Consider the following 288,358-nt stretch of genomic DNA (forward strand, 5'->3'; position numbering starts at 1 on the left):
GGGCCAAAACTCTAGAACTCCCTCCCCAGGGACATTCACTTTTCTCCCTCTATCATTGTCCTCTGCCAGCAGGTAAACATTGTTGTTTTGTTTAGCATTCTCTTACTAAAAAAATTGGCTTAATTGTTTGCTGCCTTGGGGACCCTAAATTGGGTAGAAATGCAGCAGACAGATGTTTTAAATAAATTTATTTAAACAAACAAATAAACAAACAAATAAAAGGAATCCGGCACCTACCAGTTGAGTTACTGCACTCTGTATCAACGTGCTGCTTTATATTGAGTCAGACCATTGGTCTATCTGGGTCAGTACAGTCAAGGTCAGACTAGCAATAACTTTTTGGCAGTTTCAGGCAGAAGTCTTTCATATCATGTGCTACCTGATTCTTTTATCTGTATATGCTGGGAATTGAAACTCCGGCCTTCTGCGTGCAATGCATGTGCTGTACCATTGAGTCACAGCCTCTCCCCAAATGGCTGCCTGTTTCATTCTGTCTGTTTTGTTTTTTCCCAGTCTCAAACACTGCACATGGTTCTCATGCTGCTCAAAGCATATGTGCTCCACCCCAAGCAGTCACTTCATCTTGCACAGTTAGCTCTCTGCTCCTATGCAGGGTCCATGGGAAACATGTACAGGCTTTTAAATAGATATCTCTCACCTGGAGATAGCAGCTGGCACTTTGAAAGGCAGTGTGATGATATGACACCACTTCCCTGTGTGGAGGGAAGGCAGGATAGTATAGCCTGATCTTGTCGGATCTCAGTCATTTCTTCTCTTCACTCACTGGTGAATTTTCTGTTTTTTGTGGTTTGGTAGATAGGAGGGCAGCCATTCCTAAAGAGAGTCAGATATGCTTGAGACATACAGAGATATGCTAGAGGATTTGGGGGAGACTCTGAAGGAGACATACACTGGCAGAAGGTCTGAAGAGAGGCGATTTGCCAAGTGGAGAAAGTAAAATTAACAAAGCCTGAACAGCAAACCTAGAACCATTAATATATATTTTCCTCTTTCTTTAACATCACAGATACAAGATTTAGACCTAGGCGATTGTCACATGTGTATACCTATTTCATTTTTTCTGCATTCAGCTGCTGTTCAGCTGTATGCTTTTATTCACTATATCCATTGATGGCTTATATATTTAAATATAACATTTTCTTTTTCTCAAATTGGATTTATTTGGCCTTTGCAACCACAGAAAAGCCTGCTGCTTTGGCTCATGTTTATCAAAGAGGGAGAGTTGGGGATGTGACTAAACAAGAGAGATTTCAAAAATTTCCCTTTACTTTTAGCTTACTTAAGGAGGAAATTCTGATTTATTTTTTTAACAGAGTGTCATTAGATTGCAATCCTACCTGGTTGGTGACAGCAGAGAATAAATCCTGTTTTTGAAAGGAAATGAAAAGGATAAAAGTGGAGAGGTGAACTCCTCATGGTGGTCTAGCAGCTTGAAACCTGCTGGGATAGCTAAGTAAATGCCTTATTCTCCATAGTAAAAACAAGGGCTGGGGGCAGGGGATGTTTTACCATAGGCAGCTCTCGGTTCCCTCTTCACAGACACTCATCCCCACCTGCAGCTACACAGAAAACCCATCACTTCAAACATGGAAGATGAAAGAGGTTGGAAGAAAGGTGCTTTCTTTAGCCTCCCATGCTTTAATGCTTTGGTATAGATTCCAAGTGATAATGAAATGTTTCTTCTGCATTGTTTGATAACTTTTCTTTTGAAAATATATGTTTGGTTCTGGAGGTAAGAAAGAGATGAAAAGAGGAAGAGAGGGGAATCAAGGAGTATGTCTGGATTAGAGGAAAGGAACAGAAGTTTAGCCCCTGAGCCTGAAAGCTCTAATCTTAGAACAGAGATAAACTTTCCCTGGATCTCAATATAAGGGGAGACACAAGGCTACAGTTATTAAGTGATGGAGGTGATTATGTACATTCTCAGAAATACTTTTCTTCCCATTTTTCTACTGTTAGCAAAGTCCTGTGCTATTAACTAGAGATGATAGGTTTGCCAACTTCGAGGTGGGGCCTGAGAGTTCTCTCAAAATTACAGCTGGTAGTCACGCTATAAGATCAGTTCCCTTGGAGAAAAGGACAATTTTGGAAGGTGGTCCTAGAGTGACCCCGCATCCCGGCTAAGCTTCCTTCCGTTCCCAAATTTGTCCTAACCCGTGCACTGTCCCCAAATCTCTAAGAATTTTCTAAGCCAGAGTTGGCAACTCTAGGTGAGCTTTTGGCACGTTTCCAATACAATAACACTTCCTTGTGGAACCTCTGATGTAGCTGGGGGTGCTATCACAGCACAATGGCAGCAGGGTTTCCATGTGGTGGGTTCCCCCACATTTTCTCCATAACAGCCATTTTCCCTTTCATACCAAGCGGGGGGGGGGGGAGGCTTCAAGTTTTAATTTTAAAATATCAGTAATTGACATATTGAGATATTGTTATATTGGTATGAAATTAAATAACTAAATATGCTGATATATCAATATTATAGTATTGGTATGCCACTGCCAATCCCAATTTTTAAAAAGGCTCCCCAGTGTAATTCAGCAGAGAACTGAGGAAGGGGAAATGACACCAGAGTGGGCAGGAATGGAAAAGTCCTGCTGATGCTGTGATCTTTCCCAAAGCATCACAGAAACAGATAATGAAAACTGGATGGTACACAAAAGCTATTTGGAGGTGGTGGGGAGGAAACACTTCCCAATGGCATCCAACCCCAGGGAAATGACATGTTTAAGAGACCTTCTTTTAATAAAGTGCAGAAGAAGAAGAAGATGATGCGGGGAACGGCATATATGAGTTCCCTCATTGTAGTGCAGTGAGGGAGTGAATACTTTATAAAGAGAGAAATGTTGAGGTTTTAATCCGTGTATGGGGGATGCCACCATGATGTGGATAGCCCAGGCAAGTCTGATTTCATCAGATCTTAGAAACTAAGCAGGGTCAGTCTTGGTTAATAATTGGATGGGAGATCTCAAAGGAATTCCAGGGTTGCTATGCAGAGGTAGAGCCTGTTTGGTGTAGTAATTAGGAGCGCGGGACTCTAATCTGGAGAACCGGGTTTGATTCCCCACTCCTCCACTTGAAGCCAGCTGGGTGACCTTGGGTCAATCACAGCTTCTAGGAGCTCTCTCAGCCCCACCCACCTCACAGGGTGATTATTGTTGTGGGGATAATAATAGCACACTTTGTAAACCGCTCTGAGTGGGTGTAAAGTCATCCTGAAGGGCGGTATATAAATCAAATGTTGTTGTTGTTGCTATGACAAACCATCTCTGTTAGTCTCTTGCCTTGAAAGCCTCAACAGAGGTTGCCATAACTTGACTTGACAGTGCTTCCCACCACCACCACCTGGGGAATACCATTCATCTACACCCTGCTTATTAATTCTAAGTATGTGGGATCAAAGGAGAACATGCCCCTTGCTTAGGAATCCTGAGCCACTAATGATGGATTCTGAGCTAGTCATTTATTGCTGTGTTCAGTGTTCCTCAGCAGCTCTATTTGTTAGCAGTCAGACCCCCTCCTCATGCCGAGAGGGCAGTTTACGGATTGAATGTCATAAACACCCCTTTTTCATATATCGTAAGTCCAAGGCACTGCCTGGCCAAAAGCGGACGCCAGCTAGTAGGAGACTAGAAAATTACGAGGAGGTGAGTCAGAGCGGCTGGCTGACCAATGGCCCCCTCCTTGCCCCAGAGAGATGCACAATTCAGAACAATGAAGCTCCTGACTCATCCCATCAACAATGAACCTTGCTTCCCCTCACCTTTCCACCCTAATCAAGCAACACCCAAATTATTCAGCAAACCTGGTAGCTTTGTCCACTTGATGCTAAAAGGGCCATCAAGCACCTTTCACACCTATAGTCTACCTCAGGAAACCTCTCCCAACTCCATTGTCCACCTCCAGCCATTAAGCCACTGATTTGGGGACAGAGATATTAACTTGCCCCAGGGAGTATTTCACCCTATAACTAGACTCCCCAGCCATGTGCTGTGTGTGTGTATTCTGGATCCATCCATGCACCCCCAAATCCACTTTGGCTTCTTCTCTTCTCATAAAATGCTGGTCATTTTGCTGTTGTCTTCCTGAACTCCTGTCTTCAAGACTGATAATCATCATCCTCCCTGAAACTGTTTCTTCCCCTCTCCTCCCTGATTTCTTCTTAGTTGGCCTTGTATGTGTTGTTGTACATCTGCCCTTTTATTTCTCTTTTAATAATAAAAAAACCTTTCCAGTTGAACATCTGCCTGTTTTGTTTCAAGAGTACTCTAAGGGAATAATCTCCATAAACGTAGGTGGAGAATCCTAGTAACCCTCCTCTTGCTTGCCTCTTTAAAGCTAATTCCCCCAACTTATTAAGGAGACCTCCTCTTTGAGTAACATATATGGGTGTGGGAAATAACTTCCTGCTTGGGGTAAACAAATACCTTGAAAATTCCCTACCCCACTCTACTGCTTCAGAACTGAAAAAAGAAGGAGTTTTTGTTTATTAGGGGGAAATCCTTTTTTGTGCTGCAGTCCCAGAATTATTACATTACAATCCTATGCTGAATTACTCCAGTCTAAGGCCATTGATTTCAATGGGCTCAGACTGGAATAACTTTGCATAGGATTGCACTTGTAGTATGACACAATCACAGCTCTATATGATGGTTTTACAGTAGACAATTACTGGGAAAGTTTCAAATATCTTTGTAATTGAAATGGCTCTTACAATAAGGCCTTTGGTGTATAAGGAATATTTAATTTCCTCAAACTTGCCCCCTAGTGGAGACTGACGATGATGGAATGATGTACAGATGAATAGCTAGATATAGACTTTTGTTCTGCATTGATGTTTAAATATAAGATATGCTAAATATCTTGGAAACAATTATTGGTGATTAGTTCAATTTGCTGGATCCTAAAAGATGCAGATGGTACAGCTGCAATGACAGTAATTACAGTTCAAATGCTTTAAATCCACTTGCAACGTGCAAGCTTTTTAAAAAAACTTCAGTGAATAAGGAGGATTAAAAGTGCCAAAATAAAATTCCTCTTCCTCTGGATCCGGTTACACAGAAGAGTTGGCGAAATGTCTCCCAGAATTATACCATACATAATACAGTAAAGAATAATTAATACGGCTGTGTGATTTAGAGAAACTAGTGGAGAAAATAATAGATTTAAAGGAGGCTTTTACATTTATGAAGAGTTTTCAGTTACTATAATTGCGGCATTTGCACATAGAATGAAATCTTTATTTATTGCATTTATAGCAACCTATAAATGTCCCCATCTGCTCCTTTGGTTATTTCTGACATTTTATTTAAAGAAACACTGTTAACACCAATAAAAACCAACAGCATCACCAACACATCTGAGAAAGGCAGAAGCAAAATCTTGGCAACATGTTTGAAGACAAAACATCATAAAGGAGTCATGGACACAGATGGTACACTAGAAAAGATATGTCTATAAGTTGGAGAAACTTCAGAAAGAAAAGCAATGAAAATGAGAGAAGAATCAGCAATCATATAATCTGAAGTCAATACAAATGACCAAGGGGTTTTGTTTGTTTGTTTTAGAGTTGCTTTCACACATCACCCGTCCATAACTGGGTCCAGCATCAGAGTACCTGATCAGCCGGAGCCCACTGAACCATACACATGTGGCCTTTTAAAAGTATTGCCTGCCTTTGTCACACTTAGCTGCATGTTAATGAATGGCTAGTTCCAGGGGGGGGGGGGTGAGGGGGAGGAAAGAGGTGGCGGAACTCTCTAAAGGGAAATGAGGAAGAAACACACAGGATTCTTTGAAATATTATTTTCATGCACTATTGCTGAGTATTTTCAAGAGTTGCTGGAACTCCATTCCACTGCATTCCCGCTGAAAAAATGCCTTGGCCAGTTCTTACTTTGACCCACCTTTGAAGCATTTCCTTGCCTCTTGATGTGGGGTTCTGACTGCAGTTTCATTGGCTAGAAATGATGTACTGTAAAAGTGATGTTTCCAAAGCTTCAGAAATCTCAGTCTCAGAATACAAGCATGGTCAACTCATGATTCCTATATGTATTTTGAAGAGACTTTTGTTGATCAAAGAAGTTTTAAAATGAAAGTTTTATTAGTGTATGTTAAATATTTGTACCTGCAGTATATGTACTTTTTTCAGACTAAAATAAACAGGAGTCTTGTATCATCAGAAAGATTAACATTTTATTCCAGCATAAGATTTCATTGATTAGACACAGAAGGCTGGAAAACAAATAGCAGATTCAAGGGATCAAAAAAGGTAGGCAGTAGTGGAATATTATCATATCACATTTACATTTCACTTTGTATTTACTACATTTTATGATCCCTTTACCCTCGGCATAGAACGGCATAGAGTGGGGGAGGAACCCTTTCATGAACCACTGAACAATTTTAAAATGTTGCCATCAAATCATCAAATTTAAGATGTTGTATGTCAATGAGGATTACAATCCAGCACAGGAAACATCAACCAAAAATGTAAATGTACTACCCTGAGAATTATTGCCAATCAAATCCTAGGCAGTTACTCCAATCTGAACCTATTTCAATCCATAGGCTTAGACTGTAAGTATACATAGGATTGCACTGTATGTGTGTGTGGAGGACTTCTCAGTTTTGAACTTTTTAAATTATAAGTTTTACTTATTTTGAGCACAGAATTATTGCTCATCATCAGCTTCCAGGAGACTTTTGAAAGGTGCAATATTTTTACTTGGGAAAGAATATTGCCTACATTTTGTCTCCTTGTAAGCATGAAAGCTACAGTTACATATACCTCATAATATACTGTGGGTAAGATCAGCTGTACTGCATGTAATACATCAAGGTGTGTGTGTATCTGCACATGCACGATAGCATAGTATTGGTTATAATTAGGCAGACTCATAAGTAAGACGGTAGTTTCTATTTTTAAAAGCTCTATTTAGTGTTGTAAACTTGTGACATCATGTTGCTGATGAAAGTTATAATATGAACAAAAATAATTATCAGTGAACAATTCTATATAGAGTCATCCTTGAGAGTCTTTGTAATTCTCCCTCTCATGAGTTCTAAAATATTGTAATTATAGTTCAAATTATTAGTGTGCCTGCACAAATAAGATTTGAAGCAAGAGGTGAAGACATTTCAGGGCTAGCATCCCTGGTGGGTTCCAACAACAGTAGTGGCATGTAGGTATATCAACAAGAAATTCAATGCGGGTGAGAGGCAAGGTAGAGACCCGCCCATCCCCACCAGAGGGGCTGGCATCCCTGCTGGTTCCAGGCCTCCTTCCCAGGGACCGCCTGATTAAACAAAGTCTCTACTTTGATCTTCCATCTGACAACAGGACTCTTTACTCCATCTTTTCCAATCCTCACTGGCGGCCTCACAGCTCGTGCAGGCCTGTTCCAGTCTACAGTTCTTGATTATCTTTCTCAACCTTTTATCTCCATCTTCTTCCTCCCCTCAGGAAAAAAGCAACTTGTTCTTAGGTTAGAGTCAAGAAGACATGTTATGTTTGACGTGTGGACACGGATACCTGACTCAACTCATTGGAGTGGAGAGTAAGCTTTAAAAATATCTTCATTGCCCCATGCAGATCTAAACACAACATGGGGGAGGGAGGGGGCTTCCGTCCCATGCCATTTTTACCTGTGGAAACAGCTATGGAGGATCTGTTTGCCCCCTCCTTTGGCTCCACATGTCCATCCCCAGGGCATGTAGAGCCAGAGGGAAAGGGGCAAACAGGACCCTTCTGTGGCCATTTCCACTACTGAATATGTTACAGGAGGGAAGCCTCAAGCCACTCCTTCCCCCTTGCAGCATTTGAAGCCATGCAAGGCGATGAAGATTTTAAAAAATGTTTTAAAGATTAATCCTCACTCTAACATTTGACTATGTGTTAGGCCGGGCACGTCTGTCCTAACATGTCAATCATATATTTTGGCCCTCAGAATAAGAGTCAGGGGCTGTTGGGGGATATCTCTCAGAAAGTCCATTACAATATTAATGAGCCAGCCAAAGTGAGCAGAGGGGCAGTAGGAGCGAGTGTGACTGGCCTGCCCCACTCATGACCAAGCACACCCTCTGCTTACATATGTTCATTACACAATGCCTGTGAGCACAGTTGTTCCTGATCACAAGGATGGAATGTATAGTTTGTATAGGATGTGTGCTGTGCCCATGTACCGTGACTGTGCCTAGGAGCAGGTAGGACCAGCAAGCTCAGTTGTGAGTTGGGGAGCAGTCATTATGCTCACCCACTCCCCCTGCAAGCAATCCTGTCTATGAATATGTCATGTGTAAAAGGCTAGAGAGAGAGAGAAAGAGATAGAAAGATGAGCCAAAAGACATACATAAAAACGACTGTCAAGAATGAAAACATACTTGGTTGGTTTCGTTTTCCCAGCCATGTTGGATGCTCCTCTCCGCAGGTCCGGGAGGAAGCTGCCGAGCAGCCTGACCGGGCAGTTGACCTGCGAGGGTTAACCCTCAGGACTCCCAGATAGGGGGTCAGGGTCCGGAGCGCTGTGGGAAGAGCCCCCTGAAGTCGATCCAGGGGGTAAATAGCCCGTCTGCTCCTATGGAGGCTGGCAGACTTGCGCAGCACATCGCGTGCTGCCGGGCCATGGAGAACGGCAACAAGCAGATTTAAGGTGAAAACCTGTAAGTAAGCGGATCCCTTTTGTTATTCTAAGCGTATGCGAAGGATTGGTGGGAGTTGAAGCTTAAGAAGGTTCGGATATCTTCCCCTTCATTGAGTTTTGGAACTTAGTTGGCGGACTCCCCCCCCCAAAAGATGGCGACGAAAAAGCAGAGCCCTGCTGTGGGCAAATCGGTTTCGGCTGCGTTGCAGGGGAAGGGAGAGACTCTTGAAGAGGTGGTTAAATGGGCGGTCGTTGAAGCTATGAAGCCCTTTGTTGATAAGCTAAATGAAATCGGACAAAGGGTTGGCTCAGTTGAAAACGAAGTGAAAACCATTAAAGAAGTAGCACTCAAGGCAGAGAAATTGGCTCAGGAAAATGTAACACTCATGAGAGCAACAAACAAAGAAGTAAAGCTTTTGGAGAATCAAGTGATAGGATTACAAGTGGATCGTGTGCAGACAGTATTGCGTTTACAGAATGTGAAGGAGGAGGAAAGTGAAAATTTAAAGGATTTGGTGTCAGAACTTTTGGCGTCATTCGCAAAGGCAACTAAAGAAGAGTTAAAAAGCGATATTCTGGAAGTCCGTCAGACATCTTCAAAATATGCAATGAAGCGTCAGCTGCCTCACGAGATTATTATTGATTTTTCATCTAAGAAGACTCGGGACACCATTTTATATAATTCGATTAACGTGGACTTGGACTTTCTTGGCAACAAGGTTAAGATATTGAAGGACGTTCCATTTTTAGCTCGGAAAAGAAGATTCAAATACAAAGGGTTTGCAGCTCTTCTGAGAAAGCGTGAGATAAAATACAAATGGTTATTTCCGGAAGGCATCTGGTTCAGATATAAAGACCAGGCCTACAAGATAATATCGGAAGTACAGCTGGGGGATTTTGTGCTTAATCATCAAGAGTTCGAGCAAGAGGAGGATCCAGAATATGAAGGGGGGAATGGGAAGGAGTGAGTGAGCGCAGCTATTGTAGCTGTTCAGAGAGAACTGAAACCGAGACGCGGGGGCGGGGGAGAAGACCTAATCCTGACTGTAGTTCGTATTTTATAAGATCTACCAATCTAATAGTATATGAGAAAGTTTAACTTTAAATAATTGTATTATGAAGGGAATGCAATATTTTAGTTGTAGTTTGTGTTTTTAAGTTGTGTTTTTTCCCTCTCCCCTTGTTTCCCTTTTTCCTTTTTCTGTTTGTAGTTTTGACAGTAGTGATTAAAAAATAAAAAAATAAATAAAAAAAGAATGAAAACATACTTGTCCTTGAGATTCAATATTGCAGCTGAATGCACTGTTGGATTCATTTGTGTGTTTGTGTAGAAAAAGGAAATGATTTGCTCCAGTTCTGGAAATCTATTGTGAATGTTATTCTTTTAAGCCACAACTATTACATTTTCATATTAATTTTCCATTTCAGTCTTTCGAATATTTCCTAGCAGTTTATAAAACCATCATAGCAAAGCATCATAGCTCTAAATATCTATAAAGTTTACATAATTAATGGCTTTCTGGTGGCTTGAAACTAAACAACATGCCTGCTCCCAATTTAGACCAAATGTTAGGGAAATATAGTTTCTGAATGTCAGGCTTGTTCCTCGTGTCAGTAAAAAAAAAAGGTAATTCTTTGTGTCCAAAGAAACTAAGATTGAAACTCAGGTTGATAAAAATCATTTGATTAAAAAATAGCAGATACAATCAATATTCACCCAGAATACAAATACAAAAATCCTCATATAGCTTTATAGATTGTAGACTGTGATACTTTCGTATATTTGGTGTGATTTTAAACATAGCAATATAGCTACAGGAGGCTATATCAGGATTCCTCAGAGCAATGGTTACTTACATTTAGTCCCAAGAAAAACATCTTGTCCATAACTGAATAAAATAGTAGTGATATTCAACGATGACAGGATAAATTAACTTATCATTGAGAGATATGGTCGGGGGGGGGGATATGCCGTGTGGCCTAGGCCTCGAAATCAAAGAGGGCTTCAAATTTATACATTTACTAATTTTTTATCATTTGACAAGTTTCACAGTTTGTTTTTATGCACATCATGTGTTGTCTGTGGTTGTTGTTGTTGTTGCTGCTGCTGCTGCTGCTGCTAAGGACTTGAGAAGCTGAAAATAGCTTCTAAAATCTGGCCTCTAGACCAGACCTTTGAGAGGACAAAAGACATCTATGAATCTATGTCCAGCTTGATTTGGAGATTTTTTTCTATTACAGAGTTCCTTCTAGGGTTACCAGGTCCCCCTAGCCTCCCAGCAGGAGGTGAAGGACCCAGTGCTTACTTTACTGCTGTTTCCATGATTCTCCTTGTGCACCTTTGCACCAGCCTGTTCACATCCAGGAAGTGATGTGATCATGTAGGCATGGGGGCACTTCGCCGTGGGCTGATTTTGGCCTCAGACCAAAAAGGGCCTGTTTGGGGCCAAAATCAGCATGCGGCGAAGAGCAGGAGTGTTCTCGGGGTGGCACGATGACATAATTCCTGGGAGTGATGTTGTGCTGCCCCTGGAGTGCACCTGGGAGGCCCATTTCTGTACCTCCCCCACTCACTGGCCGAGTGATGGTGGGGGTAGAGGGTGAAAGTGGAGGATCCCCCACCCCCACCAGGGGGAATGGGATCCCTACTTCCGAGATCCAGACTAAAAATTCTACCAATAGAAAGGGTAAGGTAATGTACTCATATTCCTTCTTCCTGCTTCAGACTCACAATTTTGCTCTCATTCTGTTCCTGTGGGTCGCCTGTCTCCCAGAAGCAACATTTGGGGGACTGCAGTGAGAAGAGGGGAGGTAGGAACATTCTGTTCCACAGACAGAAGGCTCTTCCATAAGTGGAAAATTTAATCTGGAACCAACACAAGTTGCTGAAACTTAAGCTAGTCTGTCTCTGCCAATAGTGCTACAACTGCCATAAAGAAAACTGTTAAAAAGCAATATAATACGCATTTGCCCTGTCTGAATACAGGGGCTTTTCCCACACAATGGATCTGTGGTACCTGTCTGTTAAATCATTTCCAAGGAAAAAAGAGGGAAGAGCATCATTTTTAAGAACTGAGAAGGTATAAAATAAAGGTTATTGTGAATTGGAGGTGCAGGAAAAATATTTGAGGAAAGAATGAGTTTAGACAACTTCCAGCTCAACCACAAGAAGTCTTGGCAAAATGTTCTCTTTCTCTTTCCTTTGCTTTCTAATAGGTTTTAATATTGAGATATATGTGGATATTGTTATATAATCCATTATCAAATTACTTCACCTGCAATTGCCACAGTGAATAATGTGGGAATGGAGCTAGCTCTGTCTGCTGTCTGCTGTACCTCCAACATGAAAATAAAGAGGCCTCACAAGAGTGGGAGCCAGAAAACTAAACAGTATTCTTCTCAGAAAGAAAAGATGAAGCTGAAGTTGGTTCCCAGTTCCTTGTTTGCAGTTCCTAGTTCCTTATTTGCAGAGCAAAACACAAATATTGGGGGAAATTGAAAAGGTCTGTACCCCAAAATAAAGACTGTAGGAGGAGATATCACACACCTTCATATTCAGCGGACTCTGTCCTCTAAGTGGACATATACTGGGTCCTCCTACAAAGCCCTGTTCTTGAGTCAACAGCTTCAAGGTAGAGTTAGAGATACAAACCCTCTGGAAAAGAATGTGGCTGACCAGCCCCTACCACTCTGCTCCCCACCAACTGGCCTAGCGAGAGCCCTGATCAGGGGTCAGCCACTGCAGCCCTGGTTTATAAAACCTGCTGGCAAGGCCAAGCAGGAAACACCTTCACCTGCGAGAGAGCCCCACTCAGGGACCAGCCACTGCAGCCACAGTTTGGAAACCTTGGCAGCAAAACCATGCTTCGCACACGCCACAGCAAGGCTTCATCTGCCACTGACAAGCCTTGATGCCAACAAGCCTTGACACCGCCAATACTGCCTTGCAACTGCACTTCTCCACCCCGTGCCAGTTAAGAGCTCTCAGGAACACTGCTCTTTACCCAAGCACAAGGTACAACTGAGACGCCAAGGGGTGGAGCAGCCTAATAAACCCTTGGCTCTGCCCCTCACCACGTACTTGGTAATCTGGGAAAGCACCACTGCCTCTCCCTCCTTCCGGAGAGGCAAATCACAGCAGGAAACTGCTTCACCTGTGAGAGACCCGGCTCAGGGGCCAACCACTGCAGCCACAGTTTGGAAACCTTGGCAGTAAAACCGTCCTTCGCACATACCACAGCAAGGCTTTATCTGCCGCTGACAAGTCTTGATGCCGACAAGCTTTGACGCCACCAACACCGCTTTGCAACTGTGCTTCTCCACCCCGTACCGGGTAAGAGCTCTCAGGAACGCTGCTCTTTACCTGAGCACAAGGTGCAAGTGAGATGCCAAGGGGTGGAGCAGCCTAATAAAGACTTGGGTCTGCCCCTCGCCGTGTACTCGGTAAGCCGGGAAAGCACCACTGCCTCTCCCTCATTCTGGAGAGGCAAATCACAGCCCCTGACCACAGTGGCTGTTGCCACCATCCGGGAGTGCCGCATTAGCTTTGCATTTCTGTCAAATATCTTCTTAATAGACTCAGCATGGTGAAAAAAGTCATACTCAGTGCTGCAGGACTCTAAAGCTGTGGTAATCCAAAGCACTTACATTTAATTTATGGAATTTGCTGCCTCGAGATGTGGTATTGGCCACTAGCTTAGTTTAAAAGAGGACTGGACAAATTCATGGGAGATAGGTATATCAGTGACTGTTAGCCATGAGAGGTAAAGGTAATCAACATGTTCTGAGGCAGTGTATCTATGAATATTGATTAAAGGAGCGAGGATAACAGTGGGGGAGACAATTGCCTTTTTGCCTGATTGTAAACATCACAGCCTTCAAACAGGATAAAAGACTAGAAGGACATTTTGTCAGATCCAGCATATATTTTTATGTTCTCACTTTCCCTTTTCTCCATTCACTATTGTGCGTCAAGGTACAAGAATTCTTGTACATTATTTGTAAAAGAGAAATGCTAGCTGTCTACATTAATTGCAAACTAACCAGCTACACTTTGCAGCCACATTTGAACATATTGTACTGGGGCTTCTATTTAGGAAAAGCTTCTTTTTTTTTGGCAAATCTGTCCATCGAGTTTTCTTTTTTCCATCTGGTATGTGACATTTTATTCTGATGTAAAACTACAAACTTCCCTGGGGCCTAGAAAGCGGAGGTTAACTGTTGCCCATTTTTCTTAACCACTGTGTTTGGTATGAGGATGTGGTATTGGCTATTTCTTATTACATGGTGGTTAACAAGAACAAAGACATATCATAGGGAAAGGATTTGCTGTTAGTGCTAAAATGTTTAAATGCAGGGTCATTTCCATTATGCACTCATGCGTGTACCTTTTATAGTCTCATCCAAACTGTTGTTATGGTAAGCATAAGAATGATAAATAAGGAAGAGAAATGATTTATATTTTTGTTTCACTTATCCATTACACATAGATCAAGGCCATCAGACCACCAAGGACAAGCATTCTGTTGTTGTTGTTATTACTATTATTTCATAGCATGCTTGTTTAAGAAAGTGTAGACATTTACTGGATAACACAAAAATGTGCTCAGTATTTCCGCTCTTCCTAATTCTGCTGAACAATATGAATTTGGATCTGGAAACCCTAGATTCAAATTTTAGTTAGTCAGTATGTTCTTTTGGATGGCTTTTGACAAGTCACAGTTTCATCCAAATCCATCTCCCATGGTTGATATCATCAGGTCCAGGCTATGGCTGTAAATAGGAATATCCAGCTCCTTTTCTTAAACATCAGTGTCTTCCATGGTCAAACACTGTAAACTAGAAGTATAGGTGGTACTTCTCTGTTGGCCACAAGATCGGGGGGCGGGGGGGGAGATACTAGATTGCGACAAAAAGGTGTCTAAAATCCAGTCCATAAGCATCATGCTGCCTGCCACTTGCAGCCTTGTAGATGTGAAAGGGCTCTGAGGCAGAGACACAAACCCACCCAATACATGAAACTGCCTTACACTGAATCAGAACTTTAGCGCATCAAGGTCACCACTGTCTACTTTGACTGTCAGCAGTTATCACCTATAATAACATTCGATTTATATACCACCCTTCAGGAAGACTTAACACCCACTCAGAGTGGTTTACAAAGTATGTTATTATTATCCCCACAACAAAACACCCAGTGAGGGGGGTGGGGCTGAGAGAGCTCCTAGAAGCTGTGACTGACCCAAGGTCACCCGGCTTCAAGTGGAGGAGTGTTGAATCAAACCTGGTTCTCCAGATTAGAGTCCTGCGCTACACCAAACTGGCTCTCCAGCCTAGTACTTGATTCTTTTTTTAAAAAAATGGAGAAGCCAGAGATGGAACCCTTGATGCAAGCAAATGTACTACCATTGCTCCATACCCCCTCCCTGAGTAATTTGTTTGGCTTCTCCAAACAACCAGAACCTGAATTCAAGCCTCATAGTACCTGACAGGCATGAGGATAACATTTCTTAAATCTGTTCTGTTCTGAGGCCGTGGTTTCAGACATTATATATATTTACATACACAAGAATGATGAGCCTTTTAAAATCTTGAATCGGGGAATCAATTTTTAAGGAAAGCATGCAAAAAAGAAATCCTGAAAGCAATATTTTAACAGTATCCAAATCTGGCTAAACCCTGAAATTATTCAATATTTTATGTGGGCATTTTATTGTTCAGCACAATAGACTTCCATTGCCTCTCCTTTCTCAGCTAGGTTTTTGTTGTGTTTGGGTTTTAAAATATTCATATTTAAATGGCCTCCTGAGGTTTAAAGCACTCATTGCAGCTGCAGTTGAAGGTATTCTGTTTTTGCACTCCAGTGGATTCAGCTAGTCAGTTATTATTGTTGTATTCATAGCTCCTAATTAAATCAGAAAGTGCCCTTTTCTTCCAGCATCCAGCTTAGCATGGCTGCTCATTCCTTGAAGCCAGACCCTACTAAAAACCCCATTGAAATGACTGGGCTTATCATTGCTTTGACTTTTTGCTTGGAAGATTATGGCTCTTTAGACATGCCCAACCCAGTTGTTCTTAATTCAGTCAACTGTCTTCATTTTTGTTCATCAACAAGTTCATCAACACATTACACACACACACATTCATGTAGACTGATACTATTAATGACTTAACATAGTGCTCTTGCTCTGCCAGCTGCCTGACAGTTCAGAAGCTCAATTGGTTTGAACACTCAGAGCAGAATGAATTTCCCACCGGCTTGGTGCAATTTTCAGAATGTTTTAGGCTCATGCCTCCCTGTAGTGCCTGAGGAAACACATTCAAGCTCACCATGAAGAGTGCCCTACCCATATCTAAAGCTTAAAAGTTCTAAGGGGATTGTTTATCAGTGTTTGTTACACTGGTGAAAGGGTTCACTGCAGCTCTAATTAAAAAAGCCTCAGGAGGCTTTGTGTTGTAAGAACTGTAAAACTCCTGGTGTGACATTTGTTTGGTATCTGGTTCAGGATGCTGTATTAGATATGACTTAGTATTTAAACAGGCGCTTTGAAAAACTGGTATACATTGCCTGTATTGATACAAGTCACTGTTTAAAAAGTGAAGATCTGCATTAAAAAAACCCACAAATTATTTCCATAATACTTTAAACATGCAAATTAGAATTTATCTACCACTTTTTTTTCCTATGATATGCTGTGCTGAGATACAGACAGTGTTGTGTAGTGGTTAGATTTGGATCTATAAGAGCCTGGGTGCAAATCCTCACTCGACCATGAATCTCACTAGGTGATCTTAAACCCGTCATTCTCTCTCTCACCCTCACCTACCTCACATGACTGTTGTGAGGATAATGTAGAGGAGAGCATAATAATTGGGTAGACAACTTTTTTTTGGCCCAAGTGTTGAAAAAATTCAGTGTCTACCAGGAAAAAATGTTTGTGGGTTGGCAAGAAAAATGGAGGGGAGGGGGACTTCACCAGACATGTTTGGAGCAAGCCTAGTCCAGCAGCTCAGCCAGCATCTCATGGAATTACCTCGGGCTCAGCTGGAGACTGTGCAGGTTTGAGAGTGGACAATGGACACAGCCATGCCTGTTGCTCTTTTCTCCAGCAGTGGTGCCAGTGTTCAGATTGCTTGGACAGTCATCTGGCCCCAAATGCCCGGAACAATGATGTGGCACGCTGCTGTTGGTGTTGATGTCAAGGATTGCCTTCCACTGATATGTGCCATCCTTCAAAGAAGGGCAGGGTAAAAATGTTCTTAATTGTAACGTGCTGCACAGCCATAACAAAATTTAGGACCAGGTTGCTGTCTTCCAGCAGCAGTACAAGAGAAGCTTCTTCTCTTTGATTTAGTGCTGGAAGCTGCATCTATCTCCTCCACTAGGTAGCAGCACAAAGAAAGTCATGAGAGGGAAAGAGAGAATGTATAATTCTTAAAGCAACCAGGGTGCGATTGGATCCCATGTTCACAGCTGCAAAAGCAAGCCTCTACCAGAACCATTAATTGGCAAAGTATCTCACATCCATTATCTTGTATTCACAAAGAAATAATTCAGGTTCCCATTTTGAAATGTGAAATTGATATATGAATGATGGTCTTGCCCAATGAGACCCACTGACCACTGTTCCCAACCCCAAGCAGGATATTGTCCAATGAGTCAAACTAGCATTCAGAAATACACCCATAAAGTTAGTTCACAATATTCCCATTTTGCAGGAAAAGAGCTGTTATTGAGAGAGATAAAGTTACCGATAATGTTCTTGCTAATCAGGAATCAGAAGTATCAGAGGCCCAGTCAATCACTTTGGTGTTAAGAACAGAGTTAATATTTTGTAAGAATTTTACAGAACATCAGTATCTTGAAAAAAGCCTCAATATTTCACATTTTCTGTCATTATTTGGAATATTTTGTCCACAGCAGGTGGTATACTTCTTTGAAAGTGCTTAGTTTGCAAATCTGAGTTGTAATGATTCATTACCATCATTACTGGTGGATATATTACCTTGAAAAAATGGAACAAAATGTTTACAGCTGGTTTGTTATTTAAATAAATGCCTGCAGATAGTGTGTCCACACCTCAAATGGGTGTAATTGCCTGGAGAGATAAACAATGTTTGGAATAAAGCTGAGAGACTGATGTTAGATGATAATTGATGGGAAAGGTTACTTATCATGTGCATCCTTTGGAAAAAGACTCCTGACTATTGCATAGTTTCATCTGCCTTCAGGTAGTCCCATAGGAATTGCATTCATTTAAAGACACAGAAACCCCTGAAGTCAATGAAACTCCCAGGTGGTCCATCTGCATCAATAAAACATCATATGATTCAATGCCTATATTTATCAAGGACAGCCTGTATCTTCTGAAACTTGTCCCTAGTAAATTATTCTAGCCTAGTTTTTGTTGCACTGGGAAGATGAACTGGGGAGGGACTGATCACATCTTTGCTATTGGACATCCTGGAGTTGTCCTCAGGGTTGAACTCTCTCTGCTCCCGCCCCAAACCCTAAATTTAAATCTCTTCATATTGCAATGCCTCTTACTTCTAGCAGACATCTATATAAAAGCATTATATGAGCCCAGTGGCACCTTAGAGACCCACACGATTTCCAGGGTATTAGCTTTTATGACTATCGAAAGCTTATACCCTGAAAATCTTGAAAGGTCTCTAAGGTGCTACTGGACTCAAATCCTGCTATTTTACTGCATGCCAGCAAAGCAACCTACCTGAAACTATATAAAAGCATGTGTATCCTCACTAAGGAACCACACGCATCATGCTAGTGAAGCTTATTTTTTCCATTTCTTCCCCCAGATGGGTATCTGTCAGGCTGCTTCGTCAGCTATCTACTCGTGAAAATCCTTGAGACTTAACATGACCTGCCCACGTTCATGAAATGGAATTTTTGTCAGAAAAGATCCTCAAAACACTGTCCTTCCTTATGCAGCAAAAGGATCTGAAAGTTGCTTAAAGCCAGCCAATGCCTGGCATTTTACAGTAAGATTCAGAGATTTCTAAAGTGTTGGTTGAGCTTGTCACACTTGAAAAGCAAAACAAAATTTGCTATCTAGCTACAGATTTAACTATCCGCACCTGCTGTTGTTTTCCGTTATGTCTCAATCAAAATATTTAAGTGAGAATTGCCAGTAAAGTTTAATATCCTAATTCTACCCCACCCCCCAAATAAGAGATAACACATCCCACTGAGGTGGGTTTTCATAAAACAATTTTTAAAAACTGCCAAGTTTACAAAAAGAAAGTGCTCAGTGCAGCAAAAACGTGTGAGGATAGAAGGGACACTAGTTATCACATTATCTTCACTGCAACCATGTATTTGTTTTCCTAATTAAGCAGCTACATATTGGGCCTCTTTTCCCTTTAATTTGTGAACATGCCTGAGAAATTCTTTCATGGCCTTTGGGGCCTGAGATGCTGTTGTCCTGGCCCCTTCTAAATCAAATAAGACAACAAACATAGATTGGCTGGAGAAGTAAAATACCTCCTCCATGACTCTTCCATGAAGGACTTTGCTGTATGCGCACACACACACACACACACACACACACCCTCCCCAGTGGCAATATGGGATAAGATAGTTGCTTTGGGGCAGGCAGCTGCAAGCAGAGGAACATGGTTCTGTCTTCTCCTTTGTATCCTCAGGACAACTCTGTGAGATAGGTTAGGCTGACAAAGAGGTTGGTCAAGGTCACCCAGCAAGTTTTATTCAAGCCCTGTATTCTCAGAACCCAGATCTTAGTTCAGCCATTATACCACACAGTTTCTACAATGTATCTTAATGTTTAATTTAATTCATATTCTAAATAGATCCTTTTCTAATTAACTTCCATAGAAATACTGGCAAAAATGTCTGCCTTAATTTTAACATGGAGTAAATAAACAAACAAAAAAGACACATTGCAAGAGAATTACTCATCTCTGTACAGGATTAATAACTTGCATCTTCATGGACTAATGAAGGCAGCATTTTAAAGGGCATCCTCAGGGCATAGCAATAATTTTCAAAATTAGAATATTGGTAAACACTTTTTTAAGACCATCTATTATTTTCTTAGCTCATGGACAATTGTATACATGCAAGGAACCATTGGATGAGACTGCTTGTGTTTAAACATCTCTTTGTCTTTAAATACTCTTGTTCTTTATAATAAAAAGGTTGCTAATATTATTGTACAGATTAACATCAAGGGTTAGGAAATAATACCATCAGAGGAATTCACCCCTCTCAGCTATCAGCACAGCTGCCTTAAGCTGGGGAACCTCCTTTGCCACCTTGCAGAAGGAAGAGATGCAGCACGCTTTTCCTCACACATACGAGGATCTGGAGACGTGGCAGAGCTGAGGGCATATAAACCAGCTCCACCCCGCACTCTCCAGCAGTTGCCTCATGATCGGCCCACCCACCCTATAGTAGTGCAGGTCAGCTGGTCGTTGTTTACCAGGGCCAAGTAGGATTTTTTTCTCCCACTCTAATTGGCAGCTGGAGGAGATTTTTTTGTCTACCTTGCACTTCTTATAAGGGTTGAGGTAATCGGCTTTGTGGTGAGCTATAAATAGGATCTCTCTGGCAGGATAGGGTTTGGGAGAAATCAGTGAGCACCCTTGGCACATCCCCATTTGAGGGGGAAGCGGGGTCTGTCAAGATTGCTGGTATTGTTTGATGGCTGCCAGCTGAGAGGGCAGACCGCCACATGGGACCTCCTTACAAGTATGGCCCCTCATGTTTGATGGCGGGGTTATTAGGCTCGATGGAGGTTCCATATGCCTGGCTGGCTGGGCCCCAACCATACTTTGGATGGCTCACACCCAGAGGAGAAGGGCTCACCCAGACAGGTCAGGGTGAGGGTCCATGGGTGACCCCAGGGCCTGAACTGTACTGCTAGTTAGGCCCTTGCCATATTTTGTTTAATGTTACGTTGTTGCCAAAATAAATGGCCCTTAGTACCCAGCACTCATGTCTGTCTCTTCATTCCTCCTGGGGTGGGGGGCAATCCCAGATTTACTCTATACAATCTTAAATGCATACTTCTTCGAAAGTCTTTCTTTAGTGAGGGAAAACCACAAGTGAAGCGAAGTGCCTAAGGTATCTAAAATGGAAATAAATGTTTAAAATGGAAATGGAAATGTTTAAGACAGAGATATTTTTTAAAAAATCACATATTTGACTTGAACATTCAAGGGTCTACTACTTTTTTAAGGTAAAGGAGAAAGTGACACTTGTCAAACATGTTTGATTCACAAGTGAATTGAAAAAAAAATAGATAGCAATATTGGTGCTTAATGTTAAGGTTTTTGAGATTGTGTTTTCACCTCTAACTTGCCTTTCTGATGGCTGAAAGTTCTGATTACACAGAGTGATGGGCTGATGGCTTCATATTGTAGGAGGATGGATTGATTTAACAATTTCAAAATGTTGGATTTAAAGGACAGCACTTTGCAGTCAACTCATGATTTTCTGTCTTCCAAACAATGTGTTGTCATTTGCAAACTTCACTGCTATTGTTTCAGCTGAATTTTATCCATGAATTGCTGGTTATTTTAACTGATGTGGAAAAGTTTTCTTACAGTAAACTCCTAAGTAGTTACTCAAGTCTAAGCCATTGAAATCAATGGGTGTAGCCTGGAGTAACTCTGCTTAAGATACTATAGCATTGATTCCTAAATGGATAGTTTAGTTCACTTAAGATTTCACTTTTAGGCACCTTTGATAAAGTGAATTTTGGTTTCACTATTCACTAGCCTTTTAGAGTTCTTTTTAACAATCAGTGAGCTTATACATAAAAGTACTCCCCCCCCCACCAACTTTCACTTACACTGTCTGATCAATCTTTTTTTTTACAGTGTAAAGCATGTTTTTTGAATGGTTTTGCATACTGTGATCTTGCTTATGCATTGTACCAGTAACCCCAAATAAAGACATAAAATTAGTGGATTAGTTCAGTTATTAGATGTGGATTAGTTTGTTTATTAATGGCAGATCTACATCAATGAAACACTCCTGAATTGGAGTGAGTTGCTGCAAACAAGCAGCCTCCCACTGCTACCAGCATTTTGAGCAAACACTCTAGCCCAGTGATGGTGAACCTTTTTGAGCCCGAGTGCCCAAACTGCAACACAAAACCAACTTATTTATTTCAAAGTGCCAGCACCGCAATTAAACCTGAATACTGAGGTTTTAGTTAAGAAAAAACAACTCATACAGTTGTCCCAACTAATTAACATCTCTCTCTCACACACACACACTCAGGAGCCATGAATGAAAGTAAAGCAAGTTAAATCAAAGCAGTTTGCCCTTCTTTAGACCAGCAGCCCTGCTTGCAAGCACTCTCTCTCTCTCTCCCTCTCCCTCACTCTGGAGCCACGACTGAAAGTAAAGCAAGTTAAATCAAAGCAGTTTGCCCTTCCTTAGACCAGCAGCCCTGCTTGCAAGCACTCTCTCTCTCTCTCTCCCTCTCTCTCTCACTCAAGAGCTACAACTGAAAGTAAAGCAAGTTAAATCAAAGCAGTTTGCCCTTCTTTGGACCAACAGCCCTGCTTGCAAGCACTCACTCTCACTCACTCTCTCTCTCTCTCTCTCTCTCTCTAGCTCAAGAGCCACGACTGAAAGTAAAAGCAAGTTAAATCAAAGCAGTTTACTCTTCTTTAGAAAGCCAGCCCCAACAGCCTCGCTGCTTCCTTCGCTTCCTGCTGCTAAAGTGACGAGCAGCAGGGAGGGAGCCTTGAGGAAAAGGAATCATGTGGGCAGGGCCAAAACCCATGTGATCTCTGCTCAGAGCTACTGGGACGCCGTTGCAGGCATTCCCCCTCCAAATGAGCCCTGGACCTAGTGATCGGTGACTTGGCTCACACGCCCACAGAGAGGGCTCTGTGTGTTAGCTGTGGCACACGTGCCATAGGTTCACCATCACTGCTCTAGCCCCAAATTTAGCTAGCAGCTTTGTTTCTCTTCACCTGTAAAACCATGCTCAGGAGTGGCAAGCCTTATCTCCCTTCACTACATGCTGCTCCATCAACTAATGGCTTGGTTGATGCTGCAACTACCTGGGACTTTCCCTCCTCAATCCACCAGGCTGCTTGAGCCAGTGATGGGCTAGTTTGGGAACAACACTCACCCCATCTTAGATTATTCAAGGGCTTGCCAGTTATCCCTGCTTATATTGTAGCTCCTATTTCTTCTAGTTATAGCCAAATGGTCAAAAGAACCAGATTTAAACAGAGAATATCACCAATCCCCATCACTGTGGAGCAGGCAAATAAATAAATGACTACCTTCTCAGCCATTGTACCGGGAGCCCGAATAATTCTTGCTAATCCCACGTTATCCAAAGGGAGGGTGAATGCCTACAACAGAAAGCAAGGTAGGGTTCAAATAGCATTTCCAACCACCGACTCATTGGCTGTTCCATGCAAGGCAGCAAATGCCTCACCAAAAGCCAATAGAACTCTCATCATGTTTTAGTTACTGCGAACTGTTTACTAAATTGCCAGAAACCACCCTAATAAACACTCAATATGTTTAGATTGAAGAATTTCCAGAAATTAGCTTTTTAAGGCTGCAATCCCAAACAGAGTTACACTCTTCTAACTCTGTTAAAGCCAGTGAACTCAGAACATTGGAACTCTACTTATGATTGCTCTGTAAGTTGCCTAAAGTTATTTTTCTTAGTCCATTTTTATCAGCTGCTTTGCAATTAAGGAAACAATGATATTAACGTTGTCTGAAAATGGGGTTGGTGTTATTAATATTTGTTTATTGAAGCTGCCTTAGAATGTTTAATAATGCCATACTGTGCCAGGCCGAAAACAGGGGAACAGCTACATAAGACCTCAGAATGAAAACAGAATGATAGCACACATCTTAACTGCCATGGGCTGTGTGTGGGTAATAGCTCTAATTTCAACTGAATGGGTAATTCTTCACATTACTGAGTTGCTTGTGGGCATGTGCTGAGGCTGAGAATAAGGGCTATAATGAGAAACATAATCAACAAAATGAATTGCTTTAAGAAATACCAGCATGGTGGCCACCTTGCCGTACTGATCATAGTTGTCAGGCTGCCATCCTAAGTATACTTACTCAGAAGCAGAGAGAGGGAGATTCCTACCATGCAGTGCTACATAAAATATGTTGTTCTAAACTAGATTTGTACAGTTTTGAATCAAGTAAATCAAAATAAATAAACCAAGGAGGAAACCAACGTCTTTGTTAGACAGACATGTGGCACAATGCGTCACCTTCTTTTTGTTCTCATGCTATTTTAATGCTCAAAATGTCTTGCCTTCGTGTTGGGGTTGTGCTTCCTGCTGGCTTCCTCGTAAGTGTGTGGTTATTCAATAGTTGAGAGGTAAGTGCATTGTTCAAGGAGGTACAGAAACCTTCCCCAGTATGAAAAGTTCCAAAGAATGTTTGGACTACCAAAGTTACCACTTTGGTAAAATGAGAGTAGGGATGGCTGTGCTTATTCATGGGAAGAGAGGAACATTTCTAGAAGTGTGTGAATACCACGGTGAAAATGTATGAGGGTGTTATTGCAACATTCTCAAACAAAGCGAATGCACATTTACCAGCTCCCTAAATTACCAGCCACCCTGTTACAGTTCAGATTTTCCTTAAGAAAACTTCTGCAAGTAAGAAAGGCTTATAGAACTCAGTGGAAAGTTATTCTAAGTAAATATCCTTAGAATTGGGGAGGATGGATTTAATGTACAGAAGCAGCCTGGCTCACCTAAACGTAATGTTAAACACAATTACAAAATTCAGTGTTTTAAATGAATAAAATATCTCATAGATTTTATCAAACTTCTTTATAAGCACTGTGCAGGGAACATGGGCTAACAGGTAGCCATTCTGATACCATACATCATTTAATCTAAGTGTTGCTTTAAAATAAGTGCTCCTTTACTTCCACTGCCACTGAGTATCATTGAAACAGTCTCCACACTGAGAGTGCTATAGGCCTGATTGGCATGGCTGTTCTCTGAAAGTGGATTGTGGTACTAATGATTGCACAGATTGAGACTGGATTCAAGAAACACTGGTCCATTCTGCAGTTATTCCCCATATTCAGATGACAAACAGGCTCAGAAATGAGTGGGTTCTGTCTTGCTCCCATACACTGTTGTAACCTTGTTTAAACTAATTTTCTATTCCCCATAGTGCACTAAACTATCCATTTAGGAGTCAAAGCTATGCTATCAGCTACATGTCCAGAGCCACCAAGGGCTCCATGTACAGAGCTGTGGGATCCAAACCGTTGCGATGTCTTTAATGACAACAATTGTTTTGAATGGACCATACACCTTCACTTTTGGCCCACCTCCATTTGTTCACATCTGCTTCCCAAACACAGAGCATGTTGTTCTGTAGCTAGAAGTTAAGTTTTTCACAAAATATTTGCTCTCTATCATCTTTTCCCCCGAAACTGCTGCAAGACCTTCCTAAAGCAGAGTATGCTGAACTAGATCCCCATCTTAAATGATCAGAATTCTTAAATGGTCTATGTGATTTAGCCTCAAATGCTAAGCTGGCAGAGGTATACTTAGGACACCTGTTCTAGATTAAGCTTAGACAGAGGCCTACAGAAATCACTAAAGTGTTTGAGCAGAGACCATATATAGACATGTGTAGAGGTTAGATTTGCTAACTATGTTTGGCACACAGACTGATCTACAAGCTCCATCTGCAGCAAGATCTATACACACATCTGCAAAATGCAGAGGGCAGAACCGGAGATAAACTTCAGTGCCCTGGTCAGATGTAAGCCTGCCAAAAGAGCAATGTTTTACTTAATTTAACTGGATCAAATGCTGCACTGATTCCATAACAGAGATTTCCTGTTTATATTACACACATAACAAAATCCTCTGGGTTGAAAATGAAATTAATGTGCAGTGCAAGCATGGACACCCATACAAACAAAAGTTAAGGTACAACTGCATTAGATATAGATAACAGGAGTTCAAGTTCATTTTGTTTCCTCTTGAAAAATAGATTGTGGTAATGTTTCTGAGATTCTACTTTTCCCCTAAGGAGTTCTAAGTCAAAGGCATGTAACTATTTAAAAGGTATACAAAACTGGGCAGAGTAACAACAATTGCAGGGAAGAATGTGATGGGTGTTTAAAGCATGGTGGCCGGTGTGAGCGTGAGAGAGAAAATAACAAACTTACACTTATCTTAGGTTTAGAAAAGACCTAGGAGTTGTTTATGATAGGAACTCCATACTCTGAAAGAAAAGAGGTATAGATTCCAATCTACCTATCTAGTCTAAGGATGGGAATTGATTGCAGGACAAGTCCTGCATCCATGGTAGAGAGGAGAGTCCTTGTGTGCCAAAAGAGGAAGAGAAGGATGTCATGAGGAGGAAGTCCTAAGTTGAGCAATCTACACATCAAAGGATAGTTCAGTGAAGTAAAGAGCAAAGAGTACACAAATGCCCTGACTACTCTATCTTACTTTCTGGTTTGTCCCTCTCTAAAACCTGAAAGGGACAACATTAAATCCTCCTTTTCTAACAGTAACATTCTATTATTTGGCCAAAAATATCAGAACATTTACCAGCTGCCTAAATTACCAGCCACCCTGTTACCCTGTTCAGATTTTCCTTAAGAAAACTTCTACTAGCAAGAAGGGCTTTTCAACAGTGCAATAATCAATCATCAGAGAGGGATTATCAAGTGTCTGGTAGGCTGCAGCACAAAGTTGGTGAATCACAGGATGTGCAAATGTGCATTTATGGATATGCTATTGCCTCCCCCCGCCCCCAATCAGAATGAAGAGGCAGACACAAGTGTTGGGAATTAAAAGACTGCTTTATTTAAATTAAAACTTATCTGTCAACATGGCAAGGGCCTAACTTGTGGTACAGGTCAGGCTCTGGGGTCATTCCTGGACCTCCGCCCTGACCTGTCTGGGTGATCCACCCAGTGCCCCGGGTGCGAGCCATCCATCATGTGGCTGGGACCTGGCCAGCCTGGCGAAGTGGTTCACCCCCTTAAAGCTCCCACACCCCACCATGAAGCTGCATGGGGGGACTGGCTTGTCCAGGGGTTCCCCACCAGGGCATCTGTCCTCACAACTGGGATGTATAGCAGCCAGCTGCTCCTGACAGACCCTAATTCCCTACCAATGGGGATATGCCAAGGGTGTTCACTAGCTCGCTCATTTTCCCCAACTTCTAACCAGCAAAGGGAGAGTAAATTTGACTCACCTCAGCCAATTACTCCACTTTCCTGACAGTACAAGGTAGGCAAAAAACTCCTTACCCAATAGCCAGTTGTGGGAAAGGAGAAAATATTCCTACCGCATCCCAATAAATGGCAACCAGCTAAACCTAAACAGGGTGAGGTGGTGGGCTGAGTATGAGGTGCAACTGCGCCACTGAGGGGTGGGGTGGCCTTATAAAGCCTCCAGCTCTGCCCCTCACAGCATACCCAGATAGCCAGGAAAGCACTGCAGCTTCCCCCTCCTCTGGCGAGGCAAATCATGGCCCCGGCCACAGCAGCTGTTGCCACCAGCCAGGAGTGCCACATTGCTGTTAAATGACACACAAAAACTAGTAGTTTCCCATTTTCTTCTTCTTTATCATCATTTCAAATGTCATCATGTTTAAAGAGGGTTATGCCCTTTGCATGTTCTTCTCATGGTCATGACTGAGCAAAAGTTGAAAGGAATGTCGAAACTGAAAATAAATGCCTGCTGCTCAGGCTTGTAAGCAGCAGCATTTGTACAGAGATAAGATCTAGCTTTTCAATTTGCAAAATGTAAAACAATATAAAAATGTTTCATTTTAATGTGCTCCATGTGTCACTAATGAAGAAAATATAATAGGTTTTTCTACATGAGTTTATAAAAACATCCAGAGGCTCAGATGCTTTATAATATCCAGGTTTCTGAAAATATATTGTCGGTTAGGAGGATTAATTCGACCACTTATCACAGCAATTGACAACAATCTGAAATAGCATTTGAAGTAACAAAAACATTCATGTTACGGCTATCTCATATTCTCTGTGTCAGAAAGCCAAGTTTGCAATGTCTTGATTTATGCACTAAATGGCAAAGTGTCGCACACCGAAGCTGCTCTTTCCATTGACGCCACTTCTGAAGCGCCCGATAGGTAATCTTACTAGTAATTCAATTTCTTTTAAGTGTTTTAATTATGTCTAATTTAGTTGCAGAATACAACATGTTCTCATGACGATGGATAATAAGCTAAAATACAAATTCAAGTAGATGAGTCCCTTTTGGTGTACTTAAACAGGAAACCAAGCAGGCACACTTGATGGTCTTTGTACTGTGCTGTACAAGAGGCTCCCTGCAAGATTAACTTCCCAATCTGATGCCAAGTTCAGATAGCTTCAGATGCCAGCATTTTCACTCTAAAATGGTCATGTAGCTTAAAAGGAATGTGTGGCATGGCCAAAGGGAAAAGAGAGAGAGAACTACAGAGGTGAATAATATCAGTTATGTCTGGCAGTGACATCTATAGGAAAGCTCAATTGTGCTGACTTTCAGCCATGTCAGTCCATTTTGATGTTTGCAGTAACACTTCTATAGGGGTATCCTGCAGAAGACTGACTGAAGAATGCAGCTGGTTGAAAGTTATCCTGTGCCCATTTCGCTCACAGCTGTCACAGGCTGAAATGACCCTGAGAATAAACCCTGAAATTCTCTGGATTTAAAACAGGTTTTCACAGTTTGTGTCCCAATGCATTTAATATAGCTGATTACCATCTATAAAGGCTAACCTGTCGGGCTTGATAACACAATTCCCCTTTGCGTTTGTTTTTTAATAATCCTGATTAGGCAGCAAAAATGGGAGTTTTATCAAGTCCATGGTGTAGGCATTGTTTGGTGGTGGCGGTGGCAGAGTGTGCCATCAAGTCATACTTGATTTATTGTGAGCCCTGCTGGGGTTTTCAAGGCAAGAAACTAAAAGAGGTGGTTTGCCATTGCATGCCTATGTATAGTGACCAGGTCTTCTTTGGAGGGCTCCCATCCAATTACTAACTAAGGTCAACCCTGCTTCACTTCCAAGATCTAACAAGACTGGGCTTGCCTGGACTATCCAAGTCATTGTTTAGCATGGCATATAACAAGTTGTGCAAACTCCTTCTAGAAGAATCTTAGGATCTGCAATACAATCATAAGCAGAGCTGCACCCTTCTAAGTCCATTGAAATTAATGTGCTCAGAAGAGTATAACTCTGCTTAGTATGGCAATATTCCATAAGCCATAAGCCAAATACATCCATTTCTCTTTGCAATGTCCATGGGGAAAATATAGTGTAACTTCATTGTTTCTAATGACTCATTTTTTAAATATGTTGAATAGCCACCATTGAATAGTACTGTGCTGGGAAAGGTGAAAGTTCATATGAAAGCACCATGAGGGTGTAACTGGTGTTGCAATTCTTAACTGATAGAAATAGAAGTGTGAATTCACTGCAGTGGACTATAGATTATCCAGCCTTTGCATGCCATGGTTATCTCAAAGCTACACTACTATAATGCACTCTGCATGGGTCTTCTATTGAAGACAGCTTGGAAGTTCCAAATCCAATCTAGGCAACAGCTATATTATTAGCAGATGCCAAGCAGAACATGCATATCACACCAATCCTGCAGTTGTTCCCTTTGCTACCGATCAGTTACTGAACTCAATTCAAGGTGCAGTGGTTACCACCTTCAAGGGCCTTAATGGGCTAGGTGGTCCCACATACCTGCAGTACTGCCTCTCCTACTATGCTCAACTGTGGCAGGTTTTCAAGATTCCTCTATGAAAATTGGTATGAATAGCAACTGCCAGCTCTCTTAGATTCTCTGTGATGGGCCCCACATTGTAGAACAGCCTGCCTAAGGAGGTTTCAGGAAGGTCCCACAATACTATCATTATGCAAAATGTGCAAAACAGAAATGTTCATAAGGGCACTGTTGTAATGGAATAGATCTGTAGTGGGACAAAATGGTCCAGATGGGTGCTTTCATATGAGAGTGGCGAGTGGATACTGCCTTGCCTTGTACATTTGCGATAGCTATGCTGACCTGGGCAGTTTGCCATTCAAACTGTCTTAATTTTGTAGTCTTAGTCCTAGTGTATTGGTACTGCCATTTATTTTGTATCCCTAGTTTGGTTGCATTGTTCATTTAGATTGTCTATTGTATGTCTTATACTGTACAAGTTGGGCCCCCACAAAAATCACAGGAATTCTAGGGAGTAGTACCAGGCTTCCAATTTCCTTCCTTCACAGTCTTTGTCCCCTACCTTCCTTTGCCCCTTGCAACCCCCCCCCCCACCAAAGGGCAAGTGTCTTGGGGACAAGGAGGAGAAGGATGTTTGGGAGGGGAAGCAGGGGAAAAGGTTTTTGGTGAGAGCAAAAGGAAGGGTCTTTGGGAGAGAGAAGGGCAAAGGGGAAATGTTTCTGGAAGGGAGGGGACAAAGGGATAGGCCTTTAGACAAGGGGAGTAGGCAGGCTGGCGTGGCTCCCTGCTAACCCTCAGTGATTTTCACTTTCTCCCTCCCAAACACTCTTCCTGTTTGCCTCCCTTCCTCCCAAATATGCTTTGTCTTTACCTCCTCCCTCTAAAAGACCCTACACTCCTCCAAAGACCCTTCCCCTGTTTTCTTCGCCTGTTGCTAAGTGGTCCTGTCGTGTGTGGCCAAGCGAGGCCTGGGCCACTATGCAGCCATCATGGCCAAGGCCCAGGACATGTTGCAGCAGCCACACTTGGCAGTCACCATGCCCGGGGCCAGGTCACTGTGCAGCCATAGCACCTGGAGCACTCAGCAGCTCATAGCTGCACCATCACCGTGTTGCCTAAGTATAAGGTGCATCACCACCTGTATGGAAGTTGCTAACCTGAGACTACATCTTTAGAGAAAGAGGCTGAACTTATGTTTGGGTTGTAAGTGTTGCAAGATTTGAGACCTATCACAGGAATGTGTTTACCAGAGCTGATTGGGAACACCTACAGAACAATTTTTTAAGTTCCCTAGAGATTCAACCTTGAAGAGACTGTTCTCAGGAGAGTTCTATGCTTAACTTCTTAGTTTTTACACGGCTGTCATGCCAATTAACAGCTTAGATATGATTGGTTTCTGGGTTGTTTGGTGATTCACTGAGGCCTGAAAAGATGGCATCTCAGTTCACTCAGTGTTCATAATGATGCAAGTGTGCAAGAGAGAAGCTGAAACCTGCATGTTATTTTGTCATCCTTAGGATGTCCTTATGCTGAATTGACCAAGTACAAGAAAGATGGCTCACTTTGTGATGGACCGGTGAGGTTGATGGGTGATATTGTGATGGATGAGTGAGATTGTTGCATAACAATGGAAACTGCTTAGAGATGCTTAGGTAGCTAGCTCTTAATTTTTAGAGAGGCAGTTTTTAATATTTAGCAACAGTAAAGATTTCTTGTTTTAATGCCTGTTGCCCGAGTAAGAGTGCTTCATCCTTTTTGGAAACACTCTTTAATTAATAAACTAATCTTTTACTAAGCTGAGTCTGGAATTCATGTCTTGTGCAAGGGTACACCCCAGAAATGAACCCAAGATTGAAAGCCTTGTCTTTGGGAAAGAGAAAGTAGCTGTGGTCAGTGCTCAGAAGTAGGAGGGTGAGGTTGTGGGTTCCTGCACCACCATCCCAGTAAGAGGTGAGGACAGGCAGCCAGGATTGGTCTTGATTCTTCAGTAGCAGTGGTGCACCTCTTTCAACCCAGCTGTGGTTTATTTCTGCCTGAATATTTGGAGCACCTGGAGGATGTGAAATTTTTGGGTGCCTCTGGTAACTTGTTGGAGGACCATACACATGCAGAGGGCAGGTAAGTGTTTTGGGGGGCTGGATTCAAACTCCTTATTTTTTTTTCTGGATTAAGGTTTCTCTGCAACCCTTGAGGGTTTTCTAAGGTTGCAGAAACCTGTGGTGTGTTTTGAAGCAGCCTAATCCTCAGATAAAAGCATCTATATGTGTCAGGGCTAGAGATGGGCACGAACAGAAAAAAACTGAACATGATGTTCGTTATTCGTTGCCATCCACAAACAGAGACTCATGAACAACCATGAACATGGCCCTGTTCATGAACATGTTCGTGGTTGGCTGTTTGTGGAGGCCAGCAGGCTCTCCTCCAGCCATCATCCAAGTCAAGATCCCTACTGCACCACTCCCAGAAACCTGACCTGAGCAGGCAGCAGGAAAGGTACCAATAATAAATAATAGCTTGGCCCAGAGCCTGGCAGCAGCCCTGGAACTTGAAGGGGTAGATCCCTATCCCACCACACACAAAGAAAATCCAAGCTCCAATGCACTCTATCAAAATGCCAACAGCAACTGTCTCTCCCTCTCCACTGTCTGCAAACTAAGCCAGAGCTTGGAGCCCCCCTCCCCCCTGCTCTTTGCTCCCTTGTAACAAATTTGGAGCTCCACACTTGAAAGGAAGACCTGCCTATCAAGCTAAATTGGGCTTAGATTTGGGTTTCCAGGGCAACAGCAGGCGTTCAGACAGAGTTCAGACAATCCCTGCCTAAGTTGCCAAGAGAATTGATTGCAGGTGCCAAACTGTCTGGCTTGACAAACAACAATGAATGAGGCTTGCAATGACCACCTGTTCGTTTAGAATGGGGCCTCACAAACAGCTTGTTCACAAACAGCAGATTGGGCTGTCCGTGGCTTTTTTTTTGTTCGTATTGCTGTTCGTGCCCATCTCTAGTCAGGGCCACTTCAGAATTAGATATATGAAAACCAGTAGACTTGCACCTCATATTCCTTCTGCACCATGTCCTTTTCCTCCTCATTGCCCCCCATAGCCCATCCCCTTTTCCTGCTTCTTTTTCTCCTTCCTACCCACTTTTGTCCGTCCCCATTTTCAACTTTCTCCACCCCTGGCAGCCTCTTCCCTATGGCCCAGTTACATGGTGCCAGCTGTGCCAGGCCCAGTTGCATGGTGAGGAACCTGCAAGGAATTGTGTGGGGTACCCCATTTTTCCCTGTATCCCTTTTCCTACACTATTTCCTCTTTTCCTCCTCCTGGAAGCTCCTGTATGCTCACCTTTCCCAGCATCCTTCTCTCCTTCAGACTCATTAAGCAACTTGCATTTTATCTGTCCCACATCTTCATCTACATTTATTAATTCATTTGTGTACTGCCTTTTTCCACAGTGGGGACCCAAAGCAGCTTACATCATTCTCTTTGTCTCCATATTATCTTCAAAACAACCTTGTGAGATAGGTTATGCTGAGAGTGTGTGAATGGATCAAAGCCACCCAGTGAGCTTCCACAGCAGAGTGGTGGGTTGTACCTGGGTATCCCACATCTTGCTCTGAAACTCTAACCACTATACTACACTTGCTTTAGTGGGGGGCTGCTGTGGAATAGTAGCAAGCAGCCAGGCCTCGGTGTAGGGTTGCCAGTCCCCCAGTGGGGGCAGGTGATCCTCTGATCCCAGCCACCTCTCCCTGCAACCACTCACATGGCCTCCAGGGGAAAATGATAATTGTATCTCCCATAGTTTAAATTTCGACCTATAAAGTTAACTGAGGGGGAAATGATCAAAATTTGATTGGGAAATTTTACTTTAGTTGGATTTTGCCATCATCCCAGAGACAGCCAGTATTATTTTTATTTTTTAACTACTGCCCTATATTTTCAGGAGCCATTCTGTTCTTCAAAAAATGCTTTGGGGGCTGTTTTCGATTTCCAGGAAAGACTCCTTAGATGTTGCAGAAGTAATTCTAGTTAAAATGCCATCCTCACGTTCCCTCCTAATCTGAAGCCACCAGTCAAATTAATGTACATGCAGTTTGTTGATATTGTTCTGGTTTTATCCCTCTGAAACTGCAAAGTAAAAATCTCTGGTGGAAGAAACAGGAAACTGATATACGTGTTACTCCCATTTTACATGAGTGCGGAGGACCCTGGATCCTGATGCTCTTATAAGGTCATCAGAATGCCAGGATTTTGTTATAATTAATTACTACTCTAGATATGTGCCTGCAGCAATTACACATCCAATCATAATTAATTACAAAGTAGAACTAGCATGTTCTTTTCAAGTCTGTGGAACTGTGCCAAATAGAACATACCCATCATATCAAGCCGTCCTTTATTTTTTTTTTCTGTTTTCCCCACCTGCTTGGAATTGAAACACAAAGTGGGTGTGTCTATAAAGCACCTGGATGGCTATGTGAGGCAGCTGATGGGGTTTGTTTGTTTGGTAGGGCACAAGTTATATAAGCCTTATTAAATAACGCTGAGGTCACAGAATGGAAAGAATCCTAAACTTGTTCAGGAACATTTCCTGTCATGTTATGTGGGGTATCCATTCCTATTAGGAATGCCACAAATTTTGGAATGAACCTATTCAGCAGTCAACTTACCTTGTTTGACACTCACAATCAGACTGTGAGATGATCAGGGATACCTTCAGATTGCACTGAACAATTTGAACAGCTGCCAAACAAATATGCAGCTGCCTGTTGGTCAGAACTAAGCTGACTTACAGCTGATCAAGGATCAGCTGGGAGTTGGGTTCTGATCTGTCTACCCAGAAAAATAGTGACAGGCTGAGCCTTTTCCTCCTTTCCTCCCCCTTCCATTGGAACTGACACGATCAGGGTGGGGGTCAGGGGCCTTTCCAGGCCATTTTTGCCTTCTACTCTGCCTTTGCTGCCTGAATACCATTGGTGAACGGGAACTGAGTTGAGCTGGTAGATGTTTGAGCATACCTAGTTCTTATGGCTCTTGGCTCTCTTCAAACTAGATAGTAGAGTGTGGAGGAAATAAAAACTCTGCGAAATAAACAGTATCAGTCATGTCATTTTTGACAGTGCTAGTTGAATGCTTCCATTTATTAGGGGATATTTGTGACGACCTCCTGTTTCTTTTATTTCCAGGCTCCAGATAATAGTTCTTCATTAATTGATGGTTGTTGTGGGTTTTCCGGGCTGTATTGCCGTGGTCTTGGCATTGTAGTTCCTGACGTTTCGCCAGCAGCTGTGGCTGGCATCTTCAGAGGTGTAGCACCAAAAGACAGAGATCTCTCAGTGTCACAGTGTGGAAAAGATGTAGGTTATTTGTATCTACTCAGGAGGGGTGGGGTTGAGCTGAGTCATCCTGTAAGAGTTTCCCAGGGTGTGGAATGCTAATGGCGGGAGGCTTCACTGTATCCTGAGGAGGTTCTTTTGCATATGGATTGGTACTTGATGTGCTAATCTTCTCTGCAGGACTATTGTCGGGTGTAGAGTGTTTTGTTAGCCTGGTGTTTTTCAGAACTGGCAACCATGCTCGGTTCATTCTTAAGGTTTCTTCTTTCCTGTTGAAGTTTTGCTTATGCTTGTGAATTTCAATGGCTTCCCTGTGCAGTCTGACAAAGTAGTTGGAAGTGTTGTCCAGTATTTTGGTGTCCTGGAATAAGATACTGTGCCCTACATCTTTTCCACACTGTGACACTGAGAGATCTCTGTCTTTTGGTGCTACACCTCTGAAGATGCCAGCCACAGCTGCTGGCGAAATGTCAGGAACTACAATGCCAAGACCACGGCAATACAGCCCAGAAAACCCACAACAACCATCGTTCTCCGGCCGTGAAAGCCTTCGACAATACATCTTCATTAATTGTTGAAAATATTTGTATCTAGGGTTGCCAAGCTCTAGATGGAAAAAAAACGGATGGCTGTTTCTGCTGCACAATGGAAACTGACAAAGGACGATGTCCACAGACATCGTCCTTTGTCAAGCTCTAGATGGAACCTGGAGATCTCCCAGAATTACATTGATTTCCCCCCCTGGAGTAAATAGCTCTTTTGGAGGATGAACCCTATGGCATTACACCTTCTGAGGTCCCGTTCCTCCCCAAGCCCCACCCACCTCAGGCTCTACACTCAAATCTCTAAGTATTTTTCAAACCAGAATTGGTAACTCTATTAATATTGTACCTTTCAGCTGCCTTCATTCATGGCCTTTATGAACAGGGGCTTCTTCTGAAATCAAATGAGGCATTGCAAAGGGGCTGGGATAAACACCCCAGCCTTTGAGGGTTTATCAGTGTCCAACTTCCCTTCCACAGGCATTTGCTGTATGCTGTTGCCTACTCATCCGCCCTTATAATGAAATCAATGGGCTTTCAATGATTGATTGATTTTAATGGGCTTAGACTGGAGTAACTCTGCTTAGGATTTCACTGTAAGGCATGCATAGAATTAGCTGGTTGCTTTGAAAGTGTACAGAATTTTGGAGGGTAACCTATGATTGGACTTCTAGGTTTTTATTTATTTATTGCCTCGCTCTCTATGCTCCCTCAGGAAGCAAAGAATTAGTAGGCTTAGTCTTTAGATTGGTTACACTCATTTTAGTGTAGCAGGAACGGACTAGGTTTCTCATGACAGGTTGGGAGAATTGGTAGGCATGTGATGCTGAAGGAGTTTTCCTGAACAGCCAATAAATGGTGGCACAGTGGAGTGGATTGGGAAGGAGTGCTAGAGTTGCCAGCCATTGGCTGGCAGCCAACAAAAGTTGAGGAAGGGACATCAGTATGACTGTATCACATCATTTCTGGATAAAACCTGGAAGTGACATCAGTCAGACTCACCAAAAACACTATAGTTTTATCACCCTTTTGCTGGAAATTTCCAGTGTGGACTGACATCTCTTCTGGATTTTACTCAGAAATTATGTAATACAACAGCAATGTTTAATTTTTTTTCTCCCACTGGCTGCTAGAGCAGTGGCAGGAAATGAGAGTTGGGGGCAGGAGATCACTCATTCTCACTGTGTGCTGAACAGCATCAACCAGATCCTTAGTTGTCATACAGCATGTGACAACGTCAATGAAGCTTAGCACCGCTGAGTACAATTCATGTGTGCAAGTGAGGATAAACGGAGGCAACATTTTTTTCTGGCTGCATTTGGAACCAGGCTAGAGTGGCCAAAACAAAGGGAGCCATGACAGGAGGCCAAGCACAGTCTGCCCAGTTAAAGTTAAGATAGATTATGATGTTACTCAGCCATTTGATAGTCTCAACAACTCTGGTTATCTTGTATCTTATTTGGTCAGATGGCAGGGACAAAAGTCTTAAAGCTACCATTAAAATAAACTAAAGCAACATCAGCATGAAATAACAACACTAACAACTGGGAAGAAATCATTCCCTAAATGTGAAGCATGGATCTTAGGGTGATAGCACAGCATCCATATTGATAAAATGCTAAGGCATTGTGTTAAATGTCACCATCTGGAGTAAACGTTTTACCATAGGGAAGTTGATACCCTGATGGCAACCCCATCTTTTACAAACATTGGTTTAGCGGCACCCCATACAAGGCACTACCTTTCTTGAGGGCGGAGTGCAGCCTGGGTCCATGAACCAAGACATGATAACAACAGGGTGTGTGGAGGGCTTCAGAGCTCTGGAAGTGTGTCTGTCTATCAACCTCCCCCCTCCAACTGGTGGTGCACAGAAAAGTGCCCAAGCTTGAGAACTTGGATTCTGCTGGTCTCCCTCTCCCAGCTTTATGGGCATAACATACCTGCAGTTCAGAGCAGTTAATTAAATCCTTTTTAAGTCACAGCAATAGGTTGTGTTCCCCTGCAAACCCTCAAATAGACCAGAAAATATCCAAGTTTGATAAGAATCACGGTTTCTTGTAACTTGTACCAATGTATACTATATTGCTATGATCTATTCTGTACATTTCAATCTGCAAAAGGAATATTGAAGTGCTACCTGGTTATAGACTTCCTTCCCTTAGAAGTAGCTCAGGATACCATGTTCAGCCATATGTTTAGTAGATTCTTGTCACTACCAGTCTACATTAAAGGAATCTGCTGACTTTAATCACCAGGTATCTGTCTCCTCTCGACTCTGGTGCCTAATCAACCACCTTTTCCTACTGCATGCTCAAAAATTCCTGCTTCCAGTCCTAGCTCAAATTAGTCCATACTGCCCAATCTGAATAAAGACACGTACTAAGTGTTCCTAATAATCTTGTAGAAGGGCCCTATAGTATAAAGATAGCATCCCATCAGGTGCTCTTTGTATTTTTCTGTTTTAAACTTTTTCCTGCTGCCTTGTTCTTTATGCCACTAGTATCTTTAGTGCTCCTATTATGCACAATAGGCTCCTACTGTGCCCTACGTATTTTGTGTGCACAGACATCTGGCACTTTTTTTGACTTGATCCCTAAGCTGAACTAAGCATTGATCCCTCACATCTATCTTTTGGGAGTTTGTTTGGGAGTCTTCCATCTTGGACCCATTGTTCTTCAGGACAGGTTTATTATATATTATATGGTTTATTAGCACAACTACATATACATTGCATGTTTATCCAAAAGCATCAGATCAGTCAAGAAATCCTCAGTATTGTGTCAGTTATGGCTTCGTCTAAGTTTGTAAGTATATATAATATCGAGTGTGTAGTGAAATATCCCATTCTTTTGTAATGAGTTTTTCATTATATTCTTCCTAGTTTGTGCCTTTGTAGCTATTCCATTGTTTGTTTGTTTAGTATTAGTAAAACCTTATTATTGTACTTGAGTGTTAAGTCCTTAATTCTCCACAACATTAATAACGTAAAGGATGCAATCCACTCTGCCTGTCTTCTCCTCCCCTCTCTCATTCTACTCTCCTCACTTTCAAGTTACAGTGATGGTTAGCACTTCCTATGGGACCCCATATATAATATGGTTTATACATTAACTCTTTTGGTGCTAGCCTGTACCAGACATGCTCAGAGGGATCTCCTAGGCTGGAGAAAAGACATATGTAGCCGTTCAGGTGACCCTAGAACATCACCCTCAGCACAATGATGTCCTTTCCAGGTTGTGCCAGGTTGATGTCACCATTATTGTGGTGGGTCCCTCATGGAAGTCTTTGCCTTGCCCTTCTCTTCCTTTTTGCCAGGCCATGCCTGGCATGGTTTGGGATGGATTATCAAGATGGCAGTCTACCCTGGATATAAGACACCCACTTGGAAAGTGGCTGGAGGAGAGCCTGTTAAAGACTCCCGGTGAGTTTGGCATCTCTGACTGTCAACAGGGCCATTCTATGGCCCCCAGAAGTGATAAACCATGAACCAAACGAACTGCTCTAAAGTTTGTCATGGTTCATCAGAAATGTGCTCCCATGAACTGCTGGTTCGTGAACCATGAACCAGCCTGGTTCGTCATGAACTTTGGTTCATATTTCAGTTCATGCCCAGCTCTAGTATCTAGTTTAAAGCTATTTAATACAGGCTCCACCTGGAGTACTGTATGCAGCTCTGAAGGCCTTATACAAAAAAGATGTGGACAAATTGGAACAGCTGAAGAGGAGAGCAACCAGGATGATCAGGAAAGACTGACGGACCTGTGAATGTTCCATTTGAAGAAGAGGAGCTTGAGGAAAAACATGATTACTCTTTTTAAGTATTGAAAAGGCTGTCAGAGGATGGATGGGAGCTGTTTCTGTTGGCAACAGAGAAGAGGACTCAAAACAATGTGTTTAAACTTCATGAGAGAAGGTATTGGGTAAACATTAGAAAAACTGTTTCATGTTAAGAGTAATTCAGCAGTAGAATCCACTACATAGGAATGTGGTAGGTTCCGCCTCATTGGCAGTCTTCAAGGAGTGACTGGATGAATACTTGTTGAAGATGCTTTAGGCTGTTCCTGCAATGGGCAGTGGATTGGACTAGATGGTCTGTAAGGCCATTTCCAACTCTAGTAATATTTTGTTGAAGCACATTACCTGACATGAGTGAAATAGTCCATTTTACAAATTTATTTACTTTATTTCTAGGTCTCCTTCCTCATTGAGACTCAAGGTAGATTACACATATACAAAAACAATTCAAGTGAAAAAGTCTATTGGTTGACACTTCAATCAACCATTGAACCTTCTGCTGTGTTTTATTGACAGACAATATTTATGATTGCCTTAGTCCATCCTTATCAGACCCTCAAGCCTAGCTTTCTTGGGTCTTTGGAAGCCTTTTTCAAGTCTGCTAACCAAGATCCTTTCAACAGGATAACCACAATGTGGGCATTACCATTTAAAGCTCCTTTTCTTGTTGTGTGTTTGGAGCCATAGGGTTTAAAACAGATTGCTAAATTGCTCTCAGAGCAATCTTCTTAAATCCTAGTTTTCCAATCTCTCTGGTTTGTGAATCTGGCCACTTGTCAATTAATAAACACAATTTCTTCAGAATAAATGATAATTTATATTAAATGTTTGCAGTTCATATCGCATAAACAATTTCCTTGCAAATAAACTCATAATAGATAATTAGATTTCTAATAACTCTGGATATTATCATGGGGGATTGTGTATCAGAACTCTTTTATCATCTAAATTAAAGGGTAAGCTATTCAATACATTTTTTGATGTTTTATGCTACAGAGATTTTGTTTTCTTTGTTCCATGTAAGCAAATAACTAGACAAAGCCAGATAACTATATAGAAGGACAGTGTGATATAGCAGATAGGGTGTCAAACTAAGATATGAGACACCCAAGTTCAAATTCTTTTCAGCCATGGGAAATTGCAGGGTGACCTTTGGCTATTCAGTCACACTTGGGCTCACAGGAAGAGAAAAATTTGAGTCCAGTAGCACCTTTAAGACTAACCAGATTTCCAGGGTATGAGCTTTTGAGAGTCAAAGCTCCCTTCTGCAAAACAGGGCTGTTGTTGTAACATAGAGAACAACAGGATTCTAGTCCAGTGGCACCTTACAGACCAACAAGATTTTCAGAGTGTAACTTTTGAGAGTCTCAGCTCCTTTCTTCAGACACTGAGCTCCAGGCACCTTCTGCAGAAGAGAGCTTGGACTTGTGAAAACTTGCACCCTGGAAATCTGGTTGGTCCCAAATCCTGCAGTTCTACTGAAAACTAGCATGGCTACCCACATAAAATAGACAAGGAGAGAATAATGAGTAAACTGCTTTGGGTCTCCTTTGGATAGAAAAGTGATGAATAAATATCTTAATAAACAGAAGTTTTCAATACATGATATTATTAATTCCATATCAGGCTTATTTGTGAAATAAATGGCTGGTTTTGGTTCATGTATGGATGGTTCATACTATAACATAGGCATGACCAGCCAAGAAGTATATAATGAGTACCTTTCCCACTTCACAAGATTACCATAACCAACATTCACATTTCTCAGAGAATAGGCAAGTAAAGGCAATATTTAGCTGAAACCTGGAGACCCCACCCACAGACATTTGTCAGGATTGCCTATGTTTCTGGTAATTATGAGGTAAAAATATAACCACAACAAATGCTTCTAAAATACAGTTCTGTCTTGCAATTTATGGTTCAACAGAGAATTCTTAACCCTTGCTCTGAATCTTGCCACCATCTTCTCTGAAACATGGAATGATACTCCTAAGAAAGCTTCTAGTTCAAGGTTTGATTTGTGACTTCTTTCTTTAGAAACCTATCATTGTTTCCTATGTATTTGAAAACACTCCTTGGTAAAGATACTTTTGAGAATCATTGGTTTTTCAACTGAAAATTAATATCCTCTTATAGAAATCCTGAAATTTTGGTGTACAAATCCCTTTACAGTTTATCACAACAGAGCTGACAATTCACCTGAAATTATAAAAGAAATCTCCAGTGAGGCTTCCTCTCTTGTTAAATGAAAGGACAAATTTGTTTTTGAAGTCTCAGCATGACAAACTTTATAAACCATGGTGTATTTTCTTATTTTGTTAAGATTGTCAGCCACTAGGAAGATTATATTTATATATACAAATTATATCATGAAAATTGGGAGGAAATGAGGAAAAAAGAATGAATAACTAGCATTATTTCAGTGTGTTCTGTAATTGCATCCAGACGATATATTTGCAACCAGTTCTGTTCAGACAAAATGCAGCTTTTTTAGATGTGGAGATATACTTGTTAGTTTCCTTCACTGAATTATTTTCAATCTACATCTAAACTTTCAAGCACTATTTTTCTAGGCTGTTTAAAAATGGAAGAAATGTATTTGTTTTCATCACATGGATGGAAATTTATACTTAGCTCCATACATTCAGTACAAATCACCTGTTTTTAGTAATATATATTTACTTCATCTCTGATGTTTATAGCTGGATATTATATCAATAGTGCCATAAACCTGATTCAGTTATTTGACAAAGTAATATCTTCTATGATAAAGGCCAATTATTAATCAAACAAGTCAAAGGGCTCATGTCAAACCAAAGTATGTTAAAGACAAAACCATATATGTAACAAAAATGAACACTCTCAAAATTTAAAGGAGGTGCAGGGTGAAACAGAAACAATTTCCCTGCCCTTTCTCTTAAATGAGGGAGTATATATTCCTTTTAAAACTTAGAAGAAGAGACAGGATGGAAAGCTAATGAATTTCACAATAATTATTTAAAATGTACTTCAGAATCTTTTTCATAGTGGAACCAATCAGCTGTCCTAGTTTGCTCTTTCTTAGACATAGTCCCAGAATTATTTTATAAAGATCAAAAATTGTAATGTATAAAGTCTCTTCTTTCAACTGTCAAACAAGTCAAAAATGTTTGCTGGATGTTTGAGAACATTTTCTGGGATACTTACAAAATGCAACCATGCATGCACAGCTTTGTGTACCTCCCTGACAGTTAGGCATTTCCAAGCCACAAAAGCTACTTTTTCAAAGGGGTGGAGGAGTAACCTGCTGGTGATGTCACTGTTTAAATGTTCTTTAGTTATTTATTTAAAACATTATAAACCACTTTTCTTTATGACACTCAAGACATACAAAAGACATAAAAATGCATTCAAACTCAATTTAAAATCACAATCTTAAGCTATCAATAAATATCAAGCTAATCAAATGCAGTTCCAAATAAAACTACCTTCATCTACATCGGGACCACAAAGCGTAGCATCCAGACAAGAATAAAAGAACATGAAAGACACTGCAGACTTGGACAACCTGAAAAATCAGCAGTGGCTGAACATAGCCTAACTCAAACAGGGCACAGTATCTTATTCCAGGACACCAAAATACTGGACAACACTTCCAACTACTTTGTCAGACTGCACAGGGAAGCCATTGAAATTCACAAGCATAAGCAAAACTTCAACAGGAAAGAAGAAACCTTAAGAATGAACCGAGCATGGTTGCCAGTTCTGAAAAACACCAGGCTAACAAAACATTCTATCCTTGACAATAGCCCTGCAGAGAAGATTAGCACATCAAGTACCAATCCATATGCAAAAGAACCTCCTCAGGATACAGTGAAGCCTCCCGCCATTAGCATTCCACACCCTGGGAAACTCTTACAGGATGACTCAGCTCAACCCCACCCCTCCTGAGTAGATACAAATGACCTACATCTTTTCCACACTGTGACACTGAGAGATCTCTGTCTTTTGGTGCTACACCTCTGAAGATGCCAGCCACAGCTGCTGGCGAAACGTCAGGAACTACAATGCCAAGACCACGGCAATACAGCCCGGAAAACCCACAACAACTACCTTCATCTGTGTTATGTATTGGGCTAGCTTCGAGGAAAACAGGGCTCCTCAGGTAGCCAATCCTATTGGGAATTAGGGTAATCAGCAACCAATCGTTTCCCCTGGATATGAGCCAATTGTGGCCGTGTAAGCATGTTACCTTTTGTTTAGTGCATACAAATGAAAGATCCTAGTGCCTGTGTTTTTATCGGGGAGTACTGAAATGGGGTGGAGTTGGAGGTGTATATATCTGTCTCCCTCGGGAGCCATGTTGTTCTTTTCTGCAAATAGAGTTGGTTTTATACCCCATCCTTCACCTGGAATCTGAGAGCAGCTTGCAATCACCTTCCCTTCCTCCCCCCACAATGGACACCCTGTGAGGTAGATGAGGCTGAGAGACATCTGAGAGAACTTTGACTGTGATCACCCAACTGGCTTCAAGTGGAGGAGTGGGGAATCAAACTTGGATCTCCACATTAGAGTCCTGCCACTCTTAAGCACTACACCAAACTGGCTCTCCAGTTTGTAATAGTAATAGTATATAGTAGACATGGGCATGAACCAAAAAAAATTAACGAATCAGCAGTTTGTGGTTCGGTGCCGACGACGACCCCAAAGTCACAAACCGCAATGAACATTTTCCATTGCCGAAATGGTTCATGTTTCATGGTTTGTGGGTGCCAGAATGGCCTCCATTGCACTTACAGAGCCCATATTCACAGAGAGTGTGTAGCAGACTCTCCTCCAGCCAGCAGCCAAGTTTGGTCAAGATTGCAATAGGGATCTTGGAGTTATACCCTCTCCAATCCAAGGCCCCCAGGAATCTCCCACAAAAATCCAAGCTCAATTATACTCTCTCTGTCTCTCCCCAAAGGCTAGCAAATAGCAAGCAACAGCTCTGTCACACTCCACTGCTCACTGAAAGTGAAACCCAGCCTGGGAGCCCAGTGCTTTTTATAAGCTGAGGTCCCATTGAGCAACACAGGAGGTCTGTGGTTGGCCATCAGAGCTGCCTATCAGAGTTTGCAGGGATGAGATTGGAGTGCCCATGGCTACAGAACACCCTCTCCCCCCTCCCTCCCCCAGGTGTCTTCTCCCAACTTGTAACCACTTTGCAGCTCCATGGTTGGAAGGAAGACCTGCAGATCAAGGTAAGCTGGGCTTCCATTCAGGTTCCCAGGGCGACAGAAGGAGCACAGACAGAGTTCAGGCATCCCCCTGGCTCCGTTTCCAGGGGAATTGATTGATGGCACCTGACTGTCTGGCTTCCCAAACCGCGGCCAAATGCACCAAACCAGACTTCTTTTGAACGCTGATTCGTTGGCCGAGGACAATCACAATCTGCCGGATCGCGATCGCCAATTTCATAGGTTTTTGAAGTTCGTAATGCGGTTCATGCCCATGTCTAGTATCAAATAGTAATAGTCTTGTATCAAAAATATAAGACTAGCCATCACCAAAGACTTGTAATTTTTCAAAGATAAAAGGGAAAGGGTCTTATCTGGTACTTAACAATTAAGTAATATTGTCCTTTGGTGAGGGGCGAGCTGGGAAAGAGAGAACAGCATCAGATAATACTGATGACCTGTGTGAGGGTTTCTTTCATTCATTCATTCATTCATTCATTCATTCATTCATTTTCTACCCTTCTCATTGAGAGCCAATGCTAATTGCAATACAATATGATCAACAGCTAGGAAAGTCACAGAGCATGGTACGGGACCATTTGAGTCAAAGCTGAATACCTCTTTTCCTTTATGATGTTTCCATGATTGTTCATCTGTATGTGTGTCTGTTATAAGAATGAACTGTTCCTTTTCACACAAGTTTAGCCTATCACCAAATCACCTCAATGATTTTGCTTGAAGTCTGAATGAAATGCCATATTTCACAGCATTACTGCTGTTTAGTAGCCATTTCTATAGTAGGTGCTGAAGAAACCTACAATTTCAGCAAGACTGTGCAAAAACAAAACATGCACAATTATTTTCAAATGTTGACAGTTTGCTTGCTTGTTTCCATTAACATTGAATCAGGCAGCCATACAGTACACAAGGAGATTTCATATATTTAAACCTCTAAATATGAAATGTAAATGTTTTGTGTACTTTTGTTATTTTGTGAGAACACAGAATGGGGAGATACCGGGTTGGGGGGGGAGGAGAATGAGCAAAAGCAGGATGAGAACATGTATGTGCAATCAGCTTTCTTGCACAAACATACATATACTGTTTGGACACAAGGGAACAGCTTGTCATATGTTCAGCTGTGCTAATCACAAGTTGAAGGCAGGCTTCAATGTGAAACAATAAGCATTTCTGCCACTTACGTGATTCCATTAACCCACATTTGATCTTGCCTAACCCAAGAAATAGCATGTGAGAGCTTATTGTGGTTCATTACTAATGATACTCCTCATGAATACAACCAAGAAATCACAATGAGTCATACTCTACCAGCATATGCCTCCAGTGCAAGGAGCCTTCTGCCAGTGCGAAAGGCTCCTCTCTAGTGCAAGAATCTTTTGCACCAGCAGACATTTCTTTATGCCACAGGAAAGCAGCACTGTTAGTTGACCAAAGTGGTAGGACACAGACATATGTCTTACAGAACTTATATGCATGCAGTTCATGTCATAGGGAACTGTTAAGATATTTCTGATGCAGATTTCACCAGATTTTTTAAAAAGAATCTTAACCATGCCCCTAAATTATAACTTGAAAACAATACTATGCCAGGTTTGCTTCTGCACTTGCATGAAAATCAGTTCTTAGTTACTAGTTTTAGTCTTATTCCCCCCATAATGTTGTTTCTGCCAAAGGCAGGCAATGATAACGTGTACATTGGTCTACAGTAGCTAATATCTTGATTGGTTCCTTTGATGTGGGAGAACAGGAATATGCCAGTATTCTGCTATAATGTTGTGTTATCATGCATTCACATAAGGACAGCAGAAGGGAATGCTGTTTTCTGCTAAAAAGAATGTTTTGTGGCATCTGTTATGTTAAATCTATATTTATGTCAGTTACAATATGCATTTACAAGTACACAACTGTTAATCCATCTTCCTTACAGTTCAGACCCAATATTCTTTCTTTTATTAAACTGGAATTAACGCTGTCCCAATGTGGTAGAGATCTTGGGGAGTGATTTCCTGCTAATAAGTATTGACTTTTCCCCCAGAGTTTTGTCCAAATGACACAATAAGACCAACAAGGATAGTTACCATAGTCAATATAGGTTGCGTACATATGTTTTTGGATTACACACTGGCTGTTTAATTTTTCAGCTGCCTCACAGTGACATGCTGTTCAACAGTGTTTTCAATTTAGACTTCCTTATTTTCATTAGTACAAAGGATAAATCAAGTCAGAGATAAAGAGGACATCTTATGTGCAAATGGCAAAGCCTCACAAGTTAAATCATGTGTGGCTTAAGGGGCTCATATGATGTAGTTCACCCTTAATTCACAAAAGATTTCCATGGGAAGGACAGTTCTCATTGTTTTGAAAATAATGGTAACCAGAAGCAGAATTCATTATATTATCATGGGAATTTTTCTGTATTACCTCCAAATAGGATAGAAGTATTCATCATGACTCACTACTAAAAGCCACAAAGTTTAAAAACAGGAAGATAAAAGACCACTATTTCCACAGAAAATTATATGCATACCTAATTTGAGAGACCTCAGAGGAGTTCTTATTGATTTATCATGCAAACATATTGCAGAACATTAATTCATTTATGAAGTTTGGGATGAGCCACTTTGCAATGTAAGATGATGTCCAGGTAGAAAGTGTGCATGCCACTCAGGTTCCCGATGTTACCTTGTACTGCATCAGGTTTTTATGAGGCTAAGGAAGGGAGTGAAGGTCACTGACCTCAGAAGGACTTGCTTACAATGAAATATAGAGAGAGAGAGAAGTGGGGTCTGACCACTTCTTGTGGTCACACCCCACAAGAATATGATATTGACAAATGAGAATGTGGTTCATGTCAAGTGGAATTTGCACCATCTTTTCCCCACAATTAAATATTGTATATAACACAGCTTTAATAAGAAGCTTATTGTTTACATTAATTTAGATTAATATAATTGTTCCACAAATGTTAAAATAAATAAATAGACCTACAAAGCACTTAATCAAAGGAATAAATATGTTAACAAATATTAAACCAGGTTTATCCTCACCAGATATATTTAACTATATATGCTTTACTTACCGACGGAAACAAATGCCCACCTCCCATAATTCAATGGATAGAGGACCTTCCAACTTTATCTATATTTGAACATACGGCACATAGACAACGACTACAAATAGAATTATGTTTAGATATTTGGGAATCTTTTATGGATGTTTATATGTAGTTTTTCATGATTGTCATATTTTTATTTGTTTTGTATCAGACATTTTATTTTAAAATGTTTTTTTGTAAAAAATTAAGAATACTTAACAATGAGTGAACATGTCTGGCGCCGCCGGACTTAGCCCCGGAGCCGGGGGTGCCACCCTCCAGCCGGGAGGCCCGGCCCCCCTGCGGCCCCCCCGACCAGCACCTCCTCACCTGCCTGGCGGCGCGGGGGAAGGCGGCTCCAGGCCCCACGGCGGGCCTCCCTGCGCCGCCGAAGACTGGTGAGAAGGCCCCGACAACCGCCGCGGCGGCGAGGATGGCGGTGGTGACGAGGAAGGACGCAACGGTGAAGAGCGCCACGGCGGCGGCGAGGAAGGCTACAGCATCCCCTGCCTCAGAGGCCCCAGCAGCGGCCCGGCCAAGCTGCAACCCGGGAGGGCGGGGGCTGCCATGGAGAAAGCGGCCCGCCGCCCCTGAGCCGGCCGCCACGCCACTAGCAGCTGGCCCGGCCCGGCCCAAAAAGCCCCTTCCCAAGCCGCCCTGGCTGCGGCCGGGTCCACGCCGACGAAGACGCCACCACGCCCAGGAGAGGCGGATCCGAGGGCGCGGCAGCTGGCAGCTGGGGGAGGGCCTGGGTGGGGGAAGGAACCCGGAAGTGAGGGATCCCAACAGGATTGGCCCCGGGGAGGGAAGGGCGAGCGGGAGAGCGAACCAGGATGGGCGGCTGAGGGGCAGAAGGGCGGGGGATGGCGGGATTGGTGGAGGTGGTGGGGAGGGGGCTATAAGAGGGCAGCTCCCAAGGACGCCGAAGGGGAAGTGGCTGGAGTGACTGGAGAGAAGGCAAGAGAGAGGGCAAGCGAGACTGAAGCCAGAACCCAGAAGGGAGGGAAGGTGGACACCGGTGCCTTAAACCCCCACCTCCCTCCCACTCCTCAGGCAGAGGGAGCCACCCCTTTTCCGGACCCGTCACGGCGGAGGGCGGGAGCAGCGCGGGGGGTGGAGTGGGTGCTCACAGAACAAAAGGATCAAACAGGAAATAAAGACAAATGTAGTTATTTGTTTATCTGTAGCAGTAGAAAAAAGCATGAGTCCAGTAGCACCTATAAGATTAACAAAATTTGTGGTAGGATATGAGCTTTTTGTGAGCTACAGCTCACTTTTTCAGATACAGCTAGAATGTGAGTCCATCTGTCCTTATATCTTGGAGAGTGGAGTGATTGCAGAAGCCAAATAATTACTTTTACTTGAAGCTATATCATGTATAGTTCCCATTTCCTTGGATGTATGAAATCAGTTGTCTAGCTCTGAGTCTTCACACAGAGAAAACATCAGCTTAATTGAAGATCACTGATCAGTTATATGTATAGGTGTACATATTTTTTAAAGTCATCAATTTATTTTATCAAGCAGTTTCAGCAAAAATTAGTCAAAAGATTTATTATCTGAGACAGTACTTTGAGAACCTGGAAAAGTGTAACCAACACCACCCCCTTCACTTTGCGCTAGCAATTGAAACTTTGGTTGTCAGACAAAATCTAATCAAAATTGTGTTGGATGAAGGAAAGCTGCATCATTAGTTGATCTTCAAGATGTCACATCATTAGATGCTGAAGAGCATAACTAGACATTATGGTGTCTACAGGCTGTTTTGGCACTTGAAAAGGTATGAAAGTAACGAGCACCTGGTCCTGCCATGCTGCAGGCCCAATCAGGATCAGGGCCTCACAGCATTTTTAAATGGTCTGATTTCAGCTGTATAAAATTGGAGGCACTGTCCACCAGCCAGACCCGTGGACACATCTGTAACATCTAGTTGTGCCCAAAAATCCTTTACCACATAGTAAATTAAATTAATGCATGGAAATACATTTTAAAATTTTAAAATAACAAATTAAAAAAAACCCTAAAGAGCCATCATATTAGTTTGCTTTTCATGGTGTAAAGAGTCATTATGGTGTAGTTGTTAGAATATCCCCTTACCTGGATGGCCCAAGATGGCCTATCTTGTCAGCCCTGGTTAGTATTTGTATGGGAGACCACCAATGAACTACAAGGTCTCTACATGGAGGCAGGCAATAGAAAACCACCTCTGTTTGTCTCTTGCCTTGAAAACACTACAGGGTCGCCATAAGTCAGCTGTGACTTGATGGCACTTTGCACATGATTAGAATGTCAGACTGGCCACGAAGCCCAACTTGGGTCAGTCTCCTTAGCCCAATATACCACATACATTTTTTAAAAATACCAGTTCCTTCAGGGAGGGTACTCAGTTAAGAAAAGATATTCCCTATGTTTTCATCAGGACTAGCAATGGCTCCCTGATAGTCCTTACCAGACCTGTGACAATGGAATGCAGTGATAAGGACACCTGTACTGTGATTCTGCACTCTGTAAGGGCAGCTTTTAAAGACTGTAGAACCTTGATGGAAAAAGAGAGCTAGCAACTCCAATCATCCCACTTGCTTCCAGAATATGGCCATAAAATCATAGGGTTTGAAGAGACCTCTAGGTTCATCTAGTCCAACCCTAGAGATCCCTTCCAACCCTACGATGTCGAATTTTGTTCCGTAAATGTGTTGAAAGTGTTCCATTGGAGTTTAATAGACAGGGATCAGTTCCCACCCCCTGCGCAGCTGTCTTTACCATGGGTCTCACATTGGGAGGGACGTAGTGCATTGTCCAATGCACAAGGTTGCTGTTACCAGGAGAAGCAGGCTCCTTAGCTTGCACATCCCCCCAGATCACTACTGACTTCTTATAAGCCATGAAGCCTGCATGATGAGGGTAGAAAAGAATGGGGAACAAAGTTTGCTGGGATGAAAGGGAGCAGATGGTGGCAATGAACTCTGTGACTGCAGCGGGGGTGATGGGAATGCTTTCTGCAAATGTATAGTGGGCTGTTCCTTTGCTTGATGCTCTTTAGCTCCCACCCCAAGACCTAAATCTTTATGTACCTTTATGTCTTTGCCAAGTGAGCTGCAGAGGTTTGTGAGCAATATGTGGTCATGTCTCCTACAAGAGTATGCATTTGTGGGCCTGGCAAAAGGGATCATAGTTACAGGAGGGCATTCATACTTGCATTGTGGAACTTCTTGGCGTATGTTCATTCCAGGCAACTGGCTGGTTACACCAAAGTCTTCCTTATGCGGTGGTATACTGTTTCCTCTCCTGCTGTGTCCTACATGTGATCAGCAGTGGGCTGGCTTCAAGGTGTCGTGGCTGTATTTTTATGCATTCTAGACAAAGTATAATGGATTAAATGCCAAGCCTCAGATCTCTGTCATAGAGTCGATAGGTAAGGTATAGCAACATATTTTTTTAAGTTCCTTTCCCTGATCCAGCACAAGAGAATGGCTGCTTTGCTGGATTGCAAACAACATACATAGACTCAATGCAATGCATCCAATTTAATCCCCAGCTGTAATATACTGTTTGGATGGGGACAGACTGTCCATCTGTCATGCTACGTAGATGAAAATGTGTATCTCCATCTGTTATGTCAGGCCATTAGCTGTATGCAACATTTAGCTGTTTATATGACTACATCTAAAATGAGTATAATGTAGTTAAAGCTCAAAACCAGGATGCATCTGGATATGGCTACCTAGATGCAGAATTAACTGAAAAAAGAGGGAATAAAGGACAGTCAACATTTATTTTCTACTATTTCTGAGATTTGACAATGCTAATAATGTACTGTACTGAAGACACACAGTTGAAATGGAAGTATGCAGTGGGAGGATAGAATTGACGAAAAATGCCCCCTTTTCTGCAGGCAGAAGTGTCTTTTCCTGTGGAAAACATAGTTGGGATCTGAGCTGGAGGTTCCAGAAAAACAATTTTCTAATATCTGTGAAGTGAATCCATGAGTAAGCAGAGATTTGAAGCAAATATTCCACTACAAAGTTCAGCCTGAAATCACATGATCAGCACAATCCATAGAAGAGTTACTCTCGTCTAAGCCCATTGGTTTCAATGGGTTTAGACTGGAGTAACTCTTCTTAGGATTGCACCGGATATCTCCTCACTTCACAAAAACATTTTGGAAATCTCATCACAGTGAGATCCAAAGGGGAGACTATTATGGAATCAGACTCTGCAGCCACACATTTGACTTTTGTGCCAATAGACAAACCTGAAAAACCTGATCCTTTTATAAATTCTGAGTGAGCCCACTGTCTGTTCCATATGAGTTCAGTTCTTGTTCATTACCGGTGACCTGATTTGCTTCCTTAGGATAACATAGAGGTATCTTCGTTATCTTATCCAAGTTTATCTTAGTCCAAGTTTTCTGAAGCTAAGTGCTTCTGGGATGTCCTTTGGAAATGTACAGCTCCCTGTACAGCTCTGTTCCATAGAGTTCAATAAGCAGATGCCACTGAGCTTTCTTTGGCTCACACACACTCTTTAGGCTCACACAAAATTATGAGGCTAGGAAACTGGTCCCTATTTTTTCTTGGTTCTATATTCAATTAAAATTTCTGCTTCACCAAGGGGGTGTTTTTGAAAATAAAATGGAAGTCATTCTATTTAGGAAATCCACCAACCTCATTAAAAATCATGTGCAGTTTTGCATAGTCAACATTTATTCACTTCCGAGGAGCTGGTCTGTAGTCAATGAGAGCTGATGCTGGAATAAAAGTGTTATTTTTACAGGGCTATTAGACTCCTCATTTTTTTTAGTATATACTTTTTATTTTCTAAACAACAGACTGCAACAGACAAAAACCAGAGGCTCTAGAATTCTCATCAAAGGGAAAATTTTTAATGTGAAATTTTAATAAGAAAATTTTAAAAACAACACACCCAGGAGTATTGTTAGAATTGTTTAATCAGCGTTTTTGAAGAATTTTACTTTTAATTAAAGAAATCAAATGTGAAGTTTAGAGGTGAAGTGAATATGACTGATGCAAATAAGATTAATTGAACCTAGGGAAATTTTGTCAAGCGTACATCACTTTGTTAGTTATTTTCATTATTCTGAATGTAAGCGTTCTTGGAATTTTTCATAAGCTTTAGGCTTTCATTGAGGCAGGTGGGAATTCTAGTTGTCTGATAGCACCATCTGCTCTAAGTTCTTGGCCGTTTATAATAGCTATATTATACTTCTGCAATATTCTTCTGTCACTGCTACATCCTATTCATTGCTGCTTAGTACAATTTAAACCCCACTTTCATTTTATTATTAAAGATTTCAGCGCAATCCTATGGCCGGCCCCAACGCCGACGCGGCTGCACTGGTGGTGTGGCGGCGGCGCCGGGCCGGATCCTGTGCCAGCAAAGTGTGGCCGCAGCGGCGCCCGCAGCGGCGCAGAGATGCAATTTTGGAGAACCAGAAAGTGTTGTGGGCGGGTCTGATGCACGGCCGCCGCCAGGCGCAGCCAAAGGGCGCTGTTCCTGACAAGCGTCAGGGGGAGGGGCCAGGAAAGGCGCAGCCTATGGGCAGCACGCGATCCCGGCCAGGCCCCAGAGCAGCAGGCAAACCGCGCCCATGCTGGCAGACTGCCTCGGCTCGTGTGTCGGGCGGGGCTCGCAGTCGGGAAGGAGAGGGGTGGGCGTAGTCTGAGAAGCCTTTCCCCCGTTTGCCCAATGTAGCACCAAGTCCCTGGCGGCCGCGTCCAGAGAGGTTGGCATGGGACTGGCAGGCGCCCTGCCATGAGGAATCCAGGGCAGCAGCCAGTCTCTGGCAGCAGGGGACAGCCCCCAAGTGGTGCCGAAGGGGAGGGCTGGCCTGAGGCCGCCACCAAGAGGCAGACACAGCGGGCCTGCCCCCTCGTCCCCATCCCAAGGCAAAGAACACAGACACCCATTGCACAGAAATCAGCCTTTATTATTATATCATCCCACCTCCCCCAGCAGACGTGAGGAAGGGGAGGCGTGTAGGAGAGCCGTCTGTGCAGCAAAACACCCCACCCCACCCCCAAGGCGGCAGCGGCGGTCACCGGCGAGGCCGGCGGCCGGACCCCCTTGGCCGTCCACGGGCACGGCCTCTCGCACGCAACTGGGCCCGAGGGAGGGGTGCCTCTGGGGCGGGTGGAGCTGCTGCAGCGGGTGGGGCCGGAGGGTCGAGGATGGCGACGAGCCGCCCGAGCAGGGCTTCGGCACGGACTTGAGAGGCACACCCCACCCCTCCCAACAACCATGGCCTGTTGGCGTGGGAGGCTGGCAACTGCTCCACGGGATTGGATGCGAGGCAGGACGCCCTGGGGTGGAAGGTGTTGGAATGACCAATGGGGCTGCTGCAGACGCCCGAGGGGCTGGACCCACTCTGGGAGGCGGCCGCTCATGGGACTGTGTTGCTGGGGCTGCGGCTGCGATGGGGGCGACCCTCCCCAGGCGCGCAAGACCTCCTGCCCGGGATATGGCATCCACCTGCCACCACCCTGGATTCTCCATTGGTGGGGGCTAGGGTTCCAGCGAGCGGACCGTTTGCCCTGCCATCTCCCACCCCCTTGCAGCTGCAGCTCGCACCACCCTCTCCCTGGCTTATCGTGTGCCAGCTACTCTCCCCACCGGGGATCCCCGCTCACATGCCCCGCCCCAACCCTCTACCTGGCCATAGATACAGGGGGGTTAGCCGTGTTAGCCTGTGGTAGCGAATTCAAAAAGGGTCCCGTAGCACCTTTACAACTATCCAATTTTATTGTGGCACAGGCTTCTGAGAATCAAGTTCTCTTCGGCAGATGGGTGGTACAGACACTGGTCAAATACAGAGGAGGAGGGGGGAGGAGGGAGGGAGGGGGCGGGGAGGCAAGACGGGGTGTGTCGGATACATTTGTGGCAATGTGCAGGTGGGGAGATGTGACGGGAGTGTTGGGGGAGGGGCGGAGGACGAAGTCAGACTCGCAGACACAGAAAACAGTTGTTGTACATCTCGTTTTATTGCACTGGAAAGAGCGGGCTTGCGTTTAGGCTGGCGAGGGAGCCGGAGCATTCCACACAGCCCTCCTTCCTGCTCGGAGGGGCGGGGCTGGGATGCAGGCCGCGGCGCGACGGTGCTTCCTGGGCTGCAGCCAACCGTCCGTCAGAGATGTTTGGGGAGGGCGGGGCGCGGGGGAGCAGCCATGCCCTGGACGTGCCTGTGGGGGAAAAAGACACGTGTGGGCTTTGCCTCATTCCACTGGCAAGGCAAGCCCCACACTCCGCCATCCGGGGGGGGGTTGCACATGGTCGAGGGCAGCAGCTGATGCATGACGGTCTGGTGAGGATGCACTCGGCCTTGGCAAGCCTTTACCTCTAAGGGAGAGAATGAGCTGGTCACAACAAACACCTGGCCACATGTGGTTTTCGAGGCGCCTGCCTCTGAGGCAGCCAGGGGCGGCCATGGTTGCCCCCCACCCCTGCTGGGCCTCACCCAAAGCGGCAAGTGAGCGGGTGGGTTCAGGTGAATGGGTGGTTTGCACTAATCTGCGGAATGCCCCCCCACCTCCTCCTTACCTGTCAGCGCTCCGTCGGTCATCACCAGGTGGGAGCGCCAGAGTCAGGGCACCTGCAAGGAAACGGGAGAGCATGCGGTTAATTTGCAAAGTGTCATTCCCTTCTGCCACGGAAGGGTTAGTTTGTTTGTGCTTAGTTAGAAGCAACTAGCATGCATCAGTTAGCTGTGGAGTCATTCTTTCTATCACGGTAGAAAGAGAGTTAGGCAGACATTTGCACCTCTTCCCCTTTATGCGAAGTTCCCCCAGTTTTTCGCAAAGTCCCCGGAGTGCATTCTGCGCCTGCCAATGTGAATGCCCTCAGCCCGTTTCGGTTTTCAAAGGGGCAATGCCACTCAGCAGACGGGCAGAGCCTCCGGCCGAGTGCTCACTTACCTGGGGGTTTGGGCGGCGCTGGCCGGATGTTTTGTAGGGCGCGGTCGCAGGTGATTGGGTGCAGAGAGGGGGGCTCGTCCACGCCGGGCGCGCACGCTGATTGGTCCCTGGGATAGTTCTCATCCTATGCTCCTTCGGGCCATAGGGGCGGGGCGAGGCGCTCAGAGAGGGGGCTGATTTTTCGCCGTTCCATGGACGCCTATGGGCTACGCCTTCTTTTTCCGTGGCGTAGCTTTTTTGCGCCGCTGTGGGCGTTCCCGCTTCTGGAGGAGCTTAGGGAGCGGACTAACTCTGACCCCGCCTTGCTCCCCGCCCCCCCCTGCGTCGGCGTGGGGCTCTACACCACTTCTGCGCCGCCGCCCGGGCGCCTGTGGCTTGCACCGGTGCTGGCCCGCCGGCGGGCCAGCGCCACGTCCCAGCGCGGGCGGAAGGCCACTTACGCGGGCGTACGGGCTAGATGCGCCCTCGCAAGCCTTAGTTCGGTTCCTGTTCACTTTCCGTGCCCTTCTTAGGATTGGGCTGCCCGTGTGGCTGTACTGCTTAGAATATTCAATAAAGAACAGGATCCCATTTTTTAAGAGGTGAGAGCCTTTACCCTTGTTAATTTGCAAATCTATAATGAAATAATGAAAATTAGCTTCTTACCAACTCAGGCATATATATTTATCAACCAAGACAACCTAAAACTATAAACACCCTGCTCCACTGCAGCATATGTAAAGAAACAAAGCATGAGAACCAATGTGGGAGACCCAAGTCTGAATCTCCATTCTGTCATGGAAGCTCATTGGGTGACTTTGGACCAATCACACAATTCCAGCTTAACCTACTTTACAGGGTTATTGTGAGGATAAAAAAAGAGGAGAGAAGAACAATCTATGCCACTGTATGTTTCCACTGGGGACAAAGGTGGTATAGAAATGAAGTAAATAAATAAATAAATGGCTAAGAGCTGAGAACTGGGGATTGAATTCAGCTCCACTTCCTATCCCAGAGACAAAATTTTAACTATGTTCAGTAGGAGCCCTGTACAAAGCAGAGGAGCATTTCTTGCTCATGTGGTTCTCCTGCATGTGCATAAGATTACTTTCACGCATGCAGCAAGCTATGCTATATTGGACTAAAAATGTGGCAAAAGAATTTAAGTTACTCCAGATATTATATATCTAACATCAATATACATGGTAGCTCACAGATTGATATAAATTCTGAAACAACAAAAAGTAACCAAACTGAAGAAATAACCAAGTGCAAGGGGTTCTCCAATTTTTTCTCTAAACTCAGTAGGATGACGCTGTATGACATGCTTCCAAATGATTGATAGTTTTAATTTATTAACACAGGCTTTATTAAATGTTCAAAGTAAGAAAATAATCTTCACACACTGTCTTTCTTCATTCTGAAGGTATTTATATTTGCTAATAGCAGTCACCTTGATCTTTTCTGCAGATAAAGTAAACCTTGCTTTATCTTGCTTCCTATACTTAAACAAATGTTGCCACAGAGTTTACTGACTGAAGTAGTTGACCAAGTCCTCTTTTTTTCTATTGCTGAGCAATTTACAGTGTTGTGCAAATGAACTTCGCTTAAAAAAAAAGATGCTGTACACACACACACACAAAATTATCAGTTTATTCAGCACCTTATTTTAAAATATGCAATCTATTTGTAAAACTGCTTACAGAGGGGGAAAAGGAAGTACATTTCTTAGCCAATCACCATCATGCACAGTCAGCTGCCAACCAATTAGTGCTGTGCACAATGTTGGCTCTGCCACAAACCTTGAAAAAAATCAATTGTCCCAATGCTCAGTCTTACAAGAGAATAAGTGCATGTGTCAACAGTACAGTTAATGTGCTCCAGAGTATAAGCTCTAGAAACTAACAGCTCTTATTTAGTTCTGAAGCAGTAAGTAGGGGTGTGCATTCAGATACTTTTGGTCCAAATATATATCCCAAAATCTGTACTTTGTGTACATTCGACTATCTGGGTGATATTTGGGATTCTTGGAAATACTGGATATCAATTCCTGAAAAAAATGGAAGATATTCAGGAATATCCTAAAATATACACACACAAATATCACTGGAACAAGAGATGTTAGGAAAATTGACAAGTATCTCAATTTAAAACAAGCCCAAGCAGATTCCTCAAAAGCACCTTAAATGACATCCATGCATGCTGTATTGCTGTTGTGTTTCTTCTTTATGGGAAGGAGGAAACAGGAGTGCCACTGATGAAGGGCTGTTGGTTCTGTTGCACTTGCCACACTAGACTCCTCTGTTTTGACATGTTATTGTCAGATTATTGCTTAAATGGGTTCTTCTGGGATTTTCTGCTTTGATATTGGTTGTGTTGAGCTTGCAACAGTATCCCTTGCTTAAATTTGGCTTTTCAGGGATTCTCTGGTTTGACATTAGTTGTGTTGACTTTCTACCTTAGTCTGTAGCTCTGGTGGGATTCCTTGGTTTGAAATTCATATTAGTCTTGGTTCAGTCTGCATTTGGAGGCTTTTGGCCAGTGGTTGCTCTTCTGTGTTGGGTTATTGATTTATTTGAATTATTTTCCCCCATAGGAAACAATGGAGACAAGTAGGATGGCTGGGGGCACCTTCTTCAGGGATCTATAGAACTGGTCCCCTTGACCCAATTTGCTGAATCTCTTGCCTTGAAAACCCAGTGTGTGTGTGGGAGGGTCACTATTGGTTAGCTATGACTTGACAGCACTTGCCACCACCACCATAGTGTTCCATAGCAAAGCTCTGCATATATAATCATTGATGTATGTTGTACTTTACAGAATAGCATCATAAAAAAATACAGACCTCTCTGCCTCAATGGCCTTAACATTTAAGGGGAGAGTATGGCATTTTGCCCACTTTTATGACATATATACTGCTGCCTTCCTGATTGACTTAGAGTTCTCTTAGATTTTTACTGCCACCAAAGGCTTTTGCCTTAGTTCCCTCTAAGTTTAACATTGGACAGGAAGTCTTAGCTATAGATAATAGTATGCCAGAACAGTCAGCATGTGGGTTTGACTGTGAAATAAAAAAGAGATTATTTATGCCCGATGAAACAGGAGGTTTGCTTAACCAGAAAGAGAGTTTATTTATAAGTATATATGCATAATGGTTGCAGAATATTTATAAATGTATTGGCTTCAGAATAGGTTCACAAGCTTGGTGGTTCAAAATAAATATAGATCCTTAAATGTTTATTCACAGACCCAGTCACAAAGACTAATGTTCCACTCAGTTAGGCTAAAAATAATAAACTTATTTCCCTCAGTTGCCACTTAGGCTTTCATTGACAAATTAGAGCACACAGACGTCCTCCCTCAGCTCTTCAGTCACACAGTTACAGAATAATTCTATCCTCTCACCACACAGACTTTCACAGATCCACTGAACTAGACAGACTAGACAGATCCGCTGAACTAGACAGAATGCCCCCCCAGTCTTTCAGTGCTCTTTTCTTCTTTTTTTTTGAGACAAATGGCAAAAGTGTACCTACTCCACCCTTTCAAAACAATCCTGCCTGCCCCCAAGCAAAAGGAAAATATATGGGGAAAAGTAGGGTGGAGGGGCGGTATTCAGACAATCATTCTGCCTGCCTGCATTTGGGCAATGGAGATTAATGTGAGGACAACCTGTTTTGCAGCAGAACACTGAGCATCAAAAGGAAAGATTTGGATCAATCTCTCATTACTGCAGTAAGACTTCCAGGTATAAGGAAACAGCAGAAACAGGCAACCACCTTTGCCAGCCAGTTTCCCTCCATAGCGAATACCTGCCGACTCTCACCTTCTTCGGGGTTCATTGTTGTATGTGTGTGTTATTGTGCTTGAGGAAAAACTTGGTTGATCAGTTGTTTAGTGTAAGAGCAGAATTAATGGTTGATATGGTTTTTGGTTAAGGGCAAAAACAGCTGCACGAGAACCTCATTTCTCCACCCCACTCCCCCTTGAAAAGTATAGTGAGCACACACAAAGGCATCCAACACGCACCTTGACACTTTCCCTAAGCATTTTTGGGGTCCATAAGTACTGAACCCTGTTGTGTGTGCTCAAACTTGGTGGGTCATTGGTTTAGAGGCAACACTGTGTTCTGTGTGATTTTGGTGATGTTAACTGCACACACAACTACCTCAAAGAGTCTGGCAGCTCTCATTGCAAAGAATAAGTCCAAAACTCATGATAAGGGAAAAAAAAACCCAAACAGATTAGATCTGAACAGGCAATGCTCCTCCTGGAAAAAAAACAATAACAGTACATATTTCATTCAGAAACCACAGGTTCAAAACTAGACATAGGCACGAACGGGGGGAAAATCCCGAACACCCTGTTCGTCATTTGTTGCCATCCACGAACAACAAACATGTTCATTCCAGGCAACTGGCCGGTTACACCGAAGTCTTCCTTACATGATCTGTTCCCAGACATGTTCATTGTTTGTGGGGGCCAGAACCACCCCCACCCCCCACCCCACCCCCACTTAGCCCCCCCTCCCCTCAAACTCACTTACCTGGCCCTTTAAAGATCCCTTTAAACTATCAGCTGGCAGGTGGCAGGGGCGGCTACCTGCCAGCTGATAGTTTAAAAGGCCCTGTCCTGGCAAAAACAGCAGTGTCTGCTGGCAGCTACTTTGAGGGGTTACCAACTGACCTTCCCAATGTCCAATACCCACCAAATCTGCAGGAGACATAGTCCTCACTGTCCTCTGAAGACCCCCCAAGTTTCAGAGAGATTGCACCCCGGGAAAGGCATGATCCACGGGTCTCCCCATTGGCTGTCATTTTCTCTTCACAGAGGCAAAAATGGGACTCTCTGCAGGAAGTACTTTGAAGGGTTAAAGCCAGAAGGAAAGGCAGAAGGAGTTCAGACAGAGTTCAGTCTGCCTCTGGTTGCCAAGGGGATTGATTGCAGGTGCCAGACTGTCTGGCTTGACCAAGGGTTGCCGAAGGCAATGAATGTGGCTTGCAATGACTACCTGTTCGTTTTGGATGGGGCATCACAAACAGCTTGTTCGTGAACAGCAGATTGGGCTGTTCGTGGTTTTTTTTCTGTTTGTAATGCTGTTCCTGCCCATGCCTATTCAAAACTGAAATAGAAATTTCCTCAATGCACACACTAATTATTACCAGTTGCAACCCCTGTCCCAAGAAAATTAGGATTCACAAATGAGTACGATCCATATAAACTTCTGTTTCTTATTCAGACAATTGGTTGTGAACATGTATTCATGTATAAAAGTTTGATGAAAAATTCAAAATGACTATCATTCAGGAAAAAAAAATAAATCAAACAGATGTATGTGGGGCACAAGGACAGAGGCTACATTTCAGGAGAAATATGGAAAGATGTCAAGCAGGGTTTAAATCTGCCTTTTCTGGAAACCTTTCTGAACTACAGCATCTGTGAATGGCCCCACGAGTAATCCAGCTAACAGTGGAGGTCAAAAGAAATCTCAATATAAATAGTGTGATAACTTGTGGAAAAAAATAGCTTAGGACATACAGATGGAGAGAGCTTATAGGAGACTAAATTAAGTCACAAAAAATGAAAATCTAATTTACTCAATGTTCCTTGTTTATGCAATTGGCACATTTTCCTGCTGTGTGATAAAAATCAGAAAGATGTTAAAATTAAAAAGAAAAAGTTAGTGAAAGATACCAAAAAATCTCAGAGGAAAAGCTGGTTGAATGTAACAGCGCTAGAACAGTTGCTGCTGTTTCTGAGGTGAGAAAAAGCTGTACATACTTAAAATAGTAGGCCAAATACACCTGCTGTATTTTTACACTGTGGGAAGGAATTACTTTCACTTTCAGCTCCTGAAGCTCAACATTCTAGGCCAGCATTCCATGGCTGGATGCTTCTGGTATGCTAAGGAAACAATCTCTGAAATCCCTCTAAGGGAGTAAGAGAATTATCCGATTGAAGTTGGAGAGTAAGGGGGCATCTTTTCTCCTCCTTCACTATTTTCTTTTTCCTTACCATGGACATCTTCATAGCCGAGAGCTCTTTTCCTTCTTTCTTTTCACCTTCTCCACACCACCAAACCTACCTTTCTCTGCCATCTGTTTTTCCTCCTTCCTGTCTCCTGGCAGCCTGTCCCTGGGATAACTGCATGTTTCCAGACACTGGGCTGGGTCAGGCCTACTTGCGCAGTGAGAAACTTTAAGTACTTACCAGCCAGGCTCTTTTCTTTTTGGCAACCCCTATGCACTCATCTTTCCCTGCTTCCTTCTCTCCTTCACATCCACCAATCAACCTGCCTTTTATCTTTCCCTCATTTTCTGCTATATTATCTTGTTGATTTACTTTATTTATACCCACCTTTCCCACAAACGGCGACTGGCCCAAGGTCACCCAGTGAGTTTCCACAGCAGACTAGTGATTTGAACCTGGTTCTCTCAGACTGTAGTCTGAAAGTCTAACCACCCCACAACACTGGCTTTCATGGAGTGGCTGTAGGTTTACCAGGGACCTGGAGTTCCTCGTCGGGGGATCCTGGGTCCCTGTACACTCCTAGCAGGAGATTGGGACCCTTAACTTACCATGTTTTCCTTCTTTGCGTGCGTGTGCCAAGCTCATATGATGACATCACTCCCAGAAGTGATGTCATCACACAGGGTCAAAGGACACCCCAGGTCAAAAGGCGCCCTTGTCCCAGCCAGCGTGGCCCACTCTTGCACACAGGGACTATGACAGCCGTGGCAGTGAGAGAGCAGGCCGTGGCAGCAAGAGAGTGGGTCACAATGGCGGCAGAAGCAGCAGCAGCGAGAGCGGCCTGCTCTCCACCGCTGCCTGCCCTCTCACCACCGCTGCCACCCCCACCGCCCTTGTCCAAGGTGGTGCAGCCCGCTCTTGCACACAGGGACCACAGCAGCTGTGGCAGCAAGAGAGCAGGCCGCGGCAGCAAGAGTGTGGTTCACAGCAGCAGTGGAAGTGGCAGCAGCGAAAGCAGCCTGCTCTCCATCGCCACCTGCCCTCTCACCACCACTGCCACCACTGTCACCCTTGTTCCAGTTGATGTGGCCCACTCTTGTGCACAGGGGCCGTGGTGGCAAGAGAGCAGGCTGCGGTGGCAAGAAAGTCAGCCGTGGTGGTGGTGGCAGCAGCGAGAATAGCCTGCTCTCCTTCACCACCACCCGCCATTTGCTCTCACTGCCACCACCATTTGCTCTTGTGGTGTGAGAGCGGGCCCTCCGCCCAGGGGTGCCCCATGCCACCTGGGGAGGGGGCGCCCCAGGGAGCACACCCCCACCAGCCAGGTAAGTGGGAGTGGGGGGAAGGGTAGAATTGGGGGATCCCCCACCCCAGGCAGGGGAATGGCAACCCTAAGTGGCTGCTATTGAACAGTAGGAAGAAGCTGGGCCCAAGTATTTCATGCACATTACATAGTTGCCTGTGGTTACTGCTGGCCCTGACTCTGATAGGCCCTGCCTTAAAAACCAAAACAGTTCTGGAAAGGGCCCTACCCTACCTGCCCTTTGCTGACAGAAACTAAGGCCTAAAGGTCAGCAATACTCTTGTTGTTGCCTTGCAATGGCCACAGAGAACATTCATTTCTTAAAGCTACAGACAGGGTTTCTTCAGGGTGGGGTGGGGAATATAAATTTTGCTAAATTAATATTTTCTAGAGTTCAGATTTCTCTGCAAACCTGGAGTTTTTTTCATGTTTGTAGAATCATCTGTCTTTCTGTTCAGGGTTCCATTTTCCATATTTAAGTACCCTCAAATTGAGAATTAGATATATTAACAAGTGGGGAACCTGCAAGAACTTTCAGGAGGTTCTCGTTTCCCCTCCCCCACTATTTCTTCTTTTACTTCCCTGAAGCTCATGTATCCTTTTCATTTTCCTGCCTCCTTCTCTCCTTGCCACCCACCAACCAACCTACTTTTATGCCCACCCCATCTACAGTTATCTCTTCTTCCCTACCCCCTCCTATTTTCCTCCTCCTGGCAGCCCCCATATCCTCACCTTCCTTTGTTTCCTTCTCTTCTTCTCACTCACTAACCAACTTATATTTTCTCTGCCCCCAGCTTCAGCTATATTGATTATTTGTTTACTACCCTTATACCCTGCCATTCTTCACACTTTGGATCCAAAGCAGCTTGTATTATTCATTTCCCTTTTATCTTCACAACAATATTTTGAAGTAGGTTTGGCTGAGAGTGTATAACTGGATCAACGTCACCCAGCAAGCTTCCATGGCACAGTGGGGATTCAACCTTGGTGTCCCATTGCACCACATTGGCTTTCAAGTAGTGGCTGCTGTTGAACAGTAACATGCCTGAGTGAGTTGTGGAACTCATGCAGTATCAAGTTGTCTGGTGGTTGCTGCTGTGTCAGGCGCCGATGAGTAAAGACCAAAACAGCCTTGGAAAGAGCTCAGCCTTCTGCCTTTTACTGATAGAAAACAAGGCTTGGAGGCTGGCAGTACTGTTGTGGTTTTAATGACATTGCTGGCAGGAGAGATGGCAGCCATGTTTCGGGGGGGGGGCGGTTAAACTTCCTGTGCATTTATTTTAGGTGTTAATTTTTTCTGTAAACCTGGGGCTTTTCTCATCTTCTGTCTCCTGATTTAGCTATTCACAATTTAGGCCACATTGAGAATTAAATATATTGGCAAACAATAACAAACCATCAACAAGATCTAACAGAGGCAACAGTGCTAATCCCTGCATGTGCACATATACATGCACGCAAGTTCTGAATGACATTAAATAGAATGGCTTTTTGTGTACACAAAACTGATACACGTTCACTCTTTTCACATACTTCCTGTCTGTATGTGTGTCCATCTATTGGGATAAAGAGCCAATGTGTATTCACTTTTTAAATGAAACTGAGGACCAGTACCTGGATAAATGTGAGGCTTGTATCACATTTAATTATACATTTGTTGACTATAACATGAGAATTACTCAGTGCACATAAAAAAACCCAATCAAGTTAATACGGTATATGGATTGTATGTGCCTTCACTGTAACTTGTGAACGGGGCTGTCTTTTAACACTGTACAGTTGTGTTGTTGATTGGTTGTCTTGTGCTGTGTGAGAACATTGTTTTTATTCTGTAACCCACCTAGAGTGTCAGTGAATAAAGTAAATAAACAAAACAGCCTGGAAAATCCACAACAACCAAAACCATTATTGTCATCCCCCCATTTCAGAACTGTAGCATGTAGTAACTTATATGGTACTAATTAGCAATAGTTACAGTTGTCTAGAGTAAGAGTGAATTCAAAATGCCACACCCTCCATTTTCTACCCTTTCCAAATATTAAAATTTTAAATAGACACAGATACTTTATGAAGGAGAAAATCACTCCTGATGATAGACCAGCCTATGTACACACACTGAGAACAGATCATAGATACTCAAAATAAAGCTACCAATACAAAGTACCAGTTGCCAAATATTAGCTGAATTTTGCTCTGTGAAGATATCCGAGGAAAAGAGGTCTGATCCATCTACTGTGCTTGGTGTAAATGTGGAGGATTGCTAATCCAGACACTGTAATCAGGCCAGCTCAAAGCCCATTGAAACGGAAAGGAATAGGTACAGCAAGTGGCTTCACAATACAATCAATAATAACTTGATTTCCTTGATTCCCAAGCAGAGTAGCTGCAAAATCAATTTACGATAAAACTGAGGGTGTTTTGCATTTGTAGAAGGAACAACTTTGAGTTGCCAATCAAAACCAGTTATTTCTGATCTCCTTGACAGCTTTTCAGCTTTCAGGTTATTCAAGTGGCTTAAGTTTCATTGGCAAATTAAACCAAGCAAATGTCCATAGAGGTTTGGGGAGGGTTTGTTTATTTTTTTGCGCACTCCTCCAGGCTTTGATGTCCATGTCAAAAGGAGCAGGATACTAAGCAGAGTAAATGACATTTTGACTTGAGCTGACCAAGTCTGAACTGTAGGTTCTAAGCAGACATTGCCAAGGCTCCAGACATGTGTTCTATATTATTTGAAATATGTACAATGGGAAAACATTGTGTGTCCAGCCTTCATTTTGAACATCTTATGTATATTAAGCTCATGTCTATATCTAAAAGAATGTCCCTGAAGCAAAATAAAAAGATGCTCTCAGATAAAAGGAGAAATAAGAAAGCTATGAAGTCAGCATGGTCTAAGGGTTAGTTTGAGTTGAGCTCTAGGAGAACTAGGTTTAGATCCTAACACTGTCATGAATCTCGCTGGTTCACTTTGCGCTAGTCACACTTTTTCAGCCTAACCTACTTTGCTTTGTTATGAGGATAACATGGGGAAGACCATGAATGTCTTGAGCTCCTTCTGTATTCCAAAGAAATTCATTTATTTATGCAAGATCCCTCAGCATTTTCTGTTTTCTGTCAATCAGTCTTGCAATTCACAAGAAAAATGACAGGTATTGGCAAACTCTGGGTGCTTGTATCTACAATTACAATAAATGGAACCACAAAAATTGTAAGGGAAGAAAATAAAGTATTTGAAAATTTCCCCTAGTAGTGTGTGAATCCCTCTGGAGACAGATGAATAGCTTCCTACTCATATAGTTTTCACTCTAGCCCCAGGGATGTGCAAACAAGATAACATGTTGTGGGTGATTTTGCTTGTTATTATCCACATTTGGATCTGTTGTTTACTTTGGTATTCATTTCTTAGCTTTTAATGAGAAATATATTTCCAACTGTAATTTTGTTTGTTTGTTTCTAAGGGATTGTACTGTACCCTACTACCATGGCATCCATTCTGTGAAATTCCAGGCAGATGGGAGAAATATGCCTGCTCAGGAAAAACATATTTCTGAATGTATCTCATTTCCCATCCTACTGTACCTCTTGCTTAAGAAATTGTCCTTGTCAGGCAGCTATAACTGGTCATTATTATGCTCAATTGTAGAACGGGCAGAGGGAGGCATTTGGCAACCCCATTTCCATTTAGCTGCTTTTCATGACACCTCCTCAGATCAGAGTAGTTAGATGAGTAGTTAGTGCATCATCCCATAGCACCATCCCCTGCAGAACTGAAAAGAGGCTGCAGAAAAAGTGCAGCTCTGCAGCCTTCCTGGATGGCTCTAATGTAGTAGTGGCATGACCGAAGGCATGCACTTCCTTTCTTGTTCACAATCAGTTCAATGATCAAGCAACTCAAGAAGTTGCTTGAGGTGCCAAACTGGCAGCTGATGCCAGGATATTGGGGGGAGAAGGCACTGGTTATCATACACACACCCATCAGATCTGTGCCACAGCTACCTGGGTCCAGGTACTACAGTTTGCCTTGGAGGACTGCATGTGAGGAGGCACCCCCCCCCCCCCAATGCTGCTATGGATCTTGAAGATAGGAACCCACACAGGCTTCATGGGAGTAGGAGTGCTAACCCCACTTCTGGGCTCCAAGTTGGGCTGCAGACCACCTATGCAACCTCTCATGGAGCCCCCACAAGTGGAAGAACAATCTCTTTACTTCTGCTGCCCCTGCCAAGCTCTGAAATTGGAATTAATGGAAGAAGCAGGAAAGCAGGGCTCCTGGGAAGCAAAATATGTTGAGACAGCCATATGCATGTTTCTGATATGCCAGCAGCCAAGATGGGCTGCACAAGAAATGTGAGGGGGCAGTCTGGTTGTGTTGTTTTGTTTTACTGGGGCCATTTTAGCTTCCCAGTATACCCCAGTAATCAAACGACCACAAGTTTAAAATATACTTTATGTTCTTAGAATTACATTTTCATTAATGAGCAATGGACAAACCAATGTCTTTCCACCAATTTGGCTTCTATTCACAGAGGTCAATGAATGTGACATATCATTAACCATGTTTTGAAGAATATGTAGATCATTCTCCAAGGAGCAATTTATCAGTATTATGGCACTTTGGTCTAGAAAGAAACTTCATTAAGCGTTCATTTTTGTTCATGAAAAACAGCCATCATGCATTAGAAAGGCCTTGTGGGTTTCATAAGTGGTTTTTTCCCGATAATAATGCTAAATAGCTAAGTTTACTCTTACAATAGCCATACAGCCTAGAACCAAGATTACAGCAACCACCACCACCCATCAAACAACAACAAGTAATACCTTTATAAAAAAATTACAAAAGTCTCTTCTGTGCCCTTCAGGACACATTCATCCAGAGCAGATGTCACACTGATTAAGTGTTGGTAAGGGGGCTTCAAGATAATGCATACCTCCAACCCTGTATTTCTCAAGTTCCCAGGTAACAGCACAACTGGGCTTTTTATCAGGGGGCAGACCACCTTTTCACAGAGTTCCAGCCCCTCTTGGGCATCCACTTGGGGTGAGTGACGAAAACATCATGAGTACCAGCACCTCTTTTCTTTTTAAAGCAAAAAGGCACTGAAAAATGAGCATGAATATTTGACTTCAGGAGATGGGCAGGAAGGCAAAATAAACAGGGGCGTTAGGGAGGCAAGACATGCAATTTCACCAATCCTCCCAACCCAGCAAGACTGAGACTCTCAAAGAAACCACCTCTTTTAGATGAGAAGATGGATAAGAGTGATAAGTTGTGCCCTAATTTTTTATTTACTGCATTATACTCTGGTTTTTCCTTAATAGGGACCCAAATTGTCTTACATAGTTCTCCTATCCATTTTGTCATCATAACAACAACCTGTGAGGTGGGTTAATGCTGCATGTGTGTGCATTCTAACTGCTATGTTATTTGTGTTCTTTAAATAAAACCTACTCTCCAAATTCTTAATTCAACTATTGGCTGCGAGGCTTTTGCGAGCTATTTTGCGGGTAAAATCTTGTCCCTTCGCCGTGGCCTGCCACCCACTGTTGATACAGTAAGGGAACTGGAGACCCCTTGGCCGTCTTCTGGGTCCGTATTAGACCATTTCAGGCTGCTCTCTCAGGACGATGTTGACAGGATCCTGCAGGGGATGAGGCCAACCACCTGTCCTCTGGACCCCTGCCCATCCTGGCTGGTGAAGGCCAGCTCAGAGGGGCTACGGGACCATTTGGAGGCCATTGGTAACATCTCCCTGAGCTCTGGGGTTTTTCCAGGAGTGTTAAAGGAAGCGGTAGTGCGGCCCCTCCTGAAAAAAACATCTTTGGACCCCACCAACCCATCCAGTTACCGCCCAGTGTCGAACCTCCCGTTCCTGGGCAAGGTGATTGAGCGGGCGGTGGCGGTACAACTGCAGGAATTCCTGAATGATGCTCTAGTCCTGGACCCATTCCAGTCTGGCTTCTGTCCTGGCCATGGGACAGAGACAGCCTTGGTTGCCCTCACAGATGACCTTCGCAGGCATCTGGATCGAGGCGGGTCAGCGCTGCTTGTGTTACTTGATCTCACAGCAGCGTTTGACACGGTTGACTATGATTTGTTGGCCAGCCACCTTGCCGACGTGGGGATTAGGGGGACAGCCTTACAGTGGCTGGTCTCCTTTCTCCAGGGTCGGGGACAGAGGGTGGCGCTCGGGGGAGATCTATCGCCCCGTCACCCTTTGGTGTGCGGGGTTCCCCAAGGGGCGATACTCTCCCCGATGTTATTTAACATCTATATGCGCCCCCTCACCCAGTTGGTGCGGAGGTATGGGCTGGGTTGTCATCAATACGCGGATGACACCCAACTTTTTCTGTTGATGGACGGCCGGCCAGACACGGCCCCAGACAATCTGGCCAGAGCTTTGGAGGCTGTGACGGCATGGTTGAAACAGAGCAGGCTGAAATTGAACCCAGTGAAGACGGAGGTCCTGCAGCTGGGACAGGGGCTGCCAGATGTTGGGATCCAGCTCCCTGCCCTGGATGGGACACCACTGGCAACTTTGCCAGTGGTAGAGTCTGGGTGTGCTCCTGGATGCCTCCCTATCGATGGAGGCCCAGGTCACGGCAGTTGCCAAGTCTGCATTTTTCCATCTTCGTCAGATCAGGCAACTTGCCCCCTACCTGACGCCCCAGGACCTGGCTACAGTGATCCATGCAACGGTCACCTCCAGGCTAGATTACTGTAACTCACTCTACGCTGGGTTACCCCTGGGCCTGATCCGGAAACTACAACTGGTCCAGAATGCGGCGGCACGGGTCCTGACTGGTATACCTTACCAGTCACACATCACACCTGTTCTGCGCCAGCTGCACTGGCTTACGGTTGAATTCCAAATCAGGTTCAAAGTGTTGGTTCTTACCTTTAAAGCCCTGAGTGGGTTGGGACCGGCATATCTTCGGGACCGCCTCTCCCTGTACGTTCCCTGGAGATCGCTTCGATCAGTGAATAAATATTTACTTGTGGTACCCGGCCCTAAGGAAGCCCGCCTCGCTTCAACCAGGGCCAGGGCCTTTTCAGTCCTGGCCCCAGCCTGGTGGAATGCTCTGTCAATGGAAACCCAGGCCCAGCGGGACATATTATCGTTCCACCGGGCCTGTAAGACAGAGCTGTTCCACCAGGCGTTCGGTGATTGAAGGGGGCGGTGCCATGTCGGCCTCCCACCTTTGGGGTGGGGGAGGGTTCTCCCCACCACTGCACCTTGTTAATTTGTTTTATTATTTGTATATTGATTTTAGTTTTAGTTTTTATCGATTTTAACTGTTCACCGCCCAGAGCCCCTGGGGATGGGCGGTATATAAATTGAAAAAATAAATAAACAAACAAACAAACAAATAAATAAATAAATAAATAAATATTTTGTAAATAAAAAGAGAGATGTGCTTGTTACTGCATAATTCTCATGACAAGGTTCACAACCTAAATTTCCTCCTAAATATTACATATTGTTGAAGGTCCTACTCTACCTGCAGTATTAATGTATTCTTCAATAGTTAGACTCCACTAAAAGCCAAAAGGTTGATAATTCTTGTTAGATGTTACAAACACATACGTGGTCTAAAAACATACAAACTATGTCTCAGCATTGTCATCTGTTAAATAGCAAGATGTGCACTATATGGTATATAAGTATCCATACATGTTGTCTAGAGATTTAACATTAGGTACTTTGACCAAAGAAACAAACTCTGAAAAATGACAACCCAACTTCAAAAAAAAAAAAAACCTGGCAAAGAATTTCCTGTTCAGAAAAATAGGCAGCGGTAAGTTGGCACATCAGCTACTTACTTGGAAGTTTCCGGTGGCTATTTGTGCTGGATTGTTTCTTGCAGCCAAAAAGAAGCCAAATCCTAGTAGTGCTAGCAGTGCTGTGGGGGCTTCTTGTCATGGATCCAACCAGTAGCAGAGATTATAGATCTGTATCTCATCTCTTCCTGTGTCACCACCACACAAGATACATGAAGCCCCAATTATGGTGCTGCATCACAGAGCTACTCACCTTGGACTCAGCCAGAGGTAGCAACAGCAGCAAGTTCCTTCCTCTTATGACACTACTTTCTAGTCCAAGTTGAGCATCTACAGATCAGTTTGTTCCCTTTTAGCATCCCAATCCACTCCTGAAAAGAGAGCCAAGTGATTTACTAGGGATAGATACAGAAAATAGAGTCTGTTCCTGGTAAACTGGTAAATGCTCCCCAGTATACAGGGACAGTTGAACATATATTAAAGATTGATCAGAATCTTTTATCAAAATAACCAGCATAACTTCACCTAGCTGAATTGTTGTTAGGGGTGTGAAAAACAAAACAAAACAATAAGCTGGAAATCATTGTTTCATTTTGTTAAAGCAGCTTTCAGAATGGTGAATCATCTGAGTAGACCTGCTGGGGTACATCTTGGTTTGTTTTGAAATGCTACCCAGACACTACCCAGACTGTCTCCCCCACCCCTATCAGGGCACTTGCATGGTTGGTTACTCTGAGGAAAAGTGCCTCTGGGGAAGAGGGGTGCAAGTGGTCTGTTCAATCAATCGAAATTGATAAAAGCCCTGGAAGACTTTAGTCATAGGATGCAATTCTGCTCTTCCATGAGAGTAAGCACAAGGAAACAGGTCACCAAAAGTAATAATTTATTGGCAATATAGAAAAAGTAAAAAAGGTAATGTAAGCAGGATTGTTTTTAACGCTGCCGCCTTTACTCTGCTTTCCTTAAGCAACCCATTTTCTTGCCAAAGTGTGCATTCACCTACACTTGCCTTCTTCAGGTTCCACTGTTGTATGTGTGTAGTGTAACGGAGGAAAAACTCAGTGGGTGGATGGTTTAGATGTGTTCTGTGCAATTTTGGTCCTGTCCTAAAAGAGCTCGGAGGCTACTTTACAAAGAATGGGGCTGAAACTCATGATAACAAAATAACAGCAACAATGACAACTGTCAGTTCCAGGGATGGCAGTACATGGCAGATAAATCCCCAAACCCTTCACAGCAAGCGCTCCAGTGCATTGGATGCAAAGGTTTTATTTTAGAGATCCATTAAGTTCACAGATACATCCAAAGAGGGTAAGTTGGCAGGAAGAAAATACAAGCATATGCACTTTAATATAAGGAGCATGATTCCCCCCTCCCCTTGGGCAGTTAGAAACTAGATGCGAAAATCCCAAAGTCTCATGAGAACACAATAGCTTTGTCTGGGCAGAAAAAGGTAAAAGATTACAAGGAATTCAACTCCCTCTGTCTCTTGCGAGAAGTTACAGTATAGTACAAGGTCAACAAGCAGACTCCAGAGATAACAGGCTCAGCATTAGTACTTTCGTTTTCAGGCAAGCCATGGATGGCATGATTATAATGGTTACAATATATGAGCATGATATGAGGGCATACAGGTACATAGTGTGATCAAATCAATACAGAGAACAGAGAATATATGAATGGCATGGATGAATGGTATGCAGATATGACAACAACATTCTATTTATATACTGCCCTTCAGACAACTTAATGCCCACTCAGAGCATTTTACAAAGTGTGTTATTATTATGCTTATGACAATCACTCTGTGAGGTGAGTGGGACTGAGAGTTCCAAGAAGCTGTGATTGACTCAAGGTCACCCAGCTGGCTTCAACTGGAAGAGCGGAGAAACAAACTTGGTTCTCCAGAGTAGATTCCTGCCACTCCTAACCACTACACCAAACTAACTCTTCAGATGGATTTGATCTGAGCCAGCAACAGACCAGCTGTAAAAAAAACCATTAACAGTGCATAGCTTGTTTAGAGTGGACCCCCTGGATCCAAACCGAAACAGAATTTTTTTTAGTGCACAACTCTAGATTTTATGCTCTCTTTTCCCTAAACCATTCTTACATGTCACCAACTTAAACAACTTCTACTTTAATTTGTGGCTGCCTCTAATGAGTAGCTGTAATAAGAACTTGTGTGCAACAAGCACACAGTGAGACCAGAAAATATAAAACCATAAATATATATTCAGTTGCCAAAAAACTGCTCACCCCAAGAAGTCTGTCATTCAGATATGAGAGCCAAAACACCTGGCTCTTGCAAACTGTTTGGCTTAATCCCCACAGTTTTACTACTGTGTCCATAATAATGTTTGGCATTGCAATTGCTTGCAAAGAAACAGATCCCGAAGAAGGGAAAAAGAGAGAGTTATAGCTCAAGACTGAGGACCAAAGCAGACATTGGTGGTTTAAAAGACTATAACATAGTGGATTGAGTATTGGAGATTCCTTTACACTGTGGATTTGGATAGATAAAAAAATAGAGTAACCATAATTAATAGATATCTTTTACTCTCTGTATTATAATTCACTTTCCATTCCTAACTATAAAGCAATTCCCTTTACTGCTTTATCTCACATTATGTTCCCACTTTGAAATTACTTAAGGTCAAGCTAGTCAGCCTCAAAATGCCGCCAAGGGGGAGGAGGGTCTCCTCCCTTTCCCCTCAAGCCATTTCCCCATGTCAAAATAGCACCGGAGGGGGGGACTCCCACCCATTTTTACTGTTCCATGTGCACAGAACACTCCATGCAGAGCTGAAAAAACAGGGGGGGGGGTCCTCCCTCCTGTGCTATTTTGACATGGGGAAATAGCTTGAGGGTGGAGGGAGGAGTGCCTCCTCCCCCTGCTGAGGCATTCTGATACAATTCCCCAACAATTCCCCAACAACAACAATTCCCCAAAGCTGCTGCGTAGATGCAGGGAACTCAAGTTGGGTATGGGGAAGTCGCCATGTCTAGCTTTGACCCTTAGACAACTGAGGGCATGGCAGACCACTTATTCGTGAGTCTAACTTGCTGATTGTTCTTTATCAACAGGCCATTTGGTGATTCTTTCTGTATGGATCAGAATTAGCATTAATCAATTCACCTGTGTAAGGTGTGTGGCGATGTCCTAAATTACAATTTGTCTCAGGTGCCTCGTTATTGCCCTGGTATCTGTACATAACAAAAACATGGAGTAATAAATACTGTGGGCCCTCTCCTAACAACAACATTTCTACTAGAAGTCTTGGGGAAACAGCGTCAAGAATTAAAACAAGATATAATGAATATGATAACCCTTTTAGCTCATCGTATGGATGAACTGGAGTCTCAGCATAAGCAAACTGCTCAAAAGGTGGAAGAAGCTATAAAGAAAGTTGCTGGCTTGGAAAAAAAGATTGGAATAATTTCTCAAGATGGTTGGTTTAGAGAAAAAAATCATGATACTGGATTATCGATTAAGAGATACAAATTTGAAATTTCGTGGTTTTTTACCTAATGCTGAGGCAGCAATGGAACTTTCTATTTTCATGGCATCCTGGCTAGCTACTTCACTAAAATTGGAGGAGGGGGTGATGCCTTTAATTGTGAGAGCCTACCGAGTTGGCAAAATAATAAATATTTCTGAGGCAGCCTCTCCCAGTAAAGATATAGTAGTGGAGTTTGCTGATTACCAGACCAAGAGGAAAATTTTGATGGAAGCATGCCAACAGAACAGCTTAGGGCCAAGCTACAAGTGATGAATGACACATGAACGGCAAGTGGATCAAGTGGAGCACAAGTGGAGGGCAAGTGAACAAGGAGAACTACACTTGCCGTTCAAGTGTCATTCGTCACTTGTAGCTTGGCCCTAAGATTTTCAAGGAAGCAAAATATCTGTATTTCCTGACCTCCCCTCAGAAATGCTTAAGATTCGTAGAGATTTAAAACCCACCATTTCTAAACTGCAGGCAGTTAGGGGTTAAATATTGTTGGCTACACTCTGGCAAAATGTTTATGGAGTATAACCAAGCTCAATATATCACATATGATCATGCTTCTGGAGTAGCTCTACTATCTGCACTGGGACTATCCACTTTAGAGCAGCGGAAAATAGAGCTGAAAAAAGAAAGACTCAATCTCCACTGACTCCAGCTAAAAGCAACAAATTTAATGTTACTGAAGAAGCAGAAGATGGAGCTTTTGAAGATGTTTTATTATAATTAGTAAGCTGAATATGTAATAACCCTGGATTTTCTGTATGCAAGGATCTGGGGGATATAGGCAGCAATTAGGTATGTGCTCCCACATCACAGGTCTATCAGTGGGGCAGATTTTCTTTTTTGGATTTCTTTACCAGCCCACTACTTGGGCTTCCCTAGACCTGCTCAGTTTTTTTGAGTTTCTGTACCTGTTTGATAATTAGTTGTATTATAAGGATTAATACAAGAAAATAGAAGACCTTGAAGAACCTGAGAAATTAGATATTGTTGATTGTATTATAGCATTAACTAATGATCATGTTGTAAAGTAAAGTAAAGGGGGAAAAGAATAACATAGTTTAAATGCAGGACCAGCAATAACACTGTGTTATCAGTATCTAATGTTAATTATAAGTTAGGTTGAATGTGCAATGTAGACTCTCTACAAGGAGCTGAGATAACATACTTCAAATAGGTTTTTTTGTTTGGTTATGTATTGTAATTAATTAGTTGTATACGGTTATTCAATAAAATTTTATTTAAAAAAATAGTTTAAACAGAGAAAGGAGGGCCACCACATATTAATAGTTGTAGAATTCGACCGTATACCTGTTTTATTTACTCTCAATAAGATTTTACATAGTTAACTATGTCTGTCTGTTGTATGCCTTTTTGACATAGCTATCACAAACTTAGAAAGTTGTGCATGAACACAAAGCTCTTTTCTAATGTTGAATAGATTTTAATCAGGCATTAACTAAAACTACAGTGTCTAGATTAGCCCCAGTAGTCCCCACAAAATCCTCAGAGCACATAATAGTAAAGAGTCCAGTAGCACCTTTAAGAGTAACCAACTTTATTGTAGCATAAACTTTCAAAAGCCACAGCACTCTTCGTCTGATGAAGAAAGCTATGTCTCTTGAAAGCTTAAGCTACAATAAAGCTGGTTAGTCTTAAAGGTGCTACTGGACTCTTTACTATTTTGCTACTACAGACTAACATGGCTAACTCCTCTAGATATAAGAGCACATAATGTCTGCCATCCCGACTTCAGTTTAATTAAATTATATGACATTTTGAGGAAAGCTGGAACATTTCTAACAAAGGAACAGGGTTTTTCTGTGCTGCAGGGATCTTGACTTGGATGATGGCTGGAGGAGAGCCTGCTGGTCTCCACGAACAGCCAACTACGAACATGTTCGTGAACAGGGCCAGGCTCGTGGTTGTTCGTGAGTCCCTGTTCATGGATGGGAACAAACAACGAACATCATATTCGGGGTTTTTTTCTGTTCGTGCCCATCTCTAGTTGAGACCAAAGTCAAGATTCCTACCGCACCGCTCTCAGAAACCTGACCTGAGCAGGCAGCAGGAAAGGTACCAATAATAAATAATAGCTTGGCCCAGAGCCTGGCAGCAGCCCTGGAACTTGAAGGGGTAGATCCCTATCCCACCACACAAAAAGAAAATTCAAGCTCCAATGCACTCTCTATCAAAATGCCAACAGCAACTCTGTCTCTCTCCACTGTCTGCAAACTAAGCCAGAGCTGGGAGCCCCCCTCTCCCCTGCTCTTTGCTCCCTTGTAACAAATTTGGAGCTCCACACTTGAAAGTAAGACCTGCCTATCAAGCTAAATTGGGCTTAGATTGGAATTTCCAGGGCAACAGCAGGAGTTCAGACAGAGTTCAGATAATCCCTGTCTAAATTGCCAAGGGAATTGATCGCAGGTGCCAAACTGTCTGGCTTGACGAACAGCAACGAACAGCAATGAACGAAGCTTGCAATGACCACCTGTTTGTTTAGAATGGGGCCTCACGAACAGCTTGTTCGCGAACAGCAGATTGGGCTGTTTGTGGCTTTTTTTGTTTGTATTGCTGTTCATGCCCATCTCTAGTCTCAACTAGTATCCAAGGAGAAAAAACTCAAGCATAATTCATGAGATAAGGAGGCAAAGCAAGAGAAAAAGGCACTCTATAAGCCCCAGTCCTATGACAACAAAGGCAATTGGAAGGGACAGAAAAAGAAGATCCAGGCAGGACATTGGTCACTGCTGGCCCAGCTGTTAGTGAAGAGCACAAAGGCCTGAAAAGAATAAGAACATTCAAAGGACCAGTACCATCAAAGAGGCCAAAACATCTTGCTAATAATATGGCCAGAGGAAATTGCCTTATCCCTTAAAACATTCAAACTGTAACAGTCCCCTCAATGTCTATGTGTGTGTATGTAGCACTCATTCCCTTAAGAATCTAAAAAGCTGCCTAATACTATATTTGATTAAAATATCTTTTTTAACAGTGATAAATAGACAAGGCTCCCTCTTCCTTTCATACCCAAAGCATTCTATCCACTGGATTCTAAGCATCTCTGTTCTGAAATCTCACCAAGTCAAGTAAGTGCACACAGTAGAAGTGTAGTAATGCAGTGTGTTAAAGTCAAAACCTTATTATTCTGGATGACTCTGGTCAGGCCTGATTCAGATAAGTGTGCACTTAAGAAGCCTTGAGCATCTAGTTAGCTTTCCTATATCAAATCATTGAACTCCTGACTAGAGGTACTCCACAGATAACGTCTTAGGTTCATTACTGGGTATTGTACACAAGTAATAGAGTTATTGAGTCTCTGCTTCCATTTTAAGCCTTTTTTGTTACAAAATAATTATTCAGTATTATTAATATCAGCTCAATCAACAGAAAATTATATCATCCATTATAACTATATAGATTATTAAAGGAGAGCAATTACATGAATCCAAAAAATTATCTTACTGAAAGATACAAAGTTCACAGGCAAGGAGCCCCTTCTAAGAAGAAGCTCTCGATCAGCTTAGCCTGTCATATTTATAGGGTTTCAGAATCTTCTCTTAACAATAGCTGTCTATTCCACTTCAAAGACTCAAATTCTTGGCTAACTTATTATCTTATAACTTCATACACCAAAAGTTTATCCATTTGAAACATCCTCTTGAAACATATAACAGTAGTTAGTTCATTCTCACTACTTCTTGTCTAAACACAGTCTATGTAGAATTAGTGATTACAAGTTTATCATATATCTATCTTTTGACCCTCCACCAATGCAACTATCCTTGAATAATATTGCCAGCTTCTATGAAGTTAAACATTCCTGCCCTTCTCAGATATTCCCTGTTCCTGGGCCATTGTATAAATTGAGTCCAACCCCCTGCACAGTGCAGGCAATTCACAACTACCCCCCCACCCCTGATTATCCCAGTGACCCCTGCTCCATGCCCAAAAGATGGCAAAACACCTCCAGGTTCCCTAGCCAAACTGGCCTGTGTAAAATTGCTACCTGGCCCCAAGGGGGCGATGGGCATTACCCTGGGCATGTAAGAAGGGCCATGAGAACTAAGCACTGATGTAAGCCATTCTGCCCTCCCACTGATGATCTGCCCAGGTTCCCAGAATCAAAATTGCTGTCAGATAGCCATCTAGCCTCTGCTTAAAAACTTCCAAAGAAGGAGAGCCCACCTGTTCCACTGAGGGACCACTCTAAATGTCAAGAAGTTCTTCCTAATGTTTAGCCGAAAAATCTTTTGATTTAATTTCAAGCCGTTGGTTCTGGTCTGACCTTCTGGGGCAGTGGAAAACAAACTCCGTGCCATCCTTTATATGACAGTTCTTCAAGTACTTGAAGATGATTATCACTCTTAGTCATCTCCTCTCCAGGCAAAACATTCAAAGCTCCTTCAACCTTTCCTCACAGGACTTGGTTGTTAGATTCTAGGCCATTTGTGGCCTGTCTAGTTATGGGGCCAGACTAGCCCTGTTTATGTGTGCAAAGGTATCTTGAATAACTTTCTTGGTCATATCCTGCAACTGTTCCCCTATAGTTCTAGCTATATCCATGACATTACTGATAAAGAAACAAGATAAAACCATAAGGAATGGGTGCAAGATGAGGAGAATCATCCAAATATAAACAAAATCTTTTCAGTCATGTTGAAGTGGTAGGGAACTTTCGGTCTGATAGTCATTCTGGTGCATTGTCTGATTTCAATTTTCCCAAGCAGTGGGAATTAGGAGGAGCATCAAGGGGACAGAGTGACTCAGAAGATACCTGTTTGACATGGATATCATCCATTCAGAATTGTAGCCAATCATCCAACCATACAATATAATCACAGTCAGTGCTTCCTTTTTCCACCAATTGACTTTCCGATTCTCCATTAGTATGGCTTCTGTTTTTGTGTAAGATATTACCTGGATTCTTCCTACTGAGTAGAGACAGTCTTTGCTTGAATAAACAGGGCAGGGCAGATTGTGGACAGAAGAGGCTATGGCATTTGTTCAGTTTTTTCTTACCATAAGCAATTCATCTACTTTGCACACTTTGGACTCTGTAAACAAATACCAGTGCAATCATGTGAGATGCTCAACTCAACAACAAATTGGTTTTGCAAATAAGGCAAGTTCATTTTTTGAATGCCTGTTTTGCAATATCAAATCATTGTTAAAATTAGAGATGGGCACGAACCGAAATATGAACCAAAGTTCATGACTAACCAAGCCGGTTCATGGTTTGCGAACTGGTGGTTCGTCAGAGCCCATTTCTGACAAACTGCCACAAACTTTAGGCTGGTTCATTTGGTTCGTTTTTTGGTTCATCACTGCAGACAGCCTGGCACTGATCAATCAGTTTTCTAGGCAACAGGGGATGGACTTCCTGCAGACCTTCTGCTGACCCGGAAGTGGCCTTCTGCTGTCCCGAAAGTGACGATTTGCTAACTTGGATGTGGCGTTTTCACAAACCAAACGAACTGGTTCGTGAACCAGGGCAGGTTCGTGAAAGTTCATGGTTCGTGAAATGCAACGAACCACAAACCGCACGGTTTGGTTTTTTTCTGGTTCATGCCCATCTCCAGTTAAAATACAAATGTAAGACTCCTATCTCTGTAACTATAAAGAATAGTAAACTCTCTTACCTACTTAGGAGACATGAGAGAGAGATTAGTGATAATGAAGTATCAGGTCATCTCTGTATGGGAGAGAACTGCTGATTTAGGATCTGTAATGATGTATTTTTTTACTTTACAGTATTTAAAAACTTCAGGACAGATATTATGGAAGTAGAGCTGACAGACCTGTGCCAGCAAAAGCCAGGAGATTTTAAGGACAGTATCTGGAGAGGGTGGAGTCTGGGGACAATATGATGCTCTAGGAATTCCCCAATCACTATGGTCTTTACCATAGGGATTGGGGAAGTGCCTAGAGTGGCATGGAGAATGTGGTATCACTTCTGGATTGAGGGTCAATGAATGTGATGTCACTGCCAGGTGATGCTGTGAGAATTCCTCCCCATTCTCTATGGTAAGACCATATCAATTGCGGGAAATGCCTAGAACATTACCATTAACACCATTCCCCCAATTTTATCTTCCAGTCCTCATATTACTAAGTGCAGGGCTTGAGAGTATAGGTGGGAAATTGCCCACTTCCCCTGGGCAAATAGTAAATCTAAATGCAGCAGTCCAACTGCTCCTGAGTAAAGAAAGATAAGTCTAGTTTTAAAGAAGATCAGAATGCATAGGCAAGGGACTCTAACCCTGTTCCTCCTATCTGACCTCACAGCACCCTGCTGTTTGAAGCATGTTTTCCGCTGACCAGGATCTGAGATGACAAATCAGCTAGAATGGGAAAGACATGTTGAACAAAAAAGTACAGTATGTTAAGGTGTGAGAGGACCCAGAAGTTAGCTTCCATAAGCATAGGCTCCATTTTTGTAAAAACACTTCACTAGCACCACAAGCACCACTCTGAACGTGGTGAGTCAGGAGAGGAAAGTCCACTCCTATGCCAATGTCTCACTGTGCCCACTCTGCAAGTAAGGATTTTCATTGCCTATAGAACTGGGACATATAAAAGATGAAGTCTGGAAGAGAGGATTCCTTAGATGGGAGGTATAATCCCTGAGAAGTGGATAGGTGGGTGGAATTTAACATCTGGAGATGTGATTCTCATTGAATCTGAAGGAAACTACTGGTTGGATTATGTTTGTAGAGTAACTTTAATTGAAAGGTTAAGAAACCTAATTCAATTTTTTGAGACAACATAGATTCTGAACCATTTTTACACCCCTATATGATTTTTATGGTGTCATTGTATATGTAATGTACAGTTATTTATTTGTTGATTCACCCTTTCCAAAGTATACATTTGTCGGTTCGGTTTCGTTTTCTCCGCCATGTCGGACGCTCCTCTTTGCTGGCTCAAGAGGAAGCGGCCGAGCACCCTGTCCGGGCGGCTGATCTGCGAAGATTAGCCCCCAAAACTCCCAGTGAGGGAGGCTGGGTCCGGGACGCTGCGGAAGAGCCCCCTGGAATCAATGCGGGGGGTTAATTGCCCATTTGTCCCTACGGAGGCCGGCGGACGTGCGCGGCGCCTCGAGTGCTGCCGGGCCATGAGAAACGGCAAAGAGCAGAACTAGGCGAGAGCCTACAAGTAAGCGAATTCCTTCTGTTATTACAAGCGTACGTGAAGGAGAGGTGAGATCTGAAGCTAAGAAGGCTCACTCTTCCCCTTTGCTGAGTCTCAAAATTTGGTTGGCGCCCCCCCCCCCCCAAATGGCAACAAAAAAACAAAGTCCTGCCCCTGGCAAGTCAGTTTCGGCTGCCTTAAAGGGAGAATCGCTGGAGGAAATTGTACGGAGGGCGGTTGGTGAAGCTATAAAACCCTTTGTTGACAAGCTGAATGAAACAGATCAAAGGGTGGGCTTAATTGAGAGCGAAGTGAAAACCATCAAGGAAGCAGCGGGGGGGGGCAGAGAAGTCTGCTCGGGAAAGTGCGTCACTCATGAAGGCTACGAATAAAGAGCTTAAACTGGTGGAGAATCAGTTGATCGGGCTACAAGTGGAACGAACACAGACAATTTTGCGCCTCCAGAATGTGAAAGAGGAGGAAAACGAGGACTTACGGGGTCTTGTCTAGGAACTATTGGCGACACCCGCGAGGGCAACTAAAGAAGAAGTTAAAAGCGCCATTTTGGAAGCCCGTCGGGCTACTTCAAAGTATGCAATGAAGCGTCAGTTGCCGCGCGAGATCATCATCGATTTTTCATCTAAGAGGATCCGGGACACTATCCTATACAATTCATACAATGCGGATTTGGACTTCTTGGGCAATAAAATTAAGATATTGAAAGACGTCCCATTTCTAGTCCGGAAAAGACATTTTAAGTATAAAAAGTTCGCAGCTCTTCTGAGAGAACGTGGAATAAAGTACAAATGGTTATTTCCGGAAGGAATCTGGTTCACCCATAAAGATCAAGCCTTTAAGATATTATCAGAAGATCAACTAAGGGATTTTGAGGACAGGAACCCAGAATTCCAGTGCACCAAGCAAGACGAAAAGGAGAAGTCTGAGGGGGAGGGGGAGGAAACGAGCACTGCGGCTGCAGTTGCGCAGAGAGAATTCTGTCCGGGACCCAGGAGGGGAAGAAAAATTTAACTTGAAATTAAATTGTAATTTGCATTTAGTAAGGTCAACCACTCCATCAATATAATAGAAAGCTTTAACTTTTGAATAATGGCAGTATGAAGGGAAAACAGAAATGTAGTGTTTAGTGTTTAGTGTTTGTAGGGTACCTCCCCCTTTTTTCCACCCCTCCCTCCCTCTCTCTTTTTTCTCTCCTCTTTCCTATCCCTTGTGTTATTGTAGTCTTTTGTAGTTACTGTTCTGTAGGGTATGTATGTATGTAGTAGTTGTATGTTAGATATTGAAAATAAAAAATTATAAAAAACAAAGTATACATTTGTCTTCATGATAACTCCTAAATGTAGATCCTGAAATTTTAAATGTTTAATGTATATCATCACATTGTGATACAGTTTCAAATTTATTTGAAAGGCTTATTTAAATGATCTTGATCTATCATTCAAAAGCATTGACAATGCGTTATCGAATCTTCCATTCCATGTATTCAACTTTTGGTTTCCAGGAATATGTACCTTTCAGCACTTCATATTTACAAAAGAGAAAAGCACTGTCCATGTGTAGGAACAAGAAAAACATCTGGAAACACCACTGAAGCAGAAAAGGGGTTTTACTTAGTTCTGGCACGAAGAACTTCTCCTGGAAGCTTTACAGAGAGGGAACCATAGTCTGTAGGAAATTAAGTTAGACAGCTGGCATTGACCAAGGGACTGATCTCAGTAGCTGCCAAGCCAGTTCATTGTAAATGAGAAGCAATTCTCAGAGGTCTCTTCTTCATTAAACAAAGTTGTGAATGGATAGGTTTCTCTTTCTTATCATCTGTCACCATAAAAGAAGCACAATTCTTTAGCAAAGAAAGCTTCTTTAAGTCCTGTTTGTCACATATTGCAATACCTAAGATCCTGCGCTATGACTGAAGAAATCATTGGTTCAAATCTTGCCCATGCTAGGAACTTGCTTATTGGTCTTTGCTATCTCTCAGCCTTTCTTCAATATATGGGGATGATAATGGGCAATATGTGGATTATAACTTTAAAACTTTTAATTAAAAAAACATTTGTTCTTATTGTTACACATTTGTTACATATTTGTTTTCATTTACCTGGGGGTAAAGTGTAGATGACTGGGGAAGGAAATGGTAAACCACCCCGTAAAAAGTCTGCCAAGAAAACATCGTGATGCGACGTCCCCCCATGGATCAGCAATGACTTGGTGCTTGCACCTTTACTTACCTTTTACCTATTTATTTCAACAAAAAAGCATAGTAATCTCTTCCTCCTTTTCCACCTTTCCTTCCATCCCACAATTGTTGCTATTTGCTCTCCCTTCATACTAAATATGTCAGTTACCCTGACATATTTTCCAAGGTGCACTAGGGCATGGCATCTAAGACACATTGGAAATAGCACCTAAGTCCCTGGCGGAGGAAGAATGAAGTATTGTTTTTTCTCATCCACCTGCCTTTTTATTGGTCATGTACCACTGATATTCTAAGCACATTGATAGGGATCAAGGGTGAGGAGCAAGAAGTAAAGAAGCAGAAGAGTGAGGGCAATACATTAATAGTTTAATGGCATTTATTCATTTGTTGATTTTTTCCCTTCCTTGTCATGCCTTGTCCCCCATTCCTTGATAAAGAATACATTTCTCTAAATATTACTGATCTTCATTGTAAGTTTGTTATAATGACAATGGATACATGTATTTGTTGTGCATTGGGCAATCTAAAGAACTTTGAACACAATATAATTTTCAGGAACAAAAGGAACATCATGAATACAACATCATGAAGCCTGGGGATTTTTCTCCCTTAAAAAAAGTCTGCAATATCAGTCTTAATTCTTTCTGACATAGCAGCCCTGCTTGCAAGATAGTCCTTGTGTAGCCATACAAAAGAGCTGGCTCTTATTTTGCTTCATGGATCTTAATCAAGCTGCTTGCATGAACTAAAACAAGTTGAAAGGCTGGCTGAGAGACAGATTTTCTTTCTGAAGATAACACCATCCTACCAAAGATAACAGAACTCCAGCTCCTTATTTCAGCAAACTATATAGCCCTGTAGTTAAATGTATCTTTCTTTGTTCCTTTCTTTTTCGTTTGCCCTATCCCAAGGGCAAGTCGTGTAATGACAACTTTAAAGCACAAAGCAAGAGTGGAACTGCTTTCTCCTGTGAGACTCCAAAGTTGTAGGGAAATGAACCCTTTTCTCTGCTGTGATAGCCCTTTAGCCCTATTTATAAAGCTAAAGGAATGAAAAGTAATTGAACACAGGCACTTTGTTTATTCTTGTGGATAAGAGACTAACCAGAAAGGCACAACTCCTACCATAGATATATTTGTGCAGCAAATTTCCATGCCCTCTGTATGGCACTTTAGTATACAACTGGAAGAGTAGAAATCTTGGTTTGTCATTCTATAAACAAAATCTTCTCACCAGGAAGCCAATAGAATTCAATCAAAGCCTTCATTCTGTTCAGGCAAGGTTGCCAACTCTGGGCTGGGAAATTCCTGGACATTATGGGGGTGGAGCCTGAGGATGATGAGGTTTGAGGAGGAGAGGGACCTTGGTAAGGTGTAATGCCATAGATTCCAAAACAGCCATTCTAGGAGTTCTTCAGGCCCCACCTGGTGGTTGGTAACCTTATATTCAGCTTGCAATTAGCTGGAGATGGGGGAGGCAGGGACTTGCTTTGTCAGCATGCCATCATGCCATCACCCCTCCCCCCCCCACACACACACCTTAATTTTTCCAGGTGTTTATCACCACCAACAACCCCAGCTGATACTGTTAAAAAGACAATTGGGCCTTATTTACCCATGAGACTGTCATCATTGTTAAGATATTTCAACTGTGGAAAGCAAGCTGAAATTCAGTACACATTGCTCTTGCACAGTGAAGTGGCACAGTGACAAAAATGTGAAACAGTGAAGTATATACCAAATTTCAGCTTTCAGTAGAAATATCTTAATATCCGAAAGCCCTGACAGTAACTGAGGCCCAGATATCATTCATAACAGCATGATGCCTTTTAGGCAGAAAAAAATTACTGGACCATTTACCACAGTCTAGTCTACTCTGACAGGCAGCCTCTCCACAAAGTCTTAGCCCACCATCCCTGCTTCCTGAAATCTTTTGGTGGGAAAACCACCCTTGACCTTTATATGTCATTTACTGAGGGCTGGGAGGAGCTATGGCTGCCCTCAGACATTCCAAATGGATCAGTTCCCTGAACAGTCATATCTGTGGCTGTTATTCCCACAAATTATTCATAACTAATCCCATACTAGAGTTCCTAATTGTTGTTGTTAGCAAATTTTATGCCTGCTGCTAGAACAAGAGCCAGGAACAAACTAAGTCCTTGCTGAAGATGAAGCAGGCTCCACTGAACACCAAAAGAGGGGGAAAAAATGATGCTTAATTTGTTGTAAACATAATTACTTTCATTCAAACACAGGAGAAAACAAGAAGAATTGATGTTTGCCAAATGCTGCTTTCCAGAGAGCTGTAAGTAAATGATTAGAAGCAGAAATAAAATCTCCCAGACTATTCAATCTTAAACGGAGATAGCATCAGCCATCTATGTGAACTGGAGACAAGGGCCATAGGAGAAAGTAACTAATGTCAGAGTCTGAATAAAATGTTGCATAAATAATAAGAGGAGTAACTAAGATGGTTTACATGATAATGTAAGTAAATATAGAAACACAGGAAAAAGAGGCTCTGCTTTTCAAAGATTTACCAAAACAAAATAAAATAAAAGAACTGTAACAAGGATAAAAAGCACTTTTTAAGAAAGGTAAGCTAGCTCCCTTATATTCAAGAAAACCAACATATGGAATCTTATATACTGGAAAACACTAAAAATTAGAGGTTTGTGAATGATTTAATATTTATTATACACATACTTCTTGATGCCTTTTAATATGTTAAACATCAGCATATCCAACTCTCAACCCAGTAAAATCAGAGAATATTTAAATCTAGAGATTCAAGCCATGGATGGACAAGACAGAGCTTTCTATAAACATTAAAAACATTCCAGATTTGCAAAAAAGAAAATCTGAAATTCAAAATTCAAAAAATACATTGGGGAGTTCTAAAAGACCCCAAAGGATAAATAGGGTTATTTCTCAAATCTGTAGCTTTGAGAAATGGATGCCTTCAGTGGCCATTGCTAGGCGACCACAGCAGTTTTGCTAGGCAACCACCACAGGCTTGGTTTCTGTCAGTAAAAAGCAAAAGGATAATCAGGTCCCTTTCCAGGGCTGTGTAATGATTTCAAGTAAATGTGTGCATATATCTTTAAATGCTTGGTGAGCTAGGTAAAGAGTGGGGGTGAAAGAGAGGGGTGAGTGAGTGATATGATTGGTTGATGACTGAGAGTGTGGGCGGAGTGAATGCAGTTTAGACTGAGAGTGGAGAGAAAATATTCAGTCAGAAGAAAGCAGGCTAGCTGTGTGCTGCCTGAGTATGTTGAAGTATTTATGAGAGAAATATAGCCTGTGTGGAACCTGAACTGAGCATGTTTGTGAAAGATCACTCCATCAGGGAAAGAAAGGCCAGTTTCGGACTAGGACCTTGAATCCTCTCTCTGCTATGGAAATTAAGGGGTCCCAGGTCCTTTTACACATTCACAGTCAGAGATGATTTGGATGTTAAGAGAACTGGGAAACCTTCCATTGGACCAATAGCCTCTCCCCCTTCACCTGGGCCAGGCCAGCCCTGTGATAGATTGAGCCTGGCCTGCCCAAGTACTGTGCATGGCAAAGCATGGCAAAGCAGGGGAGGTGGTGTCCAGCCCACCCAAGCCACAAATAAGTCAAGGTGGAGTAGGTGGCATCAGCCTGTCAGAGCCTTGTATGAGGTAAGGAAAGCATTACCCAGCCAATTGTTAGCCAGAGTGCAACCCCAACTAAAATGGGTGACATCTTAAGGCCTGGACAGACTTTCTGCTCACCATTAGTGTTTTTGTCTGGTCAGGATTAAGCTTCAGTTTATTAGCCCTCATCCACTGCAAAACATCCTTCAGGTTCTGGTTTAGGGTTCCTACAGCCTTCCTTGCATCAGCAAGATAGAGCTGAGTGTCATCTACATATTGATGACAACCCAGCAAGATTCTCCAGATGACCTCATCCAGTGGTTCCATGTAAATGTTGAAAAGCATAGGCGTCAAGATGGAAACTTGTGGGATCCAACAGGCCAGAAGTGACGGGGCTGAACAGAAGTCTACCAATGCAACCTCCTAAAACTTACCGTCCTGGTAGGATCAGTATTAGAAGAAGGGACTGGCGATGTCTCTTGCTCAGGCCTTTAAGACTGCCAGCAGAGAAGAAGGAAGGCAACAACCATAGAGTCAGTTAGATAGATAGGCTGCTATCAGTCTCCTTCCTGCCAGGGGAACTTCCTTCCCTTCTCTCCCCCTCCTCTCTCTCTTCTTCCCTGCATGCACCAGGAGACGCAGCATGGTGTCTCCTCCTGAGAGAGATGGCCTACTTTCAATCTAAACCCATTTTAGCTGGTTAGATCAGTTACTAGTTCTTTCTCTCCACTAAACTTATGTAAATATATTTCTTTAGATAAATATTTACTGGTTCTCTAACTTGGATGAGAGCTTTCTGCATGCAGTTTGTTTAGTAAACGTGCCTTAACTAAAACCCAATAATCAGATCCAACACCAAACAGTACCTACCAATTCCAGCCTGGAAAGACAGTCAAGTAGGGTAACATATTTGATGGTATCAAAAGCTGCTGAGAACTCTGAGAGTTGCACTCCGTCTGACTATCTCCTAGTGCAGGTCATCCAGCAGGGTGACCAAGGCTGTTTCACTCTCATAACCAAGCCTGACATCAGATTGGAAAGGATCCAAACAATGCTCTTCATCCAAGAATGCTTGAAGTCATCCAGCAACCACCTGTAATCACTTTGCTGAAGGATGGAATATTTGAGAATTGTTTATAATATCAAGATCTCATAGGTCTGGGTAAGGTTTCTTTAAGCCTGGGTGACAACCCCATCTCTCAAGGAGATATTAACTACCTCTTCTACTTATGCAGCCAGCACCACCACCTCAAAGATTTAAGAAGACAAGAAGGGCAAGGGTCATACAAGCAGATGGTAGGCCTCAAACCTCCAAGAATCCTGACTGAATAAATTAAAAATTATCCCAGCCAGCTGGATATGTTGGCACCCTGGCACCATCCAACCTTGTTACTACTAGGGGTGTGCACCCCGAAAATATTTGGGTTTCCTGCTTCAGATTTACCTGAAGCAGGAAAAAAATTTGGTAACACCCAAAACCCGAAGTGGCAAGCCACTTTGGATTCGGGTATTTCAATTGCTTCGGAATACTCCGTAAAAATTCAGAGCATTCTGAAGTGATTCCAGGGACTGGGTTTTCCCCCGACAAACAGCGGATCCGTGCTTTAAATGTCCCTCTCCCTCCTGCTGCACGGAGAGGGACATTTCAACCTCTTGCTCCGAAGCTTCCCTAAGCTTACAAATGGCTTTGAGAATCTTTAATTCAGGGTTTCCAAAACAGCCCAGGTATGCTGCTCCCGTTTCGGAAATCCCGAATCTTTACAAATCGAGTCTGATTCAGGTATTTTTCCTGAATCAGAAACCCAAAGTGCAGATCCCTAGTTACTGCTAATGTAGTGTCCACATCAGAATGGATGCAGGAGTTAGCCCTTTGCTTCACTGTAAATCATAGCAAGTGTTCCTCTGCAGCAAAAAAATAAAAAAAACATGGTATGATTTTAAGTCAAACAAAGCATTTAAATGAATTGTTATCGTTTCTTAGAATAACATTTCCATCACTGTGTGTGTCTGTATGTCTTCGTTAGATGCAGTGGGAAGGGTACAGCGGGAAATGCTTTGTTGACTCTTGGAAGCCCTAAGGAAAGATAACATTTGTAATATGAAATGTTACAACCTAGCACCAAAAATATCAATTCTGAGCCTGTCTTTTATGTATGAACATTTTAAATCACATCCTAAACATTTTCAATCACACCATCCCAATATTGGAGGTCATTGCTGAGAATCTAGGTGACCATCCTATATGACACTGTCTTAAAACTTAATCAGTTACTAAAACTCACATTTTGTCTTTATATTTGTGAATTGGTTGCATCTTGTCATAAAAAAGGGTATTGTGCTCTCTTTTCCCCATTCTCATATTCAATTTCAGTATTGCAGATATCGGCAATGACACATCACTAAATATGACTCATCTATTTTTAGTTCTTTTTTTTGTGAGGAATGATACAATGAAATTCTCCAATCCGTATCTCGAGTTGCAAATGCCTTTTGTTTTATGTGGCTCTCTATCATCTGGCAGACATGGCTCTGTTCTGCAAAAATACTTTCAGATAACTCAGCCCAAACTTTACATTAAAGGTCACCTTATCAGCATATCCCTGCTTTGGCTTATTTAGTTATAATCAAAACCTGTTCTGACACATGAAAGATGTTCTCATTATGCAAAAAATATCTGGCCTGGCATAATAATTTGAAAGACATCCAACAAGTTCACTTCAAGACTAATACCAAAGAGCCTTCTTTTTATTCACCCACTGATTGCTTTTGTCTACCTTGAGGTTTGTTACAAAAACACCAATCATATTTTTAAACACTTTTTGTATAAATGTTGACAACCTTCCCCCCTTTATTTTTAATATTTACACTATAACTTGTAGTAGATACAAGCAATACAAATAAATACTTTTAAAATTGTAGAGTATATTTACAATCAATTACATATTACAATAAATATGTAATAAATAGTACAATTCACAATATTAAATTAGAGAAAGAAATTTGTGGACCATTCGTGTTATTTCATCTTCTTTTACTAGTCTCATTAGTCTTTTCAATTGCTATTCTTTCTTATACTGTCTTTAGATTGCACTAGTTGCCTGAGTTGATAAATGCGTAGAAGCATAGAGCTGTAAGGGACAAGAGGGTCATCTAGTCCAACCCCCAGCACAATGCAGGAAATTCACAGATCTCTTCCCCCCTCAACTCCCAAAGTGACCCCTGCTCTATTACAATATTGATCTATATTTACAAGTTTAGCCATTCCTCTCTCCTCAAACATTCAAACAGTGTCCAATAAAACAGAAACCCAACGTATTTCAGAGGCTATTCAAAACTTTGGGATGATTACAACATTTTTTCCATCATTGTATTTTCTCATTTTTTTAAAAAAAAAGCCATGGGATGGATTCACAGGAAGAGTTCATGGAAGGAATTGGCAGAACAGATCAGCCAGTCCTGGGGATGGGGGTTACAATCCCCCTGAAGGAACAGCTACGTAGCTAGGTGGTGCTACTGAAGCTCGGCCTATGGTTGGAGGCTCAGATCTCTTCTAGGACACATAGCTCCTTTTATCAGCTCCATTCCTTGAAAAGCATTATCTGGACTCATGCTCTGGTTTGCAAAGCATGCTATTATTATCCCCACAACAATCACCTTGTTAGGTGAATGGGGCTGAAAGAGCTCTGGAAGAGTTGTGACTCCCAAAAAAAATTCTGATTAAGCCGTTCATGGATCTGGGCTGCCGCCAAACGCAGGTCACCGATTCTAACCGATCAAGTCTTGTTTCCGGTCTGGAATCAGGAATTGGGGAGGCCAGCGCCCAGGGCAACCGTAGTCAGACTCTTGCACGTGCATGCGCGCTCCTGAGTCGCCCCCGTCCACTCAGCAAGCCGGCTGTCTCGGTGTGCTGCGGAGCTGGCAGCAGCGCGAGTGGCTCAGAGGCTGCCCGCGCCATTCACCTGCCCCACAAGACAAGGGGCGGCTGGCTTGCCCGCGCGCCTCTTGTCCTGGGGAAAGGCGAACGGCGCAGGCAGCCTCGCAGCCTCCTGTGCTGCCTTTTTCCTTTCCCCAGGACAAGGGGTGGCTGGCTTGCCCACATGCCCCTTGTCCTGGGGAAAGGCGAACGGCGCGGGCGGCCTCCCAGCCTCCTGTGCTGCCTTTTGTCTTTCCTTTGTGCCCATGGCTTCAGAACACCCCCTTCCCCCTCCCTCCCCTGGGTTGCTGCTCCGTGGTTGGAAGGAAGCCTGCTAATCAAGGAACGCTGGGCTTCCATTCGTGTTTCAAAGGCGACAGAAGGAGGGCAAACACAGCTCATTCCCCACCCTGACTCCATTGCCCTGGGAATAAATTACTGGCGCCAGAGTGTCTGCAATTCCAAACAGAAACTGACCCATCCGATCAAGTCCCAAACAAGCAAACTCCTGACCTCTGGATCTGTTGCAGTGGACAGAACCAATTAGCTGAGTCATGGTGGAGCAAACGCCAAAATCGGGGTTTTTTGAAATCGTAATTCAGATCGTGCCCATGTCTAGTTGTGACTGACCCAAGGTCACCCAAGGCTTCAAGCAGAGGAGTGGGGAATCAAACTCAGTTCTTCAGATTAGAGTCCCGCTGCTCTTAACCACTACACCAAACTGGCTCTCACACCAAACTGGCTCCCTCCCCCAAAGAACCTTCTCTCATATTTTAAACTTCTTGAGGTCCCTAGTCATAGGCATGCTTTCATGCTTGCCAGATTAAATGTTCTCCCAATGGCAGAACTAAGATGGCATTATGTAAAAGTCCCATTTTCAGACTGCTTATGTAATTGTGTATCTGGTGCAATAGAGGCAGGAGACCAATTTTGTTGTACTATGATCAATGGACTGTCCTCTGGGACCCTTTGGATTGCTCCATTTTTTTCTAAATATAAGCTTCCTTTTATTGTTAGTAGACCTTGATCCAGAAATAACTCGATCTGTTGTAAAATATTTAAATATCGTGGTCTCCTTAAAGTGTTGTTAAAATGAGTTTATTCTGCTGTTTATCTGGGGAATTGTATGGGTGTATTTATTTTATCTAATATAGTTTAGCTTTTGAGATACATCTATTTTATTCTTCTCCATTTGCTCTCATTTGTTTTGTTATGTTTTATAATGTTGTTTTATTTTGTTGTAATGTATTGGTTTTATGCTCAAGACCTTTGGACATGTGAGCTGAACAATAAAGGAAAAGAAATCTTGTCAGGAGATGGCAAGGAAGGCTGATACTGCTTTAAAAGGACAAGATGCCCCCCTGGCCACACTATCCAGATGGACTCCTTCTCCTCCACTGCCACCCCAAGAATGACGGCAACTACATGGGCTGCTAGAGAGGAGCCCAGCCATGCCTGCACTCCTCACCTTGTACCCCCAACCACAGCTGTTAGCCTCCGCCCTTCAGCCTCGCCCCCGGCTGCAACTTTGCCACTGGTAAGATGGTAAGCCTTTTTCTGGTCAAAAACTTTTAGTGAAGGTGTGCTCAAGGTCGGAATGAGTATTGTGATGTGGATGTGGCTACACATTTGCATTTGCTGTAAGTGCATGGTCCTTTATACATCTCTCTTCTTCAACTAGGCTTCTTATTTGACTATAATTCCCATTTTACAAATGGGAATCCACACCCGAGAAGCAGCAATTGCCAAAATGAGTCCTTGGCAGTAACAGTACAAAAACCTTGGCCCTGTTCTAGACAGATACACACTAGCCAACCACCTTTGAAAAATATTAAGCAAACTTGTAAACTTCCTGTTTTTAGTTTCTTTTTAAAAAGTATGAAATATTTTTAAAGTATTTAAAAAAATGTTAAAATATGCTTCATGCTATATCATTAAATATTTCTACATATAAAATGAACTTTAAAAAATTATTAAATGCAAACCACTCCATCATGTTGTTCTGATTTGTTGACCCAAAATATCTTTTGACCTTCAAACATTGGAAAGTTTTGAGTTCAGCCGTCTGTTATCACTGTAGAAGGGATCTCGTATTAACTGTTCCTTCCACTGTAAAGTTTAGTTGGATGTGGGAATGGGAAAAAGCTAATGCCTTTAGATAATTTAGTAGCAATGAATAGCTGGGTCTAGCTTTAGTTACTCTATGACTCCTTGGGTTGTTTAAACAGTCTCCTTTTCTTCTCTGGCATCTTTGCCAGACATTCGATACTATCTTTCTAATCAGTGTTTTGCAGCTTTGTGACCATTTAAGGCATAATCCCTCTGCAATTTTTTCCACCACTTTCCTCATTGCTTGGGAGCCTTGTTTTGTACATTAAAGAGCAGTTCCTTCCATTTCAATAATTCTTCTCTTTTATATGGATTGGCCCTCCTATTTTTTATCAGGAGATCTAAACATCTTGTCAAACATTTTTCAAGTTCTAATACTGTGACAAAAGCTAGGCCATCCACCAAGCCCCGCCACACTCAAAACGTCTTTTATGCTATGCTGATCAAAAGGCTTCTTGGGTTCCGAATAGTTTACATCTAATGTGTCAACCTGCCCTCTGCCATTGTCCCTGACTCTGAAGTTAATCAAGTTAGGTACGCCTGACTTCCTTTTGGAAATCCACATTGATTTCCCCTGCCCAGCATAAACTGTCCATGGAATTTACTCTATCTTCCTCAAACTTCATTAAACACTGCACTACAAACCTATTGTCATAAAAAGTCCAAACAAATTATGTTAATCCCTCAAAACAAAGTGGCTTCCTGCATATGGAGGACTTGCCAAAATACAGTACAAAATACAGCTCTATTAAAGCCTGCCAAGGCTTTAATAGAATCAGAAACATGTTTGTCTTAATTTCTTTCCAACATCTAAGACATCCAATGCCTATGGAAGATGTAGTGTATTATGTGCTTAAATTTAAATAGCTGTGAATCCAGCAGCTTCAGTACTATTCGCAGTATCTTGAAAATATAAAATATACAAAAAATATAGCTTCACAATGCCTACACGACATTTCTAAACATAGTTATCTGGATGAAAGTCCTACTGATTTTAAAGGAAGTCACTTCTAAACACATTTCCCTTTGGATCTTGCTAAACTTAAATCAGCGGCCTGGATGCTGGAACTAATTGCCTGCTTTCTCATTCCCTACATGGTTCACAAAACTTTACATCACAAAACATTCTTGGGTTTTGGTGAACTTCTGCAGGAAGGTAATTGCAGACTGGGATGACAAAAAAAACCCATATATATTCTTCATATGTCTTTAGTGTTTTCATTCATGCATTGAATGCACTGAAGAAGAGCTATACAGGCATCCTCTGATTCATGTTTTTGCGGTACATCGAAGTAGTTTGCCCACGGAAAATTATTTATGATTATTTTTTTTTAACCTGTGCCATAGTTATTGCTGTTTTCTCCTTTGATGCTGCTATTTCTTCCTTCCATGTCATCTCATGGATGATCTCATCCATTCAGAGATCATGTACCTAGCCATTCAGGTGTAGTTATGTGATACCAACAAAGAAGGGATAATGTAGAATGTTGATAAGAAGTAACAAAATCATCCAAAAAGAATAAGAAAGGGTTTGGGAAACTGCCATAATATTCACAAAAACATGAATAGTTTCAGGTCAGTTCTACATATTAAATTAGAATTGTGATGGAATTCAGAAGCCTGGAGAGTCTTTAAGTTATGTCGGCATCAAGCCATGGAGGAAGAATAAGTCAAATGTTGTTCCCAAAGTTCCTGAATGAAACAAGTCTTTTTTGAAGCTGAGTTTCTTATTTATTTTTAACAAAGGGTAACTGTTCAACTGAAGGTTAAAGGAGAAAGCGCCAAAGCAGGATTACAACTGAACATCAAGAAGACAAAAGTAATGACTACTGAGGAACTACTCAATTTTAAAGTTGACAATGAGGAAATTGAAGTTGTTCAAGATTTTCTATTCCTTGGCTCAATCATCAACCAACAGGGAGACTGCAGTGAAGAAATCAGAAGAAGATTGAGACATGGAAGAGCAGCTGTGAGGGAGCTAGAGAAGCTCCTTAAAGATAAAGATGTCTCTCTGGGAACCAAGATCAAGATAATCCAAACTATGGTATTCCCCATTGCCATGTATGGATGTGAAAGTTGGATGGTAAAGTAAGCTGACAGGAAAAAAATTGATTCATTTGAAATGTAGTGCTGGAGGAGAGTTTTGCAGATACCATGGACAGCCAAAAAGACAAAGTGGGTATTAGATCAAATCAAGCCTGAATTCTCCTTAGAAGCTATAATGACAAGACTAAAGCCATCGTAGTGGTCACATCATGAGGAGATAAGATTCTCTAGAAAAGTCAATAATGCTAGGAAAAGTGGAAGGCAGCAAGAAAAGAGGAAGACCAAAAACAAGATGGCTTGACTCAATAAAAGAAGCCACGTCCTCCTACCCTGTTCACTGGCAGCTGGCAGATCCTGAAAAGTGTTAGCAGACTAAAAGCTAAACAGGAGACTCAAAATGTATTGTCGAAGGCTTTCACGGCCGGAGAACGATGGTTGTTGTGGGTTTTCCGGGCTGTATTGCCGTGGTCTTGGCATTGTAGTTCCTGACGTTTCGCCAGCAGCTGTGGCTGGCATCTTCAGAGGTGTAGCACCAAAAGACAGAGATCTCTCTGAGATCTCTCTGAGAGATCTCTGTCTTTTGGTGCTACACCTCTGAAGATGCCAGCCACAGCTGCTGGTGAAACGTCAGGAACTACAATGCCAAGACCACGGCAATACAGCCCAGAAAACCCACAACAACCAGGAGACTCAAAATTTTGTTAACCAGCCATAGCACAAGGGTTGTAGTGCATACAGGTGCCCTTGGGTAGGGTTACTACTTCTCACTCTCTTGATAAGTAGCTGAGATATACAAGAATACATGGGTAGGTTAGTGTTAGGGCTTTTGCTGAGTTGCAACCTGAGATCACACTGGCAATGTGTTTGACAAATGTGTGTTTGCCAAGGTAATGTGCCATTCTGCTCTCAGATTCATAGCCAGTTATCAGACACTCATGCAAATGTAGACATCTGGAAAAGCAGATGTTTCTGATCTTTCAATAAGATCTTTCTATAGACAATACATATTTTCCCCAATATCTATCTTTATATATTATATACATTTAATATTATCTGGAGTATAAATACATATAGATGCCTTTGTTTTTCTTATCTAAGACTTACAGCCACCACAAAAAATCAATGAAGATGTTGTGTACTTACCTTGGCAGCAGAATAAGATCACTGTCATTCCAAGATTTTTTTTCCTGGTTCTGCAGATAAGTATGTCACTGAGCACAACTGTTTAGTGGTGGAAGACCTGTTTGTTGGCTAATAAAAAAGCAAAAAGCTTAGGAAATATGTCATAGAAAGCAGGCTTTCACACATAAAATCACTTATCAGTTTTGGCTGTCATAGATGGCAAGCAGTTTTACACTGCAGTCCTAAGCAAAATTGAACTCTTTAAGCCCATTAACTATGATGGACAGGGGCCATTTTCACACATCTTAACTATCAAGCAAAATCGCACAAAACTCACAGAACAATGGCATCTTCATGGTGCGATTTCCCATCATGATTCCATTTTGTGTAGGAATGATGTCAGAAATTGCACCACAAAATGGAATCATGAAGATAAATCGCACCATGAAGATGACATCTTTCCGTGAGTTTTGCATGATTTTGTGCAACGGTTAAGACATGTGAAAACGGCCCTGATGGGTGCAGGGATCATTTCATAGAAAAGAGCTGCTGGAACTCATTAGCATAACTCATTACCATAACTCATTAGCATATGCCACGCCTCTTGACCAGCTAAATGGTTGGGTCAGTGCCGGGCAGGGAAGGCTTCCCTCACCCAGCACTGACCCACAGTTTCAGCCCCAATCCTGTCTGAAATCGGTCGAAAATGGCCATTTGGGGCCCATTGGGGCCAGAATTGGGGCCAAAACATCCTGGACCAGGTTGGTGCTAGGCAGGTGAAGCTTTCCCCTCCCAGCACCGACCTGATCCAGATGGTTTCAGCACCAATCTGGGCCAAAACAAGCCCCAAATGGCCAAAAAGCAATTTTTGGCCCATTTTGGCCCTGATTGGGGCCTAATGGCCAGGACTGGATCAGTGCAGGGTGGGGGAGGTTTCAACCCAACAACAACTCAGTTCTAACAGTTTCGGCCCCAAGCCAGGCCAAAACAGGCCCCAAATGGCCAAAAATGGCCGTTTTGCCCCATTTGGGCCTGGATTGGGGCCTAACAGCCGGGACAGGTTGGTGCCAGGTGGGGGAGGCTTCCTCCACCTGGCACCAACCTGATCTGGATGGTTTCGTCTCCGATCCGGGCCATTTTGGCCACGATCCAGGCTGACACGGACCCAAAATGGCCATTTTGGGCTTGTTTCAGCCCGGATCAGGGCCTAAATGGCCAGGACCAGGTCAGTGCCAGGCAGGGGAGGCTTCCCCCACTCAGCACCAACCTGATCCAGATGGTTTTGGCCCTGATCCAGGCTGAAATCGGCCCCAAATGGACCTTTGGGGCCCATTTTGGCCTGGATCGGGGCCTAAACAGCCGGGATTGGGTTGGTGCCGGGTGGGGGAACTTTCCCCTGCCCAGCACTTACCCAATCCAGGCTGTTTTGGCCATGCTCTGGGCCATTTCGGCCCCAATCAAAGCCTAAACAGCCCCCAAAATGTCAAAGTCAGGTGGGCGGGGCCGCCTGACTGTTGGGGGAACTACCAGAACTGCGTTCCGGTATGTTCCCCCTCCAAATGAGCCCTGGATGGGTGTAATTCTTCTTAGCATTGTACTGCAAGATCTTTTGAATGAAAGCACTTTCACTAAAAGTGCATAGACTTAGGAGTTAAAACCAGATGTAAAGTGCTATAACATTTGCACTAGAGGTATGAGTAGATATGAGTCATTTCCTGGGTATTTGGATTGTAACTTTTTAATATTCATCTGTTACCATTTGTACATGCCCCAGCTGGGTGCAGCAGCCATGAGGCAGGCATGGCAGATGGCCAGGGCAGCATGTGGAGCACGGGCAGCCTCTACACGCCGCCCCCAGCCACCCGTCGGCCAATGGGCCTGGCTTTGCCACACAATGATGTCATAACCTGATGATGTCATCATGCAGTCCAGGCGCAGGCACATGCGCACTGTGTGCGCATGCACATGGGGCTGGCCGCAGGCACCAGAAACCCTGGCACCAGCAGTGCACTAACCACTAGAACAGGAAAGTTTCACCCAGGCTGTTTTATTATATAACAGAACATAGTGTTTACTATCATTTGTCAGTATTCTAAACATCCACTACTGCCAGTAAAGTAGACAGGCAAATGGAATTCTCTTCCTTAAAGGCCAGATTTTCCTCTAAGGATAGAAATTCTTTCTGGAGACTGTACTTATCCTACTTAAGATTTAATGAGTTTATTATTCTTAGGGGAAATGTATCTAAAATAAATGCTTTTGTATTTTTTTAAAAAAAGAAAGCTGAAAATAGTGTCGCAAACCTAGGATACATGCCAGTTCTTCTTTTTATATCTTTTGGTTCCTGAAAACATTACAAATGCATTTTCTGTTATCCTTCTTATTATGTATACCAGATTATTTCAAACTGTGTTCAGGGTTACCATGAGATTCCCCAGAAACTTATCACAGGCTGCTCAATGAGATTAGTAATGGTGGATATCCAGGAAGACAACTGTTCCTCCATCTTGCCTTGCAATGAGAACCTCAGAGAGTGCTGGCTGTGTTCTTGGGCATGATCTCATGTCATGCTATCATCCATAGTCTTAACCAAGCCAAGCCAATCTTACATATAAGAAGGAAAATATACTATGGTCTCTATTAATGGGCTGTGTTTCAGGGATATGGTAAATTTCCCATCTGATTAAATTTCATGCATAAAACTGCATGAACACTATCATGAACATTATTACATAACAAATAGATACATGTTAATTTTGCTACATGTACCTATGACAGGAAGTTTTCCTCTTTATGTATACACAGCATAACAGATGTGTATGCATGCATTAATTACATATGTACAACTGCAAATCAACAACTAAAAAGAGAAACCACTGAATAATGTGCATGCAGGTGAGACTCAAATTTCTGTAGGTATGGAATAAAGTGAAAGATACATAGGATGTAGTTTGGCTTCTAGCTCTTCACTGACCTAAAAATAAATTATTTCAGTACTTCTTGAATAGTTTGTGCAGATGAATTCCTTATGTGCACTAGATATCCTTACCCAATGCTTTTTGAAAGTCCTATAATGGTGGTATAAATTAACACACAGGAAATAAAAACAAATACAATTTTGTGAACAAGAATGTGCATATTGATCAATATATGCAAATGTTAGTTAAGAGTTTTTGCTGTGACTGGCACTTTGCTCCCCCTCCAAGTTGGAATAAAGAGGCAGACACAAGGCTTGGAAATTAAAGGGCTGCTTTATTAAATAACAACATAACTGCAACAAAGCAAGAGCCTAACTAGGTCAAGCCCTGGGGTCACCCCTAAACTTCTACCTTGACCTGTCTGAGTGAGCCCCGCTACCCCAGGTGTGAGCCACCAATGAGTATGGGTGGGACCCAACCAGCCAGGCAAAGTTGTCCTTCCCTTAAAGGTCCAACTACCCAAGCTGTGAAGCCTGGGAGAGGACCAGGGATTCCCCAATAGGCAGTCCGTCCTTGCAACTGGGCTTCTGTTGCTTCTGTTGCTTCTGACAGACCCCAATTCCCCACCAATGAGGATATGCCAAGGGTGCTCACCAGCCTGCTCACTTTACCCAACTCCTAACCTGCCACCACTAAGGCAAAGCCTCTGCTTATTCCTTTGCGCCCCACAGGGGGCATAAAGCCAACCTGAGCCCTTGCCGTAGATCATTCAGAACACTGTTGTTCCCCTTCACCAACAGGTGAACTCCATACTTTTGTATGGTCAGCAAATTTGGCCCTTATTTGTTGGTGGGGTAGATAGATCCCTAGCCCATCCCACAGTGCCTTAAAGAGGACTCCATTGGTCTTACGCCTAGCCCTCTCAGTTCCTTTAGGATCCCAAGCTTCCTGCCACACACAATGAGGAAGCATTGCAGACCAAAAGATCTGTTAAATCTGAAGACTGGAGCAATGAATGGACAAGAGAGATCTTTCAACAAACCTGAGGAAAGCCCCAGGTTTACCAAAAAAAAACCCACCCTGAATTTTTTTAAAAAAAAACCTTGGGTGAGTTAAAAAAACTCAAAGTGATAAAAAGTGCATCTGTAGCTGTAACAAGATGCCTTCAGTGGCTGTTGCTAGGATAGCATTTTTAGCCAATATTCTAGGTTTGACTGTTGTCAGTAAAAGGTACTGGGAGGGGGCAGGACCCTTTCCAGGGCTGTTTTGGCCTTTGAGGGAGGGTCCATTGGAACCAGGCCCAGAAGCAACCAGCAAACTACTTGATACCACATGACTTGATAGCCCAGGTTTGGCTGCTTGCAACTGTTCAGCAGGAGCTCCCCTCCACAAAAACCAGTGTAGTATAGTGGTCAGAGTTTCAGAGCAGGATGTGGGAGACTCAGCTTTGAATCACCACTCTGCTGTGGAAGCTCACTGGGTGACTTTGATCCAGTCACACATTTTCAGCCTAACCTACAGTACCTCTCAGAGTAGTTATCAGGATAATATGGAGTCAAGGAGAATGATGTAAGCTGCTTTGGGTCCCCATTATGGAGAAAGGTAATATACAAATTAATAAATATAGGTGAAGATGTGGGGACAGATAAATGGTAAATTGTTCAATGGGTCTGAAAGAGAGAAGGACATAAGGAAACATGAGCATATGGAGGCTGCCAGGAAGAGGGAAAGAGGAAATAGTGTAGGGAAGGAGATACAGGAAAAAGTGAAATACTCACCCCTCCTCAAGTACTTGTAGGTTCCCCAATATGCAACTGGGCCTTGTTCATCATATAATTGGGCTATAGGGGAGAGGAGGAAAGGGGGAAAGGTGAAGATTGGGAGCAGACAAAGGTGGGTGGGAAGGAAAGAAGGAAGTAAGCAGGAAAGGGGGTAGAAGCTATGAAGGGCAGGAAGAGAAAGAGGACATGGTGGGGAAGGTGAAAATGAAATGCTGCCTTGCAAGTCCTTGTAGGCTCCCACTTGTATAATCTATTCATCATTAAACATGTTTCTCAATATGTAATCTTTCAGGGGGGGTTGCAGTTATTTGCTGTACAAATGGATCAGCAAAGGCAAAGGCAGAATGAATCAATTAATCACTGAAAACCTAAATTAAACAGATATTTATGTGGGCTTCAACCCACAAAGTGATTTAGAAGTCTGAAAAAATAGAGTTCCAGTCATAACTTTGGTGGTTTTACAAGCCAGGACTCCAATAAGCAATATCAAATCAAGATGCAGGGACAAAGAAGAACCTACAGCCAACAGCTCACTGAAGTGAAAGAATGAATGTGCTAGAGACATATGTACCCCATTAGTTGAAAAGGATCACAGCTGTAAAACAAAATGTCTACATTTCATTGATTCTTAGACAGAAGCAAGAGATCTGTAACAGATGCAAAACTTGAACCCATTTAAAGGAATAATTAAGAAAAAAGAATGCAGAGAATAAATTTCTGGGTCCAGTAGCCTTATTAATGCTATATGTGATAACCTCCAAAGCTGCCATTCAAAGGAGAAACTGATGTATCATAAAGGTGCTTTTTTAATTATGGGGGATAGGCCAGACATGTAACCATTTGACATTAAATTTATTGTCTGAAAGAAAACATGTATTGCATGATTTGTTCAGTGATTCAATTTAATAGATAAAGAACTCTTGAACTGAGTCAGCTGCAATATGATATTCAGAGTTCTTGCCCATGATATATTTATTTCAGTAGAAAGACCAAATTTGTGCATGAAAAGGAATTCACTCAAGGTAGTTTCATCTGTGCATTAGAGCAGTACCTCTTAAACTGTGCTGTGTCAATGAGAAGTATTTTCCTTTGCCTGTTCTTGGTATAACACTTAATGGCTGTTATATGGGAAGATGCTTTGGCAATTGTTTTGCATTGTAGAATGCTTCTACCCACTTGGTTCCAAGCCAACTACCATCACATATGTTTCTGGTTCCTAAACATACAGCAGAAAGCAAAGAGAACATCCACCTGCAGATTTGGTGCAATATATTTCTTTATCTGAAAACTAGAAATCAAATTCAACATGATGAGAATATGTCTACTTATTTAGTCAAATCTGCCAATCCATGTATAAAGTTCTATTTTTTACAGGTCTATTTTGGTCTATTTTGTAGAGGGAAGAGAATGTGTCAATGAGGGCACTTGGGCTCTGCTCTTCTATTTTACTTCTTTTTTTCCCCTTTCAGTCTAGTCCACCTCTGGTGTCAGGGGGTGGGGGGGACTTCAAGCAGAGGAACTCAATAAGGAGAGGCAGGAAAAGATGGATTCCCCTTTAAGTTTCCTGTAATTAAAAAAAAGAGCCCAGTCACCATGTTGCACAAGCATTGACTAATATATGAATGGCCCTCACACCTAGTTTGGCCTTTTATTATTCTTACATCCTTTGAAGTTGCTCTATAGCAACTGGTGTTATTGAAAAGCAAATTTGTTTTTCAGTTGAAGTGTTAAAATGTATATTGAAGGCAGCTTGCCTCTTTAGCAGAAGCTGAAACCTTATAAGAATGTCACTGTTGTTGTTTTTTATCACAGAAACCTCTGAAAAGTTCAGAGACGCTACTAGGGCTCTCAGTTCAAGAACAAAGGCTTCAGAGACTCTATGCCTATAAGACAGTGCTTGATCAATGAGAAGGCCTAAATTCAGTTACATTTCAAATTCAAATAAGAAACTTCTCTTTGCAGGCCTTCACAGTTTTCTATAACAAAGTAGTCTGCAAACCTGAGCATTGTTACAAGGCGGTAACTATCACTTTTGGCAATAGTAATGCCATGAGCGTAATTGTGTGAAGGAGTGGAACCTTGATTAATAGTATTTCTGGTGTTAGCGGGTGAGTTACCTTCAGAAATCGCAGCTAATCACCGAAATGGTACATTTGCCTGTCTCAGTTGACATTCTAAGATCTTTCATTGTCAGATTGCATATAATTTCTAAGAGAGTGCACATTTATTGTCATTGTCTCATTACTGAAAACATTTTATTCAAAAAAACCTCAGCTAATCTCTGTTGATGCTGTATTATTAATTTCTTGGTACATTTCTGTTGTCTTCCAATGTATCTGGTGGTTATATAGGCATTTGATATCGTAAAACATTGTAGAATTGTAGTTCCTTTAGTTCCTATATTTGATCAATGAATGAATTTCAGTGGACAAAGTAGTGTTAAAAGTTTATTCATTCTGTGCACTCTTTAGAGATGATTAACTGTCTTTATTATATTAAAGCAAACCCAAAGCCATCTGCCAAAGGCAATTGTGTCCAAGCACTGAAACCATTTCATGTGAAAACTCATTTTCAGGCTCCTAATTATTTTTCATTATAGTGGCAGTGTGGAATAGATTGGAATTGGACAGTAATTGCCAGGTCTGAGCAGTGTGGACCATTGCAATGTATCAGTTTAGATGAAGTGTGACAAGGATACATCTAACTACTATATAACTTCCATTAAGCAACTTCCCTGTCCCTGCTCATGTAACACTTCATAGTATGTGGTCAGCACAAGGTCATAATAATGGCTTTCTGAGTGACTTCAAGCATTTTGAACAAGCAAAAATTATTAACCCTCTTCCTTTCTATTAGCACGATTCTGACAATGTCCAGCTGTTACAGTTGCTTGGGATATTCCTGAAAAATATACCTGAGTGTCAGTGTAGAGGACAAAATATGTCTTCAAAATAAATAAATAAAATCTGGCTTTATATTTTGAAAGACTTACATGCACAAAAATTTCAAAATGGCAAATAAGGATGTTTGCATTGCTAGGAACCCCTATATATCTTGTTCTTTTTTAAAAAAAATGAAAGAAGATATGATTTTAAATTCTGAAATTCGGTTCTGCTGTTAATGTTTTTCTTCTATAGTCTGTCTTAACCCAAAGTCTGAGGGCAGATAACATTATTATTCACTTTAATGAGATGCACTTTCCTTTTTCAAAGATTCAAAACCGACATTGGGAGAAATTGTGTAGGAAGACTAAAGAAGGAAGAGGAGAAAGGAAAGACAGAAATTAATAGGAGAAATAGAAAGGTGAGGGAAAAGAAAGGCAAAAAAGATATGTTTTTTAACTCAGAACTCCCGTCATTAAGGCACATACTTAGAAGAAATTCAAATAACAAACAACCATGGGTTGCCACTTTTAAAGTCAACTACCCTAGAGACTAAAAACAACAATGTATCTACTGTGTATACGTGTGTGTGTGTCATTTTATTTTACATACTGAGTGATTTATCATGTCTGCCTTTGGTAGGTTCCCCTGGGGAGACAGAATTTAAAAAATCTAAGACGATAACCAAAGAAACAAATAAACCTAGGTCTTTTCCTCACAGGGCTTTTTCATTGGTTCTGCCCATACTACATTGATTTCTCTCCAGACTTCTGCACGCGTGGTCAAAATACCCCCATTCAGTCTCTAAAGTGCTTCCCAGACTTTTATACATTCCACACAGAGAAAGGCTACAACTGCTGCAGAATTAATCTTTCCTTGGCTTTTCTGCAGTTTTTCTCCTTGCACACATACTCTGATATTTTTTTCCAGCAGAGTCAAACCAAGGCTTTTTTTTGAAGTGCAAAATGCTACCCAGACCCTTCACAGTTGCCCTGCCAGGAACTTAACAGGAGCACTCAATTGCTCTCAGCTTCACTGGGCTGGCTATCCTTGCCTGCAACCTGCTGGCCTCCTCCCCCACCAGATTGTCTCCCACCCCTTCCATGCCTGAGTCCAGGACAGGCTGCATAGGGGTGGTTGCCCAAGCAAGAGGAACATTCATGCCTGGATTTGCAGGCTCTCCGATTACAGGACCCTTTTGCTGTAAAGTTCCAGCAAAGCAACCGGAGTTGTGACTGCTGCCCCTCTGGAGCCTGGGCCCCTGAGGACACTAAGGAGAGGTGGATGAGGTGACCACTATCTGACCTATCTCCCAAATTTTGTTTTGCAGGGGACATCACCTGCAGCCACAGCTGCTGGTGAATCTGGTCCCAGGGGAGGTGCGGGTTGAGAGCCACCTGCATCCTAAATTTTTCATCGTACTGCAGCCATGCAGCACCGACGAAATCCATGTATCCCCTGTAAATAATGATCAGATACTAGAAAAAAGATGGCACCCATAAAGGCTGGGCTCTACCCAACACCCCCACATATAACAAAAATACCGGGAGCCAGTTGTGCCAGTTGCAGTCCACCTTTCTCCTCCTATTTTTTTCTTTATCCCTTTCATCTAGATAGTCTTTATCCTTCTTCTCCAGCTCCCTGAAGAGAAGGGTGAAGACATCTACATACCCCACTTTTACTATCCTATCCCTAGTAGCCTTTGTCAGGTGGTCCCCAAGGGCAGGGTTGTCTCTCCAAAGGGGAGTGCCCTGTAAGGCACCTGCCCATAGGCTGGCAATCCAAAAGGTGGAAAGCCCCATGGCTGGCATGTGCCATACTGCCAACCTGATGAAGGAAGGCCAAGGTGCTGGCTATCAGCTGTCCCCCATGCTGGCTTATGGCTCCCCATCGCTGACTGGGTACTCAGGTTACCCGATACCTGACCTGGCCACCCTGTTAGCCCAGACAGTAGCCATGATGAGGACCTGAAATAGCAGGAAGGTGTCATAGGACCCAGGGTCCCGGAGGCAGCGGCCTGACACCAGGGTCCCCGTGGCCAAGTGCACGCCTGCTGTGGCAGGGCCAACTTATCCTCCACCGTGCTGTGCTGCACCATCCCAGTGACTTGGCCTCCATCTCCTGGTCCTCCTGGCTCCACTTCAAATACTTCTCCTCTGGTGTCTCCCTTGCCTCCTGGCTGGTATTAGCCACCACCAGACCCGCTGCAGACTCAAGAGCAGAAATATGTTTGAGGATCTCCCGCTGCATAGCCACCCTAGATGCTGCCCTGACTGGCCTGGCACACTTCCTGGTGCCACCTGCTGGAGGGGAGGCCCCATGAGCCCATTCCAAGGCCTCCAATCGTCCCCAAACTCCAACATTATCAACATGCTCCCCTCATCCTCAGAAGAGGAGAGGACTGGCGGGGCCCTCTTAGCAGCCTGTTTCCTTGTGGGCTGTTTGCCCTTGGATGGGCCCCTGCCCTTCCTAGATGCCATCTTGCCCCAATGTGCAGTTCACCCCGGGCCTGACCTCCCAGTGAGGAGGACAGAGCTGTGGCCCTACTCGCTCCCAGGAGCAACTCCATGCGGCGAACAAATGGCAGGAGAACAAACGCCTCTGGCTCCATCGAATCTCACAGAGCAACTGAAGCCAGAGGGGGAAGAGATGCCTTCTCCGGTGCCTGTCTTCACCTCCTGGGAGGTCCTGGATGCCCAGGAACAAGAGAATACTGCCTCTTTCTCCTTCCAGGGGGGGCAAACTTCGGCCCCCAGCAAAGCCTCTGTGAGGCAGCTGGAAAGGGCTGCATTATGTCCTTAAAGTATTTAGCAAACAGCAGTTAGGGAGGAGAGGTCACAGTGGATGGGAACTGGGGGATGCCATGGGAAGCAGTGTGTGACACATATGCACAATTGGCTCTTTCTGAACAAATGGAAAGTGTTAACTAACAGCTTCTTGATCACATTTTGTGGATGAATTGCAAACTAAACTAGATGGTGACTGAGCATCCTGAACTTGAAAGTGGTTTGGCTCAATGGTTCTGCAGTTGTTTGGGACTTGGTCTTATCCACATCACTTGGGATTGGTTAATATGTCTATTTTATTGTAGATTTAATTACAATATTGTTCATTATTTTTAATTATTCATTTGGTACACTGGTTATTCATAGTTATATTTTTGTGATATTTTTGGTATGATTGATTGTTTCTTAATTTTTGCTCTTTAATTTGTTAAATTGTTTTAAACATATAAGCAGCTCCGGTTGCCCTTATGGCACAGAGGCAGGATGTAAATATTTTAAATAAATGCTTATTTATGGAACAATTTTTGTAGCAGAATAGAAGAACAAGCAAAGAAATAGCTGAGACAGGGAATAATGAAGAACAGGCTGTGCGTAGGAACATACAAAGTCAGAAGGTAGGCTAGGAGCAGTGCTGGAGGTGTAGCAAGTCAAATTGTAAGGCATGTGGTTCAGACAAATGCACTGAAAAGGAACAGGATGTTATGTACCTGGCAACAATTCAACAGACATATCATTTGATTTGGTTTCTGAGGCGTCTGGCTGCCATTTAGTAATGAATAATAATAATAAGTCACTCCATTTTCATTAACAGTCTCTTCCCACCAGTTGGAATACATAATACAATCAAAAGCACCTCAAGAAAGTTATATAATAAAATACAATGCAATGGAATCACAACATGCAGCTGGAGCCAAGAGTGCCTTTTATCAGATTCAACTGGTTAGCTGTGGCCTTTCCTGGGCAGAAAAGATCTGGCCACTGTGGTGCATGTCTGGTTGCATCTAGGTAAGATTACTGCAATGTGCTTTGCATAGGCTGCCCCTGATAAGTGTTTGGAAACTTCTTTACTTTACTTTATTTGGTATTAAGCCCACCCTCCCCGCAAGCAGGCTCAGGACAGGGTACAACATTCATAAAATACATAATTATATACATACAATTAAAATCATATCATAAAATCATAACTCAGATGGCCTATTGCACATTCCTGCCCTCAAATACAAAGTGGAAGACACCTGGACAGACAGGATGTCATTGAATAGGAGAAGGTGATGGGAGGCTCAATGATGGTCCTAATACTAAAAGTGCTACTGGACTCTTTTTGATTGTGCTACTACAGACTAACATGGCTAACTCCTCTGCATCTATGACCATGGTCCTAATACTGGCCTCAACCATATGCCCGGCAGAACATCTCTGTCTTGCAGGCCTGCCGAAATGATACCAGATCTTGGTGAGCCCGAGTGTCTTCAGACAGAGAGTTCCACCAGGTTGGGGCCAGGACCGAAAAAGCCCTGGCCCTGGTTGAGGCCAAACGAGCCTCCCTGGGGCCAGGGATCATCAGCAAGTTCTTATCTGCTGAACGAAGTGCTCCCCGGGGTACATAAGGGGAGAGACGGTCCCTCAGGTATGCTGGTCCCAGTCTATTTAGGGCTTTAAACCAACACCTTGAAACGGACCCGGAACTCCCTGGGAAGCCAGTGAAGCTGCTGCAAAACTGGTGTAATATGTGACCTGAATGGAACGTCCATCAGGACCCGAGCAGCAGCATTCTGGACCCGCTGTAGTTTCCAGGTCAGACCCAAGGTAGCCCTGCATAGAGGGAGTTACAGTAATGTAGCCTAGAGGTGACCTTTGCATGGATCATTGTGGTTAGGTCCTGGACTGAAAGATAGGGGGCAAGTTGCCTAGACTGCTGTAGTTGGAAAAAAGCAGTCTGGGCCACAGACATGACCAGAGCCTCCATAGATAAGGAGGAATCCTGGATCATGCCAAGACTCCTGACTGATGAGACAGGCACCAACGGGGCCTCCTCAAAGGCCAGAATCAAATCCCTGTATCCTGCAGCCCACGGCCCAAGTACAGGACCTCCGTCTTCGCAGGGTTCAGCTTCAGTCTGCTCTGCTTCACCCAACCAGATAACATCTCCAAGGCTCTCAACAGGACATCCAGGGCCGATTCAGGTTGACCGCCCATCAACAGATATAACTGGGTGTCTTCCACATACTGGTGACAACCCAATCCGAAACTCCGCACCAACTGGGCGAGGGGGGGCATATAAAGGTTGAACAACAGGGAAGAGAATATTGCCCCCTGCGGGACGCCACACACCAATACCTGGCACGCAGACATTCTCTTCCCCAGTGCTACCCTCTGTCCCCAACCGTGGAGAATGGAGACAAGCCACTGCAAGGCCGTCCCTCAAATCTCCACATCAGCAAGGCAGTGGGCCAACAACTCATGGTCGACTGTGTCGAACACTGCTGAGAGATCTAGCAATATCAGCAGCACCGACCCGCCTCGATCCAGGTGTCTGCAGAGATCGTCTGTGAGGGCAACCAACACTGTTGGACTGGTATGGATCCAGGACAGAAGTCTCTTCCAGGAAAACCTGCAGCTGCTTGACCACCACCCACTCAATCACCTTTCCCAGGAATGGGAGGTTCGATACTGGGTGGTAACTGGACGGGTTGGCGGGGTCCAATTGGTACTAGGGTTGCCAGGTCCCTTTACCCTCCCAGTGAGAGGAGGGGTACTCAGAGCTTACGTTCCTGTTGGTTCTGGCAACTTCCAGTAAGTGATAGCATTATGCAAGGTGGGACGCCTACGCACATTTCACAGTGGACTGATTTGGGCCCCTATTCGGCCCATTTGGGGCCCAAATCAGCCTGCCACAAAGCACAGGCGCATCCTTGGGGTAGCAAAATGACATCAGTAACATCATTGCTCCAGCCCAGGAGGCTTGTTCTCCACCTTCCCCTGCCCCTGTTAGCCGGGAAAACAGTGAGGGGGGGTGAAAGGTGGGAGTAGGGAAATGGGATCCCTAATTGGTACAGAATGTTGCCACAAGGATGTTTATTGGCGTGATTCATAATGTCCATACCACTCCAGTCTTGGCCCACCTACACTGGCTCCGTTTCTGAGCACAATTCAATGCAGTAGTGCTGAACTTTAAAGCCTTATACAGTTTGGGACCAATATACCTAAAGGACTACCTTCTCCCTTATGAACCTATCCAAGCCCTACAGTCATCTTCAGATGCCCTGCTTTGGATGCCCCTACCTTCTGTAATTAGACAGGTGATAAGCCAGGAGAGGTTCTTCTTGGTTGTGGCACCAAAACTCTGGAAACCTCTATCCAGAGGTTTCTTCCCCCCTCTCCTGCCATCTTCTGCCACTGGGTGAAGACTTTTTTTTCATTTGGCATTTCTTCAGTGATCCCTCCTTCCTGCCCAGTGTTTTAATTGTTGTTTTTATGTCTTGGCATGTTTTTAAAACTTTGGCTTTAATTATTTTAATGATGTGTTTTGCTTAGTTTTAATGGTTTAATGACATGATTTTAGTATGTATGTTTTAGTTTGTTAGCTGCCTTTGTGGTCCTTGTGATGGTAGAAAAGCGAGATATAAATTTTGAAAATCCACTTACATTTTTAAGAAAAGAAGTGAATGCACTAAAGAGGTAGACAACAGCGGATTCCTTAAAAACCAAGGCAAATTTAAAAGTATAGGTTGAATTTTATGTCTCAATGCCCCTTCAAATGTCAGGATTATGGAATGAGATAAACTGAAGGGAGTGGATCTGAAGCTTCCGATCCTATCATAACAGAAATTCTTCATCCTTCTTCTATAGAAGTATGGAGGAGGACAGGTTATTCTCAATCATGGAACTGAGGACTGAAAGCTACTGGGAGGATGAGCCTACCCCCTCAAATCAAAAACAACACTCAATATTACTACTGTTCTCTAACTTAGTGCTAGTAAATATTGTCTTTGTTAATAAAAGGTACTCCTTAAATAGTTAGAGAAAACACATTCATTTCCTTTTGTGGGGAAAAAAATTCAGAATTTTACAAGTTGATATTAGCTGCTTAGATCCTTCAGAAGAACATAAATCTAGTCAAATATGGTTTATTCCCTACCTATTTATTCAATGCATTTCATCCAATTCTGGGACTTCAAGATGGCTACTATATATTTTTTTTAATTCCTGTTAAATTAATGAAAAATAATATTAAAACAGTCCAAAAACATATTAACTTTTAAATATAATCAAATCATCAAAACTGGTTTTGTTTGCTTTCTAAAGGCTAGAACAAAGCTAGCACTGCAGTTCTCAAGAAAGAGAGCATACTGCAAGTGGGTGCCACCACTGAAAAAGATCTTGCTACAGACTTATTTGGCTTTCCCAGCTACAGCAAAGCTGCTTAGGCTGGGAGCTGGCTTTGCAGCCCCGCCCGGAAGAAGCTGACAGGCTCCCTTCATAGGCATCCAGGGCTTTGGCTGTTTCCTCGTGCACTCAGAGGGAACAGGAGTGCTTTTTTGCTCTCCTTCTCTGAGCAATGAGAAGTGGGCCGGGCTGGGCTGACTGAGAGCATCTTGGCTCTCAGAGCTCTCACCGGCTTTTTCAGCCGTGGCAGCATTTGTGACAGTGTCGGCGTCGGCATCAGCAGCATTTCAGCGGTGGTGGCAGTGGCTTCCCTGAGGGCATTTACTCAAGCGCTGCTTTTGTTTCCAGGCACGGTGGCCTGCTTTTAAAAGGGGCTGTTGCTCTTGAGGGGCTTTCCTGCAGGCATTTACCCGTGGCTCAAGCACAGCTTTTGTGTGCAGCATGGTAGCCTGTTTGTAGAAGGGGGGATTTGGCTCTCTCAGCAGGTGAGGTCCTTCCCCAAGTACAAGGCCTTCCTTCATGCTAGATGGCTGGGGTGTTAGGTGCTTGATGGGGGGATCCCTTGCCTGGCTGGCCAGGTTGCAGCCATTCAAGGGATGGCCTACACCCGGGGCTTTGGGGCAGGTCAAGGCGGAGGTCTGGAGTTGATCCCATGGCTTGACCTGTACCGCTTAGTTGGCCCTTGCCTTGTTTATGTTAATGGTCATTTTAATAAACAGCCCTTTAATACCAAGCCTGTGTCTGTCTCTTCATTCCGACTGGGGTTGCAAAGAAAAATGAGTGAATTGTTAGTGGATATAAGACTTTGCCTTCTTTTCTCCCTAACACTAAATGTAGTCAAAATGTATATGCAATATTTTGCAGTGTTACTATACCTTGACTCTGTACTGGTTCTATAACTCTATGATCTCGTCCTCAAAAGCAGCAGATGATAAAATAAAGTTGTTTCTGGGATTTCCTACTTCTAATTGCAGGTGCGTATTCATATGATTGAATGTTGCAAAATGGTAATGTATCATGTGAGTCCCATCTGCAGTCTGAAGTTGTAATGCCCAGATACAGGTTTCCCTTTAATCATGTTGTGTGAAATGGGTCTACATCTTTTCACAGCATGTGCTTTAATGGAGTATAATACAACAACTACGTTGGCATCTAGTAACTGATAAACACTACATTGTCATTTCGCTCTGTTTATCATGCCTTAACGTTTATGATGTCCTCTACTCACAGAGCCTTTCTACGGTGCAGAGACATCCTATTTCAATAAAAATGACAGATTAATTGTAGGCGTTTTTTTTTTTTACTTTCAAAGTCTATAGACCGCTTCAGTGGTAACAAAAAATATTGTTTGGCAAATACATTGATTATACCTGTTTGGAACAGCCTGAAAGTGAAATAGTTTTCTTCACAAGAGAGGGTTTTTTTTTTTTGAAGAAAGAAAATAAAAAATAAAAATACAATTAAAAGAGCCATCACCATTCAACCAGCAAATTAGAAATATTTTTTTCAAAACTCAGGAAACCTTGGAAACTCATAATTACCTATTTTAAAATTAGTAGTTTGGTTTTATTTTCCCAATAATTTTTTATACTTATTGTAATGGATATGATTCAGAAAATTCTTTCAGTTCTGATAAAAAAAGCATTTTCAAAGGTTATGATTTAAAAGGTGGTGCAATCAGAGATCATCGCGGGTAAAAACCTACCAGAAAGTCATCCAATCTTATATCTCTCTATTATACATGCTTGTAGTTTACAAACATATTATTAATGCTATATGCAATATGAGACATTGCCTATAGTAGTAAATCCTGTTCTTGCTATGAACTGCTCTGCTAGGAGGAGGTAGGAGACTCTTTTGTGTATGATCCTGATGTGCAGGGGACTTATGACAGGCAGTGAAAAATGCGCCAATGGGAGGAGTTCTGGGGCATTCCATTGAAGCCTAACCCCATTCTTCTCTTGCTGTCTTGATCCAGAAATTTGGCACCCAAGCACACTCACAGTAATGCAGCATGGGCCTCTGTTGGCCAACTGATTGGAGGCAGAGTAGGAACAATTCAAGTCCTCTGACTTGAATTGGTCAGTAGATTGAAGGAGTGATGACTGCTCTACATTGCATGGTCAATATGATTACATGAAATACACAACTTTTTGAACCAATGTTGTTCGGCTTCCTGATTGGAGATGGTGAAGATGGTCTCCATTTTGATCTGCAGTGGACGTAGAAATACCTGACTCTGGAAAAATAATATAAGTCTGGTTTCCAGACTATGTATGATATTCCTATCAAGTAACTTCTGTAGTATTCCAACTCCCTTGAATAATGAGCTGAAGGTTTAAGTAAAGGTAGGAATCTTAGTCATTTGACCAATTTATATTACTCATCAATGATATGTGATGAGGAACTGATAGCACAGTTGCAGGCTTCTATGTGTAGCTACTTTTTCTTACAATATAATTGTCTAGTGCATCATGGATCTTTTCTTTAAATGTGTGGAGAGAGACTCTCTTGTAGTAAACTGGAAAAAGCAAGCCTCTGAAATCTAAAGAGACTACACAGAATGATGCATGAGAAAAATTACAAAGTTCAGGATAGCTGGTCTTGTAGTGTATAATAGCTATAAAATAGAATAGAAGTTATCGGAAAGATCATATTAAAAGGAGATAAGTCTGAGCCAAAAGCTTCAATATATCAGTATCATGAAAAATATCAGCAGTAAAAGCACATACACAAAAGAATAAGCTGTGTGAATTTCCAAGAAATGCACTGATCCTTGCAATATATTGCAGCCATAACACTTGTAATTTACGTAACCATCAAGCCCAGATTCTCCTGACATGTGAAGAGTTGTGTAGCTATCTTGCTTTGCACTCAATCACGTAAGTGAACCAAAGCGTGAAAAGGGAGTACAATTTTGCCAAGTCTCTAGGTACTTAGAATCAACTACTGAATAGCTTTCTCTAAGGATCCAGTTCTACAGTAATGCCTCTTGTGTGTTACCTCTCACCAAAGTATGGTGTGGCAGGGAGGATGATTAGTACTTAGTTATACCTGGGGAGGGTGCATGCAAGTTGGCTTCATTCAGGGTTGACATTTTCTATTTTGTAGCAGGAAAAGTGCCAGACTGATACACAGGAGAGTACAGTATTTTAGTTAGTTAGCCTCTTAATGCAAGATCAGACCAGTGATTTTCAATTATAAGTTGAGCTCAGTGGTGAAAACTTTGTAAAAATAGTTTTAGAATAAAAGGACATTTCAACTTAAATACTTCAAAGTCAGGAACTAAAAAGTTCAAATGTGTTTAAAAAAAAGTATGACATCAACTCTGCTATTTATTTAACCATGTTAAGAGCAGGGCTTTTTTTCAGCAGGAACGCGGGGGAACGGAGTTCCAGAACCTCTTGAAAATGGACACATGGTTGGTGGCCCTGCCCCCTGATCTCCAAACAGAGGGGAGCTTAGATTACAATCTAAACTCCCCTCTGTCTGGAGATCAGGGGGCAGGGCCACCAACCATGTGACCATCTTCTCCGAGGGCAACCCACAGAGTTGCACCACCTCTTTTCCCAGAAAAAAAGCCCTGGTTAACAGTATAATAAGGGATCGGTGTGAACAAAAGCACATATCGCTTCCATTCTGTATATAAACATACAACAGTATAAATATCCATAAACTATCTCTTATACTTACTGTGCCTAGTCAGCTGAAATTAGATGTCTCCCTCATTACTCTTGCACATCCTTTTGCTCCCATTCACAGAGCATGCTTCCTGTGTGTGTTAGTGAGGAGGTTAGGTGGCTGTGGATTTCCACTTTTGGTTGCATTTCATATACTTTCATGCAAACTGCATTTCATATAGTTCTGGAGGCCCTTAACAATGGCTTGGAGGTTGGACTCACAAGGCTGCTTAGAGATGGAGAAGTAGAAAAGATTTGCTTCTTTAGATTTGCTCCATTCACAGGCATTCACTTATATGGTCCACCAACTAGCTTTTACAAACTTAAAAGTCAGGATTTTGTCCACTCTGACTTGGATTCTAAGCCTTCCTAAACTTTTGAAACAGTTTTCACGGAAAATTACCCTTTTTCTAATAATGACTAATACGTCTAATTATAAAAAGATAATTGGATTGTAATTGCATTAACAGTCATTTGTTATTTTGCTTATACTGTAGGTACACAAACAATACCGAATTTTAATTGCACTGTAACTAATATGAAGTCTGGCTGCTAGGTGTTCACTGGCTCACATATTTATAATAATTTCTGTATACAATAGTTCAGCAGTGCAAGCTACTAATAGGTATTGATTAGCAAGGAATCCAAATAACTACTGATTAACAAAGGCTCCAATCTCCAAGCCCAGATCAGAGCCATCTTTCCCTCTAAATGTGTAATGGCAGATAATTTGATATTTTGGGTGGGGTGGATATTATTCCACCTTTCCATTAAAATCTGAGAAGACATTGCCTGTCTCTGAGTATCTGTTGAATAAAAGTTAGAAATTTTTCAGAACCTCCCTTCTTACCCCTCCTTCCTTGGAATTTCTCTTTCAATCAAAATGAGATTGATTTCAAACAGATTTCAAATTCCCAAAAAGAGGATAAATGGATGGTTGTATTTCTGGGACAAGTTAAGAGGAATTAAGAGAATTTCTCTCAATGGCTCTAGCTTCACACTATTAGGGCCTCAAAAGTAAGAACCAACACTTTGGATTATGGCCTGACAGATGGGCAGCTAGAGTAGATTGTGAAGGACAAGAAGAGTTCCAGCTCCACCTCTCCTGGGAAACAGCCAATAAGAGCTAACGGAATGCTGGATTTGTGATAGTTGAAAATCTGTTGTAAGATCAGCTGAGGCAGTTACTGAGGGGGAAGGTTTTTGAGACTGCTAAGAGAAGCAGCAGAAATATCTGGCTGTAAATCTGTTCTGTTAGATAGTAATCTTTTCCTGTTTAACCACAATACATCTATGAGTTTTGAAATCATTCACTCCTATGCAGGGCTTTTTTTCTGGGAAAAGAGGTGGTGGAACTCATTGGGTTGCCCTAGGAGAAAATGGTCACATGGCTGGTGGCCCTGCCCCCTGATCTCCAGACAGAGGGGCGTTGAGATTGCCCTCCTCGCCAGCGCGGAGGGCAATCTCAACTCCCCTCTGTCTGGAGAGCAGGGGGCGGGGCCACCAGCCATGTGACCATTTTCAAGAGGTTCCAGAACTCCGTTCCCCCACGTTCCCCCTGAAAAAAAAGCCCTGCTCCTATGTTTTATGTTATAAATAGAAGTTATTCTTTGTTCTGTTTTAACCTGGCTGGTGTGAAGTTGGCTGAGCAGAAATAGAACACACACAGAAAACTCAAACACTCTGCTCATGACAAATGTGCCAATTTTAAATAAATGGTGGCAGCTTATCAGGGAAAAAATACTACCCAATAGTTCTGGGCAGTAGCTGGGTGAGGGAAAGTAAATATAGGGAGAGGGATGCCTGTCTGTGGATTTGAGTCGGGGGTCTCTGCCTGAAAATTAGACGTTAGCCAGTCACAGGCCTAATGTGACTGCCCTTAACTACCTGTGAAGCCCCAAACCTGTGAAGGGAGGTTTATGGTGGGTGGCAATGTATAAGGAATCACCTAAATCTTTTAGCACAGGACAGTAACCTGGCTGCCATATTTTAGACAAGTTGAAGTTTCCATACAGTTCTGAAAGGCATTACTACATAAACAGCATTTAATCTTATCTAGATGTAATCAAGAGCATGGATCACCATAGACAAATTGTGCTTTGAAAATGTCTATCATACATATTGAAAACTGATGTCTATAAAAAATTAATAGCTGTGCAAGTATAGTTTTTTATGTGTGTGAATATGCATGTGTGTGAATTAAAAACTGAAAGTGAAGGATAAATACAGCACAGAATGCAATAAGAATACTTTCAACAGAATTAAAATGCTACCAGTTGTGCAGGTGGACAGGATGAAGAAAAGATCTAATTCTTACCAAAATAGAAATTCTTTTAGCAGGTATAACTAAACAAACTATCAAAATTATAAATGATGTTCGCATAACACATTTACACTTTTTAACCATAAATTTAATCATAACTAGCCTGGCACAAATCCCAGACTAACAGGTGTTTGTTCCTAACTTCAAGCAGTGGAATATCTCTGACTTGGCGCATCTCCAATGTGCTTCCTACAGTCTTCCATCACATGTTCAAATTAGCTTGTCAGTCTAATTTATATTATCCTAAAAGTAGAGTATAACATTATACAGTACAAAGCAACGTATCAGAACAGCAGGCCACTGCCAGTACTGGGGAAGTTCACACTGTCCTGCTAGTTCTTTTATCAAGAATTGTCTTCCTCTGCTGAAGAAACATCAGCTAAAGCAGAAGTATAGGTTTGGCATGTAAGTCCCATCAATTTTTAGCATGAATCAATGAAAGAGCTCTGAAGATTGGTGTTTTAAATGTCATTTAAAAGGAGATGGCATGCTGTGTAGTTTGAATACTGTGGTATCTACTTCAATCTCTTCCTGACAGACAGGCTTCTGAAAGCAGTAATTCCCAGATGAGACTTGAAGTAAACAGAAAAAAAGTAATTTTTATTAACTTCCTTGGATGAAATAATATCACTAAAGGGACTCAAAAGTATGTATAAGTAGATAACACACAGCATTTGCTGGGCTGGCAAAGTTATTGTTTCAGTTAACAAGGTAGACTAGGCATGCAGACAGCAATCATCAACCAGTCAAGCTATTATTGCTGAGGTGAATCATGCCTTTCCCTAACCTTAGATATCTCACAGTATATAAGTATGAACTTCTGGAAATTCCAATGAAAGCCTGCTACCCCTGAAAACCTGAGAACTCTTTTAAGTGTTTATTCAAAATACCCTGCTTCATCCCAAAAGCTGGGCTCTGAGATATACCAAGTCTCCTGAGAAAGGATTTCTTCCTGCCTATTCTTCTGGAGACACAAATCCTATCTGAAAACATTCACTGTTTGCTCTCAAACCAGGTTCTGGGACAACATCCCTCCAGTCTTACCCTCTCAGACCCTATCTGACAATAGTTGACAGTGTAACAGATTTTTCTTTCTCACTCCCTCATCCCATCTGGCTTCTTTAGCTATCCAGGGAACCTGATTGGCTCTTGCCCATTTTCCACACAAATATCCCAGTCAGAAATACAGGAGACTGGTGTTTGGGAGAGAGAGTAGGACCTTTGGCCATTCATCACACAATATGAGTTGAGTCATTAATTTGCTCTAGGATGGAGGAATTGGTGGAAATTATTCTACTTTCAATCTAATTTCCAGTGGAAAATTTCCACTGGATCCAACCCAGTAAACTAGGGGAAAATCTAGAATGCCTAGTTTTATGAAGTTACATTAAACATTTAAGGAACTTCTTGCCTAAGCATTTTGCTTAATTAGAGACTAGTTATTGGCTATTTTAGCTTTTGAGAGGGTTTTTGTACATCACTATTCAATGAACATCATCATCATTATTATACCAAAATGTTCCATTTAGAAATATGCTTAGTCTTAGAGTACTAAGGGCTTCCCTTGACAGTTTGAAATCCTGTGTTCACAGTCAGCAGTTTTTTCTTCTCCCTCCACATCCTTCTTTTGCTAGAATCTACTAAAAAGTATGTCTCACAAATCAGGATTAAGTACAGCATGTACTGAGCTGTGGAAGCCTGCAGATCCTCTGGAGCTGGAGCTTGGGAAATCCTATTTCCTGCTGACTGCAATCTAAGGACTCTCGCAGTGAAAAAAGACAGCCTTCAGACAGGCAGTATAATCTATATTTCTTTAAATTTGGCATGAGAAGGAAGCAAGTTGAAAAATTCTTGGAGTTATGTTAATATTTTCCATTATTATAAGTTTAGAAATTGGAAATTATGAACAAAATAATTTGTAATTGATTTCATATGGTTGGATTTGCTCTTCCTATTGCATCTCTGTCTCCAAATGAAAATAGTTGGAGACATCTATGCGTGTGGGTTAAACTCAGACTTTATTAATGGCTGGTTTGCATCATCAGCTTTTTAGCTTTTGTTACAACTAACAGGTGGAGAGAAGGAGGCATGATATAGTCCTATCTCGTCAGATCTCAGAAGCTAAGCAGGGTCAGTAGTTGGATGGGGCAGGCAATGGAAAACCACCCCTGCTTCTCATTTGCCTTGGGAACCCCCTTGCTGGGGTTGCCACAAGTCAGTTGCAATTTGATGGCTTATACACATGCACAACTAACAGGTAACCAAGTGGCTACTAAAATTCTGGACACCTCCACTCTAGCTCCAATCCTTGGCCAGTGTTTCCTCTAGTTTGTTTATCCTAGCTTACTGTGCTGAGAGGTGCTAATCCTCCCCTTCCTCCACCATGCCACACTCAAGAAACTTAATGGCTTTATTGATGCTGCTCAGCACCAGTGGTATCACATCACCAACAGATTTGGCTGCAGAAGGCAGTGACAAGCTGGTTTAGGCTTGGGGTGCTTGTTATTTAGTGTGTTCTACTGGTATTCAAGCAACCTGTAATTTTCCTGCCATTTCTAGTTAGGGCCTAACAGGCGTTGAATGCTAGGTCATTTAATGTTTAATTTAACTACATCCTCTTGAAACAATATGAAGCAGGCCAGAAAAGATCTCCTTTCTAAAGGTAATTTAAAAGTAATCTCTCTCACCCCCTAAGTGACTGGCTAATCCCGCATATTCTATGCAGGAGGGGCATCAGCATGCAGCAAACTTGCATGGATCAGACTTGAACTCCTCCAACTTGTTGGCTCAGTGGCTGAGAATTATCTCAGATCTGCTAATAGTATCCTATGCCTTATTTGAGTTGAGTGGACAAAATGATGTCCCTGATCTGAGTCCAGCCAACAACAAATGTATGGAATATGTTGGAATATATTCTAAAAACCAAAGAATGATGCAATAAGAACTTTCTGTAAAATGTGTCTCATTTTCTACCAAAGAAAGAGGAGTAAATGTATATATTTGACCACCATGTAAATTAATGTAAATCCATGCTATTGCTTTTTCTAGTTATTTTTTTCTTTATATATTTATGATTCATTACATAAGGAAGAAAAAATATAACTGAAAATGTTAATTTTTGTTATCTTACTCTTATAACTAATGTAAAAAACATTTTGGAATACCAAAATATAAAATTTTCTAAGGCCGCAGTCCTCAGTCTCTTTCAGCCTCTGAGCATCTTTGGAATTCTGGCACAGAGTGATGGGCACAATCACAAAATGGCTGCCACAAGAGGTGGAGCCAACTACAAAATGTTATAACTGTAGCAATAACTCTTCAACATTTCAGCAGAAGCTCTAATAGGATGCCTTTTAAAACCAGCATATTATTTAAAAATATTTTCTTACATACACATAGCTTGGCTTCAGTCATGCAGTGAAGATCTGTGATGGCAGCTGCTACTGAAGCAACTTTTAAAAAATTTGCACAGCCAATCAGACCTCTAATCACCAATTAGACATCCTGCTGGGCAAAAAACTGCACCTGACCTCACCCACTTTCTAAAACACTTGGCAGGTACCATGAAAAGTTCTGCCAGGTGCCTCGGTGTCCTGGGTACTACGTTGAGGATCCCATTTCTAAGAGATTTCTAAATGCCGTTATTGTCAAAAATATTCCTGATATTTTCAAATGTTACTGTGAAGGAACACTATCTAAGATTTCACCCCGGTATTTGAATTATTGTGACTGTTCTCCGTCCATAGACAGGAGCCCTGCTGCAGAATGATAGCTGGCAGAAGGGAGAAGAGTTGGAGATAGAAGCATTCGAGCTCCCAGCACAGAGAGTTCAAGCTCTTCATCATGCTAATGGCTAACTACCTCACCCCCTGCTAGTAAGTCTCATACAGAGCCATAAAGCTGGGAAGACAAAAAATAGAGAAGGAAAACTTTTCTTTTATATTTTGCCTTTTTCTCCAATGGGGACCCAAAGTGACTTACAGCATTCTCTGCTCTGCCATTTTTTTCTCACAACAAAGCCTATGAGTAGGGGTGTGCAGAACAAAACAAACACGCTAGAAATATACCTGGAAATGCCTTTTAAAGCAGCTTCTGGAATGCTGAACCAAATCCAGGAAACTAAATTGTAATGAGTCCCTCCTACCAAAAAGTGTGTATACTTTGTTTTGATTCATACCTTGCAGCACTAGCAGCAGGCAGGCATTGGGCTCATCCAAGAGGGCAATATCTTGTTTTCCTTAATGGCATTCAAAAGGGAAGAGAGTGCTTACCTTATTAATTCACTCTGTCGGTGGGAAGGGAGAATGAGTGCAATGTGCATAACTGCATTGTTTTCTTCTTCTTTTTTAAATTTTATTGGATGGGTTCACATATATTCCAAAGACATTTAAAAACAAGTAGACTGCATTGTTTTCTTTCCATCACTACCTGGCAAATGGCATTGTCTCACTGCAAATTGGGTCCTTGCAAGAGGAAACCCCTCCCCACCTATCATCTTGGGAAATGTTTGGAATGGGGAATGTGCAGATTTCAGTCATAGGCTGCAATCTGAAAGACATTTCCCTGGGACTGAGCACTATTGAATAACATGGGAGTTACATCTGACTAGACCTGTTGGGGTGCATCTTGGTTTGCTTTGCAGTGCAACTCAGGCGCTAATCTGTCTCCCCAATGCCATCAGGCCACTTAGATGGCCACTGTGAGGAAAAGTGCCATTGAGGAGGAGACAAGTGGTCTATTCAATCAATCAAACTCGATAAAATCATAGCTGGCAATTCTAAAAATGTATCCCTGGGAGTAAGCACAAGGAAACATGAAACCAACAAGCCACAGCAGGATACACAGGTAATAATTTTTTTCCCTTTATTAAATTTTAAAAAGAAAATATGATAATACCAAACCAACACCAGTGCATATACCAACTTCTCCTTTGTACACATTCAATTAAAACATAAACATAAGAAACCCAAAACATAACAGATTCTAAAGAGTTCCGTGAATCTAGAAATTCAATAGCTCTTAACAATGAATGTTAGAAGAAACTATTTCTTTTTCCTGAAGAAAAACTGCACAATAGGAAACCAAATTGCTTGAAAATTTTTTCGATAAGCTTTCAAATTCTGAATGCCTATAAAGCAGTCCACTTTACCCAATATAAAATGGTTCCAGATGGAGTCGTACCAGTTTTGTAATGAGGACCCTTTCTTATTTCTCCATTTCTTGGCAATCTTTATCCTAGCAATTGCTAACAAAGTTGTTATTGTAACTAGTTTGTTTTTATCTACTTGTCTTAGCAAATCTATTTCTAAAAAAATATTTTCTGGGTTTTTTGGAATCTGGTAATAATTTATTGGTATAAAGTGAACATAAAGCAGGATTGTTATTAATATTGCTGCTGCCCCACCCATGGCCATTAACCCTGTGCCAGCCATTTCTTGCCTGGCGGCCAGCACTTGCCTTCTTCAGGGTCTGTTGTTGTATGCCGTGTAACTGAGGAAAAACTGGGTAGGTCAAATGTTTAAATGGAAGATTGTGTTCTGTACGATTTTGGTGTCGTTAAGTGCAAAAAGCCCGGAAGCAATCGCTGCAAACAGCAGGGCTGAAAATCATGATAACAACAAAAACCAAACAGATTAGGTGCTAATAACAGCACATAGTTGGTTCAGAACCCCTAGATCCAAAACTGATCCAGGGCACACCTCTGCCTGTGAGGTAGATTAGTCTGAGAGATTTTGTGACTGGCCCACAGTCACCCAGTGAACTTCCATGACAGAGTGGGAAATCAAACCTCAGTTGTCCATATTGTAGTTTGCCACTAACCACTATTCCACACTCCTAAGAATCATTGGTGACAGTTGTTTGTTTCCCACTTTGTATTTGGAACCCCAAGGGTTCCTCTGACTTCCTGAGGAATCAAACAGAAGGAACAGGGAAGGCCTTGCCAACCTATTCTTTTGCAGTTACAAACATTGTTTCCTCACCCCCACTGAATGGCTAACATCTTCTTACAGAGGTTAATAGGAATAACACGTTATGTTTTTTTTTCTTCTTGTGAGTCCTTATATATTTCTTGAAATTTTTTTAAAAGATAAATATTTCACAATGACATAAAAAAGAAACACATTCTCTTCATTTTATCAAATCTTCTTTGAAATTATTGGGCAGCAGGAATAGGCAGTACAAAACGCAACAGAGGTCTACGACGACGCCTCATTCCCTAAATTCTGTTGCACCTGAGAATACGTTCCTGGTGGCTTCCTCTCAATTATCTTTCTCCTGAAGCTTACATATAGTACTTGTGAGAAATTATGCATAACTTAATTATTTGTAGGACTCTTTTAGGGCAGGGATTGACCAAGGGAATCATTTAGCAAGAAGTTGTTGTAAAAGATAACAGAAAAAATGTTTGTATGGAATAAGGGAAAGCTTAGTCAAAATTTGAACATAATCAAAAGTTATGAAATGTTCAAAATTTTGATGCTTAAATTTTCAATATGATAGGTTTCTATCATAATTCAGGATTAAAAGTTTTGAGGTTTTTGGCATCTTACTGTTTTGATTGTAGAAGGCATCACATATAAAACGTCAAAAGATGCCAAACACTCTCAGATGTTAAATACTATTTACTTGCTAACTGTCAAACATAAATCTATCAATGCCACTATACATTAGTTGTGAAATGGCATTACATATGAACTACTAAAGGCTGTCAAATATAAAACTTTTGATTTCACTATTTGATTTTGGTGGGGTTTTTTGATAAAATTGGGAATGGAGAACCATGTACACTGTCTTGAGCTCCCAGGGCAGGATAAAAGCATACTGAATAGGTTTCAAATATCTTAAGCTGTCCAAGTAAAGGTGTCAAATAAGAAATGTTTAAGCGTTCCAAGAATATTTGGTGAATATTGATGTCTGAATTTAAAGAAGAATTTTTGAAAGCAAATTCATTTCAGTTTCATCCCTACTGATACTGTTACAAAAATAAAGTGCAATTTTAACTCTCTACAGCATCTATACAAATCATCACCAATCATTGTTACTAAGGTAAAACTATCATAAGTGGTGGACTGTTTCCTCCCACGCCTTTTCCCTCAGCTGCATTCCTGTGAGAGTTTTAATCTAAACTTATAGTTAATTAAAAATAATGAGGTTATTTCACCTTGATTCTAATAAACAATCTCTTACTGTACATAAAGCAAATTAATAGGCGATGCTTTTGCTGCAGTATTCTGAAAACCCAAGGGATCAACTAATAACTTCAGAGAGGCAGTAAAATCAGGTTTTCACTGAGTAAAACCCAACACTGATGGTCTTAACAGTCAATACCATTCTTCAAGTTGAACCCGACAGAGCCTATTACCTTGATTTGGCTGTGTACCCACAGACATATTATGGGTTATATACAAGTAGATGATTGAATGCGAAAAATACCTCTATCAAGGGGGAAAAATTGGGATTTTTGGACCTGAGTGCTTGTCCATTAGCGACATAAAGTGCTGACAAGCAGAACAAACAGTGAGAAATGTAATGTCAAGGCCTCTGGAGAAATGAAGTTTCATAACTTCACTGGAGTTGATGGATGGGTAATGATGACATTTTCAAGTGTAAGTATGTACAGTATTAGGAACTGTGTGAGCCTTTCCAGAGAATTATATTGCTGTTTTAGAGCTCATAGTAAGTAGATGGTGATGCAGCTGGTTGTATACAAAAATGCATCTATTTTTACATGGGGTTAAGATGTCACCTCCCTTCAATATGGCAATGTATTTCACATTTTTGTACTTTCAGAAGTAATGGTAACACTATCTCAGTCAGAGTAAATGCTGTCAGAATTTCTTCAGCATGAAAGACACAGAAATCTGATGTTAACAATGTTATAAATTTGACACAAACAGTTTATGAATTTAGTAATTATTTCTGAGGAAAAGTTAGCTGGGAAAAAGGCATGCCCCTTGGGTTTTATTTAGCAGGGAAATAATCCTTTGTGTCTCTGCAAATGTAACCCACCTCACCCACCTTAGATTACATAGCCAATATAGTCATCTTTAAACCAGTCAGTTGTGAAGGAGTTAGATGTCACTAAATTATTTCTTATCCACACAGACAAAATAAAACAGATGGTGGTCATACTAACTACAGGTGCATGTTTGTTTCAGTTAAGGATTCTTTTTTTCTGTAACAAAGGGGAAAGATGTTAACATCATATCTCACCTCAGGGAACTATAGATCACAGCTCAGTTGAGCTATTTGTAAGAGGCTTAAGAAGAGGCTCCAGCATGAGTTCTGAGAATTAAAACCTCCATTTGTGTAGCTGGGGAGTTCAGTAATGTTCTGAAAATAGTCATGCACAAAATGGTAATGTGCCACTTTCTTCCTCAAGCTTTAAGAACACTACAATAAGCACACACAGCAATGTATTGTCTGGATTCCAGCTACCACCGTTGAGTGCCTGTGATGGAGAAAGTAGATGAGGTGTTTTTATAGGATATCAGGCAAGAGGTTACAACAGTGGCAGTGGAGCCACTAATGAAATACTGTTTAGACACACAGCTACAAAGTAGATAACAGAAAGCAGCATGGGTGAGGGTGGTGGTGACATTACTTGCTAGGGCCAGGTTCTGCTAAGGGATGCTTGGACAATGTCTTGCCTAGGGGCAAAAGGTTCTTTTAGGATTTGACAGCAATGAACATGCAGGTATGAAAGGAAAACAAATGTATTAAACAAAAGCAAGTGAAATACAGAAGAGAAAAAAGAAATAAGAGAAATAAATTCAATGAACAAAGTAACAAATCTTACATGCAAGAATAACATGACAGATCATTCATGCAAGAATAAAATAACAGAGAGGAGACACAGCTTGAGCTCCGTCCTGACAATACCCCTTTAACTATCGGGAACTCCAGACAATTGCGGGCAGACTCCTTTGGCCAAGGTTGCACTGTACTGCACCAGTTCAGTCTGAGCTGAAGTTGTACTAGCCAAGAGGTTTCTAAGACTTATATGAGGAAGACTGTATAGTTCCACCTAGTACTTTAATTCTCTTCAAAAGGAGAGATGAGTAAAGGGGAGATGATTAATTGTCAAGAAAGGGAGGTGCAAGCCCAAGAATGCCCTTAATGTCCAAGGCCATCTTAATTGCTCAAGGCCAACAGATAAACTAGGCATCTGGCCAGCGTCCAAGAGATGATTGTTTCTAACCTCCCTGTGTCAGGTATTAATCTAGACACCTCCAACTCTGGGCTTGGGACAAGTGAATATTAAATTGCAAAGCAAAATCCTTAAAGAGAAAGCACCTTACGTCAGCAAAGAAGTAGGCTGGCTGAGATTAGGCAAGATGGTGGGGGGACTATGGCACACCACTAACTCCTTGAAAGACAATGTTCTTCCGCAATGCCACTACAGACACCTGCCAGTTTGGCTCTCTTTTCATTTACCAGTGGTGATCAGGCCACCAATTAATTATGGGCTGTTCAGCTGTTCACACCCTCTTCTTGTATACTCAGAGTAACAGGCTACTGGCAGCCATCAGAAGCTGACTCTCAACTGATAACCTGATTAACCTGATTGGGCAGGAACTGGGTTTTGATCTCCTTTTGGGGATATTTTGCTCTGTATCCAGCAATGATTTTGGATGGATATGAACCTGTCTCCTAGCTATCAGCTTTTGACCAACAGGCAGCTACGAGCTTGTTCAGTAACTGTTCAGGTTATTTGATGCAATCTGAACATATCCCTGACAAGCTCACACTCTCATTGTGAGTATCAAACAAGGTAAGTTCATCTGCCGAACAGGCTTGCTGAGACACTGGCCACATCTCTAGTTTTGCTATTGACTCAGTAGCAGTACTCAGCAGTAACCTCAACACCTCTGTTGCTGTTTCCTGATACCTTCCAGTACAGACACATCCCTTTCCCCCTTCAGCAATGTTCAGTAGTGCTAAGTGTTGGAAGCTGGAGACCCTCCCAGCAACCCTTCATATAAGTTGCTTCTTACTATACACAATAAACTTTAAGAAATTATAGAGACTGCATCTACTTTCCATTTTCCTCTTCATCATTTGGTGAAACTTACTTCCTGTTAGATGCAGGGACCTAATAATTTTCTTCTTTAGATATGGAAAACGTTATACATGTACTCTTCTAAACATCAGGCATGAAGTGTGACATAATTAAATGCCTGCTCCAAGGCAGGCTGAGAAAGTAGCTGAAAACTCTCCCTCTCTTCAACCAATCTGTACGGTTCTGCCAAGTAACTTTCAGAAACTTCACTGCATGAGTTAAAGTATTTTATTTGATAAGCTACTAGTTCATTCACTGTTACATTCTTTGCCAGGAATGGCACTTCTCTGCAAGCACATAAGTATGTAGGATTATAAGCCCAGACCCAAAGTTCCCACCCACCCCCTTCAGGAAACAGTTAGCTAAGTTTAATAGACTAACAGCAAAACACAGCAGAGAGGATGTGAGAGCTTCCCAGTCTCCCAGACAAAAGCTAAACTGCAGCTGAGAAAGAGATAATAGGGGGCGTGGCTTTGGAACCAGAGAAGATGGAAGCCAACTGAACTTGCTCTCCAACCCTGAACCCTTAAACCTCAAAAACACCGCATCAGACTCAGTCAATTTCATGTACAATGGGAAAATCTGATTCAGAAAAGAGTAAACAATCTTTTAAGACTGTAAGGAAAACTAAAAATCTATTTCAGTTACTAGACTTGCCAGAGATGGAGACCAGCTCTACCTCACTTCAAACTAAAATGGCAACTGCTCCTTTAACTGCCGTTTCACCACAGGATTTAACATCTGAGTTTCTGGACACTAAACTAGCAAGGCTAGAAAATAATATTTTGAATCAGATGTCACTAATTATCAAGCCCCTAGCAGATCAGATCGCTGAAATCTGACATGACTTACAGATAGTGAATTCAAAAGCTGATACAGCACTTAGTAAGAGCACTGTGGCAGAAAACGATCTGAGGGAGCAGCAGGCATCAATTGATATGCTTAAAGAAAAATGTTAAAATTAGACTTACTCTCCCGGCAGCGAAACATCAAGATTAGGGGCTTGAATGAGGAAGTTACACGTAATGTCGATCTTACAGCCTTTATAGCCTCATGGCTCTCCCATCAACTCCAACTCCAATTGGAGGTTTCACATGGGGTTAGGATGTCACCAATAATAACAAAGGCTTACTGGATTGGCTCTCTTAAACACACAAAAAAAGAAAGTCCAAGGGATGTGCTAATTGAAATCCCTGATCAAAGAGTACGAGTGAAAATCCTTAATGAAGCAAGAAAGAATGGCTCTATATCTTATAAAGGTACTCCACTCATCATTCTCACTGACCTTCCAGCTGAGATTTTAGAAAAAAGAAGAGCTTTGAAATCAATAACTGTGGCGCTGGCTTGAGGCAAATATAAATTACAGATGGGTGAACTACACAAACCTGCTTGTCCAATCACAGGAGAAACATGTTATAATTGAAAATGAATTATCGGGGAAGCAATTCCTACAAACTCTGAACTTTGTTTCACCCATGGAGTATGACAGAGCTTCGCACCTTCATCCATTAAAGGGAGTAAAATCCCCATCAAACACGTCTGACTCTTACTGAAGCTGTAGTAATCTATGTTAATATACCTTTATAGATGTTATATGTATATTTGTAAATTTAAATACTTCTTGGAGGTTATGGGATAGGGGTTGGGAGAATCAATTTAGAATAATTAGAATAGTTCTAAGCTCCTTTCACTAAGTAACAATTAAAGTAGTTAGTTTAGGCTGATAACTGTCTTGCTTAAACTGAGCACGACAGTTACGGATTGTTACTATTTTACCTTATTTAAGTCTCATTAACTTATAGAATAAGACGAAGGGGAGGGATTGGTGGGAGGGGGAGGGAAATTGGGGTGGGGTTATTTTTTTCTCTTCTGTTCAGTATCTCATAATTATTATTTTATTTATCAAAAATTAAAATAAATAAATAAACATATAAATAACAAAAAGGTGACAAAATATTATTGAAGAGGAAATAGAAGAAGGTTGGTCTAGGTTTAGGGAGGGAACTCTACCTTCCCAAGAAGTCTTTTTTAAAAAAAAAAAAATTATTGGATTAGATTATAATATCATTCAGTACATTCATTACCCCCTTGTAAGTCTATTTCTAACCCCCTCCCTTTCCTCCCCCCTTTTTAGTTGACTTCCAACAGTTTTCCAACCCTTAGTCTATTTTATTACTTAATTACTTAATATCTCATATACCCTGTTAAACACACATTTAATACTCTTTTCTCTAAGCTTATTAAATCTCTACTAAAAATATCTCTATATCTCTATGGTACAAGTTTCCCTTTAAATACCTCAGGTAAACCATATATTCTACCTAGAATAATGCTAGCATAATCATATATATTAGCAATCAAGATATTAAAAATATAACATTACATCCATTTTACTTTCCGATTATCTAAACTCTTTACTTTCCACAATCCTCCTGATTCTAATATTAACTTAAACTCTAATATTCTATTACACACCCATCTTTTACTTTTTCTTGTTCTGAGCTTATTTTAAGTCTATAAGGTAACTTATACTCAAATACCTATTATATACTCTTTACTTAAACTATATATTGTACATAATATCTAGCTAGCTTAATCTTATATATCTTATGTATCCATAGTAAAACATCTATTATTTAATACTCTATAATTTTTACTTTTATCATAACCCCTACCTTCCCAAGAAGTCTTGATGTGCGATTATTTCTCTATATTTGTAAAATAGATTTTGACATAGTTACATTTCTACCCTCTGTCAATATAACTTCTAGTCATAACAATAATTCCTATTAATAATTAATTATCGATATTTTGGCAGTAGTAATATTTATTATTAATATTGTAATCGATAGGATTGCTCATTGCTTCTGTGTTTGTCCTTATTAAAAAAAATTAAGGGGGCGGGTTTGTACAGTAGAGGAGGGTTGTTGGCTTTATTTGGTGTGGTTTAAGGGATTGGTAAGCTAAGTGTAAAGTAACGTTATAAATCATATATTATTATTATTATTTCTAATTTTTGATTGATTCAATTATAAATTATACTTTTCAAATTAATTGTTTATAATTATAGATTGTATTGATTTTAATCTATTTAATACTTGTTACATTTTATATTATACTTGATATTTTTATTCTCTATTATATATCGGGGGTGAGGGCATTCACCGAACGAGGGTGAGGGCATTCACGGTGGCAGGCACGGAATGCACTCAGGGGACTTTGTGAAAAAGTGGGGGGACTTCCCGTAAAAGGGAAGAAGTGCAAATGTCTGGCTAACCCCCTTTTTACCCTGACAGGAAGAACAACTCAACATCTAACTGGACTCATGCAAGCTAGTTGCTTCTAACTAAACACAAACAAATTAACCCTTCCGTGAGAGAAGGGAGTGACACGGCGAACTTACAGAAGCCTCTCCCATTTCCTTGCAGTTACCCTGACTCTGGTATTCCCGCCTGGTGATGACTGACGGAGCGCTGACAGGTGAGGAGGAGGTAGGGGAGGGGGGACCCGTTCTGCAGATTAGTGCAAACCGCCCATTCACCTGACCCCACCTGCTCACTTGCCGCTTCGGGTGAGGCCCAGCAGGGGTGGGGGGCGACCATGGCTGCCCCTGGCCACCTCAGAGGAAGGCGCCCCGAAAACCACATGCGACCAGGTGTTTGTTATGACCAGCTCATTCCCTCCCGTAAAGGTAAAGGCTTGCCAAGGCTGAGTGCATCCTCGCCAGACCGTCATGCATCAGCTGGTCGCTGCTGCCCTCGACTATGTGCATCCTTCTGGATGGCGGAGTGTGGGGCTTGCCTAGCCAGTGGAACGAGGCAAAGCCCACGTGTCTTTTTTCCCCACAAGCACGTCCAGGGCATGGCTGCTCCCCCGCGTCCTACCCTCCCCAAACATCTCTGATGGACGGTTGGCTGCAGCCCAGGAAGCACTTTCGCGCCGCGGCCTGCATCTCAGCCCCGCCCCGCCAAGCGGGAAGGAGGGCTGTGAAGAATTCCCCGGCTCCCTTGCTAGCCTAAAAACAAGCCCACTTGTTCCAGTGCAATAAAACGAGTTGTAAAACAACTACCTTCTGTGTCTGCGAGCCTGACTTCGTCCTCTGCCCCTCCCCCAACACTCCTGTCACATATCTCCACCTGCACATTGCCACAAATGTATCTGACAGACCCCGTTCTGCCTCCCCACCCACCCCTCCCCTCACAGTAACGTCAGGTAGAGGGTTGGGGCAGGGCATGTCAGCGGGGAGGGGGGAGCCACCAAGGGCGCTCGATCCCTGGTAGGGCGAGCAGCTGGCACCCGATAAGCTAGGGAGAAGGTGGCCGGGGGTGCTGCTGCAAGGGGGCGGGAGTTGGCAGGGGAAACGGTCCACTCACTGGAACCCTAGCCCCATCAGTGAAGAAACTAGGGTAGCGGCAGACGGATGCTGTATCACGGGCAGGAGGTCTCGCGCACCTGGGGAGGGTCGCTCCTGTTGCAGCCGCAGCCACAGCAGCAAAGTCCCATGAGCGGCCGCCTCCCAGAGTGGGTCCAGCCCCTCGGGTGTCTGCAGCAGCCCCATTGGTCATTCCAACACCCTCCACCCCGCGGCGTCCCGCCTCGCATCCATCCTGCGGGGCAGTTGCGAGGCTCCCGCAGCAACATGGCGTGGTTGTTGGGAGGGGTGGGGTGTGTCTGAGGCTGCGCGTGGCTCCGCCCTGCCCAGCGGCTTCCCCCGACACTGGCCGCAATGTGGGTGGTGATCGAGAGGGAGCGGCTAGAGGTGCACGCCGCATGGGAGGAGACGAACAACTGTGGCCGGGAGTTCATGGCCGCAGTACTGGAGGTGGGAGAGGGGCTCCGTGCCTCTCAAGTCCGTGCTGAAGCCCTGCTCGGGTGGCTCGTCACCATCCTCAACCTGTCGGCACCACCCGCTGCAGCAGCTCCACCCGCCCCAGAGGCACCCCTCCCTCGGGTCCAGTTGCGTGCGAGAGGCCGGGCCCGTGGACGGCCAAGGGGGTCTGGCCGCCGGCCTCGCCAGTGAGCCCCGCTGCCACCTTGCAGGGGCGTGGGGTGTTCTGCTGGACAGGCAGGGCCGCGGCCCAGGGTGTTATACAGCTGCTGGAGGCAATGGGGCTGGGTCCAGGGGGGCCAGGGGCAGCGGAGCGGGGCTTGGCCACGTGACCTGGTCGCCGCAGCCGGGAAGGCTAGGTGGAGGGGCAGCTGCTTCTGATCATGCACTCTCACAGGCACCGGATGGGGGCTGGCGAGGCAGCGCCCAGGCTATCGACAGGCTCCTGGCTGCCTGTCTTCCAAATGGGCTCTCCCCAGCCGTGCCTCCCCATGGTCCCTTGACACCCTACCTCTCCTACACGCCTCCCCTTCCTCACATCTGCTGGGGGAGGTGGGATGGTATAATAATAAAGGCTGATTTCTGTGCAACGGGTGTCTGTGGTCTTTGCCTTGGGATGGGGGCGGGCCCGCTGTGTCTGCCTCTTGGTGGCGGCCTCAGGCCAACCCTCCCCTTTGGTGCCACTTGGTAGCTGTTCCCTGCTGCCAGAGACTGGCTGCTGCCCTGGATTCCTCATGGCAGGGCGCCTGCCAGTCCCATGCCAACCTCTCTGGATGCGGCCGCCACGGACTTGGCGCTGCATTGGGCAAATGGGGGAGAGGCTCCTCAGACCACGCCCACCCCTCTCCTTCCCGACTGTGAGCCCCACCCAATGCACGAGCTGAGGCAGTCTGCCGGCATGGGTGCAGTTTGCCTGCTGCTCTGGGGCCTGGCTGGGATCGTGTGCTGCCCATAGACTGCACCTTTCCTGGCCCCTGCCCCTGCCGCTTGTCAGGAACAGTGCCCTTTGGCTGCGCCTGGCGGCGGCCGTGCATCACACCCGCCCACAATGCTTTCTGGTTCTCCCAATTTGCATCTCTGCACTGCTGCCAGGGCTGGCACCACTGCACTTTGCTGGCACAGGATACGGCCTGGCGGCGCCACTGCTCCGCTTGTGCAGGCACACCGGCATTGGGGCCGGCCATAGGATTGCGCAGTAATAAACATTATTCAATTGATGTCAAGCAACAATCTTCCCTCAGGGGCATTTATCTTTCAGCCTTTATTAATCAAAAGATCATTACTTGAACTTATTTGGGAAAAACCCTGTAATCATCCTTCTAAAATAAAAAAATATACTTTCCTAAATGCTACATTAAAGGTTTGGGATCAAATTCGACATAAGATTCTTCCAAATATCTCTAGATTCTCTCCAATTATATTAAATTCCATGCTAGAACCAAGGATGAGTAACTCATTTCGTCAATTTTGGCGACAAACACAAAAATTTAGATTGATAGATATTGCAACGCATAATGGTCTTATGAGTAAACTAGAACTGGAACAAAAGACACATCAAAAGATTCAATGGCTCCTCTATTTGCAACTTCAAAGCTTAACAGACAGAATCAACATTAATCAAATAATGAATACCCCTAAAACTGATTTTGAAGAACTATTAGATTCTCAACAATTGTCTTACAAAGGCCTAATATCCAAAGTTTACAATATTATATTAAATACATGTAACCAAAAGACTCTAAATTATCAAACTAAATGGTCAGATGATTGCAAAACTAATTTAACATCTGAACAATGGCGCAAAATATGGTCTTCAAATTTAAACAACTCTCCAGTAGTTGTTACCAAACTACAAACTTTTAAGATCATAAACAGGTGGTATTTAACTCCTAAAAAACTATCTCAAATTTACTCCTCTTTATCCCCTCAGTGTTGGAAAGGCTGTGGAGAGGTTGGAACATTCTCTCACTGTTGGTGGGAATGCCAACATATCGTTAATTTTTGGAAGAAAATCCTCACTTTCGATTAAAGACATCACTAACTACACAATCCCTCTAAAGCCTGAATTAATCTTTTTGGATCAATGGGACGACCTACTCATTCCCAAAATAAGAAAGGACCTTATAACAAGCCTGCTAACAGCTGCAAAGAGAGTTATTGCAACTTATTGGAAAAGTAATAATGTTCCAACATTATCTGTCTGGCATAACAAGATCTGGGATCATTTCATTACAGAAAAATTGAGTGACAAAATTTATCAAGCCGAGCACTTTCCCAAAAGCACTAATTTTGAGGAGAAATGGTCTCCATTCTATGAATATCTGGAAAACAATAATATCTGGGTGGTATCTAAGTTTCACAAATCTCTTTTTGAATTGCTATAATGTAGATATTAGAATCTAAGCCTTATCACTGTTACTTTACATTGTATATAGTATTGTTATTTGTTTATTGTTTGTGTTTTAGTTACCAATTGTTACTTGTTAATCTGTGCTATCTTGTAATTTATTGTATGCATTTTATTAATAAAATTTTGTTTAAATTAAAAAGAAAGAAAGAAAGAGAAAGAGATAATAGAAGGCTGCTACATTCCAAGCAGAGAACAACTTCTAGCATCAGAGCTACCTAGAATCAAACAATCATTACAGAGTTACATAGAACCAACCAGTCCTTGCAAAGTACGACAGGAGACATCCTGACACAATCTGGGTACGTACAGGACAACAACATATGGAGTATCTTTGGAAGAAGTGTGGCAAGTGAAATATATCTTAAATAGTGACAAAGCTCAAATTATGGCTGAACCAAAACAGCTCTTGCTTAATACATCATCTCCTTTGGGGTCGGGGGAAACCTGACCCACCAGTTTAACCAATGTTAATCTCAAAACACGCTGTCTTTCAGGACATCTTGCTTTAGTGTTTCATAAGGTAATGTCTTTATGTGTTCCACAACATCATTATTGGTGAGCTTGAACCCACATGTTTTGATTTCTTGCAGACATAATAGGATATCATGAGTTAATTATATAACCTGATTGGCAATTATATAATTAATTGTTAATTATATAACATGATATAGACAGATGAGATCTGATATTCAGAAATCATTACCAAAGACGAAGATAAAAATAGTAACAATGAGAAAGATCTGCTGCAGATTCTTCTGCTGCCGCTGCGTCTGAAGCTTCACCGATGCTGCTGCTTCCAGAGCAGCTCCCCAGGAGCAGGCAGCCTGCAGGACACCCTGGGAGAAAGTAGCAACTGCCCGCCCCCAAACGAAGCCCTCTTGTGGCTCTTCAGGCAGTGATTTTAACAGAGGGGAAGAACCACTTGGTCTTCATTTCCCAGGAAACCTTGTGAGAAAAATCTAGTGTTCTCCATGTGGAGAAAGTCACTTGTAGCTTTGCTGTGAATTTGCTAAGTAGGACTGCTGGTTTGATTTTAATACAGGCTTTAACAAAATGTCCAGACAAGCAGAACTCACATGCTTTCCCAGACCCAATAATACTAAGCTCAGTGACAAGGCTTGCAAGGAGTGAGGAATATAGAGAGGCCCAAACTGCATGAAATTTGAAATTAGTATCAAAGGGGAATGGTACAAAGATAAGCAAATCTGAAATACTCAATTATTCATAGAAACAACAGTATGAACAAGTTGATTCCCTGTCCTCCAGGAGCAGTATTTTGAGCTGCAGTAGAAGAGGGGGGTGAGGTTATGCCTCAAAGATAGAGATTTTAGGTGGAAACCAAGTCTAAATTGAGGGAGTTGTCAGCTCATTTCAAATCTGTCCATTTCAGTCATTCCTGCTTATTTCCATTCCTCAGGTTGAACATGTTGCCATTAAAATCGGCACATTTTCAGTGCTGTTTTTGCATCAACTGCACCTAAATAGTGTAATAATGGTATAAAAGTAACAAAAGAAGACTCAACAACAGCAATAAAAATGAGGCAAACAAAAACCAATGACTGTGACAACACATGAAATTAAAAATAAACAAAAATGACTGTGTCAGCTCCCTCCTAGAATGTACTTCCAACTCAGTATACAGAAGATGTGAGCCTTAATGTTCACATCTTAATTCCAGTCGAGGTAAAAGCAAGAGAGAAATTACAATCTGCTTTGCCATTCCTGATTCTCCATGAAGTGTGGCTATATTTTAAACTCAAGTGCATATCTCCAGCCTTGTAAACTGTTACTACTGCTGTTACTGTTTAACATTTCTTCAGTGCCAAACGCATACATGCTGGCAGGGACAGTTCCCGCCCAGAGGGCTTGCAGTCTGTGCTGGATGGACAAGAAAGGAGTGAAGAGAAAGAACATGGACTGATAAAGAAGCAGAAGATTTAAATTAATGGGTAACAAAAGTAAACATGAGGGCATTAACATAGATCAATTTAAAGAGGTATAAGATAAGTTGATTTAAGAGAACGTATCAAATATATTCCATCTGCCACTGAGGTTATTGGCAGCTTTCCCACTGCATAAATTGGGAACAGAAACTGGCCGAAGGGATGTCACTATAACTCTTGTTAAGTCTTGTATTGCTTATGTGGGGATTTCTAATGTTGTCTGTCTACTTCAGGAATGAGAAGTGTTTATTTGAATAATGCCTAAATGTATATTCCACTGATATAAAATGTGCTTTGCACAGCTGTCCCTGTCACTTCTAAATGGATATTTATATGCCCTTTTCTCTCCTGAATAGAATTCAGTCAGTCAAACAGCATTGTCTTGTGCGGTGGCATTCTACTGAGTTTCTTCATTTGAAGATAATTGGGGCTCTAAGCTAAATAGTTGTGATTGTCATCTGTGGTGAATTATTTTCACAAAAGTGGTCTTCTAGTTGACCACTACAGATGGGAAGTGCAGTTCTGAGGCCCTCTGTGCTGCTGGTGCCCACATGCCCACATCTCAAAGGCATCACTTGTTTGCTCCCTAAGAACTTTTGCGGGAGAGCCATGCCAGTGGCCAAGCCCAGCCATTTGCAGCCAAAAGAGAATGCGCCCTAGTTCTCTTAGCAATGCTGGCAGAATCCACCAATTGCAGGGTTGCTGCAGTTGACAGCACCGTGAGTGGAAGGAAAAGGTGTAGCCAATCTGTGGGCCAGGCTGCATTTGCCATCACCAGCTGCCGATGGTACTTCCCACAATGCAGAGAGCAGGTGCACAGGGAAGAAAGACCCTTGTGATTGGGCTTGCCACATCCAACAGAAATGCTTGCCTCGAGAGGAGCCCTGCCCCGTGGGGGGAGTTAAACTGAAGGTGCAAGCAGGTCACCCACCCACCTGCTTCTCCAACTCCCATTCCTGACAAGGGCCAGGCTAGCAATGGAAGCACCACTCACCTGCAAACTCCTTCCCTGGTCACATATCTGAGAAACATGCACCCCATCCTATGGAATGACATCCTCTGGGACCAGACAAATTGCTCCCATCCCATCCACAGCAAAAGATTCCCAAAGTCCATCCCTGTTTTTGCAAACAGCAAAAGGGAGAGTGGTCTGGTCTTGTGGAGGAAGAGCCCCAGAGATTGCAGGATGTTGCTCTACCCCCCCCCCCCAATCCTGGCATCAACCTCACCCCTGTATGCAGCCTGGATCTGCCTGGCTTATCCGATGCCAGCAGAGCTGTCAGACAATGCCCCCCTCCATGCCCCCCCACCAGACACACAGAGGCAACACTCAAAGTTCCATCCCACTTCCTGGAGTGAATTTGAGGAGGGGAGGGAATCTGGGTGGAACTGGAACCTCCGAAGTGCCACTGAACACCTGCTTCCTTTGGCAGCAGAACCACACAAAGGCACAGAGTCACCTGCAGCCTCTTCAGGGCCACCCCATCCATGCTAGCCCAGAGCCAGAGACCATTTGCTGGGATGTGTAAAAGCACAGCCCTATGGGGAAATGGATTGGGGGCTACTGTAATGCACAGGCAAGCAAAGAGACAAGGAGGGAGTTGTGGTTCAATACAGACATTATTGAACTGCCAAAAGTGAAGAGGATGTCTGGATACATGTTGCCAACTTCCCTCGCCTGAGTAGGGAGTAGTGTCTGTTAGCACAGGAGTCAGGGCCAGAAAAGCTATTCTTCATGCTGCTGTTTTTTTTTTTTGCAGGAGTGGGGTCAACTCATGGGTTGCCTGAAGAACTGCTCTTGAGGCTAGATCAAATGGCAGTTGAGAAGGATTACTGGGGGCTGGAACAGCCATGTTTCTCAGCCTCCCTGATGAGTCGCAACCTGCTTGAAAGGTAGGTTTGTCTTTGAGCAAGCCAAAGCCACCTGAGAGTGTCTATGGCCGGAGCAGTGGTTCCATCACCACAGGTGCTGCTGGCAACTAGATGGATGCCCCTCCGGCCAGAAAGTGCTTCTTGTCTGCATCTGGATGTTGCACTGCTGCGTGGCTGCTTGGAGCTCTGATCCTGTGAGGGAGACAATCAAGGGATTGCACACCCACCATCTCAAGGGAGTTACAAGAGCAAGCAGCCACTCACACCAACCTGCAGCAGTGTTCTCTCCTCTGCCTGAGAGGAAGCCTTACCAGATATTTCTTACCTGCCAGTGCACCCTCAAACCTCCCCAAGCCAGGTCTCAGGAGATGGGTAGTAGTTGTCAGTCAGACATTCTGGACATGGCCCTCCCCCCATATGTGAGAATGAGACATGCCCTGAATTTTGCAAAGCTCCCCTGAGCACTCTTGCCCCACCACCATGAGCACCCTCTCCTCCCTGACGCTCTAAGTTCCTATGGCAGGAAGCTCTCAGGCAGAGCCTCTGGCTGCTGTTACCTGGAATGGGTCTTCTTACAAGCAAGTGGGAGGAATCAGTGGCAAGAAAGATGGCTATGAGAGAGGTGGTAACAAAGGGATCTCCACCAATAATTTACAGGGTCCTAGATCAAGGATGCACACAAAGCTGATGTTCTTAATTAAAGGAATAGTTTTATTCAGGGACAAATTCACACACACACACACACACACACAAGACTGCACACACGCGGCCCAGGAAAAGCAGTGGTGAAGGTGGAATACATTTGAGTGATTGCAAGGTGATAATTACCTATCTGGAGAGCAGGGAAGTCCACAGAGGGAGAGCTTCAAATGCCAGCGTTCTCAGCAAGGAGGGCAAGAGGCTCAGAGTAACCTTAAGGGAGCAGCACTTTGGATCCAATAAGTGCGCACGATTTGGATGAGGCCAGGGCACTACTCTTATAGGGTAAAACATGCCCTGAGGTAGGGTGGTCCACCTAGCTGTTGTGACAAAGACTCCAACAGTCAGTTTCTGGGAGTAACAAAAGATTTTATTACCTTGATTGGTAGCTGCTGGGGCGTGTGAAAGAGAATGCAAAATTTGTCCTGGCACTGCACAAAGGGAAAGTTTATTAATGAAGTCCACCAGAGCTAAGTCGATGAATTTAGTTGGGAAATGCACCTTTCCAGGAATGAATTATAAATACTTATGAATGCCAAATGATTTTCTCCTTGATCATGGACAGGAGATCTCATCACGGAAGGAGGGAAAGGAATGTGTTAAGTGGGGTGACTCTGCGAGACCTTTGTTGTGCTGAATTTCTTCTCAGGGCAGGGGAGACTGTAAACTAATTACCACTAGTCTCTCTGCATTTACATGCAGCATTCCATTCATACCTGGGTCTCCCAGGCAGGACTCGGCAACTGCTAGCTGGAATTCTTTTGTTTGCAATCCAAACTGCCATTTTAAATCCAGGGGCCTTGTGATTTTATATCACAGATAGCCACATTAAATGGCTATTAAAGATGGCGGAAGCCAGGCTGACTACTTACACTGCCTCCTCACTTACCTGAGGTTATGAGTGGCCTAGTTGGAGGTTAAGTAGGGTGTCCGAGAGCTGATTGGGCACAGGGAAGGGGGCTCAGCCACTGCCGGTGGTAGTCGGCATCCTATGCTCCACTGGGCCACTTGGGCAAGGCTGGATGAAGGGGAGGGCAATCGACTTTTCCCACACAATGGGTGCCTACCTCATTTTGAGGTAAATTCCTGAACACAACTCAGTTTTTAGGAAATAATTCAAAATGTTGGTTTAACTATATGACATAGCTCCTTTGAATAACTTGCTTTTGTAGACTCGGGATGACTAAACCATGACAATATATAAAATATTTTGTTCCTTCATAATCCAGAATGTCACAATTCATCATTAAAACAATCATTTCAATTCAAAGGACCACAGGCATCATCTGAATACTCGGTTCCAGTTCCCTCACCTGGGCGGGGGTTGGGGGTAGGGAATGGCTCATTGTGCATACCAGAGCTTATTAATTTGAGCAAACGTTTGCATGATATACTAGCATATGTTCCAGTTAGGAATGGACCTACAAAAAGCTGTTTTTGTAACTTGGCCAATATGGCATATATTTCACATTTATTTTTTCAGGTGTCAAGAAATTACATTCAATAGCTAACATAGCTGATCTTCCTGATTAAGGAGCAGATTGCTAAAATAAAGGAAATACTTTTCCAAGACAAAAAGTTTTATGCCCACCTTTAATGCAATTCAATATTGTGATAATCAGCATTTGATTAAAAGTCTCCATGTGAAATCCCGGAAGAAAATATTTTGATTAAAAATATACATTTAATGGGGGGGGGGGGACCCACAGCAAGTGATGTCTTCTGTTGCTGAATCACTACTCTCTAACAAGCAAATACCCCCTTTTCTCAAATCCTCAGACATGATGTATAATGGCATCTGATGCAATGCAAATCCTAAACCTTTTGCTGTTGTTTCTGTTCTTGTATTTACAAAAATATATTAAAAGTGCCTCTTTTACATTACTGGAACTTGTATAAACAAATTGGAGAGTTCAGTGTTTCAAAGCTACTCCTGCAGAGAAATACAAAAAATAAACAAGGAAACATTAGAAGGGGCACGTTGCTTTGTAGAAATCAGGGTCAAGTTGTTTTTCTTTAAATAGATAATTATGTAAGTTCTCAAGCACTCCTTGGGCTTGCTGCTCCAGAGTTATGTACAATGCTATTTCTATCACACAGTGCTATGAGAAACATTTCCCCCTTATTGTGATATTCTAATCATTTTGTGTGTTACACATATATTCGAAATAGTATAATCGAGTAAAAAAAACCTCTCTCTATCCAATCAAAGAATCACATATATCATATAACAAAGTCAAAATACGGTGCACTTCACCAGACAACTTAGTGCACCTATAAATGTCCACATATACAAGGGTATTTTAAAGTTAAATGAAGGAAGACATCCAACAGGTAAGTATGCTACAGTCAAGTCAGTAAAATGTACTGTTTCTTTTCAGGTGGAGTTGTAACAGGGGGATGCAGATGGTATAGTCCATGATGCCCGACATGCAGTGCCGGCTTGGTACCATTGCAAAGAAATGTTTTTTAAAAAAAATAATAAAATTCATGTGCATAGTGATCTGTGTCATTCATGACATAAAACGTATTTAGTAAGTGCATATTCAGTAAGAGCTCAAGCATGGGAACAAGAAATAGGTACACTTTATCAAATTCAGGAACCTAGAGCTCCTGGCATTGCCTTCCCCTGTAGAGGATTGAACAAGACTCCATTCTTCTTTCTAGTGTTTTTCAGTTGCCTGCACATAATTGTTCCAATGTATAAGTTGTTTTTGTTGGCCTCCAAATAAAGTAAATGGGATCATTAATTATACATAAAAGAGTTTCTACCTAGAAACAATTTTGCAACATAAAATTTTCACTCCAGTCAGTGCTGAATCGGCCCCCACATCTGCACTGTACAACACCAATGCGATTTGGCATCTGCTTTTTTATTCCAGGTGTGTTGAGATGCATCTGTTTGAAGCCACCTTCTGTAGGGGCTGCAGCTGACGTCACTTTGTTTTTTAATTTTAGCACATGTTGTAACATTGCCGTGCTGGAACACATTCTGCCCACCATCTCTCTCTCTCCCCCTTTATTCGCTGATTGGATAGTCCTGTGCCCACCATTTTTTTTTTCATTTTAGAATTCTGGAGAGGGAATTGGCAGTGGAGTTCTGGGGAGAAACCTAAAAAGAGCTTTTTGCACTTGTTCCATTAACAGATTGCAGCAATTGTAGTTCTTTGTGATTGCTCTGGTGTGGTTTGAATTGTCTGCTTGGTGCAAAACAATGCCTTTCTGCCAGAGCAAAATGTTCAAATGTTGCTGCCTAAACAAAACAGTGTTACCATTGGCCCCCTCACATCATGTGTCTGTGTTCTGGGATGAGGAGGGTGGATTCTTGAAATAAAGCTCTCCCTCATTTCAAATCACTGTGATCATGAGCCCCAAGTATAAAGAAAGGAAATAAATAAGTAAACACAAGAAATGATCAGTGGGGAATGTGGATCGCCATCATGAAACAGGATGGACATTGCTTGAAGTGGTAGAATGCACAAATGTCAAAGAGTTGCGACTCTCCTAACTTAAAAGTTGAATGTTTGACTGCTTAAGATTTGTTGTATGGCTTCTCCTAATGTCAAAAAGTTGATCCATTGCAAAAAATTTAATTTGCAGGCACAGTTTCCAAGGTTATGAATTTGCAGTCTTGATTTCACAATGTGGCTGTATGAGAAATAACGTCGCAGCATTACAATCCTTCCCTCTTTTTATTTTTACAAAGAGGAAGGGTTTGGAGAGCTGGGGAGGGAAGGATGGAGTGATTTCCACCAGGTGGCCAACCAATCAGCACCCAGGGAAAGGGAAAGGGGGGGAAGAGAAGGAATTCAACATACATATAAGACACATCAACAGTGACTTAACAGCAGTTTAAAAAAAAGAAAGTCGCCATACATGCATAGGGGAAAAGGTAGGAGGAAAGTCAGGGAACGTTCAATTCTGCATCTCATCAGTAAATAGGTTTTAAACCAAAGGTTTAAATAGTATCCCTCAAGGGCCATTTCAATTTTAAGAACATAGCATGAAAGAAGGGGTAAGCTGCTTCTCCCCTGCAACACAGTCTCTATCTGAACCATCCCCAGGCATCTGGGAATTGAGTTCTGAGCAAGGAACTTGCAGGGCATGCCTGATCACCAGGAACTGAAGAGGACCTGAAGAAAGCATAACTTTACTAGGCCCTAATTTTCTATTTAAGATTCACCAATTCTGTATATGTTAATGGATAAACAGCTCTACGTGGAGCTGCCCTTGAGCCTGACCCGGAGATTACAGCTGGTACAAAATGCAGTGGCATGCGTTATTATGAGAGTGCCAAATTGGGCACTTATAACACCAATATTATGCGAGCTGCATTGGTTGCCTGTGGAGTACTGGATCAGATTCAAGGTTTTGGTACTGACCTATAAGGCCCTGTGTGGACTGGGACCAGCATATCTGTCTCTCCCCATAAATTCCCTGGAGGACACTCCGATCAGGAGATAAACAGCTGTTGGTGGTCCCTGGCCCCAAGGAGGCCCGCTTAGACCAGAATCAGGGCCTTTTCGGTCCTGGCTCCCACCTGGTGGAATGCTCTGTCTACTGAGACCAGGGCCTGGCAAGACCTACTATCATTTCGCCGGGCCTGTAAGATGGAGCTGTTCCTCCAGGCACATGGCTGAGGTCTGGGCCTCCACCAGCCTGAAACAACAAGGGGTGTATAAAATCTAACCCTCCCTGCGAAGGCTGTTCACCATCCTGTTTTAGTTTGTAAGGCTGACTGTATAACTAGAAATATGTTTTTATTTTAATGATGTTTTTAAATGTTTTATGGAAATGGAAATTTATTGTATTTTAATGGGTTGTGATCTGCCCTGAGCCCACTTGTGGGGAGGGTGGAATAGAAATGTGAAATAAATAAAATAAATAAATAAAATACATCTTGAACTGTATCTTTCAAAGATGAACAGCACTTTTTAATGAGTAATTGCATGAGTAGTAGCTTGGACTGTTCCATTTTTACACTGCCGATGGGAGGAGGGGTCACAGTTTTTATGCTTCCTTATGTCAGTGTCCTGCCTGATAATAACAACAACAACAACAACAACAACAACAACAACAACAACAACATTCGATTTATATACCGCCCTTCAGGATGATTTAACACCCACTCAGAGCGATTTACAAAGTATGTTACTATTATCCCCACAACAAAACACCCTGTGAAGTAGGTGAGACTGAGAGAGCTCCAGAGAACTGTGACTAGCCCAAGGTCACCCAGCTGGCTTCAAGTGGAGGAGTGAGGAATCAAACCTGGTTCTCCAGATTAGAGTCCCGCACTCTTAACAACTACACCAAACTGGCTCTCTGATAGCAAATGCAACCTCACTCTTGACAGAGTGAATGGTTTAGCTTCTTGCCCTTTTACTATTTTGAGTTCTGAGAATGACAACCAACCATCTTTGGATTCCACCCTAGGGCTGCATTTTCAAGAAGAGCTCTACTTCCGCACTTTCCTGTACAAGCTTTCTGTGCTGCCACTAAGATGATAGGTAGAGCACATCAAGGAAGAATCTTGCACCACAACAGGGCCTATATCTGTTTGTTAAAAAATGCAATAACCTGTTACGTCTTGGATGCCCATTACATGAGTGAGAAAGCCAGGTTAAGCCATTAGAGTTTAGACACTGGGGATGAAATATGCTGCTGCCTATAAGATTATTTTTCGAGAAATTTATTGACAATGATTTTGTTTTCACTGATTAGGGAATTTCTTCTTTATTGCTCAAAGGTTTCCAAAGATAGCAGCTTATAACAGAAGTGCAGTTTAAGGTCACATTTCATGGCAGAGAATCTTGGGAACAATAACCATCTTTTTCCTTTGCTGGAACAAGGGATCTTTTGCTGTCTCTCAAAGAAATGTGGTTGGTTCCTGACAAGAATAGTAGCTATGCTACAGTTATTTAGAGACTTGTCTCTTTTCTGCTGCCCAGTAAATCAACCACTGGTGAGCAATCTAAAAGGGAAAACAAACAGTTTGTTGCAGCGCACTGGAAGTTGCTGTGTAAGCACCAAGCTGGTAGATTCAAAAGCCATTAATCTTTTTCTGCAGGGCTCCCTGTCACCATCTCTTTGCCAGTGACATATATTCAAGCCTGTGAGGAGAATGAAGAACCAATATTCATTGTTTTGAAAACTATCCAGCTTTGTAGTTGTATAATTCCATCTTTACTCCTCACCCCCAAGAAAGAATGAATAATGAGAACCAAAAGAATGGCGCACAGGTTCTTGCCTTCAGTACTGTCAATTTCTGTGAGGCTGCGTAGATTTTGCAAATCAAACTTCTGTGTTACTTGAAATCATATACACAAGCAAGACTTTGAAAAAAATTTAAAACACATTTTTGAGGGAAAAAACTGTGCTGAACTCATACAAGGTCAGGGAGGCAGGTTCATGACAGATACCAGCCAGTCAACCAGTTCCTGCTACACATCTACAGAACCAGTTCTATTAACACTTATTGTGAAGCAGTTTTCTTTCTTTCTTTCTTTCTTTCTTTCTTTCTTTCTTTCTTTCTTTCTTTCTTTCTTTCTTTCTTTCTTTCTTTCTTTCTTTCTTTCTTTCTTTCTATCGAGTATATATATATATATACACACACATACACACACTATTTTCAAGGGAGGTGTCAATGGCATTTTAAAAATATTGAAGGGAGAATCTTTTGTGTAATTTGATTAACAAAGGGAGTATCAGCATGAGGATTTTGAATGCCATTGGGTGTAGATCCAGATAAAAAATAAACTGATTCCTGTAGATAGGTCACAAGAACTGCAATAGCTGACTAGCATTTTACACTTCTGGAGTGGAATTGGAGGGCGGGGGGACAACTGCAGGCAGTTTGCTATTGGCATAGTCAACAAGGTTCTAACATTTTTTTTCTTTTTCTGAAAAAAAGTAAGTAGATTGAAAAGAAACTATTTGACTTCTATTGCTTAGAGAATAATTATATTATGATTTAAAAATATAACAATAACAGAGAAACTTATGTTCAGAGCCAGAACAAATCTATACCCCAAAAGAGAGCTTATAAAAAATATCAGCCTGTAATTTGAAGAGACATCATCTTTCTTGACATACAGAACATTTGGTTAGCTTAAATGCTTCTTAAAGTCAATGCGTGACCTAATATTGTTAGCCCCTTTGTGATTAAATCAGTGTTTATTCCTCTGGAGAGTCAGTGTTCTGCACTTGGTCTGTTTGGGGTAACTGTAAATTTGTATAGTTGGAAACCACAGCAAAAATGATACGGGTGGGATGATATGCCTGGCATGGAATCAAATACATAATCTAGGGAACCAGCTTTTAGCAGCAGTAGATATAAACAAATCAACTTCCTTAAAAATTGCCTTGCCAAAATAAATGTAGGGGGGAAAAACCTGAGGTCAATTCATTTGAAAAGATATATCGGGAAATGGGACAAAATGAATCATGGTGGCAAGAATCAAACATAATTTAGACAAGAATAATGAAACCCCTTTCACTTATAGATTTGCTGGAAAAGTAATCTGAAACATTTTGTATTTTCTGTGCTTCCAAGTTCTCACAAAATAAAGTGGGCATTGTCAGAGAGCGACACTGGCAAGCAGCAAACTGCTCATCAGCTGTGCTCTCTTCCTCTTAAGACAGTGGCAGTTGGTTCGAAAGGCAAGGAGAATGAAGAGCCATGACGCTGTGAAGCTGGAAATAAAGTTGCTGGCAGCTACACCATGCAAGGCAAATGATAAGACCAAATATTGGTTCTGTAGCATAATAGAGTCAGGAAGGCGTTTTTAGAAAGGGTGTAGACTCTATACCATTGCTTATGGTATACATTATAAATGTATTGTATATGCTATCCTGCTCTTACTGCATTGTTTTCTCATTCTGTACTGCTATGTTCTGCTTTGTTCTACTTATATCATCTAACTTCTTTGCATTTTTTCTAATTTTGTAATCCTTGTTCTGTTTTACAGTGTGTAATCCACTTTGAGTCTCCATGAGAAAAGTAGGCTATAAATAAACTATGAATGAATGAATGAATGAATATGAGCAGCAGGGTTAGGCCCACAGTCACATACCACAGGATTCCAGTTGATAACACAATGAGTAAAAAGTCAGTTCTGGAATGGCTCTTGCTTATCTCCACTATATTTGGATAAATAGCATATATCCAACTGAGAGCTGTAAAAGACCTGGTGGAGTGAGTAAACATTTAAGCTGTAAACTGGAAAGTACTTGTCTCAAATATCACCTCAGCCATGGCTTTATTAGGTGGCTTTTGGCTCCGTCTTTTCACCCATCTGAAATGTGATGTTAGTAATGGTGATTAATAGAATACAATCAATTATAGCTCCTCTGGACAAAGGATTCCTTCTGGGACCACCTCACACATTTAAAGGAAATATAAAGAGATACACTACTAAGAAGGAAAAAAGAGGCAAATAAGTTCCACTGATTTCCATGGGATTTAGTTTTTCATTGCCCTTTCTAAGTACAGTAAACACATTCTTACCAATCCTTAAAGAACAGAGCAGGTGAAGTCTCTCAAGGAATTCATATTCTCTGACTGGAAAAGTTAGCTAGTGCTCCCCTTTGGCAAGAGAACACCCACCTTTTCAGTTAAATCAAAATGGGTAGCCATGTTAGTCTGTCTGTAGCAGTGGAAAAGAGCAAGAGTCCAGTAACACCTATAAGACTAACAAAATTAGTGGTAGGATATGAGCTTTCGTGAGCCACTTCTGGATCCACCTATAGAAAAGAGAAAAGGATATATTGAATTTTCAGAGTCGACTGCAGTCTTTGACCCATCCTCTACTTACCTGTTGCAATTATACATACCTTCCCTGCAGCACCACATATCCACACGCCTACAAGAGAACAGAATATATAGTTCAAGGTGGAGTTGGATTTCTTTTTACCGATTGTCTGGCAGTTGCCTACAATGGAATAGATTACCACATATAGAAGTATTTTTGTATTGATGTATTTTTACATGAGGATATTGCCTGTATTTATTGTGAAAGACTTTATATATTGGATTTATATTCATTCTGATTATATTGGTTGAGTACTTGTACACTTTACACTAGAGATGGGCACGATCCACATTACGATAAAAAAAACCCCATGATAATGGCGATTGTACGATCGGGACCCGGCGGATCGTGCTCGGGCACGGCCAACGATCCAGCGGTCAGGAGGGGGGCTGGATCGGGGCTTGATCGGGGCGATTGTGCTCGGATCGGGAAGCCAGACACTCAGGCGCCAGCAATCTATTGCCCTGGCAACGGAGCCAGGGGAATGCCTGAGCTGTGTTTGCCCTCCTTCTGTTGACCTGGAAACCTGAACGGAAGCCCAGCTTGCCTTGATCAGCAGGGCTTCCTTCCAACCACGGAACAGCAAAGCAGTCACCAGCTGGGAGAAGACACCCAAGGGAGGGAGAAGGAAGGGGATGTTCTGTAGCCATGGGCACTCCAATCTCATCCCTGCAAACCCTGATAGGCAGCTCTGATGGCCAAACACAGACAGCCAAACACAAACACAGATGCTGCCGGCATCAGCCACCATTCCTGTATCGCTGGGAACAGCGGGGCGCCCTTCCGCTTTTGCATCCATGATTCACGATCCACGATCCATGGATCAGAAATGGGAGATGATCGGTGTGGATCGTTAATTTGGGATCGTCACCGGCGCCGATCCATGATCAGCTTGATCGGTATTTTGGGGGGGGGATCGTGCCCACCTCTACTTTACACTACTATAGCTAACAGAAAATGTTAAAATTATATTGTTAACTTTAGTGAATATTCATTTCCCCAGATTGTGATTTCCCACTTTTGGTTTGAGCTTCACCCACTGGCTGCCTGGCAGTGAAGGAACGTGTAAGCTGGTCCTGATTATTAATTAATGGATAATGATAGGACAAGCGAGGGACATGTGAGACTCGAGAAGGGGGAATTCATTCCTCCTCCCCCCATAGTTGCTAACCAAGTACTGGCAACCTGTGGGAGGAGGGGGAGGATGGAAATTGCTATCACTCAACAGTGTGACGTCACTTCCACTGTGAACCCAGAAGTGATGTAACTTATCATATAGTTTAAGTGGAATGCTTACCATGTCATCCTTACACAATGATATCACTTCTGGGTTCACGCCAGAAGTGATTGGTGCGTCATTGATTTTCCCTCCATCCTCCACTACCACCTAACTCAGTGGTGGTCAGGGCCATCAGTGGGATGCTTCCTACTATAGTAGGAGACTTAGGGTTTCTCTAGACATGCATGTTTTAACAGAGTTGGGTCAGGGCTCCTAAGACCCAACTTGGGTTTCTGCAGCCATACAGCAGTTAAAAAGTAAATGGCTGTTAAATAATGAAGAAGAGCCTAAATGGCCTCAGAATACCTCCGAGGAGAGAGGAGGGGTTCCCCCCTTAAGCTGCTTGCCCATGTCACAATAGCACAGGAGTCCCCCCCCCATTTTTATTGTTCCACATGTTATCAAAGCAGCAAAATAGGTTTCAGTTTGACAGGAAAGCAAGTATTATGGATATGTCAATTTCCTCCCAAATTTATGGGGGGGGGTTTCCTTCAAAAAAAGAAACAAAATTCTAAATGACTAGAAAATTTCCATACGTTTACATCTCTATCTCTAAAATGGCCCTTCTCCTGAGACTGGCCAAGACAAACAGGACCCGTTCTGGCTATTCAACTGTTCTCTCAGGAGGGCAAAACGAGACAGTTGGGCTTCTTGGCTTCCCACGCTTCTACTTTATAGTTCTAGACTTCTACTTTCTTATTTATTCATTTATCCCACTTTTCTTCTGTTAAACTTAATCTTTTAATCTTCTTCTCTTAAACTTAATCTTTTACTTCTAAGCTGGATCTTACCATTTCTGGTATCTGTAGATAACTACATCAGTCCATGAGGGATATAATCAAAGAGTCTCCAATATTTAATTTGTTCATGTTGAGTAGAAAATTTGTTGTGGATGAATATGGTAAAGAATGCACAACAGAGTTACTAAAGAGAAAAGGCCCTCTGCCTCCAGTTGAGTCTAAGAGGAAGTGTAACAAAATAGTTCAGAAAGATGCTTCAGTGGAGGACTGTACTGTCTGCTGCTGTATGTATGTTCCTAACTAGGTAATTTCTTCATCATTTAATGTGTCATTGCTTATACTTTGTTTCAGTATTGTTTAGTTTGATATCAGATTTCTGCTTGTTTGTGCTTTGTTTCAGCATCGTTTTATCTCTGTATCAGATTCTGCTTGTTTCCACATTTTCTGCTATCCAATACCCTATTGAATTGTTTATTGAACGTCCCAGCCATAGATCATATTGACTTACACCTTGAGTATCAAGGAGAAAGGTGGACTATAAATAATGTAAATAAAACTAAAAATAAAATAGGAGGAAGAAACAGGAGTAGATGTTGTAAGATGACTGCTGAAATGTCTCTAGGCTCAAGTTGTCTAATGTATAAAGAAATGCATTGAGTTCCTAAGGTTTAAACATGAGGATTGAGTAATTAACAATATTTTCTTTCTTTGATAAGATTTATATGCACCAAACTGAATGCATAGAAGAGTTAAATTGATTGATTATGTGATGAGTTATATAGAATTACCATAAAAAGATGAAATGAGTAATATATAGAGAACAAATCAAATTGTTTGATTTAAATGTGGGAAATTTTTATGGTTTATGATATATAGGTTCATGATATATAGAAATATTCAAAACTGGAAAATGGGATAAATTGTTTATCTAAAGACGTACAGTTTGGGTGTATAATAAGTGAAGGAGTTAAAGATGTACTGCTTAATATAATGGAGAATGTATATTTGTTTTAGACAGAGGAATTTAATAGAAGTAAGGGAAAAGGGACAGAGGGTGGGAAAGCTGTTGGAAGTCAACAAAAGGGGGGGAAAGGGAGGGGGTTAGAAACGAAAAATTAGGGGAAAATTGAATGTAATGTTAAAATAATAATGCTCTAACCCAATAAAAAATTTTTCAAAAAAAAAAAGACCAAAGAAGATTGCGCTAGGGAATTTGAACACTTCTAATAAATGCTGGAAATGTAGGAAGCATGAGGGCTCCCTCTATCATATGTGGTGGTCGTGTGAGGTAGCTAGGCAGTTCTGGGGGGAAATAATAAGTGAAATGAGTGAAATTTTACAGTTTCAAATAAATAAGAACCCAGAACTCCTGCTGCTAAACTTGGGAATGGAGGGAATTCCAGCCCATCATAGGACGTTGATATTTTATATGACTGCAGCAGCTAGACTTTTGTATGCGCAGAAATGGAAAGTACAAGAAGTGCCAACTATTGAAGATTGGATCTACAAATTGCTGTATATGGCTGAAATGGATAAGATGACAAGAAAACTGAGAGATCTGGACTCAGGGCAGTTTAACACAGACTGGGAGAAGCTGAAACAATATCTGGAGAAGAAGTGGGAGGTGGGAGGAAAACTGTGGCAGTTTGAGAACTACTGAAGTATAATAAAAGTTTAAAAGAGAGGAGTGACTTTACCGGGGGAGGAAGAGAAATGTGAATATATAAGCAGTTAGATTAATTAATTGATTGAGATATATATAGATATGTAAAGGTTAATTGATAGAATATTGATAGAGAATAATTAACGGTTTAAACATGAGGATTGAGTAATTAACAATATTTTTTTTACTTGATAAGACTTATATGTACCAAACTGAAGGTATAGAAGAGTTAAAACGACTGACTATGTGATGAGTTATATAGAAATACTATAAAAAGAAGAAATGATTAATATATAGAGAACAAATCAAATTGTTTGATTTAAATGTGGGAAATTTTTATGGTTTATGATATATAGAAATATTCAAAACTGGAAAATGGGACAAATTGTTTATCTAAAGAAGTATAGTTTGGATGTATAATAAGTAAAAGAGTTAAAGATGTACTGCTTAATATAATGGAGAATATATATTTGTTTTAGACAGAGGAAGTTAATAGAAGTAAGGGAAAAGGGACAGAGGGTGGGAAAGCTGTTGGAAGTCAACAAAAGGGGGGGAAAGGGAGGGGGTTAGAAACGAAAAATTAGGGGAAAATTGAATGTAATGTAATGTAAAAATATTAATGTTCTAACCCAATAAAAAAATTTTTAAAAAAAAAATTTTTTTTCAAAAAAAAAAAGAAATGCATTGAGTTCCTTCATGAGAGGCTGGGACTAGTTCTTGGGAAACCCAAACCAAAAGGATCTTTCTAAGATCCAATGATGGATTTGAGACAGCAATTCTGCTCTTTTATATATTTTATCAAAAATATAGACTGAACAGCCTGTGTATTTGATCCATTTTATGTGCAGCTGCATAAATGTTTTTTTTTCTTTTTTTAAATTGTTGCTTCTGAAAATCCATTATATGTCTGCAAAGGGGAGAAGGAGAGAATTGACTTAATCAAAGACCCTGTTTTACTATATTTATATGGATGATGCAGGTTCCTCTGGCCTACAAGAAACCCTGACTCGTCTGTCCTCCTGCAGTGACATTATTTTACATGGTAAGAACATAAGAACATAAGAACATAAGCAAAGCCATGTTGGATCAGGCCAGTGGCCCATCCAGTCCAACATTCTGTCACACACAGTGGCTAGAAATCCAGTGCCATCTAAAGGACTGTCAGTGAGGCCAGGACACCAGAAGCCCTCCCACTGCCTTCCTTCCAGCACCAAGACAACAGAGCACCACCTCCCCACAAAGAGAATACCATCTATCTCCTGTGGCTAATAGCCACTGATGGACCTCTGCTCCATATATTTGTCCAGTAAAACTGGTAAAACTGTACCTTCCCATTGGTTGCTTCTATTTAAGGGGTTAAGGGTGACATCCACCCAGAAATTCTTAATTAACAAAAGGTAAAACTAAATGAAACCTAACAAAGCAAACTTTCACTACAAGTGTGAATAGCTAAAAAGGGGGAAACATGATTCTATGAAGAACAGCTAATAAACGAAGGAGTACTCAGATGATAAGATGCCCAAAACTTGCTCCCCACATGCCTTAGTGCTAAATAGAAATAAATTAATTTGTTTCCTGTAGCTTAGTCAGACCACTTTGAGGATCAGTGAGATTTTTCCTTCCAAGGTTTTATAGCTTTCCTGGACCTGCCCATATTCACTGGAGTCTAAAAGCTACTATTTGGGGTTTTCTTCTTATGTCTACCTGAGTTGTACTTGGTGTCATTGACTTAAACAAACAAAAAGCACACCTATATGCAAAGTCTTTTGAATGTTAATTGCCAGGGTCTTTCTCCCTCCCTAAAGGGGGGGGGACCCAAACCATTGGTACAATTCTCCAAAGATGTTTATCAGAATACTATGTTCCAAATCATGCTGAGAGCAGTTGGAAGTGAATTTTTCTTGATTTAACTAGATCAAGAATATGAAAGAAACTCAAGTTATTTGCAGTTCAGCAGAGGCCCAGCAAGGCCTCTCTGCTGCTAGGATTACCAGTTCAGGGTTGGGAAATTCCTGGAGATATGGGGTAGAGCCTAGGGAGGGCAGGGTTTGGGAAAGTGAGAGACTTCAGTGGGGTGTAATGCTACTGGTGTTACCCAAATAGGAGGTCTCCTTAAATGGCTGGGGGAATTAGCATTAAGGAGGCAAGTGAGAGGAGGTAACTAGGAATCTCCAACAATGTTTATGGGGATTATTCTCTAGAGAATTCTCAAATAAATCAGGCAGATATTCAACCAGAAAGGTTTTTTTCCTTAAAGAGAAATAAAAGGCAAATGTACAGAAAACCACAGAAAGCACACATACAAGTCTAGCTAAGAAAATCAGAGAGGAAAGTGGGGTAGGGGAAGCAGTTTAGGGAGGGTGATAATTGCCAGTCTTAAAAACAGAGGTCCATGAAGACGGCAGCAAAACAACCAGCATTTCATGGAGAAAAGAAGAAGCCCAAACAAATTTATGGGAGTATGACAGGTCCCAACACACACAGAGCACATGGCCGGCAAGCTCAGTTATAGGGTGAAATGCTCCCTGGGGCAGGTTGATGTCTTTGCCCCCAAAACAATGACTTAATGGTTTGTCTGGATGTGGAACAATAAGTTGGGAGATGCTTGAAGTGACTATCTGGGATAGATTATAGATGAACATGTTGCTTGATGACCTGATAAGCAGCAGATAGGAAAGCTATCAGGTTTGTTAAATAGCTTTGATTATGATAGATGGATGAGGGGAAGTTTAGCAGGGCATTGATGGGATTAGACAAGGGTTTTCTTAGGAAACCTCATTATCTTTCCAGGACATGCAGGGGCCGTCAGACAGTCAACCACCTCTGCCTCATGTTCTAGTAGTTTTCCAAGCTCCCACACAGGCTTCCATTCAGTTGGCATTTATTCCGCCTTGGGCCAGGCAGTGCCTTGGATTTATGGCATATGGGGAAGGGGCATTTATGATATTCCATCCATAAATCTTCCTCTTAGTATGAGGAAGGGTTCTAACTGCTAACACAGAAATCACCTTCCAAAGCAACCATTTCCTCCAGGCACACTGATCTCGAGATCAGTTGTAATTCCAAGAGATCTCCAGATCTCACCTCTTCTGCATACTGTGTCTATTGGTGCAAGCAAATGTAAAATCTACAGGATAGGAGTCACCAAAGAAAGAGCTGTGATGCAAACAGAAACATCTGCCTACAAAATATAACTATAAATAGGCTCAGTGCAACAGAGTTACTGTTCAGACATACATCCAGATAAGTGGTCTTGTAGATATCCAAGGAACAAATGGATAGATATCCTGATTAGACATGGGTACGAACCAAAAAAAATTAACGAACCAGCGGTTTGTGGTTCGGTGCTGACGACGAACCCGAACCAGTGAACCACAATGAACTTTTCCTGTTGCCAAATGGGTTCGAGGTTCATGGTTCGTGGGTGTCAGAATGGCCCCCATTGGACTTAGAAAGCCCATATTCCCAGGGAGATTTTAGCAGACTCTCCTCCAGCCAGCACCCTAATTTGGTCAAGATTTCAATAGGGATCTTGGAGTTATACCCTCTTCAATCTGAGGCCCCCAGGAAACTCCCATTCGATACAATTAGAGCCACCAGTTGACATTGGCCCAGTGTCAGGGCCGGCGCGCCCATAGAGGCCAGGTAGGTGGTGGCCTCAGGCATGAGGGCACTGGAGAGGTGCCGGAGGGGGTGTCGGGGGCGGAGGCGCACGCCGCGGAGCTGGCGTGGCTGGCCCGCAGCTGCTGCAGCCAGCCAGCCCCGTGCCACTGCCGCCGCTGCCACACAACCCAACCGGGCGCAGCAGCCAGGAGCCGCTGCCAGGGCGGCATGTGGAGCGCAGAGCAGCCTCCGCCCACCACCCCAGCCATCCACTGGCAAATGACCCCGGCTTGCGCTGCATGATGACATCATCGCCTGATGACGTCATCGCGCAGTCCGTGGCGCGCACACTGCGCGCGTGCGGGGGGGGTTGTCGTAGGCGCCAGAAACCCTGGCACCGGCAGTGCCCAGTGTACAAGGGGTTGGCCATCAGAACTGCCTTTCAGGGCTTGCAGGGATGAGATTGGAGTGCCCATGGCTACAGAATACCCCCCTTCCCCCTCCCTCCCCCTGGGTGTCTTCTCCCATGTAACCAATTGTAACCAATTTGCAGCTCCATGGTTGGAAGGAAGACATGCCGATCAAGGTAAGCTGGGCTTCCATTCAAGTTTCTACAGCAACAGAAGGAGTGTAGACAGAGTTCAGGCATTCCCCCAGCTCCGTTTCCAAGGGAATTGATTGATGGTGCCTGACTGTCTGGCTTCACGAACCACAGGCAAACGCAATGAACCGGGCTTCCAATGTATGCTGGTTCATTGGCCATGGACGCTCACGAACCGCTGGTTCGTAAACAGACGATCAGGCGGTTCGTGGGTTTTTTTGGTTCATAATGCGTTTCGTGCCCATGTCTAATCCTGATTCATTCTGCAAAAAAAATGCTAGATCCAGTTAATGAGCTACTTGGCATTTGGGGGCACATTTTGTTTAGTTAAAATGGGAGGAGAAAATCCTCTTAAACTTCAATTATATTACAAATTTCTTTCAGTTCATAATTTATTTTTCCATTGTCTTCTCCATCTTCTGCAATTCCTTTCTCCTGGTGCTAGAGGTCAACATTTGATATTTTCCCATTAATGACTTTTGATGGCTACATATATGCTCTTACATCTACTCTAATCCTCCAGATAAACCAGGTTATGTCCTATGGTATTTATCTGTTTCCTTTCTCATCCTAACAACTAACGAATCAAAGGGGGGAAAGGCAAAAGCGAAGTAATTATGCAGTGGTGGAACTACACAGCTAAGAGCATGACATTCAGGGGAAATGTTGTACCGATCATCAATCAACCATGGGGGAAAAGGTCAATATTAAAAAGGTTTGTCTGTTTGTTAATCAAAAGCAAATAAAATTTATAATCTACTAGGCAGGAAATAAAGTTATAGAACTGTGTATGGGGTAGGGATAAGGAATGCCTATGATCATAGCTATATGTATACATTATGACTTTTATTCTTCTTCCCCATACTTCCCTGACCTTGACCTGTCAAGGGCAACACATTGGAATTCTTTATATTCTTCACAAGTAGTAATTTAGATTTCATAGATTTCATATAATTAAATTTAATTTATTGCATGTTAATTGAATTCTAATTGGTAAAACTGGTGATTAAAGACATAATACATGCTTTAGGAAGTCTGAAAGAGATCTTCCAGAAATGAAGAAAGAAAGAATATGAAGGGTACAATCCATCTCCCATAAACTGATAGCAAAACTCTGACTGTAATGAGACCACATGGCATACTGAGACTTTTAAACATAAATTAATCAATTTCCAAAACAATATATTTATAACAATAACAAAGTTTTATATAGATGTGATTCTTTATGGCTTATAAAAGCTTTATGGCTTATAAACCTCTTGATGATCCTTTGACAATTCTAAAGAGAATACCTACTGTAATGGTTATGGGCTGGCCTGAAATTATGACAAATGAAACAATAATGATTGGCAGATACATAATGCTCAATCTAGCAGTGGTTAATGACAATTTCTATTTCTGGCCAACGTAACTCCAGTATTCAAAGCACTGCATCAGTTGTCCATTTGGCTACACTGTTCATCATAAAATGCATTCCACAATTGCTAATGAAGCTAACCTGAAAACAGTAATTGTTACATATTTATAGCAAATTATATATGAAAGCACTGAACAAGTACACATGTTCTGTACTTCTAAGTCTCTATTAGTACAAAGATTCTGGTTTCTTTGAACAAAATGTGTGGTCATCCAGGATAATATTAGGCTTCAAGATGTAACTGATGCAAAGATAAAAGTGGGAAAAAACATTTAGTGTCAAGCAATTTCATGAATGGATAGTTGTAAAATTTCTGAAACAGAGCAAAGTTAGAAATCCACACTTTATATCTGGCAGCTGTTCACAATGTTCTGCCTGAGAGACAGGCGGCACCAGAGCCCTTCAGAAGGCATTGTGGGATGGGATAGGGATTTACTTGCTCCATCCGCAAATAAGGGCTGAATTTGCTGACCTCTGTAGAGTCACTATTGGTGAAAGGAAACAACATGGTAAATTTTCATGTAGCCTCATTCATATTACATGCATATAAGGAGTACTGCTTTTAGAAGCGGGACATCAGGTTATTTCCAATGTCTCTTGGTCCACTGGCTTTGGGGTCTATTTTTGTGGAAACCGATGCGCCGAGCAATGGCCAGCTGACTGGATTGAGAGGGTCTTGCTAGACTTTTGTATGCGCAAAAATGGAAAGTACAAGAAGTGCCAACTATTGAAGATTGGATCTACAAATTGCTGTACATGGCAGAAATGGACAAGATGACAAGAAAACTGAGAAATCTGGACTCAGGGCAGTTTAACACAGACTGGGAGAAGCTGAAACAATATTTGGAGAAGAAATGGGAGGTGGGAGGAGAACTGTGGCAGTTGGAGAACTATTGAAGTACAATAAAATGTAGAGGGGGGTGACTTTACCGGGGGGGAGAAGAGACAATCGTGAACTTCTAAGCAGTTAGATTAATAGATTGACATATATACAGATATATATAGACTAATAAACAGAATATTGAAAGAAAATAACTAATCATAAGGGCTAATTATAAGGACTGATTAACTAATAATATTTTCTTTTTGGTAAGATTGGTAAAATGTAACAAACTGAATATGTTTATTTGAAGATATATATGAGTCAAATTGATTGATTATGTGATGATAGTTATATAGAATTATTATTGAAGGGAAGTAGAAATATTAAAGTAATTATATATAACTAAAAGAATGAGTAATATATAGAGCATAAGTCAAATTGTTTGATTTAAACGAATGTATGATCTATATGGTTTATGATTTATAGAAATATTTGAAATTGGAATTATGGAAATTGGGATAAATTGTTTATCCAATATGGAAATAATGACTCATAGTTTGGGTATAGAGTATTAAAAATAGTTAAGAATGTATTGCTTAGAATAAATGGGAGACCATATATTTGTTAGATAGAGGAATTTAAAAGGAGTAAGGGAAAAGGGACAAAGGGTTGGAAAACTGTTGGAAGTCAACAAAAAAGGGGGGGAAAGGGAGGGGGTTAGAAATGGAAAAAGGGGAAATTGATTGTAATGTATAAATAATTGATCCTAACCCAATAAAAAACTTTTCCAAAAAAAAAAAAGATTGAGAGGGTCTTAATAGAGACATTAGCCTCTTGGAATTTTTCCCGATCCTCATGGCGGTTTACTTGTGGGGGAGGGAGCTGGCCAACCACTCCATCCACTTTTGGTGTGACAACCTGGCAGTAGTTCATATACTCAATTCCCTTTCATCTAAGTCCCCCACAGTTATAAGGTTGGTTAAGCTGTTCACTCTCCGTTGCTTGCAGTTGAACATTTTGTTCATGGCCAAGTACATGTTTGGTGTTGATAATGACGTGGCAGACTCCCTATCTCACCTACAGATGGAGCGTTTTAGACAGTTTGTCCCCAAGGCCAACTTCCAGCTGGCTCAGATGCCCCAGGAGCTGTGGGATCTTGCATACAGGGCAATCCAGATAGCTATTGCCTCATTTCAGAGATCATACGATTGTACAGTAGACCAGTTTTCTGGGTTTAGGAAGAAGGCGGGACTGCAGCAGTTATGGCTGATTCCAGTGGAAACCTTATGCAGTTCTCTGTCGAGCATAGAGCTAAGGGCTTAGCTGTTAAGTCCATTAGGAGCCAACTGGTGGCCTTAGCCTTTGCCAGCAAAGCCCAAGGTTTGGCCGAAGCCACAGGGGACTTTTGAATTAGGAAGATGCTAGAAGGTTGGTCTCAGGAGTCAGGAGCTTGCCAAGACGATAGGCATCCTATCTCCCCAGCTGTCCTCTGTAGGCTAGATTCTGGTTGGAACCAATTGTGCCACTCTAAATTTGAGGAGGTGCTTTTTCATGCAGTCTTGTTGACTGCCTTTTTTGGAGCCCTGAGGGTGAGTGAACTTGTGGCCTAGTCCCTTAAGGATGGGTCTTTATAGCTCAGGATGTTAAGTTCATAGGGAATAAAGTCAGCCTTAGGGTCAGGCACTCCAAAACCAACCAGAGGTATAAGGGAATGTTTATAGAACTTGGCCTCTGTGCTGAGAGGGACATGTGCTCTATAGTTGCACTATGGCAAATGTGGAGGCCCAAGGGGATAAGGCTGGGATGCTGTTTTGCCATAGCAATAGTATGCCTCTCACCAAATACGATTTTGGATGGTTACTGAGCAGGCACTGTCCAGGTTGGGTTTAGCAGGGGTCAAATTTGGCACCCATTCCTTCAGGATCAGTGCAGCCTCCACAGCAGCAGCCATGGGATACCCAGGGACGGTTATCCAGTGGGTAGGTCAGTGGCAGTCAGCCACATACCAAGCCTATGTGTGCCTCCTGGCAGCATTTCGAACTCCTTTTATAACCTTGTTTTTTTTTCAGGTGTTGTGTTTTACCATGAGAAGCTGCAGATCCTCATCTGCAGGCATGGTATGAATTTCTGGCCGGCCCATCAAGCCAAGAAGATGACAATCGGGTTCCAGCTTGGTCTCAGTGAATGGGCCTCGGTTGAGTGGCAGGGCCAACGAGGTCTGAGATGGCTAGGGCTGCTGCCACTTTTGTTCAAGGGGAGGAGCAGTCCTCTGCCTCACATCCTGGTCATCAACCTTGGTGGGAATAACTTTGGCTTTATTTGCAGGTGCACACAAACTTGCAATTGATAGACAAGTCGTGGCCTGGCATGCTGGCCTTTTGGTCCACAATGCTTCTCCATCATGTGTGGTGGGAAGCTAGGGACCCAAAAGGAATTTAAAGGGCTAGATGCAAGGCTCAGGGTCAATAGAGCCCCACAGAAGGCATTATGGGAGGGGTTAGGGATTGATCTGCCCCATACTCAAATAGCAGCTGAATTTGCTGACCTCTACAGAGGGGATAGTGTTCACCTATCAGTGAAAGGCAACAACATCTAAACTTCCTGTGGGGTGCAAAGGCCTAAAGAGAGGCTTAACCTCTGTGACAGCAGGGTAGAATTTGGCGGAAGTGAATGGGATGGTGAGGACCCTTGGCACATCCCCATTGTTGAGGGAATTGGGGTTTGTCAGGATCAGCTGGAATGTCTTACTGCTGCCAGCTGTGAGGGCAAACTGCCAGGTGGGAACTCCTGTACAAGTCCTTCCCTCATGTTCGATGGCTGGGGGGGGGGGGGTGGCAGGAACTTGTAGAGGGGAACCAGTTGTACCTGGCCAGCCGGGTCCAAACCATGTGCATAGATGGCTCACCCAAACAGGTCAAGGCAGAGGTCTAGGGGTGCCCACAGGGCTTGACCTGTACTGCTCATAAGTGCTCACAGGTTTTATGACATCACCAAGTCATTGCTCGTTGGCTGTAGCTACCACAAGGCTGCACGTTGGACTCTTGGACCACAAATCAGCCACTGATTTATGTTACCTTAAATGCCTAACTTTTCAGATTAACACATTTCCCGCACATTTCCCGATTTCCTTCTTGGAAGTCACACAATCAATCCATAGTTAAGAGAAACCATAGTAAATAAACCGACATCAGATCTTAGTTGGAAGTAGCTCAACTGACTATATTTAATGAAATGATTTCAGATCATGAATTAACCATAGTTAGTTTAATCAAACTGTGACTTCTCATAGCATCAGAATCAACTCCCCATGAGTGAATGCTTAATATAAGGAAGGCTGAAGGGTGGACATTAATTATATAAGTATTGTATTTAAGACATTTAATTGATGAAATTGCAATAGTAGTTTGCATAGAAACCCTTTTCATAGAAACCCTAACCCAAATGATCTCTGTTGCTTCATTCCATTTGGTGGGTTTTTGTTCAAGCAATGGTGAGTAAAGGTACTTACCATGCTGTAATCTACACAATTTCAGCAAAGCTTTTCCTTCAGAGTAAAATATTAACTTGCACTAATGGATTCAGAGTCCATACTTTTGAAAAAAACCCTCTATTTCTGCTTTCTTTATCATTTACAGTTATTGCCAATGGCATTCTGCAAGAAGGAGCAGAAGCTATAATCACAGTTTCCGTAAAATATACAAGATGCTGAGCCCATGAGATTTAAAAAGTAAATAAATCAAACCTATGCAGGAAAAAGTTACTAGAAAAAAAATTCTCATTACAGAGTTGACTACTGTAAGTAGTTTCTGGGTAGAGGGCAAATAGGGACACTGTACAGTCTCATGAGCATGGTCCACGTAATTTCTCCAAAACTTATTTGTGTGAGTACATGAAACTATCGATCCAGTCATCTCCCTGAAAATTAAAATTGACATTTTCACTATCTTCATGCCCTTAAATATCTTTTTAGGTCTATTAAAATTATTTACAGGTAAAGAGATTAATCCGGATCTTGTATTTTCTTCATTACACCAACTTTCACGCCACCCTGCATTACACCAAATTATACGCCACCCTACAGGACAGTGTGCAAACATATAAAGTCTTTGACGTACCAGTCTGAGATCTTGTGCAAAGATACACAGCCCTATTCAAAAGCTTATGTCAGTGATAAGTACACCATACACTGTTTCGCAGATCTTGCTGTCTTCTAGCTCTGCCTCTACATATGCTGTGATTATAGTATTTACAAGTATATTATATGTCCTTTTTGTATGCTGCTGTTGTAAACATATAAGCAAATGAAGCCTGCATGTTCCGAGTCATCCATTAGTCTACCAAGGTGAGTGTTGTCTACTCTGACTGGTGCAGCTCTTCAGAGTCTCAAGCAGAGGATTATATGGTAGACATCATCTACCATCTAATCCTAAAGATAGAGATGCTGGGAATTGACCCAAGAATTACCACTGAGCCATAAGCATTTTGAACCTTCTTACCCACTTTCATTGCTGGTGCTTCCCATTCCTTTGTTTCTTTTTATAGCATTTTAATGGAATTTTATGTACGCTTTATACCATTTCTATGTTAAAGGCCATTTTTTTACAATATTTATACACAACTGATAAAAAGGCATTTCTTTTAACAATATTGCTTTCTAATTTCACTAGCCAAGAACAAAGACAATTGTTATTTCATCCTAAGCAGGGAGAACCTAGTCAGAAACTGGGATTTTCAAATCAAATCAGTGCAACCATGAAATTCAATAAAACCCCTTACAGAACAGACTGCCTCTGTGTGCCTATGGCTATATCAGTGAAAGGGCCATGCCATACATTAAATTCTCTGAGGGAATGTGGCTGCAATCTTAAGAACACTTTCCTGACAGTAAGCCACATTGAATAGCATGGGACTTGTTTCTGAATCCCCCTGTGTTTTCAGGAACCAGTGGAACTTGCCATGTAAGGAAAATTATGTTCTTCTAAACTAGCCCAGTATCTTGTTAACTAAGTTACATGTTTCATGCTTCTGTGTTTTTATGCACATTTATGCTTCTGGGTTTTCATAGACTACACTTCTAATGGTTGCCAAGTTTAATTATTTTATGTTTTATTGTTTTATCTTGTTTTGTGAGCCACTGTCAGCAGGTCTCTGAATGTTTTAAACAAGTATATAAAATTTGCTGTCCTCTTTCTAAGCCATAGCTTTCAAAGTTGGTAAGTGTAAAGCAGTACAATAAAAAGTATCAGTAAAACTAAATAATAACTTAAAGCATCAATGAACAATGCTTATTAATTTAACCAGCATTTCTTGTAGAATAAAATAAAGTCAAATTGGTCCTAGCACAAGAAAGAAAGAGAAAAACCAGCCCTGAATTGCAGCTTACTCTGTGTGTGTAAAGGGGGGGGGGATATATCCTGAATTTTAACATTCATTTTCTTGTGAAGACATCCTTGGATTCTGATATGAAGAAATTTTCTCTTGCTGCAGTTCTCTTGCCGGATAATAGCATAAGACGATCAAATCTGGAAAGGTGTGTTTTCCTAAGACACTGACTCTGCTATTGATAATGAAATCATAACTGATTTGATGGTAAGGGCCCACTAATGCAGCACATATTGGAGCATGTCTGCCTTTATGACAGGCTACCAGCAGAATCTCAGTAGCAGAAAGGACAACTGTCTCCCTCTCCTTGCCAACAGTACACACTGCCTGCATGAAGCACAAGCCAACAAATATTGTCACCTGGACGGGACCCTTGGAGGATTAGGAAGGAGTGAGAAGTGCAAAGCAAATGTTGAATGGAAACATCCCTAAGCAATAAACCAAACCCCTGTTGCTTCCTATGGCACGTAAGTTGCCATGGTGCTCCATGTGCTGGAGAATGAAGTAAAAATAGACTATCCTAGATGGGAAAGTATCCATCACAGACTATACAAGAGGGATATGTTATGCAAAGGCAAGGAGGCATAAATAGGGAAAGAAGCATCTACAGACGCAAGCATGTGCCTCAGGTGTTTTGGTACACAACATAGCCAAGCCATATATCTCATATACCTCAGATCTCAGAGTGCTAACTAATTATCACATAGTAACCAACCCCCTAGTGTAATCTCACTGCTATTAGACACACTTTGCATCATGGGAGGAAAATGTTTTTTGATGCTGGAATAAGATAGTACTTAAAACAGAGAACAGCAGCAATGCCCTTTGTTTATTTTGGAAAGTAAGAAAAGAAACAATGAAAATTTCATATGAAGCATTCTTGATAGTGACTAAACCTTGTGTGCAATTTAGTTTTTATGTAAAAATATTAATACAATTAGATAACCTTCAGATATATCCCTCCAATTATGTGTAAACTTTGTCTGTGCATGCCTGTGTGTGATGTATTCATATGCAGTGGGGCTGCATGCAGTTTATTTTAAAAAATAATTTTCCAAAAGAGTGGTGAAGAAAAAAAATCTATGAAACAGTACAATAAGATCCATTAAACACATAGAACAGCAATATAGCATCAACTGAAAAGCAGAGAAAAGGTAGCCATGAGAAATCCACTATAGCACAAGATGAACAACAATACGAAAGGAAAAGAAAGAAAACCTGGAAAAGCTTAGGAAAGCTAAGGCTCGGCATCTAAAAGACAACACAGAAGTTTTCAGGTGGATTTCTCTTGGAAAAAGTTTTCATAAATGGGTGCTATACCAGAATCTACCCTCCTAATATGTTGGATGATATGATGGCCATTTAAACTGAATCAAATACATCTAGATTTGTGAGAAAGGTGGCTCATCTTTTCTACAGATGGTTTTTATAGAGAAGACTAATGCACATACACGTTCCAGCTATCAGAAGAATGTAATATAATGGCCAGTTGCTTCCACAAAACACACGCTGTGGCCTTGGCCAAGCAATCCACCGTATGCCCCTGCAAGTGCTTCGCCTCCATAATGGGGGAAACATATTCTTGAGGGGGGGGGCATGTGTTACGATTACGATCTTTAATTTAATTTGATCTGTAATTTATTAAATGTTAGAAACCACACTGATTCTCAGTGTGAAGTGCTATACAAAGAGCTTGTTACCAAGTTTTATCCCACTCTTGGGGGAAAGCATTACTTTACAAGAGGCACATGGAAACAAACAGCTTCTCTGACTGTTCCAAAGCCACCAGCTAAATCACAAGGCTGTAATGAGATGATTATCTGACAGGTCATCCGTCCTCTGATAGAAGAGAGGTATGAAGTTTGCTTATTCCAGGTGTCAAGTGTAAACCGTTTTTTCAGTCAAAGATCTTTCAGTTATCTTTTAGGATCTTTATTTAAAATAAGTCAGATCACCAAAAATATAATTAAGTAAAAAAGAATCACAATGATACAAAAAATTCTAGCTCATGTCAATGGAATTAAAAATAAAAAGCATACATGTCATCCTTTATCCTATTTTATTTTTAAAAGATAAAATACTATTTCTAATATTTTTATCAAAGAGTTTTTAGCAATGATAAGATAGTCTCACTGCAATACCTGTTTGAGAGATTCAGGGGTATTAGGGTGTGCCTACATTATATAGGCCCAATGTGAAGCTCAGACGATTTTATTAAATCTGCTAATTCATTTCCTCTGAAAGCATAATGTTTTGAGCATTCCGAGAATAGAATGACACTTTCCATAGGAATAGTTGTTTCAAACTGTGTACTATTCATTCTGGATTTATTCAGGGCATGAAGCCATTTAGTTGAAATGTATCTTTCACACAGTTTGGGCAGGGAGTACAATGAGTAAAACATGCTTGCAGATTTGAAAACTAAAAAGCAAATTTCCAGGCTTACTTTGTTCAAAACTCTACCATTAAGCTCAAAGTCTATGACAGCTTAAAACAGTAATGATTATTATAATAAAAATACATTGCCTAATTAATTACATCTTTGGATTCATGTTTTGTCTTGTACAAATGAAGATCTGGCAGCCAAGAACTCAAAGGACACAGATCGAGCCAATCAAAACTGAAAATTTTATAAATTATTTTTACATGGATACTGCTTCCTAAAAAACTGAATTCTCCATCAAAGACAGCACATGGGGTAGCTGCGGTAGCTGCGCAGAGGGAATTGCGCCCGAGGCCCAGGGGAGGGAAAAAGTTAATTTGAACTGTAATTTGTAATTCGTATGATCAACCACTCCGTCACTATTTTATTAAGCTATTTTTTACTATGGCAGTATGAAGGGAAAGCATTGAAATGTAGTGTTTAGTGTTTGTAGGTCACCTTCCCCTTTTTTCCACCCCTCCTTCCCTTTCTCTTTTTTTCCCCTTCTTTCCCATCCCTTGTGCTATTGTAGTCTTTTGTAGTTACTGTCTTGTAGGTTATGTATGTATGCAGTAGTTTTGTATGTTAGATATTGAAAAATAAAAAATATTATATAAATAAAGACAGCACATGGGAGCTGCTTTCTATTACATGCACTGAGCACCAGTTCAATAGGCAAGAGTACTCAACTGGCGCCAACTCATTCATGTCAACAAGTCAAGAGGGATTTTACTTCTTTTGTACCTTGTCATGTGCGAATGAGACAAAATATGTTGGAAATCTTTATAATTCCTATATGATCATTAGAATCCCATGATTATACACAACTCAGAACCAAATTTCAGCAACATAATATGCAGAATGGCTCACAGGTAACTACAATGGAAAGACAAGGAAGGCCTTGACATTCTTCTTCATCATAATACCATTGGCCAATAGTGATGTATGGTGTAATTTTGACTGGCATAAATACATTATGTTCAAGGTTTTCTTTGGTTCTGAATTAGCTGACATTACTTGAGCTGTTTGATACACAGAGCACAAACCAGGTTAATATTCTTGTTATTAATGTTCAAATCACATGGAAAACACTTCATTAAACAGCCTACTGCAATATAATTGTTTAATAATATTTTGATTAGGTTATTTAGTCCTTGTTGTAAAACATTGTCTTGCTATCAAGTGACTCACTATCAGTAAAGCAATAGCAAACTGCTTCAGACCATCATATCAAGAGGAAACAGCTTAGAAAAGTGTTGTAGCCCTTGCATTTTTAGAAAATGTATTTTTATTCTCCCTACACTATATGCCTAGCAACAAATCAAGGTTTTCTCATCCCCCCAGGTGACATTTAACATCAATTAATGCTCAGTAGTAAGTCACTGGAGCAGACTGAATGGAATTGTTCATACTTGGATAGTTTTTGAGCTCAAAACTGTCCAGTACAGGAAAATTCCACTTGAACTGTGTTCCAGATAACACTGGAGTCCTCCACAACATTATCAGGATTTCCTCAGTGAGAAGATTGGTCATGGATGACAAATTTAATATAACAGTTTGCCCACAAAAATGTATGTTTCCCTGCAATGTGTAACAACAGCTGAGTGTTAGGCACACTTCCATTTCACTCAGGACAACGGACCGTACTCGTAGGTCTTGCCTCTTATCCTACATGCACCCTATAATAAGCAACACTGCTGTTTCTAACATTCCCTTTCATGGAAACAGAGCCTACGTACATATTAGTTGGGTACTCATAAGTGTCATGCTCATGAGCCAGCCATTGCATGTAGGCAGTGGACAAGGCCGGCATAAATATAATGCCATCTGAAGAGGGCAAATGTGAATGAGTGTTCCAACAATAAGGGTGTAACTGATTATTCAGGAATTTTCTACACAATAGGCATTTACCTGATTGGAACCATCCTTTTGACAGGCTGAACCATGGAGGGTGGGGGACTTGTACCATTTTCTTACCAGTTTGATCCATGGTGTGTTTGTTAGTCACTAACAAGGAGTCATTTTTCACCAAACAGTTCAGCTGTGTGAGAACTGTTCAGAACTGTTTGTGTTACTTTTCACTCATTCAGACAGTATGGTGTACAGTGCAATCAGTCATGTTTCATGCATGTGCATTGTCAGCACAGTGGGAGTTCTCTTTTCCTTTCTGCCTTTGAGGGGAGGAAAGTACAGATTCATAGTTTTTCCCTTCCCCCAGGCATCTCTTGCTACTACATATAGTGCAGCAGGCACTCATAGACAGTGAGCAAATAAGTTAGTCAATTTTTAAGAAGGCTTTCTGTTTGATGTTCATTAAAGCCTGTATTAATGTTATTTTATGCATATGCATTTTTGCATAGCCTTGGGAAAGTGTAGACAACCTTTTTTATCATTTATTTACAACTCTGTATAGAAGCATCAGCCTTACCGGTGGCTCAGTTTGCATGCCACAGGGCGAAGGTCAGGGACAAGGGTGTCCCTGCTGCTGCTGGCCCCAGGCAGCCTCTGGAGGCCCCACATGGCAGCATGGGAGCCAACCAATTTAAACTGCCCAGCCAATTAGATGTGGGTTGGCCAGGCCCAGGGTAGAACCTGGCTGGCAGACCCGGGCAGTACAGTCCCCTATCAGATCAGCCTGGCAGGTTCTTAAGAATGAGTTGCCCAGGCCACACAATCATTCCTGCACTGTTGGCAGCAGCGGAAAGGCACCAAGGCGACAATTTGGCGACATGGCAGCAAGTTGGCAGCATGGCCACAAGCACAGCAATGGCAAGCGTGGTGCGGTGGGCTGGATGTTCAGCCCAAATGAGCTAAGGGACAGGCTTAGATGCCAGTAGTACCAAGCAGGTACACCACATTGCCCAGCATTAGTGGTTCTTACACCTGCCCTTAAGGGCTTCCTCTTCCCTTCAAGGGACAGCAGGGCAGACAGTCCTGTGGTCCACTCCTCTTATCTTTGCTGCAGCAGGACTGGGGAGAGGAAACTGATACATGGAACATCAGAAGGCAGCCAACACCTCCCCTTATCAGGCAGCGGGGTCCAAGGGGCAATGTGAAGAAGCCAAGGTAGCTCAGCTCCTCCCCATGTGGCTAATGGCACTTGGGCAAGAATGGCTCCCAGAGCTTTGACCCAGGGCAAGAACAGGGCAGGCATTCAGTCAGGAATGGCTCCCAGGGCTTCAGCCCAGGAGCAGAACAGGATGGGAACTCAGGAACAAATGGTTCCCATGGCTTCAGCCCAGAGCAAGTGTAGGGTGGGCACTTAGTCTGACAGGTTGACATGGGGGAGTCCAGCAGGGACTGGGGATGAGTACATGTTGTAGGGCTTACACAAGGCCCTGGAATGGCTTTAGGAGATAGTTGAGCTGTTGTGTGCCTCTGGGTCTGGGGTGGTGGTGGAGGCCACTGCCCTTGGACCCATTGAGGCCCCCTTCTGGGCAGTTGGTAGGGCTGCCCCTGCAAGGGTGGGGACAGAGAAGTGGGTGGATAGGGAGTGGTTGACTCTTCAGAGTTCTGTGATGCTGACTCCGTACTGGGTCCATTTGAGTGCTAACAGCAGGCAACTCTCTGTCTGATGAATTGTCACTGAGCACGGACTGAGGCAGACTTACAACAGATGATTCAGACAACGCAGGATCTAATGGTGAATCCTCCACAGATGGGGAGTGGGGGTTGTAGATGATTACTAGGGGGAAGCAGCACATGTCCTGGACTTCCCAGCCTCAGCCATTAGACGCAAAGCTTCCAGGTATGGGGGAGTCTGGGTGGATGAGGGAAGGAGGACCCCTCCCTGTTTCTCCCTAGCTATGCCAATGATGAGGATCCCCCCCCCCCGCCGGGTCCACCTGGCCCACAAGGTTCGCAATAGGATCCTTAACAAGTTTTATGTCAATGGTCCCTGTTACACCTAGAGGCTTAGGATAGGAAGAGAGCCCCTCTTTCCAAAGGGATTAAAAGGGGGGAAGTGGGCAAGACTGAGAATACCTTTGTATGATGGACCCCTCCTCTTCAACTTCCCCATTGTGAGGCAGATTTTTTTCTCCAAAATTAAGTTTCCCTGCTTTGACTGAGTGGCCCAAAGTAGCATATTAATATTTGTGGTTTTGAAAGTCTGTTTGTCTCACCCTGACAAGCAGATATAGTTTTGGCTTTTTAGCCCAGCCCAGGACCTTAATGGGGAAACGCAGGAGTTCTCTTCCTTTTTGTTGGAAATGACACTAGAGACTATATAGCATTCAAAATGAAATAACAGCTTGATTTAACAGGCAGGAATGGAATAAGTGTAGTCAGGGGATGGAAATGAGGAGGTAAAATTTTGTTGGTATTATAGAATACACTTCGTGTAACAGGCAAAGTAGTATAATTGAAGTTTATTTTCATATATTCTTGGTTCTTAACATTTAGTAATTTAGATACAGCAACAATCTTTCTTCTGGAAGTTTCCTATGACAGTTCAAGTTTTCTGGAGTTAGTCACTTTCTTTGTGCACCTAACTCACTCCTTTCTTGAAACTAGAATTTATTTCTATCTCTTGAGTAGTCTAAAACCATTTTTCCTTCATAATGCACCTGGTGTCGTGGATTGGGCCAGAGTGGAACAAGTTGCGCCATCAAGGCATGGAACAGATAAGTCAAACATGTGTAACTTTATTTGAGTAGTCAAGGTCTGTTCCAAAGTCAAGGCATAAAGTCCAAAGTTGTCAGTAGCATGGCCCGAAGGATAGTCTGAGCAGCAAGATCAGGAGGTCCAAAGGTCAGTCACTGGTAGGTCTGAGGATATGACAAAGGCAGGGATATGGTTTGGAAACCATATCTCATATAAAGCCAGACTGCATCCTTCTATATGAATTGCAAAGTGGTGGATTCCATTACAGTTCTGATGTGGTCATGTTGCCACCAGCTTTCTCACTCTAACAAACTTTAATGTTTGGCTAGGCTTCAAGACAAACTTGGTCTAGCTCCAATCCAAAGGATCCCCATGACCAATTCTTTACAGAGTTTGAGGCAAAAAGTGTCCCCTATTCCCAAAAGATTGGGATACTATACTATGTGTTGGATTCAATAGAGTATTTCTGCAGATGAAAGAATACCATTCACACAGCACAAATTTCACCCCAAATTCTCCCACTGCAGCCAAAAAATGCCCTTCAGTATTGCTCCTGGTGAACAAAGGGCTCCAGGAACAACGTTTGAGGGCATTTTGGGCTACAGTGGGTGAGGAAGATAGAAGTGTCGTCCTCTGAAAACTGAAATCCTTTCATTTGTGAAAACAGTCTGTTGGATCTGATAGCAACAATAAAGTGACTGATCATAATGTTGTTACTTATTAATTATTCTTTTAAGCAATGATACCTATAATGTTGGACTAATAATACTGGTGGGTTTATTTAGTGCAGTGGGTATAACCATAGTAGATTTCTAAATGCAATTTTTATGAAGAAATATCATCTCAAGGTGGCATTCCCCCTTCTTCCTCCTGCAATTACTTAATCTTACACGTGTGCCCTACAAGGCAAATTCAAGATACAATAACTGAAATGGCAACATCAGCACTAGTTTCCTGTTGCCAAGTAGGCCCCCTCCCCTGCTTTAAGGCCTGCCATGAACTGTGTTAAAGTTTCCTGCATTGCTGTTTTATTGCTACACAAAGATTGCTTTACACGTGTGTGTGTTAATACACGTGTCAGTTTCCTGCCTGCGTGTCAATTACTTTACTGCTGCAATAGACTGTGTAGTTTACTGACTCCATGTTTGAATAACTGCACAAAGGACTCTCTTTCTGGGCAGCCCTGCCCTGACCTGTATCTGAACTTCCCAGTGTGTGTTTGGACTCTGTTACAAGTGTGCCCCGTGCCTGCATTGCCATCTGCCACGGACCGTGCCTGTTCCCTGCTTTGGACTGTGTTTTAAAGTGTTGTTCCCCCCTGCCTCCATGGAAGCCTGACTCATATGGGCCCACGCCGCTGCTAGCAGCCGGGCGCCTGCCGGGGAAACCTCCAGCGAGCCTGGCTAGGCGCTCCCTGGTCAGTTCCCGCCTGGAGCCTCCCGCGGGCAGGTCCCCGAGCTTGCCCTCGCTACCGGGCGACCTGCAAACCAGCCCCAGCTATGCCCAGCCGGCGTCCATGTTCTCAGGCAGCCAGAAAACCCTGGGAAGAAGACTGCTTTGGGAAGCCATTTCGGCGAAGCGGGCACACCACGTCCGCAGCGAGAGTACCTCACCCCGCTCTGCATATCTTAGGAGCCGCCCCGGAGAAGGAACTAAGTGCCGACCATCCCAAGCACTTAGAGAATGCATCTCAAAGAAACCTCCGCATTCCAGAGCTGATGACATCAGGACAAGCCCTGTCCGCTGGAACATCCTTTCAGCCCACTTGGATTTCCCCCTCCCTCTTTTGTCCCCTCTTCCTGAGGTGTCACTTATCACAATCTGATTACTAAAGTGGCCCATCCAAGCCATTCAGTAGCCCATTAGTACCTTTGTTTTAATCTGTGAGAACCACCAAGTACAGCACCAGCCCCAGGGTACGTTTTGGGGTATTTAAGCTGGTCTCCCAGACCACTCGGTGCTTAGGCCATTCCCATCCAGAACCCCTCGCTGTCTGTGGCGCGTGCCATCCTATCCAGAACCCCTCGCTGTCCGTCTGTGGTCCCAGTGCTGGCATTGGGCCACCCCTCGCTGTTGTGTCTCTGCTTCGCTCCAGGATAAGTGAGTATTCCCCCTATCATCGTTGGGAACCAACTAATGCGAACGTCTCTGTATTTCATACTCTGTATTTCCTAGATCTTGTGTGTTTCTTGTATGCTTGTGCAAGTTTAGGCTTACGCCACATTGATAGCAAATACACGTGTTTGGAACCTATTTGTAGTCTGCCTCTTTTTCACTAGAGTGTCTGGAATCGGGACCTCCGTAGACATAGGTTAAGATCCGCGCTAAATTTAAGTTACAGACTGCTAAAGCTAATTTCCCCCTTATAATAAAAAGCAGTTCTGGTAACATTCCCTTCACTGTATAACAGTTTCACTGTATGGAACTCTTGTTGTAAAGAATAAGTATAGAAGTATGAACGAAGACATGAAAAAATTGATCCAATAAGCTTACTTTTAAAAATAAAATTTGAACTTTTGGCATTCAAAAACCTATTGGTCCTTAATTATTACTGTGCTGTCATGCTCCCTTTCCCATAAAGCAGCATGTATTGAAACATGCAGGCAGTGAGCTGTCCTTGTCAAACCAAGAAATACCAGGGCATTTGCAAATGGTTCTTGTCTAGCTCTAGCAAGCATTGATTTCTAACCAGCTGTCTATTATCAGACAGGCAGCAAATATCCAATGAAGGCTTTGTTCACGTTCACATTTTTAACTGTCATGTAGTCCTGATCTGAAGCTTGTTGCATTCTGTGTTGATTCAGGAAGATGGAATGGTAGACAGTGCGAGGTGACAGGATGGCGAGCAATCAAGGAGAGATCCCATTCCGTGGTTCTTCAGTTCAATTTGGATTCTCTTTGATATTGAAACATTAGACTCCAAGCAACAGAATGCACATCTGAAGCCGGCATGGCATTTGATTTAAGCATCCTGCTATGCTTCATGAATCTTCATTTTTCAAACTGGGAATGTAGCTGGCTGTCCTGTGCCAAACATCTTTGCACTGTATCAACAGTTCCCTTAGCTGAGACAGGGAAGGGAGATGCTATACTCAGCCATATGATAGAGCTTCTAATTCCCCTGCCAACGTATTTTCAATATACTGCAAATAAATCTATCACTGAGTATCTAGATCTGATATTTTCCTGTTGGAATGTTCTTTGTTATATATTTCAATTATATCCTACATTTCTTTCTTCCTCAATACATAGAGGTTTTCTGTTCAGGCACTCACCAGACTCATGCCTGCTTCACTTAAGCAAGATGCTGTATCTTGCGCCTTCAAACCAGAGCTACAGTTCCAGATGGGCTAATACAGAATCCCATTTGAACAAGAGATCTTCAGCACTTTTCCTGTTTAGAATCAAAATTGGAACTCTCCGGGGATATATTTTAGATTTAAAATATTATATAATAGTTTTAAAATTCTGCTTCCAGAAGAGCTGTTTAAAATTTCTAATGAGGAGAGCAAAGGTATGTCATTATGTGTGTCTCAACATTTGTGGAAATGGCAAGACGTACTCTTGGATAAGATTTAAGAGAGTCATTTAAAAACATTTCTTTGATAGCTTTTAAAAATATAGAAGCCACTGCTTCTATATAAAGTTTTCTTTCTCCTCTTTGAAAGTTTTGAGTGGGTGGTGGCTTCCCTTGTCTATAGTTCGTTAGTTGATCTACAAAAATCAGTATGGAACTTAATAACAAAGAAAAGAAACAGAGGGGGAGAACTTTGAATGAAAAAAGCAAAATTTAAGTTGGTTTTAAAAAGCAAGAATGATGTGGCAAAGCAAATGATCTAAATAATGTATAAAGGTACAGCCCTGGCTTGCTGCTGTTATTAGTAACACCAAAAAGAAAAAGAAAAAAAAGGACACTGAGATTGAAACGAGATCTGCATACTATTATCTTTATCACCATGGTCAAGACAATAATTGACGTTTAGGGTATACTAGAAATGGAATATATGACCCATTTCTAAGATCAGTAGAGACTAAACACTATTAAATATACCCAGAAATTAAAATGTCTTGTATTCTTACACAACTAAATATAAGTAATTCATGTTAGGAAGACAAGGGAAACTGCAGCTCTACCAAGACTACAAATATATATGTGACATACGGTTCCAGTGGGGAATCCCTGATTGCCTGGCAAAGCCTCTTATATCTTCCAGTTTGTGCTGCTTTCCTCCCAGCAGGCCAACAGCTAAGCTGTGGACAGGATTGAAAGTTTTAGCATGATATTATAGGGTCGTAATAACAAGAAAAACAATAAAATTGAGCCCGTCTTTACACTGCAGGATACATTTAGCTATTATCTCTATCCAGAAGTAAAAACCAAGAAGTGATTAACACACAAACCAATTCCCTATAGTGGGGAATTAAAACTATTTTTCCATATTTCTTCAAAACATTGGCCGACACAGACTTACAGTATAAAGTGTTTTCTGAACAATATCAGATACACAGCCTCAACCTACACGTTTGTGTCATTTGTATATCAATGGGATTTACTCACAGGTAAATGGTTAAGGATTCTATATAGGCTTCTATAGCACGTTCAGACTGAGTGTGTGGGTTTGTGTGCGCACGCAAGTGTAAACCTGGAGCCTGCAGAATGACCTAGTCTGTTGAAGGGCATTAAGAAATAGGTTTGTTGTTTAGGATTTTGAGTAATTTTGTGGAGGTGGAGATAGACAGACAGACATTTCTGGTTCTGGTTGAGTTCCTGCTGCAGTGGCTGCTGCAGCGTTGTAGCTGAACTCTGCAAAGGGTTTATTTTATTTTATTTGGATTTAACTGTTTATTTTTAATAGGGTTGTGGCTCTTTTAAACTATCTTTTTTCTTTAGGGAGTGACTGACCTTGTTAGATATGAGTGGTCTCCCACCTTTGCCTATGAGTGGTCTTCCCCACCTTTGCCAGTGATCAATAACAAGGAGGGCCAGTTACTACTTTTAAAAAACACAAGCAGATAAACATTTTTTAAAATGTGGAACTAGACTAGGACCATAGTTGAACTTGTTCTTGCTTTCTCTCATTAATGGTCACATTTCTAATACATAATTCTTTCAAGTTTGTCAAGTGAGTGATATCATTTCAAAATAATACTGATTGATGGACACGTACAAAACATTATTAAATTTGAAAAATACATAATTTACTTTTGTTAAGGTAAAAGCTCTAATAGTGAAGCAGTCTTAGGTAGCTCAAACAAATGTATCATCTGCAAACCCCTTTATTCTGCTACAGCCTGCTTGAAAGGATTTTGGCTGTGATGCAATTGCAAGGGTCTGGACGAATGTCAAAGGATTCAGAAGATAAACCAAATACATAAAAGTCATGAAAATGTCAACTTGGCTGAGCTTCATTATATTAAAAAAGTGTGTGTGTGAATTGTCCCCTAGCGACCAATTTTTCTTTGTGGAAAATTGGAAAGATCCACTTTCAGGAGTATAATTTAACATTAGAAGCAAATAAAAGAGGCAGGTCAGATTCAGTGCCACATAAAATGCCATATCTATTATTAACTTTGATTATGGAGTGAAGAAAATCATTCCTCTGCTAATTTGTGTATAAATACATATGAAATGTAACAAGAGAAATATTTAGACTGTATATTGTAAATATATTTTAGATATATGGGCCATGTGGTTGTACTGATCAAGTGCTGGTGCCACAGAATGACTGGTCCCTTGTCATATGGCTGGAAAGGGCTGTTAATGCTCTTAGCTAAGGTACTGGACAGAACCAGTAATTATGCATGCCAATTCATGTCATATATCAGACATGGAAGCACAACAGGAGCTGGGACAGCATTGCCTTGCTGTAGATTATTGCTGCTATGTGCACTTTGTGTGAGCACAGTCAGATGTAGGATTAAGACATATGGCATATGAGGTGAGGTAATGTTCTGGCAGATACAGTAGAAATTTGAGCCAAGTATGTTACTGATCAAATCTTCACTCAGCCATGAACTAACTTATGCTAAGCCTCCATTCTGTCAGCCGCAGCAATACTGACCTACCTTATAGGCTGCTATTGTTACCTGAATGACTACCCAAGTTTGTCCTATGGCTTCTGGTGGTATCCCTCTGAGCATGCCCAAAGTGCAAACCAAACAACATCAGGTGAACATTTTGTGCAGGGAACTTTCTCTGTGTATGATGGGGTCCAATGGAGAGTTGTCCCTGGTTATCAGGGGTAAATGCCACTTACAAGGGAGAGAATGATCTCATAACTCTCCTGTGTTATAACTTGCTGTTGTGGGTAATTAACACATTATCTGACAAACATCAAATGGATCACTTAGACAATTCATGAATTTCCTGATATAAAGATGTTTACTAGTTCAAGACAGACATATACAGGAACAGTGTACTCAATAATCAAAATACAATTAACATTAAGCAACAACAACAACACATGTCAGGAGTACAATTTCCCTTCACTAGGCAGATATAAATGCCACCCTTGGCCAGGGGTGTGCACCTCCAATCCAAATCCAGGAAATCCAGATCTGGGTTTCAAGGATCTCAAAAAATAATCAGGGATTACTGAAATCCATAAAAGATTCTCTGATCTGAGAATCCCAGATTTATTCAAGATCAGAGAATCCCAGATTTGTTCAGCGATTCTCTATGGGGAAAACTATCTGGGGGTTATGTGGGGGGCTGGCTGGATTATTTTTTGAGAAAACTCTACCAAATTTGTTGGAAACCTACTGACTATCCTCAGCCACTCTCCATTATTCCCTATTGGAAAACCTATCTGGCGGCTATCCAGGGGGCTGAGGATGATATTTTCCAAGAAAACTCCACCAAATCTTCAAGGAACCGATTCCTGATTGTCCTCTAATGACCACCAAATTTCAGGAAGATTGTACTCATGGGTCCAATCCTATGGGCCCCTGAAGAAGGTGTCCCCAGCCACTGTGCATTGTTTCCTAAGGGGGAAACATATCCAAGATGGCTGTCAGGCAAAAACACACAGGGACAAGACTACCAGTGGACAAAGGAACACTCCAAAATGCAAGAGGAAGCCCAACAGAACCAAGCTGAAAAGAGAGTGGATGAAAACCCTCCAGAACCAAAGTGAATCAAGGAGACCAACATAAAACCAGAGAATTGTGTCAAAACAAAGAAGCAAGGGATACTGTTGCAATTTAGCTCAACTGAACCACTATCACTCACAGAAGCTAGGCAGAAAGGAGAGCTGCTGCTTGGATTGGCCACTCATTCCCCCTTCCTTGCCTCACTCCTCCTCCCTCCCTCCTGCCTCTGCCTCATTCCCCCTCACTCCTTTTGGAGAGGGGGAAGTGGGAGAAGTCCAGGAAGGAGCCAACCAGAGGCTAAAGCCACATTTGAGGATTTACCCAGATTTATCCTGGGGTCTGGATCAGATCCCAGATTCTCTGATTTGATTTGGGAAAGTTGACTTTAACTGGATCAACAAAATCCATTTTTTCCCCTGAATACTAGATCTAAATTGTACACCCCTCCTCCTAACCTCTAGGACTTAACATGAGACTTGGTTTTAATTATGTACAACATCAAAGGAACAGTCAGTAAGGCAAAGATTAAGAGAAATAATACAAGGAAAATGTAAATGAAGAGAGAAATGTTGATCTGCACTCATTCCATAAAAAAGAAGGCAGATTCCACTGTATATCAAATAATTGTGATACTATTAATTTTGCTGCTGCCACCTGTCTATATAGTTTGACATGAAAAAGCAAGAGTGGTAAATAATAATGAAGACTCTTTTCCTCCCCATGTGACTCGGGAAGTGTTGTTATCCCTTTTTATCAGTAGTTGTGACAAAGCGTGATGAACTTAGATCTTCTAAATCAAAGCAGAGTTTCCAGTTCACTTCAGGAATGGCGACATGAAAGCCTTTAAGTTTTATATAAAATATGATATCTAAACACCTAAAATTGCCAGCACTGGGTTTGTGACAAACATGGAAGGAAATAGAGAACACAATTGCTTAGGCAACCTGCTACCACTTGTCTGCCTGTACAGTACAATTCCCAAGTGGCACTATGAGAAGACACATTTAAAAACCCATTTAGAACTGTCTAAATTGCTATATTTTCCAGTTATTTGCTGAAGAAGTTCACAGTTAGTGGCACAAAATCTGTTCAAGTAGAAGAGGATTCTCTTGACAGCAGATGGTAAGTGAGAGCATATAGATCATTCAGAGAAACTTTGACTGTATTAAGCAAATAGTTCATTGTTCAACATAACATTTTAAAATAAATGTACAGTGTTAAAAGGAAGATTCAATTAAATAACATGCAGTAAGATCTACCGAAAATCAAACATATACAAATTTGATACAGCTCCAAAAAGCACTTAAATAGGATGTTGATGGCAGAAAGATTTTGTTTGTCTAAGAACTTCCATTCCTGTTGTGACTAATATATTGCCATATATTTGATAACCATTTCTTTACAGTAAAAGTTGAACGTGGTGATAATGTCAGTAAAAATAAATTGAACATTTTAGCTTATGTGTCTTTTTTCCAAGAGTCCCAGAACTCTTGGGTGGGTGGGTGGGGTGGGATAAAATGATGAATATTAGGTTTCCCAGTCTCTTCACTATATAACTGGATGTTTGAGCATGCTCTTATTTGACCAATAAATATTCATTCACACACATATTTTCCTTTTAACCATGGAAAGCCTTCACATATTGTATACATGTGTATATAGTTATAGATATACACATACATATATACACACACACACAAACATACAAACATATATATACACAAAGAGCCCCATGGCGCAGAGTAGTAAGCTGCAGTACAGCAGCCCAAGCTCTGCTCGCAACCTGAGTTTGATCCTGGCAGAAGCCAGGTTCAGGTTGCCGGCTCAAGGTTCAAGGTAGAAACATCAAATCACATATCACAGCCTGGTCCACAGACTGAAATATAAAAAACACAGATCCACTGTGGCGCTGCCACAGTGAAAAAACATGAATCTGAGACACGGATTCTCATGAATTCATATGATATTTATATTGAAACAAAACAAAAAGGCTGTCATATTTTAGATCTTTTGGTCCTGTTTGTGGCATTGGACATGATCTGGGACAGTATACTGGATTTTGGGTGGCCCTATGTAAAAATCAAGAGGATCCATGAGGATCCGAGCTTTTGAACCATGTTTTTGCACCGTGGCACTGCCACGAAGCGGTGGATGAATGATTTTTTGGATCCCATTTGTGGATATGGACATGATCTGGTTTTGTATGGTGGATTTTGGGAGGCCCTATGTAAAAATCAAGAGGATCCATGATGATCTGTGCTTTTGAACCAAGTTATTGCGCCGTGGCTGTGGCACAAAGTGGTGAGTGGCTGAATTTTTTGGTCCTCTTTTGTGGATATGGACATGATCTGGTATTGTATAGTTGATTTTGGGTGGACCTACATAAAAATCACAAGGATCCATGAGGATCCATGCTTTTAGACCATGTTTTTGCACCGTGGGAGTGCCACGAAGCGGTGGATAACTGATTTTGTTGCCCCTTTTGTGGCAATGGACATGATCTGGGATTGTATGGTTAAATTTGGGTGGTCCCATGTAAAAATCTAGATGATCCATGCAGATCTGTGCTTTTGAACCGTATTTTTGCACTGTGGTGGTTCCACGAAGTACTGGATGGCTGAATTTTTTGGTCCCATTTGTGGCAACAGACATGGCCTGTGATTGTGTGGTGGATTTTGGGTGGCCCCACTTAAAAATCAAGAGGATCCATAAGGATCCATGCTTTTTTAGCATGTTTTTGTTCCGTGGCAGCACCATGAATTAGTGGATGCATGATTGTTTTGTTGCTGTCTGTAGACTAGGATATGGTCTATAATATGACAGCCTTTTTGTTTTGTTTCAATATAAAAATCATATGAATTCATGAGCGTCCATTTAAAATCATCTGGATCCAGCTTTTACCCACTCCCAGCTTTCTCCAGAGCAGCTCCCCGGGAGCAGCACGATTTGCAAAAGCTGCTGCTGCTGCTGGCTTTCTCTGGCTCTTCAGGCAGCGATTCTAACAGAGAGGGGAAGTAACAGAAGGAAAAGGAGCGGGGGAGAAGGACTTCAGTTCCCAGAAAGACTCGCGAAAACGATCAAGTGTCCTTCACGTGAAAAATGTCACTTGTAGCTTGGCTCTCAAGCCTTCCATCCTTCTGAGGTTGGTAAAATGAGTACCCAGTTTCCTGGGGGTAAATTGTAGGTGAATGGAGAAGGCAATGGCAAACCACCCCATGACAAAAAGTCTACCAAGAAAATGTGACGCGACATCCCCCCCCATGGGTCAATAATGACTCAGTGCTTGCACAGGGACTACCTTTATCTTTATATATATATATATATATATATATATATAATAAACACTCACACAATCGCAATTGCAAAGCAAATTAAAATCAGTTTGGACTATTTTGCATGATGCATTCGGCCTTTTTGGACTCTGCATTCACAAGGCCCCTCTATTTTACATGAACAATGTAATATGCAGCTCTCAAATCTCTGATGTACTTCTCCATTTGAAAAGCATATTATGCTGCTTCTGAGAAAAACAGTGGACTGCTGCTGAGATTGCACATCCCATGGGAGTAATATCATCTGAATTCATGATTCCCATGAGTTAAGAAAATGGATGAAAGTAACATTTAAGCTTGTCCTTAGACATGATGAAAAAAATATGTCTTTTCCATTTTTTAGGAACTGATGGTGATACATATCTGGACTACTGCTGCATGAATCCTCCTGATTTTTCAAAGGGATTCTCTCTTAAATAAAGATGCCCAAAGCTTGAGGTGGAAGTTACTATATCTCCCCTTTGTAGAAGTAGCTTCATAATCTGTATAATCCTTAGTACAATTGTGTAGAGCTAGATATTAGCCAGATTCATAGATCCTTGGTCCTGTAACACCAGTTTCACACAATCGTTGGCCAGAAGTCAGGATACGGACAACCTTCTATAGGGCCTATAAAGCAATAGTTTTCCACACAATCTTTTCAGATAGTATATGATTAAAGTTTTATTTGTGGATAGTAGAATCTTTAAATTGAGATTTGTATTTATTTGTTTGTTTAAAGCATTTATATCCTGCTTTATCCCTAATAGAGACTTAAAGCAGCATACAACAAAGTCCTAAAATAGTAACACTTAATCAATATAAATAAAACTATACCATACATATTATACCCATAGCAAACAAGAAAACAAACTGAACTAAAAAACTAAATTATAATATACCACACAAAAAATCCTCTTCATCAATTCATTCTTACAGAGTTTTCTAAAATACTGTCAGGATGTCAGTTCTCTAGCCAGAGTTATGCCATATTAACTTGTGTTATAATCAGTAGTTGTATAGTTTTCCTCCCTCCAGGCCCAGGTGTCATCCAGGCCGCTCATACCCATGGGAGCGAAGAGTCTTTATCTATCCAGTTCAGCCAACGACCTTGATGTCCTCGTATTCTCATGCCTTCGCAGACGGGACTGGAGGGAGGCTGGGAATGGGTGTTTGAAGTATTGTAACTTTCGCTTTGTATTCCATTCGCAACAAAGCTTTCGTTCAGCCAAGGGCCTCATCAGCCTTTGGATTATGGACACCTGTATCATGAGCATAGTCTTTCAATAAACCTTGTGCTTCTTGCAAGAGGGTGGAGACGAACTCTAGATAACTGGGATTCCATAGTCTGACATTTTGTTGAGAATCCCCATTACTCCCCTGACCCCTCACCTAGGAAGGATGGATACCGGAGCTACTCCGACAGACCCATCTGATCCTGGAACGGAGGGTGCGGGGCCATCAACGCTGCCTGATGGTGGGACCGTGCAGGCAAGAGAGAGCTGGGAAGGAGCATGACCTAGAGTCAGCGTGGGATGAGGCTTCATCCCTGTGACATCTGTGCCTACGCCCCGGCAGTGGGGTCCGCAACCCCGGGATAGCCGAGAAAGATGTCATAGAACTGTTTTCTCGCTCTATGATTGACTCAAGTTTAGCCCCAGTGTTGGAAAGCCTGGGGACCACTGACAGTCCGGTTTGGGAAACCGGCCAGACATCCACTTTTTCTGCGGGAGCTGCCAGAATAAGCACCCTTCCCCAGTATCGCTGGGATGAGGCTGTGGGTTGCTTAGTGGAGTGTTACCTGCCGGGCGAGAGGGGCAGTTTCCAGGATTGGACCGTGCCCCGGACAGAACTAATGAGCTTGGACTATGCTGATGTAGGTTCAGTCGGAACCTGGGATAGTGACTTGGGAGCCCCGGTGGGTGAGGAGTGTTGGGGTGCCCTGCAAGACCAGGCCCAGGTGCTGCAATACGAATTGTTCGCCATGACCGGGATCATCAAAGGCTGGATCGCAAGTACTTCGGAGATACCTGGTCCTTCCGCTTCTGAGACCCCCGTGGCCCCAGGCCCACAGGTTTCTGGAGGAGGAGGTGCAGCGGGCCAATCGTGCACAGAGAGCCTGGGAGGAGGGTTTACTGCAGACAGCTGGATGGGATGCTGAGGAGAACCGGAATGGCCAAGAAGAAGACTGCTACCGAGCCTTGGAGGCACAAATGGAAGCGATGCGAGAGGATCTGGTGCAGGCCACCTATCTCATAGGTCTGATGGTCCAGGGGTCTACAGGAGATACGAGCTTGGCACTGGGAGATGCTATGGGGGTGACGGGCCTTCAGGGTCCTGATAGTGCAGCTGGACTGGCACAACCTGCAAGGCTGGCCCCAGTGGCCCCAGCCCCAATGGCCCCTTGCCCGCTTCTTGCTCTGCCAGCCCCACCAGCCCCTATCCTGCCGCCTGCCCCACCTGCCCCGAGGGCGCCAATTCCACTGCCACCTCCACCAGGCCCAGCCACTCCCACTGCACCTGGAGGTCCAGTGCCAGCAGCTCCAGCCAGGCCAACAGGCCCCATGATTCTGCTGGCAAGCCCAGTGGTGCCGGTGGCAGGAGGTCCAATAGCACCAGCTGCTCCAGCGGGACCGGGCCCCGCCACACCGGCAGCACCAGCACCTTGCATATTTCTGCCCCACTTTCCGGCACCTTGCCTGCCACGGCCAAGGGCTCCACCACCACCTGGAGGAGCAGGGCCACATGTCCATCCGCACGCCCCTCTCCGGCCACAACCTCCCCCCAACCACAACTGCCACCAGGGCCCCGGGGGGTGCCACAGAGACCTGCGCTGAGAGCGGGGGCACCATTCCAACCGCAACAGCCCGCTCCGCCATGAGCTCGAGGCCCTGTGCCACAGTTGCTGTCCCGTCAACTGGCCCAACCCTTCGAAGCATTAGCTGCTGGTGAAACAGAGCTACCCATAGGATGGATAAAGCTGGAAGCTACATTCGATGGGGAGCAGCGTAAGTTGGGATTCTTTGTGGTGCATGCTTTGCAATTCTTCAATCAATGGGGCCACCTCTTCCCAAATGAGGAAAGCCGAGTAATGCATCTGGCAGCCTGCCTGGAAGGCATAGCAGCAGAGTGGTATGTAACTCTCTATGATATGGGGGCCCCGGAATTGGGAAGCTTACAAGCCTTCATAGCAGCACTGAGAGCCCAGTACGAAGAACCGCTGGAAGGCAAGAGGGCCTGCACCGAACTCCGAACCATTCGGCAAGGGTCGCAGTCTGTAAGAGAGTACGCAGCTAAGTTCCGACAGTTAGCCGCCAAGTGCCCACATTATGAAGAGCAGTGAAAGTGGAACTGTTTTGTAACGGAATGAATCCTAAACTTTTAGATCGGGCACTAATGCAAGATGATCTGCCAACGCTCCTGGGCTGGATTCAACTGGCGTGTGAAGTGGAAAACCGCACCCAAGTAGTCCGCCTGGTAGAACAGCAGCAGGCCACTGGGTCTCATCGGGTCCCTCCAACCCCGGGAAGAGGACGTAGCGCTCCCATAACAAGAGGAGCCAGAGAAACTCGGTGGAGACAGGGGCTATTTCTACAGTGCGGGAGTAGTGGGCATTTTGCCGTGCAGTGCCCTCGTCGAGTGCAGACCCCCCAGCTTCCACCGGCCCAACCCGTCCCCATGCCACGGGCCAGAAGGGGTAGAGGACAAGCCAAATAGGACATCCCGATACTGGATTAGAAGCCGAGGAGGTGTTAGTGGAGTTTGAAGGCCCGACCCAGGACAACGAAACCGCCATTGGGCAGCCAGGAAACAAGGAGAATCTGTCATGAGGAGGCCCCAGCAGCAGATCAAAGAGACAACCACCCCAGAGGAGGTGAGAGAAAGAGGGGCCATATTATTCATCCGTGTAAAATTAGTTAATCCAAAAAGGGGAACACATGTGCGAGTACAAGCTTTGATAGACTCTGGGTGCTCACGGTACATTATTGCTCCGGTGCTAGTAAATGGGTTAGGGTTGGAAACCCATGCCCTAGAGCCCCCTATAATTTTCGAGCAAATGGATGGCTCTAATATGAACCCAGCCATACTGGAAACAGAGTTAGTACCTACCGGGATGGGCAAGCACTGGGAAAACCGCCCCTACATGGTCAGTCAAGTAGCCAAGTACCCGCTCATCCTGGGCAGTAGATGGCTGTGGGATCACAACCCCTACATCAACTAGGAAAAGGGGATGATAGTCTTTGACCGAGAATATTGTCAAAAGCATCACTGGAGATCTGAACAGGGTGAGGGAGCTCTGGCTAATTTGGAGATCGCTCTTCTTACAACTGAGGAGCTAAATCTAATTCCACCAGAATACCGAGATATGGCCCAAGCATTTAGTGAGGAGGAGGTTCCCCAAAGGAAAGTTATATTCCATGAGCCCAGCAGAATGGCTAGAACTCAGAAAGTTTATAGATAAGAACTTGGAAAGAGGCTTTATTCACCCCGCCAGCTGCCCGCATGCAGCTCCAGTGTTGTTCATGAAGAAGAAGGATGGGGAACTCAGACTTTGCACGGATTTTCAAGGCATTAATGCTGTGTCTATGTCCAACGCCTACCCCATCCCTTTGATTCGAACCCTACTCAGTGTGGTGGCGCAGGGTAAGATCTTTTCAAAATTAGATCTCAAAGATGCTTATTTTCATGTCAGAATAAGGGAAGGGGGTGAATGGAAAACCGCGTTCAACACCACCTTAGGCCAATATGAATATCTCGCAATGCCTTTCAGCTTAAAAGGGGCCCCTGCGGTTTACATGACGATGATCAATGAAGTTTTGCATGAATTTCTCTACAAAGGAGTAGTTGTTTACCTTGATGACATTTTAATTAATTCAGAAAATAAAGAATCTCATGCAAAATTGGTCCAGAATGTATTGGCAGCCCTTATGAACTACAAACTGCCAATCAAGTTGTCTAAATGTGAATTCCATAAGGAGGAATTGGATTATCTAGGCTATCGTATCTCGGGGCAAGGGCTAAAAATGGATCCTGCCAAGATTAAAGCAGTACAAGAATGGCAGGTGCCCTCAACACGGAAGCAATTGCAATCCTTCCTGGGCTTTGCAAATTTCTACAGACCGTTCATCGAGGGTTTCGCCCAGATTACTCTCCCTCTAACTGACCTGCTGAAAACAAAAGGGAAGGGAGATCAAGCCACTCAGCTGATGGCAAAGCTAAGGTGGGGGCCAGACTGTCAGCTAGCGTTTGAAAAATTGAAGGACCAGTTCACTACAGAGCTGGTCCTACAGCACCCCAATGAGAATCGAGCCTTCATAGTGTAAGTGGATGCCAGTGACTCAGGCATTGGGGGGGTCCTCGTGCAAAAGGGGGAAGATAATAAAATACGGCCATGCACCTATTTATCCAGAAAATTCACAGAAGCAGAAAGGAATTGGAATGTGTGGGAGAAGGAGGCGTTTGCAGTAAAAGTAGCTCTCACCACTTGGCGCCATTGGCTGGAGGGATCCCGTCACCCCTTCCAGGTGTGCACTGATCATAAAAACCTAGAAGCGCTTCGCACTCCCCGGCGCCTTAACACTAAACAACTTTGCTGGGCTGAATTCTTTTCAAAGTTCGATTTCACTTTAAACTTTCTACCCGGTAAATCTAACTTTCTGGCGGATGCTCTTTCATGCATGCCCCAACATCAGAGCAAGAGGGAGGAGACTATCGACACTGTATTCTCTCCTAGCCAATTGGGAGGTGTGGTAACTACGCGCAGCCAGGCAACCAAAGAGCAAATGAGAAAGCAGGAAAGCCTCGAGGGGTGGAGAGGAAAAGTGAAAAGCGAAGTGGTAAAGGAGGGGGAGGAAGCGCCCACAGGAAAAATGACACAAACGGCAGGTGGAGAGTGGTTTAAAGGAGACAAACTCTCCTTTAAGAGAGAAAGAAAAGAAGAAAAGCTTCTTCTTAAGAAAAGAAGTCTACAGTAATATCACGACGCCAAAACTGCAGGCCATTTCGGGTACTTTAAAACTCTGCACCTAGTACAGAGGCAATTCTGGTGGCCCAGTATTAGAAAAGATGTCTCCCAATATGTAGCTTCCTGCCTGACTTGCATAATGGCAAAGCCCAGAAGAGGCAAACCCCCAGGGCTTCTGCAACCACTGGAAACCCCCTCCCGGCCCTGGGAAGTCATTTCCATGGATTTTATCACAGATCTACCTCCCTCAAAAGGTTGCACATGCATATTAGCGGTGGTAGACCTGTTTTCCAAACAAGTTCACTTTGTTCCTTGCATAACAGTACCAACAGCAAAGAAGCTCGCCAGTTTATTCATGAAACTCATTGTAAGACTGCATTCTTTTCCTTCAAAGGTAATATCGGATCGGGGAGTACAGTTTGTTGCCAACTTCTGGCAGGAGCTTTTACAAGTAGCCGGAATTGAACAAGGATTAAGCTCCGCCCATCATCCCAAGAGCGATGGACAATTGGAAAGAATTAATCAAGTTTTAGAACAATTCCTCCAATGCTATATTAATTTTCAACAGGACAATTGGACTCAATTTCTTCATTTTGCCGAGTACGCGTATAACAACTCGATCCACAGCTCAACGGGAGAAACTCTGTTCAAAATTGTTCCTGAATATGAAGGTTTAGCCTTCCCCTTTGAAACTAGCCCAGAGTCAAAGAGATCGGGGGATCTAGGAGAATGGTGGACCTCCCTCACGGAACAGTGGGCTGTGATCCAAAAAACTTTAACCAAAGCTAAAGCGGACTACAAAAAATATGCCGACTGCCATCGTGTGGAGCAATGGGAATTGTGCCCCGGAGACAAAGTATATGTTTCCACCAAAAACTTCAGAACAGAGCAAGCCAGTAAGAAATTGGGACTGAAATATCTAGGGCCCATCCCAATAAAAAAAGTTATCAATAAGGTGACTGTGGAGTTAGAATTGCTAAAGAATCTCTGTCAAGTCCATCCTACTTTCCACATCAGTCTCCTCAAAAAGGCACCTCTCCCAGATGACTGGCACCCTGAGAAACCGGTGCCCCACCCAACTCTTATAGATGGCCAAATACATTATGAAATCGAGGAGATTTTGGACTCAAAACGCCAGCATAACAAGATTTTTTACCTAGTCAGGTGGAGAGACTTTGAGGAGGGGTTCAGGGAGTGGGTGGAGGCCTCCCATTTAAACGCCCCAAAAATGGTTGCTAAGTTCCATAAAAAATACCCTGAAAAAGCAGGAGCTGAGGGGTGAGGGGAGGTCTTAAGGGGGGCAGAATGTCAGGATGTCAGTTCTCTATCCAGAGTTATGCCATATTAACTTGTGTTATAATCAGTAGTTGTATAATTTTCCTCCCTTCAGGCCTAGGTGTCATCCAGGCCGCTCATACCCATGGGAGCGAAGAGTCCTTATCTATCCAGTTCAGCCAACGGCCTTGATGTCCTCGTCTTCTCATGCCTTCGCAGACGGGACTGGGGAGAGGCTGGGAATGGGTGTTTGAAGTATTGTAACTTTCACTTTGCATGCCATTCTCAACAAAGCTTTCGTTCAGCCAAGGGCCTCATCAGCCTTTGGATTATGGATACCTGTATCATGAGCATAGTCTTTCAATAAACCTTTTGGAATCAAGAAACCTTGTGCTTCTTGCAAGAGGTGGGATACGAACTCTAGATAACTGGGATTCCATAGTCTGACAAACACATAAGACTCTAGGCATTCCTAAGAAATATCAGGTCCTTTCCCATAAGACTGACACAACCTTTAAAAGCAGTTTTTAAAGACCTTCAGGTAAAAAAAATCAGAAGAAATGGAGCTGCCACACAGACTCATATTGGGAGAGAGGTGCTTTTATATATGTGCGTTCCAGGCATTTAAATGTAAGAACCTGCACTCTGACTTGAAACTAAAAATAAAGATGCAGCCAATGGAAATATTATAGTACACGAGTAAGATATACAAAAAATTCCACTTTCAATTATCAAAAGAGTTTCCTCATTCTGGGCCAAAAAAAGTTTCTGAGTTGTGTTCTATGACAGCTCCATGTAGAATGTTACAGTTGCCTAAACTTAAGGTTACAGTTTTATGGATCAGAATTGCTAGATCAAGAGTCTGGAAGGAATGATTAATGGACACAACATGAAGCTGGAAAAAGTCTTTTTTTACTACCTCATTGTTTTTCTGGCAATAAAGCTTGGTGCAACAAACCACACAGACCTTTTAGAGAGTCTGTTAAAGGCTTACCTCATCCAGATAGGTAGTTCAGTCTCCTCTAGAACATCAGCCTTGCCAACGATTGTCAGCCCCAAGAGATCTATCTTGCAGCATTGAAAATCACATTCCCTTTGTGGGTGATTGTGTTACTGATATGTTAGATCTCTGTGTACAACAGATGAGAAGCTCCTGAGAACTTCACTTCCATCTGGCAAGGTTTCTTGTATCTCTTTGAACAGTGATGCTTCACCTTCTCCACTTCTTGTTTAGATGGATTCATATCACTGCCTCTAACCTCCCCTGCCCCCAATTCCCAATCCTCCTTTTTAAAATCTCTACTCTTAGCTGCCTGTGTGTGTTGAAGAGCTATGTTGGAGAAGAAGCTGGGGGTAGGATGGGTGGTAGGCTTACATGGAGTTTTCTTTTTAATATCGTATGTGGAAAAACAATTTTAATATCTTAATAGGAAAAAAAGCAATTATGAAAACACAGCATAAAACAATTAAAACCAACCTAAAATGTCTATATAAAGAAATTATACCATTAAGACAGCAAGGACAGATCACTGAGGGACTGGCAGTTGAAACTAAAGCAATATTAGGTTTTAAAGTTCAACACCCAGAATTGTGCCCAGAAATAAATTGGGAGCCAGTATAGATGAGCCAAGACTAAGTGATACGGTCCCTATGAACCACCCAGTCAATACTGCACCACAATGGCCAGATCTTTTCTGCCTAGGAAAGGCCTCAGCTGGTTAGCCAGTCAAAGCTGGTAAAAGGCTTCGAGTTCCAAGGTGTCTGCTTATAGTGGACTGCTTATAGTGGGTGTTCTGATCACTGCTTGCTGATCCTCAGTGATTGGCAGGCAGAAGCAGCTAAGGGGTGGGATTCATGCTCATTGTCCCTCTGCAATGAGATCACTTCCAGGGTGATGTCACTTCCAGGGGGACCCAGAAGCATCGGTGTTGCACCTGATGTGACATAGAGATGACAATTGTGTGCCCTCTTGGTGAGTTGCTGCCTCCCTCCATCTCCTGCCAATTACCAGGTCATGCCTGGCAACCCTATAAAAGCCATTTCTGGCTATAGATGCCACCTGCTTATCCAGCAATATGGCTGTTTCTAGAAGCACGCCCAACTATGGACCTGTTCCTACAAAAGCAGTGCAACCCCATCCAGAACAGCTGGACCAGACCTTCCATTCAACAGTAGCGCTTCAGTTTATTAGCTTGCATCCGGCCCAAAACTACCTTCAGGAACTACTTCAGGGTTTCTACAGCTTCTCTGGGTTTTTCTAAAAGCAAGAATGTCTTTGGTGTCTTGGTAACAACCAAGCCCAAATCACTTGATAACCTCACCAAGTAGTCTCACATAGATGCTGAAAACATGTGGAGCAAGGTCTTACAAGATCATGATCCAAAATATGCTGAGAGGTCCAGGAGTATCTGCAAAATCACTCTACCTCTGTCCATCTCTGGAGCAGGTCATCCACCAGACTGACCAAGGCTGTTTCAATCCCATAAATAGGCTTTGGGTAAAGTTTGTTTGTTTGCTTTCTCTGCTGTTTTTTCTATATGAATAATTTGTTTTCTTTTTTAGCATGTTTTTATTGTGATTGCTTAATATGCTAAACCACCTTGGAGATTTGCGTTGGTGGCAGGGCAGGAAGAAATTTTTCAAATTCTATCCATAATAAAATGATGTGGGAGACTTTTAATGCATTAATGGGGCAGGGGGCAGGCAAGTTGAAAGAACTGCTACATTAACATCTTCTATTTGTTTAAAATTACAATCCGGAAGGCCCATTCCCTTCCACAGTTCACAGCACAAAACTCATTTATTTAGTCTTTGTGTGGAAAGAGGTGAATTTCATCCCATTAAGAGTCTCCATTTAAAACATTTCCTATGGTGATGGTGGAGTAATTGTGTGTGCAAAAATCATAAAAGTAACAATTCACTGACTGTTAGTATAATAAGCTAGAAGTATCATGGAATTTTATCCATTATATAGTAGAGAATAATGACATTTTTTCTTTACTAACTTGGCTAAAATGACTATTATGAGCTTCTCTCTTATTCTTTGGATTGTTACAGAACTTTAGCCCCAGTCACCTGCTTGCTCTAATAACATACCTTGTTTTAGCTAGTCAACAGCTTGTGCCAAAAATATTGACATATTAGCTATTGTCCAGCACAACCTCCCTTGAGTCTCTGCCATCAGACAAAAGACTCTGTACCAAAGATTGTAATATGGAGCTTTTGTGACATATCATCATATGCACTACTTGAAATCTCTTGTATTACTTCAAGTACTAAATCTATTTTTTACTTTTACTTGTCAGTCATCTTTCCACTTGATCTTACATTTATGGAATCAGAATGAAATCTCACCGCTGGTCAAACTACACCAGAAGCTCAACGTTTAGGCCTTCAGATCTTTAAACTGTAAAAAGCAGCAGTCATTTGGTCATGTTTGGATTGGGGACATGGTTTGGTGGGAAGGGTAAAGAAAAAGACTGGCAATCTGTCTTGTCTATATTTTTATTTTTATTTCATTTATACCCTACTTTTCTCCATAAAGTGGCTTACATCATTCTTCTATCTTCCATTTGTTGTCATTTGTCATTAATTTTATTTAGTCAGTTTACTACCCCACATTCCTCCCTGATGGAGATCCAAAGAGGCATACAAATATGCCTACATTCCCTTTAAACAAACAATTTAAACAAATAAAATTGGCTCTTGCTCTTCAGTCAGTGCCCAAAGTTCATACCTCTGGCTAAAACCAGACTTTAAACCTGGAGGCAAGGAGGGGAAGAATAGCTCAGTTCTGATGTTATACAGATGGCAGTCTTGTTCCCAATCAGATTGTCCCGATACAGACTCACACTGGCAGCATGCAAGGGAAAACTCCCAAGTTGTCCGAGCAGGGCAGCACCCAGTTCCAAGGTTCAGGCACCAACTGGGCACACTTACGGCTTCAAGTCCAAAGGGGGATTCCAAAAACACATCCACAGGAACAGGCCAAGGTCAGGGACAAGAGAATCAATTCCAAACACAGCAGCAAGGTCAGTAGTGAGCGGACTCATTGCTTCCACACAGCCACTCCCTCGTCGGCTGCTTTTAAGCCTCACAGTGCTCAGCACCTGCCAGCTATCTCAGTCCTGCTCCTGCGAGCACTCATCATCACTAATGATGCTGGGCCGGTGCTGTGCTGCTAGCCTGGCACTGCGCCTTCTGGCTTGGAGGGCTCTTCTAGCCCTCCTCTGGCAGCGCTTCCGAGGCTCTGGTGATGAAGGGGGAGAGCTGGCCTGCACCTGGCTTTCTGTTGCCAGCCCAGGGCTGGGAAGCTGAGGAACCGATGTGCTGGGACCTGGCTGTGGATCAGTATCTGAGCCTTCAGAGCCTGCCTCCTCCTGCAGTGCCTCTGCCACTGGCTGTGGATCTGGGTCAGGTTCACCAGCTGCCTCTTCCTCAGAAGAGTCCTCTGAGTCTCTCTGCTCCACTGGGCCAGGTTGGTCCATGACACAGATTTTTCTCCCTGCCATGAAAGCCTGTGGCCCTGGCCAGTATTTTCCACTACAGGTAAATATCTTAGTGCATGCACACGTGTGTGTGCGCGCACACACTGTTGATATAGACATACATGCACACACACAAATTGTGCTTAAATAGCATGTAACGTTCACAAAACAACTGATCTACAAAACCAACAGAGAAAACTAAAACCATTGAGCAAAATATAATAAAATACAAAAGAAATAAACTAGGGAGTATTTCTCATCTCTGACAGCATGTTAACCAGTAGTTGAATGACTCCATGAAAAGAAAAGAAACAGGAAAAAATGTTTTGAAGTCACGCTGAGGTCTTGTCAACTTTGAGTCTAGCTGGAAGTTTTTTTTAAATCTTTCTTTCATTCCGTAGACTGGCACAGTGATAGCCATTTACCCACCAGGAAGACATAAAGTGCTCTAGGAAGTGATAGTTAATTCTGGTGTTTTTTAAAAAATCCCTAGCAATGTCAGTCTACTGTAGCTTCATCCTTCACCACTTTTCCTCACTCTGCAGAAAAGTTTCTAGTGGACAATGATATTGATGACAAAGTCAATGAAAAACAGGACAGCAAAAAATGTACCGAATCCGCTGAGGGAAAAGCATGTCTGAACAAATGACATTGTTCTAGGGTCTAAGCAAATCTGAATCAAATAAAATGGAATATATGTGTGCGTGCACACGCACATGTGCACACACACATTTGTATGAAATATTTGTTCTCTCTACTGTACCGAAAGCTATGCAATTACCATTACTAGCATTATTACATCCATATCAGTTATTTGGGCCCTATTTCATAAAGATGTGCACTTTGGTTTTTCTTATTTTTCCATAGATGCAGAGGAGTTAGCCGTGTTAGTCTGTGGTAGCAAAATCAAAAAGAGTCCAGTAGCACCTTTAAGACTAACCAATTTTATTGTAGCATAAGCTTTCGAGAATCAAGTTCTCTTCATCAGATGCATTTTCCAGCAAGTGCTTTTTGGATTTTTTAGAAAAACAGCAAAGTATTTTCCTCTTTTGCTTACTCTTCAACGAAGTGACAAAATGGGGAAAAAATTGCATATGTAAAAAATCTTTCAAACTGCTTTCCGAAAGAACAGATGGAATTAAAGGGCCGTCTGTCCCCCTACATGCCATCATACTGCCGACCCAATTAACAGTATACTACTTCAGGTATGTATGAAGATAGCAAAACTTTTCATTTGTTTGCATGACTGCAGTGATATTATGGAATAGCTTGACTGAAAAGGAGCATAAGATCACCTCTCTGATGTCTTTCAGCAATGCGTGCAGACATTCTCATTTTGGTAAACTTCTGGGTAATATTTTTGATTTGATGTGTTGATAATGTGGCACTCCTGGCTGGTGGCAACAGCCACTTCAGCTGGGGGCCATGATTTGCAACCCTGGAGGAGGGGGAGGCAGCACTGCTTTCCCAGCTACCCAGGAACGCTGTGAGGGGCAGATCCAGAGGCCTTATAAGGCTGCTCAACCCCTCAGCATCTCAGTCGCTCCTCATGCTCAGCCCACCAACTTCATCCTATTTCAGCTCAGGTTTAGTCGGTCGCTGTTTATTGAGACCAGGTAGGATTTTTTTCTCCTCTCCCACAATTGGCAATTGAGTGAGGAGTTTTTTGCCTAGCTTGCACTGTCAGAAGAGGGAGGTAATTGGCTGTGGTGGGTCAAACTTATTCTCCTTGGGCAGGTTAGAAGTTGGGGGAAATGAGTGGGCTGGTAATAGGGTTAACAGTCCCCCCCTGGAGGCAGGGGATCCCCCACTCCAATCCTCCTCCCCACCACCCCTGCTTACCTGGCTGGTGGGGGAAAAGGTGGGGAATTGGCTGTGAAGGTATGCTCCTGGGGTACACTCCTGGGTATGCTCCTGGGCAGCATGGAGTGCTCCTACACACTGCAGTAGTCCAATTTTGGCCCAATTGGGGCAGCTGTGAAGCACAGGAGCACTCCAGATCCAATTGCACCACCCTGGTAACATTTCCACGCTCTGCAGCAGTCTGACTTGGGCCAAATCAGGCCACTGCGGAGTGCAGGAGCTCTCCAGGGCCTGTCGCGCAGCCCTGGCAGCACTTCTCAACCTGCCTGCTTTAGAAACTGTCAGGTTCAGAGATATGGCCTAGCACAGTGATGGAGTCAGAATACATCAGATGCTCAAAGATCTCTAATCAGATCTCCAGTGTATTTTTTGTTGTTGCAAAACAATTGGCACAAAAAGGGGACCCACAAGATCTTGCAGAGAGGCATCTCATTCCCCCTCCCACTACTTCCTCATTCCCTTTCCTGAGAGCCCCCACAGCCTCTCTCCTTTTCCTGTTTCCTTCTCTCTTTTCCACCCAACTCCCAACCTTCACTAATGACCCTCCCCCATTTTGAGTTTTCCCTCCATCCCTCCCCCTGGCAAAATAAGAACCTTTACTGGCTCACTTTTGCAAAGCTGTACGTTGATAAAATAACATGAATATGCTATGCCCTGGACCCTGCCAATAATAAAGAGAAAGTGGAAGAAATGTTTAATACACCATCTAGTCCGCTTATGGACTATTTTGACACAGTCACACGGATGGCTATTGAAAGGATCCTGGCATCTGTGAAGGCCACTTCTTCTTGATTGCTAAAGTTGTGTAAAGACCAGCTAAATGAGCCTCCAATGACTCATAAATTGGTCATTTACTCAATGTGTCTTCCCTCAGCCACTCAAAAGTGCAGTTATCTGCCTGCTAGTGAAAAAACCTCCCTAGATAAAAATGATGTGGCCAATTATCGGAGTAATTGAAAAGGCTGAGATAAAAAAAATTAAAGCGAATGCTCAAAATGTTGTACAAATAAATAAATAATTGGTATAAAATTTTAATCAAATAATAAACAATACAATAATGTAATTAAAGCAATACTAGTGTGTTCCCCCATATTAATACCATACTGCTGAAAGCTAAAATATTTTCAAATACACAGGTATTATTGTACAAACAAGACCATACGTACAGAAACAAACGTATTTCAGCCTAAGCTCTTCTTCAGTGGTCTAATCTCATTTAATAAACACCATAGGGTCTTTTTAAAATAAACCTAGAGTAAATTTATTTCAGATAAATGAATAAAGGAAGACAAGGCCTCACAAAAGTCCTTCAAAGCAGTGTCTCCAGCCAGATCACCCAGAGACATGAGTAAAACCTCAGCGGGAACTGCTCCAGATTCTGGTGACCTGAAACTAATATAAAACATGAAATGGACACCTGGATATTACACCAAGTTGTCACATAACATCAGTGAAGTAGGAGGTTTATAAAATATTCCTGAAGCTCAGATGATCTGGGTTAAATAGATATAATATATATCAAAGAAATGTTATAACTATGCATGGAATTTCCTAAAAGATTAGGCACTGCCAATTATTATTATTATTTTACGGAGACAGATTAAGATATATCTTCTGTATAACAAACAGCGTTTCTTCCCCAGAAGTCCTTCTGGAACTTTGCTGCTGGTTCTGCAAGGACAGATCCTCTCTTGGAAACAAACTTATTACTTCCCTGCAGCAAGAAACAAATTTTATGTCAGGTCAGCCAAAACCAGATTCCAGCTAATACTAAAGTCAGTTAAGTTCTGCTGTGATTGAATCATACAGACTAGTATTTCAACAGATAATGGGGAAGGTCTTCAATTTCCCCCAAAGTTACAAACACAAACAACAGTATTGTGCTGACTCTTGGAATACTGCTTGGACTGTTTTTGCTTATTGTTTTAAACAATGTGCAGAATTGTTATCTGAAGTGATTATAATATAAAATAAAATATTCCCACAGACATAGTCTGTAATCTGATTACTATATACAGCTGATGGGTCACAGTGTCTACATTTTAATCCCTGACACAAGTTTTGCTAAGCCCTTGCCTACCATATTTCATCTTGACTTGGACTTTCATTGTGTTTATAATGTCACATCTGAGAAGTTGTCCCATTCTTTGTGATGCCTGTTGAGAATGCTGCGTCTCAAATACCATTGCTTGGTAATAGATTTGATGCCAAGTTATTAATAATTCTCCTTAATTTCCATGAAACTTACTTCCACATAAGTGTCTTTATGATCTTACAGCTGAAAATGTAAAGCCAAGTTTGGTTACTCACTATTGTGTGGTACTGTAGTAAGCAGTCACAGACTGCAGAAGATTGAACATCTTAGGTAGCATTTTTTGTGCATTAAATGAAATCCTAACATTTAGAAATAATATTTATCATAATTGGAGGGTGCAGATTGCAAACACAGATTTTTTCCCTGTGTTTCATCTGGTATGATAATTTTAGTACCTATGCTATCTGCCCAACAGAGTTATTATTTCTTACCAGACATTATCAAAAATGTTTAAGACTGGAATTAAATAACACACAGGGTGTCCAAAACTATCTATTGAGAATTCTAGGTAGTACATAATGAGAAGTGGTCAAAAATGATATGCTGCTAATGTTTTTTAAAGCTGCCATTCCTCAAATAATAGACTCGGCCCAACCCCTGGGGCTACTTAGCTCTAAGAAACACCAGCCAAAGGCTGTTTCTTAAAAATCAAAAGACATTTACTACAGTTAACCAATAATTCTTAGCATCTCATTAGAGAATAAATGTTTCCAGAGGAGAATATGCAGTATCTGCACAGTACTATCCGTTACTAAATGCAACTCTTGAAGGCATTTTGCATCTACAAAGCCAAAGTAAGGAGTTGAGCTGTGCCTCAGAGATGTTAGAATCATAATTGAAAGTGAAAATAGGCTTACAAGATTCAGTCAGGATTTCAAGCCTATATGCCTCTGATAGGGTTTCCAGCTGCCCCCCCCCCACAACTAGATGAGAGCCCTGGCACTTACTGTTGGCATTTTTCATGCATATGCATGCAAAGCATGCAAACACTCCCAGTCCCAGCATGATGACATCATTTCTGTGATGTCATGATTGGAGCATAAGAGGCTAGGCTGGCTGCTCCCCAAGCACATGGCAGTCTGGACATTCAGGTGCACTGACTGGGCACATGCTACACAGCAGGCTGGGAGCTTGAGTACATGGGCCAGCCACTCCTTGGACATGTGGCAAGCCAGCCTGTGCACACACAGGTGTCCGGTTTTTCAACTTTGTTTTCCCCTGACAGTTTGGCAAAAAACTGGACTGTCCAGGGCAAAACAGGACACCTGCCAATCCTAATGCTAATTGGTTTCCTGTGTCCATAAGCCTTTAATAAATATTATTTTAAACCAATGAAAGCCTTAATAGAGTCCATGGATTTTTAAAAATTAATATCTGAATGTTATGTTCACATTAGAGATGGGCATGGAACAGAAAAAAAACGAACTGCTTGGTTCGAGTTTTGCTCATTTTGCCGAAACACGAACCACAAACTTCCAAACCGCACTCTATTCCCGAACCAGTTCAAGTTCGGCGTTCTGCCACTGCCTGTCGGCACCCCCTGTGTCCACTTGCACGGCCCTACAGGCGACCACACACCTGGTGTGTGGGTCATGTAGGTGGCCAGCCCCTCCTTGCAAGCAGGTGTTGGGAGGTGGCTGGCCACCTCCCAACTTGGGGCGGGGGGTCTGGCTGCTGCACGGCATCATCCCCTGTGCCCGCCCTCCCCCAGACACTGTCCCCAGCTGGAAAGGGGCTCAAAATAAAATGAAACAGTGTGTGCACTGACAGTGTGCATGCACACAGCAGAAGCGAGCTGCACAACAGAAGTGTGCAAGTGGGGAGCCTGCAGACAGAAAAGCCACCCATGCAGTTGTGAGTCAGCAAGCACGCAAGCAAGCATGAAACAGTGCATGCGCTGATGGTGTGTGCAGGAGAGACATTTGAGCAACCCTGTACAGATGTGAATCTACACACCAGAGGCACGAGCCCAGTGGCACTGGCTGGAGAGGCACTCCAAATAAAAGTGAAGGGCACTGGAGGAGTATGCAGAAAAGAGGGCAGACTTCACTGCACTACACAAGTCCACACAGAGAGCAAACAGCCCCATGCGGGTGTGAGTTAGCTCACCAGAGGCACAAGCCCCCGAAAACACCACCCAGTCAGTGGCGCAGGCTGTAGAGGCACTCCAAATAAAAGTAAAAGGCACTGGAGGAGTGTGGAGAAAAGAGGAAAACTGCACTACACCACACAAGTGCACACAAGTGCGCACACACATGGAGCCAGCCTACAGAAAAGTGAGGCTCCTTGGAGGGGGGGGGCACACAAAACAGAAGACAGACCCTCCAAAAAGCAGAGAAAGAAAGAAAAGCAAATAAAAGAAGGGCTCCTTGGGGAACGGGGGGGCCACAACCCCCCAGAAACCAAACCAGAAGATTGGAGCTCAAAAAAGCAGAGGGGGAGAAACAGAGAAAAAGCAAATAAAACTAACTTGGAAAAGCAAGAACCCAGTCCCACTTAGAAAAGCAAGAACCCAGTCCCTGGCTTAGGACTAGGCTGGGGAGGGGTGTGTGTGAAAAGCTAGCATTGGAATGGGGTGGGGGAAGAAAGGGAAAAAAGCACCCTTTTCTAAGAACCTCCCCCAGTCCCCAGTAAGAAAAGGAAGAAAGAGAAAAGAGGATTTTTAGTGCCTTCCCAAGAAGTGGCCACAGATCCTCTCTTAGTCAAACAGCCAGCCAGGCAGCCAGCAAGCTCTCTACAACCCACTCAGGAGAAAAAATGAAACCAGGTCACATGGCTTTCCATATTTATAGAAAAAGCCAAGATTAGAACAACACAGGAGCACTCTGGTTGAGAGAAAAAGGTGCCTAACATGGTTTTGGAGGAAGAGATTGGTGTTACCATGGCTGCTGAAGACCCATCTCCTCAGTTGGGTCTAACCCTAACCCTCCCCCCCTTTCCCTGGCTGGATTGGCCAGACATGGGAGCTCTCTACTTGCCAAGGACAGCTGCCAATCAAATGTGGAGGCCTCAGATTGGGGGCTACCTGAAGACTGCCACCGTTGCCTGGGTGATGGAATGAATGTGTGTTGCAGCTAAAACCATGAAAACAGAACGGTAGGAAAGTTCGTTTGTTCCTTTAAAATGTGGCTGCTCGGAACACGTTTCTTTAAAAACAAACCAGCCATTCCAAACGGAATTATGTTCCGTGGTCCGTTTTCTGCCCATCTCTAGTTCACATACATAATATTAATTCTCTTTACACCAGGGTACGATAGGCTGAAACCAAGTTATCTGAAGCACTGTCTTCTCCTTAGTCTACGCAACCTATCATAAAAAAAAAGAAACCTTGGTATTATCCAGCAACCATCCATACTAGCTACCTTACCCAAAAGATGGTAATCAACAGAGTGCCTTTTCTGACTGCCACCACCTTCAAAGGCAAAGCAGATGAAAAATTAATGTATTACTATTTTCAGTGGTGGTGCCACATATATGGATACTCCTCTGCAGAAATATCTGCTTTAGTCCATATTATCATCATTTAGGAGCTTTGGTGAATGTAATTTTAATTTTCCTATGCTTTTGACTAATGAGATTTCCCTAGATGAATTGAACAACCATTGGTTAGTGTCTAATATCACCTTTTGGGGTAAGGTAGCTAGAGTGAATGGTTGCTGGCCAACACCTGCCTTTTTTCCCTTTTTTACAATGGGCTATGGAGCAATTCTGAGCAGGGTCTACTCAGAAAACTAATCAGGTCTATTCAAAAGTCTTACTACTAGAAAAGTGTTTTTAGGATTGCATTAGCACAGAAATCCAGAAAATTGGAGAGACGTTTCATCAATAGGCAGATAATACCCAACTGTACTTATGCAGAAGTAGAGGCAGGCACAAACTGAAATACGAACCGAAGTTTGTCACAAGGTGGGCCGGTTCATGGTTCACGAACTGGTGGTTTGTGGGAGCTCATTTCTCAACAACCATAACAAATTTTAGCCCAGTTTGTTTGGTTCATATTTTGGTTCATCACTGCAGACAGTCTGGCGCCAATCAATCAGTTTCCTAGGCAACAGGGAGGGGGCTCTCTGCAGACCTTCTGCTAACCCAGAAGTGATGTTTTCATGAACTGGGTCACGAACCGGAGCAAGTTCATGAAAGTTTGTGGTTCGTGAAATGCGACTAACCACATGGTTCGGAATTTTCCCGGTTCATGCCCATCTCTGTGCAGTAGACATTCTGATTCTCTATCTGGAAGTGATAATGGAAAGAATGAGAGTTGATAAATTGAAGTTCTATCCTAATCAGATGAAAGTGCTACTAGTCAATAATATAGCCAATTGGTATTAGGTATCAACTTGTTCTAAATAAGGCTCAATATCCTTTGACCCATAGTTTGGGAGTGCTGTAAGATCTTAATCTTCAAATGGAGGTCTTCTTTTCACCAGCTGCTACCCTTCGTATAGAAGTGGAACTTCGGCATGATCATCCATGCTCTGACCATATCCTGATTAAAACGACTGCAATATATTCTCTGTGAATGTGGAATAACTGAGTGATACCAATACATATCTCACCTATGCCAGAGTAACTGCATTGGCTACCAGTCTGTTTTGGGCCCAAATTAAAATGTTGGTTCTTGCTTTCAACACTTTACATAGGCTGGGACAAAGATAATAACAACAACAACATTCGATTTATATACCGCCCTTCAGGACAACTTAATGCCCACTCAGAGTGTTTTACAAAGTATGTCATTATTATCCCCACAACAAACACCCTGTGAGAAGGGTGGGGCTGAGAGAGCTCCAGAGAGCTGTGACTAGCTCAAGGTCACTCAGCTGGCTTCAAGTGGAGGAGTGGGGAATCAAACCTAGCTCTCCAGATTAGAGTCCCACGCTCTTAACCACTACATCAAACTGGCTCTCATTAGATCCTTATAGATTCTCTTTTTCAGTATGTTCTTATCTGCATACTAAGCTTGTCAGCTGAGGACTGTGCCACCTTCCACATTTCTCATAGGCAGTGGGGTTTTGTGCGTGTGTATTTAAAAAGATGTTGACAGACAGACAGGCAGACTCTCAGGACTTGAGAAAGCTCCTCAAAAGGTGTTGGTGATCAGTGCAATGTGTACTGCCACAAGAATGTGGCTCTTCCAGCGTGGCAGAATGCCGCTCAAGCTGGGAGCCGTCCTTTGTGGCCCCGCCCTGGAGGAAAGGAGACAGTCTCCCTTCCCAGGCATCCTGGGCTTAGCTGGGGGGCGGAGCCAAGAGCCTGATCCAGGCGGCTCTGCTTTCCCCGGCTGCAGTCTCTTTGAGCGTTTGGCCCACCCACCTCACCCTGTTTTTAGTGCAGGAATAGCCGGCTGCTGGATTCAGATCCAGGTAGGAATTTTTTCCCCTTTTCCCTGATTGGCTGTTGGGAAGGGGGGTTTTTCGCCTACCTTGCACTAATGGCGGGGATTTGAGTTATTGTTGGGTTGCGCTGTTTAGTTAATTTGGCAGGAGATTTTGGGAATAGGGTGCGGGCCGGTGAGTCCCTGTGGCATTTCCCCATGCGTGGGGTGCAGGGTCTGCCAGGACGGCGGGATGCTTTTGACGGCTCCTTGCTAAGAGGGCAGGCGCCTGAGGGGATCCCCAGGAGCAAGGCCTAACCGCATGCTAGTTGGCTGGGGCGTAAAGGGTGCTTCAGGGGGGATCCAAGGCCTGGCTGCCGGGTTCCAGCCATTCAGGAGATGGCCTATACCCGGGGCAGTGGGGCTCGCCCAGACAGGCAAGGCGGTGGTCAGTGGTATGACCCCAGGGCTTGACCTGTACCGCTTAGTTAGCTCTTGCTGTGCATTACATTTATGGTCATTTTAATAAACGGCCCTTTATTCCAAGCCTGTGTCTGTCTCTTCCTTCCGGCTGGAGTTTCAATGCGGCTCTCCCAGCGCGGCAGAATGCCGCTGGAGCTGGGAGCCATCCTTTGAAGCCCCGCCTAGTGGAACGGAGACAGTCTCCCTTCCTGGGCATCCGGGGCTTTGCTGGGGGGGCGGAGCCAGAAGCCATTTGCTGGCTGCTCCGCCCTTCCCCAGCTCCAGTCTCTTCGATCGCTCGGCCCACCCACCTCACCCTCTTTTTAGTGCAGGACTAGCTGGCTGCTGGGCTCAGAGCCAGGTAGGAATTTTTCCCTCTTTTCCCTGATTGGCTGTTGGGAAGGGTTTTTTTTCACCTACCTTGCACTAATGGCAGTGGTTGAGTTATTGTTGGGTTGTGCTGTTTAGTTAATAGTTGGCAGGAGATTTTGGAAATAGGGTGCGGGCCGGTGAGCCCCTCTGGCATTTCCCCATGCGTGGGGTGCAGGGCTGCCAGGACGGCAGGATGCTTTTGACGGCTCCTTGCTAAGAGGGCAGGCTCCTGAGGGGATCCCCAGGAGCAAGGCCTAACCTCATGCTAGTTGGCTGGGGCGTAAAGGGTGCTTGAGGGGGGATCCAAGGCCTGGCTGCCGGGTTCCAGCCATTCAGGAGATGGCCTATACCTGGGGCAGTGGGACTCGCCCAGACAGGCAAGGCGGTGGTCAGTGGGCTGACCCCAGGGCTTGACCTGTACCGCTTAGTTAGCTCTTGCCGTGCATTACCTTTATGGTCATTTTAATAAACGGCCCTTTATTCCAAGCCTGTGTCTGTCTCTTCCTTCCAGCTGGGGTTGCAAAAGCCCTACTCATAGGTGTGGGGTGGGGTGGGGGGGAGAAAAGTCTTTTCAGAAAAGACATTACATTCTGGAATATCCTATTTCTGCTGGCATGCTGGATGCCAGATTTGTTATCCTTCCTTTAATACTAGTTCTCATGTCTTTTGCTTCCTTCCACACACCACGGAAAGGATCTGGCTCAGTTTAATGATGTTCATTACTCTTACAGGGCCTAACACATAGCTTTAAGAGGCTGCTTACACCAGCATGACTCTTTCCTTTGACTTACAAAGTTCCTCATCTCTTCCGCGTGTCTTTTCAAAGAGTCCATCTGGGATCCGTGTGCTGCAGCAATGATAATAATACCAAGAGGCTTATAGTTCTTGGTAAATCAAACGGGGGTTACAGAAGTTAATACAAGTAGCTGTAAAATGAAATCAGCAAAATGCCCTCTAAACAGGAAAATAGAACTCTCATGCAAAGATGAATAGGGGATTGCAATCCAGTAGGTAAGGAATAAGAATAATGTCAGAAACAGACTTAAATATCTCTCTGCGTTCTCCAAGAGGGAGTTTTAAATAAATGAGAAACATTAAATTTAGAGGCATAGATTAGAAGTAAAAGATTTCAGAGAGAATTCTGGCAGTCCCTCATTTCCCCTTTGGCAAGACTGCCTTGAGACAAGGACAAATGAGGTCATTTGCTTGCCACACGGCCTTTAATCAGAAATAAGCCTATTTATAGTTGCAAAGCACAGATGTAATGAAACATCATTATTTGAGACTTCAAATATACAGAAAGTGCCATCTATACTTATATGTAGCTATGAAAACAAAACCTAATGCTAATTGTCAGATAAGTATTATCTCTCCCATATGACTTAAGTGGAAACGACATTTGTGTAACTGTAAAATGAGACCCTAAAGAATTATAAAATGTACATTAAGCCTCTGACTTCACCTATTGTAAACTCAAAATTCAAGCCATTTTTGGCAGTTCACAGCACTAACAATTACATCTCTTCAGGATATAGGTAAATATTTATTTATTTCTAATGCCTTCCTCTGTGAATAAGACATGATACAACAGTCAAAACGCTGTCAAATGAAAATATGATAATCTGTAAGGACTGTTGCTGCTTGTCTGTTTGCATGTTTGTGGGGAATAACCACATCTACTTGTCTAAAAAAAATCCCATGGTTAGACCAGCAAGCTAATGGAATTGAAGGAATTGAATTGAAGCTAAGGACAAAACAGCAAGACGTGATGGCTGAGCACTCATTTTTCAAGATGGATACTAATTTTTTTAAAAAAAAAATCTCCCCCCACTGGTTACTCTCATCTCTTCACAAAGTTATGCTTTTGTTTCTTTGGAAAATAAATAGACTGACAGGAGGGCTGCATTGCCGCAAAGAGAAGATATGAGCCCCATTTTGGGGTGTGGTTAATTTGAAGGGGGTCTGGGCTTAGGGTGCTGAGAAAATTGAAATGATCAATATTCCATGAACATTTCATGATCAATGTTCCAGTCCATTGACATTCTAGCATTTATACATGAGTCAAGCCACTCACTGTGTAAACTTACCTCAAAGTTTTTGTTTGACTGGAATGCCATGTCAAGCAATTTTGAGACTACATCTAGCACTTCTATAAATACAATACAATACAATACAATACAATACAATACAATACAATACAATACAATACAATATAAAATGAAAAAGAATTGGAATAGGGCACCTTTGCTTCTCTCTACTTTTCAAAAATTGGCCCATGGTATAGGGCAGTGTTTTCCAAAATATCAGTGTGGTGCAGTTTCAGGTAGGTAGCCACCCTGGTCTGCAGTAGAACAGCAGGTTTAAGTCCAATGACACCTTAGAGACCAACAAGAATGTCAAGGTATAAGAATGAGAGAATCCAAGCTCCCTTCTTCAGATATTCCGTAGTGTCCTCAAATCTGTTCTCACTATGTTATTCCAAGTTATTCCAATGTTAATACTGAATGAGTAGCTGTGACAATCCACTGTCTCTCAGCCTCTCAACACATAAAACAACTGAAGATCCCTTATGCCTATGCCTCAAAGGCTTTGTATTGCCTACTACTTTTCTTGGTTAATCTCAAATGACATATCATATGTGAAAGAACAACAACTGATTGGCTATGATTCTGGAAAATTTTAAGTGAGTAGCTATGTTAGTAGTCAGTAGAGCAGCAGGATTTGAGCTCAGCAGCACTTTAGAGACCAACAAGATCCTTGAGGTGTAAGCTTAAGAGTCAGGCCTCTGTTCTTCAGAAGCTCCCCTGTTGTCTGAAGAAGGGACCTCTGACTCTCAAAAACTCACACCATGAAAATCGTATTGGTCTCTAAGATGCCACTGAACGCAAATCCTACTGATACATCCTGGCAATTCTTATATCCGCATCCAACCTGCTACCTTTGTATACATGGGAAGCCATTAAGGCTGCAATTCTATGCATATTTTCTTAGAAGTATATGCCATTAAACCCTGTGGAGCTTGCTTCTAAACAAACATGTCTAAGATTAGGTTGCCCATTTGTCATTGGGTCTCTTTGTCTTAAAGCTAAATCCTTAGCCTTATGCTGAAACAAGATTTTCCTATTAAACCAAAAATACAAGGGAAGAAATATCACACATACACTGGAACCAGAACTGGCTTACTTTGAAGTTGTGTTTGTATTTTCAAAAAAGGGGACAAATGGGGAGCCAGTTAATGTTCCTGGATTTTCTTTTTAAACACAAATTTTGACTTGAAAGCATCCCTGCAGCTGTCTAAAGTGTAGCTCTGGCAATGCACAGCCAGGTGGAGAAGAAAAAGGGTCTCTTGCTTTTGAACGACAGCTACTTACAGTCACATGCACCAGATTTCAAAGGATAGCTCAGTGTGTTCCCATTCCATTCCAACCATTGTGCACTACTGTTCCTCTGTCAGCTGGGCTGCTTTCAAGCTTTTCCATTCATTTACTAAGGTAAATTAGAAGTTTTGAAACTTCAGAAGATCAGGCTGCTCTAAAGCTCTGTGGAGTGCCGCAGCCAGGCAGGAGGAAGGGAAAGAAAATGACATGTTCTAGACTGGTTTTTCTGCTAAACACAGCCGTGGGTGTTCAAATCGCAAAAGGACCCTACCATGGAGGAACTCACTTTGTCCTTTTTCCCTTTACTATTTTTACACTGTTTTAATTTTAACATCATTTGCATTTAATTTTAAGTAAATAATTTGGACTATGTCCTGCCATCCTTTCTCAGGCAAAAAACCCACTGAATTTCCTGATTCCTGTATTCAGTAGTAACCCAAAGGCAAAATGAATTTTACCTGACAGGCATGTAATGTGATGGAGTGTGAGATTGGATGGGGGAAGAGTCCAGTTTAATGCTTAATAACTAAAATTCTTTTGGTTGTTGTGGGTTTTCCGGGCTGTATTGCCGTGGTCTTGGCATTGTAGTTCCTGACGTTTCGCCAGCAGCTGTGGCTGGCATCTTCAGAGGTGTAGCACCAAAAGACAGAGATCTCTCAGTGTCACAGTGTGGAAAAGATGTTGGCAGGTCATTTATATCTACTCAGGAGGGGTGGGGTTGAGCTGAGTCATCCTGTAAGAGTTTCCCAGGGTGTGGAATGCTAATGGCGGGAGGCTTCACTGTATCCTGAGGAGGTTCTTTTGCATATGGATTGGTGCTTGATGTGCTAATCTTCTCTGCAGGGCTATTGTCGGGTGTAGAGTGTTTTGTTAGCCTGGTGTTTTTCAGAACTGGAAACCATGCTCTGTTCATTCTTAAGGTTTCTTCTTTCCTGTTGAAGTTTGCTTATGCTTGTGAATTTCAATGGCTTCCCTGTGCAGTCTGACAAAGTAGTTGGAAGTGTTGTCCAGTATTTTGGTGTCCTGGAATAAGATACTGTGTCCTGTTTGAGTTAGGCTATGTTCAGCCACTGCTGATTTTTCAGGTTGTCCAAGTCTGCAGTGTCTTTCATGTGCTTTTATTCTTGTCTGGATGCTATGCTTTGTGGTCCCAATGTAAACTTGTCCACAGCTGCAGGGTATACGGTATACTCCTGCAGAGGTGAGGGGTCTCTACTGTCTTTTGCTGATCGTAGCATCTGTTGTATTTTTTGGGTGGGTCTGAATACTGCTTGAAGGTTATGCTTTTTCATAAGCTTTCCCATCTGATAAGTAATTCCTTTGATATATGGCAAAAACACTTTTCCTGTAGAAGACTGTTTTTCCTTGGTTGTTTGATTCATCCTGGGTTTGATTGCTCTTCAGATTTCATTTCTGGAGTAGCCATTTGCCTGAAGTGCGTGGTTTAGATGATTAATTCCCTCACTGAGAAAGTGCGGCTCACATATCCGTCTTGCACGATCCACTAATGTTTTCATTATGCCTCTTTTCTGTCGGGGGTGGTTTTTGGAGTAAGTACCAATCAGTGTGAGTTGGTTTCCTGTAGACCTTGTGACCTAACTGAAAGTTTGCTTTGCGGATGACCAAGGTATCCAGAAATGGGAGTTTTCCTTCGATTTCTTTCTCCATTGTGAATTGTATGTTCAGGTGGATGTTGTTGAGATGATTCAAAAACCCCATCAATTCTTCCTCCCCATGGCTCCAAATGATAAATGTATCATCCACAAACCGGAACCATACACTAGGTTTGTGGGGTGCTGATTCTAGAGCTGTTTTTTCAAAATGTTCCATGTAGAAGTTTGCTATAACTGGGCTGAGAGGGCTCCCCATGGCCACCCCATCCATCTGTTCATAGAATCCGTTATCCCATTGGAAGTAACTGGTTGTCAGACAATGGTGGAATAAGGCTGTTACATCCTCTGGGAAAATCTGATTAATAAGTGCAATAGTGTCTTTTACTGGAACCTTGGTGAACAGGGATACAACATCAAAACTGACAAGTATGTCTTGTGGATTGAGTTTCAGAGAACTGATTTTGTTGATGAAATCTGCTGAATCTTTGATGTAAGACGAGGTTTTCCCGATGTGGTCCTGCAGGAGATCGGCCAGATGTCTAGCTAATTCATATGTTGGTGAACCAATGGCACTCACAATGGGTCGGAGTGGGACTGAATCCTTATGTATTTTAGGGAGTCCATATAGTCTAGGTGGCTGTGCTTCTGCCTTGCATAGTTTGACAACCAGTTACTTCCAATGGGATAACGTACATAAAGTCCCATTTCCACCTCACGCAGATATTACATTTACACTGCTACAATATCCATACCATACTGGGACTTATCTTAACTACATTTCTTACTCCAATGAACTTCCCCCTGGAATTTCCTCACCTATTTGTTGTTCCTATTGGGTTGTGAGAATAGCAGAAAGAATCTGAGATACTTCCGTGTAAGAACTTTTGATTTATTAAAGAAATCTCTGGAAAACCCAGAGCCAGAATTCAGTAGAATCAGAAACAGCCACACGTGTAGCCTGCCTTTCAGCTTTGGTCCTTGAACTGCAGATTCAGCAATGAACTATTACATGTGGCCAGTATGTATATTAACTGAATCCAAGTTTTGCAAAACTACAGTAAAATGCGATGAATTCAGCAGTATTAGCAGGAAAAATTCTGCCATAAACCACTACCATTGAGAAATATCATGCATTGTTCATATGATTGTGCTTTGTACTGTAGTCACATAATCAAGTACCAATATTAACCTGCTTGAAAACGAAGTGCCTTACTCCCAGAACAAACAACTGTTATCTCTGAAAGTATGCTCAGTGACCTTGCAACTGTACTGTAACTCTTCGCAGGGGAAAGAAGGAGTTTTGATTCCTTGTAATTTTCTGCCTTTCTCTGTTCAGCCTAAGCTATTGTGTTCTCATGGAACTTTTTAGGATTTTCGTGCCTAAAGACTAACTGCTCAAGGGGAGGGGGAAATAATGCTCTTTATATCAATAGTGCATATGCTTGTATACTCATTCCTGACAAACTTTCACATCTATGGATGTACCCATGAACTTAATGGATCTCTGAATAAAGACCTTTTCAGCCAATGCATGGGAGTGCTTGCTGTGAGGGGTTTGGGGATCTATCTGCAATGGACTGCCATCCCTAGAACTGACACTGACTTAACAAGGAAGTCCAGTGATTTTATGTCTGTAGTGATGAAAAAGTCTCAGGAGAATAAACAAGAAAAGAAGACTTGGCAAGTCATGTGTTTGCAGATGTGTGTGTGTGCATGTGCACTTCAATAATCAGATAAACAACTATTGGTGGTCCCTGGCCCCAGGGAGGCCCGCCTGGCCTTTACCGGAGCCAGGGCCTTTTCGGTCCCGGCTCCGGCCTGGTAGAACTCTCTGTCTCTCGAAACCAGGTCCCGGCGGGATTTGTCCTTTTGTCGGGCCTGTAAGACAAAGATGTTCTGCCAGGCATATGATTCAATTAGCACAAAATATAGAGCAACACGGTAAGTATAGCAACAACAAAACACAATTTCCCGTGCAATAACAATGTCTCCCTATTTTATTTACAGTAGTTGCATAATTTAACAGAAAGCTATACCACATGTAACCAGTCCTAGGAAAAATTATTTTGCAGGCGTCATATATGCTCCAAAGTCAATACATAAAGTGTCCAGTGCTTCAAGTGCTCTATTAATATTGCAACAGGTATTAAAGTGCAAATGCTTCCTAGCACCATGTACACACTAATTCTTTCATTCAAGCTCGCCTTATGTTCCAACTGGAATTGGGTATAGTCCAAGATTTAGTTCCAATAAACTGTGTAGTTCACAGATTACAAGTAGACCTTTGCGTGTATTCTTTAGGTGTACATTGATAATTCTGTGACATCAGTATTCTAACGGAAGGTCCAGATCACCATTGTATCCGTTTCCAAGCTCTTTCTCAAAGAACACAGTTGCTGGAAAAACATGCAATAACACATATTACACACCATCTAACAATAATTTACATTTACAATACAGTAATAAATATTGCATATACAATCAATATCACATGTACTCACTCAAAGGTTCATGCAGCTACCACTCCATACTAGTCATCAATTTTCCAATTTTCGCCATTTGCAATCCATTATCTCCTAATCATCTTATCTACAGCAGCCCATCCACGCCCAATTAGTACACTATCCTTTCTTAAAGTGATCTACAATCTGAGGGTCACTAGCCCAAAAAACAGGTAAAGTCATTAGTTATATTCAAACCATTAGGTATGAGACTATTCAGTTTATGAATCCAAAGGGTCTCCTTTTGACGAAGCTCTCTTGTTGCTGCCTCATGACCCCTTTTATGGGTCTTAAACAGCACAGTGAAGCTCATATCCATCTCACTGTGATTCTTTTCCTGATAGTGTGGAACCAATGGGGCTTCTAATACGTTGTTCTTTATTCTAGATTGATGCTCACTAAGTCTGAGTCTGACAGAACGTATGGTGCTGCCCACATACAATAATCCACATGGACATTTTATTAGGTACACAACTCCCTCAGTATTACAGTTAACAAACTCACGTATAGCATGTATCCCCATCTGTCTCATATCATCTAAACTCATGATCAAGGAACACTGCTTACACCTCCCACATTTGTGTAAGCCTTTTGGCAGCCCAGTATCCACCTTGCTAACACTATGACTTAAATCGGATATGATTGAGGCCGGGCCTGGCCTCCGACAGCCATGTAGGGGGGGTGGATGAGGAAGTTGATAAATTAGTGTTTAACCTCCCTCGCACCCGGATGTGACCACCATTCCTGTTTTATAAACTTTGTTGTATTGGGTGAAGATAAGTTAAGCCATACTATGGTTACCGCCCTCCATCTTTTAACTATTTATATGTGATTGTAATTTTAATAACGTTTTTATGAATTTGTAATTTCTTATCTATGTTGCTGATTATGTGTTTTAATTGATTTAATCCACCCTGAGCCCATATAGGGAGGGCGGAATAGAAATATAATGAAAATAAAAATGAAATAAAAAAATGTGTGTACGTGCCATCAAGTGTTTACAGCAACCCTATGAATGAATGTGTTGTGAAACACGCTGTCACTCACAGTCTTTTTATGTACCTGGATTTACCTGGATAGTGTTAGCAGTGCAGAATTATTTATTTGTTTACTTTGTTATATCCCACACTTATGGCTTTTTTCTGTGAAAAGAGGTGGTGGAACTCACTATTATCACATGTGCATGCATGAAGCATGCATGCGCTCCCGGAAATGCGTGATGACATCACTCCCGGAAGTGCCGCCCCTCCCAGAAGAAACACCACTTCCCGGAACCCAGCACAATGCATTACAACAAGATAAATGTTAGTAAGCTTGAAAAATTACACTATTATAAGAAAGCATTTTTTTTCCTTTCTGTATCTTCTACAAAAAGTGAAATCTTCCATTCCCTTTCCCAGACATTTCATTTCTTTGGAATCATATTTTAAAATATGCAAGAAGGAGGGGGCCTCTAAAAATCCAAAACCCATCTCACAAGTCTAAATTCTAACAGATTTCCTCTGCCAGTGTAGGAAAAAAATTCTAAAATTCTTTCTCAAATTTCCACAGAGTCTGAAATTCCTAATCTAATGAATATTGAATTTTCAATTTTTCAGGGAGGGTTTTGCTTTACTGGAGCAATTCAAAATTAGATACTCAACTTTAGCTGCATTAGTTATACTTAGTTTAAAATGGCTTTTTTTTGTTGCCTATCAACTCTACTTTACCAATGGTTGTGACATTGTGAAATGCTCATAAATATCCCAATGTCCCACACAAACAATATTCATAAAAACTTTCTTAACACCCATATGTCCACTGCAATTTCAATGATGTTAATGCTGAGGGTGGGGAGAACCATTTGAGTTACAGCTATTAAGACATAAGAACACACCTATATGCTGATGAATATATTGATGAAAGCCCTCTGTGACTTGGACACAGCTATCCATTCCTAGCATAAAACTGGAATAACCATAATTGATATTTTAACTAATACAAATAACCATAACTGATATATTTAACTAACACAGAACCAATCTGCTTTCAAAAGCTGTGGGAACAATAACAATGTCAACTTCAGCCAACAAAAGAATGAAAGCAACACACACACACACACACATAAACGCACACACAGCCTCAACTACCCCCATGAAAAGAAAGCAGAATGAACTCAAAGCAGCTAAACCTCCTCTGCAGAGCCAGCCCCAGCAGCTATGCTTGCTCTCTCTCTCTCTCTCTCTCTCACACACACACACACACACACGAATGAAAACAGCAGAATGAACTCAAAGCAGCTTTCCCTCCTCTGGAGAGCCCTGCCGGAGCCCAGTTCTCTCTCTTTCTCTCATGAATGAAAAAGCATAATGAATTCAAAGCAGCTAAAGCCTCCGCCTCCAAAGCCGACCCCAGCATCTCTCACTCACAAATGAAAAAAGCAGAATAAAGCAGCTAAACCTCCTCTGCAAAGCTGACCCCAGCAGCTATGACTGCACTCTCACATATTCAGGAATGAAAAAAAACAGAATGAAGCCAACCCCAGCAGTCTGCTTGCTCTCTCTCTCTCTCTCTCTCATTCACAAATGAAAAAAGCAGAATGAATTCAAAGCAGCTAAAGCCTCCTCTGCAAAGCTGACCCAGCAGTCTGCTTGTGCACTCTCTCTCTCTCTCTCTCTCTCTCTCTCTCTCTCTCTCTCTCTCTCTCACTCACAAATGAAAAAGCAGAATGAACTCAAAGCAGCTAAAGCCTCCTCTGCAAAGCCAACCCCAGCAGTCTGCTTGTGCGCTCTCTCTCTCTCTCACTCACGAATGAAAAAAGCAGAATGAACTCAAAGCAGCTAAGCATCCTCTGCAGAGCCTGCAGGGCCGAAGGAGGAAGGAATCACATGGGCAGATTCTACAGCTTCTGGAATGGCATTCCAGAGCATTCCCCCTCAAAAAAAGCCCTGCCCACCCTTCTCCTCAGTGGGCAGGGCTGCCAAGAGAGAGGGACTATGGGGACAAAATTCCCAGGGCCAGTCAGATTGAGGGTCCTGAGTTGAGGCTGTCCAACAATCAACACAGTACAATTTAGCTTCCCTGGACTGCCTCTGCTCACCTCTACCAGATGCTGTTGGACTGATATGGTTGCACGTGCACACACACAAAGTGAAAAATGGATTCTGGGAGTTAGCTCAATTCATTTGCCTACTCCCATCTTTGGTCTACATAGCCAGCCAGCCTCACAGTATTAGCTGCATGCTGGGAAAGCAGCACAGGCACCACATGTTCCATCTCCCTCATATGATAATCAGCAGCAGCCAGTTGAATCTGCCTTGTAAAAATCCACTGTTGGCTGTTTGTTCCCTGACCTGTCTCCTCAGCTGCGTTGAGAGGCTTCTCTACTCCAAGCATAGGATTGTCCTTTGGTAAATGACCCCTAGATGAAGGAAGTGGAGGAGGTAGGGGAAGGGAAATTCTCAATTATGCCCCAACAGAGAATATGATGGAGGAGACAGGGCTGTGAAACCCTCTGTGGTGCTGGAAAGGCAAAAAAGTTTCGAGGCAGTTGCTCAGAATGAGTATCAGGATGAAGGAAATACAGATTGGTTTCTCAGAAGCAGTGGGAGTTCTAGATAGAGTTGCCAATTGACCAAGAAAGAGGTTTGGTTTTCTCCTTTGCCATTAATAGAAGCCTGATCTACAGAAATCAGCATGTGGGATTTTTGACAAAACAGAGCAAATGCTTACTGGCCCATTCCTGCAGTTTAAGATGCTGTGACAGGCACAGTAGAAGCCAGTAAGAAAAGGAAGCAGCCACATCACCAGCAAGCTAAGGTTGGCCACCTGGGGCAGGACAGAGAGGAGGCGGAGCGAAGCCGAGGCGGAGCGCCCAGCGAGCAGAGGCCAACCGCGTGGTCAGCGCCATTCTTCCGAGCATCTGCACAGGAAAGCACCCCCCCACCCTCCACAATCACAGAGACATGGAGGGGACTTTGTCGCAACTTTATGGGTTGGCGGTTTTGAGGCATTGGGCTGAATCCCAGAAGGGTGAGTGGGCCCGTGGGCTGCTCACCCCGACGGAGATGAGGCTAGGGTCGCCAGGCGGGCCGGGCCGGTGACGGAGTGATAGTGCCGAAGGCCAGCAGGAGGCTGGCAGGTGACACGTCAGTCGGCGGCAGGCCTACGATGCCAACGGGGATCCAGCCCAGATGCCAGGCCAATGCTCCACACAGATATATTCATACACCGCTGTAATCAATAAAGTTGTGGCCATTTCTAACCCATACAAGTGTCAGCGTGATCATTTAGCCGCAACATTGAGCCTCAACACATTGAGCCAAGCTACTTCCCCTTGAAAGTACATGAAAAAAATATACGCATTAACCAAAATACAATGTATGCCTTAATCAAAATACTGTGGTTGTTGGAGGTGGAAATATGGGGCGATACTATGAACCTCACATAATTTTAATTTTACTATTAAAAATATATAGAAAAACACATAGAACAATCTAACAGTTTTGTATAATATGTTTATACATACAAGCATAGCCGTGACCTGGATAGCCCAGGTGAGCCTGATCTCATCAGATCAGCTAAGGAGGGTTAGTCTTGGTTAGTAATTGGATGGGACACCACCGACAAAGACCAGAATTGCAGAAGCAGGCAATGGCAAACCTCTTCTAATAGTCTGTTGCCAAGAAAACCCCACCGGGGGTCGCCATAAGTCAGCTATGACTTGAGGCCACTATACACACTCATTTGAGCATAGGAACTGAAACCCTGGAAAATTCCCTCTCTCTTGCTTTACCTAAAAATATTCATTTATAGCTCTTATGCCTGACTTATGACCATGCATCTGATGAAGAGAAGTGTGATTCTCGAAAGCTTATGCTACAATAAAGTTGGTTAGTCTTAAAGGTGCTACTGGACTCTTTTTGATTATGCCTGACTTAGATCTAAAAGTCTAGAAAGTCCCATTCCTGATGCATATTAGTTAATCTTCAATCACCAGTTATCTACCATATAGGCCTCTTTTGAAAATGAAAGAACAGGAGAATCATATACTTTGTTGAATTCCACAGTGGAAAAATGTGATAAAATATGTATTTGTTAAAAAGAGAGAAAGAGTTGTAAATGATGGCATGTGCTGAGATAAAATTATTGCTACACATGCACGTAAATTGTTCATTTGAGGAGGTGGAGAGAAGGAAGGAGGATAATAACATTTACTTGTGCATTTTTAAAAGCCTATTTAAAAATGGAATTTGACTAATGCTTAATAGTGTGATATGGGAAATGGTTCTCTCTTTCTTGAGAGGATAATGTTTTTTAATCCAAACATGAGTTTTCAAATGCTATAGGCCATTCTCCTAAACTGATGAGGATGATATATTCAAATAAGTGAATATTATGGGGGAATTCCCTTCTCCCCCTCTAACGAAAGAGTTTCATTCAAGTCCCCATTGTATTATATAGCTTCCTAACCCCACTCCCGCTCTCTTCATAGGGTAACCTACATCATAATAATCCAAATTGTGTATTTAATAGCAATCAGCCACTAAGAACATGTAAGATATGAATTATTGTCACATAATTCACATGCTGTCACATCTTGTTGCATAATTATCCCTTTGTCACTCACACCCGCTCCTTCTAGAGTTTGGAAGAACCAGCATGACAGGAAAAAAAGTTCAGGCAAGCTGCCAAGACTGTATTACAAAAAAAAAAAAAATCAGAAATATACCTAAAACTACCCTACATTCTCTAGTATCTATTTATCTCACTATGCAATAATGATCTGGCCAAATTGAGTGTAGCTGTAATGCTGAGGCATTTTCTGGAGAATCAGAGACCTTTTGGGATTTAAATATAACAGCACACTGTTCATTTGCAGAAATAATAAGTGTTACAATAAAATAGGCATCCACAGCCAACGAAAGGTCAACAAGTCCCTGAGAAGGGCAAATTGCTGCCATATTTCTAACTTCACCTTATTGAATTCTGATCATGGCTGCTTGGAACAAACCTGGTGCCTTCCAGAGACAGTGATGGAATTAAGAAAAGCAGTTAGCTTTCTGAATTAATTTATATATATAAATTATTTAAAAACTAGCAGGATTTGGGAGATAAGGGTAACTTTCATATTTGTATGGTTTACTCTACAGCATTGGTGTGCTGTGCTGAGCTGCAGGGTGCTGCTTTGATATTCCACTTCATGCTTCTCTCAGGCCAAAATACTCCATATCTTTAGCTGGAGTCCAAACAGTGCTGTAGTGAATCTTTTGGGGAGCCAGCAAGGGAGAGCTTGTGATTCAGATCTAAAGGCACTTCTGTGCAGCAGCCTGCCCAAGGATATTGTGCTGTTGGTTCTTAGTTTATTTGTAATGATTTTAAAAGATTGTAATCTGATTTGCGGTAATCTGGTTTTCAGTGTTTTATCATGAGTCTGGCCAGCTGGGCAGTGGAGAAGGCCAGAGTCGGCGTGTCCACTGCTCACGCCGCTGTCTCCACTGCAGCAGCAGCAGCCAGCAGGGTGGCAGGGAAGGCCACTGCCTCCCACACCACCACCTCCATCGCCACTGGGAAGGCCCAGGTAAGTGGGGGTGCTGGGAGGGAGCCCTTTAAAAAGGCCCCAAAGCTTCCTGATGTGACCCAAATCGCTTCAGCAAGCTTTGATTCAGGGGTTCCAAATCAAGGCCAGCATGCAGGAAACCCGAATCTTTACAGATTGAGTCTGATTCAGGCATTTTTCCCCAAATTGGAAATCCGAAGTGCACACTCCTAGCAACAAGTTTGGCAAACAACCTCCAGAGGGCATGAGGGTGGAAACTGACAAGGATATGGCCGAAAGAGGTTGGTTGTCAAAGCCTGGGCTGGTAGCAGTGGCGGTGCAACCATCTGATAATGAGGCAATGGGAGTGTCTGCCATGCTGGTGGTGAGGGAAGTGGATTCCAGACTATAGAGTGCATGGCTGTGAGGCGAAAGTGGTGACAAAGTTTTGGGTTTATTTGTTGGAGTCCGGGCTGGTATCTGTGGCAGATATCCAGTGGTCAGTGATGGTAGGTCCATTTGGTCCAGACTGGGGTAAGCTTGGCTATGGGGCCTGCCTCCTCACCCTCTGGCTCTTTATGCCCAACTCGGCCAAGCTAGGATTAGGTGGATGAACCTATATTGTGGGGTAGCTGGAGTGCTGTCCACACAGGTGCCTATTGGTACCCCACCCCCATTCTTTGCAGGCCTGACTCACTATGTCATGCCTAACCGGGGCCCTTAGGGATGGCTTCACTCCACCATACCCTGCCATAGGCGGCAGGTATGCCCAGCAGGGTCTTGTATAGGGACCCAGCCCTTTAAGGCTGAAGGCACTTCAGTGGCACAGAGTGTCCCCCAAGTGTTCTGATGCCTTGTTTTGCATAAGAATGTCTGATGGACAGGCTTTGCTCATGTATCACTGCTCAAGCCCCAATATTGCTCTCCCCCAAGCCCTCCTTTTTTTGGCTAGTCTCCCCCTTTTGGTTAGGTATCAGCAAGCCTGCAGTAGTTCATTCCATTCACTATCTTACCATCTAGTGGGGCCCAGTAAATTATGCCATACCAGAGCATTCCTGCTCCGTGCTTTACGCACTCTTCAACTGGGCCATCAGGTTGTTCAGCAGTGTGGGGTTGGCACAGAAGGGCGAATGGCAACACTAAGTTGGCATTTTGCCTCCTCCCAGTCCTGCCAGAGGACATTTCGCTGTTGGGTTGTCATTCAAGGACCAATCCTATGTGGTCAGGGCTCTGCCAACTGGGTGCTCTGCATCAGGTATGGCCTTTGGCCGCTTCAGCTCTTTTCTTGAGGGGGCATGTATCACCTGTCCATGATGGTAACAAGGCCATGATTACCCCGCAGTTTCCTCATCTCAAACTTCAGATTACAGCAGACATGTGAGAGGACCTCCAAGTACGGGGGTTTCTCAACTCCTTTAACAGAGCCACCTCATGGAGGGAGACCTGTTTCTAGTTGGCGAGCTTTAGGTCTTCTACGATGCCTCTGTATACACTGCTTTAGGGGCTTTTGATGGTGGCACTAGTTAGCTTGCCCTTGAGGCCAATTGGTTGCTGGCCCAGATTCCTCAGGATTTTACCAGCTTCTAAGTACAGGGCAATCTAGTTTGCCATTTCACCCAGCACTCAACAGGCCTTTGATTGTGCTGTATGTTGGTTTATGGGGGGCGGGCACAGTGACTTGGGTTTAGCATGTCTCCTAGCTTTGTTGTGCCACAGTTTCTTTTGGCTGCTCTGCTTTGTTATGGCATAATCCTTTAAGGATGAGCCATGAGGAGCCTTTATGGCTTACAACACAAATCTCATAGATGACACAGTGGCAAATGGGCCAAAGGCAGTGGGGCTTAGGAGGCTATTGGGCCCCAGGGAGATTAGGAGCTATGCCTGGGGTCCCCCTCAGGCAGTATGTACATAACCAGTGATAGGGTATGGCTGTTGTTCTGACATGCATGGCACACCCTCACCGCATCCCAGCCTGAATGGTTCAGAGACAGAGCTGCCCAAGTTGGCCTGGAAGGTCTCTTTCAGCACCCAGTTCTTAGGATTGGGCAGCCTCTAGGGCTACAGCCATGGACCCCTAGGCTGTTTATCCAGCAGGTTGGCTGGTGCTGGCCAGGAGTACTCAATCAGATCTGTGGCTCAGGGCAATGTTGTAGAATGTCTTACTGATCATGTTTTTTCTATAGGTGCTGTATTGCTGCAGGAGGCTGAAGACCCTCACCTGCTGACACAGAGGGGTGGCAACCAATTGAGGGCAGCCCTCTGCCTCACATTCTGGTCATTCACCTAGGAGGTTATGTCCTTGGCTTCATGAAATGACCCTTTTGTTATAGGCTTACACAGACTTGCAGGCATAGGCAAGGTGGCCTGGTTTGCTGAAGGAGAGGAGCAGTCCCCCGCCTCACGTTCTGGTCATTCACCTGGTGGTAATGACCTTAGCTGCGGGGCATGACCTTTCTAATACAGGCTCCCATAGACTTGCATGCATAGGCAAGGTGGCCTGGTGTGCAGGAGGGGAGGTGTGGTCCTCCACCTCACATTCTTGTCATTCACCTGTAAGGTAATGACCTTGGCTGCAGGTCATGGCCTTTCTGCAACAGGCTCACACAGGCTTTCAGTGCACCTAAAAGTAATTGAGACCTAAAAGTAATTGAGAGGGCTAGGTGTAAGACCAAGAGAGCCCTCTTTAAGTCATTGGTGGAGGTGGAGGTGTTGGTAATCTATCTGTCCCATCTGCAAATCATGGCCAAATTTTCTGACCTCTACAGAGGGGATGGAGTTAACCTATTGGAGAAAGGGAACAACATCTTCTGGGATGATATGCAGCCGGGTTTAGGTTGGCTTTAAACGGCCTGTGGGGCACAAAGGCCTAAGCAGAGCCTTGGCCTTAGTGATGGGGAAAATCAGCGGGCCAGTGAGCCCCCTTGGTATATTCCCATTGGTGGGAAATTGGGATCTGTCAGGAGCAGCTGGCTGCTTTATGGCCCAGTTGCAAGGACAGACTCCCTGGTGGAAAACCCCTGGACAAGCCAGTCTCCCTCCACAGCTTTACAACTGGGTGGGGGAGCTTTAAGGGGGAGAACCACTTCATCTGGCCAGGCCAGGTCCCAGCCAGGCACATGGATAGCTTGCACACGGAGTAGTGGGGGGTCGCCCAGACAGGTCAGGGTGGAGGTCCAGGAGTGATCCCAGGGCCCAACCTGTACCACTACTTAGGCCTTTGCCATGTTGGCAGTTACGCTGTTGTAATTTAATAAAGCAGCCCTTTAGCTCCCAACTCTTGTGTCTGCCTTTTCATTCCAAATTGGGGGGGAGGAGAAATTCTTCTTTCACACACGAAAGCAAATAGTCATGGTCTTACAGTAGGGTTTCTGGAAGACTGAAATTTGTGAATTTAAATATAATCATAATATAATAGAGTGCATTGGTGATACTAGTTAGTTTCTGTTTCTCTGTAGATATTTTATTAATCTGCTTCATTGAAGAAGGCATTGTGGGAGTTAGCCAGGAGCCTTGTAAAGTTCTGTCTTACTGAAACAAAGCTTCATTTTGTTGAAAGACATTACTTACTATGCTTTGGACACTGTTTAAAATATTTGGAATGAAATTTCTATATTGATGTACATATCTTGATAATTGTAAATAATTATACTCTACTATTTCTATTTTGAATATAACACCCATTTCACTCAGTCTTTATTTGGGAAGTGCTTCAGTTCACAGTGGTCTCTTGTTGTCTTGCACAAATAAGTTCAGCATTGTACATTTTGAAAAGAAATTACAATTTTGGGGGGAATAGTATATTTGGGGCTTTCCTGTATTTACAGTACTCAAGCCAGAACCCAATGAAGAATCTCAGTCAAGGGGAAATGCCATTTCACCCCATCCCCTGCTTGCTGTTGCCACTTCCTGCTTCCCTCTCATTGTCAATTCAAGCTTACCCGCTCTCCCTTCCTCCCTCCCTTTATTTGTTTATTTATTTATGTAATGTTCCCTTTTAGCAGGACCTCTGAGAGGAATTTTATAAGGCGGTGCAAAAAAATTTCAAGGCCCCTCTCCTGCTCCATTAGCCATCTTTTTTTATCCATAATGGTTTTAAACATAATGTCAATAAAGGTTAAAAAAATAGGCTGTGTATGTACTTAAAAATGAGCTTTCCTTGCCTTTTTTTGTGAAAAATTTCTAATGACAGCATCAAAATTAATTGTTCTGGCAATGTTTGATTCAATACTCAGCCTGGCCAAATCCACAAGACATTCTTGAGACATTAGTTTTGAAAGTGCTGCTTACCTGTTTTTTTCCAATTTCTTCTCTAGGCATTAGCTAATTGGTCACCCCTTTGAAAGTGTACCAGAAAAACTGAGAGCATGAATATGTACAGAGTGCACATTCCTTGCCAATGTTATTTCCAGGCTGCACACAGGGCAAAAGGAAATTTTAAAAAGGCCTCTGATCTGCACCCCCCTCCCCAATCTTGTTCATGCAGATGGGGTTTCTCATTGCTTCAGAGAGACAGCACACAATTTTAGGAATTGGCCTTCTCTACAATAGATACCACCTCTCCATTTAAAAATGGAATGGAAATTGAAAGAGGAGCTTAAGAGTGGCTGAAGCAGCCCCCCCCCACCACCATATCACCATGAAAAAACTAACTGTTCTTCCATACCCAGCCCCAAAAAAACCCCTCAAAAAACAGAAAACAGCAGCAGCAACAAACAATCAAAGCTATTTCAACAAGAAAACATAGGGCCTACCCTTTCTCAGTTTTCCATTTCCAAAATACAATGTAATGATAATGTAACTGAAAAGTAAAATAAAATAGAGACTTACTTTTTACATATTAAAAGGAACAGAAACTGGTCCTTAACAGAGTAGCATTGATTGCAGAGAAAACATGATGATGGGTGGTTGGAGCGTGCTGGCTGGTGTGAATATGAAAGTTTTAGAAAAGTTTTAGTTTTAGAAAAGAAGTAACAGTTCTTTATTATAGGAATTCCATACTTTGATAGGAAGGTGGAGAGATAGATTCCTATCTACCAATCTGTTTCTGAGGAGGAAGTCCTGACTGAGATTAGCAATCTACACCTCAAAGGATAGTTCAGTGCAGTAAAAGAGTAAACAGATGCTCTGACCTGTCTTTATAACTCTCTGCTTTCTCCCCCTCTGATACCTGACCAGAGAGAAAGCATTAGAAGTAGTCTTCTACTTATTTGATTCAGACCAAAGGAAAACAGGCCTTAGAACCAAGAATTCAGAGCTAGAAGAATTACTGTTGGGAGATAATAGTAAAATAATTTCTAAAATGTACAAATTGTTATTGAAGATGAAACAGTCAAGCTGCAAATGGTAAAGTGGGCTATAAATTGTAATAATGAAATAACGATGGAAGCATGGGAACAATTATGGAAAAATACTTTTAAAATATCAACATGTACTAGAATTAGAGAGAATGGCTATAAAATGTTATATAGATGGTACTTAACACCGAAAAAATTAGCCATAGCCAACAAACAGCTATCTAATAAGTACTGGAAATGTAAGGGGCATGAAGGTTCTCTATTTCATATGGGGTGGACTTGTCGTAAGGCTAGAGACTTTTGGACCAAAATATGTACTGAGATGTCTTTGATACTTCGTTATAATGTTGCAAAAAATCCAGAAATGTTGTTATTATCATTGCATTTGGAAGATGTTAATAGAAATGATAAGATATTGTTATATTATATGATATCAGCAGCTAGAATAATATATGCTCAGTACTGGAAGAGAGAAGAAATACCTGAAATTGAAGAATGGACAAGGAAATTGTTGTACATGGCTGAAATGGACAAACTAACAAGAAATTTGAAAGAGCAAGATCCAGAAGCGTTTTTGGAAGATTGGAAAAAGTTGAAAAAATACATGGAAAAGAAATGGGATGTTAAGGGACAATTACGGTCTTTCAAGGGGTTTTAAAGAAATTAATTAAGATAAGATATAATTAAGATCTTTACTAATACTAAGAAAAGAACAACTTTAGTATAGAAATAAGGTATTATTAATAACGGGGGGTTGGAGTGCTGTTGGAAGTCATTATCAAAAAGGGGGGGAGGGCAGGGGGAAATAGACACAGGGGAATTGAAATGGAATGTATTTGTATTTGAAATTGATTATATATTGACCCATCCAATAAAAATCTATTTAAAAGAAGAAGAAGAAGAAGAAGAAGAAGAAGAAGAAGAAGTCTTCTAACATTCCCCAAATGTAAATTGTAGCCAAGCAATTATATTGCAATTATGTCCGACAGAGGCCTTGCAATCTGACTGTTGCTACATTGAAAATGGGTACAGCCAGCCAGGGTTAAGGACTAAGTGTGGGTTATAGCTATAGGTATTTTAAGGCAGTGTATAAATTCTTTTTTATAATTTTTAAAATATTTTATAAATATATTTTTATAAATATAAACAGAACAGAAAAAAGGAAATAACAATGATAGCACAATTATAATTACATCAAAAGAAAAAGAAAAGAGTAAATGTATAATATAATAAACAATATAAATAACTCAGGATTTTTTTTATATCCAGCACATATCAATCCTTGAATGTGTTTGGTGTCCGTCAGAAAAGAAAGTATAGTCTCCAATATTCAGTGTTTTGATCCTTCAAGCATCTTCCAATTGTAACATTTCCATATAATTAAACACATTTTGGGGGAGTTTGCCTTATCTGGTTTTTTTCACCTATCTTTTTTTTCAGATCCATTACCCATTCATGTCTCCAAAGAACATTATCTTCTTGAAAATCGAAAATGTATTGGAAAATATTTTCATAAAAATTTTCTCTTGTGTTGTTTGGCACATATATTGTTGCTAGTGTGTAAACCTTCCCTTCCAGGAGCCAGATTTTCAAAATCATGTATCTTCTGTCAGACTCTCTTAATTCTTCTTTATTTGTAATTTTTTTATATAAGGCACAATTTCTTTTTAAAATTATAAATTCTTAATGAACACACAAATACATGTGAACAAAAAACAGGAACAAAGCCCCAAAGAATCATGGAAATTGTAACAAGATACAACAGGAGGGTTGGACAGTCCTGTGCTTCATCTGCCATTGTAACTGAGTCCCTCATCTGAGCTTGTCACTGCTTGCCCCCCATGGCCAAATCTGAGGGGCCTTGAGCCCCTCAGCCCCCCCTGTAGTTCACTGGTTGCCCTGGGGGGGGGGCTCAGCTCCCCATGGCCAAATCTGGGGGGCTCAAGCCCCTCAGCCCCCCCCCCGGTAGTTTACACCTATGTACACCAACATGTCCACTACAACAATGGCCACATAACATAAGATATAAATTCTAGCCTTCATATGCAAACTGCAGGAAACTCTTGGGCCCCCTTTGGGACTCTTTGGGCCCCCTCTGGGCCCATGGGCCCTGGTGTGATGCACCCTCTCATAGGGCCTGCCTTTTAGATGTGGGTTCTCTGGCTAGAGTACTTACTTAGGCACTTGTCCTCAGGTCCATTCAGCAGAGACAAGCTGGCTTAAAACTTCAATTGTTTATTTGCAAGGAGATAACTCTAACAACAAAAACTTCAGCTAACGTACAAAACTGGAAAACTGAAACTAGAGCCCCACCCAATAGAACCAAACTAAATCACACAGATACTGTTCCATTATGTACATACATATATAAAATAAATATATCACAATTTATTTATGTAAATGTTTAGTAGCTGCCTTTGCTCCAAAGGAACTCAAGGTGGCTTTATGTTTGCGTCCCCATCTGCTTCATCACTTGCCTCTCCACTTTTGCCAGCATGGTGAGAATAGCAGAAGCAGGCAGACAGATCAGTAGAAAGGCAAGACTGATGCATCGAAATGAGAGAGATGGGCAAGCAAAGATGTCATTAAGAGTTCCATGTGTTCATCAGGAATCTGCAGATATGACAGTTCACTTCTGTGAAATTTAAAGTGCAATCCTAAGCAGAGTTACTCCAATCTAGGCCCATTAAAATCAATGAGCTTTGATTGGAGTAACTCTGCATAGGACTGCACTGTCAGTATATCAAAATTAGAGAAGGATTGAAGACATAAAAGCATAAAATAGGGAGCAGCTAAATTAAGCTAAAAACAGACTATAAAAAGTAATTTTGGCCTTACTGGTTACGATTGCTCCACCATTATCCTTTGTAGTCCTTATTTAATATGTTACTGCAAAATTTTCCAAAGAAGCATGATGGGGATAAAGGAAGATGTGTCCATGCAGTGAAATGTTTGGACTTTGGTCCTGTGCTGAAGAAATCACACAAATCCATGCAATAAGAGGCAGCCCACTTGCCTAAATCAACTTGAAGATTTTCTTCTAAAATATCACTCTTGATGTACAGAACATGTGGTTTTTTCTCACACATTTCTGTCATTATATTGAAAATCCATGGGTAGATAGAGTCACTAAATATCCATTGGACACAGGGAGGGCACAGTGGGAGAGCCTGCTCTGCTATGGCACCTCTGTGGATTGGAACCTTCTTCCCAATTCTCTTTGCCTACACTTTGGAGTTTTAGATGGCAAGAAAAATCTTCTGTGTTTTCTCAGGTAATGGTTGGGTTGGGTTGTTTTTCTCTCTTGTTTCCTTTTTTGGTTTGAGTATTTTCTGTGCTGCTAATGCCAACATTACTGGAGTTTTAATTTCTGTTTGGTTAAGTATTTTAGTATATTGTGCTCCACCTGAGAACTATATTATAATACAACACAGAAATGATTTAATAAATACATTACACAGATTATAATGAAACTGTGAAGAAAATGATTTACAAAGGAATGGGTAATTTTTTTGTAAAATGTGTGGCCAGGACATCCTTTGATTGAATTATGATTATATTATGGTCATCTCAACTATAGGAGTTTTACTAGATCACTCAAAACCTTCACTTAACTTCTTGGCAATTAATGTCCCCAAATTCTCTCACTCTCTCTCTTTCTCTCCATCTCATGCATTCTTACACATATAATTTAAGGGAAAGTTTTTACATTGAATGAAAGTCAGTTTGGAGAGCTCCATTTCCCTCCACTTCTAGAGTCTAGCACTATTGTACAGAGTTTTAGATAAGCTCTTACATGAATATCCAATTGTATTCACAAAATACTCAAATGGTTGCTGCTCTGTGAAATTACCTTCAAAAATAAAATGTTTCCCCAGCAACCAATATCATAGCATAACCAATCAACAGTTTCAGCATTAGCATGTTATTCCCATAAGCTCTTTTTTTGGTTCAGTGACCTTTGTAAAAACAAAACATAAGGATCTATTCATTACTGGCCAGAAGGAATTTATCAACAGTGTCAGTGACCCTCTCCATGACTGTAGCTTTTAATTTCTGAATATTTTTTTAAAAGTCATATACAATACATTTTTCACATTTTTTCAGTGCCAAGAATTTAACTTCCTTGACTTCTGTGACAATAAGTCTGGGGCGGGGGGATTATCCTTACAAATGGGGAATTACACAGAACCTCATTCTGAGATCTCCATAGCCAGTTATGAAACATTAATGCCAGGTTTGTTCCCTCAAATACGCACCATTTATAGGCTTGCCTGCCAAGCGCCTCATATGAGTCAAAGGCACAATTAATGCAACATCTGGTAAGAGGTCATTAGTTTCTCCCAGTTCCATTACCCTGCAGCCCTTTGTATTGTATCATATTGTATTCTAAAGGATCCATCAGCCTGCAGGGGCACAAAGAGCTACAGTGGGCAAAGGCAAAAATCCCAGTGTACATATCAAGTTTCTTTGATTCAAGCCATTATCTTCCAGCACACCATGACCAAGCTTTACCATAGTACCTGAAACAAGACCCACAAGACAAAGGAAGGAACAAGGCAAGTATTAGTGATTTTGGGGCCCTGGGCAGAAGTCCACAATTGCGCTCCAGAATCGTAGCCATCCTCCTGGGCTTACTGTTTCATTGGAGCCACCCCTGGTTCAGAGAGGAGATATCTGCCCCTTGCAAGGTGGACAGCTGCTGAGCTGGCTAACATCACCTACCCAAGCTCTGGAGGGGGCAGGCAGTATGGTGACTGCCAAGCCAGCTGGCTGTCACTCACCTGCATGAGCTACAAAGGGGCTGGGTGCCTGCATCACTGCTGAGCCAGGTAGCTGCTGCCCAAGTCCCAGAGGGGGCAGGAATGCAGGTGCACAGTAAGAGCCAAGCTGGCAAGCTGCCACAACATGCCTGAGCCCTGGAGGGGGTGACCAGGCACAGGAACTGCTGGCTTTTCTTCTTTACCCCTCAGTTGTTGGAGGGGCGGGGGCATGGGCTAGTCCAGGACTCAGAGCAGCTACTCTGGATGCTCTGTGGCAAAGATTACCCCTGGGAAAGGAAAGGAGTTTGACAGAATGTATGGGCAATTGGGACCAGGATCTTACCAGATTCTTCTCCTTTGATGAAAATGTTGGAACTATAAATAGCTCCAATGTAAACAGGTAACTCTTACAGGATCAGACTCAAAAGCTGTTCACTGTCACACAATTGTTGCACTGGTGTGTGAGATGACCTTACCTGTTGTTCTTGTATAGCTGTAGCAAAATCCTCAAGGCTAGTTCAACCTTCAAGTAAGGTAATTCTGTTGTACCACTACAAACTGAAAGTAAACTAGCATTGTCAAGAGGAATTCTCTTAATTCCTGTTTACCAAATTTCTCCCTGAAATGGAACACTCAACCCCTCTCCTTTTTGAGAATGTGGAGTCTCTTTTGAATGAATTCCGTTTTGATTAAAAGAGAATTTTGAATTCAGAAGGGGCAGGAAGGGAGGTTCTATAACATTTCAGAATTTCACTGTGCATAGGCAATGTCTTCCCAAACCTTCCAATCCTACTCCTACAGCACCCTGTGATGTGTAACATCAGAAAAAATTGTAAGAGCTAAAGTTACAAAAGGGGACATAGAGCATCACCATGATGTCCAGCGGTAGACTATAAAGAGAAATCAGACAAATTCTTCTTTTGAAAGAGAAAAAGATAATGGAGGAATCAGCAGCTATATCTTTAAAAAGTGGATTTCAAAAACATAATTTCACTCCCTATAGCAACGCAAGAGCAACCAATTCCCAGCTGTAATGGCAGCATTACAGAGGCTCAGCTCAGACCCAAAGACTACTGTTATGTGTTTGTAGGCTATGCTTGTCACCCCCTCCCACACAAGCAATGGATAGGAGCCAGCTGAGCCTCAGGATCTCCTTGACGTTCTCCTCACTGTGCCACCCAAAGCAGTTGTTGGGCTGGCCTAGGGGGAGAACTGTCCCTGAGCAGTATGCAAAGCCATTGCACAATGCTAAACTGGATGCTACAAAGAGGAAAGGCATGGTATGAATGAATGAATGAATGAATGAATGAATGAATGAATGAATGAATGAATGAATGAATGAATGAATGTAGAGGGGATGTGAAGCAAACATGGTTGAGATAAAATTATATATGACATGCAGTCTCATCCTAAGCAAATATATGCCCTTCTAAACCCATTGAAATAGATAGGTTTAGATGGGTGTAATTCTGCTCAGGATGGCACTGATGAGTCCTAAAGACGTGTTAGGCTCCACAGAGTATCCTGCAGATCATGCCAGTGAAATTTTGCACTTCTAATATGCTGTAAACAGTAATAATGGGATTGCAATGGATGGCTGATAAATGTGTCTATGTGATTTAATGGACAAAGTAGATAAGAGATAAACTGTCCAATCCTACAGTTTAGCTATACTGTCAGAGCTCTGCCACAGCACAGGAACCACCAGTCACCATACCGTGGCTATTCTACAGAGAGAGGAAAACCAACAATCCCCTCTGCAATGCACAGACCACATAGTGAGTGCACTGGAATCACCACATAGTGAGTGCACTGGTAACACTTACCCACCAGGAAGCAGCATGCTGCTGACATTAGGGTGCCAGATTGCCAGCAACAGCAAGATACCTCTCACCTCTATGCCCCAGGCTCCCGCTGTTGCTTGATGGAGCAGTGGGAGCAAAATATGGGGGGAAACCAACATATCAGTGTCTCAAAAGTTACATCACAGTGTCATACAACAATCTATGGCTATATAGATTGAAGGTAAGTCCATTTGTGGATTCTGTGACTTAGTTAAGAGAAGAATATAATTAGAGATGGGCATGAACCAAAAAAACCCCAAACCATGTGGTTAGTGGTTTGTCAAATTTCATGAACCACGAACCACAAACTTTCACAAACCTGCCTCTGGTTCGTGAACCGATTCGTTTGGTTTGTGAAAATGTCACATCCAAGTCAGAAAATCGTCACTTCCGAGTCAGCAGAAGTTTACTTCCGAGTCAGCAGAAGGTCTGCAGGAAGCCTATCTCCTGTTGCCTAGGAAACTGATTGCTTGGCACCAGGCTGTCTGCAGTGATGAACCAAAAAACAAACCAAACGAACCAGCCTAAAAGTTTGTGGCGGTTCATCAGAAATGGGATCTGACTAACGGTGGTTCACGAACCATGAACTGGCCTGGTTCATGCTTAGTTTTGGTTTGTATTTCGGTTTGTGCCCATCTCTAAATATAATACACTAGGTTTGCTGTATTACCCTCATGGGCATTGCTGCTATTATGACATCGATGTAAACCACATGGTACACTTTCTAAACTAGACATACTATTTTTAGTAAGATTGTAATATTTCCAATGAGCAATCCACCAACTTTTAAGCAAGAATCAAAAAAAAAGGAAAAGAAGACACAAGGAGTAGAAAAAAATAACCTAGAGACAGCTAGATAAAGATAAGTTTTCAAATATTTCATCTGTTTGATAGTAAATTTCACCTAAGCAACTGTCACTGAGAAAATTTTGTGTTCCAAGAATTATAAATCGCTTCAGCTCATGCCAGCAGCTAATAAATGTTGCATATGTACAGCTGTAGTTGGTTGATAGAGAAATAAATGTAAAAACCAGAGTCAAACAAGAGTGGTTTTATTGTTTCGCTCAGAATTCTAATAACCGTTTAAGAAAAAAAAATGTAAACTAAACTTTTAAGACAAATGTAAACTAACTCAGCAAAAAGGAATACTTTATTGCTTATCTAGTATTCCTCCAGGAGCCTTATAGGGAAGGGCACACCAAAGAAACTGCTGGGGCAGTTGCTGCTATATGGGGAGTCTGGCATCATTTCATTGAAGACTCTGACATTTCTTCATGCCTCCAAGAATCTGCATGGCTTGGCTAGGGCCCAGATGACGCTATGTCCTCCAGTATGTCCCCTTACTATGACTGAACAACACAGTGCCTAAAACGTACATATTCTCACCTATTTTTACAGTGGATACAGGCAGAAAGACATTTTTTAGGAGCTGTGCCACATGTAAGGAATTTCTTCAAACATTGAAAATAGGTAGGCACAAGTGGGACTCTGGGATAACTTAAGGGGGTGAAGTGAGAAATGTAGGTTCTGTACTTTCTGTCTCTTTCCATTCTCTTCTCTCTGATCACTGAACTCCCCTTCTGTATCGATTGCCAGTCGAAGGACTGAAGGACAAAAAAACCCCACAGCTGCTGCTGCCCAGAGCTTAGTCCAAAGACACATTTCATGCTCAGTGGCAGATCCTTCTTTTCAGTCCTTCTGATAAACAGTCACTGGAAGGAAACTATTGATGACCTCCCTCTCCAAAAGAGCAGCAAAGAGTCCCAATGACAACGGTAAGGTCGTCCTGCTGGTGGCTACATGGAGCCAAGTGATAAAAGAATCCTGTAGAAACTTCTCCTGCCATCACTAGGAGATTCTACAGACTGCAGCTAAGAATAAAGTTATCCCTTTGCCTACCGGGGGAAAAAGGGTCTTAGAACTGAGTGGGACCTGCTCTTTTCAGTTTTAGATATCAATTCAGTATGATGGAGGGCTGGGATAGATCATGACTGGACAGGACATTCACACTGCACAATTCTCCTGTGACAACAATATAACTTAAATAAGTGTGCCCTCTGCAGCAGGAAAAATGTGTACCCAACTCTAACTGTATCAAATGTCTCTGTATTCCATTGCTGAATTAACTGAGCATCCTCACCTTATTCCTGTTTCCTTCCTACTGGATATAGCTCCTCTGGGCTTTGAGTGAATGTGAGGTGAAGCAGAGTTGGTACAAACGTGCTTGCTCCACCCCCTGCCTCACTGTGATTGCCAGCTCATAAGCACAGTACTTAGGAGCGGAGGAACGGTCCACATGTACAATTCCTTCCTGTGATTGGTAACATTTAGAAAGCAGTATCCCTGATCAAGAGGCAGGACCATAAGCACATACATATGCACATGCATTCACACTCTGCAGACAATCCTGCAATGGCGTGGAGGTGGGGGTGGAGCCAGGACACACATGCTTGCTCTACTTCCCTGACCATTAGTAAACAATAGAGAGATCATGTGTAGAGGGATGACATTAAATAATTGGACGTTGAATGACAGATAAGGTCCATCAGTACACTTTGCAGTTTTTTAGTCTGAAGCCAATGTGCTTAGATCCAGTACATAGATAGCTCGCAAATAGTATTAAGAGAAATCCTGTTAATTTCTCTTTACCCAGTTTCTCCCTGAAATCCAAAAACCCATTTCTTTCCCTCTTTTTAGTTATTTGAAGTCTGTTTCTAACCAAATCCACTTTGATCAAAGAGAAATTCAAAGAGAGGAGGGGCAGGAAGGAAGGTGCTGCAAAAATTCTGAATTTGACTCTATAGATGCTCAGAAACAAGCAGTTTTTTCCCCCAAGCCTTCCTGTCTTCCTGCTAGAGCATCACTCTGGGGTAAATAACATAAAACAACTTTAAGGGCTCAAGTTACAAAATGGTGCTTTGATTTCTTTTCAAAGAGAAATGAAAAAGAGAGATCCTGTTCTCAAAAGTGAAAAAGAAAGTAAGAGGAATCGATGAATACGTGCATATGCACCCTCAAGTTGCAACAGACTTATGGCAACTCCAGCAAGGGCCTTCAAGACAAGTGAAAAGCAGAAATGTTTTACTATTGCCTTCATCTGCAGAGTCTTCCTTGGTAGTTACGCATCCAAATACTGACCCTGTTTTGTTTCAAAGATCCGATGAGATCAGGCTATCTTCTTTTACAGAAATCAATTATCTAAAATGTGAATTTTAGATTCCCTCCCCATAACAACACAAACATTTGAAAAATAAGAACCCTCTCACAATGGCATCTGGTTCTTGTTCCCCCAATGGATGTGGAAGCAGGAAATGTGTTCACTGTCTTTTCTGACGTCACAGGACTCCATCAGAGAAGCTAGGGAGGAGATTTACTAACATAACTTGCTTCCTTACAGGCAGATTTCAATGGTCAGATAATTTCCTTAATTAGAATCAAAGGGAAAAAATGAGTTGCTGTAAAGGCAGATGGCAAAGGAACTGGAAGGTCAAAATGTGAAGTGTCTTCTGTGGCCAGTTTGAATGCCACATCATAACTATAACTATACCTTGGTGAGAAAATCCAGTTTAAATGTCACACTAATTAGGCACTGCAAATATAAGCCTGGATCACTTCAGACAGCATATTCTGAAAATATTCTCCAGAATTCTTTGAACTCAAAAAAAGCAAAATAACATAAAATAAAATAGGAAATATACTGATGGTAGATGGGTGATATAATAAAAGAATGGGAAGCCATGGGAGTTAAAACAGTTTGAATGTGATTTCAGAACTTGTTCCGCTTCAGAACACAGTACCAAATGCTCTTGCTTCTTTAAAGGAAAAAAAGCCCATTTGGCACTACAAGAAAAAACAGTGTAGCAACAGTTTGCTCTAAAAAGCCTGACTCAAACAGCCGTCCAATCATTCCCCACTACCCAGCATGCCCCAGAGCACTCCAGCTGCACAACAAGTTGCTTCATTGCGAGCCAAAGTGATCAGGCAGGACTCCAAAGTAGAAGAAATAACTTCAAGCACAACTTTTCTATTTATTTGTTGTCTACAAAACTTTAAAACGAGAACATATCCTGCCTGTAGATTTACAATCTAATGAACTCATTGGGATAGTCATTCCCTAGTCCTGTTGCAGAAATAGTAGTAAATATAGCTCTTGTGAGAACAAGAAAAATGTGACATCATCCCTTTCTATGTGTTCGTTGTCCTTCCAACTTATCTAAAAGCATGCTCTCTCTCTCTCTCTCTTCTCTCTCTCTCTCTCTCTCTCTCTCTCTCTCTCTCTCTCTCTCTCTCTCTCTCTCTGATCCCTTACATATCAAAAAGAAATAGAATCATATCCGATGCAGGTAAGAATTGTTCACAGGCAAGACTATGCACACTTTTGTCTTATGCTTACCTTTCCTGTTCCGGCTTATGGCAATTTGCATCTACAACAGAGTGTGCCTTTATGCAAAACGATGGTCAAACTACATGAGACTCTGGATTTCCTTCACTGTAACTTGTAACATGTATTTGGCTGTAAAAAGCCCCCATGAGGCTAATAAAGAATGAAGTCACAGTTCTAGGTAAGTGGGTGTGGGTTTCCTGCCCGTACCATTTTTCTTGATCAGTAATGCCTTCCAACTGTGTTAGCTTCAGTAAGGAAAAGGGCAAGTATTGTGTCTCGCTTTTTTTCCTCTATGGGGTACAAAGCATCGTTGGATAGCAATTCTGATCAGGAAAGCAAGATATAGGAGAATTAATCCCCTCTTTCTCCAAAGGTCTATCCATAATAACCCCTGAGTAAGGACTAAATTACACGTCGAGAGTTCCAGTTTCATTACATATAATTTGGCCTTGAATATAAGGATCAGAGAGGGCAATTGCATTCCCTTTCCTCCTTCAAGTTGACCATGCACTAATGGCATGTGTCCAAAGGTATGAATCCTCTGTCAGAGAACTTCCTAATCAAGAAACCAGAAATGAGTTATGCCAGAAACCATACCACAAGCATTATTTTTCAGGGCCTGGATCAAATTATCTCATCAGACACATATAATCTCAGCTGGGAAAACTCTTTTTTAACTTCCGAAATGGTGTAAATAGACCATGTTATTGCAATATGTTTGCAGTTTGGGCTAGGCATCCCTAGAAACTGGCCTGGAAAAATTGCACCCACCATCAGCCCCAATGCCTGGAACTTGGGTAGAACCATCTTTTATGGGTCCTACCTTATAAATCAATCTCAGAGTCACAGAAACTCATGAAGCTGCTTTATACTTAATCAGATTTTTGGTCCATCAAGGTCAGTACTGTGTACTCAGACTGGCAGTGGTCTCTGGTGTCTCAGGCACAGGTATTTCACCTCACCTATTGCCTGTTCATTTTCACCGGAGATACAAGGGATTGAATCTGAGACCTTATGCTTGCCAAGCAGATGCTCTACCATTGAGCCACAGTCCTTCCATAAGTCTACTTTAGTCTTCCTTCATTCTTTTTCTTTTATCCACCTAAATTGCAGACTCTGATGGATATGAATATATTTGGTATCTCTAGTTAACTCAATACATTTTTCAAGAGTTTTGGACAGCTTGTTTTCTCGACTTTGGGATGCCCGCTAAGAAAGTTTGAAAATCCTTGTAGCAATGAAATTTTTCTAGCAAATGCTTGTATCAACTACTTGCATAGTTCATTTGCCATAAGAACCTTTCTCCAGCCACTTACACTTTTGAACTGCTTTGGAGGTCTGAAGCAATGCCAAGTAGGCATAGCAAGGGCGAGATACTGGACCAAAGTTTGAACAGAGAAAAGATAGTGTTTTTCTAAGTAAAAGCACTCATGAATCTACTCACCCAAAACTAAAGCAATGCTGCAGTTCTCCATCATCAAAATTCAGATTTACCCTCTCTTTGACAGGCAATTTGGAAAGCTGGTGCTTGGCATACTCTTCAGCTGAATCCCTGACCTCTTTTCACTTCAAAGATTTCTGAAGGAAATGTCCTTACTCTTTAAGTAAACTTTCAGAATTGCTGGAATGTGTCTCTGTGTGCAAAGGTAAAAGTCTAGGACATTTTATTAAATAAAATAATGTCAAGCAATGTCTAAGATAAGGAATATAATGTATAGTTAGTCCAGTCCAGAAGGCAACACAGAGTACCTTTTGTCTTCTGGGATGAAGAATAAAAATGGAAGATTCCAGTAGGGGAAAAATCAATCAGTTCATCAAATGCCTTTAAAAGACTAAGAGCAGAGGAGAAATCTGTTGGTCATAAAAGGACATTAACCTCAGCTCACCAGTGGACTGCACTGCAGCAGTGGCAGTGAGGAGATGTGAAGGGCTGGCTTTAGCAGAAGCATGGTGGCTGCCATTGGGGGGGGCAGATCAAGGGGTCCTTCCAGGCTCCTTCACTCTGCTGAGCTCCCTATTAGCACATGGGGACAATGGAGGAGGCAGAGCCTGGTAGCTGGGCTCACGGCCTTTCCTTGGTCTTGCTGTTATTCCACATGGAATTAGCATTGAAATGGTCATCCGCCCTCCTATCTTGCAGTTTCCAGTTCTGGCTGGTGTTGCTTGTCACAACTTTCAGAGCTAGATACAGTTCATATTGGTGGGGTGGCTCACCCATTTTGGGTTCTCCTCAGGGGGATCTAGGAGAAGCTGAAGGGTATGTGCCCCGCTTGGAGCCAGGCACTCAGGTTTCACCCTAGGTTGCAGGGAATCTCCAGGGCTGAGTCTGGGTTGGGTGACTACACTTCCAGCCATGTTGGTGCCCAGCAGGTTGGAGGGGGCATACCATCGAGTGGCAGATGGGTCATTCAATGCTGTGGATCCATGTCCTATGTTGAACCAATCCTCCAATGGGTGTAATCAATAAAGTTGTTGCCAATTTCTCCCAAGGCGCATGTGTAAATGTCTTATTTGCAGCAGTAGCTTCACTCATGTCAATAGAGATTAAATTTGGAATAAAGATTAAATAGAGATTAAATCTGAATCACAGCTTTATGGAAGAAATGGGGCATTATAAACATTTTAAATAAAGAAATGTGTTTTATTTATGACATAAATAGTCAATGGAAGCCAAACTGTGTAAAATTAGCTGGGGGGGGCATGAAAAGGCATCTTCAAGCCTTCTAAACTGGACCTAGTCAGTGTTCAAAGACTTCTGGCTTATTTTTAACTCTTGAAAGTAGCAGCTTCTTATAGGGGCTCTAGGCCCACAAAATTGGTTAATTATAAACAAAGTAGAAAGAGAAATTTCTTCAGAAGATAGTGCTATTATCAAGAGCTGAGATGAGTTAGGGTGGAAGATGACATTTTCATACAAGCATTGATATTATCAAGCCACTGATGGCTGAAAGAGAGTGGCACACTCCTAGATTCCTCAAACTAGATTTCTATCCACAGGATTCCTTGGCAGATGGGCAAGAAAGTTAAATTTACATATAGCTGTGAATTCCTGCACCTGTTCATTATCAACATGCATACATGCAGCCCTTTAACACTCCAGGATTGATTGTTTCATCTCACCCTTGCCCACCCTTGGCAGCTGAATCCCAGTTCGAGCTATTTCATATTCCCTGTAGGAAAGTACACTTCTATGCATTATGAGCTTATAGGCTTTTACAGCTTATGATCTAGTAAGAGTCTTGTTTTGATCCTGTTATTTTTGAACTTCAGTCATTAGGAGGGAAGGTGGCATGGTATAGGCCAGTCCCATCAGATCTTGGAAGCTAAGCAGGATCAGTACTTGGATGGATGACCACCGAGAAAGACTCTGCAGAGGAAGGCAATGGCAAACCGCCTCTGCTTCTCACCTGACTTGAAAGCCCCTTGTTGGTATTGCCATAAGTCAATTGTGATTGGACAGCACATACACTGACAATATCACCAATTAGAAACTCAAATAAAGACCACATGCTTAGAGCCAGAAGCCAATCTACTAATAGGTACACATGCTTAATGTTGGCAAGAGTATATGTACTAAGCAGATTAGTTACTCAGCAGAAGTTAATGAGTTAAGAAGAACAATCTTCAGAAAACTTTAACACTAATAACTGACTTTCAGGGCACAGAATGAATAGGGTTATTTTTCAGCAAAAAATCATGAATGTTTGAAAAGTTTTTCTGTATTAAAAATAGTATTATTTGCATAGGTGAAGATAGTCTATCAAAAAGAAACTTGTAGTGCTATACTGTGCAGAGCTATACCTTTCTAAGTCCATTGAAATCATTTGGCTTAGATCAGTCATTAATAAAACCTAGGTTACACCATGTGATGCATCTTTATTTTGGCACATTGGGAAAATATATATGGGATAGGACATATCCCCTCACTACAGTGTGAAATAGCACAGCAAAGGAAAAAGTTGCATAACTTCAATGCATTCACCATTTGTTTTGGTTGTCGCTATCACATTTTCTATAAGTAAACCTTTTGTCAGAAAGAGTAGCTTTTTATTAACTGATTTTTCATCTTCAATCTCTTCACAATTTAACTAATTTGGGCAATAGCTTTTACAGGAGCAGGCTAGAGTAATCTTTCATTAGCAGTCATAGCCTTGATAGTTTGAATCACACTTCAGGTTCCCATCCCTTGGAGGTTTTTAATAAGTAATCCTTTTTCTTGTCAAGCACTTACAAGATTTAAGTCCAATTTAGGTCATCCAAAGCCTAGGCCACAGGCCTATAATATCACACATAATATGAATGTGTCAGAATCTCCTCTGTCAAGAATGTATTAAGAATGGCACGACAGTAGGAGAAAGAGAACAAATGCAATAGATGAGAACATGCAAACTATCTACTACATTGCCCATGATAAAAGGCACAGTCATTCCAAAATCAAGCTGGCAACAGCTTGCTGATGGTATAACATAAGTATAGCTGGTATCTATGCTCTCCAAACAGAAAATGAAATAAAAGTGATATTTCTTTAAGGGATAAACAACACAATAACAATACTGTAGTCCATGGAAACATCAACAACATCCACCAATACTAGAGTGGCATGCTTACACCCCTATATTGGCCATGCATAGAAGGAGTCAAACCACATATGGCAATACGGTATGTTTTGATATACCTCCCAGTACTCATGGGGGAGTGGACCAGAGCCTGGCAGACAAAGATAATATACAGCATCTTTGGCAGGGTAAATCAATGTGGTGGATCCAGTAGAAGTCCTATGATTCATCAGCTTCAGAGATGCAGATTGGGTGATTAGCATACCTTTGTGTATGCTATATGTATTGCAAACATTTTGACAGGAAAGCATGCAGGGAAGGAAAAATCAAGCATCTTTTCCTCTTCAAAACCAGTCCCACCTGCCCCCATAGCAAAAAGAACATTTATGAGGAAACACAGGTCAGTTGGGGGAAGGGGGATTTAGCCAATTATTTTGCCTGCCTGCCTCCACTTGAGTGATGGAGAAGATTGGCAATTATAATGCCCCATTTTCCAGAGGAATACTGAGCATTAAATGGAAGGATTTGGATTCATCCCTTATTGTGGGAACAAAGAACAAGGAAACATGAAACCAACAAGCAATAGCAGAATGCCGAGGTAATAAGTTACTGGGACTACAGAAAAAGAAAAAAGTGAACATGAAGCAGGAAAGTTTGGTGTAGTGGTTAAGAGCAGCAGGACTCTAATCTGGAGAACTGGGTTTGATGCCTCACTTGTCCACTTAAAGCCAGCTGGGTGACCTTGGGTCAGTCACAGCTTTACCACTCTCTCAGCCCCACCAACCTCACAGGGTGTTTTGTTGTGGGGATAATAATAGCATACTTTGTAAACTGCTCTGAGTGGGTGTCAAGTCATCGTGAAGGGAGGTATATAAATCATTGTTGTTGTTTTGCAGCTGTTGCAAGTCTCTCCTACTTGGTAATGCCCCATTGCCACTGCTCTACCAACTGACACTCACTTTCGACAGGTCCATTGTTGTGTGCATGTTATTGTGCTTGAGAAAAATCTCAGTGGATCAATTGTTTAGGCAAGGAGAGGGACTAATGGTTGATGCTATTTTTGGTTCAGCATGAAAACAGCTGCCCTAGAGCCTCATTTACTCACCCACCTCTGAAAAGAACAGTGCCAAAGTGCATGCAATGGACCAAACCAAAAAACTTGAAATGGATCAGTTCCAAGCCAGGATAGGCTCAGCTAGAACAAACTAGTAATGAATTGGTATTGTTCTGGAATTTCCCAACTCAGAGCTGGAAACCTTAATTAAGATGTATATTTAAATATTTTATAATTACATTTCACCAGATCCTTCCTATATTTCATGTCCCCTGGAATCTGCTGTTAGTTCCTTTGTTAGTTTTCATAACTAATAAATGAATGTTTTCCTAGTGAGAACTTACTGCAGTATGTCTGCAGGGCAGGAGGTTACCTATTTGTGCAGAGGAGGGAACCTGGGTACCTGCTTCCTCTCCCCTCCAATCTGTACTGCCCTTGCTACCAGGGTTGCCAGGTCCCCTTACCCTCCTGGCAGGAAGGGAATCTGGCACTCACCTTTCTTATCCCACACTCCTGGGGCAGCACGATGATGTCACTCTCTGGAGCATGCCCAGGAGTCCTGTTCCCCTGCCTCCCCCCTCCCCCACTGACCAAGTGAGTGGCGGCAGAGAGTAGAAAGTGGGAGCAGAGAATCACCCGCCCCCACCTGGCAGCCCTATTTCCTACTGGTTATCTAGTATAAGCAAAATGTTTCCCACTGTTCCCAGCTTGGCATGTGGACCAGCTGGCATCAATTGAATTGAGAGGAAAGAATCTCAGAGTGACCCCAGCCATTCTGTTTTGGCCTCACATACTTCACAGATGTGCTGAACATAAAAAATGGGAAAGGGGAGAACAATATACATTGTTCTGAGTTCTTTGGAGAAATGGTACGATAAACCTGAAATAGGCATATCATACACTTTAGAAATTATTCAGAAGGCCTGTTCACAGCCTTAAGTTGGAGCTATTATTGTGGCTAAGTAGGGAAGGGAGAGAGGACAGCAGGCCTTAGGATCAGGATTTAGAAATGATTCAGAATGGTGTCCTTGCTTGGAAAATACACTGTTTCTTGCTGCCTCTGATGACATGGTGCAGGGAGCAAAGATAAAGTTTTGCTGATCATAAATTAGCAATTTAAAAGCACAGCTGAAACTTTATAAACATACATCAATGCCATTGGTGCTATTCATATCCAGAAGATGCAGTATGTGAAGCCTGCACAGGCCTATGGTGATGATCAGACTGACACATTGATTTGCCTTGGACTCCAATCTACAGTTTATTGACAAATGCGCTAACTCCAGCAGTGTTTTTTCTTTGACCACTCCAGGGATACAAAGTGAAAGTGGGAAAAGGTTTATCATTCATAATCTTTGCCACGACTGATCAAACTTAAAAGAATCATGAAACTACCATGTACAACATAGCTCTTCTCTTTTAACTTTTTTACAGGATGTTTTGGAATCAAGAAGTTAAAAGATATGCATTGGGTTACAAAGAGGTACTGCACTCATTTGATCAGCTGTTACAAAATACAGGCAACAAAGAAGGCAGTTCACCTAGCAATCTGTAGCTTTGTGGCCTTCAGAACTGTATGACTCCATTCCTTGTTAGGCACATTGATAGTATCAGTTCCATCTATGGTAATGCCTGCAGGGAATAGAAGCATAAAAGTCTTCATTTGCTGGTTCAACAAATCAATACCGCATGTGTCTCTTGAATAGACATCCTTTTAAACCAATAGAAGCTTAAGATAGAGCTTTAATATTCTGACCATACTAAAACTTTGCTTGAATTTTGTATTGTTTGATGTGATAGCCTTTCCTTAATATGGTTGAATCTTGCCCCACATCTGATTAATGCATGGCTTATAGTGCAAGACTCTAAACAATTACTGCAATCAAGACCACCGGTTTCAATGGGCTTAAACTGGAGTACATAGGATTGTACTGTCAGGGCCAGTTTTTACATTACAAAGTCATCATGTTTGTTGCACAATGACATGAGACAGGGTCCCCAGTGTGGTGCCCATGAATGCCATGGTGCTCACCAAGCGTTTTTAGAAAGTCAATGGAGACAGATGGGGCTTTTGCCCAGCAAGGCTTTTGATTTGCCTTCAAAGATCTGATTGGTTGTGCAGATTTTTAAAATATTGCTGTAATGTTTTGCATGTAATGTATTTCGTTTGCATTTTATTTCTGCTTGCTAACAATTTAATAATTGTTATTGTGAGTTTAAATGCAGGCCTCTGAGGAAAGAAGGAAAGGGGTTGGATAGGTGAATGGAGTCGGGTGGGATTGGACAATAGCTGTACCCTAGGGGCAGAGTGAACTGCAGTTTCTAGTCAGAGAGCTGAAGAAGGGTTTTTCTTTCAGTCATTGGGTATTTCAGAGGAGGATTCTGGCTAAATCTGGCAAACTGTTGGGAAACCTGAGAGTCTAATTCTGTCTAAGTCAGGCAAACTATGTGCTCCAGGGGAAGTCTGCTATCTCTCAAAGAGAGATTATTCTATCAAAGTCAGGCAAGCTGTGTCGAAAGGCCTGAGTGAATCTATGTCTATGTGGATGAGTTGACCACTTCCCCTACACGCTGACCATTCTGTCACACTACCATCTATAACAAGCCTTCTTATATTACTAGTTACACTGAGGCGATGAAAACCTTTTGAGGGAGGGAGGCAGCAATATAAAGGCCATACAAACAAAAAAGAGGTGGTGTTCTCAAGGTAAAGATCTGAGCTTGTGTGAGTAGAAATAAAAACAATGTTGGTTGTGACCTGAGACCTCCTGAAGTACAAGTTTAAGATAACGTAAGGCAAATGTAACAATGTTAAAAAACAAACAGAAAACCATTACAGTTGCTTTGGCAGCAGCTGCCACCACAGCACAAGGATCTTCACTGTGCAACTGAAAGTAAGCTATGGCAGCAATTCTGTGGCTGCACTGGGGCTACCAGTCCCTCAGTGGGGGCAAGGGATCCCCTGCTTCCAGCTACTGCCCCCACCATCAGGCTACTGGGGGAAAAGGCACAAGGAATGGGCCCAAGAGTTCGGGAGCATGCTACTGCACACTCAAGATCCTTCCTTGTCACTCTGGGAATAACATCATTCCTGGTGCAATAAGGAAGGCTTCAGAGCATGTACATGCTATGTGCATGTGAGGTAAGGCCTCCAAGAGTGCCCCTCATACCACTCCATCCCCCATTTTTAAGGCCAGGGAACCTGGCAATCCTAGACTGCACCTATCACACTGTGTCAGAATTCAGGCTCAAAAAAGTTGGAGGGCCCTGACATGAGACCTTTCAATCAGACATTCCATGGGAGTTTGTTCAGCTACATAAGTAACATGATTTCACAAGCAGAGCCAGTAATGGTTGAATGGGACAGTTTAAGGAGTAGGAATCAGTCAGGATCCTACTGCATTCTCTTCTGCCTGATCATAAAGAAAAAAGGGTGCACATACCTGAGGGACCGTCTCTTCCCGTATGTGCCCCGGAGAGCGCTTCGTTCAGCGGGTAAGAACTTACTGGTGATCCCTAGCCCTAGGGAGGCTTGTTTGGCCTCGACCAGGGCCAGGGCCTTTTCGGTCCTGGCCCCAACCTGATGGAACTCTCTGTCTGAGGACACTCAGGCTGCCAGGATCTTGTATCATTTCGGCGGGCCTGCAAGATGGAGATGTTCCACCAGGCTTACAGTTGAGGCCAGCGTTAGGACCATCATTGAGCCCCACACCGGTCTCTGGTATTCGAGTACAGCTCGTGTGTCTGTCTACCTCCTCTTTGTATGCTGGGGGCAGGATTGTGTAGCCATCTATATCAGGTTTTTTAATTGCTGAATTTTATTGTATAATTTGCTATGTATTTTATGTATTTTATTGTATTTTATGACTGTTGTACCCTGTCCTGAGCCCACTTGTGGGGAGGGTGGGTTAAACACCTAATAAACTAAACTAAAACTAAACACATAAGTTTGGAAGGCACAAAATTCTGATCAAACTTCTGGTTCAAGGTACTCATGTCATTGCTCAACAAGCACCACATGCTTGGAGGATGTTTTGTGGCCCAGTCTGGATTCTTATTTATGTTAAAGGACCAAAATTGTCATACTGTAGCCAATATTTATTTACTTACATTTATTAAAACATTTATACCCCTCCTTTCTCAAGGACTGAGGGCAGCTTACAGAGACAGCACAAGGTAGCTCAGACAAAACAAAAAGCAGCAATATAAATTTCCGCAGCTTATACAACAAGTGCCTCTAATGCCGGATAATTGTCTAAAATAATTAACATAGATGTTACCACCACCTCTTAGTCTCCATAGACTGCTTTTGGAAATAGGACATGTAGGACACTTTGTACTAAAAAGGAAGGAAGGAAGGAAGGAAGTACATTTGCACTGGATGATTGCATACCATAATCTGAACAGCCTACACTACAAAGAGCAAAACTACACGGAAGTTTTCAATAAACAAACTGGTCGTATATTTCCTTATAAACTGTATGTTTTTGAATTTTATTGAAACCATTGTGTCTGTGCTGAAGTCCTGCAATGCCAACCAATATTGTAGCTTGAATGAAAGCTAAAGGCATTTTGAAAAGCTACATAAAATATTTGAAATACACTGAGACTCACGTGCATAACAAGCACAATACAAGTGATGGGAAACGTATGCTCGATGCCACTCAAATTCCATTCGGTCCATGAAGTCAATGACATAACTTGAATGCTATGAAGAAAGAAATAGTTTGAAATGGAAATATTATTTATAAACCACAAGAGCTGCATGAATGGATAAATAATGTATTTGCTGCCAATGATAGAGCTGCCAATGATAGATGCTTAGATATGGAGGATTAATATCAGTTCAACCATATTAAAGGTGTCCTCTTGCATTTGTATTTGGTTGCTCAGGCCTGAAAACCACTATAGACAGGACCAACTCGAGACTTTAGGTGACAGAGGCAGAAAATCCACATGGCACCCCAACGTCATGAGTGGAGTACATTTCAATGAGAAATTTTCTTGTACAGGATGTGATTGGAGCTGCCATGATATTGGATGATCACACTCTTGGAAGACTAACATTATATGCTTGACTGGCTCTGTTCAGTTTGATAGGTAATATTTTATATATTTTATTTATTTAAAAAAATTATGTCCTGGCCCCAAGAAAGCCTGTGGCTAGTTCAATTAAAACTTTCCCAAAGAAATAACTGTATTTAGGACTGGACCTCATTAATATTAGTTTTTTCACTTTTATGGCACAGTCTGTATATCATTATTATTTCATAAATTATATTTCTTCAATATCCCTTTCCTTTGCTAGTTAAGGTTAATGCAGAATTTCATAACCACTATGTTAAATGTTGCATTTTGAGAATATGGAACAAATATAAACTTATGATTTATCCAAAAATTCCTTTGTGGTTATCATAATAAGAAATTCATTTTAGAAGAGAAATGTCAAGTTTGTTTAAATGGCTAATGTATCGTGATATTTTAAAATTGTCACAAGATGAAGTTAAAATAAAATTAAGAGAAGATCTGATAACTGAGAGACACATTTGCCAATAGTTTTTAATCTGCAAATTTTAGAAAAGTTTGAAGTAGACAAGAAGCATTATGATTTTGAGCAATCCAAGACTGAATTTGAGACAGAATTATGTACAAATTACAAACATGTTACTGCAAAAATGTATAAACTCTTGTCAAAATTTGAGACAGAAGAAGAGCAAGTGAAGGAATATGATTAAATGGGCTGAATAGTTTGGATATAACATATAATGGAACAAGGGGGAAATATGTGGTTAAAAGGGTTGAAATTTACATTAAGCTCTAGTCTTAAAGAGAATATCTATGTCGACATGGGCACAAATCAAAATATGAATCAAATTTTGTGACAAATCGGGCCAATTCGTGTTTCACAAAACATGTTTTATGGGGCTGCGGTTTTCAAGAAATTCACAACTTTTTGGCCCAATTCATTCGATTCGTGAACGATTCGTGATGCCAGACTGGCTGGCGCCAATCCATTGATTCCTTAGGCAACATAGGTCTGGAATGTCTGCAGACCTTTTGTTGCCAGTTGAAACCCCAATCTTAGCCCACATAACCTTGATAGACAGCTCTCCTTGCCAACTGGAGTTTTGTTACTTTTATGGAGAGCTTCCATTTTCCCCATACAGTGAGGAGCAGAGGGTTAATCCCCTACGCAACTGAGGAGATGGGCCTTCTGTAGCCATGGGGACACCAATCTCAATCATGTCCTTCTCTATATGAGCATTTTTTTTAGCATATGAGCATAATTTTTTTAAATAAATAAAATATATAGCAGAGCTCTCTGCCTCATGCTTTTCAGTCCCAATAGACAGAGGGAGAGGGAGGGCGTGTTGCTGGGATTGGAGTGAGAGAGAGAGAGAGAGTGGATTTGAGCTTTTGGCTGCTGCTGCTGCTGCTTTAAAGGAGACTGAAAAGCCTCTTATTTTCAGCTCTTGGCCTTGCTGGGAAGGTCTTTGGGTGAGGCTGCCTTTTTTCCTCCACCCCACCCTAGTCTCAGGCCTTTGCCTGGCTCTGCGGTCTAGCTTGACTGAGGCCTCCCTTATTTTTTCTTTGCTTATCTTTGTTTCTTATTAATTCTTTCTCTGCTCTTTTGAGGGCTCACACTCTTGTTGTTTCCTTTGATTTTATTTTGTGCACCTCTCCCACCTGGGCAGGTATCTGTGTGGTGTTTTGGGGGCCCTCCCCCCAAGCCCAGTCTCTCTGGGTATGAAGAGGGCTGTTGAAGTGCCCCAGGTTCTGACGAATCTCAAAACTAACTAATCATATTGTAAAACGGGACAATTTCATAGAAGTTCGTGTTTTGTAATTCATGGAACGCGATGAAACATGAAACTCTTGTTTCATTTCCCCCCCCCTGTTTCGTGCCCATCTTGATTCATAAGATGATATGTCAATGGTATATGACTTCTGTGAAACTAACCAGAATGTACAAGGGCATTTTGAGAAGATGCTGGAAATGTGAACAGCATGAAGGAACCTTTTACCATATGTGGTGGACATGTAAGAAAGCAAAAAAATGTGGACACAAGTACAATTATTAATTCAGAATATTTAAAAACTAATATAGAAGTGAAACTAGAGTCTTTTCTTTTGAGACTGATGGATACTCAGCTGGAAATACATTATGGAAATTTGTTTTCATATATGACTACAGCAGTGAGACTACAGCAATGAAATATTGGAATGGTTGGTGAAGGTGTTGGAATTAGTAACGATGGCAAAACTTACATCATTGATTAGAGAAAAAACAGTAAGTTTGCTTATTGTTAAAAGGAAACCCCTTATAGACTTTTTGCATGAATTAGATAATAATGATTTAATGATTTGTGGGTTTGCTGAATAAGGATTTTGGACTTTAGAAAAAGAGAGATTTTCTTTATAACATAGATTGAGAGAAAATCTGAAAATTATATTTATTGCAGAGAAAAATTGAAGCCTTCCTTTAGTTTATATAGTTTTTCTTTTGTTTGCTTTGTCTCTTTGTTTTGTTATTTTTCTTTGTTTCTTGATATTTTCTTTTTGGCTATTGTGTGTGTGTGTAGGTTTTTTTGTCAATTTGACATTTTCTTCATATAAATCTCTTAATAAAAAAATTATTCCTTTCCTTTGGTCTCTGTACTTTTTCTTCATGCTGTGGAGACAATCTTCTGCTAGTACCAAGATAATTAAAATAACTTACACCAGCCTTTTAAAAATTGTATTGCGCAATATTCTCAGGGAATTATATTTATGGCCTCTGATTATTATTTTGGTAGGAATTGGGGTATCATTTTTCTCCCATATTGCTGAATTGTATCCTGTAATGTTATAATGATTTCCAGTTTGTAGGGCAAAAAGCAATACAGCTGCTCAGCAAAAAGTCTGTAGTATTTTTAATCATTGTCACAAGTTCTCTGTATTCTTTCAGATAATTATTGTACTGTTAAATCTCTCAGATTCAGAAAAAAATGCAAAGCCTTTCCTGTGTCTGAAATTTACCCACATTGTGGCCAAACAAATCCTACAAAGTATTGAAAGAAAAATTGAGAATATTGTGCAGCTGAAGGGAGACTGTGGGTTCAATTTCAATTCAATTGTTTTCATCTTTCTAAATGAGTCTAGTATATTTCTGGACCAACTTTGACCATATCTAGTCAACTTTGACCACCCTGCCCCACCCCCCCAACCAGATCAGGATGTTGGGGAGGGGCAATGCCAGGCCTAGCCACCCTGCCTTCCCCCTGACCAGATCGGGGCACAGCAGAGGTAGCAATGCCTGGCCCGCCTGCCCTGCCCTTTCTAGAGCCCGTTGTATTTTTTTTCCACAACAGGTTTTGTTGCTAGTAAATATTATAAGCTCTGGTATAAGTGTTTCAAGAAGCCAAACAGTCCACACCTATGGATCACGTTTTGCCAACCTCAATTTATGGCCATCAGAGTAGTCACCAGAAAGTGATTTCAGCACCATGCCCTTCAACTTCCCCAGAGATAAATAAATTGAATGACCAAAGAAAAGGTTCATTCCTTGGAAGGGTCTGTCAGGGCTTGTCTTTGCTGCCGCTGGGTAGGGCACCAGCTGGGCTGGCCCTGATGTCAGAGGGGCACCAGGGATGCTGCAGGACCCTGCTCTGTGGAAGGAGGAGCAGTATACATCACCCTGACCCCCTCTCAATCCACTCACTGGCCTGCTCAACCTGGCTTGCTTACCCAAGCCTCCCTTCTGCTCTCACTCCTTACTCACACCCACCACCTCAGAGCTCTTCCCAGCCAGCTTTTATAAGGCCTTCTCTCAGCACCCCACCCACCTTGCCCCAAGTCTAGCCCCAAGGATGGCCTCCTACCTTGATGCAGCTGATTTGGATACCTGGATACACACAATGGTAACACTGAGATTAGACTATTGCGATGCAATCTATACAGGTCTCCCCTTGAAGTAATCTCAGAGGCTCCAATCAGTGCAAAATGCCACAGCTTATTATTAGGAGCTAGGGGGAGCATTCATATTATTCCCATTCTGCAGTGCCTGCAGCGGTACCCATCAGTTACCAAGTTCAATTCAAGATATTTGCTATCAAATGCAAAACCCTTTATGGCTTGGCTCCTTGTATCTGCAGGAACACCACAGTAGCCTTGCTTTGCTCATCTGAACAGGGCCTTCTGCAGATACCACCCTGCAGCTGGGATAAATCAACAGCTGCCTGTACATGTGCATTTTCTGTTTTGGTTCCACCTTATGGAATGACCTACCTGAAGAGGTCAGGAAAGTTCCCACTCTCCTGGTTTTCTGCAGATTATGCAAAACTGAATTATTCAGGAATGCTTTTTTAGACAGATAATGGGGCAGTGCTGTAAGGAAATGTCTCAGAGAGATTCTTTGGTAAAGGTATAGGGACTGTAAGCTACTGCTGTATGCTGTCTTTGGCTGCAAGTATGCTCCAATTGGGCAATAAGTGTTTACTGGGTAATTAACATGCCATGTAAAATTACTTACGTTTTATTTCAGCATTTATTTCAGCTCTGTATCAGATTTCTGTTTGCTTTCAGATTTCTGCAATCATGCCCTATCGTACCGTTTATTGAATGATCTAGCCATTTGTTGCCTTAGTTTACATTGTGTAACCTGCCTTGGGTCTCAGTGACAAATCCTCTGCTTTAAGCCCCCTAAGAGAGAAAGGATTGGGAAGAATGTTACTAGAGGAACTAAAGGAATACTGTAACAAAAATGGCTGTATGGCAAAGCAGTTATCTGTATAACTTCACCATTTACTCAGTTAGCCATGAATCATGTGAGATGGTAAGTACATTTTATTCATTGTGCACTGAGTAAAGGAAGTGGTGAAGCAGCCAAAAGAGCAGCACTTCAACACATGGCCAGTCTCAGAAAGGATCAGTGTTGGCATACAGCTGGGATTTTATGAAATGACCCACAATGATAGAATCCCACATAAGTGCTGTCTCATGTACTATCTAATGCTGCTTCTTTGCTAAAATGATCTGGAGAACAGACCTTTATTCTTCAAGCAGTCATGAACATCATACAACAGTTGCAGCCGATGAAGTCATGGAATGCTTTAAATTATTGCTGGCAAGTGGGATTTTTAAAAGAGAAAACATATTTATTAGGTTTCTTGACGAGGAAAGAATGAGAAGGCTAAAATGTACATTATTTGTTTTAAATTATATAAATATTACATTTTAAATGTGGACATATTCGATTGAGCACGTTTGTTTAGCATTTTAAAATGTTCAAAAACGTATTTTAAGCATTACTTTTCTGTTCAAGGACAATTACATAAATACTGCACTAAGCTGGAAAAATTGGTCTTCATCAAAAATGTCTGATAATGTTCAGGAAAATTATGACATGTCTCCATTGGGGACTGGATATTTCTCATATTAAAAATTACTGCACAGCAATTGTTCCATGCTGTTCCTTATATTTAAAGGAAGGTTTCTGCTAACTAGTGTTCTTTGGAATAATTTCAAATTAGTATCTGAACTTTTTTGGCATTGAATCCTCCTCTATGATGACTAATGCAGTTTAAAAGGTCAAGAAAGAATATGCTAAGGGGATCCCATTAGAACTAGGACCCCATTAATATGCAAAGATATGGCATATCTTTCAGGTTATATATTAGCAGTAACTCCAGTTGTTTGCTTTTTCTGGCACAATACATGGGGCTGATCAAAAATTTAACCAGTGGGAAAAGGAATAATAAACAGAGGTTGGTCAGAAATGCTTCAGACAGGAGTCTGGAGAAGGAGGCTTAACTCTGCCAATGTTGATAAGTTCTGAAGGAAAGCAGATATTTCAAGAGTATGGTAAATATTTCAAGAGCACAGTAAGGAAATCAACTATATAGAATCGGAGCTGTAGCCATGGTAGGGCCAGTGGGTGTACCATTCCACCTACAACAGTGATTTGACTCACCTAAGAACATGAGTCCAGTAGCACCTACAAGACTAACAACATTTGTGGTAGGATATGAGCTTTCATGAGTTACAGCTCATTTCTTCAAATATTTGGAGAAGTGAGCTATGTGACTCACGAATAGGGATGTGCGTTTCGGCATTCAGAATGCCGAAAGAATGCCGAAACAAAAGTGTTTCGGCTTCTTTCAGGGAATGCCGAAACGTTTCGGGGAATCCCGAAACGTTTCGGGTAGCCGAAAGAAAAAAGCCGAAACGTTTCGGGATTCTTTCGTCTTTCATTCGGCTTTTCAATGGGAAAATGCCTCCGTCTTCCCGGACGTCTGGGGGAGGCATCTTCCCACCGAATAAGCCCAAAATTGGTGGGGACCTTCCTCTAACCCTTCTCTAACAACCACCCAAGTTTCAGACAGATTGGACTTTGGGGGGCCATGTTATGGCCCCCCAAAGCAGGTCCCCCCATCCTCCCATAAAGGAGCATCTTCTTCATTATTTCCTATGGGGAAAAAATGAAGAAGCAGGCTTCCTTTGCCAGGGGTGGCATTTTGCATGCAAAATGCCCCCTTACCCTCAGGGGCCCTTCTCCCACCCCTCCTCCCACCCCCCACCAAGGCTCAGCCTGCTCCCACTTGGGGGGGCCATTTCATGGCCTCCCCAAGTAGGTGCTCTAATCTCTACCACTGACAGCTGGGGGAGGCTTGTGTTGCCAGGGGTGGCATTTTGCATGCAAAATGCCCCCCAACCCTATGGGGCCCTTCTCCCACCCCTCCTCCCACCCCCCACCAAGGCTCAGCCTGCTCCCACTTGGGGGGGCCATTTCATGGCCTCCCCAAGTAGGTCCTCTCAGCCCCTAAATTCCACCCCTTACAGCTCCACACAAACCCAATTCCCCCCAGCTGCCACACACAGACCCAAATCCCCACATTAGCCCCTCACAGACCCAAATCCACCCCCACCTGCCCCACACCCATAACCCCAGGAACAGGCTGGCAAAGGCCAGCCCTCTCCCTTTGTTCCCTATGCTGGGAACTTCTAAACTCTCTTTCCCTGGGCAATTCTGCACAGCCCAGGGGTGCCACAATGGTGGGCACACTTCTGAGTGCCAGCTGGTCCCTGTGAAAGAGCACCTGAACCACAGACACCCTCCCTCAAATTCCCCCACCACCTACAGAGATGGCTGGCCAGCCAGCCCCATTGTTCCCTATGATGGGAACCAACTGCACAACAAAGAATAAAACAAGAACAACACAAAATAAAGTTTTTTAAAAATTATTTTCTCCCTTCCAAAGTACAAGTAGGCAAAGCATTATGACACATAACACCAGCAGTCCCCCACACAGAAAAATAACACAACTCACTTAACATCAGAGAATCACAAAGCACGATTCCTGTCAAAAACACTTTATTTCTTGAACAGCTTTAGGTTACACAGCAGGGGGGAACACCAAAGGGCTTGGCAGCAGTATCTTACACAAAAATAACACAACTCACTTAACATCAGAGAATCACAAAAGCACAATTCCTGTCAAAAACACTTTATTTCTTGAACAGCTTTAGGCTACACAGCAGGGGGGGAACACCAAAGGGCATGGAAGCAGTATCTTACACAAAAATAACACAACTCACTTAACATCAGAGAATCACAAAAGCACAATTCCTGGCAAAAACACTTTATTTCTTGAACAGCTTTAGGCTACACAGCAGGGGGGGAACACCAAAGGGCATGGAAGCAGTATCTTACACAAAAATAACACAACTCACTTAACATCAGAGAATCACAAAAACACAATTCCTGGCAAAAACACTTTATTTCTTGAACAGCTTTAGGTTACACAGTAGGAGGGCACAAAAGGGCATGATAGCAATGTACTACAAAAAATAATACAACCCACTTCACCGTTTTTGACAGCAATTGTGTTTGTGTGATTCTCTGATGTGAAGTGAGTTGTGTTATTTTTGTGTAGTACACTGCTTTCCTGCTCTGTGGTGCCTTCCTACTGTGTAACCTAAAGCAGTTACAGAAATAAAGTGCTTTTGACAGCAATTTTTTGGGGTGATTCTTTAATGTGAAGTGAGTTGTGTTATTTTTGTGTAAGATACTGCTTCCATGCCCTTTGGTGTCCCCCCCTGCTGTGTAGCCTAAAGCTGTTCAAGAAATAAAGTGTTTTTGACAGGAATTGTGCTTTTGTGATTCTCTGATGTTAAGTGAGTTGTGTTATTTTTGTGTAAGATACTGCTGCCAAGCCCTTTGGTGTTCCCCCCTGCTGTGTAACCTAAAGCTGTTCAAGAAATAAAGTGTTTTTGACAGGAATCGTGCTTTGTGATTCTCTGATGTTAAGTGAGTTGTGTTATTTTTCTGTGTGGGGGACTGCTGGTGTAATGTGTCATAATGCTTTGCCTACTTGTACTTTGGAAGGGAGAAAATAATTTTTTAAAAACTTTATTTTGTGTTGTTCTTGTTTTATTCTTTGTTGTGCAGTTGGTTCCCATCATAGGGAACAATGGGGCTGGCTGGCCAGCTATCTCTGTAGGTGGTGGGGGAATTTGAGGGAGGGTGTCTGTGGTTCAGGTGTTCTTTCACAGGGACCAGCTGGCACTCAGAAGTGTGCCCACCATTGTGGCACCCCTGGGCTGTGCAGAATTGCCCAGGGAAAGAGAGTTTAGAAGTTCCCAGCATAGGGAACAAAGGGAGAGGGCTGGCCTTTGCCAGCCTGTTCCTGGGGTTATGGGTGTGGGGCAGGTGGGGGTGGATTTGGGTCTGTGAGGGGCTAATGTGGGGATTTGGGTCTGTGTGCGGCAGCTGGGGGGGAATTGGGTTTGTGTGGGGCTGTAAGGGGTGGACTTTAGGGGCTGAGAGGACCTACTTGGGGAGGCCATGAAATGGCCCCCCCAAGTGGGAGCAGTCTGAGCCTTGGTGTGGGGTGGGAGGAAGGGTGGGAGAAGGGCCCCAGAGGGCTGGGGGGCATTTTGCATGCAAAATGCCACCCCTGGCAACACAAGCCTCCCCCAGCTGTCAGTGGTAGAGATTAGAGCACCTACTTGGGGAGGCCATGAAATGGCCCCCCCAAGTGGGAGCAGGCTGAGCCTTGGTGGGGGGTGGGAGGAGGGGTGGGAGAAGGGCCCCAGAGGGTTGGGGGGCATTTTGCATGCAAAATGCCACCCCTGGCAACACAAGCCTCCCCCAGCTGTCAGTGGTAGAGATTAGAGCACCTACTTGGGGAGGCCATGAAATGGCCCCCCCAAGTGGGAGCAGGCTGAGCCTTGGTGGGGGGTGGGAGGAGGGGTGGGAGAAGGGCCCCTGAGGGTAAGGGGGCATTTTGCATGCAAAATGCCACCCCTGGCAAAGGAAGCCTGCTTCTTCATTTTTTCCCCATAGGAAATAATGAAGAAGATGCTCCTTTATGGGAGGATGGGGGGACCTGATTTGGGGGGCCATAACATGGCCCCCCAAAGTCCAATCTGTCTGAAACTTGGGTGGTTGTTAGAGAAGGGTTAGAGGAAGGTCCCCACCAATTTTGGGCTTATTCGGTGGGAAAATGCCTCCTCCAGGCGTCCTGGAAGACGGAGGCATTTTCCCATAGAAAAAAGCCGAAAGAATGCCGAAATAATGCCGAAAGAATCCCGAATCCCGAATCCCGAAAGAGATTCTTGTTTCGGCTTTCAGCTTTAACGATAGAGAATTTTCTTTCGGCTTTCTACTTTCGGCTATAGCCGAAAATTTTTGGCTTGCACACCCCTACTCACGAAAGCTCATACCATACCACACATTTTGTTAGTCTTATAGGTGCTACTGGACTCTTGCTCTTTTCTACTGCTATAGACAGACTTACACGGCTACCAATCTTCATCTTGACTCACCTAAGAATTTTTTAAAGGACATTTAATACTTTTTTAGGGAAAGAGCAAAATCAAACAAGGATTTCCTGATCATATAAATCCAAATCACCCTACCTTGCTTTTAAGCAAAATATGGTATGCTTTTGGTGATGGAATAAGGAAAAAGGGATATATTTGTGTTGTAGGGATACCAGCATCTTTGAATTGCAACTGATCTCCAGACTAGAGAGACCAGGGCTGTTTTCACATGCCTGTTAATGCCTCCAGAAAATCACACAAAACTCGTAGTATGACATCTTCATAGCGCAATTTCCCATTTAATGGTGTGATGATGTCAGAAATCGAGGCATTAGACGGGAAATCGTGCTATGAAGATGCCATCATGCCATGAGTTTTGCGTGATTTTCTGGAGGTTTTAGCCATGTGAAAATGGCCCAGTTCTCTTGAAGGAAATGGCAGCTTTGGAGGGTGGACTTTGTGGCATCACATCCCTCCTGAGCTTCCTCCCTTCCCCAAACTCTACCATTCCCAAGCCCCAGTCCAACATTTCTAGAGTTGGCATCATCATTTCACTGGAAATTCTGAATCTAATTAAGCTCTCCCCATATCATATTCCTGTGATTCAATGCACTGAAGGGATATGTTTGAGTGGTGAGTAAATCCTGCCGTCCAGCCAAATGTCCACTGCAGTTTGCAACCAGAGTAGGGCTCTCAGATGCCCACCCGTGGGAGGTTCCAAACCACCTGCTGATTGCCCACCACTGCCAGTCATGTCTGGGCATAGACATGATTATGCTACTTCCAGAAGTGATGTCAGCAAGTTGGCACCAGGTGTGCACACATGCAAAGCACATGTGAAGGGACCAAGATCCCAGTGAGTATACCGCCCCTGCTGGGAGGCTGTAGGGACCTGGCAACCCTAAATCAGAAGTAGGCAGAGGCCACCCAGGCCTCATTCCAGTGTTCAGGGAGAGAGGAGAGGGTAAACTATGAGCATGGCCTGGCTATATATAAGGTGATTATTGGCATAGGAGGTTTGAAACATACCCTAGACCAGACCAGAGCACCACTGACTTTATGACTGTGCGGGCATGATTATGACCTTCAAAAGCCAACATACAGGGAAATGAGGTTAAAGAAAGGAAGGAAGGGAAGAAAAGGAAGTCCTATCAAGTGGCATGGGGAGAAGTTAGGAAAATATCTCACAGACACACTTGGGGAGAATCTCTGTATTGCAAAGGACTGAATAAATCTTTGGTGACTCAGCAATATTCCGAACTCTGCATCCATCTGTAACCCCAGTCCTCAGCTTCCTACATTGACCACAAGCCCCTTCCAAGCCATCTTGCCTTACTCTACACTGGGTCTGGTCCCTTCTACATTTTTTTAAAAAAATATGCCTTCTGTTAAATAATTAAACTTACAAAATTCCCAATTGCAAACTTTGACAGAAGTTAAATCACAAGACAATATTCTTCACCAGTGAAAGTTTAAATTTATATACCAATTTCACATTTATTTCAATAAATTGTGATTATCTGTTTACATTTGGAGTATGGTTTCAACCATCTACATCCCTATGGAATGCCCATAGTTCAGCAAAACTTGTACAAATCTTGGAGTTGTCATCTTGTGGCCAGTGCAGGCATTTGATTAATACATTTCAACTGTATGGAAGATTGCATTATCCAAGAAGATTGTATTATCCAAGTCACTTTTCTTGCCATTCCCTAGAGGTTTGTAGGATGGTAGTTTATTTATGTAACAAAATGAATATGAGCCCAATCCACTGGAAAATTCTTCTGCACAAGCCCCATTGAAATATATGGGAGCTGCGCAACTACACAATTACATTTCAAGGGGATCTGTGCTAAAGAATTTTCCAGTGGATTGTCTTCTATATATGTAGATGGTAAGAGGCTTAACACAGTAACAACTGTGGATTTATATTTTTCAGAACCTGCATTGGTTGGTATTAGGAATTCCATAGCTGCCAATTTTACCACTAAGCTTTATTATTAGTTGTATGTTATTATTTGTGGTGTTATTTATTGATTTATTCGATCTTCTCACAGCAATCTATCTGTTCATTCATTTGGAGTTACAGGATTTTATTTGCATTCAGCTGTAGTCCCTGCACCCATTAATGCCAAATAATACTAGAAGCTGTAAAAAAAAAAAGTTGAGACCTGATTTCCTGCACCAAAACTGTAATTGCAGCCATCCCAGAATTTCTATCAATCTATGTGACTGATACAACATTAATGTATTCTTTGCAGGCAAGTGCACTAGTTTACATTGCACTGATTAACAGGAGAAGCTGAAGTGGCATTGACCATTAGATCATACGCTAACACTGCCATCCTAAGCAGGTCTACTCACAGTTCTACTAAGGTCAACTCAATGGGGCTTACTCTCAGGAAAGCATTCTTAAGATTGCACTGAAAGTACAGTTCTGGGAGAAAATAAACTGTATTCACACAAGTAGAAAAACAAAACAGAATTTTCAAGGAAGAGAGAGACCATTAAGTTTCCTCTCCAGGATTTAGGTGTTAGAAGTCCTTGACAAGACCTTGTGGTGTTCCAGAACAAGGGCTATTAGTATCAGATGCTCAGCCTCTCTGTTGCCCATAAAAATCTGGAAGAGATTCCAGCAGGAGAAAAAATTGTACAAGATTCTATCAAAAACCTTTGGGGCTTTAGGAAAAATATATAAATTGTAGGCATAAATATGACAAAAGAGCTAGCAGAGTTCTCAGAAGTTCATAATTTAACAATATTCCCATTTACTCAGATCTCACTTTTTAAAGCTGTTTGGCTCATTTGTATCAACTATTATTATAAACTTCAAAAATTGTGCAGAGTATTGATTCAACAGCCTAGGCAAGCAGCTTAGTGCCAAACCAGAACAGATGCTGGAAGTTCGAAGAGTTGAATTCCCAAGAATGTCTTTAAAATAACAGGTCTCTAGAATCCAAATTCAGATTGGGAGCGTAGCCTACAGGGCAATGGTGGGGGTTAAGTCTTTCCCCAAGTCTATCTTGCAAATGGCCATACATTGAAAATAGCAGGTCCAAATACTATTGTGTCAGGAAGAAGCATGAGGAATGCTTAAAGCCTTACGGTCCAGAAATAAAAAGCCCCCCCACCCTCCATCCCCACACACCTGCTACTTTAAAAAAATGAGAGTTCTATATGTGGGACTACTAGTACCTTACCTTGTTGGCTCTTATTTAGTTTGCATAGAAATGATTGTTCTATATTGTGTAATCACTGTAATCACATTTCAGCTTGCATGTGTCTTTAATTCACTCCGTGGTACAATAGATTAATCTTGTAACTTTTTTCTTAGTATTCTTCACCAATCACAGGGTATTGGCCAAATAGTAAAGTACCAACAAATGTAAAGATGCACAACTCTTTTGCTATCTTTTACTTCTATTTTTCTTTCAATTAAATTTGGGTAATAGTTTTATTTTTTAAAGAATTAATCTTTTGTCATATGCTCAAAGCAATGAAATTCAGAGTTCTGAAGTGATGACTCACTCATATGGTTGATAGATAATGAATAATAGCAACATAATTTAAACAGGGATTATATGATATACTGAAGTAGGAAATACATGGAGGGTAGATCAATTCATCACAATCACTGTCAAGCCAATTAATATTTCCAGAAAAATGGAATGTTCCAAAATGATGGAATAATTAAATTGTTGCCAGACTCATAATTGATAAATCTACATGCATAAATCTGCATAAATTTTCAAATGCTACATTCTTCTTCCTGCCCACATTTTGTCTCATTCTAAAAATTTATTCTGGTTCATTCTGAAAAGAGATTCAAAAGAGCTGTCAAAGGGTTCATAAAAGAAAATCCAATAATAAAAATTCAGAAGAAAACCTGGGTAAAGTAACATACTACTGTTGATTGCTATCTGATGCTCTTTGATGGGGATTGGTGATGTTCTGTTGGTATTGTTAATACATGTATAAATTACTTTGAAAGCTTTTAAAATTAGAAAGTATACTCATTTTGTAAAATATATGCACAATTATATTGCAATCGATATTCAAAATGTTACCCAAACAATTGCTTTCATACCGAAATTCAAAAAATAACAAATGAACTATCTGAAAGAAAAATAGTGATACCTTCAAGTTACAATTTTTCCCATGTATAAGATTTTATTTGTGGGAAAAATCAGTTCTTAATTCCAAAAATTTGCACTCAGAAGATGCTATGTATGCAAAATGCTTGGGAACAGTGATCAAGAATGAATAGACCCCCATCTTTGTCACTAGATTAAAGGTGTGTTTGAAATAGACATGGGCACGAACAGAAAAAAATGAACATGGTGTTCGTTGTTCATTGCCATCCACGAACAATGAACAATGAACATGGATGAACATGATCCTGCTCACAAACATGTTTGTTGTTCATTTTTTCATGGGGGCCAGCAGGCTTTCCTTCAGCCATCAAGATCCCTACCGCACCACTCCCAGAAACCCTACCTGAGCAGGCATCAGGAAAGGTACCAATGATAAATAATAGCTTGGCCCAGAGCCTGGCAGCAGCCCTGGAACCTGAAGGGGTAGATCCCTATCCCACCAAACACAAAGAAAATTCAAGCTCCAATGCACTCACTCAGTTTCTCTAACAGCAGCTGTCTCTCCCTGAAAGCCAGAGCTGGGAGCCCCCCTCCCCCCTGGTCTTTTCCTCTTGTAACAAATTTGGAGCTCCAGTCCACACCTGGAAGGAAGACCTGCCTATCAAACTAAATTGGGCTTAGATTGGGGTTTCCAGGGGAACAGTAGGCATTAAGACAGAGTTCATACAATCCCTGCCTAAGTTGCTAAGGGAATTGATTGCAGGTGCCAGACTGTCGGGCTTGACGAACAGCAACGAACAGCAATGAATGAGGCTGGCAATGACCACCTGTTCATTTAGAATGAGGCTTCATGAACAGCTTGTTTGCGAACAGCAGATTGGGCTGTTCGTGGTTTTTTTTAGTTCGTATTGCTGTTCGTGCCCATCTCTAGTTTGAAACACCCCCTTACACATAGACACACACACACACACGCACACTGTTTGCAGCTAATGTGACAGATCATTTTGTAGTTAGGTTGCTGCACCCAGTTACAAAATATTTTGTGGGAAGCAAACCTAACAAACTGTGACATATCTGAGATTCTGCACTGTTAAACCTAGGCGTCCTTGGTTGCATGATATACATTCTAATTACTACATAGTAGCCCTGTTCATATGTTACAGTGAATGTATGTACAACCTCCATGGTACACCTGGTTGTAAAAAAGAGCCATTCACTTTAAAAATTAAACAAATTTAAATTAAACAAAATTAAACAAAATTTCCAAGGCATTTATTTTATTTTATTACATTTTTATTCCACTCTCCCTGAAAACCAGGCTCAGAGCGGAATAGAGAATAGGTCTATCAGCTGCTATTAGTCATAGTGAATAAAAGGACTCTCAATATTCAGAGGTAGTTAACCTCTGAATACCAGTGGTAGGAGGCAAGGCAACATCAGACGAAAGCCTTGGTGTTTATGCCCTGTTTGTTGACCCTACAGGATGCTGGAATAGATGGACCAGTGGATGGATCCAGCAGGGCTCTTCTTATGTCCTATGTTGTAGATCAGGCAGAGAAACAGACTAGCCTGAAGGACACCTGTTGGTCAAAATGGATGAAAGACAGTTTGAACCCAGGTCACTTCTAGTTTGACACAATAACTGTTCCATTAACTATTTATTGGCTTAACAATAAAATGTTAACATTAAAAAGTCATCACAGTGTTATGTCTTCTGTTAAAACCATGCTAGCTGCGAATACCATTTTTCTATAACATCTCTTAGAATAAAACTTCTTTTATCTTGTCCATAAATTCTCTCTCCTCCCTCTTTTTCTGTCTTTTTGGGTGAATACATCAATACTTGGAATTGTTCCTTACAAGATGAGGCAGAGCAAAGGAAATGATGTATAGAATTAGAGAATGGGGGATGGGGAGACATTTCAGAGCATTTTTCTCTCAGCCTTCCCCAAAGCATTGAAGGAATGGGGAACAGATTTGCTCATATGTATCTTTGACATCCAGTTTCCTCATACAATCTGCATCCTGCTGTCTCTAATAACTCCATGGGCTCTCTCTCTACTGGGCTGCATCTCTTGTCATCCATTTTTGGTTATTACCATGGCTATCCAGCTGCACTTCTTCACAGGAAGCCAGCTTGCACATATTCATCATGAAAAATGCAGATCATTGGGAACAACAGCTTACTCGAAGCCATGAAACCAGCTTGATTTTGAACTACTATTGTAAAAGTGACTTGAGAAGAATGTGTATTTTAACACATCCCACACTGGCACTTAAGAAAGATACGGCAGACTGAGTAACAAATGTGTCGTTTAATTCTCTGAGACTTCCCTTCCTTTTACCCCTCTTTTTTGTACAGATATTTTTTCCTTTCACTTCCTCCTTTCCTTTCATTTCTGTTGTGAGCACCCTAAACTTGAGTCTAAAAGTCTAAGTCAAAGTAGGGTTTATTATTAACTATTGATAAGTACAACTTATCAAAACATTCCCACTCCCTTTATGTGGGTACTGTAACTGAAGACTACTCAGAAAGCTGACAGAAATTCTGGGGAATCTCACCTCACTCAAAGCTTAGCCTGGCAGTTATTCCACTCATCACTTTTTCTTGCCTGCAAAAGAATGTGTGCCATGAGGAGCTGAAGTCCATAACCATTCCTTTCTATGCTAGTGGTCACTAATACCATTCAGCTTATAAATCCTCACACCAATGAGAGGCCTTTCCCAAGTCACCTAGATCCTTTTAGCCATGCTAGTCTGGTTTGGGACATTTCTGCCATCCATAGTTGCTTCATGAGGCTCTTCAGTTTTCATTACACTTACAGCACTTAGGCTTATATCCAGCCACACAGTTCCAAAAGGGCATTTTCATCTTCAGATGATGGAGCAATGATTTCCATCAATTCCTCCTCCCACTACAGACCATCACTTTCCCCCTCAGGTTGTTTCTGTAGTTCCTTTGACTGCCCAAGGAATAAAATTTCAGAAGGCTTAGTGGGCTTAAGCATTGTTGAAGTGGAAAAGTCTCACTTGGTGAGTTCCTCTTTTTGAGTGGAGCTTTTTGAGTTGGATACAAATCCATAATCTGTACTTTATCTGCTACTTGCCTGACTGCTATTTGCAATCAGTAATCAACCAGGCCTATACAAAACAATCCCAACTGGGCAATGTGAAGCATAAAAGCAAAAGTTCCTTTCCGTGCCATTCTGACAGGTACCTAAAACATTTTGCTCAGCACCAAAGTGTCCATTCCAACCAACATGCTTTACCCTGCCAAAGGGTTGAAGGAAAGCCGTCCTCCAGCAAAATTCTTGCTGAAGGAGGTGGAACATGCCTAAATGCTGGGACCTCTCTGCTTCTCCTAATTGGTTGAGATGCTCCTGGTTTGACTGCCAATGCTAAAGTCAAAGTACCCTCAAACCTAAAGCAAAGGAAGTAGAGCAAAAGTTGGGATGGGGTGAGCTTCTGCTCATTCATACCTATGTCATCCCAAATGCTCACATATATTCCTTCATGAGCTACACATTTCCATATGTTGAACCCATATAGAATGTCAATGCTGAGTAAGCAATGAACATACTTATGCCTAGAACTCTCACTGCCTTGAAAATGACTTGAATTCTTTCATAGTTATAAAAGAGGACTTAGCTAGAAGACATTAGCTAGATGCTCTGTTTCTTCCCTGGCTCCCATCTCTCAGTATCTTTGGGTAAGAGTGAAGGCAATAGGGTTGCCAGCCTCCAGGTAGTGCCTAGAGATCTCCTGGAATTACAACTGGTCTCCAGGCCACAGAGATCAGTTCACCTGGAGAGAATGGCTACTTTGGGGGATGGACTTTATGGAATTATGTCATGCCAAGGTCCTTTCCCTCCCCAAACCCCACTTTCTCCAGGTTTCTCCAGGTTTCACCCCCTAGATCTCCAGGAATTTCCCAATTTGGAGCTGGCAACCCTACATATAAAAATCTTTAGCCTTGTTCATATGTTACAGTGAATATATGAGTACATCTGTTTGTAAAGAACAGCCAAAGTGCTTTTGCTTTACAAATGAAACTAAGGACCAGTACCTAGATAAATATTGGTTTAAGTGCATTCATTGAATGTAACAGGAGAATTACTCAACACACATATAAAGAAACATGAATGGTAAAATTCTGTTGCCTTCTTGGGCCAAAACATTAATGTGATGCTTGTGTGATGATAGTTTCTTGATAAAGTATTGAAATAGACTAATACTGTTTCATATGGAGAAAGGGATGCTTGAAATTTTTGGCAAAGATCTGTTACAGTTAAGCTTCAGTTTAAGGCTTTTGACCAGGATTGATTCCCAACTCCACTTGAAGCTAGCTGGGTGATCTTGGGTCACAGCTTCTAGGAGCTCTCTCAGCGCCACCCACCCCACAGGGTGTTTTGTTGTGGGGATAATAATGGCATATTTTGTAAACTGCTCTGAGTGGACATTAAGTTGTCCTGAAGGGCAGTATATAAATTGAATGTTGTTGTTGATGTTGTTGTTGTTGTTGTTGTTAACATGAAGTATACACTAGACATGGGTTGTATGTGTGTTCACTGTACCTTCTGAAAAGGGCTTTAGAGATTCCAGTTTGATAGAGTTTATCCACTTTTAAATATGCAAGCAGAGCAGAAGAAGAAGATCTTAACCTAGACAGTCAGATCCAGTATTTAAATAACACCCCAAGAATAAGCTTCCATAAACTACTTGCCACTTAGCTTTCAAAAAATCTCTTCTCTGTTTTCTCTCTGGCTGCATTCCATGCTACCTATCCCTCCCCCTCTGCCTTTCTTTCCACACACACACAGACCGTCCTAATATCTTTGGACTCTGAGCCAGATTCATTCAACAGCATTCACTGTTAGTTGACGAGCCATTAGACAACTATGTGTATGGCCCATGGCAGTTTTAAACAGTTTAAACAGTTTTAAATCTGTGTTAAAATCTCCAAGACACCACCTTTCCTTCTTCCCTAACAAATCCCTAGATGCTGTGAAAAAAGTAGCCTGCTCAAATGCAATTCAAATTATTTATTACAATCTACATTCGATTATACAAACCAGCAGCATCTTTGTCCTAGATCGGTTAAACTATATGTTTTGAATAGCCACACAAGGCTTTTTTGTGCATCTCAGGAATGACCCATTAAGATCACAGAAGACGCAGCTTCTGAAATACCCCCAAGTGGCACTTTCTCCATCAGAATTTATCAATATAGATAATTCGTCTCAACATGACCTCATTTGTGGATACTTATATCTGGAGATTGTAGCCATGAGCTGAAAAGAGAGATCTTTATAAAAGCCCCATGTTTCTAGAAAAATCTGAGATCTAAAAAAATTATGTGGAGATTTAAAAGTCCCCAAAGTAATTGAAACAGCACCTATATCTATAAGAAAAGAAAGCCCTTTAAGAAAAGAAAGCCCTCTGCAGTGGCCATTTGTGTATTGTCAGCCTTCAATAATTAAAATGCAGGAGGAGTTAGTGAAATACAGGGATAAGGTGCAGGGCTCTTTCAAGCCTTGTTCTTGCCTTTGAAGAAGGAGTCATTGGGGCCAGGGCCAGCAGCAACCACTGGCAAGCGTGGCTGCTCACTGCTATTCAGCAGCAGATACCTGGTGAAAGTCAATGTGCTATAGTAGATAGAGTTTCATAAAAGGATCTAGAAACCCAGGTTCAAACCCCAGTCTGCCAAGGACTTTCTGGGTGATCTTGGGCCTGTCACACACACTTTTCCTAAACCTTGCTAACAGGGTTGTTGTGAAGATATAATAGGGGATAGGAGGGCAATGTGAGCTGCTTGGAGACCCATTGGGGAGAAAGGTGGGGTATAAATGAAATAAATATTAATTGTAGCTAGAGAGGGGGGCAGATAAAAGGTAAGTTGGATGGTAGGTAGGAAGGAGAGAAGCAGGAAAAGGGGAGAGGATATGGAGGCTGTCTGGAGAAGGAAAAAAGAAATAATGGAGGAGGGGTATAAGGAGAAAAATGAGATGCCCCTACACAATTCCTTATGTTGATAAGCTATTGAATATCATAATAACACTAGTTCAATTTAAAAGTTCAAATTTCTTTTATGATTCCCCATCCTTGGGACATAATTGCAGTCACCCCGTTTTTGACCATATTAAAAATGTTGATATTGGTTATTTGCATATACAAACTGAGAGCCAGTTTGGTGTAGTGGTTAAGAGTGCGGGACTCTAATCTGGTGAGCCAGATTTGATTCCCCACTCCTCCACTTGAAGCCAGCTGGGTGACCTTGGGCTAGCCACTGCTCCCTGGAGCTCTCTCAGCCCCACCCACCTCACAGGGGTTTTTGTTGTGGGGATAATAATAGCATACATTGTAAACCGCTCTGAGTAGGCATTAAGTTGTCCTGAAGGGCAGTATATAAATTGAATGTTGTTGTTGTTGTTGTTGTTGTTGTTGTTGTTATGTAGAATTGATAAATAAATAGCATACAAGGTAGGGGTGGACACTGAGAAAAAAATTTACAGTTTGGATCTGGCCTTCAAGGGATAACTTTTTATGATAATGGATTATTTCCTGGTAGGACATTACCGACTCTGATTCATATCAGTGTGTTTTTGCAGGTCCTGGAGTTCTGGGACAATTATTTTCATTGGGGAATGGAGATGAGGGTATAGACCAGCTGATGATAAAGATAATGGCACCAAATTTGCACAGAGCACAATCTTCCCTCTAATCTAAAGACCCCCTAATTTTCAAGCAGATTGAAGAAAGGGTGAGCAGTGATTTTACAGACCTCCAAAGTAGGTATCTCTCTCTGCACAGCCACACCAAGTTATCTATACTAACTCATAAAATGGCCATCAAGCAGCAGCCAACAGGAGAGCTCCAGCCAACCACCAGCATTAAAAAGCCCTGTCTGCATTCATTTCACTTCCATACTCTTAAAGTGACTGACAATAACAACAACAACAACAACAACAATAACAACATTCGATTTATATACCACCCTTCAGGACAACTTAATGCCCACTCAGAGCAGTTTACAAATTATGTTACTATTATCCCCACAACCAAACACCCTGTGAGGTGGGTGGGGCTGAGAGAGCTCCAGAGAACTGTGACTAGCCCAAGGTCACCCAGCTGGCTTCAAGTGGAGGAGTGGGGAATCAAACCCGGCTCTCCAGATTAGAGTCCTGCTGCTCTTAACCACTACACCAAGCTGTAAAAATACCTTTCCACTGAAAATTCTGCATTTGCCACCCTTTCTTCTTGTACTTTGTTGGTTGTTTCCTTTCAGAAAGTGAAGGAGGCTTCCACTGCAGACATGTTGTTCTGTCCTGTCAATCTGCCATTATTCCCTATGGGGAAATTTGGAGGTGGAGAGGTTGAAGTCACTCTTTTTCAACTAAATGCCTAACCATTTTTTTAACATTTCTGCTGAAAACTGCATTTTCTATCCTCCCTTGTTGTGGTCTTCCATTTGTTTTCTTCACACAATAAGTGAGGTGTCCTTTCCCTTCCCTTTCAGTTTGCCATAATTTCCTTTGGGGGCAATGGGGGTGGGGTGGGGTGGAGTCGCTGTTTTTCAACCTAATGTCATAAAAATTGCAGCAGAGCTTCTTCTGCCTGTCCATCAAAGACCCCCCCCCCCAAAGTTTCAAGCAAATTGGACAAAGGATTTGAATTCTATGTACCACTGAAGAAGCTTTCTACTTTCAGAGGGGGGGAAACACCCCACAAAGGACAGAGGAAGGAGAATCACAGTTCTGCAGATTGGGATTGGCTGGGAGTGCTCTGTGCTCCTCCTTTGCAAGGGTCTGATTGGAAGGGAGAAATGCTGCTGTCCAGGAAATCAGTAGAATTTTTTTAAAGGCTCTTCTTGCATAGCTGGTAAACATCGGGACTTAAAAAGAAAATGTATATTTTGGGGGAGGGCATTTTGTTATTCCCAAGAATCTTGATTTTGTGCTACTGTTCCAGAAAATCAAGCTAATGATTCAAAACAGTGATTTCTGAGTATATCTTCGGCTCAGGAATTCCATTATGCAGAACCCTAACAATTTTTTTTAAAAGTGTTTAAAATGCTATTAAAGGAACAAAGAAAATGGGAAGGAAAATTTCCACACAAATTAAAAGAAACAAGCAAGCATACAAAAATCCCTACTTTCAAGTGCTGCATTGCTTGTTTTCCTTGTTTGTTTCCTTTGCATCCAACAAGAGAGAAGTTGTAGAATAATATCTGTGTATGTTAAAGCTAAGGGGATAGGGGAAGTGCTAAGAATCCACAAAGAATTCCTCTGTCTCCATTTCCTCCTCTACACTGATTGTATTTCTTTAAAAGTGCATATTGTAAAATAGAGATCACATTATGGATTATTTAAACCCATTGTACATAAGGCATTTTGAAGGGTCATGTGCCTACTGATCCAATGAACTCATGGCTGTCACAGATGGCAAAAGAGGGCATAATCTCATTTTGCTCTTCCCTACATTCACCTATATGAAAAATCCAAATCTGTTCATAAATTGTACCTTTAGTACTGCAGTAATATATCTACACCTGCAAGTGCATAATCCCAGATCAAGTCTGACCCCTCTCAGAAAATCTCTTGGTAGAGCAGCAAAGGGAGTATCTTGTGTGGCAGCAGTACGTGCCAGAAATCAAGGTGGGGTGATGTCTATAAGAACTGGGACCCTGTATCTTTGTCCCTGACTCCACTGTTAGAGTGGCTATCAGCTGCAGGAGGAGATGGGGGGGGGGAGAATCTGACTAGGAATCTGTGCACTATTATTTGTACCAAATTTACAAAGATAAAAAGACTCCAGTTTTCCCTCAGCTCTCAGTTTTGTTTGCCTTTCATTCCTCACAAATTTATGTAATGGAATAGAAAAGAATGTTGCTGCAAAGAAGCATTTTCAGATTTCATAACACAACCAGAGGAGCTCCTTTTGCCCTTAACACTGAGATGTGCTACTGTAGCTAATGTTTAAATTTGATGGAATATTTGCAGAAATTGCAGAAAGGTTACTGCTGCCTTTTTACCAGTGCCCCTGTGAGTGGCCCCACATAACAGTCAAGAATGAAAAAATAGTAGGTGAGTAGGTCTCTTCTCAGCATTTTTGCCTGCCCCCATACACTGTTTTTTGTTTACTTTAGCTCAGCAATGTCATGACCAGAACTAAATACCTCATTTCAGATTGTGATTGTTTGACCAGGTTTTGCACTTTTCTATTTTTTCAATATTGATGAAGGTTCAGAATGCCTGGTGAGTCTTTAATATAAAATGTCACTTTTTGTGACCTTTCTTGAACTCATTTGGGAATTTTTTTAAAAAGGACTCTGTCTTTCATGGAAATTTTCTGTACTAATGGTTGTTTTTTCTTTCTGGATTTATTATATTGGCTTGCTTTGGACGTAGGATCAGAACTCACTGCTTTCTATGTCACACTGTTGAGGTTATGGGAAATGCAGCATTTAGAAACAAGCAATAACTTTTTTGTTTATATTATAAGGAAACAGTGGTTCTTGTTTCATCCTGAGGACAGATGTACTTAGTACATATTTGTACAGTGCATTTTTGTGGTTTTCCTGTACAGCTTCTGAGGAGACAAAAACCCTTTCTTGTTTTTCTCAATGTTTATTACAAGGATAAAATTTCTACAGAAATCTTACAGATAGAAATAACTCTGCATAAAAATGCATAGAATGGGAATACAAGTTAATCGATGGCAAGCAGGCACATTCTTGTCCATTTTCTTTGAATAATTCGTCTCCCTAATTCCATGCACATAAATCTTTGGAACTTCATTGTGCCTAATGTTGAATTAGGAGATCCCACCCTTGTTGCTCTTAAGCTCCTTTTAGTTGAAAATGTTGTTTTAACACATGTCTAGACAGCACCTTGTTAAAAAGCTTTTAATCCCTCACTGGGTCTCCAAAAAGCATTACAGCAATACACAATTAATACTACGTTTAAATTACTTTTAACATTCGGCCTAAAAGCTTGTCCCATGTTTCCAGGAATTGTTGGGAGCAATCATTAAAACTAATTCAGAAGTCTTTATTTATGTAATAAGAGGATGTTAATTGAAAATTGAGGTTTTAGCATTCAAATTTATGGAACAAAAGAAATTAAATACTGAAAATAACCAGTCTGACAACAGTGTATAAATAATTGTCTCAGATTGTTCAAAACTGATGCAGCTGAAAAAAAAAACATTCAACACTTGTCATACTGACTATCTATATAACATCACATTTACTTTAATGTAATAGTTGGAAAGCACAAAGCATAGCCTTGATGGTTAGCAATATTTATTCTGAATAAGCAAATTCTATAATGAACCATTAAATACTGATTTCTCGAACACACAGTGTTCCAATGCACATATGACATTTCCTTGTTCAAGGCTTCCTGTATACTTCAGTGAAGAACAGGTCCACACAGGTCTCTTGAAAACAAACTATCAGATACAAAATGGGCAGTTCTAAAGGTGAAAGCAGACTTTTAGCAAAACATCTGTGCAGTTAAAAAACCCAAGTCAGGCAAAAGTCGAATTATGTTAAGCAGTGGCGTAGCGTGGGGGTGGCAAAAGGAGCAGTTGCCCTGGGTGCATAATGTGGGGGGAAGCCATGGGGTGCCACACCGAGGACAGCCTGCACTCTGTGGGAAGCCACCTGTGGCACTCTGGCCACCTGCCGCACCGATGGGGTGGCTGTCCTGTGGCTGAGAAGTGCACTGAACTTACGACGGTGATGCATGCAGCTCCCATGGAGGGCTGTTTGATGGGGGTGGGGAGGCAAGCAGCCCGAATCATGGAAGCTCTCCCACACCTTGCATGATGACATCACTTCCAGTGACAATGCACAGTCCGAGGAGCATGCACTCACTTTGCACATGTGCATGTGCGCGTGTGGAGCCTGAGAATTGCCCCGGGCACTCCAATCCCACGCTACGCCACTGATGTTAAGCATAAAAAGTGATTGATAGTGAAAAATAGTGAGTAATCCAGCCTCCTCTAGAGATGCTGTTCCTGAGCAAAAAGCCCTGGGTAAATTACAGTCCTGAATGAAGTTACACCATTGACCTCAATGGACTGAGAAGAGTAAGAGACTTGAGTCTATTTAAGATTACATTGCATGAAGACTAAGAAGGGTGAGAGCTGAGGTCTATTTTTTTTCTGTGCGTATCAGTGTTTTTCTCTTAGATTTTTAAAATGTCCCTCACTATCAATTAAGTTGTGTGTGTGCGTGTGTGGCATATATGATGCCTCTTGTGTGAAGCTTGAATATAACATTTTTCTATATTAGCACAAATCCCGTTTTCAAGGTTTTTCTCCAACTCTAAATAGGCTTTAAAATGTTATGGAATGTGACACTCTGCAACAAGGCATCCAATATATGCATGTATGGAACAAAAATGTGCATGTACATGTACTTGCTGTGCAGTTTCAAAAACCCTGAGTCCATGCTCCAATATTTTTCCACACAGATCTTCCTTTCTATTGAACAGAATTGTAAAACTTATTCCTGGAGTAACTCTTTGTGCACACTGAAGCATGAATTGGAGGAGGAGAACAAAGAATTTTTTTTTAAAAAAAAACACAGCATTCAATTTAATTTACATGAAATTATTATAGTTTTTCTGTAAATCAGAGCTTTAATGTGCATTTTCCTTAATACAGAGTGTGCTGGAGGGGTTCTTCTTCTTTCTCCTCTGTGTGACACTGAGTTTTCATCAGTAGTTCATGGTTCGAGTCAGGATCTTCATCATGGAAGGGACCATAATCGCAGAACTGCGCAAATATCCCTGTGTATGTAAGTACGGGCCTTTAAGTGAGCCCTCGAGAACTAGCTTCTGTTTCCCACTCAAGGCCTGTATAGGAGACTGAAAACAAAGGCACGTACATTTAAGACTTGTTCCTGGTAATGATTGCAGTGTATGCATGTGTTATTCTCAATCTCCTAGCCTTCTTTTTCATTTGGAAGCGATAGAGAGAGACTGACGATTGAAGCTACCAGAGTCTCCTATGTGCTGGCTATACAGCAGGACTAGAGGATAACCTTAAGGAGGATAGGTTAGCTCACCCTTACCCACCAGGCTTCAGAGGATACAGTTCTTAGCTATGTGGGTACACTGTGATGCTACAGCATCAAGCTCTCGCTCAACAGCCTGATGGAGGTAAGAATAGTCACGCAAAAGCAGAGTTATGTTTCTTTTGCAGAAATGCAGTAGTATTGCTAATACGACAGCAACATCATACAATGCATTTAGTAAAGGATGAATATTTTAATATGTTATTATTTTGACAGATTTTTTTAATCCGGTAATTCTTTTTTAAAAAAGAAAAGAATTAAAGTTGGTAATAAAAATTGACAGCCTCATTGTACTAACAATTTTCTCTCTCACCAGGCGATCTAATTTTATGTCATATTACCAACTTTCTATTCTATTAATAAACTCATTAATTAATGTGACACAAGATTCACTAATTTGATAGGAATTTGATACTATGCTACATTAAACTGATATCTTATTAGTAAATCTCATACTTTATTAAAAATGATGCATTTCTAAGTACACTGGAACAAGGGATGACAGCCAGTATCTGTTTAGAGTTAAAACAGCATTCAGATGCAATGGGCAGCAATTTTAATAAGGTACATGTCTTAACAATGTTTCCTACTCAACTATTCTTTTTTTAAATCAGCATGTGGCCACACATTTGAATACAGAGAGCAAAAATCATATTTATTCATTTTCCAGAGCTATGAAGGGAGTTTTGACTTTCAGAACCTCATACCCTGGAAATCTAGTTCGTCTTTAAGGTGCTGCTGATGAACACGGATCGTAGTTCAAGAATATGAAGAAATTGTAAAAGGCCCTTGAAACATGGTAGTTAAGAACGCACCTGGATTGCATTTATTTTGCCAGAATTCATATAATGTTGGCTGACCAGCTTAAATAATAATAATGAGGAGGAGGAGGATGACGACGACTAAGACAACAACAACAACATACCACCCTTCAGGACAACTTAATGCCTCTTCAGAACGATTTACAAAGTGTGTTATTATTATCCTAACTTCAATCACCCTGTGAGGTGAGTGGAGCTGAGAGTTCCAAGAAGCTGTGACTGACCCAAGGTTACCCTGCTGGCTTCAAATGGAGGAGTGGGGAATCAAATCCGGCTCTCTAGATTAGAGTCCTATCATTCTTAACCACTACATCAAACTAGCTCCTTTGTCCTTTTTAGGACATTATCCTTTTAGGATATTGTCAACTACATGTTAGTAAACAATGTCCTTCAGAATGCAACCATTTACTACTTAAAATTTTTATTTCTGCAAGCTGACAAGCATAACCCCAGAAATCTAGGCCATTTTCACATATCTTAACCATTGCGTAAAATCACACAAAACTGACGGAACGATGTTGTCTTCAAGGTGCAATTTTTCCATCATGATCCTGTTTCATGGCACAATTTCTGATGTCATCGCACCATGAAATGGAGTCATGATGGGAAATCATGCCATGAAGATGCCATCGTTCTGTGAGTTTTGTGCAATTTTGTGCGACGGTTAAAACGTGAAAACAACCCTAGTCTTTTTCATTGGGGTACTTTTTCTCCCCAGCAAAGATAACATTGGTTGTTGTGGGTTTTCCGGGCTGTATTGCCATGGTCTTGGCATTGTAGTTCCTGACGTTTCGCCAGCAGCTGTGGCTGGCATCTTCAGAGGTGTAGCACCGAAAGACAGAGATCTCTCAGTGTCACAGTGTGGAAAAGATGTTGGCAGATCATTAGTATCTACTCAGGAGGGGTGGGGTTGAGCTGAGTCATCCTGTAAGAGTTTCCCAGGGTGTGGAATGCTAATGGCGGGAGGCTTCACTGTATCCTGAGGAGGTTCTTTTGCATATGGATTGGGGCTTGATGTGCTAATCTTCTCTGCAGGGCTATTGTTGAGTATAGAGTGTTTTGTTAGCCTGGTGTTTTTCAGAACTGGAAACCATGCTCTGTTCATTCTTAAGGTTTCTTCTTTCCTGTTGAAGTTTTGCTTATGCTTGTGAATTTCAATGGCTTCCCTGTGCAGTCTGACAAAGTAGTTGGAAGTGTTGTCCAGTATTTTGGTGTCCTGGAATAAGATACTGTGCCCTGTTTGAATTAGGCTATGTTCAGCCACTGCTGATTTTTCAGGTTGTCCAAGTCTGCAGTGTCTTTCATGTTCTTTTATTCTTGTCTGGATGCTACGCTTTGTGGTCCCAATGTAAACTTGTCCACAGCTGCAGGGTATACGGTATACTCCTGCAGAGGTGAGGGGGTCTCTGCTGTCTTTTGCTGATCGTAGCATCTGTTGTATTTTTCGGGTGGGTCTGAATACTGCTTGAAGGTTATGCTTTTTATAAGCTTTCCCATCTGATCAGTAATTCCTTTGATATATGGCAAAAACACTTATCCTGTAGGAGACTGTTTTTCCTTGGTTGTTTGATTCATCGTGGGTTTGATTGCTCTTCGGATTTCATTTCTGGAGTAGCCATTTGCCTGAAGTGCGTGGTTTAGATGATTAATTTCCTCATTGAGAAAGTGCAGCTCACATATCCGTCTTGCACGATCCACTAATGTTTTCATTATGCCTCTTTTCTGTCGGGGGTGGTGATTGGAGTTTTTGTGTAAGTACCGATCAGTGTGAGTTGGTTTCCTGTATACCTTGTGACCTAACTGAAAGTTTGCTTTGCAGATGACCAAGGTATCCAGAAATGGGAGTTTTCCCTCGATTTCTTTCTCCATTGTGAATTGTATGTTCAGGTGGATGTTGTTGAGATGATTCAAAAACCCCATCAATTCTTCCTCCCCATGGCTCCAAATGATAAATGTATCATCCACAAACCGGAACCATACACTAGGTTTGTGGGGTGCTGATTCTAGAGCTGTTTTTTCAAAATGTAGAAGTTTGCTATAACTGGGCTGAGAGGGCTCCCCATGGCCACCCCATCCATCTGTTCATAGAATTCGTTATCCCATTGGAAGTAACTGGTTGTCAGACAATGATGGAATAAGGCTGTTACATCCTCTGGGAAAATCTGATTAATAAGTGCAATAGTGTCTTTTACTGGAACTTTGGTAAACAGGGATACAACATCAAAACTGACAAGTATGTCTTGTGGATTGAGTTTCAGAGAACTGATTTTGTTGATGAAATCTGCTTCATTGGGCTTCATTGGAGAACAGTTATCTCACTCCAGACAGATATACACTAAGGATAGAAACATAAGCACCAAACTCTTACTTCTTCTGTCACAAATGTGGAAAGAATCAGAGAAGACCCTGATAGGTAACTAGTTGCTGCTGGATAAGATATGGTTGAGGTTATTCTTCACAGGTATTTAAGACCTGATGATTCCAAGAACCAAATGTATTTGGGTGTGAGACAAAGCTCTAATCCTGAAGGTCATAGACTAGACCTGTGTATTTGCTGGCACAAAGAGAGAGAGAGAGAGAGAGAGAGAGAGAGAGAGATGCTTTTTACCAAAAAGCCTTTGTTTTCCTATTTGTTTTTGCTCTTTTGTACATTGTAAGCTACTTTAGGTCTCCAAAGGAGAGACAAGTGGGGTAGAAATTATTAAATAAAAAAATACCTAATACAAATTTTTACCAAGTGTTAGAGTAAAAGTACAAGCCAGGAACATAACTTCTTTAAACAAAACAAGTATAACATTATTCATCATAAATTAACTATTAGTGAGTGTGAAATATTGGCTCAAATGCTGGATTGTGCTGGATTTTGGCTTGAAACAATTCAAATCCATGCTCAGCCATACATCTTACTGGGTGATCTTTGGCTATTTTAACCTACTTCACAAGGTTGATGTGAAGGTAAAATGGAACACAGGAAAGCCTAAACATGCTGCCATTAACTTCTCTAAGGAATGGCAGGAAAAAAATGAGATGGATAGATAATTACAATGGGTTGGATCCCATCTAAGAAGTATGATTTCCTTCTCTCACTGCAGCATGCAATTCCCCATGCTACTTGTGCGGAATGGAAATTCCCCATGCTACTTGTGGGGAATGGAAGAGCACCACCCCGGACCAGTATGAGAAGGGAGCTGGAGAGGTACGTTGGAGGACTGATGAAAATGCACCCCTCCCGTCCAGTATGTGCAAATATTTTGGATGGGATCCAAGCTATTACTTTAAAAAAAAATCAAAGAAAAATCCAAATAATTAGGTACAGCAAAGCAGTTTGCTGTAAATAACTCACTTTTTCCTATGAATCATTGCAAAAATAGGGCCCATTTAACAATCTCTACTACATTTCCTGCAAAATCCAAGCAAGGCTGTTAATAATAGGACATTTTGGAGGTTGCTAATTCATTGGGGCACCATAAGTCAGAAGTGACTTGATGGCATATAACATACCATGCTGCAGTTTCCATATTAATTCTATATTTGTATAAAATTTCTACATTTTTCTATCAGAAAGTGATCTCCATCCATATGAATACTATGTACTCACCATTAATTTAAATTCTTCACCTTTCATTGGACCTTTCAAATATTCCAAAAGAAATATGTTTAGGTCCACTGGAAGTATCTATCCTACAGCTAATTTGCTAATCAACATCTGGGCCAGTTCCAATGTTCAGGGGGCCCTGGGCAAAGAGTGCCTGAAACTCTGCAGAGGTATGCAACCCTCCTACAATACTCCCTGGCCCATGCAACTTCCCCATGCTACAACCCTCTCAACTTAAAATAAGTCTCTAGCCCCTTCTGTTGTGGCATTATAAACCAAAAGGTATAAGCAGCACATTTCTTATTTTAGCTCCATAATGGAAAACATTAGAGACTGACTTTCTTTAAAAAAAACAAAAGTTCTTCAGAGATTGCAACAATAGATCACTAGAATGTTAGTTCACAATGGTATAACAGCAATTACTGTTTTCATAAAACCTCAAAAAGCTGACTGGTAGCACAGCTGGGAGAATGGTGACTATGCCTGTACGAAAAGCTGATTGTGCTCTACTATACTGTTAGGAAGGAACACATTGAAGCAGCCTGATGAACAGCCATGAACAGGTCAATGAACAGCTGAAATGAATATCAAGAAATTAGTTCTGTGTTTGTGACCTGTGACCAGGATGTGAGCTGAGCTGAGTGCTAAGCATCCCTAAATGTGAGGCTTCACTGTGGAGGGCTCAGCATTATTGTGGGGGGCCCTAGTGCCATAATCTCCCACTTTCCTGTGGGAAAGGAAGCTATGGAGTGCAAAAGAGTCATGCGTCCCGCCATAAAATACTGGGCTATGAGCAGCCTCTTAAAAGTAGAGCTGGCAGTGAGCCCGCTGGTGAGCCACAGGTCCTGGCAGCTACCCTACTTCACTGACCACTGACACCAAGACTGATCAATAAACTTGTGATTAGAGATGGGCATGAACAGGGAAAAAACCCCTGAACACGATGTTCGTTGTTTGTTGCCATCCACGAACAGGGATTCACAAACATCGATGGACATGACATGTTCATGAACATGTTTGTAGTTGGAGGATCGTGGGAGCCAGAATGGCTCCCTTGGGGCTTAGCTGAACTTGAGCCGGGGAAAGGAGAGTCCATGGGTCTCCCCCTTTCATGTCATTTTCTCTTCACAGTGGCAAAAACTGGACTGTCTGCTGGAAGCTACTTTGAGGGGTTACAAACTGACCTTCCCAATGTCCAATCCCCACCAAATTTGCAGGGGACATAGTCCTCACTGTCCTCTGAAGACCCCCCAAGTTTCAGAGAGATTGCACCCCAGGAAAGGCATGATCCATGGGTCTCCCCCTTTCAAGTCATGTTCTCTTCACAGTGGCAAAAACTAGACTGTCTGCTGGAAGCTACTTTGAGGGGTTACAAACCAGAAGGAAAGCCAGAAGGAGTTTAGACAGAGTTCAGACAGTCCATGCCTATGTTGGAATGCACACTTGTTTGCCGGGAACAGGGCCTCACGAACAGCTTGCTCGCAAATAGTGGATTGGGCTGTTTGTGGCTTTTTTTGGTTCATATTGCTGTTTGTGCCCATCTCTACTTGTGATCAGTTCTTGAATAAAAGCAGAGGCACAAAAATCCAGACAAGCATTCTGGCCAATTCCCGTCCTTTAGTAAATTCATCTAACTATGCAGGTGCAAAGATGGACTGAACAGCAAGTGATTCTGTACTCTATACAGGTTGGGAGGTTAGTCATTTTAATAATGTAAATGATTGTGACTTAAGGGATAGATAGAGGAGATGATTCAGTTCTTAAACTGAGCAAATGCAGCTGCAAGATATGGTATCTGTGCCATGTGAACATGTTACTGCAAAGTTCTTAACATGTGCTATAAGCAAATATAATGGTTTCTATTCAGTGCGTCTATTCAGTACGTCTATTTCAGTGTGATGTTGAAATGTATTAAGATGCTGGGTTTTGAGACAAAATTATAGCAAGTTTCTTTTGGCTATAAGGAAATCACTGGTTCTTATTTTTTTTTGTAGCTGCACCCAGAAATATTGCATCATTTAGCAAGGAAGGCTGATTATAGCTTTGCTGCAAATTCTTGGATTAGTATGAAACATTTGTTCTAACTCTGCGGAATACTGTTTGTTCAACTGGCACTCTGAGCAACTAAACCAGTTTACAACATACAGGTGAAACAGTGGCATTGGCAGAACCAAAGAATAGAAGAAAGTCGAGTGCTGAAAAATCAAGACATTGGCATCTGACTTTAGACAAACAGAAAACATTTGTTACCGGATGGGAAAAAATAGTGTGCAAAGGGGCAGTTTTATTTTTTAACTGTATTTTTGTAGGATAAGAATGCAAATATCTGGCAAACTGTAACTTATGCTGACATAGTTTTGGAAACTCTAATGAGTCAGGTCTCTTGAAAGCAGCAATTCAAAAATATTACAGGAAAGTTATTCTGGGTGATCTGGATAGTCCATATTTCTGTATAGACAGAATGATTCCAAGAGCACCCTTTTCTTACCCATTAGGAAAAGATGCAGCATTTGAGTGACTAAATGAACAAAAAAGATGCAGCCTTCTTTTATTTCTTCCAATATTGTACATATTGTGATTATTTAACTTTATCCCAAACACTTCAGTTGATTAAGTTTGTAAACAAATAATATACATGCTTCAACGTTTTTTCTTTAAAGAAGGGGTGCACGTGTTTATGTGGGTATCCAGCAGTGTGCTAAAATCTTAATGTGAAGCAGCTATAAAGGTGGTGAGCCAGCAAGCATATTTGTCACGTTTGCTGCTAAGCTCTTACTCGTGATGACTGAACCTCTGCAGAAGGGTGATATGTGACACCTGCCTAATACTGTTTAGTTCCACTAAGTAGCCACAAAGTATTTATGAACAGGCAAATGCATTCAAGAACCATGAAATTATCCCTAGCCAGATGGAGTACCTATGTCGGCTTGTACAGAGGATGGTTTTGCGTGAATATGGCTGATGAGTTGATTTCACCAATTTTGTCAATCTAGTTAGGCATATAAATTTTAGAAAATTAAAGCAGTGCATACCCAAGTACAAAATGTGGTATAAGCACCAACCATCGGTAGATTTAGAAAGTACAGGACTGGTGCTGGTATTTACTTATTTATTTTTGGTAGGGATGGACCAATGTGGCCATTTTTGTAATTTTTGATTTTATGTCATTGTCATCACTTCTTGTTGCTGCCATTGGAGATCTTTTGTTTCTTTTTTACTGAATATGTCATTCTATCAAGTACACTTACCCCTCTTAGCTATGATTCAAGATTCAATGTTCTGTCCATAGCTAACAGGATACCATTGTGCCATCCCCTCTGTCTGAATGAATCATGAAGCATTATTGCAAGTTCTTGATTTATTTATTATTTATTTGATTTGATTTATACCCCGCCCTCCCCACAAATGGGCTCAGGGTGGCTAACGACATTCATAAAACACATTGAATTAATCACAAAACCATAAAATCAATAATAATCATTAAAAAGTCATTAAAATAGTCCAGGCGCAGTCTATTTAAATAAGTATTTGGGAGTCCATATATGGGCATAGTAGATGGCCGAGGGCAGCTCCAGAAAAAGTGGTGGTCTTAGATGGAAGAAGGGGGGACACCTGCTGGCACTCAGCCAAAGGCCTGGCAGAACATTTCCGTTTTACAGGCCCACATCTCCGTAACAGGTCCCGCAGGGCCCGGATCTCCAGCGGGAGAGTGTTCCAGCAGGCCGGAGCCAGGGCAGAAAAAGCCGTGATGACTCACCCACATTCCTGTTGGGGTGATATATGATTAACTTTGGGGGTCAAACAGGAAGTTTTGGATCTCCTCTGACTGGTGAGGTAGGGGATAATTTCTTGTCTGCTTCATGTTGCTTATGGGAGATGTTATGTATAGGTCCAGTTTTGGAACTGACAAGGCCATAACTAGGAATGGAAGCAGGGCCAGTTTCAGGTTTTGTGGGGTCCTGGGCAGAAAATGCTCACTACCCCCATGCCCACTACTAGGATCCTCTTTCCCTCCTACCCATATGCCCCCCCTACCTGTGCATCCTTCCTTTGCTCACTAGCAAGCTCTCCCACCATCAACCTTTTCCCCAATGGTGCTGGGTAGTGGTTACAGCTAAGAGCGCCTCTGCCATGGCTACCAGGATCACCAACATTTGCCCTTCTTTAGTGGCAGTGGGCAGCGGGGAGCAGAGGCAGTGGAAGAGTATGAGTAAAGGAATCAGAAGAGAGATGTGAGAAGGGAGTATGCAGTGGGCCCCACCAGAAACCATGGACCCTGGCAGCTGCCTCACCTTGTCATGTGTTGACACTGGCCCTGAATGGAAGAATAGAGTTCTTCCACAGGGTTAATTGGCAACCACTCTGAGGCATCCAAGGATGAAGTGCCATTCCCAAAACAACCCCTCATTTATTATATGGCAGGGTGTGTTTAGGAGGGAACGTCTTTGGTATCAACCAAATCCTCAGTTGTCTGTGTGGGGGCAGGAGATGAGTTTGACATTGCATTGGTGGCACAGTTAATGTGCAGGTCAGGGTATACAAAGCTAGGGAGAATGCTCACTGAGTTTGGAACTGGGGTAGAATTGCCCAAAGTGTTGCTAGCTACTGGTTTGCGTTAGTTGTAATGCACAATAAAAGTTAGCATATAAAAGTTATAGTAATACAGACCAACTGTTTAATAAAACCTAGTGTAACCCATATAAGTCTCTTGACTTTGATGGGGAGATTGCTGGTACATACATAGACTTGTGAGTTTGTTCTTCACAGGGAAGAAACAAAACTGGTGTTATTTGAATCAAACCAGATAATTTTCACGGTTTGGTTTCACCCTACTTTTTTGCCAGCTCAGAAGTAATACTCAGTACTTTGGTATACTCAGATTTTTATGTTATTGAATAAATACACTATCTCAGTGCTTTTATATATATATAAAAGGTGCCAGTACTTATGTTCTGTCCTGAATGCCCAAGAGGTGCTGGTACCCTGTACCAACTCATACCCCCTTTTAAAAAGCCCTGCATCATCTACAGTGGTAATTGATAAAATGTACAGTCCTGTCCTGAGAGAGAAAAAAAGACTAACAGCTCAATCTTAAGCAGAATTACACCCTTTCTAAGCCCATTGACTTCAATGTAGCTAGAAGGATGTGACTGGACTTAGGATAGCATTGACAGTTACCTTGGAAAGAGAGATTTTAAGTGACCTTAAAAGAGACTTGCATTGTTATCCACTGAACTGGACAAAGCTCACCAGCTATGTTTTATGCAGACACAGGCAGGCAGCAACAAACAGGGTTTTTACTGAGTCCCTTATGGAGTAGTATATACGACTCGTTCACCTTGATAGGTCATACATTGTGCAAGCCTGCATTCAAGAATGACAAATTGACAGTTAGATGATTTATATTTTACCAACAGGAGTACAATAGGGGTGGGGGGTTGCTTCAGGTGACAAAAAGGGTTGGCCCAGGTTGACAACTCTTCTATATTTGTTGGCTTCGAAAGGCTAAGCAAATTCAATATGGGAGTGAGATTTTAGTTTTGATAAGCATGTCTGCTTTAAGATTATTTTAAGTAGAAATTGCAAAAACAAAATCCATGTCAACACTTCCACAACAAAATAAAAACCTACTTATTTCATAATCCACGATAATGCACAGTATTTAGCTCTTGAGCTCTTGCTTTAAACTCCTGTGACCCCAATACACTCACAAAATCAACCTGCACAGAACAGATTGTGGAGAATTGTTCACTGTTGGTGCTGCTTTGCAATATTCTTTGCCATCCAATACATGATCAGTTTGGGAATTGTTCCAAAAAGTCTTCTAAAAGAATTAAACGTATCCAGTATCTGTGAAAATACAAGCTAATAATTAAGTCTGTGTGTTTCACAACATAGCTCGCTCAGTGTTGAAAATAATGACTGCATTTCATACTCCCCAAATCTCCACATTTGATCTGTGTTTTATTTAGTTGATTGCTATCTTGCACAAGAGGTGTTAATTTTGTTTTCCTAGCTGTCTTGCAATGACCTCATACAGACAGTACTCACTGTAGTGCTGCCTATAAAATATCATACTTAAGGAGCTTTCTTATTGTGGGAGAGATCATGCCTGAAAGAGGATCACCTGGGTTGGAAGTTCCCTTATAACATTTCCGGTATGAGCATGGATTCTGTTGCATCATGTCTTCTTCTGATTCTGCTTTGTGAGACCAGAGGTACAAAGTCATATGGGAGAAGTCCACTCCATAGCTTTTGTCCATGTCAGCGCTGTCACTCCTGGTACAGGAGATAATGGTGATAGAGGAAAGATGCTAGAAGCGGTGGGATTCATTCCTTTCACGTGACTTTTGGGTTTTGATGGTTAAGCGGTACAGAAACAAGCACACTAACTCACAAGTAAGATCAAAAAGTTCTCTAAAGGCCGGTGTATACACAACAAACACCACAACTGCCACTCAAATCAATGTGTGATGTGCTTGGCTCCATGTAATAGGAACAGTGCCTTGTCCCATGAATCATTTGTATTGCATGAGGAGTATCTGTGCCACCCACAAATATTCCATGGCCTTAGCAAGATAAAAATTCTATGTGATACAGGTTATTCAGATAGTAGGCTACAACTACTGTATGGGTTAAAATCGGTTTCAAAGCATGTCTATGTGATAACTGTCACACAAAGAGCAGAGAAGATAACTAGGACAGCCGATGTCTACCAGTTCACTCTGATAAGATACACATATTTCTAGAGACTGAAACAGGTGCTTTGAAAGCTTCATACCACCTTTTTAACTGTTGCAAGATTCAAAACACAACATTAGAAGGGGAAAGGTATTCTTAGCTCCTCTGTGGAAAGAAGCCAATGTCAGAAACTTACATTGCTGTTAGCATCCAACAGCTTATCACGTTGATCAATCAAATGAGACTGTCTGTCCATTGCAGTATATTGTACTGTGAACATAGTATCAGGGCTCCCTGGGGTAATCACAACTTCTCTTTAGATGTTTGTGCCACATTTCATTCAGGAAAGGCAAATTTTTTTGTGACCAGTGGAATACAATGCTCCATGGAAGTCTCTGGACATGCAGATCAATCCTCTGTCTTCATCTGAATTGAAAGCCACAGGGGGATTGTATGGACTGATTGGCTGTGAACACATTTGCTCAATAAAACCCACTGCAAGAATAAAAGCTCAAAGCAACAGACCTGGCAAGAGCTGCCACATGCCAACCGTCGTCTTTTTTATCACCAAGATGCAAATATTGTGTTTAAAGCATTGGTGAAAGAGACTTTAAATAAAGAAAAGAACATAATCTTTTCCTGTTTGCTCTTGCTTGTAAACACAAACAGCCCTTTTGCATTTCTTTTCTTCCTGTTTTGCTTGTCCACCCACAGAACAAGCCCTTGCTAAATACACAAAGAAAAATATTGAAAAGATTCCTTTATGTGTTATTTTGCTGTTATTGGACAGATGCACAAGGCAATCAGGATTCTTTGTGACTTTCTAATATATATTTTGAAATTTTAAAAGCATTATTTATACAGAATTTTCAAAATCCATAATAATTCAGTCATCTACAAATACCCAATATGTATGTATTACATTTTAACTATAAATTTGTGTTACACCAACCATATTTTTATATTATACCATATAACCTTTTCCTTTCATTGAATAGAAGATCCAAAGATATCAAAAAATCAATCAAATACATTTTAATACCTTATTGTTAACCTTATTTTAAATGGTTAGACTAGTTTCAAAAACTGATAAAAAAGATAAAAGATACAATTTTCACTTGTGTTCATTTCTTTCTTTCCTGTATATATATGTAAGGTGTATGCATTTCCATGAGAACTATGTAGCAATCACTTTTTTAAGGCTAATGTTTCATGTCTGAACTATTGATTTTCTTGCTGTATGTTTCACATATTTGGGATTACTAGAATAAGTGTTGAAGCTAACCTAGTAGCAAGCATTGTATGTGCCCACATTTACTTACAGTGCCAGCCTAAGCAGAGGTACATTCTTCTAAGCCTATTGACTGTGGGCCAAGCTACAAGTGACGAATGACACTTGAACAGCAAGTGGATTGAGTGGAGTGCAAGTGAACAGGGAGAAATACACTTGTCGTTCAAGTGCCATTCGTCACTTGTAGCTTGGCCCAAAGATAGAGTTAGAAGAGTATATCTCCATTTTGGACAAAACTTTCTGGTATGCAAATTCAGAAACTTTCCAACTCAGTTACAGTGCAATCCCAAACTTGTATATTCAGAAGTAAAGCCCATTAAGTTCAAAAGGACATACTCCCTAGTAACTGTGTTTAGGATTGCAGCCTAACAGTGCAGTCCTAGGCAGTTAAACCAGTCTAAGGGACTTGCACTGAAGTAATTCTGTATAGGATTGCATTGTAAGACGCACAGGTAAAGCTGCCTTGTCCATGGCAGCTTTGCCCAGTGTGTTTCTGTAATGGGAGTCAACTTTGACTTTTTTCCATAGAAAACAATGGAGTGGCTGGGGCTCACAGGATTCACCTCCAAGGTCCAATCTTCTTGAAACTTGGGAGATCCTTAGAGCAGAATGAGAAGTAGGTACTCTGAAAATTTGGTGCAGTTCTCTGCTCTGCCAATTCCTTCCAAGAACCATTCCACTGGATCTAACCCTCTATCCTTACTTCTTCAGGGCTGGACGTACCAAAACGGTCCTTTCGAAGACAAGTGCTGCCGCACTTAAGATCATAACAAATATATATTTTAAAATCTATTGCTCCAGAATACATAATAGGAATAATTGGCTACTGAACTTTTGGGCTTATAGAGCTGACGGTTTCTTGCAATGTAAGAAGGGAAACCAGAGCAACTTGACTCAAGAATCCTTCCACATTGGAACAATGGCAGTGCTTTCTTTTTCTTTTTATAAATTTTTATTTTAATTACTAACATCAAAACTACAAACAGAAAAAGGAAAAAGGAAACAAGAGGGGAGGGAAAAAACAACATAAGAACACAGACTACAACTACAAGTATTGAATTCCCTTCATAATACAATTATTTAAAGTTAAACTTTCTAATATGCTATTAGATTGGTAGATCTTATAAGATATGAACTACAGTCAGGATCAGGTCTTCTTCCCCCCCCCCCCCCGCGTCTCGGTCTCAGTTCTCTTTGAACAGCTACAATAGCTACGCTCACTCACTCCTCCCCACTCCCCCCTTCAGATTCTGGATCTTCTTCTTGCTCGAACTCTTGATGATTAAGCACAAAATCCCTCAGCTGTACTTCCGATATTATCTTGTAGGCCTGGTCTTTATATCTAAACCAGATGCCTTCCGGGAATAACCATTTGTATTTTATATCACGCTTTCTCAGAAGAGCTGCGAACCTTTTGTATTTGAATCTTCTTTTCCGAGCTAAAAATGGAACGTCCTTCAATATCTTAACCTTGTTGCCGAGAAAGTCCAAGTCCACGTTAGTCAAATTATATAAAATGGTGTCCCGAGTCTTCTTAGATGAAAAGTCAATAACAATCTCGTGAGGCAGCTGACGCTTCGTTGCATATTTTGAAGATGTCCGACGGACTTCCAGAATATCGCTTCTTCTTTAGTTGCCTTTGCGAATGACGCCAAAAGCTCCGACACCAAATCCTTTAAATTTTCACTTTCCTCCTCCTTCACATTCTGTAAACGCAATACCGTCTGAGCACGATCCACTTGTAGTCCTATCAATTGATTCTCCAAAAGCTTTACTTCTTTGTTTGTAGCTCTCATGAGTGTTGCATTTTCACGAGCAGATTTCTCTGCCTCGAGCGCTACATCTTTAATGGTTTTCACTTCGTTTTCAACTGAGCCAACCCTTTGTCCAATTTCATTCAGCTTATCAACAAAGGGAGTCTCTCCCTTCCCCTGCAATGCAGCTGAAACCGATTTGCTCATAGCAGGGCTCTGCTTGTTCGTTGCCATCTTGGGGGGGGGGGAGTTCACCAACTAAGTTCCAAAACTCAATGAAGGGGAAGATATCCTAACCTTCTTAAGCTTCAACTCCCACCAATCCTTCGCATACGCTTAGAGTAACAGAAGGGATCCTCTTACTTACAGGCTTTCACCTTGAATCTGCTTGTTGCCGTTCTCCATGGCCCGGCAGCACGTGATGTGCTGCGCAAGTCTGCCGGCCTCCATAGGAGCAGACGGGCTATTTACCCCCTGGATCGACTTCAGGGGGCTCTTCCTGCAGCACTCCGGACCCTGACCCCCTACCTGGGAGTCCTGGGGGTTAACCCTTGCAGGTCAACCACCCAGTCAGGCTGCTCGGCCGCTTCCTCCCGGACCTGCGGAGAGGAGCATCCGACATGGCCGGGAAAATGAAACTGAATCTGAACAATGGCAGTGCTTTCAATAGTAAGGAAATTAAAAATGTTTTTTACTGGACAGTGACTACATTGTCTCTTATGTCTGAATATTTTCAGATGTCTGGGCTGCCTCTATTCATAACTTCACTTTTCTTAATGGTGTCAAAGGACTTTCTTGAAGCATATACAACACAGGAAACAGTGTAATCTTAAGAAGAGTTACACCCTCCTGAATAAATTGAAATCAATGGATTTAGAAGCATATCACTCTGCTTTGGAAGGTACTGGAAAGTCTTCTGCTCAATGGCTCTACCAATAACCCCTTCTGGCCCTTTTTTTGTACACATTGCCTTAGGCACTAAGTAAAAATGCTGCAAGATGGTCAGATATTCCTAGCACTTTAAAAAAAATGAAAAAGAACACAGACCATAGATTAGATTGGCACAACACAGAAGAGTTGAGTTTTAAGCCTTCCTCCCTTGCATGATTTTTCCAGTCAAGCCTTCCTATCTCACACTGATGTTCTGAGTCTGAAGGAGAAAAGATGGCTAATAGACAGGGACCCATTTTTTGCCTTTCAAAAGACAGCCAATAGGGAAGGGGAGTTCAACTGGAATACCTGTATTGCAATGGGAAAGTGAAGTCCCCTATGACCCAAATTGTAGCACTGATCTGAACTGGAGCCCATTTCAGCTCATATTTCTATTTTTAAAAATGCTGGGGAGATCAGATCATAGATCTCCCAGAGTCCTGCCAAGTTCTATTCTGCTTCTGCCTTTCATCAATGCATTATCTCTTAGGCTATAAGAATCAAGTGTTTTTAAGTTATTCCACAAATGTAGATTTTTGGTTCTCTCGGTTTCTTTTTTATTCCCTTCTCCTTTGTAGTGGCATCCAAATTTAGGCACCTAAAAAAAAGCAACCTCTGTATTTTAAACAGTACAGCAAGTCATATTAAAATCTATTATATTAGGATTATAAAAATGTGGAGGAAACTATTGAATCGTGTAGGAAATAAAGCACAAAGAAAAGATCTACCTAGACAGTTTAATGAGTCTTTGGTTCACTTTCATGGGAGCTGCAGGGGTTCAGCAAGCAGCACAATAATATTTTACTTTATTTTAGATGGTTAGAGATGGAAGGATCACAATATCTCAGATTAAAGATGATAGTTCTTAACATTTTTATTGTCTTCTAACTCTCCATCTGGGCAATTTATCCCAGTATTACATTGATGTATAGGAAGCTCAGTGTTGTTTTCAATGTTGCTCATTAAACACAAGCTGTCGTGCTTTACAGTCCTGTCCAGCCTCTTCAGAAATGGTACATATGTTTGCTTGTAATTTCAGTCTTTTTCTTTGTATATATTGGCCATATTATTTATATAATCATCCTTTGAGGAAGACTTTGTGCCATATTACAATATTTATTGCATCTTTGGAAGAGATTCTATATATGTTGAAGTCTCTCCGTAATCGATTTGATAGGTTTTGCAAGGTAATACTATAAAAATGTTTCATTTTTAGATTATTCTTGATAACAGATCCCAAGAGTACAAGATGAACTGTGGCTCTTTGAGAGAGATGGGTGCTCTTTCTGTCACTGATGGCATGATTAGTTTTCCCAAGTAAAGTATGTGTTTCTAGCTAATTAGAGAAAACAGCTAGCAAGGAGAAAATAATTCACTGCTGTGATCCTTTTCAGACATCATTTTTACAGTGCTATGAGTTCACAAAGCAGATTTCTCCTCTCCTCCCATTCCACCCACTATATTCCTCAAAAAGCTGCTCTTAAATTTTGAGGAACCCTTAAGAAAAGAGCAGGCTGGACCACTGTGAGGAGAATGTTTGAAGAATTACTTCCTCTGTCTTCTAAGACAGTGCTTCCCAATTTATCTGATATGGTGGATGAGCATTTGCCCCCCAAGTTGGAATGAGAGTCAGACACCAAAGTTTGGGTAAAATGGGCCACTTTATAAAAATGACAACAGCAAAACAACAACTATGGCAGGGAACTAATTAGCAGTACAGGTCAGGCCCTGGGGTCACTCTTGGACCCTGCCCTGACCTGTCTGGGCGAGCACCCACTGCCCCAGGTGCGAGCCATCCATCCATCCAAATGGCTGGGACCCAGCCTGGCCAGGCGGAGTGGTTCACCCTTGTAAAGCTCCCCCACCTGGCCGAACGGCAGCGGGGGGAGACTGGCTTGTCCAGGGGTTCCCCACCCAGAGCGTCTGACCTCGCAGCTGGGCCGAACAGCAGCCAGCCACTCCTGAAAGACCCCAGTTCCCCATCGATGGGGAGGTGCCAAGGGTGCTCACCGGCCCGCCAAAGATATATCCCTAACTAAACTCCTGCACCCATGACAGCAACTCAGGTCCACCAACCAATTAAACCCCAAAACCCTACCCAGTGCGAGGTAGGTGAAATAACTCCCGACCCAAGGTCAATCAGGGAAGGGAGCAAAAAATTCCTACCTGGCCTCAAAAGGCGACCGGCTAATCCCTCACTGAAATAGGGTGAGGAGGGTGGGCCGAGCACGAGGCAAGACTGATCTTCAGAGGGCGGAGTGGCTCGTTAGAGCCCAGAAGCTCCGCCCCCTCAAGTTAAGCCCCTTATAGAGGGCTAAGCTTTCTGCCTCCATCCGGCCAGGGAGGCAAATGGCTGCCACCAGCCTAATAGGGGCAAAGCTCCTGGCTGGAATGGCAGGATTTTTCCCAGTGTACCAGGGACCAGTACCATATTTGTATAGTTTGAACAAACAGAATCCCTCAACATAACATTGCAGATTGTGGAGACAGTTGTTCCAGCCCTACCCCTGTTTTTGCTTGCCCCCTCCCTCCCTCCAGGCTCCCAAGGACAACGCCGTCATTGTTGCATTTTAAAACAATAAAAATTTACCAAAACAATAACAAACATATCATTAAAACAGTTAGAACAGAGCTAAAAATATACAGACATAAAAGAACAATTAAAACATTGAAAACAATTTTTTTTTTAAATTGGCTATAAAGGAGGGATCACTGACGGAATCTTATTAGTCCCTTATTGGCCTCTCCTAGTCCTTCCTCAGCGGGGAAGGCCTTAGGCCATCAAGCGCACACTCCTGCACCTAGTACAGGCCTTTGCTCTAGCCCTTCACCTTCTTTGCTCCTAGGGAGACTCTGGCAGGTCTGGCAGTGTTACCAGAACTGCTCTATTTGAATGGGGAATTAGCTAGCAGTCTGGAAGTAAATTTAGTGCGGATCTTTTAACCAATATATACCGGGGTCCCTCTCCAGACACTCACGCAATAAAGAGGCAGACTAAATAAAGATACAAAGTGTTTTACTAAATAATGTGACGTATGCCTGAACTAGCACACGCATACAAGAGCTAGGAAAACAGAGTAGGAAAATAAAGACGGTTGCATTAGCGGGGGAGCCCACTTGAGAGCGATGAAGTTGGGTATACTCACAATCCTGAAGCGGAGCAAAGACATAGCAGCGAGATGAGGTGGTCTAATGCCTGCACTAGATCCGGGATAGAGTGACAGCAAGGAGTCTGGATAGGAATGGCACGGGCGCCATGTGGCCTGGGAGACCAGCTTAAATACCCCAAACATACCCTGGGGCTGGTGCAGTTCCTAGTGGTTCTCATGAGCGAAACAAAGGTTTTAATGGTTCTACAACTACCCTAGATGGGCCACTTTAGGAATCTGATTATATTATTGTGACACCTTGGGAAGAGGGGACAAAGGAGGGAGGGGGAGATCCAGGCGTGTTGAATGGATGTTCCAGCGGACAGGGCTTGTCCCGACGTCATCATCTCTGGAATGTGGAGGCTGTTTTGAGATGCATTCTCTAAGTGCTTGGGATGGTCAGCACTTAGCTTCTTCTCCGGGGCGGCTGTTAAGATATGCAGAGCAGGGTGAGGCTCGCCGCTGCAGACGTGGTCTGCTCGCTTCTCTGAAATGGCTTCTCTCAGCAGGCTGTTCAGGCTGGTCTTCTGGCGGCCTGGGAACATGATTGCCGGCTGGGCTCGGCTGGGGCTTGCTAGCAGGCTGCCCGGTAGCGAGGGCAAGCTGGGTGACCAGCCCGCGGGAGTCTCCAGGGGGTGCCTGGTCAGGCTCATTGGAGGTTTCCCTGGCTGGCCCCTGGCTGCTAACAGTGCAGCTTGGGCCCAGGTGAGGCAGGCTTCCACGGAGGCAGGAAACAACAGGTATAGCACAGTCCATAGCAGGAATAGGATACAGGCACAGTCCGTGGTAGGCAGTAAACAGGCAGGAAATAGACACATGTATTAAAGTGTGCACGTGCAAGGCAGTCTTTGGTGTAGCAGTAAAACAGCAATGCAGGAAACCCAAACACAGTTCATGGCAGGCCTTAGTGCAGGAGAGGGGGGCTCCTTGGCAACAATTGTGGGTGGATCCATGCTGAGTCCTCCTGGCTGATGGCCTGCCTGCTGTCATATGCATGAGCTCCCAGGCCCGCGCAATGACATCACTGAAGTGATGTCATTGTGCAGGGTGTGGTTGCCCCTGGAAGTGCCCCTGCGCTCCACAGGGGCTTAAT

This window comes from Eublepharis macularius, chromosome 1 (genome assembly GCF_028583425.1).
Source record: "Eublepharis macularius isolate TG4126 chromosome 1, MPM_Emac_v1.0, whole genome shotgun sequence".
Lineage (NCBI taxonomy): Eukaryota > Metazoa > Chordata > Lepidosauria > Squamata > Eublepharidae > Eublepharis > Eublepharis macularius.